This window comes from Mobula hypostoma, chromosome 24, assembly GCF_963921235.1.
Source record: "Mobula hypostoma chromosome 24, sMobHyp1.1, whole genome shotgun sequence".
NCBI classification, from domain to species: Eukaryota; Metazoa; Chordata; class Chondrichthyes; order Myliobatiformes; family Myliobatidae; genus Mobula; species Mobula hypostoma.
The window spans coordinates 51,551,688-51,838,834 of record NC_086120.1 but is presented as its reverse complement, the minus strand read 5'-3'; the positions used below and the strand labels follow the sequence as shown (position 1 = coordinate 51,838,834).

Genomic DNA, 287,147 nt, shown 5'->3' with positions numbered 1-287,147 from the left:
ACATGTTCTTGGAGGCAGAGGATGAACTCCTAAACAAGCACTTTGCATTAGTATTTACTGAGAATGATATGGAGGGTAAGGAGATCCGTGTGGAGTGTGCTGATATGCTAAGAGCTTTTGATGGAAAGAAGTTGTTAGTATTGGGTCTCTTAATGAACATTAAGGTGGATAAATCCACCAGGCCTGATGGATATACCCTGGTTTTGCAAGAGGCAAGAGATGAGATTGCTGGGGCCTTGACTAAGATTCTTGCGTCTTCTCTAGCCACAGGTGAGGTCCCAGAGGACTGGTGAGAAGCTAGTGTTGTTCTATTGTTCGAGAAGTGAAATGCTGGAAACAATAAACTGAGTGTCATTTTGGGAAAATACTGCAAAAGATTCTTAGAGATAGGATTTACGAATATTTGGAAAATCATGCCTCAATTTAATTAGGGACAGTCTTCATGGCTTTGTGCGGGACAGGTCGTATCTCACTAACTTGAGTTTTTTGAGGAGGTGATGAGGATGATTGATGAAGATAGAGGTGTTGATGTTGTTTACATGGATGATTTCAGTAAGGCTTTTCATAAAGTCCACAAACCTCATTCCAGATTAAAATGCTGTGAGGAAGAGGCTGAGGCAGGTACAAGAGTATCACTAAACACTTTGATAGGGACATGGGGAGGAGGAGTTTAGAGGGATATGGACTAACTGGGTGTGGCAGGGACTTGTTGGGACGAAGGATCTGTAGCCACGCTGATCAGAATCTTTCTCCCCAGGGTGAAAATGTCAAGCAGCAGAGGGCAGAGGGAGACATTCAGACGAGATGTGTGGGACAGGGGTAGTGGTAGAGACTGTTTGAACAGACGCATGGATATGCAGCGTGTGCTCCAGTCAACGCGGCAGCATGTACAGCACAGAGACGGTGGGCCGAAGGGCCAGTCGCACCTGCTGATGAGAGAGCGGCGGCCTCAGCAGCCCCGGCGTCTCCCGGCCCCTGTAGCTGACGGAAGGCGCGTCACCGCGCCGGGGAGACGGCCAGGCGTCACCGGGGCCGCGGGACACTTCCGGGGCGGCGCTCGGCCTCGGCCATGGCCATGGAGGAGTCGGAGCTACAGCTGCGGGTTCGGCGGGGTAAGGCGGGCGAGACTGGGGGCTGTCCCGGCAGCGGGCCCGGGGCTGGGTGCAGGGATGGGAGGGTGGGTGGGAGTGGGTCTGACACGGACAAAGGGGAGGGAAGAGGGAGAGGAGAGGGAGTGAGGGAGGATGGAGGGGAGAGGAGAGGGAAGTATTCTGAATCAGAGTCAGGTTTAATATCATTTCCATATGTTGTGAAATTTGTTATGCGGCAGCAGTGCAATACATGATAATTAAATGATACATTACAGGAAGAAGCCTAATGGATTCCCATTAGTTGGGACACATCAGGACCAATATATTTTGGCTCTATTAAGTGGCTGCCACATTTAACCGAAGTTTCATTAAATAGTTAAAAAGGTATGAAAAAGACAAACTGAGTAACAAGCAACACACATCAAAGTTGCTGGTGAACGCAGCAGGCCAGGCAGCATCTATAGGAAGAGGTGCAGTCGACATTTTAGGCCGAGACCCTTCGTCAGGACTAACTGAAGGGTTCTCTCTTCCTTCAGTTAGTCCTGACGAAGGGTCTCGGCCTGAAACATCGACTGTACCTCTTCCTAGAGATGCTGCCTGGCCTGCTGCGTTCACCAGCAACTTTTATGTGTGTTGCTTGAATTTCCAGCATCTGCAGAATTCCTGTTGTTTGCGTTTAAAAACTGAGTAACAAATTATGTATTTACATGAAATACAAAACAAATTAGAACACTGGCAATGCACTAGAATACTATGAAACCGTATACTAGTTCCTAATAGTAAGAGATGGAGGAATTCATCCAGTGTAAACAATAAACAAAATCAATGCAGCCTTCTTGTGTAAATAATGGACTGCCTTCGTACAATGCTATTGACAATTGCATCCTCCAAATCTTCATTTTCATTTGACATTCAAGATGATTGTTGATATCTTGAATTTCTTTGTAGGTCCTAACCGCTGAAGTAATGAAATGGTTTCATTTTCACTCCCGGCCGTTTCTAGCATCTCTGAGCCTGAATGCTTCAAACTGCAGTGAGCAGAGCAGATCCGAATTGTTTTATTGCTTATTTCTCATCAACCATCAGTGACAAAAATCACTGCTTTTTGAACACAAACACATGCAGTTGACACTAATTAAAAACTGTTTTCTCTAAGCACAGTGTAATGTCTTAGGGCCACATGACTGACACTAATTAGAAACTGTTTGGCAACAGTCACCTTCTGCAATTAAGCGACTTAAGTGTTTCAGGTAAACAAAGGGAATCCCAGCGATTTTCTTGATTTTTGTTTTTTAAGAGTTGTTCCAAATAAGTGGCTACCTCAATTAACTGATGGCCCAATTAAACTGAATCCACTGTACATAAAATGTTAAATTAAGTAAGTCGTGCAAAAAGAAACAAAAAGTGGTGAGGTAGTGTCCAAGGGTTCATTGTCCATTCTGAAATTTGATGGTGGAGGGGAAGAAGCTGTTCCTAAAATGAAGAGTGTGTGTCTTCAGGCTCCTGTACCTCCTCCTTGATGGTAGTAATGAGAAGAGGGCATGTCCCGGTGATGGGGGTCTATGATGATGGACACTGCCTTTCGAAGATGTGCTCGATGCTGGGGAGGCCAGTGCCCATGATGGAGCTGGCTGAGTTTACAGCTTCCTGCAGCCTTTTTTGATATTAGACGGTGATGCAACCAGTTAGAATGCTCTCCATGGTATATCTGTAGAAATTCAGCAAGCTGGCGACAGAAGATCCAGAGTTGTGGGAGAGTGAGCAGGTGTGTATGCAGGGCATGGGTGGTCAATCCCTTGGATCTCAAAACAGTGACTGATCTCCGGGAGCAGATACGATCAGTGACGTTGCTGAGACTCTGACCAAAACTGTTGCATCTTCATTAGCCAGCCTCTCCTCTGCTGCTACGAGACAGAGTACTGTTTTGTATCTTTCACTCCCTGCTTCTTCTCCAGTTACAGATAAATTCACTGAGAGCATGTACTTTCTGGCTAACGAGCCATCAGTTGCCCTCTACCGTCTCCAGGAGCACGTCCGCCGGTCTCTTCCTGAACTGGTACAGCACAAGGTGAGAAAACTGAGGGTGGCCGGGAAATATTGGCTTTCGGGGTCACCTTGTCGTTCCTCAATCCTGTCATGAATGACCAGGCCTGCTTAACACTCCCTGGCCATTAACTTCTCTTCCTCTGTTCTTCACTTCATCGAATTTGGATTGTAGAACATACAACATCACAGAACAGTTCAGACCCTTTGGCCTGTGATGTGCTAAAAAACTTGCTCTAGGATCAATCTACACACACATCAATAAACGTCAATCTCCACATAGCCTTCCATTTCCCTATCCATGAACTTACCTGAGAGTTTCACCCCGCGCCCCCCCCCCCACCGCCACCCCGGGCAGGGCATTCCATACACCCACCTTCTCTGTGTAAAAAAAACCTACCTCTGACAGGCCCCTTATACTTTCCTCCAATCATCTTAAAGTTTTATCCCCTCGCATTAGTCATTTCTGACCTGGGAAAAAGTGTCTGGCTGTCCATTTGTCATCTTGTGCACCTCTGTCAAATTGCCTGGCCTCCTCCTCTGCTCCAAAGGGAAAAGCCCTAGCTTGCTTATCTCCATAAGACATGCTCTCTAATCCAGGCAGCATCCTAGTAAATCTCCTCTGACCCTCTATAAAACTTCCACATCCTTCCCATATTAAGGTGACCAGGACTGAACACAGTACTCCCCCATGTGTGGTCTGACTAGGGTTTATCGAGTTCAAACATTATCTTGCGGCTCTCGAACACAATCCCCTGACTAATGAAGGCCAACACACCATTTGTCGTCTTAAACATCCTAACAATCTGAGCAGCAATTTTGAGCGATGTATGGACTCTACTTCCTACTCATTGTTCTCACGACGTGCGTTATTCAGCTTCCACACAGGCTCTCAGACAATTCCATATGCACTGCAACACTTAACCCCACATGTTCGGCAAGTCACACTGACAAATGCCCATGTGGAGCCTCCGTCCATCACTGAGCCGCCTCGACTGAAAGGGTTTCATTCGCCTAATGTGAAACCCCGTCTGGTTCGTCAGGAGAGTCTGACATTGGATTCTTGTTTCCTCTGCAGACAGACATGCAGGGCGTAGAAGAACAGTGTCAGGGAGCGATATACACCGTTGAGTATGCCTGCAGGTGAGGCTCTGTGGGGAGAGGAGCATTAAAGCACAGTGTGAATGTGAGGGAGAGGGACATTAAAACAGTGTGTATGTGAGGGAAGGGACGTTAAAACACAGTGTGTATGTGAGGGAGAGGGACATTAAAACTGTGTATGTGAGGGAGAGGGACATTAAAACACAGTGTGTATGTGAGGGAGAGGGACGTTAAAACACAGTGTGTATGTGAGGGAGAGGGACATTAAAACAGTGTGTATGTGAGGGAGAGGGACATTAAAACACAGTGTGTATGTGAGGGAGAGGGACATTAAAACACAGTGTGTATGTGAGGGAGAGGGACATTAAAACAGTGTGTATGTGAGGGAGAGGGACGTTAAAACACAGTGTGTATGTGAGGGAGAGGGACATTAAAACAGTGTGTATGTGAGGGAGAGGGATGTTAAAACACTATGTGAGGGAGAGGGACGTTAAAACACAGTGCTGTATGTGAGGGAGAGGGACGTTAAAACAAAGTGCTGTATGTGAGGGAGAGGGACGTTAAAACACAGTGTGTATGTGAGGGAGAGGGACATTAAAACAGTGTGTATGTGAGGGAGAGGGACGTTAAAACACTGTATGTGAGGGAGAGGGACGTTAAAACAGTGCTGTATGTGAGGGAGAGGGACGTTAAAACACAGTGTGTATGTGAGGGAGAGGGACATTAAAACAGTGTGTATGTGACGGAGAGGGATGTTAAAACAGTGTGTATGTGAGGGAGAGGGACGTTAAAACACAGTGCTGTATGTGAGGGAGAGGGACGTTAAAACAAAGTGCTGTATGTGAGGGAGAGGGACGTTAAAACACAGTGTGCATGTGAGGGAGAGGGACGTTAAAACACAGTGTGTATGTGAGGGAGAGGGACATTAAAACAGTGTGTATGTGAGGGAGAGGGACATTAAAACACAGTGTGTATGTGAGGGAGAGGGACATGAAAACAGTGTGTATGTGAGGGAGAGGGACGTTAAAACACAGTGTGTATGTGAGGGAGAGGGACATCAAAACAGTGTGTATGTGAGGGAGAGGGAAGTTATAACACTGTGTATGTGAGGGAGAGGGACGTTAAAACACTGTGTATGTGAGGGAGAGGGACGTTAAAACACAGTGCTGTATGTGAGGGAGAGGGACGTTAAAACAAAGTGCTGTATGTGAGGGAGAGGGACGTTAAAACACAGTGTGTATGTGAGGGAGAGGGACGTTAAAACACAGTGCTGTATGTGAGGGAGAGGGACGTTAAAACAAAGTGCTGTATGTGAGGGAGAGGGACGTTAAAACACAGTGTATGTGAGGGAGAGGGACGTTAAAACACAGTGCTGTATGTGAGGGAGAGGGACGTTAAAACACAGTGTGTATATGAGGGAGAGGGACGTTAAAACAGTGTGTATGTGAGGGAGAGGGACGTTAAAACACAGTGCTGTATGTGAGGGAGAGGGACGTTAAAACAAAGTGCTGTATGTGAGGGAGAGGGACGTTAAAACACAGTGTGCATGTGAGGGAGAGGGACATTAAAGCACAGTGTGCGTGTGAGGGAGAGGAACGCTAAAACACAGTGTGTATGTGAGGGAGAGGGACATTAAAACAGTGTGTCTGTGAGGGAGAGGGACATTAAAACACAGTGTGTATGTGAGGGAGAGGGACATTAAAACACAGTGTGTATGTGAGGGAGAGGGACATTAAAACAGTGTGTATGTGAGGGAGAGGGACGTTAAAACACAGTGTGTATGTGAGGGAGAGGGACATTAAAACAGTGTGTATGTGAGGGAGAGGGATGTTAAAACACTGTATGTGAGGGAGAGGGATGTTAAAACACAGTGTGTATGTGAGGGAGAGGGACATTAAAACAGTGTGTATGTGACGGAGAGGGATGTTAAAACAGTGTGTATGTGAGGGAGAGGGACGTTAAAACACAGTGCTGTATGTGAGGGAGAGGGACGTTAAAACAAAGTGCTGTATGTGAGGGAGAGGGACGTTAAAACACAGTGTGCATGTGAGGGAGAGGGACGTTAAAACACAGTGTGTATGTGAGGGAGAGGGACATTAAAACAGTGTGTATGTGAGGGAGAGGGACATTAAAACAGTGTGTATGTGAGGGAGAGGGACGTTAAAACACAGTGTGTATGTGAGGGAGAGGGACATTAAAACAGTGTGTATGTGAGGGAGAGGGATGTTAAAACACTGTATGTGAGGGAGAGGGACGTTAAAACACAGTGCTGTATGTGAGGGAGAGGGACGTTAAAATAAAGTGCTGTATGTGAGGGAGAGGGACGTTAAAACACAGTGTGTATGTGAGGGAGAGGGACGTTAAAACACAGTGTGTATGTGAGGGAGAGGGACATTAAAACAGTGTGTATGTGAGGGAGAGGGACATTAAAACACAGTGTGTATGTGAGGGAGAGGGACATTAAAACAGTGTGTATGTGAGGGAGAGGGACGTTAAAACACAGTGTGTATGTGAGGGAGAGGGACATCAAAACAGTGTGTATGTGAGGGAGAGGGATGTTATAACACTGTGTATGTGAGGGAGAGGGACGTTAAAACACTGTGTATGTGAGGGAGAGGGACGTTAAAACACAGTGCTGTATGTGAGGGAGAGGGACGTTAAAACAAAGTGCTGTATGTGAGGGAGAGGGACGTTAAAACACAGTGCTGTATGTGAGGGAGAGGGACGTTAAAACAAAGTGCTGTATGTGAGGGAGAGGGACGTTAAAACACAGTGTATGTGAGGGAGAGGGACGTTAAAACACAGTGCTGTATGTGAGGGAGAGGGACGTTAAAACACAGTGTGTATGTGAGGGAGAGGGACATCAAAACAGTGTGTATGTGAGGGAGAGGGATGTTATAACACTGTGTATGTGAGGGAGAGGGACGTTAAAACACAGTGCTGTATGTGAGGGAGAGGGACGTTAAAACAGTGTGTATGTGAGGGAGAGGGACGTTAAAACACAGTGCTGTATGTGAGGGAGAGGGACGTTAAAACAAAGTGCTGTATGTGAGGGAGAGGGACGTTAAAACACAGTGTGCATGTGAGGGAGAGGGACATTAAAGCACAGTGTGCGTGTGAGGGAGAGGAACGCTAAAACACAGTGTGTATGTGAGGGAGAGGGACATTAAAACAGTGTGTATGTGAGGGAGAGGGACATTAAAACACAGTGTGTATGTGAGGGAGAGGGACATTAAAACAGTGTGTATGTGAGGGAGAGGGACGTTAAAACACAGTGTGTATGTGAGGGAGAGGGACATTAAAACAGTGTGTATGTGAGGGAGAGGGACGTTAAAACACAGTGCTGTATGTGAGGGAGAGGGACGTTAAAACACAGTGCTGTATGTGAGGGAGAGGGACGTTAAAACACAGTGCTGTATGTGAGGGAGAGGGACGTTAAAACACAGTGTGTATGTGAGGGAGAGGGACATTAAAACAGTGTGTATGTGAGGGAGAGGGACGTTAAAACACTGTATGTGAGGGAGAGGGACGTTAAAACAGTGCTGTATGTGAGGGAGAGGGACGTTAAAACACAGTGTGTATGTGAGGGAGAGGGACATTAAAACAGTGTGTATGTGACGGAGAGGGATGTTAAAACAGTGTGTATGTGAGGGAGAGGGACGTTAAAACACAGTGCTGTATGTGAGGGAGAGGGACGTTAAAACAAAGTGCTGTATGTGAGGGAGAGGGACGTTAAAACACAGTGTGCATGTGAGGGAGAGGGACGTTAAAACACAGTGTGTATGTGAGGGAGAGGGACATTAAAACAGTGTGTATGTGAGGGAGAGGGACATTAAAACACAGTGTGTATGTGAGGGAGAGGGACATTAAAACAGTGTGTATGTGAGGGAGAGGGACGTTAAAACACAGTGTGTATGTGAGGGAGAGGGACATCAAAACAGTGTGTATGTGAGGGAGAGGGATGTTATAACACTGTGTATGTGAGGGAGAGGGACGTTAAAGCACTGTATGTGAGGGAGAGGGACGTTAAAACACAGTGCTGTATGTGAGGGAGAGGGACGTTAAAACAAAGTGCTGTATGTGAGGGAGAGGGACGTTAAAACACAGTGTGTATGTGAGGGAGAGGGACGTTAAAACACAGTGCTGTATGTGAGGGAGAGGGACGTTAAAACAAAGTGCTGTATGTGAGGGAGAGGGACGTTAAAACACAGTGCTGTATGTGAGGGAGAGGGACGTTAAAACAAAGTGCTGTATGTGAGGGAGAGGGACGTTAAAACACAGTGTGCATGTGAGGGAGAGGGACATTAAAGCACAGTGTGCGTGTGAGGGAGAGGAACGCTAAAACACAGTGTGTACGTGAGGGAGAGGGTCATTAAAACAGTGTGTATGTGAGGGAGAGGGACATTAAAACACAGTGTGTATGTGAGGGAGAGGGACATTAAAACACAGTGTGTATGTGAGGGAGAGGGACATTAAAACAGTGTGTATGTGAGGGAGAGGGACGTTAAAACACAGTGTGTATGTGAGGGAGAGGGACATTAAAACAGTGTGTATGTGAGGGAGAGGGATGTTAAAACACTGTATGTGAGGGAGAGGGACGTTAAAACACAGTGCTGTATGTGAGGGAGAGGGACGTTAAAACAAAGTGCTGTATGTGAGGGAGAGGGACGTTAAAACACAGTGTGTATGTGAGGGAGAGGGACATTAAAACAGTGTGTATGTGAGGGAGAGGGACGTTAAAACACTGTGAGGGAGAGGGACATTAAAACAGTGTGTATGTGACGGAGAGGGATGTTAAAACAGTGTGTATGTGAGGGAGAGGGACGTTAAAACACAGTGCTGTATGTGAGGGAGAGGGACGTTAAAACAAAGTGCTGTATGTGAGGGAGAGGGACGTTAAAACACAGTGTGTATGTGAGGGAGAGGGACGTTAAAACAGTGTGTATGTGAGGGAGAGGGACATTAAAACACAGTGTGTATGTGAGGGAGAGGGACATTAAAACAGTGTGTATGTGAGGGAGAGGGACGTTAAAACACAGTGTGTATGTGAGGGAGAGGGACATCAAAACAGTGTGTATGTGAGGGAGAGGGATGTTATAACACTGTGTATGTGAGGGAGAGGGACGTTAAAACACTGTGTATGTGAGGGAGAGGGACGTTAAAACACAGTGCTGTATGTGAGGGAGAGGGACGTTAAAACAAAGTGCTGTATGTGAGGGAGAGGGACGTTAAAACACAGTGTGTATGTGAGGGAGAGGGACGTTAAAACACAGTGCTGTATGTGAGGGAGAGGGACGTTAAAACAAAGTGCTGTATGTGAGGGAGAGGGACGTTAAAACACAGTGTGTATGTGAGGGAGAGGGACGTTAAAACACAGTGTGTATGTGAGGGAGAGGGACATTAAAACAGTGTGTATGTGAGGGAGAGGGACGTTAAAACACAGTGTGTATGTGAGGGAGAGGGACATTAAAACAGTGTGTATGTGAGGGAGAGGGACATTAAAACACAGTGTGTATGTGAGGGAGAGGGACATTAAAACAGTGTGTATGTGAGGGAGAGGGACATTAAAACACAGTGTGTATGTGAGGGAGAGGGACGTTAAAACACAGTGTGTATGTGAGGGAGAGGGACATTAAAACAGTGTGTATGTGAGGGAGAGGGACATTAAAACACAGTGTGTATGTGAGGGAGAGGGACATTAAAACAGTGTGTATGTGAGGGAGAGGGACGTTAAAACACAGTGTGTATGTGAGGGAGAGGGACATTAAAACAGTGTGTATGTGAGGGAGAGGGATGTTAAAACAGTGTGTATGTGAGGGAGAGGGACGTTAAAACACTGTGTATGTGAGGGAGAGGGACGTTAAAACAGTGCTGTATGTGAGGGAGAGGGACGTTAAAACACAGTGTGTATGTGAGGGAGAGGGACGTTAAAACACTGTGTATGTGAGGGAGAGGGACGTTAAAACACAGTGCTGTATGTGAGGGAGAGGGACGTTAAAACACAGTGCTGTATGTGAGGGAGAGGGACGTTAAAACAAAGTGCTGTATGTGAGGGAGAGGGACGTTAAAACACAGTGTGTATGTGAGGGAGAGGGACGTTAAAACACAGTGCTGTATGTGAGGGAGAGGGACGTTAAAACAAAGTGCTGTATGTGAGGGAGAGGGACGTTAAAACACAGTGTATGTGAGGGAGAGGGACGTTAAAACACAGTGCTGTATGTGAGGGAGAGGGACGTTAAAACACAGTGTGTATATGAGGGAGAGGGACGTTAAAACAGTGTGTATGTGAGGGAGAGGGACGTTAAAACACAGTGCCGTATGTGAGGGAGAGGGACGTTAAAACAAAGTGCTGTATGTGAGGGAGAGGGACGTTAAAACACAGTGCTGTATGTGAGGGAGAGGGACGTTAAAACACAGTGTGTATATGAGGGAGAGGGACGTTAAAACAGTGTGTATGTGAGGGAGAGGGACGTTAAAACACAGTGCTGTATGTGAGGGAGAGGGACGTTAAAACAAAGTGCTGTATGTGAGGGAGAGGGACGTTAAAACACAGTGTGCATGTGAGGGAGAGGGACATTAAAGCACAGTGTGCGTGTGAGGGAGAGGAACGCTAAAACACAGTGTGTATGTGAGGGAGAGGGACATTAAAGGAAAGTGCTGCATGTGAGGGAGAGGAGCGTTAAAACACAGTGTGTATGTGAGGGAGAGGGACGTTAAAACACAGTGCTGTATGTGAGGGAGAGGGACGTTAAAACACAGTGTGTATGTGAGGGAGAGGGACGTGAAAACAGTGTGTATGTGAGGAAGAGGGACGTTAAAACACAGTGTGTATGTGAGGGAGTGGGACATTAAAGCACAGTGTGTATGTGAGGGAGAGGGATGCTAAAACACAGTGCTGTACGTGAGGGAGAGGGACATTAAAACACAGTGTGTATGTGAGGGAGAGGGATGCTAAAACACAGTTTGTATGTGAGGGAGAGGGACGTTAAAACACAGTGTGTATGTGAGGGAGAAGGACGTTAAAGCACAGTGTGTATGTGAGGGAGAGGGACATTAAAAGACAGTGTGTATGTGAGGGAGAGGGACATTAAAGGAAAGTGCTGTATGTGAGGGAGAGGAACGTTAAAACACAGTGTGTATGTGAGGGAGAGGCACGTTAAAGGAAAGTGCTGTATGTGAGGGAGAGGGACGTTAAAACACAGTGCTGTATGTGAGGGAGAGGGTCGTTAAAACACAGTGTGTATGTGAGGGAGAGGGACGTTAAAACACAGTGCTGTATGTGAGGGAGAGGGTCGTTAAAACACAGTGTGTATGTGAGGGAGAGGGACGTTAAAACACAGTGTGTATGAGAGGGAGAGGGACGTTAAAACAGTGTGTATGTGAGGGAGAGGGTCGTTAAAACATAGTGTGTATGTGAGGGAGAGGCACGTTAAAGGAAAGTGCTGTATGTGAGGGAGAGGGACGTTAAAACACAGTGCTGTATGTGAGGGAGAGGGTCGTTAAAACACAGTGTGTATGTGAGGGAGAGGGTCGTTAAAACACAGTGTGTATGTGAGGGAGAGGGACGTTAAAACACAGTGCTGTATGTGAGGGAGAGGGTCGTTAAAACACAGTGTGTATGTGAGAGAGAGGGACGTTAAAACACAGTGTGTATGAGAGGGAGAGGGACGTTAAAACAGTGTGTATGTGAGGGAGAGGGTCGTTAAAACATAGTGTGTATGTGAGGGAGAGGGACATTAAAGCACAGTGTGTCTGTGAGGGAGAGGGATGTTAAAACACAGTGTGTATGTGAGGGAGAGGGTCGTTAAAGCACAGTGCTGTATGTGAGGGAGAGGGACGTTAAAGGAAAGTGCTGTATGTGAGGGAGAGGGACGTTAAAACACAGTGTGTATGTGAGGGAGAGGGTCGTTAAAGCACAGTGCTGTATGTGAGGGAGAGGGACGTTAAAACACAGTGTGTATGTGAGGGAGAGGCACGTTAAAGGAAAGTGCTGTATGTGAGGGAGAGGGACGTTAAAACACAGTGTGTATGTGAGGGAGAGGGACGTTAAAACACAGTGTGTATGTGAGGGAGAGGGACATTAAAGCACAGTGTGTATGTGAGGGAGAGGGACGTTAAAACACAGTGTGTATGTGAGGGAGAGGGATGTTAAAACAGTGTGTATGTGAGGGAGAGGGACATTAAAGCACAGTGTGTATGTGAGGGAGAGGGACGTTAAAGCACAGTGTGTATGTGAGGGAGAGGGACGTTAAAACAGTGTGTATGTGAGGGAGAGGGACGTTAAAACACAGTGCTGTATGTGAGGGAGAGGGACATTAAAACACAGTGTGTATGTGAGGGAGAGGGACGTTAAAACACAGTGCTGTATGTGAGGGAGAGGGACATTAAAACACAGTGCTGTATGTGAGGGAGAGGGACGTTAAAACAGTGTGTGTAAGGGAGAGGGACGTTAAAACACAGTGTGTATGTAAGGGAGAGGGACGTTAAAACACAGTGTGTATGTAAGGGAGAGGGATGTTAAAACATAGTGCTGTATGTGAGGGAGAGGGATGTTAAAACATAGTGCTGTATGTGAGGGAGAGGGACATTAAAGCAAAGTGCTGTATGAGGGAGAGGGACGTTAAAACACTGTGTATGTGAGGGAGAGGGAAGTTAAAGCACAGTGCTGTATGTGAGGGAGAGGGACGTTAAAGCAAAGTGCTGTATGAGGGAGAGGGAAGTTAAAGCACAGTGTGTATGTAAGGGAGAGGGAAGTTAAAGCACAGTGTGTATGTAAGGGAGAGGGAAGTTAAAGCACAGTGCTGTATGTGAGGGAGAGGAACGTTAAAGGAAAGTGCTGTATGCCAGACACCCCTCTGCAGCATGATCTGTGTGCACCACAGGAGCGGAATGCAGTAGGTTTTTACACAGAGAGTGGTGGGTACGTGGAACACCTTGCCAGGGTTGGTGGTAGTGTCAGGCACATTAGGGGCATTTAAGAAACTTTTAGGTAGGCACGTGGATGATAGAAACATGCAGGGCGATGGAGGAGAGAAGGAATAGTTTAAAAGGTTGGCACAGCATTGTGGGCTGAAGGGCCTGTACTGTGCTGTTCAATCAATGTTGCATAAACAAGAGATTGTGCAAATATCGAGGAGCTTGCACAGATGCTGGAGGAACTCATCAGGTCAGGCAGCATCTATAGGGGGGAATAAACAGTCCCTTCCTCCTTTGGTCCACTCTCCTGTCCTATCGGATTCCTTCCTCTTCCACCGATTTTCCTTTCCTACCCATCTGGTTTCACCTATCACCTTCCAGCTATTCTCCTTCCCCTCAGCCACCTTTTTATTCTGTTAACTTCCCTCTACCTTTCCAGTCCTGGTGAAGTGTCTCAGCCCGAAACATCGATCCTTTATTCATTTCCATAGGTGCTGCCTGGCCTGCTGAGTTCCTCCAGCATTTTGTATGTGATGCTTTGGATTTCCAGTATTTGCAAAATTTCTCGTGTTTATAAACAGTTGATGTTTTGGGTTGAGACTCTTTATCAGGACTCCTAGATGCTTCCTGACCTGGTGAGTTCCTCCAGCCTTTTGCATGTACTGCAGATGTTCACCTTGCAGTCGTGCTTTGGACAGCTGTCCTGATGTTCAGTGTGCTGTTCCTCTCCTCCTCCTGCAGCGCAGTGAAGAGTATGTCAAACAGTGCGGCCTATTTCACCAACATCGAGGGGCTGCTGCGACAAGCCATCAGCATCAAGGACCAGATGAGCTCTTTACAGAGCCGCAGGTACTGAGGGTTGTGGGCTCTGCTTGGTGTGCCCACCTTTCCCACTTCTGTGGTTTGATTTGAATCATTGTGCTTGGGTGATTGTCGGGGAAGTCATTGAAAACAGCACGTCACGCCTATCTCATTGAGGTGAGGTTAGACTTCAGACCCGCCTTTGCTGTAACTCACCTGTGAAAATAATGCTTAATCTCAAAGTCAATTCACAGTGCCACTTATTGGCCTCTCCCTAAGGGTGCGGACAGGAGACTGAACAGGGTATGTTAGTGTCATGGACAGCTCTTTAGTGTGCTGGAGGGCTTCAAAGGGGCTGAAGGATCGTTTGTGGGATCCGTGATCCTTGATGGGATGGGTAGTTTGGGATGCAGTACACCTCTCCCACACTTTGACTTTGGACTCCATGTGCTCTGGCACAGAGAGAATGCTCCTCTGTGTTTAAAGTCAGGATGTTGGGGATTCCTCTCAATCTATGAGGATTTGCTTTGCTGTTGCAAATGGAAAAGGAAATGTATCAATTTACATCAGTCACGCCTTGCTTTTGATATCAACCCAGTAAGAACAGAAAGTGAATGTTCTTGCCAGGAAGGGTGCACATTTCAACAGAGAACAGCCCACAATGTTGAGCCAAACTTATATAAATCTACTCCTTAAAGAATCTAACCCTTAGCTTTACCTTTTCCTTTCATCCGTGTGCCTAAGGCTCTCATGAATGTCCAGGATGTAGCAGCCTATAACACCCTTGCTGCTGTGTATTCCATTCAACCACCACTCCGTGTATATAAAAAAAACTATCGACCTCTGACCTCTCCCCTCAACTCTCCTTCACTCACCTTAGTAGTTTAAAGTTCAAAGTAAATTTATTATCAAAGTACATGTATGTCACCATGTACAACTCTGAGCTTCATTTTCTTGCAGGCATTCACAAAGGAATAACAAAAAAAAGCAAAATAATAAGAAATAAATAAATACTGAGAACATGAGACGAAGAGCACTTAGAAGTGAGTCCATAGGTTGTGGAAACAGTTCAGATATGGGACAAGTGAAGTTATCCCCCCTGGTTCAAGAGCCTGACGATTGAAGGGTAGTAACTGTCCCTGAACCTGGTGGTGTGGAACTCCATATAGGTGTGCTTAATAGACTATATGCACTACCTTTTGTAGAATTTTCCATTCAAGGGCATGGTGTTTCCACACCAGGCTGTGATGCATCTGCTCAATACACTCTCCACCACACGTCCATAGAAGTTTGTCAAAGTTTCAGATTAAATGTCCTCTGATATTGGCCATTGGTTCTCTGGGAAATGGGCTCTGTCTATGCCTCTTATACTCTTTTCAAGTCTCACCAGTTGTCCCATTTGATCTTTAAGGAGACAGATGTAGGGTTCAAAGATGATGAAAGGTGAAGTGCTGATTCAATGAATCCCCCGGGGGAGAATTTAATTTGATATTTGGATTTTAGTATTTGTAGCTGTGTTCTAGTTCTGTGAGTACTGAGTGTTCATTATGACATGATTTGGCATCCTTTCTACCTGTGTGTGTGTGAGTGAGAAAGAAAGAGAGAGACATCCCCATTTCACCATCTCAGTGTGTGTCTCTCTCTCTCTCTCTCTCTCTCTCTCACACACACACTCACACACCAGGTTCGATTATACTATCTCCCTGTGCACCACACACACCAGCTTCTTGAAGAGGCATTCACATTCAAGTTCAAGTTTACTGTCTTTCTGATTGTTCATATATACAACTGGACAAAACAACATTCCTCCAGACCATGGTGCACACACAAAATATATGTCACACACACCGCATTAAACAAAATATCACCTTAAATAAGTTAATAAAATACAATTCAAAAATGAATGCATTGTGCAGCAGAAGTGAACAGTTTGCTCTGCTAGTGATGGTATTCATTAGTCTCACAGCCTGAGGGAAGAAGTTGTTACCCATCTGGTAGTCCTAGTTCTGATGCATTTGTACCTCTTTCCTGATGGTAGTGGGGCAAAGTGATTGTGGGTCAAGTGGCGCAGAAACAGGCCGTTCATCCCATCGCATCCATGTTGACCATTAAGTTCTCAACTAGACGTAGCCCATTCACCAGCACTTGGTCTACAGTTTCCTATGTCTCAGTGAATCAAGGATTAAACCAGAGTACTGCTTCTCTGAGAGTGCTTACTTACTTAAGCTTTGCAGAAATTATAGAGGCATCTCCCTCCTCTCTACAACAAGAAAGGTACTCACCTGAATTTTATACGACCGGCTTTCACCTCTGGCGGAAAATCTCCTGCCTGAGTCTCAATATGGCTTCCGTCCAGCCAGATGAACATCTGACACGATTTTTACAGCACGTCAATTGCAGGAACAAAATCTCCCTCTTTATATGGCCTTCATAGACATTACAAAAGCATTTGACTCTGTAAATCAGCCTTTGGCAGGTACTGTCCAAAATCAGGTGCCCAGAGAAATACCTCAAGATCCTGTAGCTCTTAAACAATGAAATGAGTGCAACAGTCATCAGCAACAGCAGCTCTGAAACAGCACCTCTTCAGGTTGAGACAGGGGTGCATCGTTGCCCCAACTCTTTGCCATTTTCATTGCAACCATTCTTCACCTTACAGGCCAAGACCTCCCACAAGGAGTCCAGATTTTCTATGGGACAGATGGGGGGCAGGGTGGTGGTTGGTGGGAGCTGCTCTTTAACCTTAACAGGTTCAAGGCAAAGAGCAAGGTGCCAACTACTTGCATCCTGGAGCTCCAATATGCAGACAGCAATGCCATCGCATCTCACTCTGAGGAGGATCTTCAGTGCATCAAGAATGCTTTTGCACAGCATACTAGCTCCTGGGACTTGATCTAAACATCAAGAAAACTCAAATCCTGCACCAACCTGCTCCAGATCAAGCTCCTAAACCTCCAACTATCCAAGTTGACAACATTCTTCTGGAGAACACTGATCATTTCCCATATCCTGGTAGCTTTCTTGCTTCAAGAGCCAACATTGACCTTGAAATAAGTTGCAGAATAGGCTCTGTGAGTGGAGCTTTTTCCAGGCTGAGAGAGCTTTTGAAGATTGGAATATCAAGACCCAATACTAAGCTTCTGGTCTATAAAGCTATGGCCCTCCCCTCTTGCTATATGGAGCAGAGTCATGGACAACAAACAGCAGGCACAGAAAATTCCTAGAAACTGACCATCAAAGATACCCGCGAAAGATTCTGAGTGTTAGCTGGAAGAACAGGCGCACTAGCTCCAGCATCCTGGAGGAAGATGACATTAACTCCATGGCCACAATGGTGACTCAACACCAATTGCGATGGGTCGGCCACATCATCCATAAGCCTGACTTCCACCTCCATAAACAACTTCTGTTTGGCCAACTCAGGGATGCAAAGTGCACTCCTGGAGGGCAGAAAAAGTGGTTCAGGGACAATATCAAGACCCACCTGAGGAAGTACCACATCAACCTGAATGGATGGGAGAAATTAGCACCGGATAGGGAAAGCTGGCGAAGGACTGTCTCTGAGGGGACTGCACAGCTCAAAGAATACCTCCACTGTGCTGCTGAGTCTAAGCAGCTTCAACACAAGGAGAGACTGGGAAAGATCCAAACAGCTGTATGCACCACCTCAGTGACCCACGCCTGCCAACACTGCAATAGGACTTGTAGATCATAGATTGGCCTCTTCGGTCATCACGAGACCAGATCAACCACCAGGAGAAGAATCATACTCGACTATGAGTGATCACTGATGATGATGTTGACTTTCGTAAGCCCAACACCCCTAATGGGGCATAGGCCGCCAACAGCAGCTGGCTGGAGTCCTCTGAGCTGGGCCACTGTTTCACGTTGTCTACAGGTGTAGCCCATCTTCTCGGTGTATCCTTCCTTTCCCAGGGATGAGGTCTATGGAGCTTCTGTTGGTGTTTCTGTAGCTCTGAGTTTATACAGGATGGGCTTGCTAGTCCCATGTCCAACCCTCCTCCTCTCACAGCTGGGCTTGGGACTGATCATGGTGGAGTTTTCTGAGAGTACATGCCTCCATTATTGCCTCATGTAGTGCATTTGAGGTTGTGACCACCATGTCAATAATTCTCCCTCACATCTCTAAATCCTTTACCATTAACCCTAAACCTGTGCCCACGTTTAGCTGTTCAACACATCACATGTCATGTCTTGGATACTTGTACCCTGGATTTTGAGTGGTACATTCTGAAGGATATCAGTTTCTCACTGCTACATGGTCTTATTGAGATTGGCTTTATCACGTGTACATTGAAACAAGCAGTGAAACCAGCAGAGATTGTGCTGGGAATAGCCTGCAAGTGACACTTCTGGCGCCAGCATAGTATGCTCACAACAGACTAACCCTAACCTATCTCTGGAATGTGGGAGGAAACGGGAGCTCCCAGAGGAAACCCACACTGTCGGAGGAGAACTTACAATCTCGTTACAGACAGCGGCAGGAATCGAACTCTGATCTTACTGCCCGTGGTGTAAAGTGTTCTGCTAACCACTACACCACCGTGCCACCTGTACCTTATTGCAAGTTCATTGCCTTTGTCCCAGTGTCTGAAAGACCTAGGTGTGGAGACAACGTTTCCTTTAGTGGAAAAGTCTAGGACAAAAGGGCACAGCCTTAGAATAGAGGGATGTCCATTTAGAATGGAGACGGGGAGGAATTTCTTCAGCCAACGAGTGGTGAATCTGAGGAATTGCCACAGACAGCTGTGGAGGTTGATAGGTTCTTGGTAAGTCAGGATGTCAAAGGTTACAGGGAATTGGTTTGAGAGGATAATAAATCAGCCCTGATGGAATGATGGAGCAGACTTGATGGGCCAAATGTCCTAATTCTGCTGTGATGTCTTACGGTCTTTCTTATGGACTAGTTTGAGCAGTTTTGCAGGGACAAATTCCTTCTCCACTGTCAGATGCCACTATTGTAATGAGCTCTCAGTACTCAATGATTTGTGTTGCATTTTTCCACTTTCTGTTTTTCTTCACCCATCGCTGCATGCAGCTTTAGTGATGTGCGTGTCTGTTACAGTTCCATTGTTACACAGGCAGTTCCTGAAACTCCCTTCTCTTCTTCCTGAGTGCAGAGCCAAGCGTGCACCCCTCCCTTTCCAGGTTAGTATTGCTGATGTCGGCAGCACGAGGGCAGCCGTGATCTTTGTTGAAACTTGATGAATACTTCCTCCTCCCTCACCACCTATCCTCAACAACCTCTTACAAAGTTTAAATTATTGTGGGTTTAGTTCACTGGAATGCTGCACAGGTATATTTTATGATGTATAAAGTTCAAAGTAAATTATTATCAAAATACATATATGTCACCGTGTACAACTCTGAGATTCATTTTCTTGTAGGCATTGACAGTAAATACAAAGAAACACAATAGAATCAATGAAAGGCCCCACCCAGCAACAAGATGGACTACCACTATGCAAAGACAACAAACCGTGGAAATCCAAAAAGAAAGAAAAATAATAATAAATAAGCAATAAATATCAAGAACACGAGATGAAGAGCCATTGAAAGTGAGTCCATAGGTTGTGGGAACAGTTGAGTGTTGGGGTGAGTGAAGTTATCCCCTCTGGTTCAGAAGCCTGATGACTGAGGGGTAATAACTGATCATGAACCTAGTGGTGAGGATCCTCAGGCGCCTATACCTCTTTCCTGGTGACAGAAGTGAGAAGAGAGCATGATCTGGGTGGTTGGGTCTTTGATGATGGATGCTGATTTCCCGTGACAGCACTCTGTATAGATGTGCTCAATGTTGGGGAGAGCTTTCTTGCGACAGCGCTTTCTAGAGGCGTGCTCAATGTTGGGGAAGGCTTTGCCCATTTTTGAATCTTGATGAACGCTTCCTCTCCCCCTCACTGCCTAACCTGAACAACCTTTAACATAGTTTAAACTACTGCGGGGCTAGTTCATCGGAATGGTCTACAGCTATATTGTATAGCAAAGTATGAACTTTGAGAATATGACTTCTGTGGACTTAGAGGAGCCTCTAAATGATTGGCTATTTGATTATAAACACTTTTAAAATCAGAATCAGGTTTAATATCACTGGCATAGATCATGAAATTTGAGTATGCAGCAGCAGTACAATGTCTTATTCTGCATGATAGTCGGTGACCAGTGGTGTGCCTCAGGGATCTGTTCTGGGACCCTTAGTCTTTGTGATTTTTATAAGTGACCTGGATGAGGAAGTGGAGGGATGGGTGAGCAGGTTTGCTGATGACACAAAGGTTGGAGGTGTTGTGGATAGTGTGGAGAGCTGTCAGAGGTTACAGCAGGACATTGACAGATTCAAAACTGGGCTAAGAAGTGGCAGATGGAGTGTGCCAGATAAGTGTGAAGTGGTTCATTTTGGTAGGTCATATGTGATGGCAGAATATAGTATTAATGGTAAGACTCTTGGCAGCGTGGAGGATCAGAGGGATCTTGGGGTCCGAGTCCATAGGACGCTCAAAGCAGCTGCACGGGTTGACTCTGTGGTTAAGAATGCATACGGTGTATTGGCCTTCATCAATCGTGGAATTGAATTTAGGAGAGGTAATGTTACAGCTATATAGGACCCTTGTCAGACCCCACTTGGAGTACTGTGCTCATTTCTGGTCGCCTCACTACAGGAAGGATGTGGAAGCCATAGAAAGTGTGCAGAGGGGATTTACAAGGATGTTGTCTGGATTGGGGAGCATGCCTTATGAAAACAGGTTGAGTGAACTCGGCCTTTTCTCCTTGGAGCGACGGAGGATGAGAGGTGACCTGATAGAGGTGTATAAGATGATGAGAGGCATTGATCGTGTGGATAGTCAGAGGCTTTTTCCCAGGGCTGAAATGGTTGCCACAAGAGGACACAGGTTTAAGGTGCTGGGCAGTAGGTACAGATGAGATGTCAGGAGTAAGTTTTTTACTAGAGAGTGGTGAATGAGTGGAATGGGCTGCCGGCAGTGGTGGTGGAGGCGGATACGATAGGGTCTTTTAAGAGACTTTTGGATAGGTACATGGAGCTTAGAAAAGTAGAGGACTATGGGTAAACCTAGTAATTTCTAAGGTAGGGACATGTTCGGCACAACTTTGTGGGCCAAAGGGCCTGTATTGTGTTGTAGGTTTTCTATGTTTCTAAAATAATATAAAACTATAAATTACAATAAGTATATATAAAATAATTAAATTAGTGCATAAAAAGTGCAAAAAAAGTGAGGTAGTCTCAAAGCCATAGAAAAGTACAACAGAGAAACTGGCCCTTTGGCCCATCTATTCAGTGCCAAACCATTTAAACTGCCTACTCCCATCGAGGTGCATCGGGACCATAGTTCTCCATATTCCTACCATCCACATACCTACCCAAACTTCTCTTAAATGTTGAAATTGAGCTTGCATGCACCACTTGTGCTGGCAGTTCGTTCCACACTCTCACAACCCTCTGTGTGGAAAAAGTTTCCCCTTATGTTCCCTCTTAAACTTTTAACCTTTCAACCTTAACCCATGACCTCTGGTTGTAGTCCCACCCAACCTCAGTGGAAAAAGCCTGCTTGCATTCACCCTATCTATACCCCTCATAATTTAGTATACCTCTATCAAATCTCCTCTAAATCTTCTACATTCCAAGGAATAGACTCCTAACCTATTCAATCTTTCCTTATAAGTCATGTCCTCCAGACCTGGCAACCTCCTTGTAAATTTTCTCAGTACACTTTTAACCTTATTTACATCTTTCCTGCAGGTAGGTGACCAAAACTGCACACGATACTCCAAATTAGGCCACACCAATGTCTAATACAACTTCAACATAACATCCCATCTCTTGTACTCAATACTTTGATTCATGAAGGCCAATGTGCCAAAAGCTTTCTTAACAACCCTTTCTATCTGTGATGCCACTTTCAATGAATTATGGACCTGTTGTCCCAGAAGCTTTTGTTCTACCACATTCCTCAGTGCCCTGCCATTCACAGTGTAAGATCTACCTTGGCTGGTCTGATCAAAGTGCAACACATCGCACTTGTCTGCATTAATTTCCATCTGCTATTTTTCAGCCCATTTTTTCAGCTGGTCCAGATCCCATTGCAAGCCATGATAGTCTTCCTCATAGTCCTCTACACTCCCAATCTTGGTGTCATCCGCAAATTTGCTGATCCAGTTAACCACATTACCATCCAGGCCGTTGACATAGATGACAAAGAACAGCGGACCCAGCACTCCTCCAGTCACAGGCCTTCAGTCAGAGGGGCAACATTATTGGGTAATATCCATGGGTTCATTGTTCGTTCAGAAATCTGATGATGGAGGGGGAAAAGCTGTTTTTAAAACATTGAGTGTGTGTCTCCGGGCTCCTGTGCCTCCTCCTTAGCCAAATGAAAGGACCAAATGAAGTTTACCTTGAGATTGACAAATCTGTACAAATACCAAGTGTTGCATTTTTACCCACTATTGCCCCTCTGACAGACTGAAATATAGCATGGTCTCAGGCCCTTCTGGCCCAATGAACCCACACCGTCCAATTACACCCAGTGTGATCAATGAACCCACACCATCCAATTACACCCAGTGTGATCAATGAACCCACACCGTCCAATTACACCCAGTGTGATCAATGAACCCACACCGTCCAATTACACCCAGTGTGATCAATGAACCCACACCGTCCAATTACACCCAGTGTGATCAATGAACCCACACCGTCCAATTACACCCATGTGGTCAATGAACCTACACCGTCCAATTACACCCAATGTGATCAATGAACCCACACCGTCCAATTACACCCAGTGTGATCAATGAACCCACACTGCCCAATTACACCCAGTGTGATCAATGAACCCACACCATCCAATTACACCCATGTGATCAATGAACCCACACTGCCCAATTACACCCAATGTGATCAATGAACCCACACTGTCCAATTACACCCATGTGATCAATGAACCTACACCGTCCAATTACACCCAATGTGATCAATGAACCCACACCGTCCAATTACACCCAGTGTGATTAATGAACCCGTTCCGCCCAATTACACCCAGTGTGATCAATGAACCCACACCGTCCAATTACACCCATGTGGTCAATAAACCTACACTGTCCAATTACACCCAATGTGATCAATGAACCCACACTGTCCAATTACACCCATGTGATCAATGAACCTACACCGTCCAATTACACCCAATGTGATCAATGAACCCACACTGTCCAATTACACCCAATGTGATCAATGAACCCACACCGTCCAATTACACCCATGTGATCAATGAACCCACACTGTCCAATTACACCCAATGTGATCAATGAACCCACACCGTCCAATTACACCCATGCGATCAATGAACCCACACCGTCCAATTACACCCAGTGTGATCAATGAACCCGTTCCGCCCAATTACACCCAGTGTGATCAATGAACCCACACTGCCCAATTACACCCAGTGTGCTCAATGAACCCACACCGTCCAATTACAGCCAATGTGATCAATGAACCCACACCGTCCAATTACACCCCGTGTGATTAATGAACATGTTCCGCCCAATTACACCCAGTGTGATCGATGAACCCACACCGTCCAATTACACCCAATGTGATCAATGAACCCACACCGTCCAATTACACCCAGTGTGATCAATGAACCCACACCGTCCAATTACACCCAGTGTGATCAATGAACCCACACCGTCCAATTACACCCATTGTGATCAATGAACCCACACCGTCCAATTACACCCAGTGTGATCAATGAACCCACACCGTCCAATTACACCCATGTGATCAATGAACCCACACCGTCCAATTACACCCAATGTGATCAATGAACCCACACCATCCAATTACACCCATGCGATCAATGAACCCACACCGTCCAATTACACCCAGTGTGATCAATGAACCCGTTCTGCCCAATTACACCCAGTGTGATCAATGAACCCACACTGCCCAATTACACCCAGTGTGATCAATGAACCCACACCGTCCAATTACATCCAATGTGATCAATGAACCCACACTGTCCAATTACACCCAATGTGATCAATGAACCCACACTGTCCAATTACACCCAGTGTGATTAATGAACCCACACCGTCCAATTACACCCAGTGTGATCAATGAACCCACACCGTCCAATTACACCCATGTGATCAATGAACCCACACCGTCCAATTACACCGTGTGATCAATGAACCCACACTGTCCAATTACACCCAGTGTGATCAATGAACCCACACTGCCGAATTACACCCAGTGTGATCAATGAACCCACACCGTCCAATTACAGCCAATGTGATCAATGAACCCACACCGTCCAATTACACCCCGTGTGATTAATGAACATGTTCCGCCCAATTACACCCAGTGTGATCGATGAACCCACACCGTCCAATTACACCCAATGTGATCAATGAACCCACACCGTCCAATTACACCCAGTGTGATCAATGAACCCACACCGTCCAATTACACCCAGTGTGATCAATGAACCCACACCGTCCAATTACACCCAATGTGATCAATGAACCCACACCGTCCAATTACACCCAGTGTGATCAATGAACCCACACCGTCCAATTACACCCATGTGATCAATGAACCCACACCGTCCAATTACACCCAATGTGATCAATGAACCCACACCATCCAATTACACCCATGCGATCAATGAACCCACACCGTCCAATTACACCCAGTGTGATCAATGAACCCGTTCTGCCCAATTACACCCAGTGTGATCAATGAACCCACACTGCCCAATTACACCCAGTGTGATCAATGAACCCACACCGTCCAATTACATCCAATGTGATCAATGAACCCACACTGTCCAATTACACCCAATGTGATCAATGAACCCACACTGTCCAATTACACCCAGTGTGATTAATGAACCCACACCGTCCAATTACACCCAGTGTGATCAATGAACCCACACCGTCCAATTACACCCATGTGATCAATGAACCCACACCGTCCAATTACACCGTGTGATCAATGAACCCACACTGTCCAATTACACCCAGTGTGATCAATGAACCCACACTGCCGAATTACACCCAGTGTGATCAATGAACCCACACCGTCCAATTACACCCAGTGTGATCAATGAACCCACACCATCCAATTACACCCATGTGATCAATGAACCCACACCGTCCAATTACACCCAGTGTGATCAATGAACCCACACCGCCCAATTACACCCATGTGATCAATGTATCTGCTTACCATTACACCTTTGCGATGTGAGAGGAAAGTGGAGCACATGGAAGAAACCCCACGCAGAAACGGGGAGAATTTTACAGACAGCATGGGATTTAAACCCAGATCACTGGCGCTGTTCTAGCGTAACACTAACCATTTCCCTACCATGCTGCTGCCCCGTTCTGTTGTCCCTCACTTGTTGTGTGGGTGAATCAACTTGGTCACAAGGCAGAGTGAGTTTAATTCAAGAATTGGACGCACCAATGGACCAGGATCGGAAGTGATAAAATGGGGTGGGGGGACTGGGGGCAAGAAGGGGGCTAGCACCAAGGAATTGGCTGGAGATGAGAGACACTGATAGGTGTGCACTGGACAGTGTCATCTGAACTCTTCCTCTGTGGTTTGGTAGCTCAAGACCCTGGGACATTTGGGGAATCACAAACACTGATCTCGAAGCGCCCCCTGAATTGTCTGCAAAAATTGACGGCGGCAGAGTTGTATCGCCAGTAGCATAACACTTTACAGTGCCAGTGATCAATCGATTCTGATTTTTGCTGCTGTCTGTAGGAGTTTATACGTTCTCCCCATGACCGCATGGGTTTTCTTTGGGTGATCGGTACGGTAGTATTGCGAACACCATGATGCTTTACAGTGCCCATGATCAATTGATTCTGATTTTTGCCACTGTCTGTAGGTGTTCTCTCCATGACCACATGGGTTTCCTCCCTCATTCCAAAGACGTACGAGTTAGTGTGAGTCAGTTGTGGTCATGCTGTGTTGACACTGGAAGTGTGCTGACACTTGTGGGCTGCCCCAGCACAAGCCTTGCTGATTTGTTTTGGTGCAGAACGATCCATTTCACTGTGTGTGTCGATGTACATGTGACAAATTAAGTTGATTTTTTATATCTTCTGGTGGTAAATGAAGAAAAGGACACAAGTTTTGTAATTCATTGTCGGGATCTGTGCAAGGCCAATGTTTATTACACATCAACACAAGATACTGGACTCAACAGGTCAGGCAGCATCCATCGAAATGAATAAACTATCGATGTTTCAGGCCAAAACCTGTCTTCGGACTGGAAAGGAAGGGGGAAGGAGGAGGATCGCAGCCTGAAACATCAACTGTTTATTCATTTCGATGGATGCTGCCTGACCTGCTGTGCTCTGGATTTCCAGTACCTGCAGAATCTCCTGTGTTTATGATTTATTGCACATCCCTGGATGTTGTCAAGAATACAGTGCTGTTGTGGAGAGTTCCGAGACTTGGACCCGGGCGTGATGAAGAACTGGTGGTACTATCTCCAGGTTAGGGTGCTACCTGCTGCTGCTGCTGGTGGTGTTCCTCTGCATCTGGTGAGCTTGTCCTGGTTGCGATGTCGGTGTCGGTGGTGCCGCAGGTGCAATGTGGGATGGTCTTGCCATTCTGGGGATTGGGCAGGGGAGTGGGTAAAGTAATTCCCAAATCATCATCCCTAGAAAATTCATCATTGACATAGTAGCGAATGATTGCACTCCATTTTAGGACAAGCTTGTAAATAATTTTTAATGAGATTTGTGTTAAAGGCACACAAATACTACAGCTAATAAAAGAACAGTTTTAATCTCTGAACTCATTCTTAATGGTAAAAAACACTGTTAGATGTTGTAACTTTAATTTTCCTGTCGTTGGCCTGGTCTTCCTTCTCCTGTACCTGATCATGCCTGATCCTAATCCAGCCCAATTCCCTGATCCACTCTGCTCTACTCGGAGAGGTTGTGCGTTATGGTTGGCAGGTTGTGGGCTTGTGGGCAAAGTCATTGCCCGTGGTGGAGGTGGAGGGCTGAAGAGTCAGTAATTAATATGGAGAGGGGTCACACAGTCTGATACTCCAATCGGCTGAGGTTTCCTGCAGCCTGACCTGTGGCAGCAAAGCAGGGCTCAGACCAGCGTTGAGTCCCTCCTGCACACCGTTCCCTTACGGGACAGCACTCGCCTCATTTCGTGGGTGACTCCATCCCAGGATTCAGCAGACGGCAGACCGCGTGCAGCTGGCTGTGCCTGCGAGCGCCCGTACCCATCCCTGCCGGCAGACGTGGCTACATAGAAGGCCTTCTTCTCCCGGTAACGCTCGTAGGCTGTCTCCCTGTGGAAGGCAGGCACGTGTGATGACCCCTCTTCCTCTACGTGGTCCAGACGCTCAGGCTCCGGGTACCTGCCGCCTGATGGGCAGCTGTTCTCAAACAAAGTGGCAGCTGCCTCTGGATACCCGTTCCTGCCCCCTCGACAGGCCTTCACCAGTACCTGGACGATGATAATGCCAACTCCCAGTACTCCTGCGCCCAGGATACTGGCGCTCACAATTGCACTCTGCTTCTCAAACTCCAGCAGCATGTGGATGCAGAGGGCTGACAGGAGGAAGCAACAAATATCCACGTTAGTGCACAGAGTCACAGGAAGGAGAGTTCAACATGAGGATGTTGGGGCTGCAGGATAGTGTAGCAGTTCGTGCAACACTTTACACCGCCAGCGACCTGGGTTCAATTCCTCTCACAGCCTGTGGGGAATATGTATGTTCTCCCTGTGACTGTGTGGGTTTCCTCCCACATTACAAAGAGGTAATTGGTCACGTGGGTGTAATTGAGTGGCACGGGCTTGTTGGGCTGGAAGGGCCTGTTATCTCTAAATAAATAAGCAAATCTCACCGAATTTATTCATCAACTCTGCTTCCTCCTACACTCCCAGGACAGGGACACAGTAAAACTCCCCTGTACTGTGCAAATCTGCCCCCTCCTACACTCCCAGGACAAGGACACAGTAAAACTCCCCTGTACTGTGCAAATCTGCCCCCTCCTACACTCCCAGGACAGGGACACAGTAAAACTCCCCTGTACTGTGCAAATCTGCCCCCTCCTACACTCCCAGGACAGGGACACAGTAAAACTCCCCTGTACTGTGCAAATCTGCCCCCTCCTACACTCCCAGGACAGGGACACAGTAAAACTCCCCTGTACTGTGCAAATCTGCCCCCTCCTACACTCCCAGGACAGGGACACTGTAAAACTCCCCTGTACTGTGCAAATCTGCCCCCTCCTACACTCCCAGGACAGGGACACAGTAAAACTCCCCTGTACTGTGCAAATCTGCCCCCTCCTACACTCCCAGGACAGGGACACAGTAAAACTCCCCTGTACTGTGCAAATCTGCCCCCTCCTACACTCCCAGGACAGGGACACTGTAAAACTCCCCTGTACTGTGCAAATCTGCCCCCTCCTACACATCCAGGACAGGGACACAGTAAAACTCCCCTGTACTGTGCAAATCTGCCCCCTCCTACACATCCAGGACAGGGACACAGTAAAACTCCCCTGTACTGTGCAAATCTGCCCCCTCCTACACTCCCAGGACAGGGACACAGTAAAACTCCCCTGTACTGTGCAACATACACAAAATGCTGGAGGAACTCATCAAGTCAGGCAGCATCTGTGCAGAGGAATAAATAGTCAGTGTTTTGGTGCGAGGCCCTTTATTGACTGTTTATTTCCCTCAGTTAATGATGCCCGACCTGCTGAGTTCCTCCAGCATTTTGTGTATGTTGCTCTGGAGTGCCAGCATCTGCAGGATCTCTTGTTTCCCCTGGACTGTCCTGTTCCAGACTCCCGGGGCGGACAAGGTATAGCTCCTCTGTACTGTCCTTGCCAGGGTCGACTTAAGTCAGCTCAAAGTAACTTCATTATTAAAGTACGTTTATGTCACAAATAGAACAGTGAGATACATTTTTGCTTGCAGGCATTTACAGGTGAATAAAGAAATACAACAGAATTTATGAAAAATATGTGTAAACACAGGCAAACAACCCGTGTACAAAAGAAGACAAATTGTGCAAATAATAAAGAAAATTAATAATACTTTGAAGATAAGTTGTAGACTACTGCAATTTGGATTAACATCTGTTCACAGATCTGATGGATCCAGTCCCTCTGAGCCCTACACTTTCCCTGTTGGGAAGGGCCTGAGGGGAGAATGACGATGCACTTGTTTCCCCCCACCCCACGTCAACTTTACCTTCCCATTGACAGTAAATGTTGGTGACTCTGACTGTGTCTCCCCATTGTTGGTGAATGTTGGTGACTCTGATTGTGCCTCCCTGTTACGGTGTGTGTTGGTGACTCTGACTGTGCCTCCCATTGATGGTGAATGTTAGTGACTCCGATTGTGCCTCTTCATTGACAGTGTGCATTGGGGACTTTTGACTATGTGTCACCATTGACAATATGTGTTGGTGATTACGACTGTGTCTCCCAGTCAGACCATTGATTTTGGGGACTCTGATTGTGCAACTACAGTGACGGTGAGTGTTGGTGACTCCAACTGTCCCTCCCTGTTACCGTGTGCATTGGTGACTCCGACTGTGCCTTCCTGTTGGTGGTTTGTTTTGGTGAATCTGACAATGCCTTCCCGTTGATGGTATGTGTTGGTGACTCCAAATGTGCCTCCCTGTTGCCTCTGCTACCAACCACTGCCCCACCTCTCTTCATTTTCCAGCAGGAATATGAGTGATTTCACACAGCAGCCCATTCTGCTTTGGGTTAATGGTGCTTTAATTGGGTTTTGTAATGAATATAATGCCATTTTCTTTCCATAGAGCTGGGCATATTTGCTGATTGCATCTGCCCTCTCCCGACTTCGAAAGGCTTAAAGAAAATTTAGTATCAAAGTACATATATGTCACCATGTATGAGATTAATTTTCTTGTGGGCATTCACAGTAAATACAAAGAAACAAAAAAAGCTAAGGTAATAATAAATACATAAACAATAAATATTGAGAACATGAGATGAAGAATCCTTGGTAGTGAGTGCCCATGGTGTGGGAACAGTTCAGCGTTAGGGTGAGTGAACTTGAGCTCAGAGGCCTGATGGTCGAGGGGTTATAACTGTTCCTGAACGTGGTGGTGTGGGTCCTGAGGATCCTCTACCTCCTTCCTGGTAGCAGCAGCGAGAAGAGATTATGGACTGGATGGTGGGAATCCTTGATGATGGATGCAGCTTTCCTGCGACAGCGCTCTTTGCAGATGTGCTCAATGGTGGGGAGGGCTCTACATGTCTTGGACTGGGCTGTATCCACTACTTTTTGTAGGATTTTCCATTCAAGGTCATTGGCGTTTCCATACCCAGCCATGATGCCACCAGTCAATATACTCTCAATGTTCTCTCCACCACACGTCTATAAAAGTTTGTCATTTTGATTGCTTTGAGGCCAAATATGTTTCTCCTGGTACAGATGAGGAGTGGAACCTGGATCCATATCTCCCTGAGTCAGTGATCCAAACGGCAGGATGTTCACCCACTGAGAGTAGGTAGGAGTCTCCGTGTAACACCAGCATGGCTGACACCTGCTTTGCTTTCTCCACAGTGTTGGATGGTGTATTCAGTGAATAACGGCCGTCAAGCTCATCCCAGCCCACCGGAACCAACAGGATCAGACACTCCCAGCTTTTGAGGTTGGACAATTAGTGGCACTGCTGCATGTGTATGTGTGTATATATACACACATGTCTGTGTAGGTGCACACGCGTGTGTGTATGCACATGGGTACTAGGATATAAGAGACATGCTTCTTGTAGGTAGTTAAAGGAACTGGTTTCATCAGCACGGAAGACCATCCCCACTGCACATGTTCCTCCTCCTGTCAGCAGCGTGGTTCTCTCTCGCAAACAGTGCCTGGGGGAGCGTTTGATTGCCAACTGACTGTCGGTGCTAATGGGGACGGTACAGAGGACAGCATTCCCCTGTTCCTCCTGCCTGTCAAGACCCTCTCCACCATATCTGAAGGCACTGTGCAAAGCCCTGGCCTCGGTGATGTTATGGCCACTCTGCCCAGAAATCCTTACTGCTATCTCAATGTGGTTTGGGCTGTTCTGTGACAAAGGGCCAAGTCCCTGTGATCATGTGGTTTTGGTGGGCTAGCACTAATGATGTATATATACTCTGTTTTAAATAAATGGATGATAAAGGCAGACTGCACTTGGAGTATTGTGTAGTTTTGATTACCTTGTTATGGGAAAGGTGTTGTAAAGCTGCAGAGGGGGCAGAAGTAATTTACAAGGGCCTGATTAATAGGGCGAGATTGGCCATGCTATGGTGGGAGAATCTAAGACCAGAGGACACAGCCTCAGAATAGATGGGTGTCCTTTTAGAAAGGAGATGAGGAGGAATTTCTTTAGCCAGAGAGTGGTGAATCTGTGGAATTCTTTGCCACAGGCAGCTGTGGAGGCTGTCTTTATGTATATCTAGGCAGATGTTGATAGATTCTTGATTGGTCAGGGCATGAGGGGATATGGGGAGAAGGTAGGAGATTGGGGCTAAGGAAATTTGGATCAGCCATGATGAAATGGTAGAGCAGACCCGATGGGCCAAATGGCCTAATTCTGTGCCTATATCTTATGGTCTTATTTTGGATCTTTATTCCTTGGAGTATAAGAAATTGAGGGGTAACCTCCAAAATTTATAAAAAGAGGGGAATGGCTAGGGTGGACCATCATAGTCTTTCCCCGGGTGGAAGAGTCCCAAACTAGAGGGCACAGATAGGAAAGGTAATTGTACACAGAGGGTAGTGAATACCTGCTATGAGCTGCCAGAGGAAGTGGTCAAGGTGAGTACAATCTTTTAAGAGGCATGGCAACAGGTACATGGAGTGAGCAGCTTTGAGGATGCTGTGAGCAGCATGGACCAGTTGGGCCGAAGGGCCTGTTTTTCATCTGTATAACTCCATGACACTCTGACTCGATGAGCTGTCCTGATGCAGGAATTGTGCTACCTTTTATAGGTAACTAGTGTCACACAGATTACAGTAGCGCGCAGGTAATGTTGGTAAACAGGCCTAGGGGTACAGAAATAAGCTCAAACCGGAGGGAACATTTCCATCCCTAGGCCTGTTTATCCCTTGAGCCCACTGACCCGCTCATTTCCAGGGTGCTCAGAGGCCTTTCTCATGTTCACGTTCCCGGTGATACCCACAGCCCAGGAGAGGTTAAAGCAATCCTTAGGCACAAACGGTGAGTAATGAGAGGTGATGTCTTTGAGCAGACGAAGAGTACAACTGAGTGTTAACTGGAGTTTCCACACGTCTGGGCCCACAGTGCCTGCTGACCGTGACTGGTATAACACTGTTGACATGGCGGGGTGCCACGCGTCTGGGCTGAGACCCTTCAGGCTTCTTCCCCCTTCTCATCCAGTCCTGATGAAAGTTCTTGCCCTGAAATGTCTGCTGTTTATTCCCCTCCATAGATGTTGTCTGATCTGTCGAGTTCCTCTGCCATTTTGAATCATATAAATGAATTTGATTTGACATTGAAGGATGAATGATATCTCAGCCCAGGGTAAGGATCCTGGACTTTGTGTGACATCCTCACAGCAGGTTTACGTTGGCCAGAAGACAACACTGGCAGTGAGGTGTTCCCCTGGTACTGTGCTGAGAAAGTTAGCGGAGACTGGCTGCGCACAACTGTGGACTAACATTACAGAGGGGCAGGATGTTTCAGGCTTCACACTGCACCACATACCTGCTAAATATGCAGTGACGCCCAGACAGAACGCAGAGAGAGCCAGCTGTCGAGAACATCGGCTGTTCAGGAGAAGCCAACCAGCCCTGGAATGGGAGAGAAAATATGAATAGTCACAATTGGATGCCACAGATGCCAGCAATCTGCAATAAAAGTGAGTTGTTGGAAAGTGGGTGGGCGAGGCGGTGCCAGTGGAGAGTGGTAGGTCCAAATATTCAGAGTGATGAATCCGCAAAGGGTAAAGATCTAGGGTAGGAATCCAGGAAACAGCTCGGTTATCCACAATGTTTTCTCGTGGAGAGGAGATGCTGAGGTGGTGTGGGAGAGAGCAAAGGCCTCTGTGGGCATGCTGGAATCTCTACTGGGTTGCACACTAGCCCCTCCCATCGGTGTTGCTTGATGGAAGAACAAGCTGGACCAGGACAACATCCCTGCACCATCAGTCTACAGGGCATGTACTCAGGGAGTTGGCCACATCATTTGTGTTTCTGCTGTCGTAATCCTGTGTGCTATATTTGTGTGCTGTGTGCTGTTGGTACTGTGTTTTGGAGGAACGCTGTTTGATTTGGCTGTATTCATGTACGATTAAATGAAAATTAAACTTCAACTAGGATGGGCTGACAAAGTTCCTGACCGTAACATCGCTCTGAGGCTTTGTTCCATGTTACTTCTGTAACCCCTTTCAGCCTCTAACCCTCAATTCCTTCGCTATCTCTGTACTCCACGAAAAATCCTCTCCCTGAATCTCTCCAACCTCTCTCCTCCATCAAGTTCTCACATGAACCTCTTGCCCTTTCCTTGAAAAAGGTACAGTAAATGAGAATCAAAGAACCGTAGATTCCGGAACTCCTTGGTAAAGGGATGCTGGGACGCCAAACAAAATCCAAATCAGGATTATTATCCCTCAGGTGTGATGTGAAATTATAAACAAACATGATTCTGCAGATGCTGGGAATCTTAAATTCATTTCTAGTGTACGAGGTCCATTCCGAATAACTGTGGTGGGAGAGGTCCCTTCATCACGTCGTAAAAGCAAAGACAATAGATTCTGCAGGACGGGAGTTTCCCTTCCTCCACATTTGATGCTGCCCTCACCGGCATCTCCTCCATCTCCCGGACATCCACATTCAACCCATCTTCTCGCCACCTTAACAGAGAAAGAGTTTCTCTTGTCCTCGCCGACCATCCCACGAGCCTCCGCATCCAACACATCCAACCCCCTTTCCACTCTCCGCTTTCCGCAAGGATCGCTCCCTCCGTGATTTCCTTGCCCATTCACCCGTCCCCACTAAACCCCCCCCCCCCGGCATATATCCCTGCAAGCTACAGAAATGTTACAACTGCCCATTCCCGGAGGGGGGAATGGTGGGAGAAGTGGGGCACAAGGTGGGGTTGGGGATGTACCAGCGACTAACCCTTTTGCTTTTGTTGCTTCTGGAACCGTTGGTTCCCATATTCAGCCCACCATATTCCCATATTGCATTCCCGGGACGGGGAACCCCCTGCCCAACCCCAGGTTGCTTGAGGTGGTGGTGACGGGTGACTTTCCTGAACTCCTGCAACCTCGAGGAAGCAGAAAATCAGGTTTAACATCATTGGCACAGGTCGTGAAATGTGTAGTTTTGCGGCAGCAGTACGTTGCAACTAGAAATGACAACAAGATATATAAAATTAAGTAAATAGTGCTAAAAGAGAGAAAATAGTGAAAATTGGTGAGGTAAATGTTATTGAAGATATTGAGAAGGGTGCTGTTTCTGGACTTTTGAATAAAGTACTTGTGAAGTTTGGATTGGTTTCACGACTTTTGACCCTGCTTTCAGGACACTGGCTTGCTGAAGTATGTCCCAGTTTGTTAAATTTTGTTCTGACATTTCATGGGTTCATTGTCCATTCGGAATGTTGATGGCAGAGAAGAAAAGGCTGCTTCTGAAACATTGAGTGTGTGCCATCAGGCTTCTGTACCTCCTCGATTGCAGCAACGGGAAGAGGGTTTTGAGCCAAGCCTAAAAAAGGGAGGATGTTTCCACAGTTCAGTCAACGGTCTCTGACTTGAAACGTCTCTTCCCACAGACGCTGCCCGCCCTGCCGAGTGTTTCTTGGGGGGGGGGTCTACTTTATTTGGATTTCCAACACGTGCAGTTTATTTTTCATTCTTTGCGAAGGGGATGTGCCAAGATTCCTGGCGGTACATCTCCAAGTGTGGGCAGCATGGACTGATATATGCCGGCGGTGGCGTTTCCGGGTGATAGAGGCCGGCGGTGGCGTTCCCGGGTGATAGAGGCCGGCGGTGGCGTTCCCGGGTGATAGAGGCCGGCGGTGGCGTGCCCGGGTGATAGAGGCCGGCGGTGGCGTGCCCGGGTGATAGAGGCCGGCGGTGGCGTGCCCGGGTGATACAGGCCGGCGGTGGCGTGCCCGGGTGATAGAGGCCGGCGGTGGCGTGCCCGGGTGATACAGGCCGGCGGTGGCGTGCCCGGGTGATACAGGCCGGCGGTGGCGTGCCCGGGTGATACAGGCCGGCGGTGGCGTTCCCGGGTGTAACAGGCCGGCGGTGGCGTTCCCGGGTGATACAGGCCGGCGGTGGCGTGCCCGGGTGATAGAGGCCGGCGGTGGCATGCCCGGGTGATACAGGCCGGCGGTGGCGTGCCCGGGTGATAGAGGCCGGCGGTGGCGTGCCCGGGTGATACAGGCCGGCGGTGGCGTGCCCGGGTGATACAGGCCGGCGGTGGCGTTCCCGGGTGTAACAGGCCGGCGGTGGCGTTCCCGGGTGATACAGGCCGGCGGTGGCGTGCCCGGGTGATAGAGGCCGGCGGTGGCGTGCCCGGGTGATACAGGCCGGCGGTGGCGTGCCCGGGTGATACAGGCCGGCGGTGGCGTTCCCGGGTGTAACAGGCCGGCGGTGGCGTTCCCGGGTGATACAGGCCGGCGGTGGCGTGCCCGGGTGATAGAGGCCGGCGGTGGCATGCCCGGGTGATACAGGCCGGCGGTGGCGTGCCCGGGTGCCATTCGAGCCGTAGTGCCGGTGTTGCGCGTGGGGTGGGGGTGGCATGAATCGTTGTCTATCGTTTTATTTCCTCTGTTATGTTGTACATGACGGTTCCTGTTGGCCAGTTCCTCGGTGAAGCGTGTCAGTTGCGCACAGAAGCGCTCAAAGAGACACCCTTGCCAACTATCTCCAGTATTTGGCACCGTGACCTGTCGCAGCTTCTTTGTACCGTTCTTTCCGAATGCCAACTGGAATGTGCCTGCCCTTCCCTCACCCGGGAACTGGCAATTCAAATGGAATTCCGTTCCGAGCAGAGTCTCTGGGAAAGTGGCCCGGAAGCAAACCCGCACAGACTGCTACTGTCTCAAAGTGAATTCAGACTAGTTTAGGTTGGGGTTGACACGTTCACCGTGAGTCAAGCCAATCTGGCCCCTTACAAAGGGACCGAGGCGGGGAGGGTGCTTTCTGTACAAACACTAACACAAAGCCGGCAGTTCATTAAAGTCCCTACTCACGTTTGCGGAGAGTCAAAACCAGGGAACAGTCACAAAACAGCAAATCATAAACACTAGAGATTCTGCAGACGCTGGAAATCCAGAACAACACACACAATATATTGGAGGAACTCAGCCGGTCGGGCAGTATCTATGACGAGGAATAAATATTCCTTTTGGGCCGAGACTATTCAACATGAGATTCTTCACGAGGCCTGATGAATGGTCTCAGCCGAAAGGTCGACTGTTTATTCATTTCCATAGATGCTGCCAGACCGACTGAGTTCCTCCGGCATTTTGTGTGCGTGTGTGTGTGTGTTACTGCGGAATTATCATTCAATTAGTAAACGCGTGGCCCGACCACCGTCTGTCTCCCCGCCGTATGTGGGATCATGCTCTGCATACTTGACGCTGCCCCACCCCACAATCCTGCATCGCTTTGATGATTAGTCAGTCTGGTTTCACATCCGGATTAGCCATTACTGTTCTCCTTTCTTCACCCGACCTCTCCTCTTTTCTGATGGGGTGTTCAGAGATGAACTTACGAAATCAGTGGAACCTCTGATTTCCCTGTAGACACGGGATGGCATAGCGGTTTGGCGTGCTACCGATCGGGGTTCAATCCCCGTCGCTGTTCGTAAGGAGTCTTGCACGTTCTCCCTGTGACAGCATGGTCCTACGATCCATGGTCTGGGTGGTCCGGTTTCCATAAGATACAGGAGCAGAATTAGACCATTTGGCCCAGTGAGTCTGTTCGCCCTTTGATCATGGCTGATCCAATCGTCCTCTCAGGCTCAATCTCCCGCCTTCTCTTCACATCCCTTCATGCCACGAATCGATCAACCTCGGCCTTAAATATACCCAATGACTTGGCCTCCACAGCCGTCCGTGGCAACGAATTCCACAGATTCACCACTCTCTGGCTAAAGAAATTCCTCCTCATCTCCGTTCTAAATGGACGTCCTTCTATTCTGAGGCCTGTGTCCTCTGGTCCTAGACTCCCCCACCATAGGAAACGTCCTCTCCACATCCACTCTATCAAGGCCTTTCAACATTCGATAGGTTTTAATGAGATCCCCACTCGCTCTTCTGAATTCCAGTGAGTACAGGCCCAGAGCCATCAAACGCTCCTCATATGAAAAGGCTTTCAAACCCGGAATCATATTCGCGAACCTCCTTTGAACCCTCTCCAATGTCAGCACATCCTTTCTTAGATAAGGTGACCAAAACTGAAAACAAAACTCCAAGTGAGGCTTCACCAGTGCTTTATCGAGCCTCAACATTACATCCTTGCTTTTATATTCAGGTCCTTTCGAAATGAATGCTTACATTGCAGTTCCCTTCCTGACCTTGCAAATTAACCTTCAGAAAATCCTGCACGAGGACTCCCAGGTCCCTCTGCGCCTCAGATTTTTGAATTTCCTCTCCATTTTGAACATAGTCTGCCCTTGTATTTCTTCTCCAAAACGCTTGACTATTCACTTCCCGACACCGTGTTCCATCTGCCACTTCTTTGGCCAATCTTCTAATCTGTCTAAATCCTTCTGTAGCCTCTCCGCTTCCTCAAGCCTACCCGCCACTCCACTTATATTCGTATCATCCACAAACTTGGCCACCGGGCCATCAATTCCGTCATTCAAATCATTCACATATTTTCGTGAAAGGAAGTGGTCCCAATCATAGACCCCTGTGGAACACCACTAGTCACCGGCAGTCAACCAGGGAATGTTCCCTTTAATCCCACTCTTTGTCTCCTGCCAATCAGCCAACGCTCTATCGATGCTAGTATCCTTCCTGTAATACCAGGGGCTCGCAGCTTGTGAAGCAGCCTCATGTGTAAGGCCTTCTGAAAATCCAAGTACACAACATCCACCGATTCTCCTTTGTCTACGCTGCTTGCTATTTCTTCAAAGAATTCCAACAGATTTGTCAGGCAAGATTTTCTCTTGTGGAAACAACGCTGACTACAGTCTGCTCTATCATGTGACTCCAAGTACCCCGAAATCACATCCTTAACAACCGATTCCAACATCTTCCCAACCACTGAGGTCAGACTAACTAGCCTATAATTTAAATTATTCTACCTCTCTCCCTTCTTGAAGAGTGGAGACATTTGTCTCTATCGCGCCCGCACAATCTTGTCTATTCCTCTGACTGAGGAATCTCCTACCAACACCGCAGTCCTCTACACCCCTCTGCTCTTCTGATCCACAGCATCAGGCTCAGTGCCAGAGACCCGGTCCCGGTGGCTCCGGTTCCGGTTCCGGCTCCGGCTCCCCCTGAAGGCCATCCCCTCAACAATATCCAAAGTGGTATACTTATTATTCTGAGGGATGGAGGGGTGTCAGACGGACGGGGAGAGGGGAGGGGTGGGGTGAAAGTGTGGGATGTCAGAGCGCGGGGTGAGGTGCGAGAGGCGGGGGCAGCAGGGTGATACCTACTGGATGAGTGAGCGAGCAGAGCGCTGGAGTGGCCGAATGGAAGGAGAGCAGCTCCCGCCCACCGGGAGATGGGACAGGCAGTGCCGAAGGAGGTGCCACCGTCAGAACCCTCATAAATCCAGTACCGGCTAACACACATTGGCGGTATCCCAGGGAATGAACAGGAGGTGGGAGCAACCAGAAACCCAGCACAGGTACAACGGGCCGAAAGTCCTCCAGCACTGCCCCTGTCCCCACAGAGACTCCACATCAACGTACTGGGGCTGCACCTGCCACGCAATCCGATCACACCTGCGCATGGTTTCACCTGATACCGAACGACGTGACTTTCTCCAGCACCTTAATCATCTAAACTCGGAGCCCCTTTGACAGGCGCAGACCTGAATGTGGGAGAGGGAACTCCGGGTGTGGGTGACGGAGCCCCCGATGTGGGCGAAGGAACTCCGGGTGTGGGTGAGGGAGCCCCCGATATGGGCGAGGGAACTCTGGGTGTGGGTGAGGGACCCCCGATGTGGGAGTGGGAACTCCGGGTGTGGGTGACGGAGCCCCCGATGTGGGCGAAGGAACTCCGGGTGTGGGTGAGGGAGCCCCCGATGTGGGCGAAGGAACTCCGGGTGTGGGTGAGGGAGCCCCCGATGTGGGCGAAGGAACTCCAGCAGCTGAACAAGACGATGGTCCCGGTAATGGAGACCTCCGTCCACACGGAACCGCAGCGGGATCGGTAGTACACACCTCAAATGGACAATCACTTATTATAGATTATCTTTCATGCTGACAACGCAGTTCAAAGTACTTTACGGTGGGATAAAGGGCAAACATGAAAATAAAAGACAAAAACGATGTCTGTTCAAAGCAAGGTTAAACTAATAGACATTGAACTGGTGTTTAAAAGTGTTAACCGAGTCCGTATTCCTTATGGTTTTATGTATTGAGTTCCACAGTTGAGGAGCGTAGTTCAAAAAACTGACCTGCCAGTTGTCTTTTGAGGGAGATTGTTTAAGTTAAGAGACCAGGGAAGAAAGCCTGGCAGTTGGAGCGGGATTATAAAACGAAAATCATTCTGTGATGTACTCCGGTCTCAGACAATTGAGAGCTTTAAAAACAAGCGAGGGGACTTTAAAATCAACTCAAAAAGATGCAGGAAGGCAATGCAGAGTAGCCAGGACGGGAGTGATATGTTCCCTCATTCGGGGTTTGATAAAAGCCGAGCGCGGAGTTCCGAACGCGTTGAAGTTTGCCAATAGATTGCTTTGGACAGCCACTGAAAAGTGCGTTTCAGTAATCCTGTCTATTCGAATTATATCAGCATCATTACGTGACAGAAACGAATCGGGTACGCTCCCTAAGCTCAGAACTTGTATCCCACCCACTCCAGCGGCGCCCCCTCGGCCCCGATCCCCCACACTGCCGCCTCCCGCGGCGCACCCTCGGTGTTCCCGGCTTCAGTGGGCACTTCTGTTGTGCTCAAGGGCCGGGGCCGGGGTCAGGGTTGGGGCCGGGGCCGGGGTGGTGGGGGTTACCTGTCCGGGTGTCCGTCGGCCGCCAGGTGCCCGTGCAGCAGAGCGAGGAGCAGGCAGCACAAGTGCAGCGACACGGACAGAGAGGCGAGTCCCCGGGCGACAGGGCGCAGCAGACGCGTGGTAGCTGCGGGCAGGGGCGACAGCTGGGGTCCCGGTGGCTGCAGCAGGAGAGAGGCGGGCGGCACAGTCATGAGCGCGGCCAGAGCTGCGAGCGACAAGAGGACGGCCAGGCAGCGATCCGGCGACAGATGCAAGGTGCCCGGGGTCTCCGGCGTCCTCCCGACGCTCCGCTGCATCTCTGCGCCGCGCAAGCTCCGGCTCCGGACCGGCCTTTCCTCCCTCCTTCACTTCCGGACGATCATTGCAATACCTGGGGAAGTCTACACCCACATTGGCTGTACATTGTGTGTAACAGCCACACCGACTGTAACAGCCACAGTGACTGTCCACTATGTGTAACACTCATCGTCTGTATATTATGTGTAATACTCGCAGCGATTGTTACACCCACACCAACTGTAACACCCACAGTGACTGTCTACTGTCTTTAACAGCGCACCAACTATGACAGCTACATTGACTATACAACGTGTGAAACACCCGCACCGACTGCAACACCCACACCGACTACACAGTGCGTTACATCCGCACCGACTGTAGCACCTACAGTGACTGTCCACTGTGTTTAACAGCGCACCAACTGTGACACCTACATTGGGTGTACATTGTGTGTAACACCCACATCAACTGTACAATTTATGTAATACCCACACCGACTACACTGTCCGTAACAGCCACACCGACTGTAGCACCCACAGTGACTGTCCACTGTGTGTAACATCCGCACTGACTGCACTGTGTGTAATACCCGCACCGATTGCTACACCCACATCGACTGTACACTGTGTGTAACACCCAGACTGCCTGTAACATCCACACCAGATGTCATTTTGGCACCGAATGTAACATGGGCACTAAACTTAACATTAACTTTAACACTGAAATGAATTTCACCAGAACCTCGGGGGAAGCGCAGAGTGGACGTGCTTTATCGACCGAGAGGGGAAAGAGGGAACGAAGGGTTTTTCAGAAGTTCATCTGCGCAGGTAAAGGAGCTGATCGCGGCACCGTCACTTGCAGATCTGTCACGTCTCTGCTTCTTCATCCGTCCCGGGACAGCGAAAAAATGTGACTTTGTTACAGAGCCCGGCACGGGGACTGGGCATCTCAAAGGAAGAGAGAGGCTGAGGGAGGGGATACTGAGCCAGAGATCCAGGCAGCTGGCAGCCTTGTCACCTGAGGGAGATAGAAATGGAATGGGAGAACCCGGCGCTTGTTTGGGAGCAGCTCCGGGTGTGTTTGGTGATGGGGAGAACTGAAATAGGAACTGCATTCGTTAGCAGTTTCGGAAGTCTGGAAGGCAAGGAGAGATGACTGGAGTAATGCTGAGGTGACTGACGAGTGAGTGGCAGTAAGGAGAGAAATCTTTCAGAGGATCAGGAGAAGGTTGACGGGACGAACGGCCTCATTTGCTTGGCGTACAGGAAACGCCCAGAAAATTCTGTCCATTTAGTGTTATCCGCATCGCGTTTCTGGTTAACCTCTGTGCAGAGCGGCATTTACATTTGAGTTAACACACGCAAAATGCGGGAGCAGGGGCTCGCAAGCTTTTTAGTGCCATGGGCCAATGCCATTAAGCAAGCGGTCCGTGGTCGGTGGTCTCCGGGCTGGAACGCTGCAGGTCAGGCAGCGTTGTGAAGAGAATAAACAATCCATGTGTCGGCCGAGTTCAGTCATCTTGGGAGTAGGTACAGAGGAGAAGTCAGTGGTAAGTTTTTTTACGCAGAGACTGGTGGGTGCGTGGAATGGGCTGCCGGCGACGGTGGTGGAGGCGGATTTGTTAGGGTCTTTTAAAAGACTCTTGCATGGGTACATGGAGCTTAGAAAAATAGAGCGCTATGGGTAACCCTAGGTATTTTCTAAAGTAAGGACATGTTCGGCACAGCTTTGTGGGCCGAAGGGCCTGTATTGTGCTGTAGGGTTTCTATGACTGTATATAACCAACTCAAGGTTTCTCCGGACCCTCTGTAGACACTGCCTGATCTGCTGCGTTCCTCCAGCATTTTGTATGTGTTGTTTCTAATTTCCACCATCTGCAGAATCTGGTGCGTTTCTACTTGATGATCCACTTTAACCAACGAGGAGCGGTGGCTCTTCCCGCGAACCGTTAACCGCCAGGCTCACCTCCCACCTGGTCTGTACGGCACTGATGCTGGTTCGGCCTGTGGTTATCTAGTTAAACAGTAATTACAATTATTGCTCGTAATCAGGTTAACATAGCGGTTAGCGTAAGGTTTTACTGCGCCAGTGAGTGACTGACTTCAATTCCTGCCGCTATCCGTAAAGAATTTGTATGTTTTCCCCGTAACTGTGTGAATTTCCTCCGGGTGCCCCGGATTCCTCCCACAGTGCATGAATGTATGGGTTAATAGGTTAATTGGTCATAAGGGTGTTATTAGGTGGTCTGGGCTCGTTGGCCTGGTACCGTGCCGTATTTCTAAATAAAATAAAACATATTTTAAAACTGCCACTTTACCCTTTAAACATTATTCTCTCCGTCTCGCGGCTTTAGCTCAGGTGAGGGCACAGAATTAGTGACCCGAATCCGGGTTCTCAGCGTCTCCATGACAATGTGGTAAAGTATCTCTGAGCTGTGGGAACGAGAGTGTCGAGTAGCCATACCCTGCGCTAGTTATATGTCCGGTGCTTTGGGAGTGGAGTGGTCCCGAACCACACCCGGGTAGAAGAAATAAAGGCGTAGACTAGTTTCTAAAAGGGGAGCGAATTCAGAAATCCGAGATGCAATCGGACTTGGGAGTCCTCGTTCCGGATCCCCTAAAGGTTAGTGTGCAGGTTGAGTCGATGGTGAGGAAGGCAAATGCAATGTTAGCATTGGTTACGAGGGGACGAGGATACAAAAGCAAAGATATAATGATGCAGAGACCATAGGGCCTTGGTCAGATCACTTGGAGTATTACCAGCAGTTTTGGGCCCCTTTGGCCCATCTAGTCCATGCCAAAACCATTCAAACTGCCTAGTCCCATCAAACTGCACTGGGACCATAGCCCTCCGTATCAGTACCATCTACTTACCTGTCCGAACTTCTCTTAAACATTGAAATCGAGTTCACATGCTCTACTTGTGCTGGCAGTTCACTCCACACTCACACGACCCTCATGTGCCTCTTAAACTTTTCACTTTCACCCTTCAACCATGACCTCTGTCCCACCCATCCTCAGTGGAAAAAGCCTGTGAGTATTTATCCTATCTATATCCCTCATCATTGTGTATACCTCTATCAAATCTCAATCTTGTACGTCCCGAGGAATAAAGGGAGCAGTAAGTCACTACAGGGTTCCTGTGGCCTTTTCCCTCAGTAACAGGTATGCCCCTTTGGATACTGCTGAGGGGAGAGGTGACCTATCTGGACAAGGCTGCAGCAGCCAGACCAATAACACTGCGGTTGGCTCTGAGCCTCAGAAGGGTGGGGTGAAGTCAGGTGGAGCAACAGTCATAGGGGACTCGTAGTTAGGAGGACAGACAGGAGATTCTATGGCAGCAAAAGTGACACCAGGATAGTGTGTTGCCTCCAGGTGCTAGGGTCCGGGATGTCTGAGTGGTTGCAGAATATTCTTGAAGGGGAGGGTGAGCAGCCAGAGGTTGTGGTACATGTTGGTGCCAATGACATGGGCAGGTAGAGGTGCTGCGCTGTAAGTTTAGTGAGTTAGGAAGGGGGCTGAAGGGCAGGACCTCCAAGGTGGTCATCTCCAGATTACTCCCAGTGCCACGAGCTAGTGATGGTCAGAACAGGAAGATGGTGCAGACAAATGAGTGGCTGAGGAGATGGTGCAGGAGGCAGGGATTCAAGTTCTTGGATCATTGGGACCTTTTCTGGGGAAGGGGTGACCTGTACAAGTGGGACAGGTTGCATTTGAACTGAAAGTGGACCAATATCCTGGGAGGGAGGTTTGCTGATGCTGTTGGTGAGGGTTTAAATTAGGTTTACAGGGGGGTGAGAACCGAAGTGAAGAGGCAGAGGATGGGGCGATTGACGCACAAGTAGAGACGGCTTGCAGGGAGTTTGTGAGGAAGGACAGGCAGAGATGATGGAGCAAAGATGCACTCAGCCTGATGGTTTGAGATGTTTGAGATTTTTAATGCAAGGAGTGTCATAAACAAGGCGGATGAACTTAGAGCATGAATCAATACGTGGAACTGTGACGCTGTGGCCATTACAGAGACTTGGATGTCTCAGGGGCAGGAATGGCTGCTGAGAGTGCCAGGCTTCAGCTGTTTCAAAAAGGACAGGGAGGGAGGCGAAAAAGGTGGATAATGGCACTGCTAATCAGGGTAGTATCACGGCCGCTTAAAGGGAGTAAGTCATGGAGGGATTGTATACTGAGTCAGTGTGGGTGGATGTCAGAAACAGGAAAGGGGGCAATAACTACTGGGGGTGTTTTATAGACCCCCCCCCCCAAGAGTAACAGAGACATCAAGGAGCAGAGAGGGAGGTAGATTCTGGAACGGTGCAATAATAATAGGGTTGTTATGATGGGTGATTTTAACTTTCCGAATATTGACTGGCATCTCCTTAGAGCAAGCGGTTTAGATGGGGTGGAGTTGATGTGTTCAGGAAGGTTTCCTGACGCAATATGTAGATAAGGCAACTAGAGGAGAGGCTGTGCTTGATGTGGTATTGGGAAACGAACCTGATCAGGAGTCAATGAAAGGGGCTTCCCTTCCTCCACCATCAACGCTGATCTCAACCACATCTCTTCCATTTCACGCACATCTGCTCTTACCCCATCCTCCCGCCACCCTACCAGGGATAGGGTTCCTCTTGTCCTCACTTACCACTCCACCATCCTACGCATCCAGCACATAATTCTCCGAAACTTCCGCCACCTCCAACGGGATACGCCCACCAAGCGTATCCGTCCCTCCCCCCCACTTTCTGCTTTCCACAGGGATCGCTCCCTACTCGACTGCCTCGTCCATTCGTCCCTCCCCACTGATCTCCCGTCTGACTTATTCTTGCAAGCAGAACAAGTGCTACACCTGCCCCTACACCTCTGCCCTCACTACCATTCAGGGTGTCAAACAGTCCTTCCAGTTGAAGCGACACTTCACCTGTTAGAGTATAATACTGTGTCCGGTGCTCCTGGTGTGGCCTCCTACATATGAGTGAGACCTGACGCAGATTTGGAGACTGCTTCGCCATGCACCTACACTCCGTCTGCCAGAAAAAGCAGGATCTCCCAGTGGCCACCCATTTTCAATCCACTTCCCATTCCCATTCTGACATGTCCATTCATGGCTTCCTCCACTGTCGTGATGAGGCCACGCTTAAGCTGGAGGAACAACACCTTATATTCCTTTTGGGTAGCCTCCCACCTGATGGCATGAACATTGATTTTTCAAACTTCTGGTAATCCCCCCCCCCCTTCACCATTTCCCATCCCCTTCTCCCTCTCTCACCTTATCTCCTTACCTGCCCATCACCTCCCTCTGGTGCTCCCCGCCCCCCTTTTTCTTTCTTCCATGGCCTTCTGCCTCTTTCACCAATCAACTTCCCAACTCTTAACTTCATCCCTCCCCCTCCAGATTTCACCCATCACCTTGTGTTTCTCTCTCCCCTCCCTCACCTTTTAAATCTACCCCTCAGCCTTTTTCTCCAGTCCTGCCAAAGGGCTTCAGCCTGAAACATCGATTGTACTCTTTTCCTAAATGCTGCCTGGCTTGCAGAGTTCCTCCAGCATTTCGTGTGCGTTGCCGGCCAGGCGTCAGGTCTCTCGGTGGGAGAGCAATTTGGAGATAGTGATCACAGCTCTATCTCCCTCACCATAGTGCTGGAGAGGGGTAGGAGCAGACAATTTGGGAAAACATTTAATTGGGGTGGGGGGAAATATGATGCTATTAGGCAGGAACTTGGGAACATAAATTGGGAGCAGACATTCTCAGGGAAGTGCACCGCAGAAACATGGCAAATGTTCAGGGAACCTTTGCATGGCGTTCTGCATGGGTATGTTCCATTGGCAGGCAAAGGATGGTATAGTAAAAGAATGATGGTGTACAAGGGATGTAGAAAAGCTAGTTAAGAAAAGATAAGATTATGAAAGGTTCAAGAAACTAAGTACTGTTTGAGCTCTAGAAAATAACAATAGAAACCATAGAAACCATAGAAACTACAGCACAGAAACAGGCCTTTTGGCCCTTCTTGGCTGTGCTGAACCATTTTCTACCCAGTCCCACTGACCTGCACACGGACCATATCCCTCCATACATCTCCCATCCATGTATCTGTCCAATTTATGCTTAAGTGTTAAAAAAGAACCCACATTTACCACCTCATCTGGCAGCTCATTCCATACTCCCACCACTCTCTGTGTGAAGAAGCCTCCCCTAATGTTCCCTTTAAACTTTTCCCCCCTCACCCTTAACCCATGTCCTCTGGTTTTTTTCACCCCTTGCTTCAGTGGAAAAAGCCTGCTTACATTCACTCTATCTATACCCATCATAATTTTATATACCTCTATCAAATCTCCCCTCATTCTTCTACGCTCCAGGGAATAAAGTCCTAACCTATTCAACCTTTCTCTATAACTGAGTTTCTCAAGTCCCGGCAACATCCTTGTAAACCTTCTCTGCACTCTTTCAACCTTATTTATATCCTTTCTGTAATTTGGTGACCAAAACTGAACACAATACTCCAGATTCGGCCTCACCAATGCCTTATACAACCTCATCATAACATTCCAGCTCTTATACTCAATACTTTGATTAATAAAGGCCAATGTACCAAAAGCTCTCTTTACGACCCTATCTACTTGTGACGCCACTTTTAGGGAATTTTGTATCTGTATTCCCAGATCCCTCTGTTCTACTGCACTCCTCAGTGCCTTACCATTAACCCTGTATGTTCTACCTTGGTTTGTCCTTCCAACGTGCAATACCTCATACTTGTCTGTATTAAACTCCATCTGCCATTTTTCAGCCCATTTTTCCAGCTGGTCCAAGTCCCTCTGCAGGCTCTGAAAACCTTCCTCACTGTCTACTACACCTCCAATCTTTGTATCATCAGCAAATTTGCTGATCCAATTTACCACATTATCATCCAGATCATTGATATAGATGACAAATAACAATGGACCCAGCACTGATCCCTGTGGCACACCACTAGTCACAGGCCTCCACTCAGAGAAGCAATTCTCTACCACTACTCTCTGGCTTCTTCCATTGAGCCAATGTCTAATCCAATTTACCACCTCTCCATGTATACCTAGCGACTGAATTTTCCTAACTAACCTCCCATGCGGGAGCTTGTCAAAGGCCTTACTGAAATCCATGTAGACAATATCCACTGCCTTCCCTTCGTCCACTTTCCTGGTAACCTCCTCGAAAAACTCCAATAGATTGGTCAAACATGACCTACCACGCACAAAGCCATGTTGACTCTCCCTAATAAGTCCCTGTCTATCCAAATGCTTGTAGATTCTGTCTCTTAGTACTCCCTCCAATAACTTACCCACTACCGACGTTAAGCTCACCGGCCTATAATTTCCCGGATTACTTTTCGATCCTTTTTTAAACAACGGAACAACATGAGCCACTCTCCAATCCTCCGGCACCTCACCCGTAGACAGCGACATTTTAAATATTTCTGCCAGGGCCCCTGCAATTTCAACACTAGTCTCCTTCAAGGTCCGAGGGAGCACCCTGTCAGGTCCCGGGGATTTATCCACTTTAATTTTCCTCAAGACAGCAAGCACCTCCTCCTTTTCAATCTGTACAGTTTCCATGATCTCACTACTTGATTCCCTCAATTCCATAGACTTCATGCCAGTTTCCTTAGTAAATACAGATGCAAAAAACCTATTTAAGTTCTCCCCCATTTCCTTTGGATCCGCACATAGCCAACTACTCTGATCTTCAAGAGGACCAATTTTATCCCTTACAATCCTTTTCCTCTTAATATACCTGTAAAAACTCTTTGGATTATCCTTCACTTTGACTGCCAAGGCAACCTCATGTCTTCTTTTAGCCCTCCTGATTACTTTCTTAAGTATTTTCTTACACTTTTTATACTCCTCAAGTACCTGATTTACTCCCTGTTTCCTATATATTTCATACAACTCCCTCTTCTTCTTTATCAGAGTTGCAATATCCCTTGAGAACCAAGGTTCCTTATTCCTATTCAATTTGTCTTTAATCCTGACAGGAACATACAATCTCTGCACTCTCAAAATTTCCCCTTTGAAGGCTTCCCACCTACCAATCACATCTTTGCCAGAGAACAACCTGTACCAATCCACGCTTTTTAGATCCTTTCTCATTTCTTCAAATTTGGCCTTCTTCCAGTTCAGAACCTCAACCCTAGGACCAGATCTATCCTTGTCCATGATCAAATTGAAACTAATGGTGTTATGATCACTGGAACCAAAGTGCTCCCCTACACAGACTTCCATCACTTGTCCTAAATCGTTTCCTAACAGGAGATCCAATATTGCATCCCCTCTAGTTGGTCCCTCTATATATTGATTTAGAAAACTTTCCTGAACACATTTTACAAACTCTAAACCATCTAGACCCCTAACAGTATGGGAGTCCCAATCAATGTATGGAAAATTAAAATCCCCTACCACTACAACTTTATGTTTCCTGCAGTTGCCTGCTATCTCTCTGCAGATTTGCTCTTCCAAATCTCGTTGACTATTGGGTGGTCTGTAATACAATCCCACTAATGTGGCCATACCTTTCCTGTTTCTCAGTTCCACCCATAAGGACTCAGTAGACAAGCCCTCTAATCTGTCCTGCCTGAGCACTGCTGTAATATTTTCCCTAACAAGCAATGCTACTCCCCCACCTTTCATTCCTCTGCCTCGATCACATCTGAAACATCGGAACCCTGGAATATTAAGCTGCCAGTCCTGCCCCTCCTGTAGCCAAGTTTCACTAATTGCTACAACATCATAATTCCACGTGTCAATCCACGCCCTCAACTCATCCGCCTTCCCCGCAATACTCCTAGCATTGAAATATATACACCTCAGAAGATTTTTACCACCACTCACAACCTTTCTATTAGCGGATTTGCTTGAACTTTTAACATTTATTTTCACCCCAGCCACACTGTCAGCTCTGGCACTCTGGTTCCCATCCCCCTGCAATTCTAGTTTAAAGCTTCCCCAATAGCACTAACAAACCTCCCTGAAAGGATATTGGTCCCCCTGTAGTTCAAGTGTAACCCGTCTCTCTTGTACAGGTCCCACCTGCCCCAGAAGAGGTCCCAATGATCCTGAAATCTGAAACCCTGCCCTCTATACCAGTTCCTCAGCCACTCGTTCCTCCTCCAGAGCATCCTATTCCTACCCTCACTGGCACCTAGCACAGGTAGCAATCCTGAGATTACCACCCTCGAGGTCCTGCTTTTCAACTGCCTACCAAGCTCTCTATACTCCCTCTCCAGGACCTCCTCACTCTTCCTTGCTATGTCATTGGTACCGAGGTGCACCACGACATCTGGCTGGTCACCCTCCCACTTCAGAATGTCATGCAAGCGATCAGAGATATCCTTGACCCTGGCACCCGGGAGGCAACAAACCATCCTGGATTCTCTGTCACGACCACAGAACCTCCTATCTGCACCTCTAACTATCGAATCCCCTATCACTACCGCTCTCCTCTTTTTCCACCCTCCCTTCTGCACTGCAGAGCCAGACCCAGTTCCAGAGATCCGGCTACTGCAGCTTGTCCCAGGTAAGTCATCCCCCCCCCCAACAGTATCCAATGTGGTATACTTGTTGTTGAGGGGAATGGCCACAGGGGAACCCTGCTCTGCCTGCCCTTTCCTCTTCCTTCGCCTGACAGTGACCCAATTTCCTGTCCTCTGCTCCTTTGGCGTAACTACCTCCCTGTAGCTACTATCTATAATCTCCTCATTCTCCCAAATGATCCACAGGTCATCCAGCTCCTGCTCCAGTTCCCTAATGCGGTTTGTCAGGAGCTGCAGCTGGATGCACTTCTTGCAGGTGTCGTTGTCAGGGACACCGGAGGGCTCCCTGACTTCCCACATCCTGCAAGAGGAGCATTCCAACATCCTGCCTGGCATTCTCACTGCACTAAACAATCTGAACAAAAAACTTGCCGGAACCTACCCTGGCCTCTGCCTGTTCTCGCCGAAGCCTGTTTGAGCCAAAGTTGTCCCGCTCTGACTCAGTCCACTCCAACAATGGCCGCCAAAATGTTGCTAGGAAGGAGCCGAAGAATGGAATTCAGAGAGCCAGAAGGGGCCATGAGAAGGCCTTGGTGAGCAGGATTAAGAAAAACCCCAAGCCATTCTACAAGTATGTGAAGAGCAAGAGGATGAGCCAGGTGAGAGTAGGACCAAACTGGTGCGATAGTGGAAATGTGTGCATAGAGTCGGAGGAGGTAGCGGAGGTACTTAACGAATACTTTGCTTCAGTATTTGTCAGTGAAAAGGACCGTGGCAATTGTGGGGATGACTTACAGTGGACCGAAATCCTTCAGTGTATAGATATTAAGAAAGAGGATGTGCTGGAGCTTTTGAAAGGTATTAAATTAGATAAGTCTCTGGAACTGGAAGAGATTAGATTAGATTAGATTAGATTCAACTTTATTGTCATTGTGCTGAGTACAGATACAAAACCGATGAAATGCAGTTATATCCCAGGCTACTGTGGGAAGTGAGGGAGGAGATTGCTGATCCTCTGATGATGATCTTTGCATCATCAATAGGGACGGGAGAGGTTCCGGAGGATTGGAGGGTTGCAAACATTGTTCCCTTGTTTAAGAAAGGGAGTAGAGATAGCCCAGGAAATTATGGACCAGTGAGTCTTCAGTGATGGGCAAGTTGTTGGAGAAGATCCTGAGAGGCAGGATTGATGAACGTTTGGAGAGCATAATCTGATTAGGGATTGTCAGCATGGCATTGTCAAGGGCAGGTCATGCCTTACGAACCTGACTGAATTCTCTGAGGATTTATCAAAACACATTGATTAGATTAGATTATGATGACACGCAGTCCTCTTTTATTGTCATTTAGTAATGCATGCATTAAGAAATGATACAATGCTTCTCCAGAATGATATCACAGAAACACATGACAAACCGACTGAAAAACTGACAAAAACCACATAATTGTAACATATAGTTACAACAGTGCAAAGCAATACCATAATTTGATAAAGGACAGACCATGGCACAGTAAAAAGTCTCAAAGTCTCTTGAAAGTCCCATCATCTCACGCAGACGGTGAACCTCCAGCGCCGCAAACTTGCTGATGCAGCATCCTGGAAGCACCTGACCACAGTCCGACTCCGAGTCCGTCCGAAAACTCCGAGCCTTCGATCAGCAATCTGACACCGAGCACCATCTCTGCCGAGCGCTTTGACCCTGGCCCTGGCAACAGGCAATAGGCAAAGCCGGAGATTTTGGATTGCACAGTAGCAGCGGCAGCGAAGCGGGCATTTCAAAAGTTTCTCCAGGTGTTCCTCTGTGCTTCTCGCGGCTGTCTCCATCAAATCAGGATTGTGCACGGCCCCTAGTTAACACATTACGATATCATTCGGAACGGCCACGCACGCTGCGTCGCGCCACCATCTTCTCCTCCCTCCCTCCTTGATGAAGGTAGAGCAGTGGATGTAGTGTATATGGATTTACTAATTCATCCTGAACGCTGAGTGGCTGAACCTTCTTGACCAGCCTCCCATGTGGGACCTTGTCAAATGCTTTACTGAAGTCCCTGTAGACAACATCCACTGCCTTGCCTTCTTCCACCTTCCTGCTAACTTCCTCAAAAACTCTATAAGATTGTTTAGACATGACCTAGCACACACAAAACCACGCTGACTATCCTTAATCAGTCCATGTCTATCCCAATACTTATATACCCAGTCCTTTAGGATACCTTCCAGTAACATTCCCCTAACTGATGTCAGACTCACCGGCCTATAATTTCCTGGTTTCTGTTGAAAGCCTTTTTTTAAAACTGTGGAACAACAGTGGCTATCCTCCAATCCTTTGGCACCTCTCCAGTTGCTAAGGATGATTTAAATATCTCTGCTAGGGCCCCAGCAATTTCTGCACTTGCCTCCCGTAGGGTCTGATGGAACAGCTTGCCAGGCCCTGGGGATTTATCCATCCCGATTTGCCTCAGGATATCAAACACCTCCTCTGTAATCTGTACAGGGTCCATGAAGTTGATGCTGCTTTGCCTCACTTCTGTAGACTCTGTGTTCATCTCCCGAGTAAATACAGATAAAAAAAATGCATTTAAGTTTTGGTTCCACACATAGATTACCTTTCTGGTCTTCCAGAGGACCAATTTTGTCCCTTGCAATAATTTTGTTCTTAGCATACACTACCTGTAGAATCCCTTAAGATTCTCCTTCACCTTGTCAGCTTGAGCATCTTCATACCTTCTTTAGGCTCTCCTGATTTATTTCTTAAGCGCATTCTTGCATTTCTTGCACTCCAGAAGCACTACGTTTGTTCCTGCCTGCCTGTACCTGCTATGCAGTTCCGTTTTTCACTCAACCAGGGCCTCAGTATCCCTCAAAAACCAAGGTTCCCTACACTTGTTATCTGTACCTTTTAATCTGACAGACACATACAAGCTTTGTAATCTCGAAACTTTGATTTTGAAGGCCTGCCACTTACTAAGTACACCTTTGCCAGAAAACAGCCTGTTCCAATCTACACTTGCCAGATCCTTTCTGATAATTTCTCCAATTTTGAACCACAACCCACAGAACAGATTTATCACTTTGCATATTTACTTTGAAACTAATGGCACTGTGGTCACTGGATGCAAAGTATTTCCCTACACAAACTTCTGCCATTTGCCTTGTCTCATTCCCTAATAACAGATCCAGTATCGCACACTCTCTCATTGGGACTTATATGTGCTGATGAAGGAAACTTTCTTTCCTTTTTTGCCCCAAATATTTTATTAAATTTCATATACATGAATACAGAATTCATAAGGATACTTATTATAAATCAAAATAAGGTAGCACAAAATGCACTATATATAAATCACACTGATACAATCAAGGTATCCCATATTCATGATCAATCAAATAAGATAAATTGAATTATGAAATACAATAATATGGTTAATTATATTATAAAAAAATCTATACCCACTACCAAGACAAAGCTGGTTGGTAAAAAAACAAGAAAAAAAAGAGTACTTTACCATATAGTGTTTTATAATAATAGCCCAGATCTATATTTCATTAATAATAACAATTCACAGATTTTCAAAATAGTTCAGAAAGGGTCCCCATAGCGTTTCAAAATCTTAAATAGAATCAGAAGTCGAACAACGAAACCTCTCTAAATTTAAACATGACATAACATCGCATAACCATTGAGCATGTGTAGGGGGGGCAACCTTCTTCCATTTAAGCAAGATTTCCCTCCTAGCCTTAAGAGAAATAAAAGCCAGTACCCGCAAATGAGGCTCCAAAATTATAGCTCTTTCCTCAACAATACCAAATAAGGCAGTCATTGGGTTTATAATTAACTTTAAAAAGTACAGAAAAAGTTTGGAATACATCTTTACAATATTTTTCAAGGCTCGAACATGACCAAAACATATGAATTAATGAAGCCTCTCCATTATTACATCTGTCACAATAAGGAGATATATCTGCAAAAAAACTAGAGATCTTGTCTTTAGACATATGAGCCCTGTGTATTACTTTAAACTGTAGGAGGGAATGACCAGCACATAATGATGAAGAATTAACCATTTTGAAAATAGCCCTTCAGATCTCATCAGATAATGAAGTCTGTAAATCCTTTTCCCAATCTTTTTAAATTTTGTCTGAAGGAGCCATTCTCAGTCCCAACAACAGACCATAAATATAAGATATTGAGCCATTATCAAAAGGTTTCAAATTAAAACTTACATCTATTATGTTCATATCCAGGTTGGTAGGAAATATATGTAGTTTAGATCTTAAAAAATCTCTAATCTGTAGATATTGAAAAAAGTGGGTATTTGATAAGTTATATCTCACTGAGAGCTGCTCAAAAGAAGAAAGGTTCCCTCCATCAAACAGATCCTGAAATCATTTAGTGCCTAATCTATCCCATTCTCTAAAAAACAGACCGGTCGTAGATGGTTTAAAAAAATATTAGAAAAAATAGGACTAGAAAGGGAAAATCTTGATAAACCGAAATGTTATCTAAACTGCAGCCAGATCCTCAAAGTGTGTTTAACCACCAAACTGTCAGTTAATTTATTTAAAGATAAAGGAAGAGAGGATCCAAGAAGAGACGTAATAGAAAATTTCATAACAGAGTTGGCTTCCAAAAAGACCCATATTGGACAATCCTCACGATTAATATAATATAAACAGAATGCAAGATTTCGTATGTTAATTGCCCAATAATATAACCTAAAATTGGGTACAACAAGGCCTCCATTCTTTTTAATTTTTTGAAGGTGGGCTTTATTTAATCGGGGTTTTCTGTTCTTCCATATATATAGGAAGAAAGAATCGAATCTAAAGAATCAAAAAAAGACGGGAATAAAAACAGGTACGGCTTGAAAAAAGTATAGAAATTTAGGTAAAATATTCATTTTAATAGAATTAATTCGTCCAATCAATGATAAAGAGAGAGGCGACCAATTAGAAAGTGTCTTTTTCACGTAATTCATGAAGGTTAGAAAATTTTCTTTGAATAGATCTTCATAATTCTTAGTGATTGTTACACCCAAATATGTAAATTGTTTTCTTAAAATTTTAAAAGGAAGGTTAATATCGGTTGGTATCAAATTATTTAAATTCACTCTTATGTAAATTCAATTTATATCTTGAAAACTGACTAAAATTAGTCAGTAAAAGAAACATAGAGGGTAAAGAAGTTGTAACATTAGATATAAAAAGCAATAGGTCATCAGCATAAAGTGAGACTTTATGAATAGTACCTTTCCTTAAGATACCGGTGGAAATTTTCCTGAACATTTTTGACAGACTCTATCCCATCTAGTCCTTTTACAGTTTGGGATTCTCATTCAATTTGGGGAAAGTTAAAATCACCTACTATAACAAGCTTATGTTTCTTGTAACAGCCAGGGATCTCTTTACAAATGTGTTCCTTTAAATCCCTCGGACTGTTGAATGGTCTGTAATATAGCCCCATTAACGTGGCCATACCTTCCTTATTTCTCAATTCCACCCATAATGCCTCACTAGATGAGTTCTCCAGTCTGTCCTGATGGAAAACTGCTGTGACAATTTCCCTGACGAGTAACACCACCCCTCCTCCTTTGATCCCTCCCACTCTGTCACGTCTAAAACAACAGAACCCTGGAATGTTACAGCGGTATAAGACCTTGGTCAGACCCCACTTGGAGTACTGTGTTCATTTCTGGTCACCTCACTACAGGAAAGATGTGGATACTATAGAGAGAGTGCAGAGCAGATTTACAAGGCTGTTGCCTAGACTGGGGAGCATGCCTTCTGAGAATAGGTTGAGTGAACTCAGCCTTTTCTCCTTGGAGCGACGGAGGATGAGAGGTGACCTGATAGAGGTGTATAAAATGATGAGAGGTATTGATTGTTTGGATAGTCAGAGGCTTTTTCCCAGGGTTGAAATGGCTAACATGAGGGGGCATAGTTTTAAGGTGCTTGGAAGTAGATACAGAGGAGATGTCAGGGGTAAGTTTTTTATGCAGAGAGTGGTGAGTGTGTGGAATGCACTGCTGATGATGGTGGAGGAGGCGGATACAACAGGGTCTTTTAAGAGACTCTTAGATAGGTACATGGAGCTTAGAAAAATAGAGGACTATGTGGTAGGGTAATTTTAGGCAATTTCTAGAGTAGGTTACATCTTCGGGACAACATTATGGGCCAAAGGGCCTGTAATGTGCTGTAGATTTCTATGTTCTATGTTAATATTGAGCTATCAGTCCTGCCCCTTCTGCAATCAAGTCTCACGGATGGTTACAACGTCATAATTCCAGGTGCTGATCCATGCCCTGAGCTCATCCGCCTTCCCTATGATACCTCCTGCATTGAAATATACGCAGCTCAGAACACTAGTCACACAATGTTCAACCTTTTGATTGCTGACTTTGTCTGAGGTCTTACCAACATCTGTCTGCACAACCTCTCCACTAACTGTTCTGACACTCTGGCTCCTATATCCCTGCAACTCTAGTTCAGACAGCACTTCCCACTAGAATATTAGTCCCCTTCCAGTTCAGGTGCAAACCATCCCTTCCGTACAGGTCCTAACTTCTCTGGAAGAGAGCCCAATGATCCAAAAATCTTATGCCCTCCCTCCTATACCAACTCCTTAGCTAGGTATTAAGCTATTTAATCTTCATAGTTCTGGCCTCACTAGCGCGTGGCACAGGTATCAATCCTGAGGTCACAACCCTGGAGGTTCCGCTCTTCAGCTTAGCACCTACCTCCTGAACACGCTTTGCAGAACATCATCACTCATCCTACCCATGTCATTGGAACCTCTATGGACCACGACCTCTGGTTGTTCACCCTCCCACTTAAGAATGATGAAGACTCGATCTAGGATGTCCCTGGCCCTGGCACCCGGGAGGCAATCTCTTTCTGGCAGTGTCATTCTGGCCCACCGAACCTCCTGCCCGTTCCCCCTAACTAACGAATTCTCTGTCACCACAGCGTGCCTCTTCTTCCCCCATTCCCCCTTGGTGTTGGGACAGCCTCTCTATATGTCCTATTTATCACCCCTTCAGCCTCCTGAATGATCCAATGTTCATCCAATTCCAGCTCCAAATCCTTAACGTGAATTGTTGGAAGCTGAAGCTCGATGCCCTTCTGGCAGTTGTTGTCGCCAGGGACACTGGAGGTCTCCCTGCCTTCCCACATCCCGCAAGAGGAGCATTCCACTATCCTGCCTGTCATCTCCACTGTCCTAGCTCAGCAGACATAAAGAAGGGATGTGAAAAAAAAATTAACCTAGATCCTTTTCATTTCTTGTTATCTCTGATTGAAGCCTCGAGGAGCTAAAGCCTCCAGATCACCACTCTGACTCTGCCCACTCAGATGACAGCCACTGTGCTTGCTCCTGCCTTCCTTTACTTTGCTCTTGCTAATTGATCAGAAACACGGATTGCTCGCTGGTCAAAACTCTATTACCGATGTGCTGGCATTGCAGAGGTTCGAGAGGAGATTCACGAGAATGATTCCAGGTATGAAAGGAATGAGAAGCGTTTGATGGCTTTGGACCTGTACTCGCTGTAGTTTGGAAGAATGGGGGTGTGGGGTGTGGAAGGAAGGACACAATGAATCCTATAGAATATTGAAAGGCCTAGATAGAGTGGATGTGGAGAGGATGTTTCCTATAGTGGAGGAGTCTCGGACCAGAAAACACAGATAGAGTGGACGTGGAGAGGATGTTTCCCGTAGTGGGGGAGTCTAGGACCAGAGGACACTGATAGAGTGGATGTGGAGAGGACGTTTCCTATAGTGGGGAGTCTAGAACCAGAGGACACAGATAGAGTGGATGTGGAGAGTATATTTCCTGTAGTGGGGGAGTCTAAGACCAGAGGACACAGATAGAGTGGATGTGGAGAGGATGTTTTCCATGGTGGGGGGAAGTCTAGGACCAGAGGGCACAGATAGAGTGGGTGTGGAGAGGACGTTTCCTACAGTGGGGGAGTCTAGGACCAGAGGACACAGATAGAGTGGATGTGGAGAGGATGTTTCCCATGGTGGGGGAGTCTAGAACCAGAGGGCACAGATAGAGTGGATGTGGAGGGGATGTTTCCTATAGTGGGAGAGTCTAGGACCAGAGGGCACAGATAGAGTGGATGTGGAGAGGATGTTTCCTACAGTGGGGGAGTCTAGGACCTGAGGGCACAGATAGAGTGGATGTGGAGAGGACGTTTCCTACAGTGGGGGAGTCTAGGACAATAGGACACAGATAGAGTGGATGTGGAGAGGATGTTTCCTACAGTGGGGGGGTCTAGGACCTGAGGGCACAGATAGAGTAGATGTGGAGAGGACGTTTCCTACAGTGGGGGAGTCTAGGACCAGAGGGGACAGATAGAGTAGATGTGGAGAGGATGTTTCCCATGGTGGGGGAGTCTAGAACCAGAGGGCACAGATAGAGTGGATGTGGAGGGGATGTTTCCTATAGTGGGAGAGTCTAGGACCAGAGGGCACAGATAGAGTGGATGTGGAGAGGATGTTTCCTACAGTGGGGGAGTCTAGGACCTGAGGGCACAGATAGAGTGGATGTGGAGAGGACGTTTCCTACAGTGGGGGAGTCTAGGACAATAGGACACAGATAGAGTGGATGTGGAGAGGATGTTTCCTACAGTGGGGGGGTCTAGGACCTGAGGGCACAGATAGAGTAGATGTGGAGAGGACGCTTCCTACAGTGGGGGAGTCTAGGACCAGAGGGGACAGATAGAGTAGATATGGAGAGGATGTTTCCCATGGTGGGGGAGTCTAGGACCAGAGGACACAGATAGAGTGGATGTGGAGAGGATGTTTCCCATGGTGGGGGAGTCTAGGACCATAGGACACAGATAGAGTGGATGTGGAGAGGATGTTTCCTATAGTGAGGGAGTCTAGGACTAAAGGGCACAGTCTCAGAATAGTTCAGCTCCGGGTGAAGTGGGTTACCAGGCTGAATTTAAGTGGCAGTGCTGAAGAACTTGTGTCATGAGAGCACGTCACAGTTTGTGGGAGCTTTCTGTGTAGCAACCTTGTACACTGCAATAGTACCTACAGTATAAATGTACTTGCATGTGTGTAGTGAACTCTGGGACGTCCCAGGGTTGTGGAAGGTGCTATCAATATTGTGTCGGTCTGTGCTCGGCTCTCTGGTTCCCTCTGCTGGTCCTGCCCTGTATACTCAGTCAACATTTGGATTCTCTGGCTGTCACCCACTCTACTTGTCTCCCCCTAACACGCCCCCTGTGAATATTTATCCCCCAAACAACCACAAGTAGAATATTTTAAATAGTGCCCATATCGGTGCATCAAAATATCTGTTCAATATTCCTTACTCCTCAATGTGTGCAGACAGCAGTAGACGAGTTGGGCCGAAGGCCTGTTTCCCTACTCGATGACTGAATGCTTCTTAACAATGTGGCCTACGACAGAGTGCAGAGTAGCCATCCTCACTCAGTCACACCAGCCTCTACCCAGCGGCATCCCATCTTTACCACGCACATCATGGGCACGTGGACAATAGAAAAATGAAGGGCAGGTGGCAGGGAAGTGAAGTGGGTTAAAGGATTGGCTCAACATAGTGGGCCAAAAGGCCTGTACTGTGCTGTACTTCAATATGATCTATATCCTGTCTGACTCCAACATGTACAGTCCAAGGCCTAGCTGCGAAGAGAGCGTTTAACTACCCATCCCATAAAAAGCCAGAGCTACAACAATGCTCCGAAAACCTCACCCCTGGGAAAGGAAGGATGCAGCAGGAACATGGGCTACACCTGGACTCTGGCGAGATGCTTTCCATGGCCTATGCCCCAATAGGGGTGATCAGGCTAAAGAAATCCAGTCTGTGGACGTGAACTTGGCACCTAATTGGTATGTTGCCTCCCAGTGCCAGGATCAGGTCTGGCATCTGTGGATCTCAGATCGCGTCCACAGCATTTTGGAGTGCGAGGGGGAGCAACCGGATGTCTTGGTACATATTGGTACCAATGACATTGGAAGGAAAAGCAAAGAGGTCCTGAAGAGAGAACTTAGAGAGCTAGACAGAAAGCTGAGAAGCAGGACCTCCAGGGTAATAATTTCTGGATTGCTACTTGTGTCACACACAGTGAGGGTGGAAACAGGATGATTTGGCAGAGAAATGCGACACTGAGAAGCTGGTGCAGGGGTTATGGCTTCAGGTTCTTGGATCATTGGGATCTCTTCTGGGGGAGTTATGACCTGTACAAAAGGGACAGGTTGCACCTGGACCTGAGGGGGAGCAATATTCTGGTGGGCAGCTTTGTTAGAGCTGTTGGGGAGGGTTTAATCTAATTTGGCAGGGGGTGGGAACCAGAGTGAAGGGACTCGGGATAGGACAGATAATAAAAAAAGCAAAGATGGCGAGCAGTCAGACTGTTAGGAAGGGCAGGCAGATGGCAGGACAAAACTGCAGCCAGCAGGGTGAGTATCAGTGCATTAGGGATGCAAAATCAAAAAGGGTAACAAATACAGTACTCAAAATGTTATATCTCAATACACACAGTGTAAGAAATAAGGTGGATGATCTTGTTACACTTTTACAGATTGTTGGATATGATGTTGTGACCATCACTGAATCGTGGCTGAAGGATGGTTGGAGTTGGGAGCTGAATGTCCAAGGTTACTCGTTATATCGGAGGGACAGGAAGGTAGGCGGGGGGGGGGTGAGGTGGCATGGCTCTGCTAGAAAAGAATGGCATCAAATTATTAGAAAAATTTGACATAGGATTAGAAGATGTTGAATCTTTGTGGGTTTACTTAAGAAACTGCAAGGGTAAAAGGACCCTGATGGCAGTTATATACAGGCCTCCCAACGGTAGCTGGAATGTGGGCCACAGATTACAACAGGAAATAGAAAAGGCGAGTCAAAAAGGCAATGTTATGACAGTCATGGGAAATTTTAACATGCTGGTAGATTGTGAAAATCAGGTTGGTAATGAATCTCAAGAGAGTGAATTTGTTGAATACCTATGAAATGGCTATTTAGAGCAGTTTGTTGTTGAGCCTACTAAGGGATCAGCTGTACTGAGTTGGTGTTATGTAAGGAACCAGAGATGATTAGGAAGCTTAAGGTAAAGGAACCTTTAGGAGCCAGTGATCACAATATGATTGAGTTCAACTTGAAATTTGATAGGGAGAAAGTAAAGTCTGATGTAGCAGTGTTTCAGGAAAGTTACTAACGTGGTTAGAGCATTGGCTGATTGGTAGGAGGCAGTGAGTGGGAATAAAAGGATCCTTTTCTGGTTGGCTGCCGGTGACTAGTGGTTCTCTGCAGGCGCCCTTGTTGGGACCATTTCTTTTTATGCTGTATATAAGTGATAGAGATGATGGAATAGATGGCTTTGTTGCCAATTTTGCAGATGATATGAAGAGTGGTGGAGGGGCAGGTGGTGTTGAGGAAACAGGTAGGATGCAGAAGGACTTAGACAGATTAGAAGAATGGGCAAGAAAGTGGCAAATGAAATACAATGTTGGAAAATGCATGGTCATGCACTTTGGTAGTAGAAATAAATGTGCAGACTATTTTCTAAACAGGGAGAGAATCCAAAAATCTGAGGTCCAAAAGGACTTGGGAGTCCTTGTGCTGTAACACCCTTAAGGTTAACTTGCAGGTTGAGTTGGTGGTGAGGAAGGCAAATGCAATGTTAGCATTCATTTCAAGAGGTCTAGAGTACAAGAGCAAGGATGTGATGCTGAGGCTTTATAAGGCACTGGTGAGGCCTCACCCTGAGTATTGTGAACAGTTTTGGGTTTCTTATCTACGAAAAGATGTGCTGACATTGGAGAGGGTTCAGAGGAGGTTCACAACGATGATTTTGGAAATGAAAGGGTTATCATATGAGGAACATTTGATGGCTCTGGGTCTGTACTCGCTGGAATTTAGAAGGATGAGGGGGGATCTCATTGAAACCTTTCGAATTTTGAAAGGCCTAGACAGAGTAGATATGAAACAAATGTCTTCCTGGCGGAGGACTCAAGGACAAACGGGCACAGCCTCGGGATAGAGAGGCATTAATTTAAAATAGAGATGCAGAGACATTTCCTTAGCCAGAGGGTGGAGAATTTGTGGAAGTTGTTAGCAAAAGCAGCTGTGGAGGCTAGGTCGTTGGGTGTATTTAAGGCAGAGATTGATAGGTTCTTGATTGGCCACAGTATCAAAGGTTACAGGGAGAAGGCTGGGGAGTGGGACTGAGAGGGGGAGAAAGAAAGGATTGGTTATGATTGAGTGGCAGAGCAGACCTGATGGGCCAAATGGCCTAATTCTGCTCTTACGTCTTATGATCTTAATCGAGCTTCTCAACCACTTGTCACCAATAGTGGAGGGTGATCTCTACAGTGTGATCAGACAGCACTGACTTACAACCTGTTCACTGAGGCTATGAATCAGTGATCAAAGAGCTGAACTCCGGAGGAACTCCCCTGCTTGTGGGAGAGAGTAGTCCTGGTAAACGTAAAGCTAATGACAGACCTTGCACCGAGGAAATGGGTGTGGGTGTTTGTGGTTAATGAACACGGCCCAGGACTTTAGCACAGGAGTTAAAACACAGAGCTTGGAACAGTACAGGCCCTTCGGCCCACAATATTGTGCCGGTATAAGATCAATCCACTCCTCCCCTCCTGCATAGCCTCCATTTTTCTTTTGTCAACGTGTTTGTCTAAGAGCCTCATAGTGACTCTAGTAGTTTTCCACCGCGCCTGGCAGCGCGTTCTATACACCCCCCATCCTCTGTGTAAAGAAACTCACCTCCGTCATCCCTCCTATAATTTACCTCCAATCACGTTAAAGTTATGCCCCCCTAAAAAGGCGCTAATTATCTATGCTGCCGATCACCTTGTTCACCTCCCATCCTCCTTCACTGCAAAGAGAAAAGCCCTAGATTGCTCAGCCAGTCCTCATATGACATGCTGTCTAATCCCGACAGCATCCTGGTAAATCTCCTCTCGAAAGCCTCCTCATCCAGAAACGCAGGGCATCAGGCCCAGATATACCATGGCTGCAAACACGGAGTAGGGGAGGGTTGTACTTAGGGCCTGAGTCACCTCGTCACCTCTTCCACTGGCAATATGGCTGAAGTCACGGTGTGACAGAACGCAGCACTGCCCTGACGGGTGCAACTCCCAACATTGCTCAAGGAGCTCGAAGGAGAGCAGAGGAAGTTACTGGGGGGTGCCGGGACTGGAGGGCCTGAGATATACGGAAGGTTGAATAGGTTCGGTTTTTATTCCCTGGAGCGTAGGAGAATGAGGGGGGATTTGATAGAGGTGTACAGGGGTACAGATAGGATAAATGCAAGCAGGCTTTTTCCGCTGTGATTGGGTGAGACTAGAACTAGAGGTCATGGGTTAAGAGTGAAAGGTGAAATGTTTAAGGGGAACGTGAGGGGAATTTCTTCACTCAGAGTGTGGAACGATCTACCAGCACAAGTGGTGGATGTGATTCCAGATCCAACATTTACGAGAAGTTTGGATAGGTACATAGATGGGAGGGATATGGACGGCTATGGTCCGGGTACACTTGATGGAAGTAGGCAGATTAATAGTTGGTCATAGACATCAGCCAGATGGGGCTTGTCAGTGTGGTTGACAGCTCTTCTAGAAGGAAAACTCTGATCTCAAACCTTTGCTGCCTCGTGGCTATACCCACTCAGTGGAGTAAACCCCAAGGAAATATCTGGGGCTGGAGTCCCTAAGGTAATCCGACGCCAACTCCTTCAACTTCAGGTCCTACCACGCCACTTGTGTTTGGGTCTCTGCCATTCCTTTGGGTTCATCAGCTGTACGGAGAGGCAGAGCCTGCCGCATGGTCAACACGTTGCTCTTCATAACGTGCTGCCCTGGCTTGCAAATCGACTCCGGTGTAAACGCAATATCAATGGTCAACCCTGACCAAAGAAGGCCTTCTGATCCAATCTGGAACAGACAGCGCACAGAATACAAATTATACACAAACATTGTAAAAAATAGTGAAGGAAACTGTGTAGGCACCAACCTTGTGCGAGAACCAGACACGATTAGAGACAGGTGCATGGTAGTGTCAGAAGTGGCCTGGTGTTCCTTGCTGAGTGGGGTTAGCGATTCACAAGGATCTGATGGTTGTAGGGAATTAGCTGTTCCTGAACCTGCTGGTGTGGGACTTCAGGCTTCTGTACCTCCTGCTCGGTGGTTGCTGCAAGAAGGGACTGGTCCGGATGGTGGGATCTTTGTGACAGAAGCAGCACCTCTGGGTGCTGTCAGTGCTGGGGTGGTCCGGATGGTGGGATCCTTGTGACAGAAGCAGCACCTCTGGGTGCTGTCAGTGCTGGGGTGGTCTGCACCCGTGATGGAGCAGGGTCTGTCCACTATTCTGCAGCCTTGCGTGTTGCTGTATGCTGGATTTGCCACACGAGGACACAATGCAAGCATTCCTAAAGTAGTTTAGGAATAAGAACATATATTTGAGTTTTGAAATTGATGGGAAGGAGAGACAGGAGAGAGAGGAGAGAGGGGAAATGGGGAGAGAGAGAAGAGAGAGGCGGGAGGCAGGGAGGGAGAGGCAGAGAGAGAGAGAATGGGGTGGGTGAGAGGGAGAGGAGAGAGAGAGGGACAGAGAGAGACAGACAGAGAGGAGAGAGAGAGAGAGAGAGAGAGAAAGGTAGTTAGCTGGTAACTTTCTGCACACCCTATCCCTCTGTGAAAGTGTTTCCTTTGCTCAGGTAGGTTTAGTGTTGTGCAGATCGGTTCAAAACCCTGATGGTTGATGACAACCACTTGCAACCCGGATCCAATGTTCAGACTCTCTGCCAACTTCCAAACTCTGCAATCAGCCCACACCGATTGTCTCCACCTGCCCGACTGGTTACCTTGCTAACCTCTGGACGTTCCGTGTTTGTAGGGTTAAATCTGGGTTTCCTTCTCCAGGCCCTGGGGGGCTCAGCTCAGCTTTCGACTGAATTATGAATGGGGCGAAATACCGGGAAGTAACAGCAGGGGGCAGCTGGTCACCAACAATCAATGAGCGAGGTTCCTGCGAGGGCAATCGGGGACAGCATTTTCCTTAAAGGGACAGGCACCATCTCCAGAGTTGGTCAGACCTGGTGTCTAGAGTTCCGTGGAGCAGACCTCCTCTGAGACATTGCCCCAAATGTCAGGGCAATCCTGGATATAAACTGACGATGTATCCTGTTACAATTTGCCCCTCTGGGGACTCTGGGGGTGCTGTCTGGGGAGTGTTAGGCTGGCCAAGGGTTGGGCATCAGACACTCCTTGGTCGGGGCTAAATCCAGGGACTCCCTCCCCATTGAGCAGTTATTGACCTCAGGAAGGGGTGGGGGGTGCACATGTCTGTCCACATCAATGGTGTTGTGATTGAGAGGGGTGAGAGCTTCGTGTCCCTTGGAGTGAGCATCATCATTAACCTGTCGTAGTCCAAACGCATAGACATCGTGGCTCACCAGCTCTGCCACTTCCTCAGGGAGCTAAAGGAATTTGACCCTCACCATTTTTATTGATGCACCATAAAACTTATCTTATCTGGGTGCTTCACCGCTTGGTCTGGTAACTGCCCTGTACAAGATCGCTGGAAAGTGCAGGGTTGTGGACAAGGCTGTGCTCATGGTGGAAACCAGCCTCCCCTCTATGGGCTCTGTCTACACATCTCAGCGTCTCAGTAAAACAGCCAGAGTAATCAAGCCCCGGACACTCTCCTCGTTCCCATTAGGGAGAAAACACGTACCGCCAGGCTCAAAGACAGCTTCTATCCCACTGTTATCAGACAACTGAATGGTCCCCAAGTATGATAAGATGGATTCTTGACCTCACAATCTACCTCATTATGACCTTGTCTGACTGAGCTACACTTTCTCTGTGGCTGTAGCACTTTATTCTGCTTTCTGTTATTGTTTTCCCTTGTACTGCCTCAGTGCACTGTGTAATGAATTGATCTGTATGGAGAAGTTTTTCACTGTCTCACAGTAAACGACATAATAATAAACTATTTTACCAACGTACCATCAGCACTGAGGGAGCACCTTCTCCAGCAGGGCAGTGAAGAATGTCAATGCTCGGAGACACCTTCAGCCCATGGACAGAGGTAGTGGGATCAGGGATCTGAGCACAAACTCAACATCCCAACCTGAAACCCTATCCCGCACCCCCCAAGACCGACAGTTCGGCGGACCCAGGAGCTTGTGGACAGCTGCAGAGCCAGTCAGAGTGTGATGGTCTGGTTTTCCTCCTGCCCCCTTCCATCCAAAACGTTGACTCTTCACAGATGCTAACTGACCTACCAAGTGTATCCACCATTGACTATTATCAATGAACAGGATCTTCGCTCCTGCCCTGGTCTGTCTCCATCCCACAGCTGGTAAATTATCACCTTGCTACTTGTGGGATCTTCCTATCCACAGTTTGACTGTTTGAAAAATGAAGTAGTGGCAGATACATGAGAGTTTTAAAAGACATTTAGATAGGCACATAGATGTGAGGAAATGGAAGGATATGGACATTGTGATGTCCATAGTGATTAGCTTAGTTGGCCATTTGATCATTAATTATTTCAGCACAGAGTGTTCCATTGGACCCTGCAGTAGGCGAGTGTGGAAATTGCTGGAGCCCTAGCAGAAATATTTAAAACATACTGAGTGACATTGGAGGATAGCCAATGTTGTTATGTTGTTTAAGAAAGACTCTAAAAATAAACTAGGAAATTATCAGCCGATGTGCCTGACATCAGTAGTGGGAAAGTTATTGGAAGATATTCTAAAGAACCAGATATATGAGTATTTGGAAAGGCAGGGACTGATTAGCGATTGTCAGCATGGCCTTGTGTGTGGTAGGTCATATCTAGCCTATCTTACAGAGCTTCTCGAGGAAGTTACCAGGCAAGTTGAATTGAATGATCTTTATTGTCATTATACATAGGTACAATGAAACTCTGTTTGGCTTCCTCTCAGGCAATTAAATAAAGTGGTAGATAAAAACAAGACAGCAATAGAGAAACAATATTAAATAGATAAGTAGCAGAAAATAAGTTGCAGCAGCACCAGAATATCACAGTAATGCACAGAGTGCCGTTAGTGCAAGTATTAGAGTCCTTGTGTCTGCATGTGTGTGCTCACAGTTTCAGTCATTGTTCTGTGGGAGTGGTGTGATGGAGGCCACAGCTCTGGGATAGAAGCTGTTCCTCAGTCTATTTGTTCTGGCTTTTAGTGTCCTGATCCTTTTGCTGGACGGCAGCGGGTCGAACAGGGAGTGGCCGGGGTGTGTGGTGTCTCTGGTTATGCTGATTGCTTTCCTCCTGAGTCTGCTGGAATAGATGGTGTCCAGTCCTGGGAGCTCCATCCTGACAATCCGCTGGGCCGCCTTCACCACGCGATGCAGGTCTTGTCACTCAGCGGCTGTGCAGCTGGCATACCACACTGTGGCGCTGTCGGTCAGGATGGTTTCAATTGTGCTTCTGTAGAAGTTAACTAACAACTTTTGTGGGAGTTTGGCCTGTTTCAGCTTTCTGAGGAAGAAGAGTCTTTGTTGTGCCTTTTTCACAAGCAGTGAGGTGTTGGTGGTCTATGTCAGCTGTTTTGACAACATAACTCAAAGGAACTTTAGGTTTTCCACACTTTCCACTACCTCTCCATGTATATGGAGGGGGGTGTGTACTCTGTCCTTTGATCTCCTGAAGTCAACGATCATTTCTTGATGAAGGCAAGGCAGTGGATATTGTCCACATGGGCTTTGGCAAGGCATTTGACAAGGTCCCGCATGAGCAGCTGGTCAAGAAGGTTCAGTTACTTGGCATTCAAACTGATATAGTAAATTAGATTAGACATTAGCTATGTGGGAAAAGCCAGAGAGTGGTAGTAGATGGTTGGCTCTCTGCCTGGAGGCCTGTGACTAGTGGTGTGCCACAGGGATTGGTGCTGGGTCCATTGTTTGTCTTCTATATCAATGATCTGGAAAATTATGTTGTTAACTTGGTCAGCAAATTTGCGGATGAAACCAAGTTTGGGGATGTAGCGGACAGCGAGGAAGGCTGTCATGGCTTGTAGCAGGATCTGGACCAGCTGGAAAAATGGGCTGAAAAATGGCATATGAAGTTTAATGCAGACAAGTGTGAGGTGTTGCACTTCAGTAGGACCAACCAGGGTAGACGCTGAGGAGTCACAGTCATAGGGAAGTACAGCACAGAAGCAGGTCCGTTGGCCCGTCTAATCCATGGTGAAACCACTTAAACTACCTGCTCCCATCAACCTGCACTGGGACCAGAACCCTCCATACCCCTACCATCCACGTACCTAATCACTGAAATCGAGCTCACATGCACCATGTGCTGGCAACTCATTCCACACTCTCACAGTCTCTCCCAGAAGGTTAATTTACAGGTGAGTCTGTGGTAAAGAAGGCAAATGTAATGTTGGCATTGATTTCAAGGGGAATAGAATATAAAAGACAGGAGATAATGCTGATGTTTTATAGGACACTAGTCAGACTGCACTTGGAGTATTGTCAAGAGTTTTGGGCCCCATATCTCTGAAAGGATGTGTTGTCATTGGAGAGAGTCCAGCGGAGGCTCGCAGGGATGAAGAGGTTGACCTGTGAGGAGCGTTTGGCAGCTCTGGGCCTGTACTCATTGGAATTTAGAAGAATGTGGGGATGGGGGGAGGGGAGGATCTAATTTAAACCTACAGAACGTTGAAAGGACTGGATAGGGTGGATGTGGAGAGGGTATTTCCTCTGGTGGGGGTATCCAGAACTAGAGGGCACAGCATCAAAATTGAGGGGCAACCTTTTAGAACAGAGTTAAGGAGGAATTTTTTTAGCCAAAGATTAGTGAATCTGTGGAATGCTCTGCCACAGACTGCGGTGGAGGCCAAGTTCGTGGGTTTACTTAAGGTGGAAGTTGATCGTTTTTTGGTCAGTCAGGGAATCAAAGGATATGGCGAGAAGGCAGGTGTATGGAGTTGAGTGGGAGCTGGGATTAGCCACGATGGAATGACTCGAGGGACTGAATGGCCTAGTTCTGTTGCAATGTCTTATGGACCCTCTGAGTGAAGAAATTTCCCCTCACGTTCCCCTTAAACTTCTCACCTTTCACCCTTAACCCATGACCTCTGGTTGTTGTCCCACCCAATCTCAGTGGAAAAAGCCTGCTTGCACTCATCCTCAAACAACAGGAATTCTGCAGATGCTGGAAATGCAAGCAACACACATAAAAGTTGCTGGTGAACGCAGCAGGCCAGGCAGCATCTGTAGGAAGAGGAGCAGTCGACGTTTCAGGCCGAATCTTCCTAGAGATGCTGCCTGGCCTGCTGCGTTCACCGGCAACTTTTATGTGTGTTGCTTGCACTTATCCTATCCACTGTATACCTCTCAGAATTTTTTATACCATTTACTAGACTATATAACTGACATATAGATACTTAATGTAACTCAGTATTTTCTCTCTATATTTATTTATCATGCATTTCATTGTGCTGTTGCCGTCACGGTAACAAGTGTCATGGCATATGCTGGTGAAATTAATCTGGTCCTGTCCACCTTGGGATGACATGTGGCTGTGATAGACACTCGGGAAATGCAACTCCACCCACGCTGGTGTTGAGTTGGAGGAGATGGTTCTAATGCAGTAACGGTATCCCAGGACAGCTTGGACTGTCCACCCTACCCCACCGCCTTACATCGGCCTCCTCCTCCTCAGCAGATTATCCACCTGAAGTGACAGAGGTGTCACGGCCATTCCCCGTGCATGGGGATTGCTCCCCGTGGTGACGGGCGTTCCCCGTGCATGGGGATTGCTCCCCGTGGTGACGGGCGTTCCCGCTGCATGGAGATTGCTCCCCGTGGTGACGGGCGTTCCCGCTGCATGGAGATTGCTCCCCGTGGTGACGGGCGTTCCCTCCCCGTGCATGGGGATTGCTCCCCGTGGTGACGGGCGTTCCCGTGCATGGGGACTGCTCCCCGTGGTGACGGATGTTCCCGCTGCATGGAGATTGTTCCCCGTGGTGATGGGTGTTCCCTCCCCGTGCATGGGGATTGCTCCCCGTGGTGACGGGCGTTCCCGCTGCATGGGGATTGCTCCCCGTGGTGACGGGCGTTCCCCGTGCATGGGGATTGCTCCCCGTGGTGACGGGCGTTCCCTCCCCGTGCATGGGGATTGCTCCCTGTGGTGACGGGCGTTCCCTGTGCATGGAGATTGATCCCCGTGGTGACGGGCGTTCCCGCTGCATGGGGATTGCTCCCCGTGGTGATGGGCGTTCCCTCCCCGTGCATGGGGATTGCTCCCCGTGGTGACGGGCGTTCCCCGTGCATGGCTGCCGGTTCACTCAGCCCTCATTCATCAGCAGCTGTGAAGAGGTTGGACCCTGAGGGTTTCCTGTTGAGGTCTGAGGCAGCCAGCCTTGAGAGACAGTGTGGCTACAGTTAGAGAGAGAAATGGCGAGTGCATGCGGCCAATAGAGGAGAGAGGTCGCGGAGGGAGTGGGGAGAGAGGGGGAGAGAGGGGAGAGGAGGGGAAGAGAGGATGGAGGGATGGGGAGAGAGGGGGAAGAGGGAGAGAGGGGAGAGAGGAGATAGAGTAATGGGAGGGGAAGAGAAGGGGAGAGGGTAGGGTAGAGAGTGAGAGAGATGGGAAGAGGGGGCAGCAAGAGAATGAGATTGGGGGTAGAGCGAAGACAGATTGGAGTATTGTGTGCTCTTTTGGTCAGCCTGTTATAGGAAAGACTTTGTCAAGCTGGAGAAGGTGCAGAAGAGATTTACGAGGATGTTGTCTGGACTAGAGGGTCTGAGTTATACAGAGAGGTTGGCCATGTCAGGTCTTTACTCCTTGGAGCACAGGGAAATGAGAGGTTTAGAAGTTTATAAAATCACAAGGTGAACAGTCATAGCCTTTCCCCAGAGTGGGGGAGTTCCAAACTAGAGGGCACAGATGAGGGAGAGATTTCAAAGAGGCTCTAGAGGTAATTGCACACAGAGGGTTGTGAGCTGGCAGAGGAAGTGGTCGAGGTGGGTACAACAGCAACACTTTCGAGGCATTTGGACAGGTACATGGAGGGGAAGAGCTTGGAGGGTTATAGATTGAGTGTAGGAAACTAGGATTAACAGGGAGAATGCTGTGGTAAGCATAATCCTGTTAGTATATTGTGCGCCAACCCCAGTCTCACCACCTTTCACCTCACAGCCTCAACATTCTGCATGAATCCCGATATTCTGTGTATCGAGCCATGATGTCCGAGCCTAGATCCCAGCATTTGGAATTCCGGCTTTCCATCGGCAGCACTTTATGGATCCCCATGTATGACTCACCAGAGAGTGGGAGGGTCTGACCTTCTGCCAGTGCCACAGGTTGACTGTCAGGGAGTGTCAGAGCAGCAGAGATGATTCAGTGGTAAACAATAGCTTTAATAATTGACTACAAAATAACAATCAATGAGGGGTCACAAACAAGAAGGCCAGAAACTAAACACATCAGACAAGAAGGTAAACTTTAGGCAGGGAGATTGAAAGCAAAAAGCAACTAGCTTAATGAGTGAATAGGACTGTGGATGAGAACTGGGTTAAATAGGCTGCCGGTTATGCGTTTGAAATGAGTAGCAGGTGAATCCTGTTAGCTGGGTGGACTAGGAGGAGCCTGCACGTGCAGACCTGACACTGACCAGTGGGTCCAGTGATGGTGTGGAAGGCCCAGGTCATACACTGACTCAGGGATCAGAAACTTGCCAGATCCCCCAGAGCTGTCTCTGGACTGAAAAGGTTATGTTCTATGGCTGCATGATAGTGTAACTGATTTGTGTAATGCATTACAGCACCAGCGATTAGGGTTCAATTGCTGATATAACCTGTAAGCAGTTGCACGTTCTCCCCCGACCACGTGGATTTCCTCCGGGTGCTCTGGTTTCCTCCCACAGTCCAAAGATGCACAGGTTAGGGTTACTGAGTTATCAGGTTAGGGTTAGTGAGTTATCAGTGAGTTATCAGGTTAGGGTTAGTGAGATAGTAATGAGTTATCAGGTTAGGGTTAGTGAGCTATCAGCATGCTACATTAGTGCCGGAAGCAAGGCAACACTTGCAGGCTGCCCCTAGCACATCCTGGGACAGTGTTGATTGATGCATTTCACTGTATATTTTGATGTACATATGACAAATAAAGCTCTTCTTTAAAAGTTATGGTGTGAGGATAGTGGGCCAGTCAGGCATTCTGAGGAGGGATTGACCCAGTCAATGGAGGGATTGATTGATAGGGAGGTTCAGGACAAAGGAGCTGTCTGGTGGGGAAAGGGAGACGTTGGCAACGTGGGAGACTGGACTTTCACCTTATAAAATTTGCAAACACCAGCACTCAGCTGAAGAATTCAGAAGTGGGGCAGATCAAATTTGCTGGAGTTTAGAAGGATGAAGGAGGATCTAATTGAAACTGATCGAATATTGAAAGGCCTAGGTATGACGTTCCCAACCTGGGGCCTACTGACCCCTCAGTTAGTAGTAGGAGTCAATGGCCCCTGGCCTAGATAGAGTGGACATAGACATAGAGATAGAGTGGACATAGAGATAAAGATAGAGTGGACATAGACATAGAGATAGAGTGGACATAGAGATAGAGATAGAGTGGACATAGAGAAAGAGATCGAGTGGACATAGAGATGATGTTTCATTAGTGGGCTGTCTAGGACTAGTGGGCACAGCCTCAGAATAATGGGACATCCATTTAGAACAGAAGTGAGGAAGAATTTCTTTAGCCAGAGGATGATGAATCTGTGGAATTCATTGCCACAGATAACTTTAGAGGGCAAGTCATTGGGTATGTTTAAAGCAGAGGTTAATAGGTTTTTGATTAGTCAGGGTGTCAAAGGTTATGGGGAAAATGTAGGAGGCCGAGGTTGAGAGGAATAATAAATGGAGTAGCAGACTCGATGGGCCAGATGGTCTAATTCTGCTCCTGTGTTTTATGGAATTTATTGGGCAGGGAGTGTAGGGTCACAACCCCAGGACCAGCTCAGCCATCAGCAGTGGGTGGAGGGAGGAAACAGTGAATGACTCCCTCCCCCCGGTAACAGATCTGGGAAGAGCTGAGCTGCAGTTCTGCACTGCTCGGAACCTCTCTCTCCTGTCCAGTAGTCAGAAACCACAGGGTTTATTTTAGTCGGAGTGGGTTTGCACTGTGAGTTCTGTTCTCCCAGCCCTCCGTCTCTCAGGCAGGCAACACAACGAGAAAGCAGAAGTGGCTGAGAGTCTATCTCGCTGAACCAGAGCCCTGGGTATATAACTGCGGTCTCGATCCCATCCCCCCCTGACATTCCACCCCACCTTACCCCAACTGTGAGGCCACTTAACCCTTCCCTCTGACGATCCCTGTTGTTACCCTCGGGGGGACTGGGATGTGGGGGTGAGGCCCTGTTACACAGCTGCTGTCCAGGCCTGAACTCAGACAAGTTATGTGGTTTGAAGAGGCATTCGTTGTGGTGAACTGTGAGCTGCTGCAACTGCCGATGGCCTGCGGTCTGCTAAATTCTTGTAAATCCCTTCTTCCTTTCCTTGTGCAGAGAGAGAGTCAGCCCGAGCCTCATGGTTCCAACAGCTCCCAGCGCGGATCGTTCAGCAGGAATAGTGGAGCGGTTTACGGGAGGACCTCCACGTTGTATGGGGCACGATTCAAGAACGGCAGTGGCTGGCTGAAATGCCCTGAGGTCTACCACAGGAGGAACATCAAACAACAATTGACCATCAATATTTCAGGGAGACATCGACTAGATCAAAGAGTTGGGTTTGAGGGAGGAGAGAGAGGGAATTTCTAAACTTAGGAACACAGCAGCTGAGGGCAAGGTCACCCTTTGCTGAATGGTGAATAGGTCATCAGTGGCAGGAGCAGAGCGCAGCCATGAGCTTTCTCGCAAGTCGGCGACGCTTGTGTAAAAGGAAAGCTTCACGGATATTCGGGTTCATTCCAACAGCCCAGTCAGTGGCAGGAGCAGGCCACAGTGATGAGGTTTCTCACAGGTTGGCGACACTTGTTTAGAAGTAGAGAAGGGACAAGCAGGGTGGCCATTGTTGGGAGTAGGCCAGTGGTGAGAGCAGGAGTGTCAGGCTTTGGCTCAAAGGAGCTTCGGCTCGAAACAGGCGTTGGCTCTGTGTAAGTTTCTGTTAATGTTCCTTTTTTCACTCTTCCTGTACCTCGTGTAGTAAATGGCCATTGTGTGTTATCCATGCCAGATGCTGGAGTTCTGGGTGAAGTGAATCCAGCCGCAGCTCCTTGAAGACTGTGTTAGGGATCTGGAGCAGCAGCTGGATGACCTTCGGCTTGTACAGGAGAGTGAGGAGATAATCGATCAGAGTTACAGGGAAGTGGTCACCCCGAAGTTGTAGGAGGCGAGTAGCTGGGTGACTTTCAGGAGAAATGGAAATGTGAACAGGCAGTTAGTGCAGAGCACCCCTGTGGCCATTCCCCTCAATAATAAGTATACTGTTTTCAATACCGTTGTGGGGGATGACCTCCTGGGGGAATGCCACAGAAACCAGGTTACTGGTCACTGAGGGTGGATAAATCTCCTAGACCTGATAGAATGCACCCTTGGGTTCTGAAGGAAGTAGCTGGAGAGATTGCAGAGGCATTAACAATGATCTTTCAAGAATTGATAGATTCTGGCATTGTACCGGATGACTGGAAAATTGCAAATGTTACTCCGCTATTTAAGAAGGGTGGGAGGCAGCAGAAGGGAAACTATAGACCTGTTAGCCTGACATCAGTAGTTGGGAAATTGTTGGAATCGACTGTTAGGGATGAGATTACGGAGTACCTGGAGGCACATGACAAGATAGGCCAAAGCCAGCATGGTTTCCTGAAAGGAAAATCCTGCCTGACAAACCTACTGCAATTCTTTGAGGAAACTACAAACAGGGTTGACACAGGAGGTGCAGTGGATATGGTGCACTTGAATTTTCAGAAGGCCTTTGACAAGGTGCCACACATGAGGCTGCTTAGCAAGATAAGATCCTATGGAATTACAGGGAAGTTACCAGCATGGGTGGAGCATTGGCTGGTCGGCAGAAAACAGAGAGTGGGAATAAAGGGATCCTATTCTGGCTGGTTACTGGTTACTGGTGGAGTTCCACAGGGGTTGGTGTTGGGACCACTGCTTTTTACAATGTATGTCAATGATTTGGACTATGGTATTAATGGATTTGTGGCTAAATTTGCTGATGATACAAACTTAGGTGGAGGAGTGGGTAGTGTTGAGGAAACAGAGAGCCTGCAGAGAGACTTAGATAGTTTAGGGAAATGGGCAAAGAAGTGGCAAATGAAATACAATGTTGGAAAGTGTATGGTCATGCACTGGTGGAAGAAATAAATGGGCAGACTATTATTTAATGGGGAGAGAATTCAAAATGCAGAGATCCCTGTGCAGGATACCCTAAAGGTTAACCTCCAGGTTGAGTTGGTAGTGAAGAAGGTGAATGCAATGGCATTAATTTCTAGAGGTATAGAATATAAGAGCAGGGATGTGATGTTGAGGCTCTATAAGGCACTCGTAAGACCACACATGGAGTATTGTGTGCAGTTTTGGGCTCCTTATTTTAGAAAGGATATACTGACATTGGAGAGGGTTCAGAGAAGATTCACAAGAATGATTCCAGGAATGAAAGAGTTAATGTATGAGAAACGTCTGGCAGCTCTTGGGCTGTATTCCCTGGAGTTCAGGAGAATGAGGGGGGATCTCATAGAAACATTCCAGTTGTTAAAAGGCCTGAACAGGTTAGATATGGCAAAGTTACTTCCCATGGTAGGGGAGTCTAGGACAAGAGGGCATGACTTCACGATTGAAGGACACCTATTTAGAACAGAGATGCAGAGAAATTACTTTAGTCAGAGTGTGATAAATCTGTGGAATTGTTGCCACGAGTGGCTGCGGAGGCCAAGTCATTTAATGCAGAGATAGATAGGTTCTTGATTAACCAGGGCATCAAAGGGTATGGGGGAGAAGGCAGGGGAATTGGGATGACTGGAAGAGTTGGATCAGCCCATGATTGAATGGCAGAGCAGACTCGATGGGCCAAATGGCCTACTTCTGCTCCTACATATTAAGGTCTTATGGTCTTACTGGCACTAAGCATGGGTCCATGGTGCAGACGGGAAAGAGGGAGAAGAGGGCGCGATAGTGATAGGGGACTCAATAGTCAGGGGAACAGACAGGAAATTCTGTAGATGTGAAAGGGACATCTGAATGGTATGTAGCCTCCCAGGTGCCAGGGTCAGGGATGTCTCGGGTCGCGTCCACAGCATTTTTGAGGGGGTGGGAGCAGCCAGATATCTTGGTACGTATTGGTACCAATGACATAGGAAGGGATAGCAAAGAGGTCCTGAAGAGAGAATTTAGGGAGCTAGGCAGAAAGCTGAGAAGCAGGACCCCCTGGGTAGTAATTTCTGGATTGCTGCCTGTACCATGTGCCAGTGAGGGTAGAAACAGGATGATTTGGCAGATAAATGTGAGGCTGAGAAGTTGGTGCAGGGGGCAGGGCTTCAGGTTCTTGGACATTGGGATCTCTTCTGAGGGAGGTGTGACCTGTTCAAGTGATTGGTTGAGGGGGGGCCAATATTCTTGTGGGCAGGTTTTGTTAGAGCTGTTGGGGAGGGTTTAAGCTAACTTGGTGGTGGGGTGGGAACCAGAGTGAAGGGACTCAGGAAAGGACGGATGGCAAAAAAAAACAAAGATATCGTGCAGTCAGACTGTCAGGAAGGGCAGCAGATGATAAGACAACATTGCAGCCAGCAGGGTGAGTATCAGTGCATTAGAGATGCAGAATCAATAAGGGTAGCAAATACAGTACTCAAAGTGTTATATCTCAATGTATGGAGTATAAAGAATAAGGTGGATTATCTTGTTGCACTAATACAGATTGTTGGATATGATGTTGTGGCCATCACTGAATCGTGGCTGAAGGATGGTTGGAGTTGGGAGCTGAATGTCCAAGGTTACACGTTATATTGGAGGAATAGGCAGGTAGGCAGAGGGGGTGCTGTGGCTCTACTAGTAAAGAAAGGCGTCAAATCAGTAGAAAGATGTGACATAGGATCGGAAGATGTTGAATCCTTGTGGGTTGAGTAAGGGTAAAAAGGACATTGATGGCAGTTACATACAGGTCTTCCAACAGTGGCTAGGATGTGGACCACAGGTTACAACAGGAAATAGAAAAGGGGAGTCAAAAGGGAAATGTTATGGTAGTCATGGAAGACTTTAACATGCAGGTCCGTTGGGAAAATCAGGTTGGTAATGGATCTCAAGAGAGTGAGTTTGTTGAATGCCTATGAGATGGCTTTTTAGAGCAGTTTGTTGTTGAGCCTGTTAGGGGATCAGCTATACTGGATTGGGTGTTATGTAATGAACTGGAAGCGTTTACGGAGCTTAAGGTAAAAGAACCCTTAGGAACCAGTGATCACAATATGATTGTGTTCAACTTGAAATTTGATAGGGAGAAAGTAAAATCTGATGTAGCAGTTTTTCAATTGAGTCAGGGAAATTACAGTGGTAGGAGAGAGGAGATGGCCAAAGTAAATTGGAAGGAACTGCTGGCAGGGATGTCAGCAGAGCAGCAATGGCGTGCATTTCTGGGAGAAATGAGGAAGATGGAAGACATATGTATTCCAAAAATGAAGAAATATTCAAATGGTAAAATAGTATAATTATGGCTGACAAGGGAAGTCAAAACCATTGTAAAAGCAAAAGAAAGGGCATACAACAAAGCAAAAATTAGTGGGTAGATAGAGGATTGGGAAGTTTTTAAAAACCTACAGAGGGCAATTTAAAAAATCATTAGAAGGGAAAAGATGAAATACAAAACCAAGCTAGCAAATAATATCAAAGTGGATAGTAAAAGATTTTTCAAGTATGTTAAAAATAAAAGAGAAATGAGAGTGGATATAGGACCACTGGAAAATGAGGCAGGAGAAATAATAATGAGGGAAAAGGAGATGGCTGATTGAACTAAATGAGTATTTTGTGTCAGTCTTTGCACTGTGTAAGACACTAGCAGTATGCCTGATGTTGTAGTGTGTGAAGGAAGAGAAGTGGGTGCAGTTACTGTTACGAGAGAGAAGGTGATCAAAAAGCTGAAAGACCTAAAGGTATACAAGTCACCCGGACCAGAGGAACTGCACCCTAGGGTTCTGAACCTCTCTGACGGTGGTGTCTGAAAAGAGGATGCTGTCTAAGTTGCATGCCATCTTGGTCAGTGTCTCCCATCCACTACATAATGTACTGGGTGGGCACAGGAGTACATTCAGCCAGAGACTCATTCCTCCGAGATGCAGCACAGAGCGTCATAGGAAGTCATTCCTGCCTGTGGCCATCAAACTTTACAACTCCTCCCTTGGAGGGTCAGACACCCTGAGCCAACAGGCTGGTCCTGGACTTATTTCATAATTTATTGGCATAAATTACATATTACTATTTAACTATTTATAGTTCTATTACTATTTATTATTTATGGTGCAACTGTAACGAAAACCAATTTCCCCCCGGATCAATAAAGTATGACTATGACTATGACTATGACTATGAAAGAGATAGTGTTAGAGATTGTGGTGCAATTAGAAATGATCTTTCAAAAATCATTGGACTCTGGCATGGTGCCAGAGGACTGGAAATTTGCAAATGTTACTCCACTCTTTAAGAAAGGAGGAAGGCAGCAGAAAGGAAATTATAGACCAGTTAGCCTGACCTCAGTGGTTGGGAAGATGTTGGAGTCAATTGTTAAGGATGAGGTGATGGAGTACTTGGTGACACAGGACAAGATAATATAAAGTTAGTATGGTTTCCTTCAGGGAAAAGCCTGCCTGATGAACCTGTTGGAATTCTTTGAGGAGATTACAAGTAGGATAGATAAAGGGGATGCAGTGGATGTTATATATTTGGACTTTCAGAAGGCATCTGACAAGGTGCCACAACTGAGACTGCTTAGCAAATTAAGAGCCCATGGTATTACAGGAAAGTTACTAATATGGTTAGAGCATTGGCTGATTGATAGGAGGCTGCCAGTGACTAGTGGTGTTCTGCAGGGGTTGGTGTTGGGACCACTTCTCTTTATGCTGTATATCAATGATTTAGGTGATGGAATAGAAGGCTTTGTTGCCAAGTTTGCAGATGATACTTAGATTGGTGGAGGGGCAGGTAGTGTTGAGGAAACAGGTAGGCTGCAGAAGGACTTTAGACAGATTAGGGCAATGGGCAAGAAAGTGGCAAATGATAATACAATGTTGGAAAATGCATGGTCATGCACTTTGGTAGTAGAAATAAATGTGCAGACTATTTTCTAAACGGAGAAAATACAGGAATCTGAGACGCAGAGGGATTTGGGAGTCCTTGTGCAGAACACCCTGAAGGTTAACTTGCAGGTGAAGTTGGTGGTGAGGAAGGCAAATGCCATGTTAGCATTCATTTCAAGAGGTCTAGAATACAAGAGCAAGGATGTGATGCTGAGGCTTTATAAGGCACTGGTGAGGCCTCACCTTGAGTATTGTGAACAGTTTTGGGCCTCTCATCTTAGAAAAGATGTGCTGGTATTGGAGAGGGTTTAGAGGAGGTTCACAAGGATGATTCCAGGAACGAAAGGGTTATCATATGAGGAATGTTTGATGGCTCTGGGTCTGTACTCGCTGGAATTCAGAGAGGTGAGGGGGGATCTCTTTGAAACATTTCGAATGTTGAAAGGCCCAGACAGAGTAGTTGTGGAAAGAATGTTTCCCATGGTGGGAGAGCCTAGGACAATTGGGCACAGCCTCAGGATAGAGGAGCACCCTTTCAAAACAGAGATGTGGAGAAATTTCTTTAGCCAAAAGGTGGTGAATTTGTGTAATTTGCTGCCACATGCAACTGTGGAGGTCAGGTCGTTGGGTGTATTTAAGGCAGAAATTGATAGGTTCTTGATCGGATATGGCATCAAAGGTTACAGGGAGAAGGCCGGGAACTGGGGTTGAGAGAAGGAGATAGAAAAAAGGGATCAGCCATGATTGAATGGTGGAGCAGACTCGATGGGCCAGACGGTCTAGTTCTGCTTCTATATCTTCCGGTCTTATGGTCTTATTAACCCTTTCTTTCGCAGAATCATTCTTGTGAATCAACTCTGTACCCTCTCCAATGCCAGCACATCTTTTCTTTTTAAAACCTTTTTATTGTTATATTATACAAAAGATATAACACGAGTACGTTGAAGTAACAACACTTACAATGTCTCAAAAAAGACAATCTTAAAGATTGAAAAAAAATTTGTGATAGCAAAAAAAACCTACTAAGCAGAAAAAGTGAGAGAGAAAAAAACCCATTAGGTGTACAACCCCGGAGCCATGCGTCATACAAAAAGCTTCTAAAAATAAACATCAAACTGCCAGCAAGAAAAGAAAATATACCAAAAAGTTTACAATTAGATCGTGGAAAAAATCTATCAATTAGCTCAAATGATAATAACGAACAAATGAGCCCCATCTTTTCTCGAAATCAAATAAAGGTTCAAAGGTTCGACTTCTAATTTTCTCCAAACTAAGACATAGCATCACTTGAGAGAACCATTGTGACATCTTTTCTTAAATAAAGGGCCCAAACCTGCTCGCAATACTCCAAGTGTGGTCTGACCAATACCTTACGAAACGCCAGCATCACATCCTTCCTCTTATGTTCTCATCCTCTTGACAGGAATGCTGACATTACTTTGGCTTCCTCGCCACTGACTCAACCTACAAATGAACCTTTAGGGAATCCTGCACGAAGACACTCAAGTCCCTTTGCACCTTCAATTTCTTAATTTGCTTTCCTTTTATAAACTAGTTTACATCTTTATTCCTTCTACCAAGTGCATGACTATAAGACCATAGGATATAGGAGCAGAATTAGGCCATGTGGCCATCCAGTCTGCTCTGCCAATTCTTCATGTCCGATCCAATTTTCCTCTCAGCCCCAATCTCCTGCCTTCTCCCCATATCCCTTCGTGCACTGACCAATCCAGAATGTATCAAACCTCTGGCTTAAATATACATAAAGGCTTTTACTCCGCAGCTGCCTGTGGTAAAGAATTCCACAGATTCACCACTCTCTGGCTAAAGTAATTCCCCCTCATCTCCATTCTAAAAGGATGTCCCTCTATTCTGAGGCTGTATCCTCTGGTTTTGTAAATTCCTGATCACGGTGTGTATCTTGTGAGTGAATAAACCTTTGTAGTTTTGTAAGGAACAAAGCCGGGACACAACTAGTGACTCCTGGTTTGTGCAGTAACTAGGGAAACTTCAATCTTTAAATTAGATAACAATGCATGCTGGGTTAAGTAGTCAGATCCAAGTCATTAGAGCAGCCTCTTTGATTGGTGCTGATGGGATAACACATCAGGACCACTAGAAGCAAAGAGAGTTACTTCCCCCGGGGTATCAGGCTGATCAGCACCCCCACCGGTAACCCACCCATCACCCCTCATTGCCACCTCATTCACATCAGCCCCTCAGCACCCCAATTCCCTCGTACAATCAGACTATCTGTATATGAATATCTTGTGTTTATACAGTCACACTCAAACAGTTACCCGTACATTCTGTTTTCTAGAGTTGCTTTTATCTTTATTTTGTTCTTTATGCTTACTGTGTTTTTTTGTGCTGAATTGGACCCAGAGTAACAGCATTTCACTCTCCTTTACCGTCGTGTACTGAAGGATGAAAATAAACAGTCTTGAATTTTGGATGTTTGGAAGATATCCCCAGCATCATCATTATGAGCTGTGTTGTCTGACGTGGGTGTTCGTGGTCTTTCCATGACCATGATTGTTCTTGGCAAATTTTTCACCAGAAGTGGTTTGCCATTGCCTTCTTCTGGCCAGTGTCTTTACAAGACAGGTGACCCCAGCCATTATCAATACTCTTCAGAGATTGTCTGCCTGGTATCCATGGTTGCATAACCAGGACTTGTGATGTGCACCAGCTGCTCGTACGATCATCCACCAGCCGCTCCCCTGGCTTCATGGGACCCTGATCAGGGGGCTACACAGGTGCCACACCTCGCCCAAGGGTGACTTGCAGGGAAGAAGTGGGAGGAGCTGGCTTTTGAACATCTGGATCTGATGAACTTAAGCATCTCCAGGTTGGAATGGGATGGGATGGGAAGTACCTGAAAGTGCCGAGGAAGGGGCTGGTGGTTATGGAAATGCTTGTCATAATCTTCTCCCTGTACAAGAAACTAATATTGACCTCCCAAGCCCCTCCCCTGCACAAAAAAACTAACAAAATGTAACAAGATCATTGACCCTCCAAATCTCCTCCCACGCACAAAAAAGCAACGAGAAAGGACAGGAGGAAACACAGAATATAAAAACCATAAGACTGAAAAACTCAATAGTCCATTGTCCAAATCCATAAACACAGAACCTTGGTAACATCGTACAACATCACTGAAGGAGGGAGACTGCTGAGACGCAGAAGTCTACCCCCGGGCCACAGCAAGCCAGCACCCGGCGACAGGCCTCTCACAGACCGCATCAGTGTTCAATGTTGGCGCTGAAAACTTGGTCGCCTTCCACATTCACGTCAACGTTCAATCTTCATCGGCAAAATGGAATCAAACATTCTGAGAGAGAATGACTAACAAATGTGACACACACAGATAGAGATAATAAAAGACACATTCTGTTACAGAGAGAGTGAGACACATACAAACACACACACTCACACACCCACATACATACTCACACACTCACAGATACACACACTCAGACACACACACTCACACAGATACACGCACACATGATCACACAAGTACACAGACACACACACTGAAACACATAAACACACTAACATTCGTACACTAACATACACACTCATACTCATGCACACAGACACACACACAATTACACTCTCACACACACAAACACAGAAACACACACACACTCTCTCACACACACTCACATTCACACAGACACACATACTCTCACTCAAAACACATACACACACAAACACTCACATTCTCTCACACACATTCATACAGACACACACACAATCACACTCACACAATAGCATTCACACACATGGACGCTTATACACACACAGAACAAACATACAAACAGTAACACATACTCACACACACACACACACACACAAACACACACACACTCACACACACACACACGCACACTCACACACACACACACAGACACACTCACGCACACACACACACACACACACACACACCCACACTCAGACAGAATGACATTCACACACACACTCACACACAAACTAAAACACACTCATACAGTGGCATACAAAAGTTTCGGCACCCTGGTCAAGCTTTCTGTTACTGTGAATAGCTAAGCAAGTAAAAGATGAACTGATTTCCAAAAGGCATAAAGTTAAAGATGACACATTTCTTTAATATTTTAAGCAAGATTACTTTTTTATTTCCATCTTTTACAGTTTCAAAATAACAAAAATGGATAAGGGCCCGAAGCAAAAGTTTGGGCACCCTGCATGGTCAGTACTTAGTAACACCCCCTTTGGCAAGCATCACAGCTTGTAAACACTTTTTGTGGCCAACTTGTTTGGGGGGTTTTCGCCCATTCTTCCTTGCAAAAGGCTTCTAGTTCTGAGATTCTTGGGCCGTCTTGCATGCACTGCTCTTTTGAGGTCTATCCACAGATTCTCGATGATGTTTAGGTCGGGGGACTGTGAGGGCCATGGCAAAACCTTCAGCTTGCGCCTCTTGAGGTAGTCCATTGTGGATTTTGAGCTGTGTTTAGGTTCATTATCCTGTTGTAGAAGCCATCCTCTTTTCATCTTCGGCTTTTATACAGACTGTGTGATGTTTGCTTCCAGAATTTGCTGGTATTTAATTTAATTGAATTCATTCTTCCCTCTACCAGTAAATGTTTCTCATGCCACTGGCTGCAACACAAGCCCAAAGCATGATCGATCCACCCCCGTGTTTAACAGTTGGAGAGGTGTTCTTTTCATGAAATTCTGCACCCTTTTTTCTCCAAACATACCTTTGCTCATTGCGACCAAGAAGTTCTATTCAAAAGGTTCAAAGGAACATCTAAACAAGCCTGATGCATTTTGAAAACAAGTCCTGTGGACTGATGAATTTAAAATAGAATTAAAGAAATGTGTCATCTTTAACTTTATGCCTTTTGGAAATCAGTTCATCTTTTATTCGCTTAGCTATTCACAGTAACAGAAATTTTGACCAGGGGTGCCCAAACTTTTGCATGCCACTGTACACACACTCACACTTATGCACATACAGCCACACACACTAATACTCACACACAGAGACACAGTTCACACTCACACCCACTCACAGGCACACACACTCACACACACAATCACACTCCCACACACACACATAGACACACATACCCACACTCAGACAGAAGTACACTCACACTCACACCCACACAATCATACTTACACACAGATACACACACATACACACACACACACACACACTCTCATATACACACACCCTCACACGCACACACACTCTCTCACACACACACTCACATACACACACTCACACACACACACTCTCTCACACACACACACAGTCACATGCACACTCACACTCACACACACTCATTCATACACACACACACACACTCACACACACACTCTCTCTCACACACACTCACACACACTCACACACACACACATACACACACACACACACACACACACTCTCATATACACACACCCTCACACGCACACACACAGTCACACACATACTCATACACACACTCACACACACACACTCTCTCACACACACACAGTCACATGCACACTCACACTCACACACACTCATTCATACACACACACAGAGACACTCACACACACACACACTCATTCATACACACACACAGAGACACTCACACACACACACACTCATTCATACACACACACAGAGACACTCACACACACACACAGAAGACGGGTACTTCTACCAATCAGCTAGTTAACGCGACGCAGGCTATTTGGTGTCTATTAATTAGTTAATGCTTAATTGAGCTTGTTGTGCCCATTTGGATCCATACAACATAGAAACAGGCCCTTCGGCCCATCTCACCAATGCTAACTGTGTTGCTCAGTGAGCTTGTCTGCATTTGGCCCACAGGCCTCTGAACCTTTTACGCTTTGTTGAACAGCATCTGATGACACCCAGTCATAAGTCTGGGCTGCTGCATTACTTGTGTCGTAACAATGTCTATAATTAGTGAAACATGCAAGGGCTAGGCTGTCAGGCTGTGTACTCTTTCCGTTCATGCCTCTCATTCAGAGAGTGCATCTCTAATGCCAGGCCCCCTGATGGGCGAGGGTGACCAGTCCTGCACGTGATGCACGCACCAGGGCAGTAGGGGATGGAGAGCAAGCTGCTGCCCATGCAGCAGAACAATCCTTATGCAAATAATTGTCAGATTATCATAATGATCTGAAACCTTTACTCATTTCAAGAAAGGGATCTACCAGACTCGTTAGAATTCTTTGTGACTTCAGCCATTCACTAACGTACTGGTGCAGACCTGGAGTCACGGTGGCCCGGTGGTATACTATTTCCTCCTGTGCACAGAGGGCTCACTGGCTGCTCGGGTCTCCAGGAGTTGGTGTTGATAGACAGAGGGGGGTTTGCATGGACAAAGGTGGGTCGATCTTATTTCATCCAAAGGTGATGGAGGATTTGTTGCTCTCCCTGGGGGGGGTGGGGGTGGGGAACAGGTTGCCTTCATTAAAGTTCAGTCCCTGAGGAGGCCTGAGAAAAGGAAATGGAGTTTGTTTGAACATCTCTGCAAGGTGTCCAGTAGCCGACGCATGTGATTTCTATTAATAGGAGCCTGCTGTAGGGGCTGAAGATAGATCAGCGCACTGAGTGCAAGGTCTCGCTTCGTGCTTTTGCAGGAACATCTGAGCTTGAGCTCCTTGGGTGGGGTCACCTGTGCAAAACGATTAGCCTTTTCCTCAAAAGAGTGGTGTGAGGTTGACCGCACCGAGACCAGGATGCTATTTCTGTTGGTTTTGCAGCGTGGCGGCCCTGACAGTTCAGAAAGAGGAAGGAGCAGGAGCTGGGGAGGGCGACAGCAATCAGACCGCATCTCAGATTTGGCGGAGTCGGTGATGCTGTTGGGCTAGGGTGTTACTGCCTCTGGAACAAGCTCACGCAAGAAGGATTTGTGTCAGTACAATGGCCTTCCAACCCACAGAGGTACAGAGTACAGCAGGTCACAGCAGCAGAGAGGTAGCAGCCAGGGACAAATTCACCATGGGGACGCTGACGGGCCACTTACCTCTTCTTACTGCCGTCTTCACCCTGTAGGAAGACCTGACACTCTACAGGGCAGCTCTTTCTCACCCCACACCGGCAGCCTGAGGTTGGAGCTCAGGCTTGGGCCCACAACCTTGTTCATGGGAGGTGGCTGCCGTGGATAGGCCTCACCTCTGCCCCTGAGCACAAAGCTGATCATAAGACCCAGCTTGGTTCCCTGGACATGTTGGACACATGCAAAATGTGGACCTTGGCACCTTCACCCAAAGTGCTTCCTTCACTTTGTAACTGATCTCGGAGAAAGCTCACCCTCAACCAGTGCAGCACCAACTACACAATGCTCGGGAGTGACCCACCCAGGCCGTTCCGATACCAGCTCCCAGCTCACAACTCTGTCATGTGCATGGGTAGAGGGACGCTGCCAACTGAATGTTACCCTCTGAGTTACTCTTTCCTGACTTTCCTCTAGCCTCATTCAGTCCAAACCCTGAAACAACCCTTAACGTACCAACTTCCCATCAACACCGAACAGTATAGGCCCCTCAGCCTGCCATGTTGTGCCAGCCTTTTAACCTACTCCATGATCAACCTAACCCTCCCCTCAAGGACAACACTGCGTGCATATGTGTGTGTGTCTTGCCCACATTGCCCGTATCTCACGTCGGATTTAAATAAGAAATATGTAAGTCTAGAAGCTGACATCTGATTGAAGTGAGCATCCCAGGAGTACTTGGTCTAGACACAGATGTAAGCCTTTGCAGATTCTTTAACTCTTCTTCTTTCTCACAATAAGCAGCCAGTGTTAACCCGATTAACCAGTTCAAATTCAAGTTCAGGTTAGTTGTCATCTGACGGTACATACATACAACAAAATGAAACAACATTCCTCTGGACCACAGTGCACCCACAAAACATATATCACACACAGCACATAAACCCAAGCAAAATATAATGAAGAAAATATTACTAAAATAAGTTAATAAAATATCATTCAAAGTGCATGTGGTGCACTGTACAGGTGAACAGTTTGACCAATGCAGGCACAAAAGGTCTGGTTGTAAATATTGTTTGGTCTTTCCCACCTGCAAGAGAGATCTGAGATCTGTTTTAACTGGAGCCAGCTATATCGTGGGAAGGAAGAGTTTTAAATTTAATTGAGAAACATCTTCTTGTCAGTGAAAAGAAACTGGCAAAGAAATTGTCAAACTCCGTGTCACCACAGTTTTTGGAATTTTTTTCTCTTGAATTAGGTTCACTTAAAGCCCCCATATGATGTAATTTGCATTTCTAATTGAAGTTCTGGCAGCAAGATATTGAAAGCTACAGCTGACTGCTTCTTATCTCTTCCTTCCTTCTCTGCTGTTATCTCCTTGACAATTTACTATGCTCCTATCATGGTTTCCCCTATCCCCTCCTGAAACTGCTGGTTGTCAGGTGCTGACAGCCACCTGCCAATGAGCTTTACCACAAAGCCCCCTCCTCGCTCCTGATGGGGCCAGTTCCTGGTGCAACGTGAGAGGGCATCACTACACAGACCTTGACGCTGAATGACTGGGCCAACGCCACACCCAGCCGTATGGCCATTGATGTGTTCTGGCAGAAAAAGCAGATTTGGATTTTATTTCATTTTGCACTCTCAGACTGAGGGAATTTACGTGAATAGAACTGTATACAAATTCAGTGTCAAGCTGGTGAGCTTATTGAAGTGACTTTGCAATTACAAACATTTTAGCAACAACTTCTTCCCCTCTGGCATCAGATTTCTGAATGGACAATGAACCCACCCATGATCAGTACCTCACTATTTTTGCATTGCTGATTTAATTTAAATATATAAATAATTAAATTAAATATTTAAGTTATAAAAATACTATAAATTACAATAAGAACTGTACTGTTTTCTCAAAACACCAGATTTCACGTCATATGTCAGTAACAGTAAATCTGATTCTGATTCATCTCCTGACTCAGCAAAGTGATTTTCACCAGTTACACGATGTGCCAGGAGTGATTTTCACCAGTTACACGATGTGCCAGGTGTGATTTTCACCAGTTACACGATGTGCCAGGAGTGAAGTGGAGTGACGTCCACTTGTCTGCATGAGGACAGCTCCCATAACACTCAACAAGTCAACTCCATCTATGATGGAGCGGTGTCTCAGAAAGGCAGTGTCCATTATTAAGGATCTCCAGCACCCAGGGCATGGCCTTTTCTCACTGTTACCATCAGGTAGGAGGTACAGAAGCCTGAAGACACACACTCAGCGATTCAGGAACAGCTTCTTCCCCTCTGCCATCCGATTCCTAAATGGACATCGAACCCTTGAACACTACCTCACTTTTATAAAATATATTATTTCTAATTTTTGCACGATTTTAATCTATTCAATATATGCCTACCGAAAGTTATTTATTTATTTATTTATTTATTTATTTTGTGTTTTTTTTTCTTCTGTATTATGTAATGCATTGAACTGCTGCTGCTAAGTTAACAAATTTCACGACACATGCCGGTGATAATAAACTTGTTTCTGGTTCTGATTCAGATAGATCAGCCAGTTGACTAGGATCTTATCCACAACCCTAACGCTTCTTCATATGTACAAAGAGCATAGACACCACCAAGGTTGGGATTGGAATTGGTTTATTATTGACACATGTACCAAAAACAGTGAAAAATGTCTTCTTTATGAGAGACCATAACACATAGGAGCAGAATTGGGCCATTTGGCCCAATAGGTCTGCTCTGCCATTCCATCATGGCTGATTTATTATCCCTGTCATCCCCATTCTCCTGTCTTCTTCCTGTAACTTTTAGTGTCCATATTAATCAAGAATCTATCAACCTCTACTTTAAATATACTCAATGACTTGGCCTGCATAGCTGTCTGTGACAATGAATCCCATAGATTCACTATCCTCTGGCTAAAGAAATCCCTCCTCATCTCTGTTCCAAAGAGAAGTCAATCATTACAAAATGTATTGAGGTAGAACAGGGTTGAAGTCCGTGACAGGCTGTCCTTTGAAGTGAGACTTGCCCAAATTTACTAGACTTTAGAAGATGGAGAGTTAAACTCCTTGCGAGTGGGGGTTCCGAAAAGGACAGTGATGTGGCTCCAGTTTCCTCAGATTGGAGCACGTCACTGTCTCATGACAAAGAATCGACTGTCGAGGACTATGATGAAGTCCTCTTCTCCCAGAGGCTGCTGAATATTTTAAATTCTGAGATAGAGTAATCAGCTATTGGAGGTTAGGTGATGTCCAACGTGCATATTGATTAATTGAAGGCTTTGTAAACTTGCTAACCTAATGGAATCTCAGGAAGCAAGTTGGAGCGTGACAGGTATAAGAAAGCTCTGATGGCTGAAGTGACAAATGGAAAAAGTGAGGCCTTTGTTCCAGAATCTTTGTGAGGAGAGTGGAGGTGAATCAGCATATAGAGGGGAGATTGAACTTTGATAGAATCCAGTCTAACTCTCTTTTCAGTAAGAGAAAGGTTACACCATCATCTTACGCCCACATTTTCAAAGTGAGACTATGGTGAAGATGGAGAAAAGAGGCAGAATTAATTCCAAAATGGTTTGTAGTTGGAGTGGGGAGAGTGGGTTTCTCTGAGGTGGGCCACAGGAAGGTGAGCTTGGGAACCTGGTCTCCCCCTTAAACCCCAACCGACCAAACTTTGATCAAGAATTCATATTTATTCAAGCTTCAGGATTGACTTCTGAAGAAGGGTCTCAACCCAAAATGTCAACTATTTATTCATTTCCATAGATTCTGCCTGACCTGCTGAGCTCCTCCAGCATTTTGTGTTTGTTGGTGAAGACTGTTCAATGTCATTTCCTGAACACAAGTGTAAAGGAGAACAAAATAATTGTTACTCTGGCCCCGATGCAGCACAAAAACACACAAAAGATAAAGAACACAACAATAATAAAAAACCAGAATAAATATAAATACATGAGATGGCTTATGTACAAAAATTGATTGTATGTCCATAAAGTGACAGTAGGCACAGGAGTGTCTGTCCATAAGGTGTCCGACAGGAAATGATAAAGTAGTGATGGTGGGGGTGTGGAGGGGTGGGTTTGTGGGTGGAGGTATTGATCAGCCTTACTGCTTGGGGAAAGTAACTGTTTTTGAGTCCGGTGATCCTGGTGTGGATCCTATGTAGCCTCCTCCCTGATGGGAATTGGACAACAGTCCAAGAGCGGAGTGGGTGGGACCCTTCGTGATGTTACTGCCCTTCTCCGGCACCTTTTTGTATATATATTCTTGATGGAAAGTTGGCTGGTGCCAGTGATGTGTTGGGCAGTTTTGACTACCTGTTGTCGAGCCTTCCTCCCCACCACAGTGCAGTTTCCGTACCGAGCCGTGATGCAGCTCGTTAGGATGCTCTCTACTGCTGATCTGTAGAATGATGTGAGTATGGGCATGCAAAGCCTTCTCACTTCAGAAAGTAGAGGCATTGGTAAGCTTTCTGGAGAGTGTAGAATGTGTTTTGGCTCCATGAGGGCTTATGTGTTATGTGCCTTGCTGGTGTGTATAGCAGATCCCATAGTACTTGTTTGTAGAACAGTGATGACTGATACATATCCCTGTCAATATCTCAGAAACGATAATCAGTCCATTATTCTATTGGGATTTTTTGTGGATCTTGCTGTATATGAATGGATTGCACTTCAACATGCCCTTCTGTAGCTATTACAAATTACTCTGATTTGTTATTGTTCAACGTCAAAGTAAAATTTATCATCAAAGTATCTACATGTTACCATATACTATCTAGAAATTAATTTTCTTTCAGGCATTTACAGAAACATAAAGAAGTGAAATGGAACTCATGGAAAACTCCATGAAAATAATGACTGAGGTTTTGCCTTGTTCTACCCCAATGCTCTGTGTAATGAATTGATCTGTGTGAACAGTATGCAAAGCGAGCTTTTCACTGTATCTCAGTACATGTGACAGTAATAAACCAATTCCAATTCCAGTCCTAAACTCTCCAATGGCTGCAGGTTTTCTGCATTGTAAACAGTATTGTTTTATTTCTTCCTGGGTAAATATGAGATCAGAATGTAATCAGGTTTAATTTCTTTGGCACATGTCATGAAGTTTGATGTTTTGCAGCAGCTGTACATCGCAACAAAAAACTATACATTACAATAAGAAATATATATTAAAAACTTAAATTAAATAAGTATTGCAAAAAGAGAGGAAAGAAAAAAGTGAAGTAGTGTTCATGGGTTCAATGTCCATTCAGAAATCGGATGGCAGAGGTGAAGAAGCTGTTGCTGAATTGTTGAGTGTGTGCCTTCAGGCTCCTGTCCCTCCTCTCTGATGGTAGCAATGATAAGAGGGCGCGTCAAGGGTGATGGGGGTCCTTAATGATGGACAACGTCTTTTTCAGGCATCGTGTTTTGAAGGCGTCCATGATGTTGGGGAGGCTAGTGCTCATGGTGGAGCTGGTGAGTTTACAAATTTTTGCAGTGGCTGCAGGTTTCCTGAGTTGTTAAGCAGTACGAGTCGCCCTTACATTGTTGCTTCATGAGTAAATATAAGACCTAAAGTACGGTGAGAGACAAGGTGAAAGCCAATTGACCTTCTCTCTTCTATGAAACAAGCCCCTTCGCTGTATCAGATTGAGTTTACCAAAATCGCGCTTCTCACAGCATCAACTGAGCTGTGGGCGAGTTTGATGATTACAGCAGTAATTGGTCTCCCTGGACCGAACACATCATCAAGGCCTGTGCTCATTCAGTGCAGCTGTCACCACAATTCGCTGCACCCTGTAGATTTAATCTTCCTGCCGTTGCTCCAGTTTGCTGGCTTATTGCGCAGTAACGCTGGAGGCCTCGTTATCTAGTAATGCCCATCGGCTCGTTACCTGGTAATGCCCATCGGCCTGATAATGTCATTACCTGTTCCCTGCGATCATTCCTCTTGGCTGGCTGTCTTTTATCACCAGTGGGCCTAGAGGGAAAGAAAGGCCCATAGATTCCCAGTTCAGGGGTGAGGACATGATGACCAAACCATCATTGTTTTGTGATGTTGGTTCAAGGATAAATGTTGGCTTAGGTCATGGTGAAGGAACCTTTCACTGTTCGGTCATGAGTTCACCTTGAGTTCACAGGGGAGAAGCCTTTCACCTTAGGTCATGGTGGAGAAACCTTTCACCCTGAGGTCATGGGGGGGGAGAAACCTTTCACCCTGAGGTCACGGGAGGGAGAAACCTTTCATACCTGAGGTCACGATGGAGAAACCTTTCACCCTGAGGTCATGGTGGAGAAACCTTTCAGCTTTAGATCATGGGGGAGAAACCTCTTATATTGAGGTCATGGAGGAGAAACTTTTCACCCTTAGCAATGGGGGAAAACCTTTCACCCTGAGGTTGTGGAGGAAAAACCTTTCATTCTTTAATAGGGCGGCTTAGACGGTGTATGGTGTGTTGGTTTCATTTCTCAGGGAATTGAGTTCAAAAGCCACAAAGTCATGTTGCAGCTCATGAAACTCTGGTTAGACCACACTTGGAATATTGTATTCCGTTCTGCTTGCCTCATTATAGAAGGATCTGGAAGCTTTAGGGAGGGTCCAGAGGAGGTTTATCGGAATGCTGCCTGGATTAGAGAACAAATCTTATGAGGACAGGTTTAGTGAGATTGGGCTTTTCTCTTTGGAGTGAAGGAGGATGAGAGGTCACTTGATAAAGGTGTATAAGATGATGAAGCATAGATAGAATGCACAGAGACTTTTCCCAGGGTGCCAATGGCTAATATAAGAAGGCACAAATTTAAAAATGATTGGAGGAAAGTATAGGGGGGATGTCAGAGTTCAGTCTTTACACAGAGAGTTGTGAGTGACTGGACTGCACTGCCAGCGGTGTTGACAGAGGCAGATACACGGGGAACATTTAAGAAACTCGTGGATAGGAACAAGGATGATAGAAAAAATGCAGGGCTATGTGAGAGGGAAGGGTTAGATTGATCTTAGAGTAGGTAAAAAGATTGGTACAACATCGTGGGCCGAAGGGCCTGTACTGTACTATGTTTTTGTCTGGAAAATAATGGTATGGCATCTTTTAAATTAGCCTGGGAGAGGTGACTATAGTTTAATGATTTATCTGAAAAGTGACATCCAGGAGAATACAGCATGATACAGAAGCTCTGAGTTTTATGCAGAAGATTCCAGACCTGGGTGCGAGCCCCCAATATCCTGATTCTGAGGTGAGAGTTCACCCACTGGATTACCCAGCATCATCTCCCGCACACTCAATGTCCAAGTTCACGCACTCCCCAGCAGAGACCAAGCTAGCAATGGCTTCTACACTGAGTGCTCACTTTATTAGGAACACCCCTATACCTGCTCATTTATGCAAATATCTAAGCAGCCAATCATGTGGCAGCAACTCAATGCATAAAAGCATGCAGATGTGGTCAAGAGGTTCAGTTGTTGTTCAGACCAAACATCAGAATGGCGAAGAAATGTGATCTAAGTGACTTCGACTGTGGAATGATTATTGGTGCCAGACAGGGTGATTTGAGTATCTCAGAAATTGTTGATCTCCTGGGATTTTCAGGCACAACAGTTTCTAGAGTTTACAGACAATGGCACAAAAACAAAAACAAAAGCACCCGGTGAGTGGCAGTTCCTTAGGGTGAACAACGCCTTGTTAATGAGAGAGGTCAGAGGAGAATGGCCTGGTTCAAGGTGACAGTAATTCAAATAACCACGTGTTACTTCTCACAGTTTGCCCAATTTGTTTTCCTGTGTTGTGTGTTGGGGAGGGGGAGGGCTTTCATGGCCTTGTTGCTTTTGCACGATGTAATTTGGGATAACTTGTAAGTGTTTTTTGTGCTGGCGTGGGGGGTGGTGCTTTTCATGGTGCGACTCCCATGGTTTTCTTTGTTTCACATCTGTCTGGAAAAGACAAATCTCAGAATTGTTTACCACATACATACTTCAATAATAAATGAAGCTTTGAACCTTTGTTGCAATAGTGGTGTGCAGAAGAGCATCTTCTCTGAATGTACAACACATCAAACCTTGAAGAACATGAGCTACAGCAACAGAAGATCACGAAAATACACTCAGTGGCCACTTTATTAGGTATAGGAGGTAACTATAAAGTGGCCATTGAGTGTATCTTGTTACAATTGGACCTTAGCTCTGGGACCCTGGAAGCATTTCTGGCGGTCAAAGCTAATGTGGAGAAACAGGAACAGTACAGAGCACTACTCAGGCTCCAGCACTGGATCAGTGGAAGTGCTGGATGTGGGTTTGATTTTCAACAGAAATTTGAATAAATACATGAATGAGAGAGATGTGGAGAACTGAGGTCCTGGTGCAGGTCGATGGGACTATGCAGGATGATAGCTGGGCAAAACGGCTTGTTTCTGGGCTGTACTGTTCCAACCCTTGGGCCAGTGGTGCCATGATTCTGATCCCCCACACCTGGGGAGCCTAAATCCAGATCAGTAAGTAAGCACAGAATTAAAAGCTGGTCTTTAATGGTGGACCACAAAGGTGTAAGAAGATTCGTCTTCAAGTTATAGAAGATCGGCTTTCATTTGTCACATGTATGTTGAAACACGGTGAAATATATTGTTTATGTCAATGACCATCACAGTTTTAAAATGTACGAGGTAGGGCCTCCGCAAATCTATGCTTCCAGTACAAACATAGCATGCTCATAACTCACTAACCCAAACCCATATATATGTCTTTAGACTGTAGGAAGAAACTGGAGCACTTGGAGGAAACCCACACGGTCGTGGGGGGAGTTTACAGACCCTTTACTGACAGTGGTGGGAATTGAACCCCAGTCACTAACTGCTATGCTACAGGGCTGCCCGGTTTTAAAGAACCATTGCATCCCAGTGTCCTAGCAATGAAGATTTGGTCTGACAGAGCAATAAAATCTCCCCTTGAGCTGGACAAGCTGTATGTTTTTAGTAAACTGCTACATGTGATTGAAGAAGGGGTTCAGCACCAGCTTCACCGAGAAATGAATAAATGCTGATCTCACCAGTGAAGCTCTTCAATTCCTAATGAACAAATTAGACCCTGATGATTTCAGTTTGAAAGGAATGAAGCTGGTGCCAGTGAGAGTTGTGAAGAAGATTTAGAAAGTCTTCAGGGGGATATAGATAGGTACATGACAGGGTGAGGATATAGCAGGCAGAAATTTTTTTGAAAATGACATGGGGGATATGGACAGGCTCAGTAATAGGACAAAGACACAATGCACAGAATGTTTTATGGAAAATGACTTGGGGGAGATGTGGACAGGCTAAGTGGTAGGACAAGGACACAACATGCAAAATAAACTTTGGTAGGACATTAAAATAAAGTGGAGTTTTACTTCCACAGTGTAAGACTAAAAAGTGTTGGTGTTCAGAGGGGCCAGTGTGTCCTTGTACATTAAATTTGTACGTGAAATTCACATATAGGTAAAGCAAGTGATAGGAAGTCTTACAACACATTGGTCATTATTGCAAGAGGAACTGAGAATAAAATGAGAGATGTCTTGTCCCAATTTATGTCTGGCCATGGAGTTGGTCTGATCTTCCTACTCAATGATGGATATTGTGCACTACAGGGAGGGCAGTGGGTGTTCCCAGGCTGGAGATTGCCCTATATGGAGACATCACACGCTGCAGGCTGGATTCTGAGTCTAACAGAATGAAACGCAGAAAATTCTCATGGGGAATGTGGGAGGATAATTCCCTGGCTGCAGTGTCTGGAACCAGGGCTTGACCATCTGAGAAGAAATGTCTTCAGCCAGAGGGCGGTGAATTCTTGGAATCCTGCCCACCTCTCAGTCCCAGAGTCTGTATCGCCATTCCATCGGGAATGTTTCTTTTCCTCAGCCCCACTCTCCTGCCTTCTCCCCATCGCCCTTTACCCCCTTCACCCATCCAGAACCGATCAATCTCTGACTTAAATATACCCAATGAACTGTCCTCTATAGTCATCTGTGGTTGCAAATTCCACATTCACCCCCACTGGCTGACGAAATTCTTTCTCAGACTTCCGGGCAGGTGAGTGAGAGCAACAGGGTGTTGCCTCAAAGTGGGAGCTGAAGAAGTTGTGTGACTAGGACTGTATTCCCTGGAACGTAGGAGATTGAGGAGTGAGCTGACAGAGGTACACAAGATGTGAAGGGCATAGACAGAGTGAAGTCACAGAGACTTTGTCCCAGAGAGAGAGGGCTAAAAACAACAGGGCAGAGAACATCAAGGGCAGCTTCTTCACACAATGGGTGGTGTGTATTTGGAAAGAGCTCAGAATCAGATTCTGGTTTATAGTCACTGATATAAAAGTGTATATATAGTTAGGGTGCCTAAGACTTCAGCACATTATTGCTGTAATATTTTGTATTGCACTTTACTGATGACACAAAAAGAACTAATTTCAAAAATTCAAAGTAAAATTTATTTTCGGAGTGCACACGTCACCACATATAATCCTAAGATTCTTTTTCCTTGCAGACAATGAACAATAAACTGTTCAAATGCAAACATTAATAATTAGCAATAAATAACAAGCACGAAATAACAAGATCAAGAGTCCTTAAAGTGAGACCTTTGGTTGTAGGAATACCAAAAGTAGAATGTGTGTAGTTATTCCATTTTGTTCAAGAGCCTGATGGCTGAGCGATGATAAACCTAATTGTGATAAGGGTCTCTACTGTGCACTGAGAGCGGGAAGGGGGCAGGGAGAGGAGAGTCATGGTGGGGACAAGAGAAAGGAGAGGGGAAGGAGCAGGAAGCACCAGGGAGACATTCTGTAATGATCAATAAACCAATTGCTTGGAATCAAATGACCCTGCCTGGTGTGTCAGGGCTGGGTGTGTCTGCACCTGCGCCAACCCCAACCCCCACCCTGGCACTTCTCTGCCACCTGACCCACACCCTTGCCACAGCACTCCACCCTCGCCATTCCCAACACCTTTTGCTCCCAACAGATTTACAAACTTGCTCTCCCATCCATGTTAACAAATACAGTACTGTGCAAAGGTCTTAGGCACCCCTGCTATATAATCTGTATGTGCACAGTATAATATATCATGAAATTTACTGTTTTTTCTGCAGAAGTACAGGGCAATACATGAAATATCTTATAAATTATGATAACAAATACATACACACACACACACACACACACACACACACACACAGGCATACACACATACATACACACACACATAGACACATACACACACACACACACATGCACATAGACACACACATACATACACACACACATAGACACATATACACACACACACACACACACATACACATAGACACACACACACACACACACACATACACACACACACACACACACACACACACACACACATACAGACAGACAGAGGTAGTGTCCATGGGTTCATTGTCCATTCAGAAATCTGATGACAGAGGGGAAGAAGCTGTTTCTGAAACATTGAGTGTGTGTCTTCAGACTCCTGTACCTCCTCCCTGATGGTAGCAGAGCGAAGAGGGCTGCCAGAAATAGTCTTTGAGGCATTAGCAATATTTAAGAGCCATCTAGATTTTTCCATGGATGGGAGAAGTTTAGTTCAGCGGGTGCTGCACCAAACACAGCTAGATTAGCTCATTGGGCAATAGAGTTGGGCCGAGGCCTGTGTGACTGTGACTATCACAAAACAAGAAGTCTGGTTTGAGAGGGGTTGGGGTGCAGGATCAAGGGGTGTAATAAGGAGACCTAGAGGGGAATGACTGTTACCCTCCTTCTCCTGGGGGAATGCTGCAGTCATGTTCCGAGCAGCAGTGGGTTCACTCGCTGGGAGCCTCACAAGTAAAACTATTCATTTCCAAGAACCAGCACTGGGAACCATAAATAGACCCCACAAGGGCTCCACAAAGCAGCTGATCACTAAAGCAGAACATGCGAAGAAGAACTTGGGTCCCAGGAGAATGATAGTGAGTGACACAGTGATTCATAAACATGTGAGACACGAGATTAAAAGAATAAATCTTCAGGGTATGATGTTCAGAAGGTCACCCTGCCCACAATCAAGGAACTGATGGCAATTGTAATTCAAAAACATGTCCTCTCCTGCCTAGAGCAACCCACACAAAATGCTGGAGAAACTGAGAAGGTCAGGCAGCATCTATGGAGAGGAATAATGAAATGCCAATTGTTTATTCATTTCTATAGATGCTCCCAATCTGTTGAGTACCTCCAGCATTTTGTGTGTGTTGCTACGGATTTCCAGCATTTGCAGAATTCCTTGTGTTTATGATTCCTCTCCTGCCTAATCTTATTCCAAGTTTTTGGTTGATAGGCTTATGTCCCATCAAGTCAGAGGCCTAACTCAACTTCCTTCTGACCTTTCGCCTCGAGGACCGACATGCATGTGGCCTGGAACTTGTTATCAGGATCTTCGGACATAGAGTCAACTTATCAAATCTTTTCCCACTCTCTACTGCTATAGAGGAAGCAACTGCAGCCTCATTGATCTCTCTTCACTAAAATTTGACACCCTTGTAACATATGAACACAAGAAATATGAATAGGAGCTTTCCATTTGGCCCTGGAGATTATGGCTTGATCCTGTGCCTCGTCTCTGCCTGGTTACCCATAGAAGCCTTTTCTGATGTCTTCCACCTTCCAGTCCTGATGAAGGGTCTTGGCCTGAAACATCAACTATTTACTCCTCTCCATAGATGCTGCCTGACCTGCTGAGTTCCTCCAGCATTTTGTGTGTGTTGCTCTGGATTTCCAGCATCTGCAGAATCTCATATGTTCCCATAGACCTGACTCCCTCCATGCTCAAGAATCTACAGTCTTGGCACAAAATCAATTCAATGACAGAACATCCAAGACTCACAGAGAGAGGGAGAGAGGGAGAGATACACTATGTAAAATGATGCCTCCCTCATTTTCTACCGGCTGACCTTCTGACTGTGACCTCTGGTGTTAGACCTTACAGCCTGAGAGACTGATTGCCCATGCTCGTTCGATCAAATCCTCTCAATATTCATTCCTGTAACAAGAGAAAATCTGCAGATGCTGGAAATCCAAGCAACACGCACAAAATGCTGGAGGAACTCGGCAGGCCAGGCAGCATCTATGGAAAAGAGTATAGTCGACGTTTGGGGCCGAGACCTCAGCTGTACTTTTTTCCATAGATGTTGCCTGGCCTGCTGAGTTCCTCCAGCATTCTGTGTGTTCATTCCCATAAACCTGGTGATTACAGAGTAATCTTACACAATCCAAAGGCACTCAGCACCCTTCTCTGGTGTTAGCACAGACTTGGTGCAGTGTGGGGTCCACCATGCTCAACATAGCCGAGGTGATGTCTGTCTATTTATTTGCTTGTTTGTCCTGTTTGTTTGTTTGTTTAGTTATTTATTTAGAGATACCGGCCCTTCTGCCGATCAAGCCACGCTGCTGAGGAACCCACCCATTAGCCTAATCAGAGCACAATTTACAACGACCGATTAACCTACAGACCAGTAGGTCTTTGGACTGTGGGAGGAAACCTGAGCACCCGGAGGAAACCCAGGCACACATGGGAAGGAACATACACACCTGCTTATAGAGGACGCTGGAACTGAACAGGGAACAGCAGTGTGCTGAACTGTAAAAGCATTGCACTAACTGCTACACTACTGTGGCGCATCTCTGCATAGACCAGAGTTTCAGTCTGATTCTCTTCATCAGGATCGGAAAGGAAGGGGGCAGGAGCCAGAATGAGGTGGGGGGAGGCATTTTGTTCAGTACTCAAGATTTTCCTTAGTGAATGGTTGTATGGTCAAGTTTGTTGTGACTCAGAGAAGTTTGCATCTATCCCCTGCCAGCTTGTCCTCCTTCCCCTTCCCCTTCCCCAACCTCCTCATTATGGACTCTGCCCTCTTCCCTCCAGTCCTGTTGAAAGATCTCGGCCCGAAATGTTGTCTGACCTGCTGAATTCCTCCTGCATTTTGTGTGTGTTGTTCAGGATTTTCAGCAAAATTCTACAGAATTCTACAGAATCTCTTGTTTTAACGTGCTGAACATGTTCTATGACCCGAAGTTTTTTATGGTTCATTTTCTTGGAGTGGTCACTGCAGGAAAGATGACAGCTCATGCTCTCTTCTCGCTGCTGCCATCAGGAAGGAAATACAGGAGCCTATGACCCACACCACCAGCTTTAGGAACAGTTATTACCCCTCAACCATCAGGCTCTTGAACCAAAGAGGATAATTTCACTCGCCCCAACACTGAACTGTTCCCAAAAACTATGGGCTCACTTTCATGGACACTTTGTCTCATGTTCTTAATATTTCTTGCTTATTTATTTATTTATTGCAATTATTTTGGTTTTGGTTCCTTCTTTGAATTTGCACAGTTTATTGTATTTTGTACGCTGGTTGTTTGTCCGTCTTGGTGGGTGAGGTCGTCCATTGGTTCCATTGTGTTTCTTTGTGAAAGCCTGATGAAAATGAATTGTCTATGAGTTGTATATGAGTTGTGTATGAGTTGTATATGAATTGTATATGAATTGTATATGAGTTGTATATGAATTGTATATGAATTGTATATGAGTTGTATATGGTGACGTGTACTTACTTGGATAGCAAGTTTACTTTCAACTTTGAAACTGTACACAGCAAGCTGCAACAAATTGGAACGTGCAGCCCCAGATAATCTGCATCTTGGAGCGTAAAAGAGTTCTGCACAGGAGCATGCTTTTCACTGCTCCATGTCCTAACAGCTCTTCTTCCAACACTTCTTACAACATTCACCTAAGACCAGGCACGGACTAACGGAGTGGGCTAGTTTTAACTGACGACAATGGGAATCTGACAAACTTGGCCAGGGTGTGGTTTCTGCCGTGCTGTTATCTGGCCGCACACTAACCCGGTGGGAGGACCAGGTTAGGTGTGTACATGTGGGGTCAGCACAGAAGCAAAGTTTTTCACTGCTAATGAAATCTGAGGATGAAGAGCAGAGCGAGAGAGAAGGGAAATACTACTAACTAAATAAACGGACAATGGGGAAGATCAGGGGCTGCTGAATGCACGGGGTAACCGTAGCAGATCTTTAAATACAGCTGCACACTTCCGCAGATACCAGCACTATCTCAGAGAGGTGGGGAGGTGGAGGGGGTGTGGAGGACAGCGGTGAGGCAGACTGAGTTCACACTTCCTCTTTAAGGAACACAACAAAAGCTTTCTGAGTGAGATTTCATCGTCTCTTCACTCCTTGGTGTATGCTCCCACCACGCCTGCCTGCAGTGCGGTCACAGGACACATGAATACATAGTCACAGGACACGCGAATACATAGAGTTACACAGGCCCTTTGGCCAAGCTCATCCACGCTGAATGTTCCCTTCCTGAGCTAGTCCCATTTCCCTATACTTGGCCTATATTTCTCTGAGCCTTTCCTATACACGTACCTGTCTAAATGCAATTGTACCTGCCTCTAGTGACTTGCTCCCTATACCGACCAGACTCTGTGTGGAAAACGTACTCCTCGAGGTCCCTTTCAATCTTTCCCCATCACTTTAAAACTTTACCATCTAGTTATAGACTCTCCTTCCCTGGGAAAAAAACTGTTCCTGCACCCCAATCCTTGAGGTTGTCATAACGGGGGGTGACAGGGCTAGTGCGGACAAGCTCCCACTGCCTAATAAACGCTCTCAATAGCATGCAGCCAGCCAAGTCCAGCTCCTGGCCTCTATGTGTAGTTTAGCTACGAAGGCGGGCGGAACTGTTTCTGCTGACAGAAGGGGCAAAAGCGGGTTACTGGGGTTCATCAGCCGTGGTTAGTGGCTCATTTAGGAGAACGAAAGCTCTGATCTCAAACCTTTGCTGCCTTGGGGAAAGTTTTGGGAGTAAACTCCGAGGAAAGAATTCAGCGCTGGAATCCCTGAGGTAGTCCTATGTTGAGTTGAATGCTGATGGGCGACTCTGTGACACTGCCGGTAACAAACTATACTGGTCTCCGCTGTTCCTTTGGATTTATCGGCTGCGTGCGAAGGGGAGCCTGCTGCATGGGCAACAGCTTGCTTTCCTTCGGGTACTGTCCTGGCTTGTCTACCACGTAGACAGCTGGGATGCAACATCCATGGTCGACCCTGACCAATGGAGGGCTTCTACCTACACCCCTCCCAATGTTTAAACCTCGGCATCCAGCCCAATCACTACGGTAGGGTAAGCAGAACTTCACACCATGCCAGTGCAGTGTCGCCTACACCCGGAACATAACACCCCAACTCTGTTATTCAAAGTCCCACCCCAGTAAAGGCAAGCATGCCACATGCCTTCATCACAACCCTAACAACAGGAATTCTGCAGATGCTGGAAATTCAAGCAACACATACCAAAGTTGCTGGTGAACGCAGCAGGCCAGGCAGCATCTCTAGGAGGAGGTACAGTCGACGTTTCAGGCCGAGACCCTTGGTCCACTCCACTAGTTGGCATATCTCACTCCTGTACGCTCTCTCGTCACCACCTGAGATTCTACCAACAATGGTTGTATCGTCAGCAAATTTGTAGATGGTATTTGAGCTTTGCCTAGCCACACAGTTATGGGTATATACAGAGTAGAGCAGTGGGCTAAGCACACACCCCTGATGTGCACCAGTGTTGCTCGTCAGCGAGGAGGAGATGTTATCACCAATCCGCACAGATTGTGGTCTTCCAGTTAGGAAGTCGAGGATGCAATTGCAAAGGGAGGTACAGAGGCCCAGGTTCTGCAACTTCTCAATCAGGATTGTGGGAATGATGGTATTAAATGCTGAGCTGTAGTTGATGAACAGCATCCTGACGTAGGTGTTTGTGTTGTCCAGGTGGTCTAAAGCCGTGTGGAGAGCCATTGAGATTGCGTCTGCCGTTGACCTATTGCAACGGGTCCAGGTCCTTGCTGAGGCAGGAGTTCATTCTAGTCATGACCAACCTCTCAAAGCATTTCTTCACTGTTGATGTGAGTGCTACCAGGCGATAGTCATTAAGGCAGCTCACATTATTCTTGTAGGCACTGGTATAATTGTTGCCTTTTTGAAGCAAGTGGGAACTTCTACCCGTAGCAATGAGAGGTCGAAAATGTCTTTAAGTACTCCCGCTAGTTGGTTGGCTCAGGTTTTCAGAGCCTTACCAGGTACTCCATTGGGACCTTCCGCCTTGCGAGGGTTCACTCTCTTCAAAGACAGCCGAACATCGGTCTCTGAGACAGACAGTCGAACTGAGACAGAGGACAGTAAAAACTGCCAAGAGGATCACTGGGGTCTTCACCCCTCCCCCTCCATTTGTGACATTTACTGGGAGAGTTGCAGACGAATGACCCAAAGCATTGTTGAGGATCCCTACCACCCATCCCACAATCCTTGACCCATTACTGTCAGGAAGGAGGTACAGGAGCATCAGGACTAGGACTGTCAGACTGGGTAACAGCTTCTTCCATCAGGCTGTGAGACTAATGAATACCCTGTCACCACCGACAGTGAGCTGTTACGGTTTACCTGTGCTGTGCACTACATGCATTTTGAATTGTATTTTATGAAATTATTTATGGTAATTATAGTTTATAAGCTGTGTGTGATATATGTTTTGTGGGTTCACCACGGTCCAGAGGAATGTTGCTTCATTTGGTTGTATATACGTACAGTCAGATGACAATAAAATTGAGCATGAACTTGAATGGACTGGGTACAATCTGTCCCTGAAATAACTGAGCAAAATGTGTCACTTTGTACTTTGTCCCATTTGTCATTCTTTTGTTCACTTTCCCAGTTGATCCAGATCCTGTTATAACCTCAGGCAAATGTAATAGAACATAGAACTTGGAACGTAGCACATAGAACATAGATCATAGCACATAAAACATAACACACCAAACTTAGAACATAGCACATAGAACGTAGAACCTCACTACAGGAAGGATGTGGAAACCATAGAAAGGGTGCAGAGGGGATTTACAAGGATGTTGCCTGGATTGGGGAGCATGCCTTATGAGAAAAGGTTGAGTGAACTAGGCCTTTTCTCCTTGGAGTGACAGAGGATGAGAGGTGACCTGATAGAGGTGTATAAGATGATGAGAGGCATTGATTGTGTGGATAGTCAGAGGCTTTTTCCCAGGGCTAAAATGGTTGCCACAAGAGGACACAGGTTTAAGGTGCTGGGGAGTAGGTACAGAGGAGATGTCAGGGGTAAGTTTTTTTACACAGAGAGTGGTGAGTGCGTGGAATGGGCTGCCGGCAACGGTGGTGGAGGCGGATACAATAGGGTCTTTTAAGAGACTCCTGGACAGGTATATGGAGCTTAGAAAAATAGAGGGCTATAGGTAACCCTAGGTAATTTCTGAGGTAAGGACATGTTCAGCACACCTCTGTGGGCCTAAAGACCTGTATTGTGCTGTAGGTTTTCTATGTTTCTATGTTAACATAGAACAAAGAACATATAACACAGAACATAGAACACAGAAGGACACACATAGGACACAGAACATACCACATAGAGCTTAGGACATAGAACATAGCACATAGAACATTGCACACAGCACTTCGAACATAGCACATAGAACATAGAACATAGAGCATAGAGCATAGAATGTAGAACATAAGACGGTACAGAACAGGCCCTTCTTCATTGAAGAAGGCACCTTCATCATTGTCTATCACACCACCAACTTTGCTGTCATCTGCAACCTTACTCAGCACACAGTCTTTAATTTCATCCAAACCGCTAACATCAATGACAAGCAACACGAGATCCAGCACCGATCCCAGTGGTACACCAGTAGTCTCAGTCCTCCACTCGGAAAAACAACCTCAACTACATTTGTCTAACTCTTTTCATCCAACCACTATCTGTCCACCTGTCCTGGTCAATCCTCTTAGTCACATCTTCGCACAACTCAAGAGACACCATTTGCCAGGCTGCCTGCTTCTAATCAGTCCTGGGTGGTTGGGCTTTGGGACAGATGATTCCTAGGCTTGGGCTGAGGGTTGACAGATATGTGATCAAACCTCAGCACCCAGGACATCCTTAGGGAGCTGTGTCTCAGAAAGGCAGCGTCCGTTATTAAGGACGTCCAGCACCCAGGGCATGCCCTTTTCTCACCGTTACCATCAGGTAGGAGATACAGAAGCCTGAAGGCACACACTCAGTGATTCAGGAACAGCTTCTTCCCCTCTGCCATCAGATTCCTAAATGGACTTTGAATCCTTGGACACTACCTCACTTTTTCTAACATACAGTTTTTCTGGGGTTTTTTGCATGTTTTTCTTAATCTATTCAATATATGTATAATGTAATTGATTTACTTGTTTACTTATTATTTTTAAATTTTTTTTCCTCTTCTGTATTATGTATTGCATTGAACTGCTGCTGCTAAGTTAACAAATTTCACATCAGGGGCCGGTGATTCTGATTGTGACACAACAGTGTTAGATTTCACTATTGGAGTATTGATGTCTCATTGTCATGATTTAAGATTGTTCAAGATTTAAAACTGTTTAACGTCATTCCCTGAACACGAATGCAAAGGAGGTAAAGAGCACAGTACTAAAAATAATAATAAAATGCAATAAGTATAAATACATAAGATAGTTTATATACATAGATTGACGCTAGGCACAGGAGTGTCTGTACATCAGGCGACTGACAGGAAATGATTAAGTAGTGATGGTTGGGGGTGTAGAGGGGTAGATTAGGAGTTGATCCCTTTTACTGCTTGGGGACCGTAACTGTTTTTGAGTCTGATGGTCCTGGTGTGGATGCTACGTAGCCTCCTCCCTGATGGGAATCGGACAAGCAGTCTATGAGCAGTGTGGGTGGGATCCTTCATGATGTTATTGGCCCTTTTCCAGCACCTTTCAGTATATACGTGCTTGATGACGGGAAGGCTGGTGCCGGTGTTGCACTGGGCAGTTTGACTACCCATTGTAGAGGCTTCCTGTCCACTGCTGTTCAGTTTCTACACCATGGTGAAGACTCTATTTGAGACCACCTTGGAGTGTTTGTTGTTATGGAGGAATGGAAAATTGCTAATACCACTCCATTCTTTAAGAAAGGAGGGTGGCAGAAGAAAGGAAATTATAGGCCAGTTAGTTTGATGTCAGTGGTTGGGAAGATGTTGGAGCCCATTATTAACTATGAGGTTACAGGGCTACTTGGAGACACATGATAAACTAGTCAACAGTCAACGTGGTTTTCTTAAAGGGAAATCTTGCCTGACAAATCCGTTGGAAGAATGGGAATAAAGGAAGCCTTTTCTGGTTGGCTGCCGGTGACTTGTGGTGTTCCAAAGGGATTGGTACGGGAACTGCTTCTTTTCATGTCATATGTCAATGATTTGGATGATGGAATTCAGGGCTTTGTGGCCATCAATACAGATAGGTGGAGGGGTAGGCAGTGTTGAGGCAACATAGAGTCTAGAGAAGAACTGGGACAGATTGGGGCAAAGGGCAAAGTAGTGGCAGATGGCATATTGTGTAGTGAAGTGTATGGTCATGCACTTTGATAGAAGGAATAAAAGCATACGTAGTCTGTTTTCTAAACGGGGTGAAAATTCAAAAATCAGGAACACAAGGGAATTTGGAAATCCTTGTGTAGGATTCCCTAAAGGCTAACCTGCAGGTTGAGTCACTGGTAAGGAAGGCAAATGCAATGTTAGTATTCATTTTGAGAGGACTAGAATATAAGTGCAAAGATGTAATGTTGAGGCTTTTTAAGGAACTGGCCGGACCACACTTGGTGTATTGTAAGCTGTTTTTGGCAGATTATCTCAGAAAAGATGTGCTGCCATTGGAGAGGGTCCAGAGGAGGTTCAGGAGAAGAATTCTGGGAAAGAAAGGGTTAATGTATGAGGTGTGTTTGATGGCTCTGGGCCTGTACACAGGAGTCTGGAAGAATGGCGAGGGAGGGGAATCTCACTGAAACCTATAGAACGTTGAAAGGCCTCGATAGAGCAGACGTGGAGAGAATGTTTCCTATGGTGAGGGGTTGAGGACCAGAAGGCACGTCCTCAGCATGGTGTGACGTCCATTTACATCAGAGATGAGGAGGAATTTCTTCAGCCAAAGGGTGGTAAATCTGTGGAAATCATTGCCACAAATGGCTGTGGGGGCCAAGTCATTGCTTATATTTAAAAAGTGGATTTTGTTAGGCTCTGGATTAGTCAGAGCATGAAAGATTACAGGGAGAAGGCAGGAGAATGGGATTGAGAGCGATAATAAATCAGTAACGTGAACAATTCTGATTTGATGGAGAATGGACATGAAAGCACAGAGGAACATCGAGAGAAATTTCTGAAACGCTCGTTCGCTGCTGTCGTTACTGCGTGATTGGGAATCTTTTGCAGGGTAGGCCTCAAAATCCCCGGCTTTGCCTGTTGTTGGCGACTGAGGTTGACGTCGAATAGTTCGGACAGAGATGGTGCTCAGTACTCAGTGACGGAGAGCTGATCTGAGCTTGAAGTTTTCGGATGACCCAGAGTTGGATTGTGGTCGGGTATGGGCAGGGAGAGCTCTTCCTTCTCCTGTCTGCGTGAGATGTGGGATACTTGAGAGACTTTGAACTTTTACTGTGCTCATGGACTTCTTCAACAAGTTGTGGTATTGTTGCACTACTGTAACTACATGTTAAAATTATGTGGTTTTGTCAGTTTTTTCAGTCTTGGTCTGTCCTGTGTTTTGTGATATCACACCGGAGGAAATATTGCATCATTTCTTAATGCATGCATTACTAAATGACAATAAAAAGAGGACTGCATGTCTTCATAACCTAATGACAGGGATAGATCAGACTCAATGGGCCAAATACCCTAATTCTGCTGCGAGGTATCATAGTCCTATGGTCTTACAGATTCCCTTTGCTGAAAAACGATATTGACAGAGAGGATGGGAGGGTGAATTCATCACACTGTCTTCATGCTTCACCACACCGTCTTCATCCTTCATCACTCCGTCTTCATCCTTCATCACACCGTCTTCATCCTTCATCACTCTGTCTTCATCCATCATCACACCATCTTCATCCTTCACCACACCGTCTTCATCCTTCATCACACCGTCTTCATCCTTCACCACACCGTCTTAATCCTACATCACTCCGTCTTCATCCTTCACCACACCGTCTTCATCCCTTCATCACACCGTCGTCATCCTTCATCACACCGTCTTCATCCTCCATCACTCAGTCTTCATCCATCATCACACTGTCTTCATTCTTCACCACACCGTCTTCATCCTTCACCACACCGTCTTCATCCTTCATCACTCTGTCTTCATCCATCATCACACCATCTTCATCCTTCACCACACCGTCTTCATCCTTCATCACACCGTCTTCATCCTTCACCACACCGTCTTAATCCTTCACCACACCGTCTTAATCCTACATCACTCCGTCTTCATCCTTCACCACACCGTCTTCATCCCTTCATCACACCGTCGTCATCCTTCATCACACCGTCTTCATCCTCCATCACTCAGTCTTCATCCATCATCACACTGTCTTCATTCTTCACCACACCGTCTTCATCCTTCACCACACCGTCTTCATCCTTCATCACACCATCTTCATCCTCCATCACTCAGTCTTCATCCATCATCACACTGTCTTCATCCTTCATCACTCTGTCTTCATCCTCCATCACTCAGTCTTCATCCATCATCACACCGTCTTCATCCTTCATCACACCGTCTTCATGCTTCATCACACCGTCTTCATCCTTCATCACACTGTCTTCATCCTTCATCACTCCGTCTTCATCCTTCATCACTCTGTCTTCATCCTTCATCACTCCGTCTTCATCCTTCATCACACCGTCGTCATTCTTCATCACTCCGTCTTCATCCTTTCATCACACCGTCTCCATCCCTTCATCACACCGTCTCCATCCCTTTATCACACCGTCGTCATTCTTCATCACTCCGTCTTCATCCTTCATCACTCCGTCTTCATCCTTCATCACACCGTCTCCATCCCTTCATCACACCATCGTCATCCTTCATCACACCATCTTCATCCTTCACCACACCGTCGTCATCCTTCATCACACCGTCTTCATCCTTCATCACACCGTCTTCATCTTTTCATCACACTGTCTCCATCCCTTCATCTCACCGTCTTCATCCTTCATCACACCGTCTCCATCCTTCACCACACCATCCCCATCCTTCATCACACCATCTTCGTCCCTTCATCACAACATCTCCATCCTTCACCACACCATCTCCGTCGTTCATCACACCGTCTCCATCCCTTCATCACACCGTCTTCATCCTTCATCACACCGTCTTCATTCTTCACCCTACCGTCTCCATCCTTTATCACACTGTCTCCATCCTTCATCATACCATCTTCATCCCTTCATCACACCGTCTTCATCCTTCATCACACCGTCGTCATCCTTCATCACACCGTCTTCATCCTCCATCACTCAGTCTTCATCCATCATCACACTGTCTTCATCCTTCATCACTCTGTCTTCATCCTTCATCACACCATCGTCATCCTTCATCACACCATCTTCATCCTTCACCACACCGTCTTCATCCTTCATCACACCGTCTTCATCCTTCACCACACCGTCTTCATCCTTCATCACACCGTCTTCATCCTCCATCACTCAGTCTTCATCCATCATCACACTGTCTTCATCCTTTATCACTCTGTCTTCATTCTCCATCACACCGTCTCCATCCCTTCATCACACCGTCTTCATTCTTCGCCGCACCGTCTTCATCCTTCATCACACCATCTTCATCATTCACCACACCGTCTTCATCCCTTCATCACACCATCTCCATCCCATCATCACACCGTCTCCAGCCCTTTATCACACCGTCTTCATTCTTCACCCTACCGTCTCCATCCTTTATCACACTGTCTCCATCCTTCATCACACCGTCTTCATCCTTCATCACACCGTCTTCATCCTTCATCACTCCGTCTTCATCCTTCATCACACCGTCTTCATCCCTTCATCACACCGTCTTCATCCTTCATCACACCGTCTTCATCGTTTATCACACCAGCTTCATCCCTTCATCACACCGTCTCTATCCATCACACCATCTTCATCCTTCATCACTCCGTCTTCATCCATCATCACACCATCTTCATCCTTCATCACTCTGTCTTCATCCTTTATCACTCTGTCTTCATTCTTCATCACACCGTCTCCATCCCTTCATCACACCGTCTTCATTCTTCACCGCACCGTCTTCATCCTTCATCACACCATCTTCATCCTTCATCACACCGTCTTCATCCTTCACCACACCGTCTTCATCCTCCATCACTCAGTCTTCATCCATCATCACACCGTCTTCATCATTCATCACACCATCTTCATCCTTCATCACACCGTCTTCATCCTTCATCACACCGTCTTCATCTTTTCATCACACTGTCTCCATCCCTTCATCTCACCGTCTTCATCCTTCATCACACCGTCTCCATCCTTCACCACACTCTCCCCATCCTTCATCACACCATCTTCGTCCCTTCATCACAACATCTCCATCCTTCACCACACCATCTCCGTCGTTCATCACACCGTCTCCATCCCTTCATCACACCGTCTTCATCCTTCATCACACCGTCTTCATTCTTCACCCTACCGTCTCCATCCTTTATCACACTGTCTCCATCCTTCATCATACCATCTTCATCCCTTCATCACACCGTCTTCATCCTTCATCACACCGTCGTCATCCTTCATCACACCGTCTTCATCCTCCATCACTCAGTCTTCATCCATCATCACACTGTCTTCATCCTTCATCACTCTGTCTTCATCCTTCATCACTCCGTCTTCATCCTTCATCACACCATCTTCATCCTTCATCACACCGTCTTCATCTTTTCATCACACTGTCTCCATCCCTTCATCTCACCGTCTTCATCCTTCATCACACCGTCTCCATCCTTCACCACACCATCCCCATCCTTCATCACACCATCTTCGTCGCTTCATCACAACATCTCCATCCTTCACCACACCATCTCCGTCGTTCATCACACCGTCTCCATCCCTTCATCACACCGTCTTCATCCTTCATCACACCGTCTTCATTCTTCACCCTACCGTCTCCATCCTTTATCACACTGTCTCCATCCTTCATCATACCATCTTCATCCCTTCATCACACCGTCTTCATCCTTCATCACACCGTCGTCATCCTTCATCACACCGTCTTCATCCTCCATCACTCAGTCTTCATCCATCATCACACTGTCTTCATCCTTCATCACTCTGTCTTCATCCTTCATCACACCATCGTCATCCTTCATCACACCATCTTCATCCTTCACCACACCGTCTTCATCCTTCATCACACCGTCTTCATCCTTCACCACACCGTCTTCATCCTTCATCACACCGTCTTCATCCTCCATCACTCAGTCTTCATCCATCATCACACTGTCTTCATCCTTCATCACTCTGTCTTCATCCTTCATCACTCCGTCTTCATCCTTCATCACACCGTCTTCATCCTTCATCACACCATCGTCATCCTTCATCACACCATCTTCATCCTTCACCACACCGTCTTCATCCCTTCATCACACCGTCTCCATCCCATCATCACACCGTCTCCAGCCCTTTATCACATCGTCTTCATCCTTCATCACACCGTCTTCATCCATCATCACACCATCTTCATCCTTCATCACTCTGTCTTCATCCTTTATCACTCTGTCTTCATTCTTCATCACACCGTCTCCATCCCTTCATCACACCGTCTTCATTCTTCACCGCACCGTCTTCATCCTTCATCACACCATCTTCATCCTTCATCACACCGTCTTCATCCTTCACCACACCGTCTTCATCCTCCATCACTCAGTCTTCATCCATCATCACACCGTCTTCATCATTCATCACACCATCTTCATCCTTCATCACACCGTCTTCATCCTTCATCACACCGTCTTCATCTTTTCATCACACTGTCTCCATCCCTTCATCTCACCGTCTTCATCCTTCATCACACCGTCTCCATCCTTCACCACACTCTCCTCATCCTTCATCACACCATCTTCGTCCCTTCATCACAACATCTCCATCCTTCACCACACCATCTCCGTCGTTCATCACACCGTCTCCATCCCTTCATCACACCGTCTTCATCCTTCATCACACCGTCTTCATTCTTCACCCTACCGTCTCCATCCTTTATCACACCGTCTTCATCCTCCATCACTCAGTCTTCATCCATCATCACACTGTCTTCATCCTTCATCACTCTGTCTTCATCCTTCATCACTCCGTCTTCATCCTTCATCACACCATCTTCATCCTTCATCACACCGTCTTCATCTTTTCATCACACTGTCTCCATCCCTTCATCTCACCGTCTTCATCCTTCATCACACCGTCTCCATCCTTCACCACACCATCCCCATCCTTCATCACACCATCTTCGTCCCTTCATGACAACATCTCCATCCTTCACCACACCATCTCCGTCGTTCATCACACCGTCTCCATCCCTTCATCACACCGTCTTCATCCTTCATCACACCGTCTTCATTCTTCACCCTACCGTCTCCATCCTTTATCACACTGTCTCCATCCTTCATCATACCATCTTCATCCCTTCATCACACCGTCTTCATCCTTCATCACACCGTCGTCATCCTTCATCACACCGTCTTCATCCTCCATCACTCAGTCTTCATCCATCATCACACTGTCTTCATCCTTCATCACTCTGTCTTCATCCTTCATCACACCATCGTCATCCTTCATCACACCATCTTCATCCTTCACCACACCGTCTTCATCCTTCATCACACCGTCTTCATCCTTCACCACACCGTCTTCATCCTTCATCACACCGTCTTCATCCTCCATCACTCAGTCTTCATCCATCATCACACTGTCTTCATCCTTCATCACTCTGTCTTCATCCTTCATCACTCCGTCTTCATCCTTCATCACACCGTCTTCATCCTTCATCACACCATCGTCATCCTTCATCACACCATCTTCATCCTTCACCACACCGTCTTCATCCCTTCATCACACCGTCTCCATCCCATCATCACACCGTCTCCAGCCCTTTATCACATCGTCTTCATCCTCCATCACTCAGTCTTCATCCAACATCACACTGTCTTCATCCTTCATCACTCTGTCTTCATCCATCATCACACCGTCTTCATCCTTCATCACACTGTCTTCATCCTTCATCACTCTGTCTTCATCCTTCATCACACTGTCTTCATCCTTTGTCACTCCGTCTTCATCCATCATCACACCATCTTCATCCTTCATCACTCTGTCTTCATCCTTCATCACTCTGTCTTCATCCTTCATCACACCGTCTCCATCCTTCATCACACCATCTTCATCCTTCATCACACCGTCTTCATCCTTCACCACACCGTCTTCATCCTCCATCACTCAGTCTTCATCCATCATCACACTGTCTTCATCCTTCATCACTGTCTTCATCCATCATCACAGCGTCTTCATCCTTCACCACACCGTCTTCATCCTTCATCACACCGTCTTCATCCTCCATCACTTAGTCTTCATCCATCATCACACTGTCTTCATCCTTCATCACACCGTCTCCATCTCTTCATCACATCATCTTCATCCTTCATCACACAGTCTTCATTCTTCACCCTACTGTCTCCATCCTTTATCACACCATCTCCATCCTTCATCACAGCATCTTCATCCCTTCATCACACCGTCTCCATCCTTCATCACACCGTCTCCATCCTTCATCACACCAGCTTCATTCCTTCATCACACCATCTTCATCCTTCATCACACCATCTTCATCCTTCATCACACCGTCTTCATCCTTCATCACACCGTCTTCATCTTTTCATCACACTGTCTCCATCCCTTCATCTCACCGTCTTCATCCTTCATCACACCGTCTCCATCCTTCACCACACTCTCCCCATCCTTCATCACACCATCTTCGTCCCTTCATCACAACATCTCCATCCTTCACCACACCATCTCCGTCGTTCATCACACCGTCTCCATCCCTTCATCACACCGTCTTCATCCTTCATCACACCGTCTTCATTCTTCACCCTACCGTCTCCATCCTTTATCACACTGTCTCCATCCTTCATCATACCATCTTCATCCCTTCATCACACCGTCTTCATCCTTCATCACACCGTCGTCATCCTTCATCACACCGTCTTCATCCTCCATCACTCAGTCTTCATCCATCATCACACTGTCTTCATCCTTCATCACTCTGTCTTCATCCTTCAACACTCCGTCTTCATCCTTCATCACACCATCTTCATCCTTCATCACACCGTCTTCATCTTTTCATCACACTGTCTCCATCCCTTCATCTCACCGTCTTCATCCTTCATCACACCGTCTCCATCCTTCACCACACCATCCCCATCCTTCATCACACCATCTTCGTCCCTTCATCACAACATCTCCATCCTTCACCACACCATCTCCGTCGTTCATCACACCGTCTCCATCCCTTCATCACACCGTCTTCATCCTTCATCACACCGTCTTCATTCTTCACCCTACCGTCTCCATCCTTTATCACACTGTCTCCATCCTTCATCATACCATCTTCATCCCTTCATCACACCGTCTTCATCCTTCATCACACCGTCGTCATCCTTCATCACACCGTCTTCATCCTCCATCACTCAGTCTTCATCCATCATCACACTGTCTTCATCCTTCATCACTCTGTCTTCATCCTTCATCACACCATCGTCATCCTTCATCACACCATCTTCATCCTTCACCACACCGTCTTCATCCTTCATCACACCGTCTTCATCCTTCACCACACCGTCTTCATCCTTCATCACACCGTCTTCATCCTCCATCACTCAGTCTTCATCCATCATCACACTGTCTTCATCCTTCATCACTCTGTCTTCATCCTTCATCACTCCGTCTTCATCCTTCATCACACCGTCTTCATCCCTTCATCACACCGTCTCCATCCCATCATCACACCGTCTCCAGCCCTTTATCACATCGTCTTCATCGTCCATCACTCAGTCTTCATCCAACATCACACTGTCTTCATTCTTCATCACTCTGTCTTCATCCATCATCACACCGTCTTCATCCTTCATCACAGTCTTCATCCTTCATCACTCTGTCTTCATCCTTCATCACACTGTCTTCATCCTTTGTCACTCCGTCTTCATCCATCATCACACCATCTTCATCCTTCATCACTCTGTCTTCATCCTTCATCACTCTGTCTTCATCCTTCATCACACCGTCTCCATCCTTCATCACACCATCTTCATCCTTCATCACACCGTCTTCATCCTTCACCACACCGTCTTCATCCTCCATCACTCAGTCTTCATCCATCATCACACTGTCTTCATCCTTCATCACTGTCTTCATCCATCATCACAGCGTCTTCATCCTTCACCACACCGTCTTCATCCTTCATCACACCGTCTTCATCCTCCATCACTTAGTCTTCATCCATCATCACACTGTCTTCATCCTTCATCACACCGTCTCCATCTCTTCATCACATCATCTTCATCCTTCATCACACCGTCTTCATTCTTCACCCTACTGTCTCCATCCTTTATCACACCATCTCCATCCTTCATCACAGCATCTTCATCCCTTCATCACACCGTCTCCATCCTTCATCACACCGTCTCCATCCTTCATCACACCAGCTTCATTCCTTCATCACACCATCTTCATCCTTCATCACACTGTCTTCATTCCTTCATCACACCGTCTTCATCCTTCACCACACCGTCTCCATCCTTCACCACACCATCCCCATCCTTCATCACACCATCTTCATCCCTTCATCACAACATCTCCATCCTTCATCACACCATCTCCGTCGTTCATCACACCGTCTCCATCCCTTCATCACACCGTCTCCATCCTTTATCACACTGTCTCCATCCTTCATCACACCGTCTTCATCCTTCATCACACCGTCTTCATCCTTCATCACTCCGTCTTCATCCTTCATCACACCGTCTTCATCCCTTCATCACACCGTCTTCATCCTTCATCACACCGTCTTCATCCTTTATCACACCAGCTTCATCCCTTCATCACACCGTCTCTATCCATCACACCATCTTCATCCTTCATCACTCCGTCTTCATCCATCATCACACCATCTTCATCCTTCATCACTCTGTCTTCATCCTTTATCACTCTGTCTTCATTCTTCATCACACCGTCTCCATCCCTTCATCACACCGTCTTCATTCTTCACCGCACCGTCTTCATCCTTCATCACACCATCTTCATCCTTCATCACACCGTCTTCATCCTTCACCACACCGTCTTCATCCTTTATCACACCAGCTTCATCCCTTCATCACACCGTCTCTATCCATCACACCGTCTTCATCCTTCATCACTCCGTCTTCATCCTTCACCACACCGTCTTCATGCTTCATCACACCGTCTTCATCCTTCATCACTCCGTCTTCATCCTTCACCACACCGTCTTCATGCTTCATCACACCGTCTTCATCCTTCATCACACCATCTTCATCCATCATCACACCATCTTCATCCTTCATCACTCTGTCTCCATCCTTTATCACACTGTCTCCATCCTTCATCATACCATCTTCATCCCTTCATCACACCGTCTTCATCCTTCATCACACCGTCTCCATCCTTCATCACACCAGCTTCATCCTTCATCACACCAGCTTCATCCCTTCATCACACTGTCTTCATCCTTCATCACACCGTCTCCATCCTTCATTACTCCGTCTTCATCCTTCATCACACCATCTTCATCCCTTCATCAGACCGTCTTCATCCTTTATCCACACCGTCTCCATCCCTTCATTACACCAGCTTCATCCCTTCATCACACCGTCTCTATCCTTCATCACACCGTCTTCATCCTTCATCACACCGTCTTCATCCTTCACCACATCGTTTTCATCTCTTGAACCAGGTCTGCAGTTTGTCATTTGCCATTTGTCACTTCCGTGGTGGGTTTGCTGACTGATCTAGTAGATGGACTGAATCCTTTGGAGTTTGGACATAAGAGATGATCTTATGGAATATCTTTCAATTTCTGTAGCGTTCGACAGGTTGGATGCATGCTGGCTGTTTACCCTGATTGTGGAGCTTCGGACAAGGAGCCATGCTCTCTCTAAAGTAAAGCATTATCTTGTCAGTCCTGCACATGCAGGGACCTCCCAGTCTCCACTCAGCTAATAGAATTCACTAACGGTAGCCCATTTAACCCCAGTTCTCATCCATAGTCCTCGTTCACTCATCGAACCAGCCGGCCTCAACCAGTTGCTCCTTGCATTCACTCTCCCTGCCTGTAGTTTACCTTGTTGCCTGTTGTGTTTAGTTTCTGTTCCTTCTTGTTTTGTGGCTCCTTGTGGATTGTTATTTTGTAGTCTATATTTAAGGTTATTGCTCACTGTTGAATCGTCTCCTCTGGTCTGCTTTTGGGTCAAGACTCCTCCACGTTTCCCTACACATCTGCATTGGACTGAGTTTAGGAAGATGGTAAGTCTTTGGAATTCTTTGTCCTGCAGGCCTGCAGTTGCGAAGTTTGACAGACTTCTGCCATTTGGGGAATCATGGGATAAGGGGATGTGCATCTGAGAATGGGAAGTTGGAACATCAGGTGTGAGTCTGCTGCTCTCCTCCTGCTGCCATTCTGAATGTTTCTCAGTCTGTGCCAGCACTCTGAAATGGAACACAATCACCTCTACAAGTCCCTTTGCAAAGAATCCTGCATTTTGTTTTTTGCTTCATGTATTTCACCAATTCCTGTCTGAGATTCTGCTCCCTCCCCCTTTGAGAGGACTGCATTCCTGGCGACATTAACTCACTGTGTTGAAACGTTTCTCATCTCCCCTCTGTTCTCCTTCTGTCAACGTATGTCAAGGTTTGAGGAGACTTGATATGTCACCAAGGACTCTCAAAATTTCTACAGATATACATTCTAACTGGTTGCTTCAGGATTAGGTGCAGAGGGGCCACTGCACAGGATCAGAAAATGCTCAGAAAGTCAGCCTTCCAATATGGACTCCAGCCTCCCCAGCATCGAGGACATCTTCAAATGGTGATGCTTCAAAAAGGTGGTGTCCATCATTAAGAAACCCCAAAACCCAGGACACGCTCTCTTCTCATTACTACCATCAACGAGGAGATACAGGAGCCTGAAAACACACGCTCAATGTTTTAGGAACAGCTTCTTCCCCTCCACCATCAGATTTCTGAATGAACAATGAATCCATGAAGAGTACCTCACTAGTTTTCCCTCTCTTTTTAAGTACTACTTATTTAATTGTTTTGAATATATATATTTTTATTGTAATTTAATATTTTAAAATTATGTATTGCAACGTACTGCTGCCATGAAACAACCCTAACATATGACACATGCCATAGAGTTATCGAGTCATAGAGAAGTACAGCACAGAAACAGGCCTTTTGGCCCATCTAGTCCATGCCAAAACTATTTAAGCTGCCTATTCCCAATCACCTGCACCTGGACCTTAGCCCTCCATACCCCTACCATCCACATACCTATCTAAACTTCTCTTAAACATTGAAATCAAGCTTGCATGGACCACATGCTGGCAGCTCTTTTCATACGCTCATGACTTCTGAGTGAAGAAGTTTCCCCTCATATTCCCCTTAAACATCTCACCTTACACACTTAACCCATGACCTCTGGTTGTAGTCCCACCAAACATCAGTGGAAAAAGCCTGCTTGCACTTACCCTATCTATACCCCTCATAATTTTGCATATCGATATCAAATCTCCTCTCAATCTTCTATGTTCTACAGAATACAGTCCTAATCTATTCAATCTTTCCGTATCCAGGTCCTCTGTAACCAGCAATTTCATTGCAAGTTTTCTCTGCACTTTTAAAAACTTGTTTACAGCTTTCCTGTAGGTAGGTGACCAAAACTGCACACGACACTCCAAATTAGGCCTCACCAACGTCTTATACAACTTCAACATAACATCCCATCTTCTGTACTCAATACACTGATTTATGAAGGCCAATATACCAAAAGCTTTCTTTATGACCCTATCTACCTGTAAATCAATGAATTATGTACCTGTATTCCCAGATCCCTTTGTTTTACCACATTCCACAGTGCCCTACTATCCACTGTGTAAGACCTACCCTAGTTGGTCCTAACAAAGTGCAAAACCTAAGTGCCAATGATATTAAACCTGATTCTGGTCTGTTTCTGCAGTACCGTGGTTACCAGTAGCCCTGCCGCTGGTACTGCGTGCATGAGTATCAGCCTCAGTCACCAATGACTGCTGTGGTTCAAAGTTCAGAGTTCAAGGTGCATTTATTATCGAAGTAATCTTCCACCTGCTCAACTTACAAGCTTCCAAATTTTCCAAAGTTTCCCCTGCATAGCCGACTCCTGCCCCAACTCTCTCGCTCCAGACCCAACTCCCTCACTCCAGACCCTCCTGCCCTACCCCTTTCACTCCACACTCTCCTGTTCCAGCTCCCTCACTCCAGACCCTCCACCAGTACAATTGCTTTTTGCTCCCCCAGTCTTTCTCCCAGATATCTTCAATCTCTGCCAGGTTAATTTTCCTCTCTGCTAAGTCAAGTACCATCTTGCTGCTCACACAGTCTAACCTTTTAGCATTTTAACCAGTTTGGTTAAAACTCTCCTCAGTCCCACTTATTCAAAAGAAAACAGACCTAATTTAGACAGCCTCTCAGCACAACTATAACTGTCCAACCGTGTTGTGTCCTCTCTGCTGCCGGACTAAACTTCTCTCTGTTGCCACCACATCCTTCCTGCAGTGTACTGGCCAGTGCTGGACATTGTGCTCTAGCTGTGGCATAAATGTTGCTTCGTACAGTTCCAGTCTGTCCTCACTGCTGTTATAGTCTGTCCCTTGACAATAAACGCTAGAATCCCATCTGCCTTCTCAACCACACTCCTTTCGTGCAACTTCCATCAAAGATTGCCATCTTCTCTCAAAAACCTCTCTGTTTCCCTTATTAAAGTGGTTTATCTCCCTTCCTTTGCCATCCCCATGTGCATCGTCTTCTTTCACCCTCCCCTCACCTCCCCCTCCCCCTCCCCATAACCTCACCCTTCCCCCTCTCATCACCTCACCCTTCCCCCTCTCATTACCTCACCCTTCCCCCTCCCATCACCTCACCCTTCCCCCTCATCACCTCATCCTTCCTCCTCCCCATGACCTTCCCCTCTCATCACCTCACCCTTCCCCTCCCATCACCTCACCCTTCTCCCTCCCCATCATTTCATCCCTTCTCCCTCACCATCACCTCACCCTCCCCCTCTCATCACCTCCCCCTTCCCCTGACTCTATTCCATTTACCAGCCTGTGCCTACGCAAATGGTCCATTGATGGTTTCCTCAGCACTGTTCCCTGCTCTAGCGCCATACCCCTTCACTTGTATGACATTGTATGTGGGAGATTTAGCCAGACCAATGAAAGCATCAGGTCGCAGCCCTGCTACACACACTTGACCCTGAGAGCCTGCTGCTGCTTTTCAGTGAGCTGCTAGTTCAATGCACTGAACTGTGTTTGTACATATCGTTCATAGCCAATCTACACACGGAAATCCTGTCCTCGTCTGTCACCATTTCCTGTGTTCTGTTGGATTTCTGTTCTTCCCACCTCCTCTGTCTGGCTTGCATTCCTCGGCCCGGGCTATCACGAGGTCACACTCTCTGTATTATTGGCTCTCAGCATTGTGTGAACATTGCAATTTGCCAGATTCTCAAGTCCTGTCCTGGCAGCTCTGCCTCTGTCACTCAGGTCATTGTGCACTCTTCTGCTGCTGACCAAATTCCACCAGGTGCCATTCTGCCACCCTGAAACAACCCTCAGATTTTAAAATGCTCATCACTGACTTCAGATTTCTCACCCTTTCCTATCCTTACACCCTTCTCTCTGGAGTTACAAAGAGTACAATAAGGTGAACTCAATTGGCTTTGTGTGTTGGATTTGCCAGCTGTGTTGTTGGAATTCCATGTACAAAACATGCTGGTAGGAGGCTGAAGACCAGGGAGGCATGGTACAGGAGTGAGATGCTTTACAGAGCCACTGATCATCATCAGAGCGCAATTCCCCTCCGCTGTCCGTAAGGATACGTTCTTCCCACGGGATGCCTCAGGATACTGTTGTTTCCTCCCACCTGCCAAATACTTTCAGGTTAAGCTGAGTGAGCTCTGAGCATATTAGGAAGCATACAGGCTGCCCTCTGCATATCCTTGGACTGTGTTGGTTTTCGACACAAATGATGCATCTCACTGTATGTACAGAACATGAGAAAAATAAAGCTAATCTATTCTACTCTAATCAAAGGGCTCTTGGCCTTTCTCATCTGGGACTGGATTCAATGTTAAGCGTAGTGAGACGTGCACAGTCTGATGCACCAGCAACTTATCTCAAGGCAATGCCCCACCAGCACGTGTCCTGGTGCAAAACTTCCTGAGGGAGGAACAACTGATGATTTGTCATTCCCTTCGGGACAACTGGCCATGATCAGGAGATCCAGGCTGCTGTCTCAGGCTGAACCAGACCACTCTCACCCATCACAATCTGTCTCTCTTGGGGTTGACCACATTGATGGCTCGTCCACTATCTAGGTGAAAAGTGTCTGTGTGTGGGTGTCAACAATCAAAGGCTTGTACCCATTTAATCATGCTTAGTATTCCATCATTCCTGGAGTTTGCTCAGAATGAAGTTCCTTTATTGTAAATGACAAGCAAAACCCTGCACAGATGAAAAGGCCAGAACTTTCTCTAGTGGTTGAGTGAACTTGGCCTTTTTTCCTTGGAGTGACAGAGGATGAGAGGTGACCTGACAGAGATGTATAAGATGATGGGAGGCATCGATTGTGTGGATCATCAGAAGGTTTTTCCCAGGGCTGAAATAGCTAACACGAGACGGCACAGTTTTACGGTGCTTGGAGGTAGGTACAGAGGAGATGTCGGAGGTAAGTTTTTTACGCCGAGAGTGGTGAGTGCGTGGAATGGGCTGCCGGCGACAGTGGTGGAGGCGGATATGATAGGGTCTTTTAAGAGACTCCTAGACAGGTACATGGAGCTCAGAAAAATAGAGGGCTATGGGTAACCCTAGGTAATTTCTAAGATAAGGACATTGAAAATGTTTTGTGGGCCAAAGGGCCTGTATTGTGCTGTAGGTTTTCTATGTTTCTATGTTTCTGTCTCCCTCAAGGGTACAACCAGGAAGGAAAGCTCAGGTACTGAACCAGGAACTATAGTTTTCCATTCTCCACTGTCCAATTCTGTCACCTATCATAGTGTGTTTGCTAATTAATGCAATTCCAGCCCAGTTAATGGTTGGACAATGGTCCCAAAGCTTCACCAGTCCTGCAGCGGAGATAAAATATGTTCACCAAAAAGACCAAGTGGTTTGCATGAAGAAGGCGTTCCCTTTTGCATAACTCTCCCCACCTTACAGGAAGGCAGTTTCCATCATTGAGAACCTTTACCACGAGGAACATGCCCTCTTCTCATTACTACCATCAGGAGGGAGGTACAGGAGTCTGAAGGTGCACACTCAACATTTTACAAGCAGTTTATTTCCCTCCGCCATCAGGTTTCTGAACAGTCCATGAACACGACCTCACTAATCCTCTTTTGCACTATTTCTAAGTTCAAAGTTCAAAATAAATTTATTATCAAAGTAATATATATCACCATATGCAGCCTTGAGATTTATTTCCCCGGGGCTATATGCAGTAAGTCCATCATAGGATAGTAACCACAACACAATCAATGAAAGACCAATTCAACTGGGCACTCAACCAGTGTGAAAGACAGCAAAGTGTGCAAGTGCAAAAAGAAATAATAATACTAATAAACAAGTGCTTGGAAGTAGGTACAGAGGGGATGTCAAAGGTCAGTTTTTCACACTGCCAGCGACTGTGGTAGAGGTGGATACAATAGGGCCTTTTAAGAGACTCTTTGATAGGTATATCGAGCTTAGAAAATAGAGCACTATGCAGTAGGGAAATTCTGGGCAGCTTCTAGAGTAGGTTACATGGGCCTGTAATGTACTGTAGATTTCTATGTTTCTATGTTTCTAAATAAGCAAACAATATTGAGAACATGAAATGAAGAGTCCTTGAAAATGACTCCATTGGCTGTGGGAATATTTCAGTGATAGACAATAGACAATAGGTGCAGGAGTAGGCCATTCGGCCCTTCGAGCCAGCATCGCCATTCACTGTGATCATGGCTGATCATCCACAATCAGTATCCAGTTCCTGCCTTATCCCCATAACCTTTGATTCCGCTATCTTTAAGAGCTCTATCCATCTCTTTTTTGAAAGCATCCAGAGTGATGGGCAAGTGAAGCTGGGTGAAGTTATCCCCTCTGGTTCAGGAGTCTGACGGTTGAGGGATAACTGTTGCTGAACCTGCTGGTTTGAGACCTGAGGCTCCTCTACCTTCTTCCTGATAGCAGCAGTGAGAAGAGAGCTTGGCCCGATGCTGCTTTCCTGCGACAATGTTCTGTGTAGATGTGCTCAGTAGTGGGAAGGGCTTAACCCGTGATGGACTGGGCTAGATCCACTACTTTTTACAGGATTTTCCATTCAAGGGCATTGGTGTTTCCATACCAGTCTGTAATGCAGCCAGTCAATATACTCTCCACCACACATCTAGAAGTTTGGCCAAGCTTTTAATGTCATGCCGAATCTTCGTAATCTCCTAAGGAACCAGAGGTGCTGCCCTGCTTTCTTTGTAATTGCACTTATGTGCTGGGCCCAGAAAGGTCCTCCAAAAATAACACCACTGAGGAATTTAGAGTGGCTGACCCTCTCCACCTGATCCTCCAAAAAGGACTGCTTATAGACCTTTGGTTTCCTTCTCCTGAAGTCAATAATCATCTCCTTGGTCTTGCTGACACTGAGTGACAGGTTGTTGTTATGGCATCACTCAGCCAGATTTTCAATCTCCCTCCTGTATACTGATTCATCACCACCTTTGATTTGGCCTACGCCAGTGGTGTTATCGGCAAAATTAAATATGGCATTGGAGTAGTGCTTAGCCACCAAGTCATAAGTGTAAAGCGAGTGGAACAGGGGGCTCAGCACACAGCCTTGTGCTGCAGCTGTGCTGATGGAGATCGTGGAGGAGATGTTGTTGCCAGTCCGAACTGACTGGGGTCTGTAGGTGAGGAAATCCAGGATCCAATTGCTCAAGGAGTTATTGAGGCCAAGGGCTTGGAGCTTATTCACCAGTTTTGGGGGGATGATGGTATTGAATGCTGAGCTGTAGTCGATAAAGAGCATTCTGACGTATACATCTTTGCTGTCCAGATGCATTAGATGAATTATATTGTAACTTTAGTGTTTTTATTTCTGTCTTGCAATGTACTGCTGCCTCAGAACAACAAATTTCATGACATGGACCAGTGATAGTGAACCCGATTGTGATCGTGAGTCTGAATATCTGGAGCCCTTACCCGGATACTGCACCAGCTGGTACTTTCTCTCCAGGCTTTGTTTATGTACTTTTACCTCTGGACCAAAGGGTTATGGATCTTTATCAGATTGACTCTGTCTACACTTCCCACTGCTTCAGGAAAGCAGCCAATGCGATCGAGGAAGCCTCTTAACCCAGTAATTTTCTCTTCTCACATCTCCCATCAGGCAGAAGATGCAAAAACTTCAGAACACACACCATCTGGGTTACGGACAGCTTCGATCCCACTGCAGTAAGACTCATAATGAAGATAAAGATTTCAGTCTGCCTTGTCATGACCCTTGCATTTTGTCTATCTACACACCACTTCACATCACTTTCTCTGTACCTTTGATATTATATTCTGCATTCAAATTAAAATTTCCTCCTTCCCCCTTCTTCAATTCCCCACTCTGGTCTCCTACCTCTTCTCCTCATCTGCCTATCATCTCACCCTCTTTGCCGTCCTCCTCCCCTTTCTCACATGATCCACTCTCCTCTCCTCTCCTATCAGATTCTTTTTTCTTCAGCCCTTTGCCTTTTCCACCCATCACCTCCCACTTTCATACCTCTTCCGCCCCCCACCCCCACAACTTACTTTTTGTTCAGACCTCAATGTATAATGATTCTCCTTTTTCAAATTTATCATCACAGACATACTATATTTCATGAAATTTGTTGTTTTGTAGCAGCAGTACAGTGCAAGACATTAAAATTACTAGAAGTCCCAGAATGAATAATCTGTCTGGATGGCACACAGACAAAAGATTTTCACTATCTCTGGGTACATACTTTATATTTTATTGTCGCCAAACAATTGATACTAGAAAGTACAATCATCACAGCGATATTTGATTCTGCGCTTCCCGCTCCCTGGATTACAAATATTAAATATTAAAAATAGTTAAAATTGTAAAAATTAGTAAATATTAAAAATTTAAATTATAAATCATAAATAGAAAATAGAAAAATGGAAAGTGAGGTTGTGCAAAAAAACCGAGAGGCGGGTCCAGATATTTGGAGGGTACGGCCCAGATCCAGGTCAGGATCCGTTCAGCAGTCTTATCACAGTTGGAAAGAAGCTGTTCCCAAATCTGGCCATACGAGTCTTCAAGCTCCTGAGCCTTCTCCCAGAGGGAAGAGGGATGAAAAGTGTGTTGGCTAGGTGGGTCGTGTCCTTGATTATCCTGGCAGCACTGCTTCGACAGTGTGCGGTGTAAAGTGAGTCCAAGGACGGAAGATTGGTTTGTGTGATGTGCTGCACCGTGTTCACGATCTTCTGTGGCTTCTTTCGGTCTTGGACAGGACAACTTCCATACCAGGTTGTGATGCACCCTAGAGGAATGCTTTCTACGGTGCATCTACAAAAATTAGTGAGGGTTTTAGGGGACAGGCCAAATTTCTTTAGTTTTCTCAGGAAGTAAAGGCGCTGGTGGGCCTTTTTGGCAGTGAACTCTGCTTGGTTGGACCAAGTCAGGTCATTTGTGATATTGACCCCGAGGAACTTAAAGCTTTTGACCTGTTCCACTTGTGCACCACCGATGTAAATTGGGTCATGCGGTCCGCTACTCCTTCTGAAGTCAACAACCAATTCCTTCGTCTTGCTGACGTTGAGGGGTAGGTTATTGTCTTCGCACCATGCCACCAGGTTCTTAATTTCCTCTCTGTACTCAAACTCATCATTACCCGAGATATAGCCTACAATAATAAAAAACAAAGTACCAATTTTTAACCATATAACCATATAACAATTACAGCACAGAAACAGCCATCTCAGCCCTTCTAGTCCGTGCAGAACGCTTTCTCTCACCTAGTCCCACCGACTTGCACTCAGCCCATAACCCTCCATTCCTTTCCTGTCCATATATCTATCCAATTTAACTTTAAATGACAACATCGAACCTGCCTCAACTACTTCTGCTGGAAGCTCGTTCCACACAGCTACCACTCTCTGAGTAAAGAAGTTTCCCCTCGTGTTACCCCTAAACTTTTGCCCTCTAACTCTCAACTCATGTCCTCTTATTTGAATCTCCCCCACTCTCAGTGGAAAAAGCCTATCCACGTCAACTCTATCTATCCCCCTCATAATTTTAAATACCTCCATCAAGTCCCCCCTCAACCTTCTACGCTCCAAAGAATAAAGACCCAACTTGTTCAACCTTTCTCTGTAATTTAGGTGCTGAAACCCAGGTAACATCCTAGTAAATCTTCTCTGTACTCTCTCTATTTTGTTGACATCTTTCCTATAATTCGGTGACCAGAACTGTACACGATACTCCAAATTTGGCCTTACCAATGCCTTATACAATTTCAACATTACATCCCAACTCCTATACTCAATGCTCTAATTTATAAAGGCCAGCATACCAAAAGCTTTCTTCACCACCCTATCCACATGAGATTCCACCTTCAGGGAACTATGCACCATTATTCCTAGATCCCTCTGTTCTACTACATTCCTCAATGTCCAACCATTTACCATGTATGTCCTATTTTGATTAGTCCTACCAAAATGTAGCACCTCACACTTATCAGCATTAAACTCCATCTGCCATCTTTCAGCCCACTCTTCTAATTGGCCTAAATCTCTCTGCAAGCTTTAAAAACCTACTTCATTATCCACACTGCCACCTATCTTAGTATCATCTGCATGCTTACTAATCCAATTTACCACCCATCATCCAGATCATTAATGTATATGACAAACAACATTGGATCCAGTACAGATCACTGAGGCACACCATTAGTCACCGGCCTCCAACCTGACAAACAGTTATCCACCACTACTCTCTGGCGTCTCCCATCCAGCCACTGTTGAATCCGTTTTACTACTTCAATATTAATACCTAACAATTGAACCTTCCTAACTAACCTTCTGTGTAGAACCTTGTCAAAGGCCTTACTGGAGTCCATATAGACAACATCCACCGCTTTACCCTGGTCAACTTTCCTAGTAACCTCTTCAAAAAACTCAATAAGATGTGTCAAACATGACCTTCGACGCACAAATCCATATTGACTGTTCCTAATCAGACCCTGTCTATCCAGATAATTATATATACCATCTCTAAGAATACTTTCCATTAATTTACCCACCACTGACATCAAACTTACAGGCCGATAATTGCTAGGTTTACTCTTAGAACCCTTTTTAAACAATGGAACAGCATGAGCAATATGCCAATCCTCCGGCACCATCCCCGTTTCTAATGACATTTGAAATATTTCTGTCAGAGCCTCTGCTATTTCCACACTAACTTCCCTCAAGGTCCTAGGGAATATCCTGTCAGGACCTGGGGATTTATCCACTTTTATATTCCTTAAAAGTGCCAATACTTCCTCTTCTTTAATCATCATAGTTTCCATAACTTCCCTACCTGTTTCCCTTACCTTACACAATTCAATATCCTTCTCCTTAGTGAATACCAAGGAAAAGAAATTGTTCAGAATCTCCCCTATCTCTTTTGGCTCCACACATAGCTGTCCACTCTGATTCTCTAAGGGACCAATTTTATCCCTCACTATCCTTTTGCTATTAATATAACTGTACATACTCTTTTGATTTATTTTCACCCTCCTTGCCTCATATCTTCTTTTAGCTTTTCTAATTTCTTTCTTAAGATTCTTTTTACATTCTTTATATTCCTCGAGCACCTCATTTACTCCATGTTGCCTATATTTATTGTAGATATCTCTCTTTTTCCGAACCAAGTTTCCAATATCCCTTGAAAACCATGGCTCTCTCAAACTTTTAACTCTTCCTTTCAACCTAACAGGAACATAAAGATTCTGTACCCTCAAAATTTCACCTTTAAATGACCTCCATTTTCTATTACATCCTTCCCATAAAACAAATTGTCCCAATCCACTCCTTCTAAATCCTTTCACATCTTCTTAAAGTTAGCCTTTCTCCAATCAAAAATCTCAACCCTGGGTCCAGACATATCCTTCTCCATAATTATATTGAAACTAATAGCATTGTGATCACTGGACCCGAAGTGCTCCCCAACACAATCCTCCGTCACCTGACCTATCTCATTCCCTAACAGGAGATCCAACACTGCCCCTTCCCCAGTTGGTACCTCTATGTATTGCTGCAAAAAACTATCCTGCACACATTTTACAAACTCCAAACCATCCAGTTCTTTTACAGTATGGGCTACCCAGTCTATGTGTGGAAAATTAATATCTCCCACAATCACAAGCTTGTGCTTACTACAAATATCTGCACTAATTACCACTAATTCTTTTCTGACGAGGCTCATCTCTGAGGTTTGGATGACGCGGGAGGAGGCCTTTCCTGTTCCTCTGCTATTCAATAAATGTTGAGCTCAGCATCATTTTCCTGCATTAGCCCACATCCCTTACTTCTCCAAATCGCCAATAACCAGTTGTACTCTGTCTTCAGTGAACTCAGTGACTGAGTCCCACAGCCATTGCATAGAGAATTTAAAGTTTGAGGAGACTTAGTATGTCACCAAAGGCTCTCACAAGTTTCTACAGATGTACAGTGGACAGCATTATAACTGGTTGCATTAGTGTCATGGGTCAAAGAGTCATTCAATGAAGGTTGAGGTGACAGGATTGCCTGCAGATGATTCCTAGGTACTGCATATTGTGGGTACAGGAAAGGGCTGATGCTGCAGCTGGATCAATACACAAACCTCTGTGGGATCTCCCCTCCATAGGTGCTACCCGACTTACTGAGTTCCTGTTCTTTGGTGTTCTATGACCCTATGATTCTACTAAGAAGTCACAGTAATGAAAGGTACCAAACTCTATGGGGCTGTTCAGAGTGAATTTGAAGCTGATTGTTTCAGTGGTTGAAAGGTCAGAAAGCAGGAGTCACAGGTCTCAGGTAAGGAATCAACTGTTCAGGACCAAGGTGAGAAACATTTCTCCATTCAGAGAGCAGCAAGCATTTCAGAATCAGAATCAGGTTTAATATCACTGGCATATTCTGTGAAATCTGTTGTTTTGTAGCAGCAGTATATTGCAATACATAATTTAAAAACTATAAATTACAGTAAGTATATATAAGTATGTTTTCCAGTGGCCCAATTAAATCAAGAGTGAGAAAGGAGGTGACTCACAGGTCAGTGAGTGAGGCTTAAAAAGGAATGACTGCAGTTTTTTGGCATTTTCTGGTGGCACGATCAAATCGTGTTTCATTAGCAAGCAGAGCAATCAGTGTTGGAGTGGACCAGTGTTAGATTGGAGAGGCTTTGCTCATCATGCTTCAGTGAGAACTGGCTTGGGTGATGTTGGTATGTTTCTTCTTCTTCACTCTTTGTCTGCTGGTGCACAGTTAGAGCAGTGGGGATGCCTCCAGGGGTTGGGTTGTGTCCCTTATATGAGATGTGGGAATTCTGGGAGACCTCCAGCCTCCCAGATAAGCACACCTGCACTAGGTGCAGCTCCTCAGAGAACCTGTTAAGGAACTGCAGCTGCAACTTGATGACCTTCAGCTCTTGCGGGAGACTGAGGAGGTGATAGGTAGGAGCTACAGGAAGGTAGTCACCCCTAGATTGCAGGAGGCAGGTAACTGGGTAACATCAGGAGAGGGAAAGGAAATGGGCAGTCAGTGCAGAGTACCCCTGTGGCATTTCCCCTCAATAATAAGTACACTGTTTTTGATATTTTTGAGGGGGGGATGACCCACAGGGGTTAGCCACAGTAACCAGGGCTCTGGCACTGACTCTAGCACTGTGGCTCAGAAGGGGGGGCGGGGGGTGGGAGAAGAGGACTGCATAGTTAGGGAAGTAGACACAAGATTCTGTGGACACGAGAGAGATACCTGGATGCTATGTTGCCTTCCAGGTGCCAGGGTCAGGGACATCTCAGATCGGATCCATGGCACTCTTAAAAGGGAGGGATAATCAGCCAGAGGTCTTGGTGCATATTGACACTAATGACGTAGGTAGGAAAGGTGAGGGGGTCCTGAAGAGAGATTTTAGGGAGCTAGGTAGAAAGCTGAAAAGCAGGGCCTCAGGGGTAGTAATCTCTGGATTGCTGCCTGTAGCATGTGGCAGCGAGGGTAAGAAAAAGATGATATGACAGATGAAAGTGAACTGAGGGGCAGGGGTTCAGATATTTGGATCATTGGGATTTCTTCCGGGGAGGGTATGGCCTGTACAAAAGGGGACCAATATCCTTGCCAACAGGCTTGCCAAAACTGTTGGTGAGGGCTTAAACTAATATGGCAGGGAGATGGGAACCAGAGTGATAGGGCTGAGGATAGGGCTGTTGGTTTACAAGCAGAGCCAGTGTGTAGTGAGACTGTCACAAAGGACAGGCTGATGATGGGACAAAATTACAGTCAGTGGGACGAGTTGCAGTGTAACAGGGAGACAAAACCAAACAGGTTGATGAATACATGTCTAAAGGAGTTAGATTTGAATGCACACAGTATAAGGAATATGGCAGATATCTTGTCGCGCTGCTAGAGATTGGCAGGTCTGATGTTGTGGGCATCACTGAGTCGTGGCTGAAAGAAGATTATAGTTGGAAGCTTCACATCCAAGGGTACACTTTGTATCAAAAGGACAGGCAGGTAGGCAGAGGGCGTGGCACAGTTCTGTTGGTAAAAAATGAAATCCAATCCTAAGAAAGAGGTGACATAGGATTGGAAGATGCAGAATCTTTGTGGCTAGAGTTAAGAAACTGCAAGAGTAAAAAGACCCCTCATGGGAGTTATATACAGGCCAGGATGTGGGCTACCTATTACCATGGGAGACAGAGAAGGCATATCAAAAGTGCAATGTTACGATAGTCTTGGGGGAATTTCAATATACAGGTAAATTGGGAAAATCAGGTTGGTGCAGGATGCCAAGAGAGAGAATTTGTAGAATGCTTACAAGGTGGCTTTTTAGAGTAGCTTGTGGTTGAGCCCACTAGAGGATCAGCAATTCTGGATTGGGTGTTGTCTAATGAGCTGAATTTGATTATAGAGCTTAAGGTAAAGGAACCCTTAGGAGGTAGTGATAATAGTAACACACATAAAATGCTGGAGGAACTCAGCAGGCCAGACAGTATCTATGGAAAAGAATACAGTCAACATTTTGGCTCAAGACCCTTCAGCAGGACTGGAGAAATAACTGGTATTATAAAAGTATGATAGAATTCACCCTGCAATTTGAGAGGGAGAAGCTAATGTCGGATGTATCAGTATTACAGTATAGTAAAGGGAATTGCGGTGGCATGAGAAAGAACCGGCCAAAGTTGATTGGAAAGAGACACTAGCAGGGCTGACAGCAGAGCAGCAACAGCTGGAGTTTCTGAGAATAATTCAGAAGACGCAGGACAGATACATCCCAAAGAAAAAATATTGCAAAAGCAGGATGATACAACTGTGGTTGACAAAAGAAGTCAAAGTCAACACAAAAGCAAAAGAGAGGGCATATAATAGAGCAAAAATTAGTGGGAAGTTAGAAAATTTGGGAATCTTTTAAAAACAAACAGAAAGCAACTAAAAAAAAGTGTAAGTAGCAAAAAGATGAAATATGAAGGTAAGTTAGCCAATAATATCAAAGAGGATGCCAAAGGTTTTTATTTACAGATATATAAAGAATAAAAGAGAGGCAAGGATAGATATTGGACCACTGGAAAATGACTTTGGAAAGTAGTAATCGGACACAAGGAAGTGGTGGATGAACTGAATAAGTATTTTGCATCGGTCTTCACTGTGGAAGACGCTCGCTGTATGCCAGGAGTTTCGAGAGTGTCAGGGAAGAAGTGTGTGAAGTTACCATTACTTGGGAAAAGGTTCTTGGGACACTGAAAGTTCTGAAGGTAGATAAGTCACCTGGACCAGATGGTGTACCCTCCAGGGTTCTGAAAGAAGTAGCTGAAAAGATTGTGGAGGCATTAATAATGATCCTTGAATAATCAACAGATTCCAGCATGGTTCTGGAGGACTGAAACAGTGCAAATGTCACTCCATTCATCAATAAGGGACAGAGGCAGCAGAAAGGCCAGTTAGTCTGGACTCTGGTTGGGAAGATGTTGGAGTCAATTGTTAAGGATGAAGTTTCAGGGTACCTGGAGGTATATGATAAAACAAGTTAGTTAGCATGGTTTCCTCAAGGGAAAATCTTGCCTGGAAAATCTGTTGGAATTCTTTGAAAAAGATTCAAGCAGGATGGACAAAGGAGAATCAGAGGATGTTGTTTATTTGGATTTTCAGAAGGCCTTTGACAAGGTGCCACACATGAGGCTGCTTACCAAGATAAGATCCCATGGTATTACAGGAAAGATACAAGCATGGCTAGTGCATTGGCTAATTGGCAGGATGCAAACATTGGGAATAAAAGGAGCCTTTTCTGGTTGGCTGCCCTTGATTAGTGGTGTTCTACAGGGGTCTGTGCTGGGACCATTTCTTTTTCCATTATATGTCAATGATTTGGACTATAGAATTGATGCCTTTTTAGCCAGGTTTGCTGATGATATGAAGCTAGGTGGAGGGGCAGGTAGTGTTGAGGAAGGAGGGAGGCTAGAGAAGGACTTAGACAGATCGGGAGAATGGGAAAAGGACTGATGTAAGGTCTTGCACTTTGGTGGAAGGAATAAAAGCATTGACTATTTTCTAAATGGGGAGAAAATTCAAAAATCAGAGGTGCAAAGGGATTCGGGAGTCTTTGTGCAGGATTCCCTAAAGGTTAGCTTGCAGTTTGAGTTGTTGATAAGCATGACAAATGTAATATTAGCATTCATTTCAAGAGGACTGGAATATAAAGCAAGGATGTGATGCTGAGTCTTTATAAGGTACTGGCGAGGCCTCACTTGGAGTACTGTGAGCAGTTTTGGGCCCCTTATTTAACAAAGGATATGTTGACATTGGAGACATTTCAAAGGAGGTTCATAAAAATGATTCTGGGGATGAAAGGGTTATCAAATGAGGAGTGTTTGATAGCTCTGGCCCTGTACTCATTAGAGTTTAGAAGAATGACAGGGGATCTCATTGAAAGCTATCAGACCTGTAAAGACCTAGATAAAACCGGAACTCCGACTTGGACTCAGACACGGAACGACAAAACAATGACAGTCCATTTGAGTAGCGGCAAACGGCCTGCTGACTGAGCTGGATACGAGACGACAAAACAACGACAGTCCATTCGAGTCTCGGCTCGGAGTAGTGGCAACGGCCAGCAAATCTCAGCTGGCCATGGAAACGGCAGAATTCGTACCTTTGGCTCGGAGTGGCGGCAAACAGCCGGCAAATCAGCTGGACACGAAAACGACAGAATCTGCAAAGCACCCCTTGATGGGCAGAATGGTTTAATTCTGCTCCGATGTCTCATGGTCATATATATAAAAAATAAATTTAATGAAGTTGAGTGAAGTTCAGAATCAGGTTTATTATCACCGGCATGTGATGTGAAATTTGTTAACTTAGCAGCAGCAGTTCAATGCAATACATAATCTAGCAGAGAGAGAAAAATAATAATAATAATAAAATAAACATCATGATAAATAAACAAGTAAATCAATTACGTATATTGAGCAGATTTTAAAAATATGCAAAAACAGAAATACTGTATATTAAAAAAAGTGAGGTAGTGTCCAAAGCTTCAAGGTCCATTTAGGAAGCAGAGGGGAAGAAGCTGTTCCTGAATCACTGAGTGTGTGCCTTCAGGCTTCTGTACCTCCTACCTGATGGTAACAGTGAGAAAAGGGCATGCCCTGGGTGCTGGAGGTCCTTAATAACGGACACTGCCTTTCAGACTCCTTTGGTTCAAGGACTTAATGGTTGAGGGGTAATAACTGTTCCTGAACCTGGTGGTTTGAGTCCTGAGGCTCCTGTACCTTCTTTCTGATGGCAGCAGCTAGAAGAGAGAATTTCCTCAATGGTGGGTGTCCTTGATGATGGATTCTGCTTTCCTGTGACAATGCTGCTTCTCATGCAGATATGCTCAATAGTGCGGAGGGCTTTACCCAACGTGGACTGAGGTGTATTCACTAATTTTTGTAGGCGTTTCCATTCAAGGGCATTGGTGTTTTCATACCAGGCTGTGTGCAGACAGTCAATATACTCTCCACCACACATCCATAGTTAAAATGTGGTTGGGAAATAATGGCAGAATAAATGCCTCCAATTATAAAATAATCACAACTCTCGATGTTTACAATTTAATTCAATTTGTAAATTCAAAAGTACATCGATGGGGTTTGGAGATGAGGGTGCTTGGGCGAGTTGTTCTAGATGCTCCAGCAGCCTCTCAGAACTTGAGAAGAAATGTTGCTTGGAGACAGTGGCTGAGGCGGCTGTAGCTCATTTGACAAGCAATGGGACATGGTCCTTATCGGTGACAGTGGGGACGAAGGGTCTTCCATCTGAAAGTTGTCTCAGCTTCTCTCTCCACTCTGATGCTGCCTGATTCATTGGGTGTTGCCAGGGTTTTTGATTTTTGTTCTGCAGTTTCAAATTCCTGGGTGTCAACATCTCTGGTCATCTATCCTGGACCCACCATATTGATGAGATTACAAAGAAGGCATGAGAACAGCTTTATTTCATTAGGAAATTGTCGGTCACCAAAGACACTTGCAAAACTATATAGGTGTACCACGGAGAGCATTCTAACTGGCTGCACTGTCGTCCGGCATGGAGGGGCCTCTGCACAGGATTGGAGAAAGGGGCAGAAAGTTGTGAACTCAGTCAGCCCCACTAAGGGATCCTGCAACTTTATAAAGCTTTGGTTAGAGTTCTGGTCTCCTCACTATAGGAAGGATGCTGAGGCTTTGAAGGGGGTGCAGAAGAGGTTTACCAGGATGCTGCTGGTTTAGAGGGTGCGTGCTATCACAAGAGTCTAGATAAACGTGGGTTGTTTTCTCTGGAGTGCAGGAAGCTAAGGGGATATCTGATAAAGGTTTACAAGATTATGAGAGGCACAGACAGAGTGGACAGAGAATATTTGTTTCCCAGGGCTGAAACACCAGAGGGCATTGAAGGCGAGAGGGGGTAGATTCAAAGGGATATGAGAATAATGAGTATATGAGAAGTTTTTTTTATACTGAGTCGCGAATGTCTGGAATTCGCTGCTTGGTATGGGGGTAGAGGCAGATATATTAGAGGCTTTTAAGAGAAGTTTGGATGGGTACAGTACAGGGATGTAATGAAGATGGAGGGATATGGACATGGTGTGGGTAGGAGGGATTAGTGTTTAGGTGTTTATGATTTGCTTTTTAGCTGGTTCCTGTTCCTGTGCTGTACTGTACTATGTTCTATGGCCACTAGTTCGTGCAGCATCGAGGACATCTTCAAAAGACGATACAGTACCCTATCACCCAGTACATGCCCGCTTCTCCTCGCTCAGATCGAGCAGGAGATACAGGAGCCTGAAAACACACTCAACTTTTTGGGAACAGCTTGTTCGCCTCCACCATCGCATTTCTGAGTGGACAATGAACTCTACCTTACTATTTTTCCCCTTTCCCTCTCTTTTTGCACTAATAATTTAATTTTTATACGTACTTACTGTAATGTATATTTCTAGATTATGTATTGCAAGGCACTGCTGCCGCAAAACAACATACTTCACGACATATGCCAATGATATTCAACCTGGTTCTGAATGCACCCGTACAGGCGCACGCCTAGTTCCGCCCTACTGGCGTACAGGGTGTTTGCATTCTGAATACATTGATAATTTTAAATAAACCGGCAATGTAAAAATTATATATCGATGTAAGCGAATGAGGTCACAAATGATTGACAGGTGGCATTGACTGACGGGCGCATCAGCCAATGGGGGAGCCAGTTGTCCAGGCGACGAATCAGAGAACAGGAGAATTTGATACCGGAAGCTGTGTGATCAATGGGGGACCAGGGCGGGCTTGGTATGGTAATGAGGTGGCGTGGGTGGACCAATAGGCGGAGGCTGCCGAGCTGCAACTTTCTTGTAACAAACATCAGCTGGAGCCTCACGTGGGGCGGTGGGTCTCTGAGAGTTGGAGCCGGTGTTCGCTGTTTCCTCCATCTGTTCCCCTGTGGCTGAGCGTCGGAGTCGGTTCTCATTCCTTCCCCATCCGTTCCCGTGTGGCTGAAAGTCGGAGCCGGTGTTCGCCGTTTCCTCTATCCGTCCCCTTGTGACTGAGAGTCGGAGCCGGTGTTTACCGCTTCCTCCATCCATCCCTGTGGGGCTGAGAATCGGAGCCGGTACTCGCTACTCCCTCCATCCACCTCTGTGTGAAGGGTAGCCGCCGAGAGACAGTTCCAGCTCCGCTCCGGGTCAGACTCCGAGGGTCATGAAGGCGGGCAGCGGACAGGACGCACACTGACACCGGCTGTCAACCGCGGGGCTCTCCGCACCACGCAGTGAGATCTGACGCGGGACTCACTCCTCCGTCTCTGTCGCTGACTTGCTCTGCACAGCTGCACAGCCAACACGCTGCAAACCCCGAAAAGGAACGAGGCGGTGCGTCTGAAAAGTAGCAGACTTCTTGTTTTTGTCTGTCTCGAACAAACGTGTCCGATTTTTACTCGTCTCCTGCTCTGGCTTTTCCGTTCTGTTGGTTGTCTGGAGGTTTTATTCAGCAAACACTGGAAGAGTGGATTCGGGAGCGATCGATTTCACATGGTCAGGTTGGTGGCGTTCTTATCAGCGGGGGTTAAACATCCCATAGTGTGTGTGTGTGTGGGGGGGGCGTTAAACGTTTGATTTTATTTAATATAAGTAGACACTGAGATATGACCATGGTACGCAGGGCTGATGTTAGAGACAAGAATTCTCAGCAACACATTCCAAAATTTTAAGCCTGCCGTTTCACATTGACTGGTGTCCAGTCGCGGTGTTACAGTAGCCAGCAAAATTACTGCCGTGTTATAGAAACAGTCAGCGGTGCCTTTCTGATTAAGCGGCCAATACGCTCCTCAAGTCGCTGATCCACTCGACCTTGTTCTGAGTGGCCGCTCTCTGCGTTAACAGCCGCCGGAGAACTCCGGCCATCAGGAAATACAAATTCGCTTTAGCGGTATGAGACTTTCATAAACACGGCTGTTGTTAAAATAACCCCAGATGAGTTTCGAACCAGCACTGGTATGAGTACTGAGGGAGTTGGTGTGCAGAATGTTTATGCTAGGAGGCCATTTTGCCCACTGTGCCTATACTGAAACCATGTAAAGTGCTCCCGGTGCTTCGCCCTGCCCCGGCATCTTGCACCGCGGGCACCGCTCCGGACTGTGGGTGTTCGCGCTAGGAGCTCCCACTCGGTCCCATTTCACAGTTTTTATACACTTTCATGCAAATTATTTCAGTTTGCTTTGCGCACATTATAACAGTGAAAATGACTAAATCGCTTTTCCTGACTGTGATCCTGAGAGTCGGTGTGGAATGGTGGTGGGGACTTGACGGCCTAACTCTGCTCCTGTGTCTTCTGGTCAGGATGACACCCCGTAACAGGCAGGTTCAGGCCGTAGATTCGGATCGGGTTTAATATCACCGGCAGATGTCGTGAAATACGTTGTTTTGCGGCAGCAGTACACAGCAATGCACAATTTAAAACAAATGATAATATAATATTTAAAAAGTGCTGTAAAAAGAGGAGAAAATAGTGAGGTCATTGTCCATTCAGAAATCTGAGGGCGGGGAGACACCAACTCTCCTCAAACTCCTTTGTAATTGCATCCATGTGTTGGACCCGGGATAGATTCTCAGATAGTGACACTCGGGAACTTGGAATTGCACGCTCTTTTCACTCTGATCCCTTGGTAAGGACTGGTGTGTGTTTCGTCGACTTGCCCTTCCTGAAGTCCACAATCAGTGCCTCGGTTTTACTGACATCGAGCGCAAGGATGATCCGTCCCGCGCCTGTGCGCCGCCTCGGCACCCCCGGAGATGCTGCCCACAGTAGATCAGCCCCCAGCGGCACGGGGAGGAGGTTCGGGACCCCGGCAGTCGGTGAGGTCGCGTCCGGGGATTTAGAAAGGAAGATGAAGATAGTAGAAGCGGTTCTGATCGCGGTGTAATGGGAGAAGGGACGATACAAGTTAACGCTCAGGCTACAGCGTGCTGGATGGTCCCGTAACCCCGTCATTGACGACACTGTTCGGTGCTTCCTGGAGCTCTGTTTGACCTAAGTGCAACACAGAAACAGGCTCTTCGAACCATCTAGCCCATGCTAAACCGTTTAAACTGTCCACTTCGATCGACCTGCACTGGGACCATAGCCCCCTCACCCCTCCCATCCATGCACTTGTCCAAATTTCTCTTAAACGTTGAAATTGAGCTCGCACGCACCACTTGCGCTGGCAGCTCATTCCAGACCCTCACGACCCTCTGAGTGAAGACGTTTACCTTCCTGTTCCCCTTAAACTTTTCACCTTTTGCCCAAAACGCAAGACCTGTAGTTGTAGTCTCTCCCAAGCTCGGTGAAAAGCCAATTTCCCTACCTATAACCCGGATAATTGTGTAAACCGCTATCAAATCTCAGCTCAGTCTTTTACGTTCTCAGGAATAAAGCCCTAAACTATTCAACCTTTCCTTGTATCTCAGGTCCCGACAACATCTTGTAAATTGCTTAAACCCTGAGGGTTTGGGATCGGCTGAGGCTCGGTCTGAGATGTTCCCGGGTGGTGTTGGATTCAGTCAATTTATTACCAAAGTACATAATGTCACTGTATACATGAGATTCATTTTCTTCCGGACATTTACAGTAACTACAAAGAAACAATAGAATCTATGAAAGACCGCACGCAACAAGATGGACAAACACTAATGTGCAAACAGAAAAAGAGGATAATAATAATAATAAATAAATACCGAGAACATGAGGTGAAGAACCCTTGAAAGTGAGTCCATTGGTTGTGGGAACAGTTCAGTGATGGGGTGAGTGAGGTTCAACATAGAACAATACAGCACAGTACAGGCCCTTCAACCCACAATGTTGTGCCGACCCTTTAAACCCTGCCTCCCATATAACCCCCCTACCTTAAATTCCTCCATATACCTGTCTAGTAGTCTCTTAAACTTCACTAGTGTATCTACCTCCACTGACTCAGGCAGTGCATTCCACGCACCAACCACTCTCTGAGTAAAAAACCTTCCCGTAATATCACCCTTGAACTTCCCACTCCTTACCTTAAAGCCATGTCCTCGTATTGAGCAGTGGTGCCCTGGTGAAGAGGCGCTGGCTATCCACTCTATCTATTCCTCTTAATATCTTGAATACCTCTATCATGTTGCCTCTCATCCTCCTTCTCTCCAAAGAGTAAAGCCCTAGCTCCCGTTATCTCTGATCATAATGCATACTCTCTAAACCAGGCAGCATCCTGGTAAATCTCCTCTGTACCCTTTCCAATGCTTCCACATTCTTCCTATAGTGAGGCGACCAGAACTGGACACAATACTCCAAGTGTGGCCTAACCAGAGTTTTATAGAGCTGCATCATTACATCGTGACTCTTAAACTCTATCCCTCGACTTATGAAAGCTAACACCCCATAAGCTTTCTTAACTACCCTATCCACCTGTGAGGCAACTTTCAGGGATCTGTGGACATATACCCCCAGATCCCTCTGCTCCTCCACACTACCAAGTATCCTGCCATTTACTTTGTACTCTGCCTTGGAGTTTGTCCTTCCAAAGTGTACCACCTCACACTTCTCCAGGTTGAACTCCATCTGCCACTTCCCAGCCCACTGCTGCATCCTATCAATGTCTCTCTGCAATCTTCGACAATCCTCTATACTAGTCAAGATCCTGATGGTTGAGGGGTAATAACTGTTCCTGAACCTGCTGGTGAGGCTCCCGTAAAGGCTCCGTGATGGCCTGGATGGTTCAGTTCGGGGGCAGAGCAAGATTTTCGGCCCACTCTCCCCGTACCTGCCGTCATGAGTGTACAGACACTAACCCCATCTCCTACGCCTTCCGTGCGTGTTCCACTAAACACTCCGGGAGGTTGTTCCTGATTCTAACCAGAAGAAAATTCTTCCTTAAATCCCCGTGAAGCTCCCACAACTTGCCCATTGTCCGATGAGGCCCGATTTACGGAAACGCGAACAAGGCAGAAAGGGCGGACACACACTGGCTGGTCAGGCCTTAAGGGACGAGAATCCCTCGTTTGTCGAGGTGCCACCCTTTCCCTCCGGGAGACTCGTGGCCTCTTCCCGATTGCATCTTAACCAGTTAACGGGAAAACTGTCTGAATTGACTCTCCTCCAACCGACGCAAATCGCATTTCAAACAATTCTCCGGATCCACGCCGTCCCACTTAGACTTCCAGACGGGAGGACGGCCAGGACACGGTTTGGCCGGGGGGGGGGTGGGAATGAAGGCTTGTATTTACCAGGAGCTTCGGGACTCGGCTACTCCCGGGAGGGCGGTTTAGATAAGAACCAATTCAGGAGAAGGGAGTGGGGGAAGAGATTATAATGAAGACGTGGAGTGGGTGTCAGCAGGTGAGAAGAAGGCAGGGAGATACAGTTGCTGGCCATGTGCCGGGTGTTTTTCGAGTTAGCCACTGATCTAGGCCACAGGGCGGGACCGATCCCGATGCTCTGGGTTTACGTTACGACGAACCATTTCTCATCAAACCTGGGCCGTCCCGGTCCCAAAGTGCAAGGAGGTTGTGCCATCCTCGGGGAGGGGCAGAGGGGATTTCTCAGCCTGCCTCGGGGTGAGGACCAGCTCCGCCGAGCAACTGAACATAGAACATTATGCCGCAGCACAGGCCCTTCGGCCCGCAATGTTGTTCAACTTACTCCAAGATTCCCCCCCCATACATAAACTCCAGTTTTCTTTCATCCACGTGCCTATTTAAGAGTTTCTTAAAATGCCCCTAAAGTATCTGCCTCTCCCACCAGCCCTGCAGTGTGTTCCACGCACCCAGCTTTGTATAAAAAAAACACCTACCTCTGACATTACCCCATAGCCCATTCAGTTTAAAAGAATATCATCTTGTATTAGCCATTCTGTTCCGGTAAAAATGCGCTGGATTACCCCTCTATCCGATTGTATGCCTCTCATCCTCTTTCGTTCCAAAGGTAAAGCCCTAGCTCGCTCAACCTATCCTCATAAGACACACTCTAGTCCAGAGAGAATCCTGCTAAACCTTCTCTGCACCCTGTAACCCTTTAATGCTTCCGAAGATGAGCCGATCAGATCTGAACACGATACTCCAAGTGCAGTCTGACTAGGGTTAACGGAGCTGTCATCTTGCGGCTCTTGAACTCAATCTTGCGACTAACGAAGGTCAATACATCATATGCCTTCTAAACACCTATCAACCTTGAGGGATCTATGAATGTGATCCCCCAGATCCCTCTGTTCGTCCACACTAGGAATCCTGCCACGAACATTGTTCTCTGCCGGCAAGGCCGACCTTCCGAACTCAATTACTTCACACTCTTCTGGATTGACCTCCTTCTGTCACTTCTCAGCCCAGTTCGGCATCTTCTCAAACTTCTGTACAAAATATCGCCGCTGACATGCCTTCTTCATAACTCGCCCATGCTGACCAGGATGACCCGCTGAACCAGTCCGTTTCGTCGTGGCGCGCTGATTAGCGCGACACTATTACTGATGGGGCGTCGGCGTTCAACTCCTGAAAGTTAGTACGTTCCGTCGGTTCCCTCCCGTAGACCAAAGACCGGTTCGTAGGCTAATTGATCATTGGAAATTGACATGTGATTAGGCTAGGGTTAATGGGGTGCTGGGCTGGGCGGCGCGGCTCAGTGGCCCGGAAGGCCTTGTTCTGCGCTGAATCTCTAAAATGTACATTAAAAAAATCAGAGCAGCGAGCTGTGGAAAAGCGCAAGGGTGCGGAACTAGGTGTATGTTCACGTGTAAAAGGTGATTTGGATAAACCCCGAAAAGCTCCGGGAACGATCCCGGCCTCCTGTTCCCGCTGGAAGCAGCAATGTAACCAAAACGTGTCAATTAGAATTGGGAGGAACAGGGCAGAGTATGAAGAGGGAGCGGAATGTGGGCAAGGCAGTGCCCACGGGTTTCTAGTACAGAAAGTCATTGAAGCTGCCGTGTCAATCAGGGAAATAACGGCAACGAAGGCAGCGGCGGCCGGGCTGTGGGCAGTTGCTGGGCAAGGTTCTGCCTGCGCTCTTGGCCGCACTATTTTGAATTCCTTTTGGAGCCCTCTGTCCATATTTATACCAAACCAATTTCAATCAAGCCCATTTATATGATCACCATAACGTTACTGGTAACAGGAGCTGCTTTCGGGCCGAAACGTCGACTGGACTCTTCCTGGATGTTGCCTGTCTTGCTGAGTTCCTCCAGCATTTTGTGTGTGTTGCTCAGAATACCAGCTTCTGCAGATTTTCTCTTGATTTAGAAGGGACAAAGGCAGGTTACTACCGCCCTAAAACCAGTCGCTTCGGGCAGATGGGGCTCGTCAGCCGTGGTTGGCAGCTCATCTAGGAGAGGGAAAACTCTGATCTCACACCTCTGACGTTTTGCTGCTCTACCCACTCACGGGGAAGGCTTCAGGAGTAAACCCCGAGGAAAAATCCGGAGCTGGAGTCCCTAAGGCAGTCCAACTTTGAGTTCCACGCTGAATGGCAACTCCTGCGACGCTACTGGAACCAAACTGTATCGGAACCAAACTCTACAGTTGCTTTGGGTTCATCAGATGCGAGCAGAGGGGGAGCCTGCTCTCCATATAATGTGTCTCGGCTTGCATGTCATGTAGACAGCTCGGACACGACATCTATAGTCGACCCCGACCAACACAGGGCTTCGACAATGTGCGCGAGCTCTCCGCCGCTTGCGACACTACGCCGTGACTGCGCTTCTAAAGCGCTCCGAGGCTTTGGACAATTTGGGATGCTCTGAGCTCACCAGCGACGCTCTGGTAAGGGAAGTCATGGTAGTGAAACGCGTCAGCATCCACAAAAGGCAGATGTAAAGAGTCAGGACACTGTTAATGGCAAGATGTTAATGGCAGCGATGTTGTCTGGACTTGACCTGAGTTACAAGAAATAACCGGACAATAGAGAATAGGTGCAGGAGAAGGCCATTCGGCCCTTTGAGCCAGCACCGCCATTCACTGTGATCATGGCTGATCATCCACAGTCAGTATCCAGTTCCTGCCTTATCCCCATAACCTTTGATTCCGCTGTATTTAAGAGCTCTATCCATCTCTTTTTTGAAAGCATCCAGAGACTTGGCCTCCACAGCCTTCTGGGGCAGAGCATTCCATATATCCACCACTCTCTGGGTGAAAAAGTTTTTCCTCAACGTTCTAAATGGCCAACCCCCTTATTCTTAAACTGTGGCCTCTGGTTCTGGACTCGCCCATCAACCAGAGAAAAGATTAGTATTTTATTCCCTGGTGTGTAGGAAAATGGGGGAAGACTTGATGGACGTATGCAAAATTCTGAGGGGTACAAATAGGGTAAATGCAAGCAGGGTTTTTCCACTGAGGTTGGGTGAGATTAGAACTAGAGGTCATGAGTTAAGGGTGAAAAGAGAAATGTTTAAGGGGAACTTGAGGAGCAACTTCACTCAGGGTGGGGAGAGTGTGGAGCAAGCTGCCAGTGCAAGTGGTGTATGCGGTCTGATTTCACCTTTTGAGACGTTTAAGAGAAACTTGGATGGGAAGGGTATGGAGGCTGTGGTCCCGGTGCAGGTCAATGGGACTAGACATTAAAAGGTTCAGTATAGACTAGATGAGCTGAAGAATCTGTTTCTGTTCTGTGTCTCTGACTCACAGTTGTGCAGAAATCTGGAGGTCCATGTTCACGGGCTGTCTGAAACTGGCCCTACCTGTAGATACGGTGCTGAAGAAGGCACGTGACACACTTGCCTTCATTAGTTCCTGAACCAAGGCAACGAATCAGGATGTTATTTTGCAGCTCCATAAAACTAGCTCAGCTACATTTTGTGTATTGCCTCTAGTTCTGGTCTCCCTATTATAGGAAGGATGTTGAGATTTACCAGGATGCTGTCTGGATTAGAGGGCATGAGCTATAATGAGAGGATGGGCAAATTTGGGCTGTTTTCTCTGGAACGGCAGAACTCTGATGGAGTTTTACAAGTCTGTGAGAGGCACAGGTGGAGTGGACAGAGAGTATCTGTTTCCCAGGATTGAAATGTCTATTACCAGAGGGCATACATCAAAGGTGAGAGGAGGTAAGTTCAAAGGAGAGTTGGGGTTATGGTTTTCACACAGTATTTGCCTGGAATGCACTGCAAGGGGTGGCAGTGGAGGTTTCTCAAGAGGCCCTCGGGTCAGCACATGAATGAGGAAAATGGAAGGGTATGGCCGTGTGTAGGCAGAAGAGATTAGCTTATTTGGGCATCTGATTACTAATTTAATTAGAGCATGGAACAGGCCAAGCTCAGACGGGCCTGTCCTCGCGCCGGACCGTTCCGCACTCTGAGACGGGCCAGGACGGATTTGGATGCAGAATCTCTTTCCTTTACCCTGTCATCCAAGGTGTTGATCTTGGAGAGGGAGTGCAGGTACACAGCTGTCCCACCTGTGTTTGTACAGTCTGCTCCTGATGAGGCCCCCTGTCCTGTCTTGTCGGTGTGGCTGTAAACATCGACGGAAATGGGGAGGGGAGGCTGCAGCAGTCCCACCACAGGTTGAAGCAAAATTCAGTGGTGAGAGAGAGTGCACCTACACAGCAGTGGCAGTGGCTGTGGCCAAAGGGGGAAATCTGTGTAGATGATCCCCACTCCCCCCAGGATAGATGCCCCTCTGTCGGATTGGACTCCTCTCCTCCCTGCATAGAAGGACCCATCCAGGCACAAATCCCAGGAGGGGTCTGAGTGGGTGAACTGTCCCCTGGGGCCAGCAGTGTCATTCCAACAGCTGATCTGGATGTTACCACAGCGATGTTTGTGGGACCTTGCTGTGCTCAGTCGCTCCTATGTTAATAACTAATTATTAGCCCCTGAAGGTTAACTTGACGTTTGAGTCAGTGGTGAGGAAGGCAGATACAATCTTGGCATTCGTTTCAAGAGGACTGGAAAATCAAAGCAAGGATGAAATATTGGGGTTCAGTAACACATCGGTCAGACTGTCCTTGAAGTATTGTGAGCAGTTTTCGGCTTGTCTGGGAAAGAATGTGCTGGCATTGGAGAAGGTTCAGAGGAGGCCTGTGAGAATGATTCTGGGAATGAAAGGGTTAACACAGGAGCATTTGATGGCTTTGCGTTTGTTCTCACTAGTGTTTTTGGGGGAATCTCATTGAAACCCATCAAATATTGAAAGGCCTAGATAGAGTGGATGTGGAGAAGATGTTTCCTGCAAAGGTGGGGGTGGGGGTGTTCTAGAACCAGAGGCCACGGGGGTCCAAGTGATCAGGTATATTTAAACCAGAGGTTTTCTGGTTCTTGATTAGTCAGGGTGTCAAAGGGTAGAGGGAGAAGCCAGGAGAATGGAATTGAGAGGGATAATAAATCAGCCATGATAGAATGGCAGAGCAGACTCAATGGCCCTGATTCAGCTCCTTTATCTTTGGTTTTATGGTCTAATTGTCAGTGATACCTCACTGGCTTGAAGGTTGGGCTTTCAGCATCCAGGGCTAGTGGTGGTGGTTGGGCTGAGAGTTTCATGAGCAGATGATGTCAGTTTGTAAAATCAAAAATTAATTTTATTTGCTATGTACACTTTGATATATCAATAATTTGCTGTTGTATGTTGGTCAGAGCTCGACATGCAATGTAAAATAACTTTCAACAATATAAAGAATAAATAATTATTTAAAAATAAAGTTAGAGGTTAAAGTACAGATACGGAATAAAATGTGCAGAAATGTATAAATAGTATTTATTTACAATATAAGCAGCATTATAAAAAGTGGTTTGAAGTACTTACAGTGCAGTGATGGAGGTAATTGATAGAGACAGGGTGGGGCGAACTAGAATGGTTGATCAGATTAATTGCCTGGGTGAAGACACTTTTAAAATGGTGTGAAATTTTTGTGTGATAGCCCTATAGCACTTTATTGAAAAGAGTTTTTGGAAAAGACAGTTTGCTGGTTGCATTATGTCCACAGATATTTTGGTGCGGGTGATAAAGATTGGAAGTCCCAGGCTTTAGGAGAGAAGGGAGAGGGTTGAGGAGAGGTTGATGAAGGTTGATCCTTGCCCATCACCTTTACTGTAACAGCCCCTCTCTGCACCTGTCCCTTGTGGATATGGGTACACAAGGCAACAGTGGAGGAGTGGCTGTTGTCACAGGGAACTCCAGGGCTTTTCAAAGATGTTAAGCTGAGAGCAAATGAAACAGTGAGGTGCATAACCTGGAATGTGCTTCCTGTAAATGGGGTGGGAGGTGAAGGCAGATGTTGCGATCTCCCAGAGGGAAGCTGGTCAATTTCTGGGTGGAAAATCTAGTCTATGGAGAAGCACCGGGCGATGGGAAAGACCAATCAAAAATATAGCATTTGTATGCAGAGTCTGGTAGCAAAGCAAGTCCAAAATGGAGCACTGACAAGTTCACAGAATGAAAATCTGTTCTTGGGGTTGAAAAAGAAAGTTCTGGAAATACGCAGCAGGCCAGGCAATGTTGTGGCTGATTGTGTGATGTATGAAAGTTGAGGTTGTATAAGGTATTGGTTAGATCACAGGGAGTAACATGAGAAATTTTGGGCCTCTTATCTAAAAAGGATGTGCTGGCCTTGGAGAGGAGATTCATGAGAATGATTTTGGTAATGAAATGGTTAATGTACAAGGAGTGTTTGATGGCTTTGGGCCTGAACTTGCTGGAGTTCAGAAGAATGAGGGAGGTTCTCACTGAAACCTATTTAATATTGAAAGGCCTGGATAGAGTGGACGTGGAGAGGATGTTTCCAATAGTAAGGGAGTCCAGGACCGGGAGCATCCTTTCAGAACAGAGCTGTGGAGGAATTTCTTCAGCTTGAGGGTGGCAAATCTGTGGAATTCATTGCCATAGATGGGAGGCCTAGTTACTGGGTGTACTTAAAGCGAAGGTTGATAGGTTCTTGATGATTCAGGGTGTCAAAGGTTACGGGGAGAAAGCAGGAGAATGGGGTTGAAAGGGATAATAAGTTGGCCATAATGTATCAGTATTACAGTGGAGTAAAGAGAATTACAGAGGCATGAGAGAGGAACTGGCCAAAACTGATTGGAATGGAACACTGGCAGGGATATCGGCAGAGCAGCAATGGCTGGAATTTCTGGAAGCAGTTGAGAAGGCACTGTGTATATATACATCCCAAAGAGGAAGTATTCTAAAGGCAAGATGTCACAACCGTGGCTAACAAGAGAAGTCAAAACCAACATAAAAGCCAAAGAGAGGGTATATAACAGAGCAAAATTAAGTGGGAAGTTAGAGGATTGGGAAGCTCTTAAAATCTAACAAGACAACTTAAAAAGTCATTCAGAAGGAAAAGATGGAATACAAAAGTTTCTTGAGTTACATAGAGAGTAAAAGAGAGGTGAGAGTGGATATCAGACTGCTGGAAAATGATGCTGGAAAGGTAGTAATAAGGGACAACAAATAGCAGATGAACTAAATAAACATTTTGCATCAGTCTTCACTGTGGAAGACGAGCAGAATGGTGGAAGTTCCAGGTGTTAGGGGTCATGAAGTGTGTGAAATTACCATTACTAGAGAGAAGGTTCTTGGGAAACTGAAAGGTCTGAAGGTAGATAAGTCACCTCATGGCATGGTTCTGGAGGAATGGAAAATTGCAAATGTCACTCCACACTTCAAGAAGGGAGAGAGGCAGAAGAAAGGATAGGCCAGTTAGTCTGACCTCAGTGTTTGGAAAGATGTTGGAGTTGATTGTTAAGGATGTGGTTTTAGGGTACTTGGAAGCACATGATAAAACAGGGCATAGTCAGCATGGTTACCTCATGGGAAAATCTTACCTGACAAATCTGTTAGAATTCTTTGAAGAAATAACAAACAGGATAGACAAAGGAAAATCAGTGTATGTTGTGTACTTGGATTTTCAGATGACCTTTGACAAAGTGCCACACATGAGGCTGTTTAACAAGCCCTTGGTATTACAGGAAAGATTCCAGCATGGATAGAACGGTGGCTGATTGGCAAGAGGCGAAGAGTAGGAATTGGTCACAAAGGGGGCTGTTTCTAGTTGCTCACTGGTGACTAGTGGTGTTCCACAGGGGTTAGTATACTTTCCACATTATACGTCAATGACTTGGATGATGGAATTGATGGCTTTGTTGCAAAGTTTGCAGATGATATGAAGATAGGTGGAGGGGCAGGTGGTTTTGAGGAAGTAGAGAGGCTACAGAAGGACTTGGATTAGGAGAATGGGCAAAGAAATGGCAGATGGAATACAGAGTTGGGAAGTGTATGGTTATGCACTTTGGTGGAAGAAATGAAAGGGTAGATTATTTTCAAAAAGGAGGGAAAATTCAAAAACGGAGTTGCAAAGGGACTTGGGAGTCCTTGTGCAGGATTTCCTAAAGGCTAATTTTCAGGTGGAGTTGGTGATGAGGATGGCAAATACTAAGTCAGCATTTATTTCGAGTGGACTAGAATATAAAGGCAAGGGTGTGGTGTTGAGACTTTATAAAGCACTGGCGAAGCCTCACTTGGAGTATTGACAACAGGTTTGGGCCTCTTATAGGACCATAAGACATAGGGGCAGAATTGGGCCATTCAACCCATTGAGTCAGCTCTATCATACCATCATGGCTGATTCCAGATCCCACTCAGCCCCATACACCTGCCTTCTCACCATAATATTTGATGCCCTGACAAATCAGGAAGCTATCAATTTTCGCTTTAAATATACTCATGATCTTGGCCTCCACAGTGTTCTGTGGCAGAGCATTCCACCAATTCAGTACTGTCTGGCTAAAAAAAATTCCTCCTTGCCTCTGTTTTAAAGAGTCACCCCTCAATTTTGAGGCTGTGCCCTATAGTTCTGGACACCCCCACCATAGGAAATGTCCTCTCCAAATCCACCCTATCTAGTCCTTTCAACATTCTGCAGGTTTCAATAAGGTTCCCCCACATTCTTCTAAGTTCCAGTGAGTACAGGCCCAAAGCTGCCAAATGTTCCTCATATGTTAACCTCTTGCATTCCTGGAATCATCCTCATGAACCTCCTCTGGACTCTCTCCGATGACAACACATCCTTTCGAAGATTATGGGGCCCAAAATTGTTGACAATACTCCAAGTGCAGCCTGACTAGTGTCTTATAAAGGCTCAGCATTTTCTCCTTGCTTTTATATTCTATTCCCCTGAAATAAGTGCCAACATTGCATTTGGCTTCTTTACCACAGACCCACCTTGTAAATAAACTTCTGGGAGTTACACAAAGACTCCTAAGTCCCTTTGCACCTCTGATGTTTGAAATTTCTCCTCATTTAGATAATAGTCTGCACTATTGTTGCTTTTACCAAAATGTATTATTGTACATTTCCCAACAATGTATTCCATCCTCCACTTTTTTTGTCCATTCTTCCAATTTGGCTAAGTCATTTTGCAATCACATTGCTTCCTCAGTACTACCTACTCCTCCACCTACCTTTGTATCATCTGTAAACTTTCCCTCAAAGCCATCAATTCTATAATCTAAATTCTAAATGAGATTTTATCTTGTTAAACAACCTCATGTGTAGCATCTTATCAAATGCCTTTTGAAAATCCAAGTAAATGACATCCATTATGTCTCCTTTGTCCACGCTGCTTGTTACTTCCTCGAAGAACTCTTAACAGATTTGTCAGGTAAGATTTCCTTTGACAGAAATAGTGCTGACTTTGACTTATTTTATCATCAGTCTCCAAGTACCCCGAAATCTCATCCTTAATAATGTACTTCAACACATTCCCAACCACTGAAGTTAGGCTAACTGGTCTATAATTTCCTTTCTTTAGTCTTCCTCCCTTCTTAAAGAGTGGGGTGACATTTGCAATTTTCCAGTCCTCTGGAACCATGCAAGAATCAAGTGATTCTTGAAAGATCATAACCAATACATCTGTTATCTCTTCAGGAATCTCCTTCTGAACTCTTGGATGTAGTCCATCTGGTCCAGGTGACTTAACCACCTTAAAACCTTTGAGTTTGCCTGACACCTTTTCCTTTGTAATGTCAAAGGCACTCATCCTGCTCTTTCCTTTGCTTTTATGCAGTCCTTAACTTCCCTTGTCAGCCATGGTTGCCTACGCCTGCCATTTTGAGAACTTCTTCTGTGGGACATATCTATCCTGTGCCTTGTGAACCATTCTCAGAAACCTCAGCTACCTCTGCTCTGCCATCACCCCACCAGTATCCTCCTGCAATCCACCTGGGAAAGCTCCTCTCCCATGCCTCTGTAATTCCCTTTATTCTATTTTGATACTGACACATCTGACTTGTGCTTCTCCCTCTCAAATTGCAGTATAAATTCAATCATTTTATGATCACTGCCTCCTGAGGGTTCCGTTACCTTAAGCTCCCTAGTAAAATCTGGATTATCATATAGCATCCAATCTAAAGAAGCCTTTTCCTGAATAGGCTCAAGCACAAGCTGCTCTAAAAAGCCATCTCATAGGCATTCAACAAAATCACTCTCTGCAATCTGACATCGGCCTGATTATCCCAACCCCCTTGCATATCGAAGTCTCCCATTACACTTGTGATATTCTCCTTATTACATGCCTTTTCCAGCTCCCTTTGCAATCTCGACCCCACATCTCGGCTACTATTTGGAGGCCTATATATGATTCCCGTAGTGGTTTTATTTAAACCTTTTCGGTGTCTTAACTCCACCAACAAAGATTCAACATTCTCTGACCCTGTGTCACCTCTTTCTAAAGATGTAATTCCATTTCTTCCCACCAGAGCCACACCACCACCTGTACCATTCTACCTGTCCTTTCAATACAAGGTATATCCTTTGATGTTAAGCTCCCAAATATGGCTGCCTTTCAGCCATGACTCGGTAATGCCCTCAATGTCATACCAACCAATCTGTAATTGTGCCACGATTTCGTCCACCTTATTCTGAATACTACGCAATTTAAGTACAGCACCTTCAGTCCTTAATTTTTCACCCTTCTGAATTTTGCCTCTGTGGTACAATTAACTCTGTTCGGTCTTCATTTTTACCCAATCATTGGCTTGTCCTTCCTTACATTCATGTTACATCCATCATCTACTTGTAAACCTGCTGGCTCATCCCCAGCTCTATCATCCTGGTTCCCATCCCCCTGCCATATTAGTTTAAATCACTCCCAACAATTTTAGCAAACCTGCCCACAAGGATATTGGTCCCCCTCAGATTCAAGTACAACCTGTCCCTTTTGTACAGACTACACCTGCCCCAGGAGAGGACCCAATTATCCAGAAATCTGAATCCCTGCCCCCTGCTCCAATTCTTCAGCCACGCATTTATCTGCCACTTCATTCTATTCCTATCCTCACTGTTGCATGGCATGGGCAGCAATCCCGAGATTACTATCCTTGGGGTCATTAGAAAGGATGTGCTGAAACTGGAGATGTTTCAAAGGAGGTTCATGAAAATGATTCCAGGTTTGAATGGTTTGTCATATGAAGAGCGCTTGATGACACTGGGCCTCCACTCACTGGAATTCAGAGGAATGAGGGGTGACCTCTTTGAAGCCTATCAACAGCTAAAAGGCCTTGATAGAGTGGATATGGAGAGGATGTTTCCTATGGTCGGAGAGTCTTAAGACCAGGGGTCACAGCCTCAGAATAGAGGAGTGTCCTTTTAGAACGGAGATGAGAGGAATTTCTTTATCCAGAGCATGGTGAATCTGTGGAATTCATTGCCTCAGGTGGCTGTTGAGGCTAAGTCATTGGGTATATTAAGGAAGAAATTGATAGCCTTGATTAGTCAGGGCATGAAGAGATACAGGGAGAAGGCAGGAGACTAGGCTGAGAGGAAGATTGGATCAGCTGTGATGAAATGGTGGAACATATTTGATAGGCCAAATGGCTTATTTCTGCTCCTCTATCTTCTGGTTCAATCTAACCTATGATACCCAACAGCATCAGAGCTTTGCACCTGCACTGTGTGGTTTTGAGACTGCCTCGTGTTGGCGTAACCATGGGAGACCAGATTGTGACTAAATAACCCCAGTTACAAAGGAAGCCTTGGGCAGCCAAGCTGTGATGCCGAGTTGCTCTGAGAGATCAGCTCCTGTCAAGGTGACGTTGCCACTGTTCATACTCTGATCTTTACTGGATCTGGCTCAGGGCTAGAGAATGGTCTTAACCTCTCCCTCTTCTCCCTCCGTGTTTGGAAGCTTATTGTACCCATTCTGAATGTAACACTGGTGTTTCATGCCCCTGGGTCTTGTTGAATTTGCCACAATTGGTGATTAAGAAGAGAATTATCTTATTTAGGAATGTCTTTTTTTTTCTGCTATGCTTTTAGCCTCTCTCCTGGACATTGTTTTCAGTGTGGTTGCCAAGTTTAGGTGGACTGTAACAAATTCCAGTCTCTGATGGAAGAGACAATGTAGACAGATGAAGAACTTGTTAAATCTAATGCAGCTACATTGAAGCTTGGAGTCACATAACCCAGCGACCCATTGAGTGTGTACTGGCCATCAGCTGTGTATTCTCCCCTCTCCCCATCGACTTCCCTCAATTCTACCCCTCACACACTGGTGGGGTGGGGGCAATATACCTATCACCTCCACAATGGGGGCAATATAGACTGGCTAATAACCCCTCACCAACACACAGGGGGCAAAGCACACAAGCTAATTCACCCACTGACTACACATCTTATATATGCAGGAGAAAGCTGGAACCCCCTGAGGGAACTGGAGGGCTCTGTGAGGGGGAAGGGTTAGACTGATTTGATATTAGGTTAAAAGATTGGCACTACATGGTGGATCAATGGGCCTGGACTGTGCTGTCATGTTCTACGTAAATCTGACCAATCATAGGGCTACATACAGTGGCACACAGTGATCCTTTCGAGTACTTAGCAAATCTGAACATTTCATAGCCTCTGATACTGGTGTCAGTTTGCCTGCTGGAGTTTGAATGGTGTTGGCAGTTCAGTTTCCAGACACTTTATCTAACTTAATGCTGGGGTGTATCCGAACCCATTGAGGTTGCTGTTATCAGAGCCACCTTGGCTGGCCAGTGGCTGATACATAATGAGCTCTAGGGAGAACTATACCGGAAGTACTTGGGTTTCCCCAGGAACTCTCAAATTGCTGGTGGTCGGACAGGGGTCTTGCCCTGTTCAGATCCCCCTGCTGGCACAGCAGCTTGGTTCAGGCAGGTCCTTGGATCTGCAAGGGCCCCTGGTCCCTGGCACTGGGATGACAAAAGGCCAGATGTAGGTGCGATGTTTCTGCAGCCTGCTCCAAGACGAAGGTCTACTGATAACGATTCGGAGAGCAGGGGGAGTGTAGAACTCGTGATAGTAGGGACTCGTGCCAAGAACACAAGGAATACCAGATCACGGATGGGTCAGGAGGGAGGGGCCAGAGTAGGCAGAAGCTCAAGCACTCTGTGTACTCTTTGCGCAGTGAAAGACATGCTGGACTGTGTTCATCTGTGGCTGCACTTGATCAGACATCTGGGGGTGTGTTCTTACTGACAGCTCCCATTCACCAAATATCTACAGGATGACACTCAGGGACCTGGGCTATATTATATATTTTCTGTGACTGTATGTTTGTGTGCTATAGTAATTGTACGTGCTATATATGCCTTGTGCTATATATGACTGTTGGTGCTACGTTTTGCAGCTTCGTCCTGGAGGCACACTGTTTCATTTGGCCGTATCCATGAGTATTCATGTGTGGCTGAAAGGCAATTAAACTTGAACTTGAATTTGAAATTACTTGAGTGCACTGGCCCCCATTATGTGTTCAAAGCTGTAGGTATTTTACATCTCACTTGAACCAGCATGAAAGCAATTAAAATATTTCATTATTAAACCCACAGTGGGGTTTTCCAAAGTTCAAAGTGAATTTATTATCAAAGTGCACACGTGTCACCATATACAACCCCGAGATTCATTTTCTTGCAGGCATCCACTGTAAACACAAAGAAACAATAGACTCAATGAAAGACCATACCTGGCAAGACAGACAAACACCAATGTGCTAAAGACAACAAACTGTGCAAATACAAAAAGAAAAAATAATAAATAAGCAATAAATATTGAGGACATGAGATGAAGAGTCCTTGAGAGAGTCCATAGGTTGTGGAAAACAGATTATTGTTGGGGTGAGTGCAGTTAGCTCCTCAGGTTCAAGAGCCTGATGGTTGAGGGGTAGTAACTGTTGATATAGCTCTGTGAAGCAGTGGAGCCCAACGTGAATGGGCCATTCAGATATGCTGAAAGGCTTGTTGCTGCCCTCTTCCCCCTGGGGTAATGTGGCCCTGTCCTTTCCTGTCTAGTGGAGAGCAGATAGGGAAGGGTTTCTTTTTCCCTCTGAGGAGGGGCACAGATGTAGAATGTACTTTCTAAATAAAACTCGCGCTGACTGACAGCGGAGGCAGTAAATTCCAGGTTGTACCAGCATGCAGGCTGACATCAGAATGTGAAAATTAGAAGGTTTATATTTTTAAATGCAATTAAGTGTGCTGTGTGTGTGTGCGTATAAATATATGTGCTTCTAAATCTCACTGTAGAATCTCTGTAATAGCACACAGATAGACAGATGATTAGAATCTGAATAAATTCTGGCGAGTCCCAGAATAGTTGTTGCTATTTTTAGGCAGTGGGATTGTGGCAGGTTTGGGGGGTAGGGGTGAGAACATTTATCACTAGTTTCTTGTGCTCCCTTTTGGTTTCTTTCTCCCTCCACGCCCCCCCCCCCACCCCGCCCTGCCTTCCTCATCCCCATCGCTGAACACCCAAACCTGAGACGACTTTTACTGCCTGTTACACCGCTGGTCTTTGGGACAGCAACGAAGGTTCTCCATTTCTGGCAGTGTTTGGGGCTTCCTTCTTGTCGGTGGTTTCCTCTCGGTTTTCACCACTGTCATCCGTGCAGACTCCAGGTGGCGACTCCGGAATACCGTCACACTCGGATATAGAAGGATTCGCCATCACTGTTGCTGTAACAGCCATGAAGAATCCTTGCTTGACCAGTCAGGGTTGTTAATCCTGAGCTGAGCCCCTGAACCTGGAGGACCAGTGGGCAACTCTTAGTCCAGCCTCTGCCCTTTGACCTGTTTGGCTTGAGTGACCCAACCAAGAGTCAAAGCATAAAGCCCTGACTTCAGCCAGCAAAGCTCAACCTATTTATTTATTTCGAGATACAGCAAGGAACAGCCCTTCTGGCACAAACCACTCAGCCCAACAATCCACTAGCCTAATCACAGGACAATTGACAGTGACCAGTTAACCTACTGTCTGTCTTTAGACTGTGGAAGGAAACCCATGCACACACACAGGAAGGAACGTACAAACTTTCTTGAAGAGGGTGCCAGAATTGAACTCCAAACTCCAACTGCCCAAACTGCAATAGCATCACACTAATCACTACGCTACCATCGTGCCCCTTTGGCACAGACAGTAAACACTGACGGCTCGTGAAGGGGCTGATGAGGAGCTTTGGGCCTGGACTCACTGGAATTTAGAAGAATGCTGGGGGGATCTCATTGAAACCTACCGAGTGTTGAAAGGACTAGATAGGGTGGATGAGGAGAGGGTGTTTCCTATGGTGAGGGTATCCAGAACTAGAGGACACAACCTCAAAATTGAGGGATGATCCTTCAGAAGAGAGGTAATGAGAAACGTTTTTTTTTAGCCAGAGAGTAGTAAGTCTGGAATGCTGTGCCACAGACAGCAGTGGAGGCCAAGTCCGCGGCTGTATTTAAGGCAGATGTTGATCGTTTCCTGATCGGTCAGGGCATCAAAAGATATAGCAAGAAGCTGGGTGTATGGGGTTGAGTGGGATCTGAGATCAGCCATGATGGAATGGTGAAGCAAACTCGATGAGCTGAATGGCCTAATTCTGCTATGTCTTATGGTCTTGTGGTCACCTTCTCAGGAGATTTGTCTGCTGATCCAGAGATACCAGGCCAGAACCCACCATGGATGTGGATATTTAAATCTGACTCGAAATCTGGAATTAAAAAAACACTGCTGGTAGTGTGACTGTGAAATTGCTGGACTGTCATAAAACGTGTCTGTACCCTCTTCAGAGTAACACACAGAATGTTGAGGAACTCAGCAGGTTGGGCAGCATCGATGAGAAGAGTAAATAGTTGATTATTTCAGACTGAGACCCTTCGTCAGTGCTCATCAGGGTCTCGGGTTACTTTAGGCAGATCTTCGGGGGTCTCTGGTCCATTAACATGGACTCCACATTGAGGTCCATAAGACAAAGGAGCAGAAGTAGGCCATTCGGCCCATCGAGTCTGCTCCACCATTTTATCATGAGCTGATCCATTTTATCCTATTTAGTCCCACTCCCCCGCCTTCTCACCATAACCTTTGATGCCCTGGCTACTCAGATACCTATCAATCTCTGCCTTAAATACACCCAGTGACTTGGCCTCCACTGCTGCCCGTGGCAACAAATTCCATAGATTCACCACCCTCTGACTAAAAAATTTTTTTCGCATTTCTGTTCTGAAAGGGCGCCCTTCAATCCTGAAGTCATGCCCTCTTGTACTAGACTCCCCCATCATGGGAAACAACTTTGCCACATCCACTCTGTCCATGCCTTTTAACATTTGAAATGTTTCTATGAGGTCTCCCCTCATTCTTCTAAACTCCAAGGAATACAGTCCAAGAGCGGACAAACGTTCCTCATATGTTAACCCTCTCATTCCCGGAATCATTCTAGTGAATCTTCTCTGTACCCTCTCCAACGTCAGCACATCCTTTCTTAAATAAGGAGACCAAAACTGCCCACAGTACTCCAAGTGAAGTCTCACCAGCGCCTCATAGAACCTCAACATCACATCCCTGCTCCTATACTCTATTCCTCTAGAAATGAATGCCAACATTGCATTCGCCTTCTTCACTACCGACTCAACCTGGAGGTTAACTTTAAGGGAATCCTGTACGAGGACTCCCAAGTTCCGTGGCATCTCAGAACTTTGAATTCTTTCCCCATTTAAATAATAGTCTGCCCGTTTATTTTTTCTGCCAAAGTGCATAACCATACACTTTCCAACATTGTACTTCATTTGCCACTTCTCTGCCCATTCCAATCTATCCAAGTCTCTCTGCAGACTCTCCGTTTCCTCAGCACTACCGGCCCCTCCACCTATCTTCGTATCGTCAGCAAACTTAGCCACAAAGCCATCTATTCCATAATCTAAATCGTTGATATACAATGTAAAAAGAAGCGGCCCCAACACTGATCCCTGCGGAACACCACTGGTAACCGGCAGCCAACCAGAATAGGATCCCTTTATTCCCACTCTCTGTTTCCTGCCAATCAGCCAACGCTCTATCCACGTATGTAACTTTCCCGTAATTCCATGGGCTCTTATCTTGTTAAGCAGCCTCATGTGTGGCACCTTGTCAAAGGCCTTCTGAAAATCCAAATATACAACATCCACTGCATCTCCCTTGTCTAGCCTACTGGTAATTTCCTCAAAAAATTGTAATAGGTTTGTCAGGCAGGATTTTCCTTTAAGGAATCCATGCTGAGTTCTGCCTATCTTGTCATATGCCTCCAGGTACTCTGTAACCTCATCCTTGGCAATCGACTCCAACAACTTCCCAACCACCGACGTCAAGCTAACAGGTCTATAATTTCCTCTTTGCTTCCTTGCCCCCTTCTTAAATAGCGGAGTGACATTTGCAATCTTCCAGTCTTCCGGAGCCATGCCAGAATCTATCGACTTTTGAAAGATCATCGCTAATGCCTCTGCAATCTCCACAGCTACTTCCTTCAGAACACGAGGGTGCATTCCATCTGGTCCAGGAGATTTATCGACCTTTAGCCTATTCAGCTTCCTGAGTACTTTCTCTGTCGTAATTGTGACTGCGCACACTTCTCTTCCCTGCCACCCTTGGGTGTCCAGTATCCTGCTGTCTTCCTCAGTGAAGACTGATGCAAAATACTTGTTCAGTTCCTCTGCCATCTCCTCATCTCCCATTACAATTTCTCCAGTATCATTTTCTATCGGTCCTATATCTACTCTCACCTGTCTTTTACTCTTTATATACTTGAAAAAGCTTTTAGTGTCCTCTTTGATATTATTTGCTAGTTTCCTTTCATAGTTAATCTTTTCTCTCTTAATGACCTTCTTGGTTTCCTTTTGTAAGGTTTTAAAGACTTCCCAATCCTCTGTCTTCCCACTAATTTTTGCTTCCTTGTATGCTCTCTCCTTAGCTTTAACTTTGGCTTTGACTTCTCTTGTCAACCACGGTTGCATCCTTTTTCCACTTGAAAATTTCTTCTTCTTTGGAATATACCTGTCTTGCACATTCCTCATTTCTCGCATAAACTCCAGCCACTGCTGCTCTGCCGTCTTTCCCGCCAGTGTCTCTTTCCAGTCAACTTTGGCCAGTTCCTCTCTCATGCCACTGTAATTTCCTTTACTCCACTGAAATACCGACACATCAGATTTCGGCTTCTCTTTTTCTAATTTCACAGGTCAGATGAATACTATTTCAGCTGGTAATTTTTCGATTGCCATTTGTGGGATCATGTGCTGAGACTGGTTGCTGCAGTTCATTATATAGCCCAGTCCATCACAGATAAACCCCTCCACACCATTGAGCACATCTACATAGATAATGGATGTTGCTTTCCTGAAACAAAGAGCCCACCATCAAGCCATGCACCTTCTCACTTTTACTATCTGTATAGGAGACTTGGGTTCCACACCAGCCGATACAGGAACAGTTATTACTTTACAACTATCAGGCTCCTGGACAAGTGCGGCTAACTGCACTCACCTCAACACAGAACTGATTCCTCGACCTATTGACTCACTTCGAAAGACCACAGCTCATGTTCTCAGTAATATTTATTTTTTTATTTGTGCATTTTATCTTTTGCACAAGGGTTTGTTTCAGTCTTTATGTATAGTTTTTCATGAATTCTATTATACTTCTTCATTTTCTGTAAATCATCTTCTTAAGCCCATCACCCCTGCTGGGGCATTGGCCACTGACAGCAGCTTACTGGAGTCCTCTGTCCTGGGCCTGTCTTTCATGTTGCCTCCAGGTGTAGCCCATCTTCTGTATCCTGTATCCTTCCTTTCCCAGAGACGAGGTTTCTGGTCTTCTGTTCATCTGGGTTTTTACAGGATGGATTTGCTAGCCCCATGTCTAACTCTCCTCCTTTTGCAGCCGGGCTTGGGACTTTCAATGGTGGAGTTTTCCTGTAAGTGCCTGAAAGAAAATGAATGGTGGGGTAGTAGATGGTGATGTGTACTTTGATAATGAGTTAACTTTGGACTGTGACTGTAGCAGAAAGATCCTGTCTGCCGGTGCCACACTGCAAGGGACACCAGGACACAGCCATCATCCTCGCTTTTTGCTTCCATGTTAGAGTTACAGTAAGGTCATGGTTACATTATAAGTTCAAATCTCAGCAGCAGAGTATTGATACTATGGAATATTGATTAGTATAGGTGACTGTCATTTAAAACAGCCCGCCTCCTTGCTCTCTGTTTAAGAGATGAGATGAGTGAGACCTTATCCAGTCTGGCCCAGAATGACTTGCATCTTATCAAATTCCGGCTGGTAAGCAGATCCATTAGAATATTTTCCAAGAGTTATCAGTGCTGGGTGTTAACAAGAGTCGTGCCCTGTGTTACTTTTATCCAAGACTGAATTGCTGATGAACACACACAGTGTTGGTGGAACTCAGCAGGTCAGGCAGCATCTGCTGAGTTCCTCCGGCACATTGCATGCATTGCTCTAGATTTCCAGCACGTGCAGTACCTCTTGTGCCTATGATTTTGTGTGTGTGTATGATACCTGTATCCCACACTGAATAAGCAGTCAATTAGAGTGGAGTTGTTAACGAGTGATTGTCCCTGAAGCTTGGATTAGTGACTTGGAGAGATTTCCAAATCCCACTGAGGGATATGACGAATTGAAATTCACTTTGTGGTTTAAGTAGGAGTATATAGAGTTAAAGCCTTGGGAGAAGTTTGTTCTGGTCATCAGTGTTTATGTGCTGGCACCTCCGCTCAAGTGGTTGTACCTCTCGGATCATGTGGAACTGTGTGATATACTTTTACCTTCTAGTTATAGCTTTTATACTTCCTGCTTTGACTTGCTGCAATGTTCTCTGCTGGTACTGTGTCTGCTGGGAACAGCTATATGGATGGGGATACCTTCCTTCACATAGGATATCAGAAAGAGACCCAGCCCGCTCTCACTGGCCATGGGAGCTCCTATTGGGAGTTCACAAACAGTAGATGATCTATTTGAAGCTTTCTGTGTGCAGAACAGCCGCCTCTCCTGTTTATAACGGTGACAATATCTCACACCTGTGACATCCATCAGGACCCCTGAAAGTACAATATTGGTGCAAATCCTAAATTCATCGTTGCTAATGCTGCCAATGTGAAGACGTTCAGGGCCTGCTCTGTCTGCTGAACTCCTGTGATAGAGTGGAGATCTCAGGGCCCAAGGGCTCAGCATTGTGAATCCTTCCCTGGGGAATACTTATCCACTGTGATCAGCCTAACCTGCCTTAGTCACCAGATACTTTATCCAAATCAAGTTTATGTGTGTGTGTGTTCGTTCTGAGTACAGGAGCGGGGATTTCTTGTTACAGTTGTACAAAACGCAGGTTAAACCACAAATGGAGGTGTGGACACCATGTAATACAAAGGTTGTAATTAGTTATGGAAAAAGTCACCAGAATGTTACCAGGATTAGAGTGGTTGAGGAGAGACTGGATGGGCTGGAACTGTTTTCCTTGGTGAAGGAGGCTGAGAGATGACCTCTTAGTAGTTCCTGCTTAAGAGCTCGTTACACATTTCACCCCTCACTCTAAACCTAGACCTCTAGTTGTAGTCTCACCCAATCTCAGGAAATAACCTGCTTTCATTTACCATATTTGCCCCCTTCATAATTTTGTATACCTCTATCAAATCTCCCTCAATCTCCTACACTCTAGAGAATAACAACCTTCCCTATAACTCAGGTACTCGGGTCCTGGCAACATCCTTGTAAGTTTCTTCTATACTTCTTCAGGCTTATTGGTATCTTTTCTGTAGGCATGTGGGACGGCCCATTTTCAATCCATGCTAACACTTCCTTCAGTACCTTGGGCTCTTCATTAATTCACCAGCCTTCTTATGTGGCACCTTTTTAAAAGTCTTTCGGAAACCCAAGTACACCACATCTACAACTCCACTTCTAACTTCTCTTGGTGACATTCTCAAAGAATTTGAGGACATTTATCAAACATTTACCTTTTATGAAACTACAAGTAAAGACCTGCCCTCCATTGAGCACACCTACGTGGAGTGTTGTCACAGGAAATGGCATCCATCAGCAAGGGCCCCCACCACCCAGGCCATGCTCTCTTTTCACTACTGCCATCAGGAAGGAGGTACAGGAGCCTCAGGACCCTCGCCATCAGGCTTGGGAACTGTTATTACTCCTCAACCATAAGGTTCTTGAACCAGGGGGGATAACTTCTCTCACCTCAACACCGAACTGTTCCCACAACCTATGCACTTACTTTCATGTCCTCAATATTTATTGCTTATTATTTATTATTATTTTTCTTTTTCTATTTGATTTATTGTCTTTTGCACATTGGTTGTTTGTCCAGTGTGGTTTTTTTTTAAAGATTCTATTGTGTTTCTTTGTATTTACTGTGAAAGCCGAAAAGAAACAACCTCGGGGTTGTATATGGTGACATGTACTTCGATAATAAATTTACTTTGAACTTTTGAACTTTGAACTCCCACTACATTTAATTACATTCAGATTTCCAAAATGATAAGTTATTTCCTCTCCAATTATTGACTCCAACACTTTGCCAACAATAGACGTTAAACTAGCTGGCCTATAGCTCCACGCCTCCTGTCTTGCTGTTTGAGTGAGGGAATGCTTTCCCAGTCTGTTCAGAATGTCACTTGTGTCTCACTCCACGTGTTAGACTCCTGAATACCAGTGAACTGCTCAATTCCAGGCCCATTGGGTGTGATATCTCATAGTTCAAAATAAATTTAATATCAAAATATATACATCACCATATACAACCCTGAGATTCATTTTCTTGTGAGCATCCGCAGTAAATGCCAGAAACACAAGGAATCAATGAAATACTGAACCCAACAGGACGGACAGACAACCAATATACAAAAGACAACACACTGTGCAAATACAAAAGAAAGAAAATAAAGTAATAATAATAAAAAAACAATAAATATTGAACATGAGATTAAGCATTCTTGTGAGTGAGCAACTGTTCCTGAACCAGGTAGCGTGGGTCCTGAGGCTCCTGTACATCTTCTGCCAGTGACGCCCAATCAAACCACTGAACAGATCAAACAAATTGTCCCCTGTCTACACTGACTGACCACAGCCCAGGGGTACCACGTCATAGTTCTCGTACTCCTCCCCACAATGGAGCAGTGTGCCTGTTCTGGTGTTCTGCTGTTGGATCTGTGGACAATGTGGTCCATCGTTGAGGCTGGTTGAATTTATTCAGATTCTCAGTCTGGTGACGTTGGCCTGGGAGAGGATGTCACCAATGGAAGAGATGGTGTTCGTGGCACTATTCCATTTCTTTGAGATCCCTGCTGATGGTTGTCCATGAATATTGAAGATTGTTTAATATCATTTTCTGTACACAAGTGTAAAGGAGAACAAAATAATTGTTACTCCAGATATGATGCAACACAAATAAAACACAAAAGATAAAGTACACACTAATAAAAAAAATAAAAAATGCAATAAATATAAATACATAAGATAGCTTAATACTTTGAATGTCCATAATCCATGAAGTGATGCTTGTCTGTACATAATGTGACTGGCAGGTAATAAAGTCATGGGGGAGGTGAACTGTAGGATGTGTACTGGAGGGTGGCGATTACTGCTGCTCAGGAGCCTCGAAGTTTGATGCCAGATTTCAGATCTTGGTGCACTCTTCTCCCGCTGTGTTGATGGACAGGAGGTGGTGCTGCCTTCTCTGATGGATGGTACCTGAGATAAGAGAAGTGGTCCACATTTTCCAAGGTCATGTTGTGGATCTGGACTGCTGGTGGGGTGGAAGGTGGGTATGGCAAGGGCAGGTTAGTAGATGACCTTTGTCTTCTACATCATTAGTATGCTTCAGTGAAGAGCCTTGTCTCCAAGTGAGGATATTGTAAGGGTAACCTGTATACTGTAGCTCTGGATGAGTGCTTGGGGTGACCTTGGATATCTTAATTCAGTCTTGGAGATCTTGTCTCATCCTCTCTTCAGTGTTGAGTGATCACAGTTCCAGTGTTCCACGTTGTATTTCTGAAGGATAATTTTCTCTGCTGTCATGGCATGTTCAGGCAGCAATGAAGTTAACTCCAGTCCAGTGAGGGATTAGAAGTAAGGCACAGTACTGTGGCAAGGAAGACTGAGCAACATATTACTGTGACAAATCCACTCTGTACTGGGTTTAGGAAAGCAGTACATCAGGCCGGGAATGCCAGGCCCTCCGTTAGTTGAGGATGACCGTTGATGTCGGATCCCAGCTGTCATGCACAAGCCAGGGCTGTGGGATATAGAGACACGCTGTTGCCCATGCAACAGGCAGCTCTTCTCCATACAGATGATGAATCCAAAGGCAGAGACTGATACAGTTTGGCACAAGTGGAGTCACCAGATTTGCCAGTCAGCGTCGAACTCAACATAGGACAGCCTTAGGGACTCCAGCTCTGGATTTTTCCTCAGGGTTTACTCCCAAAGCCTTCCCCGTGAGTGGGTATTGCTGCAAGGCAAGTGACCTGTCTTTGCCCCTTCTCCTGTCAGTAGAAGTGGTTTTGCTGGGCCTGGTTTAAAAAGAAACAACGTGCAAAGGCCAAGAGCTGGACTTGGTTCCAGAGGCTATTTGAGACCCACACCATTGGGAGCATTTAAAAAGTATTTTTTTGAGCGTGTCGCACCAGACAGTCAGCCATTCTTGTCTGGCATGTGGTGTCAGGATTGGTCTCCTTTCGGATTAACCGAGTCACGATACGAACGTTCCTGACTCGACCCTTTTATTTTTCACGAGGCTGAGTGGCTAGCTCGACGCTGAACCTGGCACGGATGGAAAGCGTGCTCAGGGGGTGGCCCGACTTGGAGTTGAACTCGAGAACCTTCGCTCTGGAGTCCGGCACTAATGCCATTGCGCCACCAGCCGGCCATTTAATAAGTAACGGGAGCTTGTCCCCACTAACTCCCCCACCCTCCCAACTACAATAAACGTAAGGAACACCAGGTCTTCTATAATCACCCTTGATTGACCGGGTCAAGGCCTTTGAGGTTAGAAGGGCCATGTATAGGGACCAGTACCACACTCTCTGCTCACCAAGTGGACCATGCTGTAGGCAGACCCATATCAATTGTAGACTGGAGATGGGACTGGGGTAGCACGCTAGCACAATAGTTAACGCAATGGTATTACTGTGCCAGAGACCTGGGTTCAATTCCTACTGCTGTCTGTAAGGAGTTTGTAAACTTTCCCTGTGACCATATGAGTTTCCTCCAGGTGCTCTGGTTTCCTCCCACATTCCAAAGATGTACCGGTTAGTAGGTTAACTGGTCACACTGTAAGCTTGTTGGGCCGGAGAGCCTGTTACCAAGCTGTATCTGTTTATAAAAAAAATACAACATTTCTACTTCGCTGGGCTGCAGGTCCCTCTACAGACACTGACCACCGTGAGCTCCACTGACCCTCGGGGTTGAGGGAGGACAGCCCTGCCAGAGATTCGGTCCATCTGTATGTCATCCCACGTGGCCACAGCATGAGTTAACACTCAGGACACTGGGAGGGCTGCAGTGTTGCCTCTCGAAAGACTCATTGGAAGATTCGAATGGATCGTTTGTGATCATTTGTGGAAGAATGGACAGTTGTTCTTGTGGGATCTTTCTGTATGCTGTGTTTTGTATCTCACCCCAGTGACTGTCCATCAGTAAGGAAGCAGACGGCTGTGGAAGCCGCACCATTGGGTACAGTTAAAGCAGATGTTGATAAGTTAGTTCTTGATTAGTCAGGGTGTCAAAGGTTATAGGGAAAAGGTAGGAGAATGGGGTTGAGGAGAATGTGAAGAGGAGAGGGTTAATGGCCAAGATTCCACCTCCTGATCACTACTGTCCTGGACCAGGAAGTTATTCTCTGCACTTGGCGTGGGCATTCAGTCTAAGTACCGGAGACAACCTCAACAAGGCGGTGGGAGATGGGGAGGGGGATCTCATTAAAACCTACTGAATATTGAAATATAGTGCATGTTTCCTATAGTGGGGGAGTCTCAGGCCAGAGAACAGAGCCTCACAATAGAGGGACATCCATTTACAACAGGGAGGAGGAGAAAATTCTTCAGTCACAGTCTGATGAATCTGTGGAACTCATTGCCACAGACGGCTGTGGAGGACAAGTCATTGGGTATATTAAAGTGGGACGTTGATAAGTTCTTGACTAGTCAGAGTGTCAAAGGTTACGAGAGAAGGCAGGAGAATGGGGTTGAGAGGGATAATAAATCAGCCATGATGGAATGGCAGAGCAGACTCAATGGGCTGAATAACCTAATTCTGCTCCTATATCTTCTGGCCTTGTGGACGTTTGGAGGCATTTCTGTGCCTGTGCGCAGTGAACAGAGTTGAGGAATGTTCAGTGGGAGTGGTGGGTGAGGCTGGCATCGGACTCTCCCTGCTTTTGTACTAATCAATGTGCATCAGGTTTAATATTCCTGGCATTTGTTGTGAAATTTGTTGTTTTGCTGCAGCAGTACATTGAAAAACATGAAAAAAGTTACAAAAATAGTGAGGTAGTGTTCATGGTTTATTGTCCGTTCAGAAATCTGATGGTGGAGGGGAAGAAGCTGTTCCTGAAACAGTGAGTGTGTGTTTTTAGGCTCCTGTACCACCACCTCGTTTGTCACAATGAGAAAAAGGCAAGCTCTGGGTGATGGGGTCCTTAGTGATTGGATGCCACCTTTCTGAGCCATCACCTTTTGAAGATGTCCTTGACTCTGGAGAGGCTGGTGCCCGTGATGGAGCTGACTGAGTTTACAACTTTCTGCAGTTTATTCCGATCCTGTGCAGTGGCCCTTCCATACCAGACGAAGACACAACCAGTTAGAATACTGTCCGTGGTAAGTCTGTAGAAATTTGTGAGAGTCTTTGGTGACATAACAAGTCTCCTCAGGTGGTTGACCTTTGACCCTGAGAGAGCAGCCCTTGGCCCCTGACTCTCAGGGGTCACTCTGCCTTCCTGTTGTGTGCTATCAATAGCCCCAGGACCCATCCTGTTTCCTGTTGGCCTGCTCGTTTGTTTCCATTCCGCTTTACTGCCCATCCTGTCCTGCTGCTGGACAGCCAGCTCTTCCCCTCTTCCCGACTCGTCTCTGGCCCATGACTGCCCAGCTGCCAAGCTCCTCCTCCAGTCACTTCCTCGAGCCCAATTCCACTCCTTCTCCACTGACAGACCAGTCTTGGGTCCTTGCATTTTGCAATTCACTTCCAACTCCTGTGTTCTCTCACTCCCCCCGCCCCCCGTGATCTGATCATATTTAATTAAACAGCTGCTAAAGGAGCTGTGTCTGTGTGAAACACCCTCTCCCCTCTCTCTGTCTGTTCAGTGGAATCTCCTGCTATTTAAGTGAACCTGCTGGAGGAGCAGGCATCAAGCATCGTGCTGCAGTGTGACTGAGCCTGTCTTCCCCATCTGTGTTTCGTTCCAATCTAAATATAGGTCCCTGCCAGTAAGCTGTGGGGAGGGGTCACGAGAGGAGGCCGTGAGTACCTCGTCTTCAAATGCCTGAAATCTGAGCTGTTGTGTGACGTGCCTCATTCTTGGATCACAGCCAGTGTGGAGAGGAAATGGCTGCCCGTGCTCCCATGCTTCAGTCCGTAAGGGGCGTTAACCCTTAACACGTAACTTGGGTCTACCTGGGGTGGAGGGGGACTGCAATAAGCCGGTTGGCTCCAGGAAACGATGCTGGTGAAAGTTCACTAATTATCACATCCCCCCCCCCCACACCCCACCCACGCATCCTGGCTGCCTTTATTGGACCCAGCTGCCACATCACTGCAACTGCACAAGTAACCTTGTTGATCGCTGGTTCAAATCCCAGGGCAGGCCTACAGACTTGAACCTCAGCATTCGAAAGTCCGGAACCAAATACCGTTTTGTTTCAGTATCAGTGGCAGATGATGTGTGGGACACCCACCCACCCCTGTCCTCATCAGGCCTGGGTCTGTGTATGACACCAGCTCGATCGGCTCATTCCTGCCCCCACTCCCCCCGCACTGCAGGCAATCAGCACAGAGCGTCAGTGGCAGTGAGAGGGAGTTCAGGAGATGCCCAAGTGTCATGTGTGAGGGGAATTATCGTCACATTCAGTAGGAGGCTGAGGCCACTCATCAAGTTCGGTTTATTGTCATTCAACCATACACACGTATACTGCCAAAAACACACAATATTCCTCTGGACCAGGGTGTACAACAGAGTACACGCACGTGCCACAAGTTAAGAACTATAAGGGTACTGGCACTTCATCCATGATGGGCCCTGGGTGGTGGCAGGGAGTTCAGTGGTCTTGTGGCCTGAAGGGAGCAGCTGCTTCCCATCCTAACTTGGTGTTATGCTAGCCTGGTGCCTGTCCACTGTCCTCGGTATCGGGCTACTGGGACAGAGAACCCCTCATTGCACACCGATTGGCAAGTATCACCAACCCCAACTCTGAGCTCCCTAAAGGCCTGTGCTGACAATCCCACTGTTCAGGCCTCTCTTTGTCAAAAGCCCTTTCCTTCCCCCTCTCTGCCTCCAGTTTAGGTTTGTTGCATGGCCCATAATTCTATATCTGATAGATAGACTGTCAGAGCCACTGGTGATTTGATGTTGAATTTTTCCCTGGACCCTTTGGTCTGCAGAAACTGGAGCACCCAGAAAACCACGCCTTAATGGCAGACATCCCACCCTGCAAAAACTCATTTCAGGGAGGTAGCACCACCACCCCCCCACAACCCCATATCCCTTCCCCCGGGGCACCCAGAAAACCATGCCTTAATAGGAAGGAACAAAAAATAATTACAAAGGACACCTGGATTGAACGCCAAGCTCTGACATGTGGAGAGGCCTTCTGTCCTCTCCTTTCTCCAGCCCTGAATCTCTTTCACCAATCAACTTCCCAGCTCTTATTCACCCACTCCTGGTTTCACCTATCACCCTGTGTTTCTTCCTCCCCTCCCCTCCCCACTCTGACTTCTCATCTTTCTTTCCCCGGTCCTGATGAAGGGTCTTGGCCTGAGATGTTGGCTATACTACCTGGGCTGCTGAGCTCCTCCAGCATTTTGTGTGTTTCCCAGCACATCTTTTGGTTGTTAATGTAAACAACACATTTCACTGTACGATTGATGTGCAAGTGATTAATAAATCTAATTTTAACTGACTAGAACCTTGGATAAATGAATTGAGGCTGTGGGTGGGGAGGAACATAGGAGTCTGGCCAGCCTTGTACAGTGACCACAAGAAGACAGCAGGCGGCTGCAGAAAGTGGTTAATCAGGCGAGCGATGTGTTGGTCTTTGTTAATTAGGGCATGGAGTTTAAAAATAGGAGAATTTGTTCTTGTACATGGTGTTGGTCTGACCACACTTGGAGGCCTGTGCACAGTTTTGGTCCACTCACTGAGAAAGGATGTAGTAATGTTAGGGTAGTCCATTACGCTAATTCCTGGGATAAGCAGATTGTCCTGCCAAGAGATAGTCTGGTGGTATTTCACCCCACCATTGAACACATCTACAAGGAGCACTCCCACAAGAAAACATTTGAAGACTCTCAGCATCCTGGCCATGGTCTTCCCTCCTTACTCTCATCGGGCAGGTGGTACACAAGCCTTGGGTACAAAACCACCAATTTTCAGGCACAGTTATTACTCTTCATCCATCAAGGATCCCCATCATTCAGACAATGCTCTCTTCTCACTGCTGCTGTCACAAAGGAGGGACAGGAGCTTCAGATCCCACACCACCAGGTCCAGGAGCAATTATTCTTCAACCGTCAGGCTCGTGAGCCAGTATGGATAACTTCACTCACCTCAACTCTGGTCTAATTCCACAGATTCAATTTCAATGACATTTTACAACTCATGTTCTCAGTACTTTTTCATTTGCACAAGTTGTCTTTCGCATATTGGTTGTTTATCACTCTTTATGTATAGCTTTTCATACATTTCCACTGTATTTCTTTATTTTCCTATAAATGCCTGCAAAAAAAAACTCTGCATCACCGTCTGTATGGAGGGGCCACTGCACAGGATCAGAAAAAGCTGCAGAAAGTTGAAAACTCGGCCAGCTCCATCATGGACACTGGCCTTCCGAGTATCCAGGACAGCTTCAAAAGGCAATGCCTCAAAAAGGTGGCATCCATCATTAAGGACCCTCGTCACCCAGGACAGGCCCTCTTCTCATTACTACCATCAGGGAGGAGGTACAGGAGTCTGAAGACACACACTCAATGACTCAGGAACAGATTCCCCTCCGCCATCACATTTCTGAATGGGTACTGAGCCCATGTACATAACCTCCATCTTGCTTTGCTCTCTCTTTGCACGACATATTAATTTACTATATATATATTTAATTATGATTTATAGTTTTTAATATATATGGCAGTGTATTGCTGTCACAAAACAGCAAATTTCAAGACACATGCTAGTGATAGTAAACCTGGTTCTTAAGGTAGGTTGTAGTGACGTATTATGTACCTGACTTTGAGTTTTGAAAAATGAGGAGTCTTCTTATTGAATCATTCAAGATCCTGAGTGGGATTGACGGAGTATGTAGTCTCACAAGTGGGCCAGTCTTGACGAAGGGGATCATGGTTTCGAGGTAAAGGGTCAGTCGTTTAAATCGGGGTGCAGGAGGTCCCCAGATTATGTAAGGATTCCATTCCTGAGAATTAGAAGCAAGTTTATTAACACTGGCGTGTCGTGAAGCCTCTTGTCATGCTGGAGCAGTTCAGTGCAATACATAAAACTATACTGTCAGTTACAATGAGAAATATAAAAGAGAGCGAAGTATAGAGATAGTGTTCATGAACCATTCAGAAATCTAATGGTGGAGAGGAAATGTGGAGTGTGTGTCTTCAGGTTTCTGTACCATCACGTTGGTGGTAGCAGCAATCTGTAAACTAAAACTCTTCTCGGCCTTCCAGCTATTGATTTTAACCAATGTTGCAATGACAAACTCTGCCGTCTTCATCAGGGATGATGCCTGGGCATGTCTAGTTGGTAGTGTATATATACTCCATTGTCCGTCCCTCCTGACGGATTAGCCCTCAGTTAATCAGGTTTCCACTCTCCCACTTTGTTTACAATGGAATTCCGGCTCTCACTTAGAGTGAGACCTTCGTCTTTCTTAAAGTTCTTTTTCTCTAGTTTTATTTCAATGGCTTCCTTCACCATGAGTCCCAAATGCCTTTGGCATGGCACAGTAGTTTTGTGCCATCAAAGTCAATCCTTTGGCCCTTAAGGATGCCATGTTCTGCTACTGCTGATTTCTCTGAGTAACCCGAATGGCTACACCTCACCTGAATCATTAGGATTGTGGATCCTGGAGGACGGGTCTTCCACGCACTCACCAAACCACCATTGGCTTTGATTGGCCGGTCACTCAGAATCAGGTTTGACATCACTAGTTTATCTTGGAAAATTTGTCCTTTGGCTGCTGAACTATATTGTAGAGTTCATGGGTTCATTGTCCATTCAGAAATCTCACGGTGAAGGGGAAGAAGCTGTTCCTGAAGCATTGACTGTGTGGCTTCTGCCTCCTGTACCTCCACCTTTAATGGTAGCAATGAAAAGAGGGCATGTCCAGGGCGAGGGGAGTCCTTAATGATGGATGCTGCCTTTTTGAGGCAATGCCTTTTGAAGGTGTTCTTGATGCTGTGGAGATGGTGCCCATGATCAGCCGGCTGAGTTTGATGCAGGGGAGATGGTGCCCGTGATCAGCCGGCTGAATTTGATGCTGAGGAGATGGTGCCTGTGATCAGCCGGCTGAATTTGATGCTGCAGAGATGGTGCCCATGATCAGCCGGCTGAGTTTGATGCAGGGGAGATGGTGCCCATGATCAGCCGGCTGAGTTTGATGCTGTGGAGACTAGTGCCCAGGAAGAAATTGCTGCATTTGATGCTGGGGAGACTTGTGCCCAGGATAGAACTGGCTGAGTTTGCTGAGGTAACTAGTGCCCTTGATGGAGTTGGCTGAGTTCTCACTGGAGTTGGAGATTCTGAGTTGTACAGGGGGTCTGACTACCAGCAGTATCAGCTAATCAATCAGCCTGTGGGGAGTGTAAAGAATGAAGGGTTAACTGTTAGCAAATCTCACACTTTGTCTGCTTTCCATCTCAGAGAAGAGAAGGGGCTGTGTGCTTTTTTTCTAGTTCCTCTGCATTGGTGAAGTGGAAACTTGTAAATGTGCCAAGAATGAATTCTGCCTTTGTGTGCGGTAGCACAGAAATTACAGCACACACTCATCATGGAGAGACGGCGATCTCTAGCACGTCCTCTCCTCTCCCACCAACAGTACTGAACCATGACCACCAAGCAGAATAATGCGTCAGCTTTGTCAACATCGTACAATCTAGTCATCAACTAGCATCTTCCAATCTCTGACCCATGGGAGGGGACCAGAATTTACCTTCTGAAGCTAAACCTTTCTCCTGTGTCCCCACTGTCCCAATGCAACTGGCACATCTCAATGTCACAGCAGAGTTCGGGTAGGACATTTGACTGTGGGAGTGGATGGAGCAACTGGAACGGAACATGGATGGTCCTCACCCAGTGTCATTGCTCATCCTGACTACCGACTGCAAACAGCACCATTAGTCACTTGGACCACAGTCTAATTCTGATCCTAGCTGATGCTCTCTGTAGCTGTTGCACAAACTGGCACAATTGTGCTCTAGTTTTCTCCCACATTCCAAAGATATACTGTACGTGTAAGTTGTAGGCATGCTATGTTGGTGCCGGAAGAATGGTGATATTTGTAGGGCATCCCCAGCAATCATAAGACCATAAGACACAGGAACAGAAGTAGTTCATTCAGCCCATCGAGTCTGCTCTGCTATTCCAAATGGTTGATCCCGGATCCCACTCAACCCCATATACTTGCCTTCTTGCCATATCCTGACGGGTCAAGAAGTAATCAACTTCCGCTTTAAGTATACCCACGGACTTGGCTTTCACTACAGTCTGTGGCAGGGCATTCCACAGATTCACTACTCTAGCTAAAAAAAATTCTTCCCTCCCTCTGTTCTAAAAGGTCCCCCCTCAATTTTGAGGCTGTGCCCTCTAGTTCTGGATAACCTCCACCAAAGGAAACATCCTCTTCACATCCAACCTGTCTAGTCCCTTCAGCATTTGGTAGGTTTCAATGAGATCCCCACAGATTCTTCTAAATTTCAGTGAATACAATCCCAAAGCTGCCAAATGCTCCTCGTATGCTAACCCCTTCATTCCTGGCATTATCCTTGTGAACCTTCTCTGGACTCTCTCCAATGACAACACATCCTTTCTGAGATATGGGGCCCAAAACTGTTCACAATACTCTTAGTGTGGCCTGACTAGTGTCTTATAAAGGCTCAGCATTATCTCCTTGCTCTTATATTCTATTTCCCTTGAAAGAGATGCCAACATTGCATCTGCCTTCTTTACCATAGACTCAACCTGCAAATCAACTTTCTGGGAGTCTTGCACGAGGACTCAAGTTCCTCTGCACCTCTGATGTTTGAAATTTCTCCCCATTTAAATAATAGTCTGCAGTATTGTTCCTTTTTCCAAAGTGCATCATCATACATTTCCCAACACTGTATTCCATGTGCCTCTTTTTTGCCCATTCTTCCAATTTGTCTAATTCCTGCTGCAATCGCATTGTTTCCTCAGCACTACCTACCCCTCCACCTATTTTGTAACATCTGCAAACTTTGCCATAAAGCCATCAATTCCAATATCCAAATCATTGCCAAACAAAGTGAAAAGTAGTGGTCCCAATACTGACCCCTGAGAAACACCACTAGTCCCTGGCAGCTAACCAGAAAAGGCCCTTTTTACATAGAAACATAGAAAACCTACAGCGCAATACAGGCCCTTTGGCCCACAAAGTTGTGCTGAACATATCCCTACCTTAGAAATTACTATGGTTACCCATAGCCCTCTATTCCTCTGAGCTCCATGTACCTATCCAAAAGTCTCTTAAAAGACCCTATTGTATCCACCACCACCACCGTTGCTGGCAGCCCATTCCTTGCACTCACCACTCTCTGAGTAAAAAAAACTTACCCCTGACATCTCCTCTGTACCTACTCCTCAGCACCTTAAACCTGTGCCCTCTTGTGGCAACCATTTCAGCCGTGGGAAAAAGCCTCTGACTATCCACATGATCAATGCCTCTCATCATCTTATACACCTCTATCAGGTCACCTCTCATCCTCTGTCACTCCAAGGAGAAAAAGTCCACTCACTGTCTCCTGCCTGTCAGCCATTCCTCTATCCATGCCAGGACATTTCCTGTAACACCAGAGGATTTTATCTTGTTAAGCAGCCTCGTGTGCCACCTTATCAGATGCCTTCTGAAAATCCAAGTAAGTGACATCCACTGCCTTTCTTTTGTCCACTCTTGTTACTTCCTCGAAGAACACAAACAGATTTGTTAGGCAAGATTTCCCTTTGGAGAAACCATGCTGACTTTGACTTATTTTATCCAAGTACCCCAAAACCTTATTCTTAACACTTTGCCAACCACTGAGGTTAGGCTAACCAGCCTATAGTTTCCTTACTTTTGCCTTCCTACTTTTCTAAATAGTGGAGTGACATTTGTAATCTTCCAGACCTCCAGAAACGTGCCAGAATAAAGTGATTCTTGAAAGATCATGACCAATGCATAAGTTATCTCTTCAGCAATCTCTCTCAGAACTCTGAGATGTAACCCATCTGGTCCAGGTGACTTATCCACCTTAATACCTTTTGAGTTTGCCTAGCACTTTTTCCTTTGGCACTCACTCCTGCTCCCTGACACTCACGGACCTCTGGCACGCTGCTGGTGTCTTCCACAGTGAAGACAGATGCAAAGTGCCCATTAAGTTCATCTGCCATTTCTTTGTCCCCCATTACTACCTCACCAGCATCATTTTCCAGTGGTCCAATATTAACTCACACCTCCTTTTTACTCTTTATATAAATAAAATGACTTTTAGTATCCTGCTTTATATTATTGACTAGTCTGTACTCATATTTCATCTTTTCCCTTCTCATAGCTTTTTTAGTTGCCTTTTGTTAGATTGTAAAAGCTTCCCAATTATCCAACTTCCCACTCACTTTTATTACCTTATAAGCCCTTTCCTTGGCTTTTATGCAGTCCTTAACTTCCTTTGTCAACCGAAGTTGTCTAGCCCAGCCAGTTGAGAACAACTACTTCTGCAGGAGATACTTATCTTGCACCTTGTGAACTATTCCCAGGAATTTCAACCAGCTCTGTTCTGGTATCATCCAAGTCAGTATGCTCCTCCAATCCACCTGGGCAAGATCGTCTATCATGCCTCTGTTGTTCACTTTATTCCTTTGCGATATTAATACACGTGGTTTGCGCTTCTCCCTCTCAACTTGCAGTATGAATTCAATCATATTATGGTCACTGCCTCCTAAGGGTTCCTTTATGTTAAGCTCCCTAATAAGATCTGGTTTATTACACAACACCCAATCTAAGATAGTCTTTCCCGCAAGTAGACTCAAGAACAAGCTGCTCTAAAAAGCCATCTCATAGGCACTCAACAAATTCCCTCTCTCGCAATCCATCACCAACTTGATTTTCCCAATCACTTTGCACATTGAAGTCCCCCATTGCAATTGTGTCATTACCTTTATTACATGTCTTTTCCATTCCCCTTTGCAGTTTGAACCCTATAGCCTGGCTACCCATTTGGAGGCCATAGTGATTTCTTTACCCTTGCAGTTGCTTAATTCCACCCACAAAGATTCAACATTCTCTGATCCTATGCCACCTCCTTCTAAAAATGTAATTCCATCTCTTACCAACAGAGCCACACCACCGCCTGTCCTTTTGATACAAAGTATATCCTTTGATGTTAATCTCCCAGCTATGACATCATGACTCGGTGACATCATACCAACCAGTCTGTAATTGCGCCATGAGTTGCATCGCGTTTGCGCCACAATCCTCAGACTGTGGTCATCAACACAAACGTTTCACTGTATGTTTCAATGTACCTGTGACAAGTAAAGCTGAGCTTTATCTTTCATCAGCTGCGTGTTACTGGGACAACGTTCTTTTTCATTAAAATAAGGGGGTGGCTGTGGTGGAAGGGAATTAAATCACAATCGAGGGCCATGTCTGCTGAGCAAGCCAACACATGCTAAGGGAAATTCATGATCATTCCAAGGAGGGTAAACTCGCTAAAGAAGAACGAAACTGAGGGAAAGGGTGGACTGATAGTTTTCTCAAAAGATCTAGCCTGCTGTGATGGGCTAATGGCAGCCTCCTGTGCTGTTTCACTCTTTAGGTGGCTAAACCTAGAATGTTTCTGCTGCAGTTCTACACCAAGTTTCCCTGGAGCTGTGGGTGCATGCCAGACACAGCTTCTTGGGTAGTGGTGAAAGCAGAGTCCCTCCTGCCCCTTGGGAAACACCACCTTGCCCACTATTGCACGGCAGTGCAGAGAGAATGCTGTGTCCTTGGACAAGATTTCTCAACCAGAACACAGTAATGGTGAATGAGTGATCTGAGTTGGTGGGAACACCTTGTTTCCATTGGTTGCCACATCAGACTTTGCAAAGCTCTCCACTGGCCATTCATCACTGGGCTACCGTAAGGGTCTGAGTGAGATGGAAATCTCCCTCTGCAATCCCAAGGAATGGTGAAAAAGCTGGCGAGGAGCTGGGGTGGTCCACACTGCACCTTTCTAATTGAATGTTGATGGAAGATTCACAGAGATCCTCCTCTGCCATTAGGCACATTCCATGGACGGGAAGTGGTGCATGAGCCACGGATTGGGAAAGCCCAGATACCAAGAAAATGGCAGCCAGATGTTTTCTGAGAGACCTAACCAACTTAGGACCAATTTCCAAAGGAGATGTGCCTAAACCTCAGTGGAGGCATTCCTCACTTCAGAGCGAGATTGGGGTCTGTGCCTGATAAACAGATGAGAGATTGTTCTGCCATGGCACCTCGTGACTGCCTGAACCTTCGACTGAGGATAGGAGATGGTGACCCAGCTGGTTTGGTCTGATACAGTGATGGTGCTACGGTCAAGAGTTGGATGTGGTCTCCTCACTATGGGGTCCTCAACCCACCAGCTGCAGGCTCCCTTTCCACTGAACAGGAAGTGATTAGGATGTCTATAAGACATAGGAACAGAATTAAAGCTGATCCATTTTCCTCTCAACCCCCTCCTCCTACCGTCTCCTCATAATCTTTCACACGCTGATTAATCAAGAACCTATCAACCTTCACCTAATGAAATGGCCTGGCCTCCACAGCCAGCCATGGCGAAGAATCAGGATTAATATCACCAGGATAAATCATGAAATTTGTTCACTTTATAGGTTATTTCATTCCTGTGCAGTCACTTTCCCATACCAGACAGTGATGCAACCAGTTAGAATGCTCTCCATGGTACTTCTGTAGAAGTTTGTAAGAGTCTTTGGTAACATACCAAACCTCCTCAAACTCCGAATGAAATATAGCCACTGTAGATGTATCAATGTGTTGGGCCTGGGATAGATCCTTGGAGATATTGAAACTTAGGAGCTTGAAATTGCTCATTCTTTCCACTTCTGATCCCTTTGAGGACTGGTGTGTCTTCCCTCGTCTTGCCTTTCTGAAGTCAACAGTCAGTTCTTTGGTCTTAATGATATTGAGCGCAAGGTTGTTGCTGCTACACCACTCAACTAGATGATATATTTCACTCCTGTACGCCCTCTCAACACCATCTGAAATTCTACCACCAATAAGAGAAAATCTGCAGATGCTGGAAATCCAAGCAACACACACAAAATGCTGGAGTAACTCAGCAGGCCAGGCAGCATCTATGGAAAAGAGTACAGTTGACTTTTTGGGCCAAAACCCTTCAGCAGGACTGGAGGGAAAAAAAAGCTGATGAGTAGATTTGAAAGGTGGGGAGGAGGAGAGAGAGAAACGTTGAGCGATAGATGAAAAGATGAAACTTGGAGGGGGAGGGATGAAGCGAAGAGCCGGGAAGTTGATTGGTGAAAGAGACAGAAGGCCATGGAAGAAAGAAGAAAGGGGGGGGGGAGCACTAGAGGGAGGTGATGGGCAGGCAAGGAGATAACATGAGGAAGGGAAAAGGGGATGGGAAATGGTGAAGGGGGGGTGGAGGCATTACTGGAAGTTTGAGAAGCCTATGTTCATGCCATCAGGTTGGAGGCTACCCAAACGGAATATAAGGTGCTGTTCCTCCAACCTAAGTGTAGTCTTATCCCGACAGTGGAGGAGACCATGGATGGACATATCAGAATGGGAAGTGGAATTAAAGTGGGTGGCCAGTGGGAGATCCTGCTTATTCTGGTTGTTGGAGCGTAGATGCTCAGTGAAGCAGTCTTCCAATCTACATCTGGTCTCACCAATATACAGAAGGCCACACCAGGAGTACCGTACATAAATATGACCCCAACAGACTCACAGGTGAAATGTCACCTCACCTGGAAGGACTGTTTGGGGCCCTGAATGGTAGTGAGGGAGGAGATGTAGGGACAGGTGAATCACTTGTTCCGCTTGCAAGAATAAGTATAAGTGCCAGGAGGGAGATCAGTGGGGAGGACGAATGGACAAGGGAGTCACCTAGGGAGTGATCCCTGCGGAAAGCAGAATATGGGGGGAGGTGTGGGGGGGAGGAGATGCGTCTGGTGGGATCCAGTTGGAGGTGGCAGAAGTTTTGGAGAATTATGTGCCCAGTGCAGATGCTGGTTGGGTGGTAGGTGATGACAAGAGGAATCCTATCCCTGGTAGAGTGGCGGGAGAATGGGGTAAGAGCAGATGTGTGTGAAATGGAAGAGATGTGGTGAAGGGCAGTGTTGATGGTGGAGGAAGGGAAGTCTCTTTTTTTTTTTGAAAAAGGAGGACATCTCCTTCGTCCTGGAATGAAAAACCTCATCCTGAGAGCAGATGTGGCAGAGACAGGGGAATTGAGAGAAGGGGATAGCATTTTTTTTTTACAAGTAGCAGGGTGGGACAAAGTATAGTCCAGGTAGCTGTGAGAGTCCATTGGTTTATAGTAGACATCAGTGGATAAGCTGCCTCTGGAGATAGAGACAGTGAGATGGAGAAAGGGAAGGGAGGTGTGGGAAATGGATCAGGTGAATTTGAGGGCAGGGTGAAAGTTGGAGGCAAAGTGGATGATATCGATGAGTTCAGCACTGGTGCAGGAAGCAGCACTAATGCAGTCGTCGATGCAGCGTAGAAGTGTAGGATGGTCACCAGTGAGGGCTTACTCCCTTTCTTTCTTTCATGGCCTTCTGTCTCTTTCACTGATCAACTTCCTAGCTCTTTGCTTCATCCCTCCCCCTCCCAATTTCACCTATTGCCTGGCATTCCTCTCTCCCCTCCCCCGACTTTTCAAATTTACTCCTTGTCTTTTTTTTCTGCAGTCCTGCCGAAGAGATTCGGTCTGAAATGTCACCTATACTTCTTTCCATAGATGCTGCCTGGCCAGCTGAGTTCTACCAGCATTCTGTGTGTGTTGTTCTGCCACCAATAGTTGTCATCAGTAAATTTATAGATGGCGTTTGAGCTTTGCCTAGCCACTCAGTCAAGGGTGTAGAGAGAGTAGAGCAGTGGGCTAAGCACACACCCCTGAGGTTTGCCAGTGTTGATCGTCAGCAAAGTGGAGGTGTTATTTCTGATCCATACAGATTGTATTCTTCTGGTTAGGAAGTCAAGGATCCATTGCAGAGGGGGGTACGGAGATCCAAGTTTTGGGGCTATTTAACCAGAGCTGTAGGAGTGATTGTGTTAAATACTGAGCTGTAGTTCATAAACAGCACCCTGACAGGCCACGTGAAGGCAATGAGATCGAATCCACCGCAAACCTATTGTGGTGATAAGCAAACTGCAGTGGATTTGGGTCCTTGCTGAGACAGGAGTTATTTCTAGCCATAACCAACCTCTCAAAGCACTTCATCACCGTAGATGTGAGTGCTTCTGTGATGATAGTTGTTAAGACAGCTCACACTGCCCTTCTTGGGCACTGGTATGATTGTTGCCCTTTTGATGCAGGTGGGAACTTCTGACTGTAGCAATGAGAGATTGAAAATGTCTCTGAACACTCTTCCCAGTTGGTTACCACAGGTTTTCAGGTTTTCAGAGCCCTCCCAGGTGCTCCTGTTGCCTTGCCAGAGTTCACTCTCTTGAAAGACAGCCTGATGTCAGCTTCCAAGACAAGGATCACAGGGTCACCTGGTGCTGCAGGGTTATTCATAGCTGTGGTTTAATTCTCCCTCTCAAAGCAAGCATAAGAGGTGTTGAGCTCACCTGGGAGTGAAAGATCACTGCCATTCGTGATGTTAGGTCTCACTTTCTAGGGAGTAATGAACTGCAAACCCTGCCCGAGTTGTGCATCTGGTTCAGCCTCCAACCTCCTTTGGAATTGTTCCTTTTCTCTCGAGGTAGATCTCTGCAAGTAATGCCACGTTTTCTGGTACAGACCTGGGTCGCCAGACTTGAATGCCACAGATCTAGCCATCAGTAGATTACAAATTTCCTGGTTCATCCACGACTTTTGATTTGGGTGTGTACAGTATGTTCTCCTAAGTGCACTCTTGTCCACACAGGTTTTAACGAAGCCAGTGACAACTGTGGCATGCTCATTCAGACTCAAAGATAAATCCCTGAATACAGTCCAGTCCATTTCCACAGGTTTGCCAACCTCCGCTAAGAAATTCCTCCTCATCTATTCCAATTGGATGTCCCTCTATTCTGAGGCTGTGCCCTCTGGTCCTAGACTCCTCCTCTATAGGAAACATCCTCTTCCTATGCACTGTGTCTTGGGCAATGAATATTAAATAGGTTTAAATAAGGTCCCACCTCATTCTTGTAAACTCCAATGAGTACAGGCCAAAGCCATCAAATGCTCCTCACACTATTTCCCGAGTCGTTCTCGTAAACCTCCTCTGGACTCTCTGATGGCAGCACATCTTTTCTTACATAACAGGCCCAAAATCCACAGTCCGTCCTCACAGTCATCAGCCCGTCCGTCCTCACAGTCTCAATTCACACTGCATCGACTTGGAAACCAGCTACCCCACCCTCAGCCCTGTCACTGCAGTACCCGTCCCCAGCTCACTTAGTTTAAACCTTCCCCAACAGCTCTAGCAAACCTGCTCACAAGGATATTGTTTCAGGTGTAACCCGTCCTTTTTGTACAGGTCATACATTCCCCAGAAGAGATCCCAATGATCTAGAAATGGGAAACCCTGCCCCCTGCACCAGTCCCCCAGCCACTCATTCATCCTTTTCCTGCCCTAGTTAGCATGTGGAAAGGGGAGTAATCCTGAGACTACTACATTGGAGGTCCTGCTCTTCAGCTTTCTCCCCAACTCCATATTCTCACTGTGCAGGACCCCTTTCCCCCTTTCTACCCATGTCATTGATGCCAATGTGCACCATGACCTCTGGCTGCTCACCCTTCCTCTTCAGAATCTTCTGCAGCCACTCTGAGACATCCTGGACTCCAGCAGCACACCACCATGGCTTCTCTTCTGCAGCCACATAATCTCCTGTCTGTCCCCCTAACTATCCATCACTTTCACTCTGCCTGACTTTACCCTTCCTTGCCGAGCCTCCGAGCTGACCACAGTGCCACTGGCCTGGATGCTGTTCCTGTGCCCCCGGGGGTCATTTTCTCCCTACTGCCATCAGTATCCAAAGGGCTGTACTTGTTGCCAAGGGAAATGGCTACAGGGGAACCCTGCACTGCTTTCTCCCTTTGCTTGTCCCGATAGTCACCCACCTACTCTCTGAAGCCTGCACTCTGGGTGTGACCAACTCAGCAGAAGACTCGTCTATAAATCTTTCAGCTCCAGTTCCACTTCCTTGATCTTGTCGGTCAGGAGCTGAAGTTGGGTGCACTTTCTGCAGATATAGTCATCAGGGGGCTGTTGGGTACTGTGCCATTCTACATATCACAGGAGGAGTATTCAACTGCCTGAACTACCACTCTACCGACACTTGCCATGCCTCTCACTTCTGAAACTTAAGTTCTAGCCTCTTGTTCTTACTTGCCTTTGATCCAAAACCTAACCACTCCAACAATGACTGCTCTGTGTAAAATCTCTTCTTTTTATTAGTCCTTGCTAATTAACTCTAGTTACTATTAACTCGAGCAATCTCACACTCTGCAGTCGTCCCAACAGGCCTGCCTGCCTTTTAAAACTGGCACGTAAAGTCAACTCCTTAAATGTACTACCATAAAGAAGTTAATAAATTATCATTCAAAGTGCAGGTGGTGCTCAGCACGGGTAATTGGTAAACGGCATATTGAACAGTGAACAGCTCACTGTTCTAGTGGCAAGACTTTGGTGGTGGCTGGATATTCAGACTGGTGGCTGTCGTGTTCCGGGGCCAAAACCCTGCGATGCTGTCATGCTCCCGGGGATACTCTTTCAATGTTCTGGCACTTTTTCCAGTGTTTTGACAAATGCAGAGTTCTTAAAATCTGTTTTCAATGAAAGTAGCCGCAGATTAGCAGCACTGATAGATGATCAAACCATTGACTCAGCCAGATCTCTGAAAAATTCCTATGCGTTTAACACTCAAAGCATCCAATCCCTCAGCAGCTGCAGGTACGCAGGCACTTTTTGCCGATCACCTTTAGATCAATGAGTACGAGGAAGGTCGGAGGCCCAATATCTGTGTCCAGGCCAGGGATTGGATGTTGGAGACTGTCTGTGTGTGCTCGATTTGCAGTTTGCTCTGGTCTCAGCTCCCATCAATAGGTTTCAATAGGTGCATTTAATGTTGGAGAAATGTGTGCAATATACGTCCTGAAATTCTTTTTCTTTGCAGACATCCACGAAAACAGAGGAGTGCCCCAACAAATGTATGACAGTTAAAAACGTTAGAACCACAATGACCCCCCCAACTCCCCCTCCCACGCACAATGACCCCAACTCCCCCTCACATAGACAAACAGCTGCAATGACACCTACCCCCCCCCCCACACCCACAGGCAAAAAAGCACTCTCCACAAGCACTCAAGCGTGCAGCTACCTCCAGCCGCCAGTGGAGGAGCTGGTGAATCTTTGCTTGTTTTATTTGATTTATTTTGAGATTGTGTGTGGAACCGGCTGTTCCACAACGAGCCACACCATCATCGACCCACCTATTTAATCCTAGCCTCATCACAGGGCAATTTATAATGATTATTATTGTGTCTTTGGGTGCTGTAGTTTCCTCCCACAGTCCAGAGTAAATGTATGTGTGTCATGGGGAACATACAAACTCCTTACAGCGAGCACTGGAATTGAACTCCAAACTCTGAAGCCGCGAGCTGCAAAAGTGCTGCGCTAACTGCCCCGTTGAGAAACGTGTCCAGCTCTTATTGTTGTGGACCTGGGGGAGACAATTGTGCTGTATGGTTATACAAGGGGAAGGCAACACTGTTTAGAGCCTTTTACAGGCAGAGGATGTCCCCGAGCTTTTCACATCCAGTCAAGATCCCCCTGAATTATTTGCAGTGTGGGAAACATGGTGTCCAATTTGCACACAACACTCTTGTGACCCAAATTTGTTTTATTAATCTTGTGTAAAGGTTAAGCATTGACAGGTGAGGTGAGAACTTCCCAGCTCTTTGGAATGGTACGTCAGTAATGTTTCCTTCACCCCTGGGCTGTTTTAACTCCACACCCACAGAAACGCCAAACTCACTCAGTCCTGCACTCGACTGCCTGTCCCCAAGGGGCTGAAATTACCCGCAGTGAAGTTTGAAAGCCCCTGTCTCGGGGGTGAAGCACTATTTGCTGTCCAAGGGAGTAGGTTAATTCTTTGTGATACACACACAATGCTGGAGGAATGCAGTGGGTCAGGCAGCATCTATGGAGAGGAAATATAGAGTCTGCATTTCGGGCTGGGCTCTTCAGGACAATCTGATGAAGGGTCAGCTGTTTATTCATTTCCATAGACGCTGCTCGGCCGGCTGAGTTCCTCCAGCATTTTGTGTGTGTTGCTCTGGATTTCTAGTGTCTGCAGATTCTCTTGCATCTGAAATAATTTCTTTGTTAAATTTTATTCTTGGACTGTAGGTAGGGCTGCCCAGTCCTGTGTCCAGACCGGCATTTCCCCCACTTCCATCTAAATCTTTCCTGTCTACATACTTCACCAAATGTCTTTTTAATATCACAAGCTTCTCTATTCCTCTCCTCCTTTCATCACAGCACAGGAGGACAAGAGCCGATCTCTATTCATAGAAATGGACCCAACCCCTAGATCAGATCTGCACCGCCCCCCTCCCCTCCCCGCCCACCAGTAATTCCGGTAACTCAAACCCACTGAGACTTTCGTTCTATGACTGGGTAACGTTCCTCGAGGCAGCTGTTTGAACACCAGCCAAATGAACCAGGGTTGGCAGACAGCTAAAGATGTTGGCCCTGCCCTCTGGAGCAGACTGTTTTCAATCTCCCCGTTCACAATTCATCCCACAAAACTAGATTCCTTCCCAAATCACATTGCTTCGCCCTCCCCAAAACACCACTCAGAGGGCTCTCTCCATCGCTGGATCAACATCGGAGAGAATCTCCCACACTCGGAATTCTCCCAACATCCTGAAATTTTAAACACCAGATTCTGCAGGTGCTGGAGAACCAGAAATTTGTTCTTTTGTGGCTGTAGTACAAAGCAATACCTATATATAGTAAGTCTCAAAATGAAATGTATAAAATAATATAATGCAAAAATAAAAGTCCGGAGTAAATTTATTAACAAAGTACATAGTTTCTGTCACCATATACTACCCTGAGATTCATTTTCTTGTGGGCATACTCAACAAATCTATAGAATAGTAACTATTAAAGAATCAATGAACAATTGCTCAACTAGGGCACATCAACCAGAGTGCAGGAGACAACAAACTCTACAAATACAAAAAGAAGAGACTTTTGGATAGGTACATGGAGCTTAGAAAAATAGAGGGCTATGGGTAAGCCTAGTAATTTCTAAGGTAAGGACATGTTCAGCACAACTTTGTGGGCTGAAGGGCCTGTATTGTGCTGTAGGTTTTCTATGTTTCTAAGAAACAATAATAATAAATAAACAAACAATAAATTTCTAAGAAACAATAATAATAAATAAACAAACAATAAATATCGAGGACACGAGATGAAGAGTTGTTGGAAGTGAGTTTATGGGTGAGTGAAGTTAGGGTTATGGTATTGGTGCCAGGCTCTGTGACCAGATCAGATACTTTCCCTGAGAGGATTCACGTGGTTGAAATGAAAGTTGTGGTTCCTGAGGAAGCAGTAGTGGATCCTGCGCACGGTCATACCTGGCCATCGTGGTGCTGGGATCTGGACATGCAATGCCTTGCTCTGACGTGGTGTTGCCGAGTCCCACGACTCCTCAGTGGTACCAACACTTTTTGTTGAGTTCGCCATTCACTCACCCAGATATTGTCTTCTCTATTTCTTTCAGATTTGTTTTATCTTCTCTATTTTCTCTCCTCTGCGTATTCCCCAGGGTAATCTCTCTTGGCTCCATCCATAGCAGACAGAATTTAACTTCAGATGCCCATTTCCTTCATGTTTATCTTATGGAGGTCCCTTCGTCTGCCCATGTGGCTCCTGCTCCCTTCTCACACCTACTTTATTTCTTCGAGTTTATTGTCATCTGACTGTACATGTATAGAATGAAATGAAACAATCTTCCTCCGGACCACAGTGCACCCACAAAACGTATATCACACTCGGCACTTAAAATATTACCGTGTGTTGCTGGTTCAGCAAACAGCATCCTGGTGATTGCAGATGGTGGGTTGCAATCCACAAGCGAGGTTGTTCATTGCTGATGCAGCGCCGGGTTTAAAAAGAGCTTGGCTGCTTTCGGGACTTTTCAGTGGGCTGCAATCATAGTGATCTATCAGGCCCAGCAGGGGCCAGTGAAAAGAAGCCAGCTGTAAGTGGAGTGGCTTTGTGTGAGTGCACAGTATTGGAGTGTTCAGGCTTTGGCTCATCAGGCTTGGGTGAGGACAAAGAATTGGGTATATTTAAAACAGAGTTTGGTGGGTTCTGGATTAATCAAGGTGTCAAAGGTTACAGAGAGAAGGCAGGAGAATGCAGTTGAGAAGGATAATAAATCAGTCATAATGGAATGTGCAGCAGATTTGATGGGCCGAATAGCCTAATTCTGCTCCTATGTTTTATAAATATTTAAAAATTCAAAATATATGTATTGCGCAGCACAGGTAAACAGTAAGCAGTAGACATGGTGATGAGACCTTCCCTTAGTCTCACAGCCTGAGGGAAGAAGGAGCTGCCCTCTCTGGCAGTCCTGGTCCTGATGCTCCTGTACCTCCTTCCTGACAGTATTGCATCAAACAGGTTGTGGAATGGAAAGACCTCAATGCTTCAGGTCCTTCGTCTCTCATTGTTCTCTGCCCAGTGCTGATACTTCCCCTAGCCAGGCTTGCTGCTTTGATGGAAACCTGTTTATTCAATGCTGCCTACTTTCTCTGGGGATGTCACCGATTCCACACTGCCTCCAGAAGCTGTTGACCACTTTTCCTATTTCTTTTGCCTAAAAAGGTTGTACCTTGTAAACCAGGTATTAATTCTTTAAATGTTAAATGTTAACCATTGAATTTTTTAAAAAAGTTTCTAATGTCACAAAGCCAAGTTGCATCCCTCACCTTTGAGATTTGCTTGTTCAGATTCAAAATTCTAGTTTCAGATTGGATTAAACCATTTGTATATAAAGTGCTATCATTAGATTATGAGAACACTCAGTCCTCTTTTATTGTCATTTAGAAATGCATACATGCATTAAGAAATGAAACAATGTTTCTCTGGAGTGATGTCACAGAAAACAGGACAAACCAAAGACTAACACTGACAGAACCACATAATTATAACATATAGTTACAGCAGTGCAAAACAATACCATAATTTGATGAAGAACAAACCACGGGCACGGTAAAAAAAAGTCTCAAAGTCCCCGAGTCGATCGACTCCAGAGTCCCCGATAGCAGGCGGCCAAAGGGAGAAACTCCCTGCCATAAACCTCCAGGCACCGTCAACTTGCCGATACCTTGGAAGCAGCCGACCACAGCCAACACCGAGTCCATCCGTCCGAAAACTTCGAGCTTCCAACCAGCCCCTCCCATATAGCCTCCCGAGTGCCATCCTCTGCCGAGCGCCGTCGATCTCGCCCCAGCAGCTGAAACAAGCAAAGCCAAGGGTTTCGGGGCCTTCTGCTCCAGAGATTCCGGTTACCACACAGCGGCAGTGGCAGCGAAGCGGGCATTTCAGAAGTTTTCCAGATGTTCCTCCGTACTCTCAGATCTGTATCCATCAAATCAGAATTGTGCACGGTCCCCTACTTGACAGATAACAGACATCATCACCGGAGAGGTCACGCGCGCTGCCCTCGTGCCGCTATCTTCTCCTCCTCCTTTTTCATCATATAAGACCATAAGATGTAAGAGCAGTTTGGCACTTCAAATCTGTTTTGCCATTCAATCATGGCTGATTTCCCTCTCACCCCTTTTTTCCACAGATTCACTATCCTGATTATGATCAATATTTGCCCAAGTAGCCACTTTAAGTGTTTGAGCTGGTGCCCTCCAGCTCTTGGGCCTTGACATGCATTACAGCCAAACCCGAACAGTGGAGATGAACAACTCCAGCCCAGCTGGGAATAGTTAGTTTAAGTTCAAGTTTCATTGTCATTCAACCATACACAAATACCTATGAATACAGCCAAATTAAATAGCGTTACTCTAGGGCCAAGCTGCAAAACAGTCACATACAGCACAAGGCACATATAGAATACATAAGGTAGTCACACAAAAAATAGTCTGAGCCCTGAGTCCATGAATGTTACAGCTATCTGCAATTGAACACAATACAGCTTGTCTTTGGCCAAGCAAACCGTGGGGACATCACCGATTCCGGCATGCACACGATGCCATGCTGCCTCCAGCACTCCAGTGGAGTGTCCTACTCCAGTGCCTCTCCCTGGGCAGCTACAAGTAGGCGACACCACGGCCTGAGGCCTAGACCTCTCTCTGACTGAAGCCACGCAGCCCACCCTCCCACCCCGAGCCATTCCCCGATGCACCAGTAAATCGTGCTTTCAGCATTTCACATTAGCAATGTCCAACGTGGTCTTGCGATCACAAGAAAAGTGACGAAGGTGATCACTTGATTGCACACTTCCTTCGCACACTTAATATGAGAGGGCTTCCGCCGGTCAGAGTTGACAATGGATATTGCGTCCTAGCTGTCTAGATACGCAAGCCCGGGGGCACGAAATGGAGAGCAAGCTGTTGACCATGTAGCAAGCTCCCCCCTCCGTGCATCGGATGAACCCAAAGGAATAGCTGCTACAGTTTGGTACCCACAACGTCGCAGGAGGTGTCAGTCAGCACTGAACTCTACGTGGGACTGCAGCTTCAGACTGTGGACTCCAGCTCCAGATTCTTCCCTCTCCTGAAGCCTTCTCTGGTTTGAGATCAAAGTTTTCCTCCTCCTAGGTAAGCTGCCAACCACAGTTGATGAGCCCCAGATGCCCAAAGTGACTGGTTTTAAGGCAGCAGTAACCCGCTATTGCCCTTCCTCCTGTTGGTAGAAACGGTTCCACCGGGCTTAGTAGCTGAACCACATGCGAAGGCCTGGAGCTGGACTTGGTTGTCAGCAGCCCTGAGGTGGATGCCACTGGGAGCATCTCATAGGTAGTGGGAGCCTGTCCCATTACCACCCCTGCCTATAACAACCTTAAGGAACATTAATAATTCACCAGAAATAACTGTAGCTCTAGAGAGAGGGAGCAGGTTGGAATTTGGCAAAGGAAAGCCGAGAAATTGATGGAGAAAGGCAAGACAATTGTGTACATTGGTGAGAAACAGAGGGGAGCGGTGAACATGTGGAGGCTCGTGGGGTGATGGGGATATCAAGCATCTGCAGAATCTCTTGTGTTTGTGTGGGTATGTGATTCAAAAGACTGGTGGGGCCAATGCGGTCCTACAGAAAGAGGAGGGCAATTTACAGTGGAACAAAGAAATAGAAAAACAACCGAGCAGCAATTCTGCGTCTGTCCTCACCTCTACAAATACCAGAGAGCTGAGCTCTGCTGCAGTGCTGTACGAGTCACTGTAACCCGAAAAGCAAATGCAGAATTAAAAGGTCCATTGATCCTTATCATTGAAAAATCTGAGTCTGGGAGTAAAGATGTTCAAGTTTTGTTTCATCTCACTACACATATACAACCAAATCAATCGATGTTCTTCCGGGCCACGATGCACTCTCGAAACATATATCATGCACATCACATCAACCAAAATATTATCATAAACAAGTAAATAAAACATAATTCAAAGCGCATGTAGTGTACAGCACAGGTAAACAATAAACGTTTGCTGTCCTAGTGACAAAACCTTGGTGTTGGCAGAGTATTCACTAGTTTAGCTGTAGTTATTACTGTGTGAGATCAAGACTGGAATATTGCGCATAGTTTTGGTCATCTTATCTTAAAAAAAATAAGTTGCCACAGAGGGAGTGTGGTGAAGGTTCATGAGAATATTCCTATGATGGTTGATATGAAGAGTGGATGCTGACTGTATTCTCCCAGGTTTAAAAGGAGGTGGCGAGATCTCATTTGAGACTTGCAAAATTCTCCCAGTGCTTGAGAAGCTGGGCATTAAGGGGATGCTTCCCTTCGCTGAAGCCTTTAGAACTAGGGATTACAAAGTTGGAAAGAGGGGACAGATCAATTAGAACTGGGAGGAGGTGAACTTCTGGAATTCCCTAACCCTGAGGAAGCTTTGCTACTGAGTTCACTCAGAACAGAGTTTCTGCACGTTAAGGAAGCTGAGGAACATAGGATAGGGCAGGAAGATGACCAGGAGTAGATCAGCCACAACCTTGGTGAAAGGCAGAGAGCTTGAAGGTCCAGAAGACCTCTTCTGGTTCCTCTGTCCCATTCTGATCAGGGGTCATGAGGTAGTGAACAGGAGGAGTGACCTGCTCACCTCCAGAACTTTGCCTGTGAACCAGATTTGGTGTTTGGTATGACACCAAACACTGTAGAAAGCTTCTACAGGATACTGTGGATAGCAACATCCCCTCTAATGGTTTCTACAACCGTTGTTCTGAGCAGGAAGTACTTTCAAGGCCTGAAAACTGTGTGGTACTTAAAATGTTTTTGTTTGTAATACGCATACTGTGAATATTTAGAACGAGTAGCTGCGTGGCAACAAAGGCTATTTGTGCAGCAGCATTTCAGTTACTGCGCAGTCATGCAGCTTGGAGGGACAATGGTGCAGAGCATTCTAACTGGTTGCATTACCATCTGACATGGAGGGGCCAATGCAGAGGATTGGAAAAAGCTGCAGAAGGCTGTAAACTCAGCCAGCTCCATCATGGACACTGGCCTCCCCAGCCTCAAGGAGATAGCCAAAAAATGGTGCTTCAAGAAAAGGACTCTCCTGCCCTCTTTTTCATTACTACCATCAAGGAGGAGGTACAAGAGCCTGAAAACACACATACTGTACAATGTTTTAGAGCAACTTTTCCCCCAATGCCATCAGAGTTCTGAGTGGACAACGAAACTATCTACACTACCTCAGTGTTTTGTTCTTTTTTTGCACTTTAATATGTTCTTGTTGTAACGTGGCAAGTTTCCATGGCTTGCAATGTACTGCTGCTGGAAAACAACAAATTTCCCGAGGTCTGTCGGTGATTCTGATTCTGATTCTGAGATAGACGACACTCTCACTTGTGTGTCAGCTGTGATCACAGACGCTGCCCTGGCTGGGAAAGGAATGTTGAAGAATTTGGCCAGTGTTAGTTCCTTCTGTTCCCAGGGTCTGTGGGAAGCTCAGTCCATCCGACTGTGCCTGAACCTGCTCACTGCGGACGTTGCCCATAAAACCCGAGCAGAATGTCATTCCCTTGGAGATGGAGGGGAGGGGAGGGGAGGGGAGGGGAGGGTAGCTCTGGCCATGCTTCCCTTACGAGCACATCCGATGGCATCTTGCTGATGTCTATATGAGGAATAGCTGCCTTTGCATTGGAGGTGGAGAGAATGCCTTCGTCAAGAGTGGAACTGCCCGGACACTGACAGACAGGGTGAGAGGGGTCGTGGGAGTAGAACTGTGTGCTTCCTTTCAAAAGTCCAGATCACAGACAGAGGCTAAGTATAACTACAGTCAACCAGGGAAGGCAGGAGAGCGTTCAGAGATGTTACAAGTACAGTATTGGGAAGCTTTTTGAACTTATTTATTCAAGATGCACAAATCCTGATGCATGAACATCAATTTCTCCAATTTCTAGTATCTTTCTCCTCCCCCTTCTCTCTTCTATTCCCCACTCTGGCCTCTTACCTCTTCCTCACCTGCCTATCACCTCCCTGATGCCCCTCCTCCTTCCCTCTCTCCCATGATCCACTCTCCTCTTCGATCAGATTCCTCCCTTTAACTTTTCCACCTATCAGCTTCCAGCTTGTCTTCCTTCCCCTCACCTACTCTGTTATTCTGGCTTCTTTCCCCATCCTTTTCAGTCCTTATGAAGGGTCTTGGTCTGAAACGTCTGCTGTTTATTCATTTCCATAAATGCTACCTGACCTGCTGAGTTCCCCCGGCATTTTTGTGTGTTGCTCGGGGTTTCCAGCATTCGCAGGATCTCTTGTATCTGTGCTCCACTCCTGGCTGTCCCTGACAGATGATGGAGCTGCCCACTGCCCTGTGTATTGAGGAGGCTCCCTCTGTGCTGCTGGGCAGAGTACCTGCAGACTCACACAGTGGACAGGTGATATATCTCCAGGTCAGGTTGATGTACAGCTGGAGGAGAACCTGCATGCCTGTAGCCCAATGGGGGTCTGGGAGGTCCTGTCGGAGTAGCCTGAGTGAGGAACTGCGGGGGTTTTGTAGACTCTAACAAATTTCTACAGATGTATTGAGGAGAGTATTCTAACTGGTTGCATCGCTGCCTGATATGGAGGGGCTGCTGTACAGGATTGAAAAAAGCTGCAGAAAGTTGTAAACTCAGCCAGCTCCATCATGGGCACTGACCTCCACAGCACAGAGAACACCTTTAAAAGGTGATGCCTTGAAAGCACGGCATCCATCACCCAGGACATGCCAGCTTCCCATTGCTACCGTCAAGAAGGAGGCACTCGAGCCTGAGGACACACACTCACTGTTCAGGGACAGCTTCTTCCCCTCTGACAGCAGATTTCTGAATGGACCATGAACCCATGAACACTACCTCACCACTTTTTTTGGGCTACTTATTTAATTTAACTTTCATATATATATTTCTTGTAGTTTTTATTATGTATTGTAATATGCAGTTGCCGCAGACCAACATATTCATGACATATGCCAGCGTGGTTCTGTGTGCTGTGATTCAGTGCTGTTGGAGATACATTTTTTAGGTACATAGAGTATATCCCATCAGTTATTTCCTTGTGGTCCACCTGGCATCGGCTTGGCAGAAGAACCGGCCTGGAGCTGACCTGCAGGAACCCACCACCCTCCGACGGACTAAACTGCTGCGCGCTGCAGGGAGGTTTGGTAGGGCCTGAGAGGTATTGCAGCTTCACGGGGGTTCAGTGCGATGGTTCAGTGTTGAGAGCATAAAATTAGAATCTTGTCTTTCAGTTGTGCAAGAGCAACATACACAAAATGCTTGAGAAACTCAGCGGGCCAGACAGCATTTATGAAGACGAATAAAGTGCTGACATTTGGGCTGAGACTACCCCCCACCCCCCGCCCCCAGTCCTGATGAAGGGTCTCAGCCCAAAATGTTGGCTCTTCCCATCCACAGATTCCTCCAGCATTTTGGTGACTGGATTTGCAGCACCTGCAGGACCTCCTGTGTTTTAAATTTTTACAGGATGCTGGAGAGGCTGGTCGTGGAGTGTTGAGTACAGCTCTGGTCCCATGCTATCGGAAAGATGTGATCATGCTCGAGGTGGCAGATGGAAGGTTCTTAGGAACATTGCTGGTACTGGGGGCATTGTGTTTTGTTCTGACCACCTCATTGTAGGAAGAATGTGGAAGTTTTAGAAAGGGTGCAGAGGAGATTTACCAAGCTGTTGCCTGGACTAGAGAACATGTTTTATCAAGATAGGTTGAGTGAGCTAAGGAGAGCGAGGATGAGCAGTGACTCGATAGAGGTGTATAAAATTATAGAGTGGACAGAGAGAGACTTTTTCTCAGGATGGCAATGGTGAATATGTGCGGGCATAATTTTAAGGTGTTTAGAGGTAAGTGCGGTTGGGGGGATGTCAGAGGTAAGTTTTTTTTTACAGAGTGTGTGGTAGGTGTGGAATGAGCTGCCAGGGGAAGTGATAGGGGCCGATATATTGGGGATATTTTAGAAACTCTCAGATAGGCACATGGATGATAGAAAAATGGAGGGTTATGTGGAAGGGAATGGTTAGATTGATCTCAGTAGGTTAAAGGTTTGACACATCATGGGCTGAAGGCCTGTATTGTGCTGTAGTGTTCTAGACTTGTATTCTACAGAGAGCCTGGATAGGAATTCCGATGAAGGCTATTGGCCCAAAACATCGACTGTACTTTTTTTCCATTGATGCTGCCTGGCCTGCTGAGTTCCTCCAGCATTTTGTGTGTGTTGCTTGGATTTTCTCATCTCTAGATACGTTGGGACCGTTTTCCCTGAAGTGAAGTGGGCAGAGGTCACATGATCAAGATGGAGTTTATTCCCCATAGTTGTGATGTCTAAAACTAGACGGTAAAGGTTGAGATAAGAGGGGGGAGGTTTAAAAGGGATCTGAGGGTTAGATTTTTCTCACTCATCAGGTAGTTGGTGTCTGGAATGAACTGCCAGAGGAGGCAGAAACAGTAACAACATTGAAGAGACACCTGGACAGGTAGCTGAATGATCGGAGCACAGAGGGAAGAGACGGGTGGGACGACACAGTAGTGTGGTGGCCAGCACAGTGCTGTACATTACCAGCAAGACAGGTTCAATTCCTGCCGCTAACTGTAAAGAGTTTGTACGTTCTCCCCATGAGCGTGTGGATTTCCTCCAGGTGCTCCAGTTTCCTCCCACAATCCAAAGATGTACTGGCTGGTAGGTGAATTGGTCATTGTAAATTGTCCCGTGGTTAGGTGAGGGTTAAATCGGGGGATTACTGGGCGGCGCGGCTCAAAGTACCAGCAGGGCCTGTTCTGAGCTGCAGCTCAATCAATAAATAAATTTGCATAGATAAACCAAAGAGCCTGTTTCTACCGTCTGTGACTCCGTGACTCTGAGTGGCTGGGTCTGTGCTGGCATGGAGGAAACTGTGAGTGGACATGATTGAGGAGTGTAAATTTATGTTGGTGCAGGTGGGGCTTGTCACCCACAGTTGACATCTCATCTGTTGAGGGGTGGGGGGGGGCCGGAGTGGAGAGCTCATGAATGTGGACAGACGTGGAGACAAGGGCCCGGAGGAATGTTGGGTTAGTTTGACGTGAAATCAGGAAGGGAAGGTGGTGAAGGGTGAGAAAAGCTTGCCTCAGGGCTGGAGGGTGCCAGAGTCATTGCAAATTGGGATCGTCGGATCTTGGGAATCCTCTCAGATGTGGGCAAGATGGTGTCAGAGGCTGGGAGACAGACATGTACAGTTGTAGAAAGTACAGCACAGAAACAGCCCTTCAGTCCATCTGTCCATGCTGAACCATTTAAATTGCCTGTATGTGAGAGAGATGAATGGTTCCTGCTCCTGATCTCTCCCTGACTCAGGCTGGTAACACACAGTTGGCAGCAGATGTTCGTTCCTCACTCGACTGGAGTTTTGCCCTTTCATAGTAAGGTATGTTCAGTTGCAGAAGCCCTAAATTTAGCTAGGGGAAGATTCCAGGGGCCTCTTGACCTCTGCCCCTGCCACCACCCACCAGGGAATAGGCGGGATTTTGTCTAGAGCTCCAGGCTGCTGTCCCTCTGACTGGACAATCCCACAGGAAATCCCAGGCAAGATACTTGGGTTGCCCTGCAGTTTTTTGTCAACTGAGAGATGGGTGGCAGCCAGGAGCTGTAACGTTGCTGACTGCAGTGCGATCTGTTCCTGGGGCTGCTGTAACCTCTCCCATATCCACCCCCCCCCACCAGTCAAAATTGCTCCCTCCACCCTGACCTGAAAGACTAACAAAGATATCAGAAGAAATTCTAGAGTTGAAGAGAGAGAGAGAGAGGGGGACAGGAACAGGCCCCTTGGCCCAATCACCAAGGTGTCGGTCTGAGGTGGTCCCACATTTGGCCCTCATCCCTCTAAACCTTTCCTCTCCAAGTACCTGTCCTAGTGTCTTTCAAGCATTGTCATTCTACCTGTCGCAAGCACTTCCCCAGGCAGCTCGTCCATGTACCCACCCCCCTCTGCGGAGAAAAATTTGCTGCTCAGGTTCCTTTATGAATCTTGCCCTCTGACCTTTAACTTGTGCCCACTGGATTTAACCTCTCCAGTTCTTGGTCACTATCCACCTTATCTGCACCCTCATGATTTTATAAACCTCCACGAGGCCACTCTTCAGCCTCCTGACTCCAGGGAAGACACACCGAGTGAGAGCAGCACACACACACAATGCTGGGGAGCTCAGCAGCTCGGGCAGCATCCATGGAAAGGAATAAACCGTTGAGAATTTGGGCCAAGACCCTTCACTCTGAAGCACTGAATGTTCATTTCCATCTATAGATGCTTCCTGACCTGCTGAGTTCCTCCAGTACTTTAGGTGTGTTCTTCAAGTTCAAGTTTACTCGCCATTCAACCGCTCCCATGAATACAGCCAAATGAAGCCATGTTCCTCCTGGGCCAAGGTGTAAAACACTGTACCAGCTGTCACACACAGCACACATCACGTAATTCCGACAGCAGAAAAGCATACAGCTACCAAAAAAAATCTGGTTGCTGCAGGTTTTCAGCATCAGAAGCATCCCATGTATCTCCAGGTTGAGTGAAAAGGCTGGTGTTGTTTTGTCTGGAGTGTCCTGCCTGGTGACAGGGAAGATTGATTCAACCATCCCTTACCAATTGTAACCAGAGAACTGCTCAAAGGGACCAAATTTGTCCAGGAAGCACAGAACAGGGAAAAATTGGAGTATGTTCAATGAGCTAGCATCGGCATGATGGGTTGAAAGCCATCAGAAATAATATCACTGGTATATGTCATGAAATTTGTTGTTTATGTATGTATGTTACATTAAATAGGTAGTGCAAAATGAGAAAAAGTAGTGAGGTAAGGTTCTTGGGTTCAATGTTCATTCAGAAATCTGATGGCCCAGGGGAAGAAGCTGTTTCTGAATCACTGACTGTGTGTCTTCAGGTTCCTGTACCTCCTCCCTGATAGTAGCAATGAGAAGATGGCATATTCTGGGTGATGGATGCCATCTTTTTGAGGCATCACCTTTTGAAGATGTCCTCGATGCTGGGGAGGCAAGTGCTCATGCTGGAGCTGGCTAATCTGTTTGGTGACATACCAAATCTCCACAAACTCCTGCCCTGTATCAGATTGTCCTTTCCCAATCACAGTACAATGTTTCTCTGGAGTTGCTGCCAAGTTGAGGAAATTAGCTGTTTGTTTCTGGAGACTCTAGGCCAAACCCAGAAGTTTGGAGACAAATCACAAGAGATTCTGTAGATATTTGGAATCTGCAGTCCTGGTCTGAAACATGACTGGCCTTGTGAGTTCCTCGAGCATTTTGTGTGTGTGTTAGTTTGGGAGATGACTCCTGTCAGGTGCGACAGGTGCCCAGAGAACAGTCACTAACTTTGAGTTGACCCAGTCTTTTAATCTGCCTGTTTCGTGTCTGTTTTGCCTTCCTCCAAATCCCAGGAGGGTTCTGAAGTGTCTGCCCATTGACCAGGGCTGGGCCACAACACCCTTCCAAGCCGCCAAGCCCCTGGGAATGATCAAAGGCTGGAGCTCCAGACACAGCGCAACATAACTCCTGGTTTCAGCAATATCAAGCTCATTTGACTGCAATAACAGAGCAAAGAAATTTATATTTAGCAGCATGAATGACCTTCATGTCAGAACATGAAGGCTTGAGGTTTGTCTGAAATTTGTCTCCCCCACGTCTGCACTGCTGCACGTTCATGAACTGCTCCTGCATCAACATCTCTCACAACCCACACTCTTTGACCATTTACTAGTGATGCTTCATTTCATTGTGACTTTTCTGTTCACAGAATCTGTTATGCTTAAATAAAGATTGTTCGGCCCGGCTTCATGCTGTTGTCTCAGCTTCCCATCAGCCTCTGCCCGACCCTCTCTGCCCCCTCAGAGTTCACAATCTATTTATTCCTCCTCCTCTTCCTCCAGCATCTCCCTGACGTTTCTCCTTGGCAATGAGTTCCACATCCCCCTCCCACCCCATTCCATGTAGAAGGGTGTTTCAGACTGGATTTATTGGTAAGCGAATACAGAACTCAGAACATTATAGACCCTATGGCCCATCCACACTAATCCCATCTTCCTGCCTATGGGCTGATGCCTGTCCAACTGTCTCTTGAATATCTCTACCGTGTCTGTTTCCAACATCTCTACTGGCCACGTGGGCCAAGCACCCACTACTCTCTGATTTTAAAAAACTTGCCTCGTCAATCTTCTTTAGACTTTCCTTCTCTCACCTTTAGTACAAACCCTCTAGCATCTGACATTTCCACTCTGACTATCCACCTATGGGTCTCATACTTTTATAAAATTCTCTCAGATTTCCCCTCAGCCTCCGACACTCCAGAGAAAACAATTCAACTCTGTCCAAATTCTCCTTGTACTGATACTCTCCAATGCAGGCAGCATGATGGTGAAACTCTCTTCACTCCAGTTGGCAGCCCCCTTTTCTGCTTTGCTTCATTCTGACCATGTGGCCAAACACTTCGATCATTTGGAAAATGTTTGTTAGGTCCTTCCCCAGCTGAATGAATGTGCCACACTGAACAATACAAGAACCGCTTTTTTCTCCAGTCATTGCATTTCTGAATGGTCCATGAATGCTGTCTCATTACTCTCTTTTTGGCACAATTTTTATATTTTTGTAGATTTTTGTCTTTGCAATGTACCACTGTCCACACATCAGTGATAAAAGCCTGATAGTGATGTTGTGAGACTGCACTCATTGAGATGTGTGGAGCGGTGATGGGAAACTCTGTGGTGATGGTGCTAACCTCGAGCCAATAATCACTCTGTCTTTGTTAAACAGTACAGGCCCTTCGGCCCACTAAGTTGAGTTGACCCTTTTACCCACTCCACGATCAACCTAACCCTTCTACATAACCCTCTGTTACTCTAACATCCATGTCCCTACCTAAGATTCTTAAGGGAGATGTCCCTAAGGTATCTGCCTCTGACAGGGTGTTCCACACACCCACCACTTTCTGTGTTTGAAAACAATACCCACCCCTGACTTCCCCCTATACTTTCCTCCAATCACTTTAAAATTATGTCCCGACGTATTAGTCATTGCCACCCTAGGGAAAGGTCTCTGGCTGTCCACTCTGTCTATGCCTCTTGTTATCTTACACAGCTCTATCAAGACACCCCTCATCCTCCTCCTCTCCAAAGAAAAGAGCCCTAGCCCACTCAGCCTACTCTCATAAGACATGCTCTCTAACCCAGACAGCATCCTGGTGAATCTCTGCTACACCGTCTTTAAAGCTCGCACGTCCTTCCTACAGTGAGGACACTGGAACTGAACACAACACTCCGTGTGGTGTAACTGGAGCTTTGTAGAGATGCAGCATCACCTCACAATTCCCACCCCTGTGATAGGAAATGTCACTCACTGACAAACCCTCGTCTTCTGATGCAGAGGGCTTCCACCCACAGAGCGGACTTGCCTGACAGTACAATCTCAGAGCACTATAAATCATTAGACTCTGGAGCAGAATTCGGCCTTTCGGCCCATCTGCTCCGCCATTCCATCATGGCTGACTTACTTTCCCTCTCAACCCAATTTTCCTGCCTTCTCCCAAGAACATATCAACTTTCGCTCTGTGACTGTGGCAGTGTAGGAAACTCTGCAGACTGTACACCCGCACTGCACTCCTATACTCAACAACCTGCTCCTGAGGGAGTGAATACACACCAAGATGCAGAGCAAACGAGTGATGCCCTGCCATGCTGTCTATCTGAGGGTGCGTCTGTTCTGAACAGCAGCACCTCTGGAAGTGTGGCCCTCCCCTGCTACTGCATGGGGCATGTTGGCCAAGGTGGCACTCCCCTGGTACTGCATAGGGTGTGTTGGCCAAGGTGGCACTCCCCCGGTACTGCATAGGGTATGTTGGCCAAGGTGGCACTCCCATGGTACTGGATAGGGTGTGTTGGCTAAGGTGGCATTCCCCTGGGACTGTATAGGGGGTGTTGGCCAAGGTGGCATTCCCCTGGTACTGCATAGGGCATGTTGGCCAAGGTGGCATTCCCCTGGGATTGTATAGGGCGTGTTGGCCAAGGTGGCACTCCCATGGTACTGGATAGGGTGTGTTGGCCAAGGTGGCATTCCTCTGGGACTGTATAGGGGGTGTTGGCCAAGGTGGCATTCCCCTGGTACTGCATAGGGCGTGTTGGCCAAGGTGCAGATTGCATTCTGAGGAGTGGGACCAGAACTCACAGTTTTTAAACTCATGAATGCTAATCACTGCTGAACCTCTGCAGAGCAGTTAAAAGCCTTCTCTAAAAAGCCACATGTTTCATCATCAGTGAGGGATATGCAGATCACAGGCCCTTGAGTTTCCACCGTTCCAGTTTGACTCCTGACACCCTGAGGACAACCAATCCTGTTCTGCCACAAGCCAACTCACCAGACATTGGGAACGGTTTAGGAAGGTGAATTAGATTGAGAGTTGAACAGGCTCGTACCCACTGGCACAAGCGTGACTATAACATAGAGCAGACCATTCAGCCCATTGAGTCTGCTCTGCCATTCCATCATGGCTGATTTATTATCCCTCTCAACTTCATTCTCCTGCCTTCTCTCCGTAACCTGTGACATCATGACTGATCATGAATCAACCAACTTCCGCTTTAAATATGCCCAATGACTTGGCCTCCACAGCATCTGTGGCAATGAGTTCCACAGGTTCACTACCCTCTGGCTAAAGAAATTACTCCTCATCTCCACTGTACAGGGACATCCCTCTATTCTGAGGCTGTGCCCTCTGGTCCTACATTTCCCCACTATAGGAAACAGCCTCTCCACGTCCACCCTATCTAGGCCTTTCAACATTCACAGGTTTCAATGAGATCCCCTCTCATTCTTCTAAACTTCAACTAGTACAGGCCCAGGAAGTTTGGAACAGGGAGATCTTGATGTGTCCTCAGCAGGGCTGAAAATGGAGAGAATACTCTTCCCTCACTGTGGAAATTGAAACTCAGAACATCGTCCAGAATGTGAACTTGCCATGTAAGAGAAGAACAATTTTTTCCTCCAAGGGCCGTGGGTCTCAGGAACTCTCGTTCTCAGAAGCAATGTTTGAATATATGTAGGATGGAGTGAATTCGAGACGCCATGAGAAAGGGATTGAAAGTTGTGGGAGGTCATTGAGAAATTGGTGCTGCAGTTGATTCAGCCATGACCACATTGAATCATTGGGACAATCTGGAGGGGCAGAATGACCTACTCCTGTTCCCAGTTTGTACGTTACTGCCTCTCCTTTTGGGGATCAATATTAAATTCCAGGAGAAATACTTGAGAATGCTAACAATAAAACTGTTGTAAAAAGATTTATGGTCTGGGACCCAAGTACATCATAGAATCACTTTTGGTTTATAATCTTGCTCGAGCTCTCAGGTCTTCTCCTGCCGGTCTCTTAATTTAAAAATTCTCCCTCAGAAGACAATTGGCGGGTCAGTTTTTTTGAACTACGCTCCTAAACTGTGGAATTCGATATCTAAAACTATGGGGATACAGACCCAGCTGACACTTCCCAACACCCATTCTTTTAACTTTGCTTTTAACTGACATCTTTTTCTCTTATTTTAATGTTTATTTTTAGTTTTATTTTCATGTTTGCACTTTATCCCATTGTAAAGCACTTTGAACTGCATCGAGTGTATGGAAAGTGCTCTATGAATAAGTTATTATTATTAAGATATGAGTTGTGTTGTGAACTGCATTTTATCAGCTTGGTGACTTGCAAAGCTCTCACAAAGCTGCTCAGACTATTGGCTGAAGGCATAAGTGACCTGGGCTCGACGCCCAGACTCTCTCAGCGAGGTTCTCCAGCCCGGTCACTGGTATTCAGCTGATAGTCTAGCTTTCTATAGAAGCAGCCTCAGTCTCGGACCCCTGGGAGCTACCCATCAGGACTCTGGTGGCTGCATTGTTTTACCAAGGTCCTGCAGCATTTTCTGTTCTATTTCTGATACCTCCAGCATTTTATTTATTTGCTGTCAGTTATTTATAAAACTTGGCAGGAGTTCACTTCCGTGAGCCTCACACAGCCCTGGCCCTGGAGTGTTTGTTGCTGCTGGGAGCAGTGGGTGGACCTGAGACGTTCTGGCCAGCCTTTCACATGTCATTCCTCTGCTCAGCCTTCACTACAGGATCCCTCTGATGGAAGAGTAGTCACTCCCGACAGCAGCGCCACCCACAAGCCACGCGGAGGTCCCGTCTGTCCCTCTGTTGGAAGGAACTGACCCCACGGCCGCTCTCTGAGGGAAGAGCAGGTGAGTGCCTTCTGCCGTTCCGGGTACACATAAACCCTAGACCATGGTTAAATGCATGATGTGATCACTTACAATACACTTGTTTGTGGGAATCTGTGGTGGACATTTTAATGATTAAATTTATTTCTTACATGCATATCAAGACATTGAAACATGCAATGAAATACGACATTTGCACCAACGACCAATACAATCAGAGTATGTGCCGTGGGCAGGCCACAATTATCATCAACATAGTATGCCCATGACTTACTAATCCTAGGCTGTGTATCTTTGGACTGTGGGAAGAAACTGGAGTACCTGGAAAAAACCCACACGGTCACAGAGAGAACATACAACCTCCTTACAGTCAGCGGCAGGAGCTGAACCCGGTCTCTGGTGCTATGAAGTGTTGCGCCAACTACTATGTTACTGTGCTGCCTCCAAATCACCCCCATCAGAGCAGCAATAATGCTTCCAAAAAATCTACTTCCTAGCTGGCGACGCGTTTGGAAATTGCTGAGATGTGAAAGACAGCACAGAAATACGGGGCTTTGTTTAAAATACAGAAGAGGGTGAATGCAAAGAGAGGTGACACAGATGTTTTTTGGAGAGCTGGGTGCTACAGTGCTACCATGTAAGGACGGTGGAGTTACAATGTGATATATTTAAACAAGCAGATTCCAATGGAAACATGGAGTCAGGAAATTAAAGGGGAAATCAGAGGTGAGAAAAAGAAGTGGAAGCAAGGACAGGGGGTGTTACTGAACGGTTAATGAGATGAGAAGGTGGATGCAACAGGGAGAATGAACATCACACACTCCCCAAATCGAGTCAGCCCGGGGTGAGAACAGAGAGAAGCTCCTTCTGCACTGTCCTTTCAAACACCCTCAGGGCAAGGAGAGCACAACTCGACTGCAAATACGGCTTTTGAAAGTAAATAAAGTAAAAATAAGCTGTAGGTATACTGAAATCTAAAATAAAAACAGAAAATGCTGGAAATGCACAGCAGGTTAGACAGCAATGATGAAAAATGAGACATTTCAAGGGTTGAAACCCATTGTCAGATCCTGGAGAGATGAAAAGGCCATTCCAAGTTGGAGAGAAGGGATGGATAGGGTGAAACATAGAAAACCTACAGCACAAAACAGGCCCTTTGGCACACAAAGCTGTGCCGAACTTGTACGTACTTAAAAATTACCTCAGGTTGCCCATAGCTCTCTAGTTTTCTAAGCTCCATGTACCTGTCCAGGAGTCTCTTAAAAGACCCTACCGTATCTGGCTCCACCACCGTTGCCGGCAGCCCATTCCACGCACTCACCACTCTCTGTGTAAAAAAACTTACAGCTGACATCTCTGTACCTACTTTCAAGCACCTTAAAACTGTGCCCTCTCATGTTAGCCGTCTCAGCCCTGGAAAAAAGCCTCTGATTCTCTACACAATCAATGCCTCTCATCATCTTATACACCTCTATCAGGTCACCTCTCATCCTCCGCCAATCCAAGGGGAAAAGGCCAAGTTCACTCAACCTATTCTCATAAGTCATGCTCCCCAATCCTGGCAACATCCTTGTAAATCTCCTCTGCGCCCTTTCTATAGTTTCCACATCCTTCCTGTGACCAGACTGAGCACAGTACTCCAACTGGGGTCTGACCAGGGTCCTATAAAGTTGTAACATTACCTCTCGGCTCTTGAACTCAATCCCACGGCTGATGAAAGCCAATGCACCGTATGCCTTCTTAACCACAGAGTCAGTCTGCACAGCAGCTTTGAGTATCCTGTGGACTCGGACCCCAAGATCCTTCTGATCATCCATACTGCCAAGAGTCTTACCATTAATACTATATTCTGTCACCATATTTGACCTACCAAAATGAACCACTTCACACTTGTCTGGGTTGAACTCCATCTGCCACTTCTCAGCCCAATTTTGCATCCTATTGATGTTCCGCTGTAACCTCTGAGAGCCCTCCACACTATCCACGACACCCCCAACCTTTGTGTCATCAGCAAATTTACTAACTCATCCCTCCACTTCCTCATCCAGATCATTTATAAAAATCACAAAACGAAGGGGTCCCAGAACAGATCCCTGAGGCACACAACTGGTCACCGACCTTCATGCAGAATATAACCACTCTTTGCCTTCTGTGAGCAAGCCAATTCTGGATGGACAAAACAAGAACCCTTTGAATCCCATGCGTCCTTACTTTCTCAATAAGCCTTGCATGGAGTACGTTATCAAATGCCTTGCTGAAATCCATATACACTACATCTACTGCTCTACCTCCATCAATGTGTTTAGTCACATTCTCAAATAATTCAGTCAGGCTCGTAAGGTGCGACCTGCATTTGACAAAACTCTGCTGACTATTCCTAATTTTATTATTCCTGTCCAAATGTTCATAAATCCTGCCTCTCAGGCTCTTTTCCATAAACTTACCAACCACTGAAGTAAGACTCACTGGTCTATAATTTCCTGGGCTATCTCTTCTCCCTTTCTTGAATAAGGGAATGACATCTGCAACCCTCCAATCCTCCGGTACCTCTCCCGTCCCCATTGATGATGCAAAGATCATTGCCAGAGGCTCAGCAATCTCCTCCCTAGTCTCCCACAGTAGCTTTGGGTACATCCCGTCCGGTCCCGGTGACTTAATCAACTTGATGCTTTCCAAAAGCTCCTGCACATCCTCTTTCTTAATATCTATATGCTCAAGCTTTTCAATCCACTGTAAATCATCTGTATGATCACCAAGATCCTTTTCCGTAGTGAATACTGAAGCAAAGTATTCATTAAGTATCTCTGCTGTCTCCTCCGGTTCCATACACACTTTCCCACTGTCACACTTGATTGGTCCTATTTTCTCATGTATTATCCTCTTGCTCTTCACGTACTTGTAGAATGCCTTGGGGTTTTCCCATAATCCTGCTCACCAAGGACTTCTCATGGCCCCTTCTGGCTCTCCTAATTTCATTTTTAAGATCCTTCCTGTTCGCCTTATGATCTTCTAGGTCTCTATCATTACCAAATTTTTTGAACCTTTCATATGCTTTTCCTTTCTTCTTGACTAGATTTTCAACAGCCTTTGTACACCACGGTTCCTTTACCCTCCCATCCATTCCCTGTCTCATTGGAACGTACCTATGCAGAACCCCACACAAATATCCTTGAATATTTGCCACATCTCTGCCATACATTTTCCTGAAAACATCTGTTCCCAGTTTATGCTCCCAAGTGCCTGCCTGTTAGCTTCATATTTCCCCTTACTCCAATTAAACACTTTCTAACTTGTCTGTTCCTATCCCTCTCCAATGCTATGGTAAAGGAGATAGAATTGTGATCACTATCTCCAAAATGCTCTCCCACTGAGAGGTCTGACAGTTGATCAAGTACAGCCTCTCCTCTGGTAGGGTTATATTGTGTCAGGAAACCTTCCTGAGCACACCTAACAAATTCCACCCCATCTAAACCCCTTGCTCTATGGAGATGCAAATCAATATTTGGGAAATTAAAATCTTGCACCATGACAACCCTGTCCCTGTTACTTTTGGGTGGTCTATAAAAAACACGCAGTGGAGTTATTGACCACTTCCTGTTTCTAACTTCCACCCACAGAGACTCAGTAGACAATCCCTCCATGACCTCCTCCTTTTCTGCAGCCGTGACACTATCTCTGATCAACAATGCCACGCCCCCACCTCTTTTGCCTCCCTGCCTGTCCCTTCTGAAACATCTAAAGCCTGGCACTCAAAGTAACCATTCCTGCCCCTGAGCCATCCAGGTCTCTGTAGTGGCCACAACATCATAGCTCCAAGTACTGATCCATGCTCTAAGCTCATCCACTTTGTTCATGATGCTTCTTGCATTAAAATAGACACATCTCAAACCATCGGTCTGAGCATATCCCTTCTCTATCACCTGCCTATCCTGTCTCTCACACTGTCTTCAAGCTTCTTCTATTTGTAAGCCAACTGCCCTTTCCTCCGTCTCTTCAGTTCAGTTCCCACCCCCTAGCAATTCTAGTTTAAATTCTCCCCAATAGCCTTAGCAAACCTCCCTGCCAGGATATTGGTCCCCTTCAGATTCAAGTGCAACCCGGTCCTTTTTGTACAGGTCACGCCTGTCCCAAAAGAGGTCCCAGTGATCCAGAAATCTGAATCCCTGCGCCCTGCTCCAATCCCTCAGCCACGCATTTATCCTCCACCTCATTCTATTCCTATATTCACTGTCGCAGGGCACAGGCAGTAATTCCGAGATGACTACCTTTGTGGTCCTGCTTTCAGCTTCCTTCCTAACTCCCTGTAGTCTGTTTTCAGGACCTCCTCCCTTTTCCTACCTATGTTATTGGTACCAATATGTACCATGAACTCTGGCTGTTCACCTTCCCACTTCAGGATATCGTGGACGCGATTAGAAACATCCCAGATGCTGGCACCCGGGAGGGAAACTACCATCTGTGTTTCTTTCCTGCATCCACAGAATTGCCTGATTGACCCCCTAACTGTCGAGTCCCCTATCACTGCTGCCATCTTCCTTTCCCTACCCTTCTGAGCCCCAGGGCCAGACTCTGTGCTAGAGGCACAGCCAAAGATGTTGTCCCCCAGGTAGGCCATCCCTTGAAAAGTACTCAAACAGAGTTCTTATTGTTAAGGGGGACAGCAACAGGGGTACTCTCTAGTATCTGACTCTTGCCCTTCCCTCTCCTGACAGTTATCCATTTATCTGTCTCCTGAGGTCCCGGTGTGATGACTTGCCTATAGCAACTCTCTATCACCACCTCACTCTTCCTAACCAGATGAAGGTCATCGAGCTGTGTCTCCAGTTCCCTAACCCATCCATCAGGAGCTACAGCTCGATGCACCTGGCACAGATGTGGCCATCCGGGAGGCTGGGAGTCTCCCTGACATCCCACATCCGACACCCAGTACAGAACACTGGCCTCACGCACATACTTCCTGTCTCTATTCTGCACAGGCAACCTACCTCGCCTCGATCTGTTATCGCCGAAGCCCCGTAGAGCCAGAGCCTTCCTACTCTGACTCCCTCTACTCTGACACCCGCGCTATAAAGCTGAATCCTTTTGAACTCTTAATGCCGGACTAACTCACTGACGTTCACACACTTGCGCAGTTGTCCCTTGGGTGAGGCCAGCACTGCTGTGTATGTGAGAGACGGGCAGAGGAGGGGTGGAGAGGGTGAGGCCAGCACTCCTGTGTACGTGAGAGACGGGCACGAGAGAGGAGGAGAGGGTGAGGCCAGTATTCCTGTGTATATGAGATGTAATGTTGATCCAGTCAAATGGATCAATCGGAGCAGTAAGACAGTGGGGCAGCGGGCAGTCAGGTGGCAGGGTGGTGGGACTTGTCTCCCATGTCAGGCTGTTCGGAGAGAGAAGCAGTGAGCCAATGTCACAGATGTTACAGCAGACATGGCCAATCCTGAAATGACAGAATTGGATTAAAAGACTGCAGTGTGATTTGAGCGAAGACGGGATGCTGTTTCTCCAGTTCCTCTGATGGTGCAATTGTGCTGGGGAGGGTTCAGACAATCTGTTCAATCTGAAGGCTGGTGGGTTGTAAAGTGCGACAGGGGAAATGGGTTCATACTCTGTCCGGGAAGAGAGTGGGTGAGAGCAGAGATACAGGAGAACAACGAAATGTGATCGAAGGCTCAGTTTACTCTGCCGGAGGAGCAGCCATGGCTCTGGATATATTTGGCAGGTAATATTGTGGAGACTCTAGGAGGAAACACCATGGACAAGTGGAACTGGGAAAGAGGTTCCTGTTGGGGGTGGGGTGGGGAGATCCAGACTCAAGCTAACAGTGGGTGTCTGTGGGAACTCAATTGCCTGAAGACCAACACGCCATACGTCTTCTTAACCACCCAGTCTATCCCAGAGAGTAACTTTGAGAGATCTATGGATGTGGACCCCAAGACCCCTCTGTACTGTTCCCCCACCCTGCTCAAAATCCTGCCATGATCCCTGTTCAGTATTTTGCTTACAAGTTTGAACTTCCAAAGACTCTCACCTCACACTTCCGGAGTAGATGAAAACAAAGTATTTTCCATGTGTCCCCTCGAAGGAAACAAGTTTAAAATGGACCCATTTGAGTTCACTCTGCACTGCCCCATCAAACTCCCAACAGAGGGTCAGTCCTTTCTCCTGAGTCACGTTGGTTGGACTCGCTCCTTCGATGCAGACAGTCAAGTGAAGTGGAATCTGTAGTTTATTCAGAGTTAGCACAGATTTATTGTACTCCCCTCGTACCCAAAGTGTGGCTGGTCATTTCCAAACTGTGAAAAATTGACGATGGGGTGTCATCACTCTGAGGAAACATTCAGAATGTGTGCTTCCCCTTTTGACAATTTGTTACCGTGTGAACCAAGCCAATTCTCCACAGAAGGCCTGAGTCTGACCGTTCTAACTGGGTGTGAGCTATCTCCACTCCCATTGCATAATCAGTGGCTTGAGAAATCTGTTTCACTAAAATAAAGGTTTGTGAAAAAGTCGATTTGATGCAGATTATAGTTCCATCTACACCGTCCTGCTGGTACTCTGGACAGCGGCAGGAGGGCTCCACAACAGGTAGGCAATGCTGCCCAATGATCTCTGGCACCATCAACGGTATATATACAGAAAGGTGCCAGGGAAGGGCCAGTAACATTGTGAAGGATCTCACCCACCCTGCATGTGTTTGTCCTACTCCCATCGGGGAGGAGGTTATGTAGCATCCACACCAGGACTGCCAGACTCAAAAGCAGTTACTCTCCCCAAGCAGTGAGGCTGATCAACACCTCCACCCACTAACCCAGCCCTCCACACCCCCACCATCACAACTTTATTAGGGAGGAGAAGATGGCGGCATGACACAGCGCGCGCGGCCTCTCCGGTGAATGATATCGGTATTTGTAAGTAGGGGCCGTGCACAATCCTGATTTGATGGAGACAGACGTGAGAAGCACAGAGGAACATCTGGAGAAACTTCTGAAATGCCCGGTTCGCTGCCGCTGCTACTGTGCGATCAAGAATCTCTGGAGGGAAAGGCCCCAAATCCTCGGCTTTGCCTGTTACTGGCGGCCAGGGCTGGGGTCGAAGCATTCGGCAGAGATGGTGCTCAGTGCTCGGTGTCGGAGGGCTGGTCAGAGACTCAAAGTTTTTGGACGGACTCAGAGTTGGACTGTGTTCGGGTGCTTCCAGGATGCTGCATCGGCAAGTTTGCGGCGCTGGAAGCTCATGGCAGGGAGAGTTTTCTTCCTTCTACCATCTGCGCGAGATGTTGGGACTTTTGAGAGACTTTGAGACTTTTTTTTTAACCATGCCCATGGTCTTTATCAAATTACAGTATTGCTTGCACTGTTGTAACTATATGTTATAATTATGTGGGTTTTGTCAGTTTTTCAGTCTTGGTCTGTCTTCTGTTTCTGTGATATCACACTGGAGGAACATTGTATCATTTAATGCAAAGGCATTACTAAATGACAATAAAAGAGGACTGCGTGTCCTCATAATCTAATCTAATCTAATTTCCTGTCAGAGTCACCTATGTACAGACACTCCTGTGCCTAGTGTCACTTTATGGACATACAATCAACCTATGTATATAAATTATTTTGTGTATTTATATTTATTGTGTTGATATTATTAATGTATTCCTTTTCTTATTGTGTTTTTTTTGTGCTGCATCAGATCCGGAGTAACAATTATTTTGTTCTTCACACTTGTATGCTGGAAATGACATTAAGCAATCTTGAATCTTGAATGGGTTAGAGTAAACACCATCCTGCAGGTTGTCTGGACAGGGACCGTGTGAGTTTGACAGAGTAAACCACCTTCTACACAATCCTGCAGATGTCCTGGGCAGGGATAACGTGTTAGACAGAGTTAACTGCCTTCATCACCATCCTGTCTTGCGTCCTGGACAGGAACAGCACAAGTTAGAGAGTGAACTCCCTCGAGATTCCCCGGATTAATGTTGGGAATCACCAAAGAAGACCCAACTCTTTGTTGCATCCTGATAATATCTTGGGAACATATTTTACAGGGCAGCAATACTGCAAGAGCTGGCTTCTCATCTCAATGGTGTTGCTGGCTCTGTGACGAAGTGTACAGTGCAGTTAAGTCCTCTTCACTGTCCACCCATGTGCTGACTGACCTGCACTGGAACATTGATGGCTTGAGTTGTTGACTCGTGGGTGAGAGTGGCAGTTCCTCTTTGTTGCCCAAACAAGTTCAAGTTTATTGTCATCTGATTGTACATACGTATATACAACCAAACAAAACAATGTTCCTCCAGTTCACAGTGCACCCACAAAACATGTATCACACACAGCACATAAAACAAAGTATTGAAGTACAAAGTTCAAAGTAAATTTATTATCGAAGTACAACTCTAAGATGGGTTTCTTGTGGGCATACTCAATAAATCCAATTATTATAATAGAATTGATGAAAGACCACACCCAAAAGGGCGAACAAACCACAAATACAAAAGAAAAAAAATGAAAGAATAATAAAAATAAGCAATAAATAGTGAGAACATGAGAAGAAGAGTCCTTGAAAGTGGATCCATGGGTTGTGGGAACAGTTCAGTGATGGGCTGAGTGAAGCTATCCTGTCTGGTTCAGGAGCCTGATGGTTGAGGGGTAATAACTGTTCCTGAGCCTGGTGGTGAGAGTCCTGAGGCTCCTGATGGCAGCGTGTCCTGGGTAGTGGGGGTCACTGAGGACGGATGCTGCATTCCTGCAACAACGCTCCATGTAGATGTGCCCAGTGGTGGGGAGGGCTTTACCTGTGATGGACTGGGCCATATCCACTACTTTCTGCAGGATTTTGTAGGATAATAAAGTACAATTTAAAATGCATATCGTGTGCAGCACAGGTAAACAGTAAACAGCTCACTGTGCTAGTGACGAGACCTCTGTGGTGACAGGGTACTCATTAGCCTCACAGCCTGAGGGAAGAAACTGTATCCCAGTCTAGGTTAATAGCCATTGTTTGCCCTAGGACGCTGATGGACTTATTCAGGCACAGAGTGGCAACAATCTGCGTGCATAGAGAGCGCCTGGTGTTTGTACAAACCTGTTCTCATGCTTGGGTGTCAAACAAATTGACCAGTTTTGGGGTGTGTACTCTCGTGTCAGCTTACACAAGTACCGTGGAGAGCACCGTCACTTTCATTATCACGAACATATGCCCTGAAATTTCTTCTGCCAAATACATAAAAATCACTGTGTTACATAATTATATATAAAAACAATTCAATAGTGCAAAAAATGAGCAGAATAGTGAGGTAGTGTTAATGGGTTCCTGGATCTTTTGGAATTCTCTTCGGAACAAGGGGCAATCAGGTCTCACAGTACAATAGGGAGCTTCGCACTGTTAGAAGGACCAAGACCCTGTCTGCCACCCTGTAAAAGTTCTCTCAGCAGCATTTGAACAGCGGGGGAGCTGCAGTGCCTTGGAGTAGCACTGTTTGAACAGCGGGGTGATCTGCTATTAGGGAATGAGAGAGAGCAAGTGACAGGAGTTTGTGTTGGGCAACACTGTACCTAAATGATCGCAATGCTATTAGTTTCAAAGTAAATGTGCAAGAGAATAGGTCCGGTTGGCGAGCTGACATTCAAAATTGGAGACAGGCCAATTTTAATGATATCAGAAAGGACCTGGCAGGTGTGAAGTGGGACAGGCTGTTTTCTGGCAAATGGGAGGCCTTCAAAAGTGAAATTTTGACAGTATAAGGCTTGTATGTCCCCGTCAGAAAAAAGGCAAAGATGTAGGATGCTGCCTGACCTGCTGAGTTCCTCCAGCATTTTGTGTCTGTTGCTCAGATTTCCGGCATCTGCAGATTTTCTCTTGTTTGTGATTGGATTGTCCAGTCCTGCCGAAGGGTTTTGGTCCAAAACATCGACTGTACTCATTTCCCAGATGCTGCCTGGCCTGCTGAGTTCCTCCAGCATTTTGTGTATGTTGCTTGCATTTCCAGCATCTGCAGATTTTCTCTTGATTGTGAAGGAGAATCCTAATGGATTCCACAGGTATGTTAAGAGAAAAGGATTGTAAGGAACAAAACTGGGTCTCTGGAAACCAGAATGGCAATCTACATGTGGAGCCAAAAGAGATGGGGGAGATCCTAAATGAATTCTTTGCAGCTGTACTTATTCAGGAGACAGAATAAAGGGTCTTTCCCAATGGCCAGAGTATATAGAAGTGAGGCAAAGCAGTATCATCTTCATGAACCCGATACAGAGTACAGAGGGAGAGGTGTTTGCTGTCCTGAAGCAAATCAGGGTGGATAAATCTCCAGGACCTGACAAGGTGCTTTTTTGGACCCTGCGGAAGGCAAGTGCAGAAATTGCCGGGGCCCTAGCATACAGGTGGGGTGCTGCAGAATTGGCGGATAACCAGTGTTGTTCCGCTGTTCAAGAAAGGCTCTAAAAGTAAACCAGGAAATTGTATGCTGGTGAACCTGACATCAGTGGTGGGTAAGTTATTGGAAAGTATTCTAAAGGACTGAATATGTATTTGGATAGACATTGACTGATTAAGGATAGTTGGCATGGCTTTGTTCATGGTGGGTCATGTTTACACAATATTAAAGAGTTTTTTGAGAAATTTACCAGGAAATTTGCTGAAGGCAAGGCTGTAGGTGGACCTCAGTAAGGCATTTGGCAAGGTACCGCATGGGGAGGTTGGTAAAGATGGTTCAGTCGCTTGGCATTCAAAATGAGGTAGCAAGTTGGACTCAATTGCCAACAAGAGAAAATCTGCAGATGCTGGAAATCCAAGCAACACACACAAGATGCTGGAGGAACTCAGCAGGCCAGACAGTATCTATGGAAAAGAGTAAGCAACACACATAAAAGTTGCTGGTGAACGCAGCAGGCCAGGCAGCATCTCTAGGAAGAGGTGCAGTCGACGTTTCAGGCCGAGACCCTTCGTCAGGACTAACTGAAGGAAGAGCGAGTAAGGGATTTGAAAGTTGGAGGGGGAGGGGAGATGCAAAATGATAGGAGAAGACAGGAGGGGGAGGGATGGAGCCAAGAGCTGGACAGGTGATAGGCAAAAGGGATACGAGAGGATCATGGGACAGGAGGTCCGGGAAGAAAGACAAGGGGGGGGGAGGACCCAGAGGATGGGCAAGGGGTATATTCAGAGGGACAGAGGGAGAAAAAGGAGAGTGAGAGGAAGAATGTGTGCATAAAAATAAGTAACAGATGGGGTATGAGGGGGAGGTGGGGCATTAGTGGAAGTTAGAGAAGTCAATGTTCATGCCATCAGGTTGGAGGCTACCCAGATGGAATATAAGGTGTTGTTCCTCCAACCTGAGTGTGGCTTCATCTTGACAGTAGAGGAGGCCGTGGATAGACATGTCAGAATGGGAATGGGATGTGGAATTAAAATGTGTGGCCACTGGGAGATCCTGCTTTCTCTGGCGGACAGAGCGTAGGTGTTCAGCAAAGCGGTCTCCCAGTCTGAGTCGGGTCTTGCCAATATATAAAAGGCCACATCGGGAGTACCGGACGCAGTATATCACCCCAGCCAACTCACAGGTGAAGTGTCGCCTCACCTGGAAGGACTGTTTGGGGCCCTGAATGGTGGTAAGGGAGGCAGTGTAAGGGCATGTGTAGCACTTGTTCCGCTTACACGGATAAGTGCCAGGAGGGAAATCAGTGGGGAGGGATGGGGGGGACGAATGGACAAGGGAGTCGCGTAGGGAGCGATCCCTGCGGAATGCAGAGAGAGCGGGGTAGAGAAAGGTGTGCTTAGTGGTGGGATCCCGTTGGAGGTGGCGGAAGTTACGGAGAATAATATGTTGGACCCGGAGGCTGGTGGGGTGGTAGGTGAGGACCAGGGGAACCCTATTCCTAGTGGGGTGGCAGGAGGATGGAGTGAGAGCAGATGTACGTGAAATGGGGGAGATGCGTTTAAGAGCAGAGTTGATAGTGGAGGAAGGGAAGCCCCTTTCTTTAAAAAAGGAAGACATCTCCCTCATCCTAGAATGAAAAGAGTAAGCAGTTGCCTTTTCAGGCTGAGAGCTTTAATCAGGTTGGGAGGTCCTGGTTGTAGAGATATAGGCCAAAGAGAGTAAATGGGATCAACTGGGGTAGGCAGCTCAGTCAGCATGGATGAAATGGATGGATGGGCATTTTTCTGTGCTAATTGTTGCCTGAAATGTATTTTTTTTATATATTTTAGAAAATGCCTTCAAGGAAATAAATGTTAAAGTAGTTTATGGTGGCAAATAACTATGCATACTTTGATCATAACTTTCCTTTGACTTTTGAATTACACCTCATTCCAACATTACATTTCACTCTTCAGGACCTCTTCTGTTACTTCCCCTGACCCCAGCTTGCAAATCTGGACACTGCAGCCAACAGCCTACAGACCTGATTTCAGCATCACCTTCAGTCCATTCCTCCCGAGGATGGTCATGACAATGATTCTGCAAATGAAGGGGTTAATGTATGCGGAGTGTTTGATGGCTCTCGGCCTGTACTCACTGGAGTTTGGAGAATGAGGGGAATCTCATTGAAACCTATCAAATTTTGAAAGGACTGGATAGAGTGGATAGAGTGGATATGGAGAGGATGTTTCCTATAGAGTGGATATGGAGAGGATGTTTCCTATAGAGTGGATATGGCGAGGATGTTTCCTATAGAGTGGATATAGCGAGGATGTTTCCTATAGAGTGGATATGGAGAGGATGTTTCCTATAGTGAGGGAGGAAACAGCCTCAGTATAGAGAGACGTCCCTTTAGAACAGTGATGAGCAGGAACTTCTTTAGCCAAACGGTAATGAATCTGTGGAATTCATTGCCATGGACAGCTGTGGAGACCGAGTCATTGGGTATATTCGAAGGGGAGGTTGGTAGGTTCTTGGTTAATCAGGGTGTTAAAGGTTACGGGAAGAAGGCAGGAGAATATGTTTGAGAGGGATAATAAATGAGCCATGATTGAATGGTGCAGCAGACTCGATGGGCCGAATGATCTAATTTTGCTCCTTTGTCCTACGGTCATGTGGTCTAGTGAATTCCATTGACCATTGAAACAGGAAAACTGTATCTCCTGACACAAGCCAACCAATCTCTCTAGTTGTGAGTGCAGGCTGGCTGATTGTATGTGGTATGTTTCTGTCTAATGAAACGTTGTCAGCTGAACCGTGCTCTCTTTGCAGAGTTAGTTGGTAGTTAAACAAACTGCTTCCAAGAGTCCTTTGTCTGCCACGAACGCTCTGGGAATTTCTTTGGGAATTTCTCTCCTGGGTAACGTGTTGTGAGATGGAGTACTTCTCTTTTTGGACTGGGTTGTAGAATTGCTTTTTTTGCAGTTTTGTCTTCGTATGATTGCTTGTACTTTTATATAATCACCTAGATACAAGTAAATGTTCAGTGAAATTTCCAGTAACTACACTACAGTTTCTTCTTTATTTTTGCAGAAGCTGCTCAGTTTTGCAGTAGGTGTGATGACACTTGAACGTGGCTACTCTTTAGGTTTAATTGTAATCACTGTAATGTTGTTACCACTGGCCTGGCTCTGTGTATGAGATGACCACGAGTTCTTTTTCCTTTGGTTGTTTGCTTGTTCTCTTGGCTCCTCTTTCTTGTTCATTTTCCACACTTCTAACACTTAATAGAAAAAATTGTAAGCAGCAAGCTTGAAGTCTCGTTCTTGACTTGCAGTCATAGAACACTACAGCACAGAAACAGACTCTTTGGCCTATCTCGTCCACGCCAAAACCATTTGAACTGCCTAGTCCCATTGACCTGCTCTGGGACCACAGCCCTCCACACCCTCCATCCATGTACCTATCCAAACTTCTTATACTGGCAGCTCGTTCCACACGCTCATGACCTCCTGAATGAAGTTTTCCCCCTCATGGTCCCCTTAAACATTTCACCTTTATTCTTAACCCATGACTTCTGCTTGTAGTCTCATCCAGCTTCACTGGTAGGAGCCTGCTTGCCTTTACCCTATCTATACCCGTCATAATTTTGTATACCTCTATCAAATCTCCCCTCAATGCTCTAAATGCTTCAGAGAAGGAAGTCTTAACTTATTCAACCTTTTCCTATAACTCAGGTCCTCAAGTCCTGGCAACATCCTTGTAGATTCTGTTTGTACTCTTTCAATCTTATTGATATTTGCAGTAGGTGACCAAAACTGCACACAATACTCCAAATTAGGCCTCACCAACATCTTATACAATCTCCAGAGAACCTTTGGATCACAAAAGCATCAGGATCCAATGGTCCTCTTGTCATGTTGATTTGAGGTTTCTATTGTGAATCGGGATTCGCAAATGATTGGTCAAGTTTAGTAGATGTAATTAGATGTTGATACAAGTTAAGTATTGAGTAAATAGTATGGTTTATTATTTACTAATTTGGATTAATTTCCATCCTCCCTCTCCAATGAACCTCAGGTAATGACAACAAACGAAACCTCTACCTGAATTTGAAACGTCAGAGAGACGGACGGTAGGATAATCAAAGAGTGGAAAATGGGAAGAAAGAAGATTCAGATCTCCCGGATTGTTGACCAGAGGAATCGACAGGTACTCACATTCCCAGGCTCAAGGTGCAACCCACAAATGACTTGCTGGCTCTATTTTTATCAGGCCATAAGACAAGAACAGAATTAGTCCATTCAGCCCATCCTCACATTCCATCATGGCTGATTTATTTTCCCTATCAACCCCTTTCTGCTGCCTTCTCCTCTTAACCTTTGATATCCTGACTAATCATGAACTTGTCAACCTCCATTTTAAATATACTCAATAACTTGGCCTCCACAGCCATCTGTGGCAATGAGTTCATCAGATTCAACATTCTTTAGCTAAAGAAATACCTCTTTATCACTGTTCAAAATGAACATCCCTCTATTCTGAGGCTGTGCCCTCTGGTCCTAATCTCTCCCACTATAGGAAACATACAGCGTATATTTCAATAGGTTTTAATGAGATACCCCTCATCTCCCGCTGCCTTGCTGAGGTTATCTCCAGGGTTTAGCCTGAATGCCCGCACCGAGTGTCAGGCAGCTTGGTAGTGCTGAGAACCTGCAGGTCTAGGAGAGCAGTGATCAGGGGGTTGAACCTTAGCCATGAAAACTCTTTATTCAGTTGAGCTGTCTTCACGAACTTTGTAAACCAGACATTGCTCTCAGAGTCTGTGGGAGCTGAATTCGCTTACTAATCCTTCTCCAGGCAATTTGTTTAACAAATCTCTCAATATCCTCCTTGAACCACTTCCTCTGCCACCATACTGTTCCGATTGAGGTTCTGCTGATGTGGTTCCTGGAACTGCCTCATGGGTGTGGGTCTATGGACAGGACCGGGCCAACCCAGAGCCCAGTTCCCTTCTGCTTGGGATCACTTAGCAATGATTAGCGAAACGCTAATCACGATCTCAGGATTAAGGAAAGGTTGAAATGTTTGTTTGTTGTGGGAATTTGCGCTTTTGGGTGGCACTGAACTTCTGTCTGGTGACGTTGCCCATATTCCATGCTAGGCCTACCAGTGGAGTTCCCAGGTGACAGCTAAGATTGGAGTCTTCCCCTATCCACAAGGTTTACGTAGTGGGGGGGGGGGGTGGTGATCACTCTGTGTCAGTGGAGTCTTGGTGTACATTTATACAAGTGGCATCATATTACAGAGCCGTGGGGAGCTTCTGCTCAAATGTCCTGCCCAACCCAACCTTCCAGTTCCTCATACAAAGTCACAAAGAGTGGGGGTTCCCGAGCAGGTGCCTGTGGAACTGTTGGTATTGGTAGTGGAAGAGATTCTGGTGCAGGAGTACCCAACGATGTTTTAAGGTCTTTTACATCCACCCAAGAAACCAGTTGAGTTATCAGTTTAATATACCAATAGTGTAGTTAATGTGGTGACAAGCAAACAGCAGGGCACAACTTGCACTCCACGAGGTCCCACAAACACCAGAATAACATTCAACAGATGTCAGTCAACAATGGTCAATGGCCCACAGGCTTTTTGACATCAGGTAGACAGGATCACAGACGGGAAATAGAGGTCAGTCATTTCTTAGCCCTGTGTGCTCCAGGCCTGGCTGGCATCGGTGCTATGAAGTAATGCTGACAACCCAGCACCACTCTGCTGAAGTGGTATCACTGCAAACGTGGAGGAGCCGGTGAATTGCCCACTCTGACTCTCTAAAGAATCTGACCAAAAATAGTTGATAACCATTAATGAACACGTCAGGAGAAACTTCCTCTACCTGAGAGAGTTGGAACTCACTGGGAAGGAGGGAGTCCCATAAAACAGAAGCATCTGTGCAGGGGGAGACTGGTGAAGAGTGTGCAGAGAGGCCATGGGGAGACTGGTGAAGAGTGTGCAGAGAGGGCCAGGGGGAGACTGGTGAAGGGTGTGCAGAGAGGGCAGGGGGAGACTGGTGAAGAGTGTGCAGAGAGGGCCATAGGGAGACTGGTGAAGAGTGTGCAGAGAGGCCAAGGGGAGACTGGTGAAGAGTGTGCAGAGAGGCCAAGGGGAGACTGGTGAAGAGTGTGCAGAGAGGCCAGGGGGAGACTGGTGAAGAGTGTGCAGAGAGGCCAAGGGGAACTGGTGAAGAGTGTGCAGAGAGGCCAGGGGAGACTGGTGAAGAGTGTGCAGAGAAGCCAAGGGGAACTGGTGAAGAGTGTGCAGAGAGGGCCGGGGGAGACTGGTGAAGAGCGTGCAGAGAGGGCCGGGGGAGACTGGTGAAGAGTGCGCAGAGAGGGCTGGGGGAGACTGGTGAAAAGTGTGTAGAGAGGGCCATGGGGAGACTGGTGAAGAGTGTGTAGAGAGGCCATGGGGAGACCGGTGAGGAGGTGCAGAGGCGCCAGGTGGAGATTGGTGAAGAGTGTGCAGAGAGGCCAGGTGGAGATTGGTGAAGAGTGTGCAGAGAGGGCCGGGGGAGACTGGTGAAGAGTGTGTAGACAGGGCCATGGGGAGACTGGTGAAGAGTGCACAGAGAGGGCTAGGGGGAGACTGGTGAAGAGTGCGCAGAGAGGGCCATGGGGAGACCGGTGAGGAGGTGCAGAGAGGATAGGGGGAGACTGGTGAAGAATGTGCAGAGAGTCCATGGGGAGACTGGTGAAGAGTGTGCAAAGAGGCCAGGGGGAGACTGGTGAAGAGTGTACAGAGAGGGCCAGGGGGAGACTGGTGAAGAGTGTGCAGAGAGGCCAAGGGGAGACTGGTGAAGAGTGTGCAGAGAGGCCAGGGGGAGACTGGTGAAGAGTGTGCAGAGAGGCCAAGGGGAACTGGTGAAGAGTGTGCAGAGAGGCCAGGGGAGACTGGTGAAGAGTGTGCAGAGAAGCCAAGGGGAACTGGTGAAGAGTGTGCAGAGAGGGCCGGGGGAGACTGGTGAAGAGCGTGCAGAGAGGGCCGGGGGAGACTGGTGAAGAGTGCGCAGAGAGGGCTGGGGGAGACTGGTGAAAAGTGTGTAGAGAGGGCCATGGGGAGACTGGTGAAGAGTGTGTAGAGAGGCCATGGGGAGACCGGTGAGGAGGTGCAGAGAGGCCAGGTGGAGATTGGTGAAGAGTGTGCAGAGAGGCCAGGTGGAGATTGGTGAAGAGTGTGCAGAGAGGTCAGGGGGAGACTGGTGAAGAGTGTGCAGAGAGGGCCGGGGGAGACTGGTGAAGAGTGTGTAGACAGGGCCATGGGGAGACTGGTGAAGAGTGCACAGAGAGGGCTAGGGGGAGACTGGTGAAGAGTGCGCAGAGAGGGCCATGGGGAGACCGGTGAGGAGGTGCAGAGAGGATAGGGGGAGACTGGTGAAGAATGTGCAGAGAGTCCATGGGGAGACTGGTGAAGAGTGTGCAAAGAGGCCAGGGGGAGACTGGTGAAGAGTGTACAGAGAGGGCCAGGGGGAGACTGGTGAAGAGTGTGCAGAGAGGGCCGGGGGAGACTGGTGAAGAGTGTGCAGAGAGGGCCGGGGGAGACTGGTGAAGAGTGTGCAGAGAGGGCCAGGGGAGACTGGTGAAGAGTGTGCAGAGAGGGCCGGGGGAGACTGGTGAAGAGTGTGCAGAGAAGCAAGGGGGAGACTGGTGAAGAGTGTGTAGAGAGGGTCGGGGGAGACTGGTGAAGAGTGTGCAGAGAGGGCCGGGAGAGACTGGTGAAGAGCGTGCAGAGAGGGCCAGGGGAGACTGGTGAAGAGTATGCAGAGAGGGCCGGGGGAGACTGGTGAAGAGTGCGCGGAGAGGGCCGGGGGAGACTGGTGAAGAGTGTGCAGAGTGGGCCGGGGGAGACTGGTGAAGAGTGTGCAGAGAGGCAAGGGGGAGTCTGGTGAAGAGTGTGCGGAGAGGCAAGGGGGAGACTGGTGTGCAGAGAGGGCCGGGGGGAGGGGTCAGCACCTGCACAAAAATAACCACTGCTAGGAAGGTCAAGTGGGCTCGGCCTTTTCTCATTGGGGCCAAGGAGGATGGGAGATGACCTGATAGTGCATATAAGGTGGTGAGAGGCATAGGTTAAGTGTACCGTCAGAGACGTTTTCCCAGGGCAGAAATGGCTAATATGGGAGGACGTGATTTTGAGGTGATTGGAGGTAAGGACAGGGGAAGTGTCAGAGGTAGGTTGTTACACAGAGGGAGGTGGGTGTGTGGAATGCATTGCTGTGGGTGGTGGAGACAGATACATTAGAGACGCATGGTTGATAGAAAAATGGAGGGTTATGCGGGGGAGAAGGGTTCAAGTTCAAAGCTCAAAGTAAGTTTACTATCAAACTAGTTATAGGTCACCATATACAACTCTGAGGTTCATTTCTTGAGCACATCCTCAATAAATCCATAGAATAATAACCATAATAGGATCAGTGAAAGATCCCAGAAACCTGGGCATTCAACCAGCGTGCAGAAAGTCAACAGACTGTGCAAATAGGGAAAAGAAAGAAATAATAATAATAAATAAATAAACAATAAATAACGAGAACCTGCAATGAAGAGTCCTTGAAAGTGAATCCATAGGTTGTGGGAATAGTTCTGTGAAGTTCTCCCCTTTGGTTCAAGAGCATGATAGTTGAGGGGTAGTAGCTGTTCCTGAACCTGGTGGTGTGGGTCCTGGGGCACCTTTAGAAAGATCTTAGAGTAGGTTTTATACAGGTTGGCCAAAGAACCCATACTGTGTACTGTTCTCTGTTCTCTGTTCTGTAACAGGTGATGTGCTTGGTATTGCAATGCTCCTGGCTGTGTAAAGCTGGAGCCCTGCCTTCTACGTGTCCCTCATCGGAAGCTCCTTCCTTGTCCTTAGATTCCTGTAGGATGTCCCAAGACTGTGAAGGGGCTGTGGCAATGAAGGTCCCCCTGTCAGTTCTGGCCCAGCTAAAACCTTCCATGAGATTATCCACTGTTTTCATATTAATTTAGAAAGAAACAACCATCTGATTTGCATGAAATTTGCCTAATTTCTGGTTGTGAGTCAGCAGTCACAGGACCAGTGCAGCGGTGCCCATTCAGTGACGAGGCTGCGGTGGGAGTCAGAACCGGGTGCCTCCCCGTCAACCAGCGGTCATTTACCATGTGTGAAGTTCCCCCATTCTCGGTGCTATCTTTGACTTGTGATATTCTCATCCAAGTATCGGTTTCTGCCCCTTTTCAAATTGCTGTTCAGCAAGTCTCTTATTTATAAATGAGCTCTGTGACTGTGGATTTTCTGGGGAGCTGAAGGAATGTTCTTTCTTTCTTTCCCTGGCCTCTGTACACTGCTACCGAAGGCTTACACTTAGTGTCCACCCTGCAGACCATCTCTTTTTCCATCCTCCTTCTCTCTTCCATTCCCCATTCTGGCTCTCCTCCCACCCCTTATTTTCTCTTCACCTGCTCATCACCTCCCTCTGGCACCCCCCTCCTCTCCTTTCTCCCATGGTCACTCTCCTCTCCTCTCAGATTGCTCCTTCTTCAGCCCTTTAGCTCCTTCACCTGTCACCTCCCAGTTCCTTCCTTCACCCCCCCAACTACAGTTTCACCTATCACCTTCTAAAATTGTCCTCCTTCCCCTCCTCCACCCTCTTCCCCTGGCCTCTTCCCCCTTCCTTTCCTGTTCTAATGAAGGATCTTGGCCCGAAGAATCAATTATTTATTCCTCCGCCTCCCCCAATAAATGCTGCCTCACTTGCTCTGTTTCTCCAGCGCCTTGTGTGTGTTGCTCAAGATTTCCAGCATCTGCTGAATCTCGTGTTAAAAGATTAGCTTTATTTGTGACATGTACATCGAAACATTCAGTCAGTGACCAATTTGGTCCGCTATTGCTGGTCCGCAAGTGCCACCGTGCTTCCAGCACCAACAGAGTGTGCCCACAACTTACGAACTCGCACGTCTTTAGAATGTGGGAGGAAAGCAGAGCACCTGGGAGAAACCCGTGTGTCCACGGGGAAAACGTACCAACTCCTTACAGACAGTGGTGGATTTGACCCTGATCACAGTCGCTGTAAAGCCTCGTGTTAACCGCTGCACTCCTGCACTTGTGTTTAGGCCTGTCTGAGGAGACGCCATAGGGTCTGTCCGTAGCAATGCCTTGGCGCACTGGTGGTTTGTGGGATCACTTTTGGCGTCAGTTAGGGCAGATCATAAAGTCCATAATACATTTATTATTGTATGTACCCATATGCAATGCTGAAACTCATCGTCTTGCAGGCAGCCACAAGACAAAGAAACACACCAGAATCCGTGAAGAACCCCACAGAACAAAGACAGTCAAACATCCAATGTGTGAAAAGGAGCAAATAGTGCAAACGATTAAAAAATAGTAAACAAATAACATAAACCAGAGTGCCCGAAAGTGAGTCCCTAAGCACGGAGCCCATTCATTGCCGAGGCGCGTGTTGCCAGTCCCGGAACCAAAGACAGAATGTCTGTTTGCACAATGTGTCTGCTTTTGCACATTGGTTGTTTGTCAGTCTTTATTGATGTATAGCTTTTCTTAAATTCTGTTGTATTTCTCTATTTTCCTGTGAATGCCTGCAAGAAAATGAACCTCGAGGTAGTAAATGGTAACATGCACCTACATCAATAATAGACTTACTTTGGTAACTGGCGTTGTTTTAAATGCAAAGGTCTCTGCTATCTCAGTAACTGGTGCTGGGCAGTAGTGGCTGGCTGCTGGCTCGAGGGCACACGTTAATGCAGATTCTGCATGGGAGTGGGAGTGTGAGGCTCGGGGGAGCCGTGCAGCCTGCGTTGTCACACTCCTGCTGTACGTGCAGAGTGTCATTCACACCGCCAGGATCTTGTGGGCTGACAACAGCCCTTTGTGTACAGACAGTGGGTGGTAAAGACAGCCCAACCTCCCCCACAGACTGCGCTGGTAGAAGCAGATCAGAGGGAGTTCATAGCCCATAGTCCCCATGCCAGCTCCTTGAAGGAGCTCGTAACTTGTGCACCACCCCTGCACTCACTCTACAAGTTATCTCAGAGTCGGTGCGGATTGGGAAAACATCTCCTCCTCACTGGCAATCAACACTATCGCACCTCAGGGGTGTGTGCTTAACCCACTGCTCTTCTCTCTCTGCATTCATGACTGTGTGGCTAGGCACAGCCCAGATGCCATCTATAAATTTGTCGATGACACAACTGTTGTTGGCAGAATCTCAGTAAGTGACAAAGAGGTGTACAGGAGTGAGATAGATCACTTGATTGAGTGGTGTCAAAACAACAAACTTGCACAGCATCAGTAAGACCAAGGAATTGCTTGTTGACTTCAGGAAGGGGAAGCCAAGGGAACACACACCATTCCTTGTCGACAGATAAGCAGTGGAAAGAGTGAACAGTTTCAAGTTCCTGGGTATCAACATCTCTGAAGATCTGTCCTGGCACAACGTATTGATGCAAGTAAGAAGGCACACCTGTGACTATATTTCATTAGGAGTTTGACATTTAGTATGTCACCAGCCACCAAAGACTTGCACCAATTTCAACTGTTGTACCATAGAGAGCACTCAAACTGGGTGTGTCACTGTCTGGTATGGAGGGGCCACTGTACAGGACTGGAAAAAGCTGCAGGAAATTGTAAAGTCAGCCGGCTCCATCATGGGCACTAGATTCTGCAGCATCGAGGATATATTCAAAAGGCGATGTCTTAACCTGGCTTCATCCATCATTAAGGACCCCCATCACCCAGGACGTGCTGTCTTCTCATTGCTACCATCAGGGAGGAGGTACAGGAGCCTGAAGGCTATAGGAAGGACGTGGAAGCATTGGAAAAGGTACAGAGGAAATTTACCAGGATGCTGCCTGGTTTAGAGAGTATGCATTATGAACAAAGATTAAGGGAGCTAGGGCTTTACTCTTTGGAGAGAAGGAGGATGAGAGGAGACATGATAGAGGTGTACAAGATAATAAGAGGAATAGATAGAGTGGATAGCCAGCATCATTTCCCCAGGGCACCGCTGCTCAATACACGAGGACGTGGCTTTAAGGTAAGGGGTGGGAAGTTCAAGGGGGATATTAAAGGTTTTTTACTCAGAGAGTGGTTGGTGCGTGGAATGCACTGCCTGAGTCAGTGGTGGAGGCAGATACACTAGTGAAGTTTAAGAGACTACTAGACATGTATATGGAGGAATTTAAGGTGGGGGCTTTTATGGGAGGCAGGGTTTGAGGGTCGGCACAACATTGTGGGCAGAAGGGCCTGTAGTGTGCTGTACTGTTCTATGTTCTATGTTAAGACACACACTCAATGTTTTAGGAACAGATTCTTCCCCTCTGCCATCAGATTTGTGAAGAGTCCATGAACATTACCTCGCTATGCAACCCAGCCTGTGGATATATATATATATGAAACACCCTGGTTTCTTTGGCTGCGTAAATCAAAGATGACCTCCAGCCCCACCAAACTCCATAAGTGCTTGATCCCACCCCAAACCCTGGTTTGTGCGGATGCTGTGTCATTTGCTACCCTGTTACAAAATAATGCCACAAAACAACACACAGTACACTGCACATGATTAAAGGAATTATATTTATGAATCTTCACTAAAGGGTTAGTAAAGAAAAACAAAAAGAAAAGGGCCCATTCTAATTAAACAGTCAAATGTGCACAAGCTGGAGCTCATCTTGAACTTCTCTGTCACTCGCACGTAGGGCCCTGGGTCAGCGTGAATGCCCACACCACCTTCCAAACTTCGCTCGCAATCCATCTCGAACAAACGGGTCTCCCACCGAATCGTATGCCACGACCGGTTCTCCCTAGCATCTTCCCTCTTCATCTCCCCCCCTAACAAAAGCTCCAAGCCTAACCTTAGGGTCCCTCACCAGAGACCAGAGACACCTCTCCTTAATCCCTTAATCCGACCATTCTAATTGGATGGCACACATTTCTCCTCTTTCTTGTCTTCAACTGTAACCCAAACAAGCATGAAAACAGTAATAATATGAACCAGGCATTTATATATATATATATATATATATATATAGACACACACACACACACACACACACACACACACACACATATACATATATATATATATATATAAAGTCTATTGAATATTGAAAGGCCTAGATCCTGGATGGAGTGGTATGAAGACAATGTTTCCAATAGTCAGGGAGTCTAGAAACAGAGGGCACAGCCTCAGAATAGAGGCACATCCATTTAGAACAGAGATGAGAATGAATTCCTTTAGCCGCAAGGTGCTGAATCTGTGGAATGCATTGCCATAGACAGCTGGGGAGGCCAAGCCTTTGGGATTATTTAAAGCAGAGGTTAATAGATTCTTGATTTTTCAGGGTATGAAAGGTTACAGGGAGAAGGCAGGAAAATGGGGTTGAGCTGGATAATAAATCAGCCATGAGAGAGTGGCAGAACAGACTCAATGGACCAAATGGCTTAATTCTGCTCCTATGTCTTATGATCTTAAATATATCTAATGACTTGGCCTCCATAGCCATCTGTGGCGATGAATTCTACAGATTCACTATCATCTGGCTAAAGACATCGCCAAGAGTTGAGTGGCTGGCTCCATGTCCTGTTGAATTTGATGAGACCACAGTCTGTCCAGATGCCATGTTGCACACAGAGGCTCTCTGCGATGTCTTGGCTCCATGTAACGTCTTCGCCACCGCAGACCCCTCATCCCACCTGTGCAGATGGATGGTCACATTGAAATCCTGCCCTGCTCCACATTCCCAGACTTGTACTTCCCGGATGGGTGTGGAGAGTGGACTTCCAGTCCTGAGGAGTGGTTTATATGTTTTACCACATTGTAGGTGCTACATAAATTCAAAGGTTAGATTTTTACAGTGCTTCGATGGGCTGGGAGAATGTGAATCTATGCTTAAGCTGAACAAGAATGAGTTAGTTATTTTTGTTCATTCAAAGACAATGTTGAGTTTATTGTCATCTGCACAGGTACGTTTGTGTACAGATGCAATGAAAAACTTAACTTGCAGCCGCATCGCAGGCACGCAACATCAGCAAAACAACATTCACGAGAAAGACGTAACCAGAAATTAAACAATTTTTACAAGAAAGAAGACAATTAGAACAAATCAGAGTGGTCACAGTATTGCTATACTGAGGTGGTGATTAGAATTTTACAGGTTGGTTCAAGCACTGAATATTTGCTGGTGTGGGACTTCAGGCTTCTTTCTGTACCCCCTACCTGAAGGGAGCTGCAAGAAGTTAACATGGCTCGGATGGTGGAGATCTTTGAAGATGGAGGTTGCCTTGTTGAAGCAGTCCCTCCTGTATATACTACCAATGGTGGGGAGGGATGTATCTTTGTATTGGGCTGAGTCCACTACTCTCTACAACGTCTTGTATTCCTATGTATTCAGATTGCCATACCAGACCATGATGTAACCAGTCTAGATATCTCCTTCCAACAGAACATCTAGAGAAGTTTGTTAGAAGGCTCGTTGACAAACCAAACCTCCTTAATCTCCTAAGAAAGTAAAGATGCTGCTGTGCCTTCTTTGTGATTGTATCTATGTGCTGGTCACAGGACAGGTCCTTTGATATGTTAACATCAGTCCTGTTCACAGTGGGCTTCTCTTAGCCCATTGTCAGTGGAATTGGAATTGGTTTATACCAACACCTGTACCAAGAAGCCTGGCTTACATCTGTCCTTGAGCATGATGCTACGTGACTTCAGAGTTTTATATCTTCTGCCTGATGGGAGAGGAGAGAAAGAACATCCGGGTTGGGTGGGTCTTTGATTATGCTGCTTGCTTTGTATTGAGGCAGAATCCAGGGAGAGGAGGCTGGTTCTGTGATGTGCTGAGGCGTGTCCACAACTCTCTACAGTCGCATGCAGAGCAGTTGCCACACTAAACTGTGATGAATCTGGAACGGATGCTTTCAGTGGTGCATTGATAAAAGTTGTTGAAGGTTGACGGGGGATATGCTGAAACCAGACTCCCACCCCTGCTGATCTCTGACCTTTTCCCTCCATAGGTGACCTTCACCAAGCGGAAGTTTGGTCTGATGAAGAAGGCGTACGAGTTGAGCGTGCTGTGTGACTGCGAGATTGCCCTTATCATCTTTAACAGCACCAACCGGCTCTTCCAGTATGCCAGCACGGACATGGACCGCGTCCTGCTCAAGTACACAGAGTACAGTGAGCCTCATGAGAGCCGCACCAACTCCGATATCCTTGAGGTGAGGAGACCAAGGGTGGGTGGTGTGCTTCAATCTCCCTCCCTTGAGTGCTAGGGATTGAATCTGGGAGTCCAGGGCCACAGTAGGGCTTGGTCACTCAGTCTGGAGGTGAGGAACCACTCCATTCAAGTGGTGATGTTTGGAACCTCCCAAGGGTTCAAGAAAGCCCGGTCATTGAGTATTTCAAAGCTGAGACACAGAGACTCTGGGAGATGTGGGGGTTCAGTGGGAAGCTAGAAGCAAAGCCTCCTCCATTGGTTGGGGTCAAGCATGGATGTTGCACACTGGCTGTTTATGTGATGCTCAAGCTTGAGCAGTACAACATGGAGAGCAAGCTGTTGCCCATGCAGCCAACTCCTCATCTCCATGCAGCTGATGGAACAGCAGAGACTGATACAGTTTGGCACCAGTGGCAATGCAGGGGTTGTCAATCAGCATTGAACTCAACATAGGACTGCCTTGAGGATGCTAGCTTTGGATTTTTCCTCGGGGTTTAGTCCTGAAGACCTCCCCACGTGTTTTCCTTTTCCTCGATGCGCTGCGAACCATGTCTGACGAAGGCCCGTCTGCCTGAAGTGAGTTTTAGGTGCCAGTAATCTGCCTTTGCTCCTTCTCCTGTCAGTAGAAACGGCTCTGCTGGGCTTAGTAGCTCAGCCATTTGTGAAGGCCAGGAGCTGGACTTGGTTGTCAGAGGCTATTTGAGACGCACGCCATTGGCAGTGTTTAACAGGTAGTGGGAGCTGATCCCCACCAGCCCCATCTCCACCCCCCCCCACTATGACAACCTAAAAAACTGAAGCTGGAAGTGAGGGATCAGGATTGGATGGTTAACGTTAGGACCAGACTCTTCCGTCCACTGAGCCCAGAAAAGCTTTTCTCCTCCCGTCCACCCATTCACCATCACTGCCAGTCATCCCACCTCCTCCTGATGGCCTGAAGCAGGTGTCTGGATGGCTGGAAGAGACAGCTCCACATACTGAGTGACTGAGAGTAGAGGGACATTGAGATTCCAAATGGTCCTGTCTGTGTTACCGTTTCCTGAGGCAGTAATAACCCCTACTGAGTGAGAGGGACGGAAAGGCGAGGAGACTGATGGAGAGGGGTGGGAGGGGTTTTGTGTGAAGCAAAAAAGTGATGGACCAAGGGGCTCCTTTGTGTGCCTTAAGTTGTTGTAAGATTCTATAATTGTAAGTGGTGGGGAGGAAGTGAATGGAAGGGGATTTCTTCTGTACTTTTTTGAAGAGTTTGGTGGATGTGGGTGTCAGTGATAAGATTCCTACTTGCTCTGGGCTGTTGGTTGGTAGAAGTCTGATGCAACCTACTACCGAGCCCACACCCTGCACACCAGCTGCAGGACTGCAGTCACATTGACCAGAGCGGAAAGAACATCAGATGTTGTTCATTGTGAAGCAGACACAGAAGACTTCTTTGGTCCCTAAAGCTGCCTTCTACCAAGACCCACCCACCCCCATTGGACACCTTCAGTGATGAGGTCATGGATACAACCTCAGTGCAGACGGGCCATGCTGACACGGGTTGTTTCCCACAGTCCATCCCAAGGCTGCGAGAACCTTCCTGCAGCATGGAATTGTCTTACCGCTCTGACCAACAGGAGATTTATAGAGCTGAAGGTTACTGTGTCCTGAGCTTCGCTAACTACTCCTGGTGTGGGGCTTTCAGTGCCAGTGGTTACACACTCCCTTTTGCTCTTCCATGACATGCCAGGAGCGAGAGTTTACTGCCTGTTACGCCGCTAGTGTTTGGGACAGTAATGATGGTCTTCCATCTCTGACAGTGTTCAGAGCTTCCTTCATTGTGTCTGTACTTCCTCTCGGTTTTCACTATAGTCAGTCATGCAAGTCCCGGGTGGAGACTCAGGAATATTGTCACACTCAGATTAAGAAGGATTCTTCATTAATAGCATAGTTTGACCAATCAAGATTGTTAGCCCTGAGCTGAACCCCCAAACCTGGAGGGCCAGTGAACCACTCTGTCTGTCCTTTACCCTTTAACCTGTTTGATATGGGTGACCCTGCCAAGAGCTAAAGCATAAAGCCCTGACTCCAGCCAGCAGAGCTCTCTGTGTGACTGAGGCACGCAAACCTCCAAACCTACAACAAGGTTGTGGTTCTTTTGAAGGTTACTCCAAGGAAACGTGACACTAAAACTTTGAAATTCTGATTGTCCTCAGACACTACGGAAGAAGGGTTTGAATGGCTGTGAGAGCCCAGACCCAGACACCGATGACCCGATGGAGCCTAACCTGGATGGCAGTGACAAATACAGGAAGTATGAAATGGTGAATCACATGACAAACAGACAGAGAGTTTGTGTAAGTAGATCAGAATGGTTTATCTTTTTTTAAAGCAATTTACCTTCTCTTCCTCCTTCCCACATCTGCCCAAACCAAGCCACCCATTATTCAACTAGAACTGTCTGCACGTGGACACTGCTCCCAGCACAACGTACAGGATTCTGCTCCTGGCAGGTAACGCCTTGTCGGTCATAGGCACTAACTGCATCCAAGGAGCAGAGCAACGGGCCCACGTTCTGTTCTTCCCGTCTTTCCTTCCTTTAGAGATACAGCACGGTGACAGGCCCTTCTGGCCCGAAGAGCCCGTGTGACCAATCACACCCGTGCTGACCAATCACACCCGCGTCGCCCAATCACACCCGCGTCACCAATCACACCCGTGCTGCCCAATCACACCCGCGTGCCCAATCACACCCGTGCTGACCAATCACACCCGCTTCGCCCAATCACACCCGCGTCGCCCAATCACACCCGCGTCACCAATCACACCCGCGTGCCCAATCACACCCACGTGCCCAATTACACCCGTGCTGACCAATCACACCCGCATGACCAATCACACCCGCTTCGCCCAATCACACCCGCGTGAGCAATCACACCGCGTGAGCAATCACACCCGTGCTGACCAATCACACCCGTGTTGACCAATCACACCCGTGTGCCCAATCACACCCGTGTCGCCCAATCACACCCGCGTGACCAATCACACCTGTGTCACCCAATCACACCCGTGCTGACCAATCACACCCGCGTGAGCAATCACACCCGTGTGACCAATTAACCTAAATACCCGTACATCTTTGGAATGTGGGAGGAAACCCATGCCGTCATGGGGAGAACATACAAACTCCTTACGTACAGTGGTGGGATTGAACCTGGATCGCTGGTGCTGTAAGAACATTATGCTAATGGCTACGTTTCCATTTCAACCATTTCTGAAGCTTCCTTCTGTAGCTATACCATCCCCCAGTCCCGGGCTTTTGGTCATCCCCAAGTTTAATTGCCCCACTGTTGGCCCCTCCTCGTCCCAAACTCGGGAGTTCCTTCTTAAAGCTTTCTACCTGTCCCTGCACTCCAACTCCTGTTAAACCTTCCTCTCATCATTGGTCACCTGCTCTGATCGCCTTTGTTGTTTGTTTAAACTGCTGTGCAGGGTCTGGATGAATGAGAAACTCTTGAAATGGATGTAACTGCATTTTGTAAATTCTACATCATGGGATTTCAGATAGTGCTGCAAATTGTCGTAGGAACCTGGAAATGTGCAAAAGCAGAGAGGTGATGTGAATCAGGATTGGGATCTGGTTGATGATCCCTGACACACACCCAGTGGCCACTTTATTTGGTGCATCCTGCAATAAAGTAATAGAGAGGTCACTTAGTGCATGCTGCGGTCTTCTGCTGCTGTAGCCTGGCCACCTCAAGACTTGACATGTCCGTTCAGAGATGCTCTTCTGCACACCACTGTTGTAACGATGGTTATTTCAGTTACTTTCGCCTTCCTGTCAGCTTGAACCAGTCTGGCCATTCTCCTCTGACCTCTCTCATTAACCAGGTGTTTTCGCCAACGGAACGGCCGCTGACTGGGTGCTTTTTTTTTGTTTCTCACACAACTCACTGTAAACTCTAGAGACTGTTGTATGCAAAAATCCCAAGAGATCAGCAGTTTATGAGATATTCAAACCATCCCATCTGGTACCAACAACCACTCCATGGTCAAAGCCTTTTAGATCACGTTTCTTCCTGGTTCTGAACCTCTTGACCATTTTTGCGTGCTTTTTATGCATTGAGTTGCTAATTGACTGATTAGATATTTACATTAATGAGCAGGTGTACCTAATAAAGTGGCCACTGAGTGTAAAACCGTGAAATTTATTGTTTGGTGACAGCAGTACAGTGCAATACATTAAAACTAATTACGATAAGTTACAATATGAAATACAGAAAAATAAATAGTGCAAGAAGAGAGGAAAATAATGAGGTAGTGAAACCTGATGTTGAAGGGGAAGAAGCTGTTCCTGAAACGTTGTGTGTGTCTTCAGGCTCCTGGTGGTAGTAATGAGAAGAGGGCATGTCACAGATGATGAAGGTTCTTTATGATGAATGCCACCTTCTTGGGCCATTGAAGATATCCTCAATGGAGGCTCCATACTTGTGACCTCTACCTGGGAGGACAACGGCAGCAAGAAACAGCCACCACCTGAATGTTTACTTCCAAGACTTGGGAATGTACTCCTGGGCCCACATTGTCACAAGGAATAAATCCTGGCATTCACACCCACACTGTGGGACACCATCACTGGATGGACCCCAGGGCATCTCCGGCAGTTATGGAGGAGACGCGGGCTGTCACCTCAGAGATGAAGATGGTCAGTGAAGTGTATGATGGACTGCCCCAGGAGTGGAGGAGTTAGGTTCTGCAGGCAGACTGGAGAAGCAGGGGCTGTTCTCCATGGAAGTGGGGAGGTTGTCTGGCGGATGACATAGAGGAAGGGAAGTGGTGGTGAGGGGGAGAGAGCAACAGATGGTTCCCTTTGGAGGGGTTACCAGACAGCACCAGGAAGGTCACCAAAATAATGAGTGTGGTGAGGAAAATGAGTCTCCCACAGCTCCTGGGTGGGGTCAGGAACACAGTGGGGGAGAATGTGGGTTGGGACCACACTGGGTGGGGTCAGGAACACACTGGGGAGAGGGTGGGGTCAGGGACCCTGGGGGAGAGGGTGGGGTCAGGAACACACCGGGGAGAGGGTGGGGTCAGGAACACACTGGGGAGAGGGTGGGGTCAGGGACCCTGGGGGAGAAGGGGTCAGGAACACACTGGGGAAGAAGGTGGGGTGAGGAACACACTGGGGAGAAGGGGTCAGGAACATACTAGGGGCGAGATCGGGGTCAGGAACACACTGGGGAAGAAGGTGGGGTGAGGAATACACTGGGGAGAAGGGGTCAGGAACATACTAGGGGCGAGATCGGGGTCAGGAACACACTGGGGAAGAAGGTGGGGTGAGGAATACACTGGGGAGAAGGGGTCAGGGACACACTGGGCTGGGTCAGGAACATTGTGGGAGAAGGGGTCAGAGACACACTGGGGAAGGGGTGGGGTCAGGGACACACAGAGAGAGGGTAAGGTTAGGAACACACTGGGGAGAGGGTGGGGTGAGGAATACACTGGGGGAAGAGTATGGGTTCAGGGACACACTGGGTTGGGTCAGGAACACTGTGGGAGAGGTGAGTACAGGGACACGCCGAGTGGGGTCAGGAAATACTGGGGTGCGCTGTAGCAGAGGTAACTTTGATGACACCTGTTAGTACACGGCTGGGAGGGAGGGGGTTAATGGAATGAAAACAGTTTGTGAGACTGCTGGGAGAGGGTGGGGAAGAGACTCGCTGGCTACAGGCACAGTGGGCATGTGGAGAGTCCGTGGGTCGCGCTGCGGACTGGTGCTCGAGGTAGATACAACAGGGACACGTAAGAAACTGGCATCTTCTTCTTACACCCATCACCCTACTGGGGCATAGGGCATTGACAGCAGCTCGCTCGAGTCCTCTGTCCTGGGCCAGTCTTTCTAGTCCAAGTGTAGCCCATCTCTGCGAAGATGCTTCCTCTTCCAAAGCTGAGGTCTTCCTTGTTTCTGTCGTTCTGTGTTTTTACAGGATGGCCCCATGCCCAGCCCTTCTCCTTTCATAACCAAGCTTGGGACTATCCTCGGCGGAGTTAGACAGGCGCATGAATGAAAGGAAAATGGAAGGCTATGGGGGAGGGAAGGGTTAGATTGATCTTAGGGTAGTTTAAAATGTCGGGGCGACGTTCTGGGCCGAAGGACCCGTACAATGTGCGCTGTCGGTTTCAATCCGCACCGTTACTCACTAGCGGCATCAACCGGTCAGACCGATGAAGTGCAGCAGAGCGGTGCCGGAATTCGCCGCGGACCCCGGGCTGAGATGGCGAGCGGTTTGTTATCAAAGTTTAAAGTAAATTTACTATCCAAGTGCGTATATGTCACCATATACAACACTGAGATTAATTTTCTTATAGGTATTCACAGTAAATATAAAGAAGCAAAAAAGCAAGATAATAATAATAGATAAGCAATAAATATCGAGAACATTAGATGAACATCCTTGAAAGTGAACGCATAGGTTGTGGGAAACGTTTCAGTGTTGGGGTGAGTGAAGTTATCCCCTCTGGTTCAAGAGCTTGACGGTCGGAGGGTAATAACTGTTCCTGAACCTGGTGGTGAGGGTCCTGAGGCTCCTGTACCTCCTTCCCGATGGCAGCAGTGAGAAGGCAGCGTGGCCTGGGTGCTGGCGGTGTCCGATTTATGGCTGCTGATTTCCCGCGACAGCTCTTTGTGTAGATATGTAGTGATGGGGAAGCCTTTCCCGGAGATGGACTGGGCTGAATTCACTGCTTCTTGTAGGATTTGCCATTCAAGGGGATCGGTGCCTCCATGCCAGGCTGTGATGCAGCCAGACAATATACTCTCCACCACACATCTACAGTCGTTTGCTAGGTGGTTAACATGAAAAATTATCAAAAAAAACTAACAAATTCAAGACGATAAATACAGATAAATCTTTCCTGTAGGTAGGTGACCAAAACTGCACACAATACTCCAAGTTAGACCTCACCAATGCCTTATCCAAGTTCAACGGCAAAGGGTTTCACTATCCCAATGCCTCCGCTGTGGGGTCTGACTTTACAAGCGAGGGGCGTTTCCCACGTTACGGTACAACATTATCCTCTGCGATGTCACCGCAGTCCCGACTCGCGTTAGTGACCTCGGCCCCATCCACACCGGGTGAGGTGGAGGGCTCCAAGGGGTGACGGGAGAGCAGTGTGAGGGTGGGGAAGGAAGGACAGTGGGGGTGAGAGTGAGGGTGACTGGAGAGCCGCGAGGGAGGGTGTTGTGATGGGAGGGAGGGTGAGGGATATATGTGGGGGGAGTGATTGAGGAGGGGGTTTAGGGGTGTATGTGGGGGGAGTGATTGAGGAGGGGGTGTGAGGGGTATATGTGGGGGAGTGATTGAGGAGGAGGTGTGGGGGGAGTGATTGAGGAGGGGTATATGTGGGGGGAGTGACTGAGGAGGGGTTTCCACACTGCTTTGACCTGAGGAGAGATTTGTACCGAGCACATCCCTGGTTCTGTTGTTGCTTGGTGAATGACTCCTTCCAGAATAGTCCTGCCGGCTGAGAAGAGGCTGGATGGTACTCTGGACCCTAATCCTCTGTGGTTGGTCACTGTGGAGGTGCTGGTTAGAGGGACTTTGGCTCCTCTCTGCAGGGAGGGAGAATACAGCCAACTCCCTTGGGTGCTGGGTGTTTATACAGCCAACTCCCTTGGGTGCTGGGTGTTTATACACTGCTTGCTGCCCCTCTCTTCCCGTCTCTTCCCTCTGCCTGATGTTTGGATCAATAATCTTCACTCTGCCATCAAATTCTCTGGCAAGTTCATCAGTGCCGAGCAGAACAGGAGACCAGACCGTATAAGGACACAGAACAGTCTCCTGTAGCCTGCCCTCTAACCCAAAAATACGCAAAGGCTCCAACTTGGGATTGCCGTGTGATTTTGCTGTTGGATGCAGTACTCTTGGCAGAGTGGATCTCATGGATGGAATGGCCTCAGACTTGCTTCGGAAAGCAAAGGAATGACAGATACTGGCAAACTGGGCTAACACAAGAGATGGTGGAAACACCCTGCAGAGCAGGCAGCTTCCGTGAAGAGAAAGCAGTTGTGCCAGCATTTCAAGTTTTATATTGGCCTTGCCTCACTGTCACTCTGCCATGGATGGTCCCAAGCCCGGCTGTGAAAGGAGAGGGGCCAGCCGTGGGGCTAGCAACTCCATCCTGTATAAACCCCGAGCTACAGAAACACCAACAGAAGCTCCAGAGATCTCATACTTGGGAGAGGAAGGATCTTCACTTAGAAGACATATGAAGTGGTGTGGTGAAGGCCACTGCACTGTTCATCCTTCTGTCATCCAGGGAGAGAACACACTTGGTGTAAGATGAGTACCAACATCACCAGCAAGTGCTATGGTGGGATTTCCAGGGAATGCGGAAGAGAGGCCAAGCACAGAACGCCTGACGATGCCACCTTAAAAGCTGACACCAGGAATATGGGACAACTTGAAAGACTGGCCTGTTGCCAGGACAGGATTCTGGTGAGCTGCTGTCAGTGGCCTCTACTCCATGGGAGGAGGGGGTTGAATTTAATTAACTAACTAACTCGCCTCACTGCACCATATGTGACCAAGGCCAGTGAAGTAGTTACTCTGTCATGGAAGGGTTTGAAGATCCCTCTGACATCTTGCCCCTGAGATCTTTGCTTCCAACTCCCCACTCCCCAAGTCATTCTCACCCACTCCAGTCCCAGAACTGCCGGCCCTCAGCACTGTACCAATTCTGGACTCCTTGTAGAGTCTCATTTTCCATCCCTCCTCCAACTGTCTACCCGGGCACCAAGCTCTGGGTCTCCCTCACTAGCCTCCTCTTTCCCCACTCCACTCCACTCCTCTTCAGGGTTGTTACCTGAACTCAGCCAAAGCTTTGGCTGTGTGCTCTAATACTGTACATGGAATCAGATGTTGATTTGACCATAGACTATAAGACATAGGAGGAGAATTAGGCCATCAGCTCTACTATTCCATCAAGGCTGATGTATTATCCCTCTCCTGCCTTCTCCCTGTAACCTATCAACCTCCACTTTAAATATATCCAATTACTTGGCCTCCACAGCTACCTGTGGCAATGAATTCCACCCTCTGGCTAAAGAAAGTCCTCCTTATCTCTGCTCTAAAGGCTGTGCCCTCTGGTCTGAGACTCCCCAACTATAGAAAACATCCTCTCCAACTCCAATCTATCTAGGCCTTTCAAATTTTGGTAGGTTTCAACAAGATTCCCCCCCCCCCGCCCCCATTCTTCTAAACTCCAGCAAGTACAGGCCCAAAGTCATGAAATGCTCCTCATGCCTTAACCCTTTCATTCCTGGGATTGTTCTCATGAACCTTGCCTGGACCCTCTCCAATAGCATCACATTCTTTCATAGATAAGGGGTTCAACACCACTCGTGATACTCCAAGTAACCTTGATAAACAGGCTGGAATGGTTCCCCTTTCGCTGTTGTCCTCGAGTGTGTGCCCCAGAGTGATGAGTGACTAACCCTTCCACCTTGGCAAGTGTTGAAGGGAGGCAGTTGATCTCATTCTCTTCAATAGCAATCTCTAGAGGTCTGGAAATGGATCAGAGGATCTACTAACCACCGACAAGCCCTTGCACAAGAACAATAAAGCTGGGAGTGAGAGTTCCTTATTTGCGACATGTGCCTGCTCCACCATCTGGGACGATTAGGTTTCCCACTTAACCCAGCCTTGGTATTGGTTTGTTTTTGTCACCTGTCCCAGACACTGTGACAAGTGTTTGTTTGTGTGCCACTCGGACGGATCATGTCATGCGTAAGTACATCAAGGTGGTAGAAAGAAACTAGGGTGCAGAGTCTATTGTTACAGTCGCAGAGGAAATGTGGTGCAGGCAGGCAAAGCAAGTGTAATGGCCACAAAGGGGCAGATCGGAAGGATCAAGAGTTCATCTCTTAGTCTACGAGAGGTCTGTTCAAGAGTCAGGTAAGAGTGGGGTAAGATGCCTTTGAGCCTGGTGGCATGTGATTTCAGGCTTTTGTATCTTCTGCCTGATGGGAGGAAGGAGAAGAGAGAATACCCAGGGTGGGGGGTGGTCTTTGATTATGTTGGCTGCTTTCCAAAGGCAGGGGGAGTGTAGATGAGGTCCATGGAGAGTACGCTGCCCTGTGTAATGGGCTGGACCATGTTCACAACTCTCTGCAGTTGTCAGTGTAGTTGTTTGACCATGCTGTGATGCATCCGGATAGGGTGCTTTCTGAGAAAATTGGTGAGTGTTACTGGGGATATACCAAATTTCCTCTGCCTCCTGAGGGTGTGCCATTGACCAACTCTCAATGTTTCAGAGAGATCTTCTTTTCTACCAGTTATTTTCTAATGATTATTCCATTTGCGGTTTTGGCCAGCCTCCTACTTACATTCTTTGTGAGTTCCAGTGACCCAAATTCTGCACGGTCCATTGCCCTGCACTCACTGGCCTCCTCCTGTTCCCCAGCCTAACACCACCCTGGTTCTCTTTGTGTTCTAGTCCCTTTCTCAGCCCAAAAAATACCCACCATCTCTGCTTCTGTCTGACTGGTGTCCATCTGCCTGAGTCCTTGAGTTCCGTCCCACAACTTCATTTCATTTCAGTGTGCTTCCTAGAACCGTCCCTGCTCAGTCACACTGACACCTCCTTTTGTGGTTTGCTTACAGTCCCACAACGTTATGCCGTGTGGAGAAACTGCAAAACTAAACTAGTTTTGTTTAGTTCAGTTTAGTTTTTTTTCTAATTTGGGTTTTTTTTCTTGACATTTTTTCATTTTTCTTTTTATCATGTTTAATTACATTAAGAGTTTGGGAGGCTTGGTATACTTGTGTTATCTGTAGTTTATATTTGCATATGTTAATTATCAATAATGTAATCCCAATCTCTTTGTACTAATATTGTTATGTTTATGAATTTGAAAATTAATAAAAAGATTGAAAAAGGAAAAAGAGAAATTGCAGATCTAGAAATCTGGAGTAGCACATGCATTTGCACATACATTTGCACATACACTTACACAGACACACACACACATATTCACTCGTACACACACACTCACACTCACACCCATACAGTCACTCACATTCACACACACCCACACACTCACTCACATTTGCACGCACGCACACACTCACACTCACTCACATTCACACACACACACTCACACTCACACACACACTCTAATTCATTATAAAAAGAGGTTTAAAGTCTTTACAGTGCAGTATCGTGTCGGGGGTAATAGATACAGGGCGTGGGGGCTAACTAGAATGGTTGATCTGATTAACTGTCTGAGGGAAGAGACTTCTACAGTGACATGAAGAATTTTTGTTTTAATAGCATATAGCCCTTTCCAGAAGGGAGATTTGGAAAAGGCAGCTTGTTGGGTGGGTAGTGATTGCAATGATTCTTCCTGCCCTGCTCTTCGTCCTGGACACATAAAAGTCCTGTAGTGATGGCAGACCACAGGTAATGACCTTGTCAGCTGAGCTGACCAGTTTGCTGGAGTTTCGTACATTGTGAGAGGAGGCTTCACCAAGCCAGACAGTAATGGCTGATGTATGGATGCCCTCTGCCACGGAGATGTACCATGGAGAGCATTCTAACTGGTTACCTCACTGTCTGGTGTGGAGGGGCCACTGCACGGGACCAGAAAAAGCTGCAGAAAGTTGCAAACTCCGTCATGGTCACTAGCCTCCCCAGTATCCAGGACAGCTACCCAGCATGCACACTATCTCACTAATTATCCCTATTTTTGCTCTCTTTTTGCACTACCTATTTAATCTATGTATATGTATATTCCTTATTGTAGTTTATAATTTTTAAATTATGTATTGCACTCGACGGAGGATGAGAGGTGACCTGATAGAGGTGTACAAGATGATGAGAGGCATTGATCGTGTGGATAGTCAGAGGCTTTTTCCCAGGGCTGAAATGGCTAGCATAAGAGTGCACAGTTTTAAGGTGCTTGAAAGGAGGTACAGAGGAAATGTCAGGGGTAAGTTTTTAATGCAGAGAGTGGTGAGTGCGTGGAATGGGCTGCCTGCGACGGTGGTGGAGGCACATATGATAGGGTCTTTTAAGAAACTCCTGGATAGGTATATGGAGCTTAGAAAAATAGAGGGCTATGGGTAACCCTAGTAATTTCTAAGGTAGGGACATGCTTGGCACAGCTTTATGGGCTGAAGGACCTGTATTGTGCTGTAGGTTTTCTGTGTTTCTATATACTGCTGCCGCAAAACAAGAAATTTCACGATGTATGCCAGTGATAGTAAACCTGATTCTGATTCAGGTTCGGATTAGATTGTTTCCAAGTTTCTTGAAAGGTCTTGGCCCAAAACGGTGACTGTTCATTTCTCTGCATTAAGTAGTTTGTTTTAATATGCTAACGTTCTCTATAAATGCAAAAACTTGTTTTATTTGAACTACTAGGTATAGATATAGTGATTAGCAGCTCACTTTGTGCTCTGCCACCTTGAGCTCGTTCATTTGGCTGTTACTGATTGGTATTCATGTACGGTTAAATGACAATTAAACTCGGACTTTGACTTGCCTCCCCTCTACTCCTGTGTCTCTGTTTCTCAGCCAGGTGGACTACCTAACCATGAAGCCTCCCTACACTCTGCAGCACAGAGTGCCACTGGTCTGGCCTACAGTAACCCAGCCGGGTCGATCCTGAACCGGGGACCGCTGCCTGTCGTATCCCGAAACCCTCACACGTCAGGGCTGACGTCACAAGTGTCCACAATCTCCCATTCAGGTATGCCGCTGAAACTGCATACCCCTCGTCCAACCACTGGTTGACCTGCTGTACTTCACTAGCTAGAATCTGATATTAAATCTCAAAGATCATGTCTGTTTAATCATAAAGATGAGTTTTATTTCTCACATGTACATTGAAACATACAGTGAGATGCATCGTTTGCATCAGCAGCTAACGCAGTCCGAGGACAAGCTGGGTGCAACCCAACAAGTGTCCCACACATCCAGTGCCTACAGAGCATGCCCACAACTCACTAACCCTAACCTGTACATCTCTGGAACGTGGGCGGAAACTGGAGCACCCGGAGAAAACACATGCAGTCACAGGAAGAACATCTTACAGACAGCAGCAGGGACTGAACCACAGTCACTGATGCTGAGCACTGCGATATTGTCTGTATTAGGTGAACGGGGGTCACAGGAATGGCTTCTGTGCCCCCTGTGGAACTGGTGATGGTGGCGTAGCGGTTAGCATGATGCTATTACAGCTCAGGGCATTGGAGATCAGAATTCAATTCTGGTAGCGTTTGTAAGGAGTTTGTACGTTCTCCCCATGACCACGTGGGTTTCCTCCGGGTGCTCCAGTTTCCTCCCACAGTCTAAATACAAACCAGTTAGTGGGTTAATAGGTGATTGTAAGTTGTCCTGTGATTAGACTAGGGTTAATAGGTGGTTGTAAGTTGTCCTGTGATTAGACTAGGGTTAATTGGTGATTGTAAGTTGTCCTGTGATTAGACTAGGGTTAATAGGTGGGATGCTGGGCAGGGCAGCTCGTTGTGCTGGAGGGTGTTCCTCACTGTATCTCTAAATAAACAAGCTAATTAATTAATTAATTAATTAAAACCCCACTCAGTCTCAGAATACTGAAAGAGGACATTCCAACCACCAAACCTGTACCGGCTCTTTGAATGCCCACCCAGTCTCACTCCCCGTTCTTTCCCTGCAGCCCTGCAAATGTCTCTTTATCAAGAATTTCTGCAGTTCCCATTTGATAGTTTCCAAATCTGTGTCCACTGCTGCCTCAGGCAGTAACTCAGTGCATCCTTGTTAAATCTCAGCTTTATGTTTGCATGGTCTCCCGCTCCGGGTACCAAGCAGACACTTCAGGTCGGTGCTGAGGGGGTAGTGCACTGGCAGGTGCCACCAATTTAACAATAACATGTAAACTAAACCTATCAAAGAACGACGTATTAAACTAACCATGCCTGCACTGTGGGGGGATGGGAAAGATCCTGTGTTGCTGGACCTGGTGTGGCACAGTCGTGTAGTGGTCAGCATAACCCTTTACAGCACCGGCGGCACAGGTTCAATTCCCACCGCTGGCTGTAAGCTCCCTCCGTGATGGTGTGTGTTTCCTCCGGGTGCTCCAGCTCCCTCCCACATTCCAGAGGGTGGGTTAGGGTTAGTAGGCTGTGAGCATGCAATATTGACCCTAGAAGTGTCTCGACACTTGCAGGCTGCCCCAACACATCTTCGGACTCTGGTGGTTGTCAATGCAAGATGCTGCATTTCACTGTATGTTTCGATGTACTTGTGAAAAGTAAAGCTCATCTTTACCACTGCACAGCAGAGAAGGGTTAGTCCCAGAATTGATCCTCCGAGCAGTGATTATCATCACAGTTTTGCTAGTTGGAGCATTCCTTTCATTACTGTAGTGGTAAATCGTGAAGCCTTTTAGGATGATCAGAAAGAAATGTGTCGGGCACTAAATAAATGAGGCTTCTCTCTGTTTCAGCTGGCCCACTTTGCCTTGCCAATCTCCAAAGCAGCTCAGTTATTACACTTTCTGGTTCCAACCAACAGTTTCCTTTTATAAGAATGAGGTCGTGGTCTTTCTGTCAGTTTGACCGGCTGCTCTCCTTCACAAGTCGTCGACTGACTGGTGTTGGCGAGTCTCTGTCCCTCTGTTACTGGTCCTGCAGTCAGCAGTCAGCAGGACCAGTGCGGGTGACAAACGTCAGCCACTTAGGGGCTTCTCGCCCACTTGGGTGGGGTGGACTCTTGCATCTATTGGAATGATTTTCTCTAATGTACGGGGAAAGGATTAATGGGTTCTGCTGGTCTGTTGAGAAAGTGTCAGCGTCGAGTTACTGTCAGCGCCGGGGTCCATGTGTCTGTGATGATGTGTTCCCAGCACCAGAGATCTTGTGTTTCTGTTCCTGATTCTTGTGTGTATTTTGATCCCCTCTGGGCCCTGACCACATCTCTGCTATCATTCCTCCAACTCAAGTCTGAATGAAATTTGCATGAAGCCTTTGCAATTGCAACAGGGTGTTTTGAGGCAGTGAACAGTAATTCAAGATTGTTTAATGTCATTTCCAGTATGCAAGTGTAAAGGAAAAAGAAATAATTGTTACTCCAGATCCGACATAGCACATGAAAAACACACAACATAAAGCACACAATTATAATAAAAAAATACAATCGTTATAAATACGTAAGCTAGCTTAGACAGTATTCATAGATTGCTTATATGTTCATAAAGTGACACTAGGCACAGGAGTGTCTGTACGTAAGATGACTGACAGGAAATGATAAAGTTGTGGTGGTTGGGGGTGTGGAGGGATGGATTAGTGGGTGGAGGTGTTGATCAATCTTACTATTTGGGAAAACTACCTGTTTGAATCTGGTGGTCCTTGTGTGGATGCTCCGTAGCCCCCTCCCTGATGGGAGTGGGACAGACAGTCCGTGAGCAGGCTGGGTGGGACCCTTCATGACCTTTCAGGGTGCAGGACTGTACTCCCTCCAGCCCTAGCTGCCCTCTGCTGTGATCAACCTACCCAACCCTTTGGAATTCATGATGCCCTTTCTAAAGAAATGGCTTTCCTCCCACACCCACGTTATCCTATCCCGTTGCTCACCTCCATTCACTCTCCTTCTCCCCCATGTTTCCATAGTCTGATTGATTAGGCAGCAGAGACTGGCAGAAATACAACATCCAACACACATCAAAGTTGCTGGTGAACGCGGCAGGCCAGGCAGCATCTGTAGGAAGAGGACGAAGGGTCTCGGCCTGAAACGTCGACTGCACCTCTTCCTACAGCTGCTGCCTGGCCTGCTGCGTTCACCAGCAACTTTGATGTGTGTTGCTTGAATTTCCAGCATCTGCAGAATTCCTGTTGTTTGCGTTAGAAATACAACATTGTCTGATTGGTAAGATGTTCTAAGCGGTGTGCCTCAGGAATCAATTCCAAGCCTCACTTTATACAATTCGGATAAAGGACTTGGATGAAGATGTGGCGGATGGTGGGTATATTTGCTGACGATACAAGAATACGTCAGAAAGTGAGCTGTGGAGAGGAGAGGAGGAAGTAATAAAAGGTTCGACGAGTGGGCAAAGATCTGGCAATGGGTGTATAAGATGGAGAGATGTGAAATTGTCCAGTTTAGCTCATGTAAGTGGTGCCAGGATCTGTGTGTCATAGTTAAAAACAGGTAACTACCTGATACCTGAGTTACAGGGAAAGGGTGAACAGGTCAGGTCTTTACCCCCTGGCACGTAGGAGAATGTTAGTTGTTGAAGTGCATCGGTGAGGCCAGATTTGGAGTAATGTGTGCATCTCTGGTCACCCACCAGCTGTAAATAAGATTGAAAGAGTGCAGAGAAACTTTACAAGGATGTTACCAAGACCTGAGGATCTGAATTGTGGGGAAAGGTTGAACAGGTGAGGACTTTATTCCCTGGAGTATAGGAGAATGAGGGGAGATTTGAGAGAGGTATAGAAAATTATGAGGGCTATACAGTGGCATGCAAAAGTTTGAGCACCCCTGGTCAAAATTTCTGTTACTGTGAATAGCTAAGCCAGTAAAGGATGACCTGATTTCCAAAAGATGACACATTTCTTTAAATACTTTAAGCAAGATTACTTCTTTATTTCCATCTTTTACAGTTTCAAAATAACAAAAAAGGAAAAGGGCCCAAAGCAAAAGTTTGGGCACCCTGCATGGTCAGTACTTAGTAACACCCCCTTTGGCAAGTATCACAGCTTTTAAATGCTTTCTGTAGCCAGCTAAGAGTCTTTCAATTCTTGTTTGGGGGATTTTCACCCATTCTTTGCAAAAGGCTTCTAGTTCTGTGAGATTTGCGGACCATCTTGCATGCACTGCTCTTTTGAGGTCTATCCACGGATTTTCGATGATGTTTAGGTCGGGGGACCGTGAGGGCCATGGCAAAACCTTCAGCTTGCACCTCTTGAGGTAGTCCATTGTGGATTTTGAGTTGTGTTTAGGATCATTATCCTGTTGTAGAAGCCATCCTCTTTTCACCTTCAGCTTTTATACAGACGGTGTGATGTTTGCTTCCAGAATTTGCTGGTATTTAATTGAATTCATTCTTCCCTCCACCAGTGAAATGTTCCCTGTGCCACTGGCTGCAACACAAGCCCAAAGCATGATCGATCCACCCCCGTGCTTAACAGTTCTTTTCATGAAAATCTGCACGCATTTTTCTCCAAACATACCTTTGCACATTGCAGCCAAAAAGTTCTATTTTAACTTCATCAGTACACAGGACTTGTTTCCGAAATGCATCAGGCTTGTTTAGATGTTCCTTTGCAAACTTCTGACACTGAATTTTGTGGTGACGCAGGAAAGGTTTTCTTCTGATGACTCTTCCATGAAGGTCATATTTGTGCTGGTGTTGCTGCACAGTAGAACAGTGCACCACCACTCCAGAGTCCGCTAATTCTTCCTGAAGGTCTTTTGCAGTCAAACGGGGGTTTTGATTTGCCTTTCTGGCAATCCTACAAGCAGTTCTCTCGGAAAGTTTTCTTGGTCTTCCAGACCTCAACTTGACCTCCACCGTTCCTGTTAACTGCCGTTTCTTATTTACATTATGAACTGAGGAAACAGCTACCTGAAAATGCTTTGCTATCTTCTTATATCCTTCTCCTGCTTTGTGGACATCAGTTATTTTAATTTTCAGAGCGCTAGGCAGCTGCTTAGAGGAGCCCATGGCTACTGATTGTTGGGACAAGGTTTGAGGAGTCAGGGTATTTATAAAGCTTTGAAATTTGCATCACCTGGCCTTTCCTAATGATGATTGTGAACAAGCCATAGCCCTAACAAGCTAATTAAGTTCTGAGACCTTGGTAAAAGTTATCTGAGAGCTCAAATCTCTTGGGGTGCCCAAACTTTTGCATGGTGCTCCTTTCCATTTTTACTCTAAAATTGTACAAAACAAAAATAATACACTAATCTTGCTTAAAATGTTGAAAAGAATGTTTCATCTTTTTAACTTTATGACTTTTGGAGATCAGTTCATCTTCTACTCACTTAACTATTCACGGTAACAGAAATTTTGACCGGTGTGCCCGAACTTTTGCATGCCACTGTAGATAGGATAAATGCAAGCGGGCTGTTTTCCACTGAGCTAAGGGAGACTGGAACTGGTGAAAGGTGAAATGTTTAATGGAAACCTGAGGGGAGAACCCCTTCAGTCAGAGGGATTGTGAGTGTAGAATGAACTGCCAATGGAAACAGTGGATGTGCGTTCGAATGCAACGTTTGAGAGATATTTGGATAAGCACTTGGTTGGAGGGCTATGGTCCAGGTGCAGTTCAATAGGACTAGGGAGAATAATAGTTCGGCATGGATTAGATGGGCCGAAGGTCCTGTTTCTGTACTGTAGTGTTCTTTGAGTACGACTCTAACTGACAGAACATTACCATGTATGGTTGGGGGAACTGAATACAAAAGTGGGAAGGATACGTTTCATTGTAGAGAGCACTGGTGACACCATGTCTGTGTACAACATCCGTCTCCTTATTTGAGGAAGGATGTTAATGTGTTGGAGGCAGTTCAGAGAAGCATTACTGAACTGATACGTGGAATGGGCAAATTGTCCGATGAGCAAATGCGAAACAGCACCGATTGGTGTTTAGAACATACAACAGCATACTGCATTCAGCCCACTATATCTGTGCTAACCACAATATTGATTGGTGCTTAGAACACATAACAGGAATGGGCCCGGGATGACCATGATGCCATCTTAACCAATTGCATTTGCCTGCACCTGGTCCAAATTCCTTCATTCCCTGCCCATCTAAGTGCCTCTTAAATCTTGCTATGTGTCTGTTTCCATCACTAATAAGATGTTATCAAACTAGAAAGAGTGCAGAAAAGATTTACCAGGACATTGCCTGGACTAAGAGCCCTGAGTTACAAGGAGAGGTTGTGCAGACTAGGACCTTATTCCCCAAAATGAGTGAGATTAGGGGTGACTTGCTGGAGGTAACAAGATCATGAGTGGCATTGGCTGGGTGAAATCTCAGAGTCTTTTTCCCAGTGGGGTGGGGGGGGTGCTAACAACAAAAGGGGCAGAAGTTTCAGATCAGAGGTGAGATGTTTAAAAGGAAACATCTGGGGCAGCTTCTTCACACAAAGGGTGTTGCTTATTTGGAAGGAGCTGCCACAAACATTGGCTGAGCTGGGTAAATTAGCAATGTTTAGAACAGAGGCTCCCAGCCTGGGGTTCACAGAGCTCTTGGTTAATGGTAGGGATCCAAGGCATTATAAAAGGTTGGGAACTCCTGATGTACAACCATCTCATACATGTACTGTATAAGGGAGGTTTACAGGGTTCCAAATGTGGTACTAGCTCTCTGGGCAACGAAGTTGACAGGGCAAATTTGGGCCAAAGACCCTTACATTGTGTTGTAAGACTCTATGGCTATATGACTGCCCCTTAGGTGCACATACCTGTCACCTATGACTCTCTATATAAAACAAAACTTTAAACTTTCTCCCTCTCTGTTTAAAGCTGCACCCGAAATCTGCTTGTAGAAATAAAGAGAGCTTGATTGAAATATAAACGACTCTGAGGGGGCACATCAGGAAGGATGTGGACAGATTGCTTCATGTGGAATCAGGTAGAACGAGGGGCCAATGTTTACAAATAAAGGGTCTCCCACATCAGGCAGAGAATGTGTAATTTTTTCTCACAAGGAATCCTGAGTCTGGCATGTTGAAATATTTACACACACATTCAGGGACACGTGCACACACGCTCACAGGCAAGACCAGTAGATACTTCACTGGCAAGTGGGTGGAAGATCACATGGATGTGGAGTGGGAGTTGTGTTCAAAGCAGCCATGATATTACTAACTGCTGGTACTGCCGAGTGGCCTCGGCCTGATCATATTTGTAAAAGTGTCTATTGATATGTCCTGCTGTTCTCTGGAGCTGGAAACTCTCTGGGCTCCACATTCCCCTGATCCCAACAACAATGGTTTAGAAATAATTTTCAGCATTAGTAGTTACTGCATTGTTAGCAGGTCCCTGTAAACTGTGCACACCCTCCAGGCACGTGAGCACGCACACTGACTGCGAGCCCCCTACCGCAAACCACACTTACCAACTACACACACATAGACACAATACGCTTCGTTAATGTATGCAGAGAATTCATGGCCCAGACCACTGTCCTTCAGAAAATGTTGGAAAACGTTGTCTCATTTTTACTATGTTCTGTACCAGCAGTTATGGTTGAAGTGACAATAAAAAGTGACTTGACTTGACTTCAGTGACAAGTCATCAATATCCACCCATAGTTAGTTTCCTGAGCTGGGCAGTCCAGCAGCCTCTCTTCACCCCTTGCTCTTCCACCCTCAGGGTTTGGAGGGATCAAAATAAATCCCAGAAGAATTGTTGGCTGGCAATGAGTAACTCCAGCCGGCTGCAACTAGTCCTTGGCCATTGGGCAGTGCTCCAGCAGTTAATTGCCCTGATCAATAATCACTGCAGTTACCTGCTGACCACAGCTTGCGGTTGGCTAGTTCCTACCTGGCACAATGCCACGTTCCTGTCCTGGGCCAGATTTAGTGATGGTTTTCAGAGGGTCAGTTTCAACATTCCCTCTCATTTTTTTTATGTAGTCCTTACAGACTAACCATTGCTCTGAGCAAGAACTTCTTACACAGCCAGAAAACTGCATGGCACTTTAAATCTTTTTTTTGTATATGCACATTAAAGAAATACAAACCACAACTCACAACACAAATAAATAATGACAGGCAGTCAAAACAACTGACAGGTACAATGGCAAAAATAAAATGTTTTGACTGATGGCATCGATGTCCAGTGGCCAACGGTTTATTGACAATGAGCTACCAGCTTCCATTCTGTGCTTATTGTTACAATTTGTAACGGTGTTGTAGCTTGAAATACTGACAATATAAATGTTTCAAAGTAAAGGTTGTAGTATGTTTATTGTTTAGAAAATTTATGGATTATATGCGTTAACATAATTACAGGGTAATTCACAATATATTAACATAGATGTCAAAATTATATTAGCATAATTTCAAAATTATATTAACATATGTAAGAAAAAATTCTAGCCGTGCAGCAACAAAGACTATGTGCGTGGTAGCATTTCAGTTACTGTAGTGTTGTGCATCTCTGCAGCTTAGAAGGAACAGTGGTCAGTTTCTCAGTATATTTGTGGGTACGGCAGTGTGAATCCCACTCCTAGATTTTGGCAGCGGGCTGGACTGCACTGTTGGCTTAACTGGCTGTCAAATGTGTTAAATCATGTGAATGTTTTTGACAGAATTAGATTCAGAATCAGGTCAGAATCAGAATCAGGTTTATTATCACCGGCATGTGACATGAAATTTGTTAACTTAGCAGCAGCAGTTCAATGCAATACATAATCTAACAGAGAGAAAAAAATAATAAATAAAATAAAAATAATAATAATAAATAAACCAGTAAATCAATTACAGTATATGTATATTGAATAGATTTTTAAAAAGTGCAAAAAACAGAAATACTGTATATTTTTAAAAAAGTGAGGTAGTGTCGAAGGATTCAATCTCCATTTAGGAATCTGATGGCAGAGGGGAAGAAGCTGTTCCTGAATCACTGAGTGTGTGCCTTCAGGCTTCTGTATCTCCTACCTGATGGTAACAGTGAGAAAAGGGCTTGCCCTGGGTGCTGGAGGTCCTTAATAACGGACGCTGCCTTTCTGAGACACCACTCCCTGAAGATGTCCTGGGTACTTTGTAGGCTAGTACCCAAGATGGAGCTGACTAGATTTACAATCCTCTGCAGCTTCTTTCGGTCCTGTGCAGTAGCCACTCCATACCAGACAGTGATGCAGCCCGTCAGAATGCTGTCCACGGTACAACTGTAGAAGTGTTTGAGTGTATCTGTTGACATGCCAAATCTCTTCAAGCTCCTAATAAAGTATAGCCGCTGTCTTGCCCTCTTTATAACTACATTGATATGTTGGGACCAGGTTAGATCCTCAGAGATCTTGACATCCAAGAACTTGAAACTGTTTTAATTTTATTTGCATATGTCGAGAAATTTGTTGTTTTGTGGCAGCTGTACATTGCAATACATAATATAAAAATGATAAACATTCAAAATTATAAGAGTAACGTAAAGTATATCAAGCAATTGTTTTAAAAACCCTAAAATGAGTGAAAAGAAATACTTAAATAGTTTAAAATGAACTGAAAATCCCCAGTGCATGGGTTTCTTGTTCCCCGCCTGCCATTTCCATCCATGTAAGACGGGAGATCGGTTGCTGTACTGGGCTAACTTCAGCCCAGTGTTCCAGGATTCCCTGATCTCAGTGATGGAGAGTTGCTCCAGCTTGGATTTGGTCTATTGTTGACACATGGACCAGGATACAGTGGAAAGCTTGTGTACATACTGTTTACACAGATCAGGTTATTACATGGGTGCATTGAGCTTGAACAAGGTAAAGTAGTAACAATGCAGAATAGAGTTGTACAAGCTGCTGAGAAAGCGCAGTACAGGTAAATGATAAAGTGCACGCTCAGAACACGGTAGGTTGTGAGGCCAAGTGTCCACCTTATTGTACAAGAGGTTCATTGAAGGGTCTGCTAACAGCAGGATAGAAGCTGTGCTTGACACAAGAGATTCTGCAGGTGCCGGAAATCTTGAGCAACGCACAAAATGCTGGCGTGCATCAGGTCAAGTAGCATCCATAGAAATTAATACACTGTCGAAATTTGTCCTTAAGACTGGTGGTACATGCTTTCAAGCTTTAGTATCTTCTACCTGATGGGAGAGGGGAGAATGCTCGTGGCACATGGGTCTTTGATTATGCTGTTTGCTTTACCAAGGCAGCGAGAAGTGTAGACAGAATGCATAGAGTGGAGGCTGGTTCCTGTTACGTGCTCTGCTGTGTCCACAGCTCTGCAGTTTCTGGCAACTATGTGCAGAGCAGTTGCATGCCAGGTTGTTATGTATCCAGATTGAATGCATAGACATGGTGCATCAATAAATATTAGTTAGGGTAGACCAGGTGCATGCTGAACTACTTTAGCCTCGTGAGGAAGTGAGGGTGTTACTGAGCTCTCTGGGGTGTGACGTGGGGGTTAGACCAGGACAGGCTACCGATGATGTTCACAGCTGGGACCTTGAAGCTCTCAACTTCAACGCTGTTAGTGTAAACAGGAGCATGAGCACTACCCCCCCCCGCCCTTTCTGCAGTCAGTGACTAGCCCCTCAGTTCAAAGGTTGAATTTGGTGTCAGAGAAATGTATACAATATACATCCTGAAATGCCTTTTTTTCACAAACATCCATGAAGACAGAGGAGTGCCCCAAAGAATGAACGACAGATAAACGTAAGAACCCCAAAGTCCCCCCCAGCTCCCCTCCCTCCCACGCGTAAGCAGCAGCAAACAACAATCCCCCCTCCCCCCACCGGCAAAAAAAAAGCAAGCATCACACCACCACCGAGCACTCAAGCGTTAGCAAAGACACAGACTTGCAGTGACCCCAAAGACTACGCGTTTCACCCGGTATTTGACATACCACAGGTTCTCTCTCTCTCTAATAAGAGAAGGAGGTGTCTCCATTTTCCCAGCGAGCGGGGAGACCTAACAAACATTGAGTCAAAGTCAAAAAAATCATTGAGTCAAAGGTTGTTGTCATGACAACATGTCCTCGATCTCCTCCCTGTACCCCAGCTCATCGCGATTGAGATAATGCCCACTATGGTGGTATCATCTGCAAACATGTAGGTGGAGTTCAAGCAGAATCTAGTCACACAGTCATGAATGGACAGGAGTAGACCCGGGCTCCGTGAACACACCAGTGGTTTAGAATAATTGTGACAGAGGTGTTGCTGCCTCTCTCTACTGATTATGGTCTGATGGTCAGGAAGACAGGGATCCAGTTGCAGAGGGAGGTGTTGAGGCCCGTCTCCAGGACTTTGGAGATGAGTTTTTCTGTCCCTTGCTCAACTCCATGGGAATTCTAACACAGGCCAGCATCAAGGGAATTCCAGCAAAGTGTTGTGATTCCAGTACACGTGTAGCCCACGTACTGTCCTTAGTTGTGTTTCAGAAATGCAAGATTCTGTTGGATTCTGATGTTTCTAATCCAAGGTTCTTTCAGAAGACAGGAAAGGGACAAATCGTGTTGCTTCATGATTGTTTGATTAAGCATTGATGGAACAAAGGAAAACTGAAACGGTCAGTCATAGAGGTCTAAGCATAGGGAAATAGAAACAAAATCCAAGATGATACTGCCTCAGGCTGCAGCTCGCTTCAGCAGACAATCCATTGTTAAATTGCAAAGAAAATATCAATTAAAGTTTGCTGTGCTAATGTTGTCCGGTGAATGTGTGACTGGCTGTTGTGGTGTCTGTGCAGGTGTGAGTGTTGGCTGCTTGCGGCATTTGCCTGTCCGTCTGAGAAGGTAGAGTGAGCCATGGGTTAAAGTCATCCCACAGCACAATTCTCAGCACTGCATTAAACTATCTCCGATGTGGGATTTGAACTCATGGCGTGCGGCCCAGAGGCTAGTGATCCGCCCACCAAGCAGAGGCTGATTCTCTGAAGTGTGGGGAAGGTCACAGCACGAGGTGGGATGGAGAAAGAAGACTCACTATGATGAGAGGGAGGAAGGGTGTGAATGGGTTAAAATCTGCCGCTGACTCATCCTGGCCAGTGTACAATGCTTTTTACCATTTCCTGTCGTAGTCACTGTGGGAATAAATGAACCCATTAGCTCTGAGAGTGCGACACACTTTCCAGTGTTTGATTTAACCCCTTGATTCTGGCAGCCCTGAGGGGGCAGCTGAAAGGCAAGGTGCTGATGCTTGACTGAGAATGGTGAAGGTGTGGGAGGAGAGCGGCAGCTGGTGTGGTTCGCTCTCTGCTGTGACTATGGGGCAAATTCTGACAGATGAGGCTCATACGCTTCCTGCTGCCTTATGACTCACTCTGGGCCCATGAGAGTAGGGCAGGAGCAAATGAGTTGTCACTGGGGTTGCGCTGAGCTACCTCAGTGTAAGAACAACCCTCCATCGTCAACCATTTTCACCTCTTCAGCTGTCTCTCACCCTGTAGTCTGGTATTTCTCTCCTTCTCTCCCCCCCCCATCCTCTTTCCAACTACTCCCCCCTCTCTCCAACCCCTACCCCCTCTCTCCAACCCCTAACCCCTCTCTCCAACCCCTACCCTCCCTCTCCACACCCCATCCCCCTCCACCCCTTCCCCCTCTCTCCACCCTTTAACCTCTCTCCCCACCGCCCTTCCCCTGTCCCCACTGCCCTTCCCCTCTCTCCACCCCTGTACCTCTCTCTCCACCCCCCTCTACCCCTCTTTTCAGCCCTCCCCATCCTTGTATTCAACCCCCCTCCCTCTCCCACTCCTCCCCACTTCTCCCCTACCCCTAGCCCCTCTTTCCCCTCCTCCCTCTCTCCCCATCTCTCCCCCTCCTCCCCTCATCTTTCTCTCCCCCTCCTCCCCTCACCTTTCTCTCCCCCTCCCCTTTCTCTCCCCCTCCCCTTATCCCCCTTCTCTCCCCTCCCCCTTCTCTCCCCTTCTCTCCCCTCCCCCTTCTCTCCCCTTCTCTCCTCCTCTCCTCCCCTCCCCTCCACTCCCTTCTCCACTCCTCCCCGCTCCACCCCCTCTCACCCCCCTCAATTCCCACAGCTGACTGTAAGCACAACAGTGTCACCGTGCCAGTGACCCACTGCCAACCATCACCAACTGTAAGAAATTTCTGTGTTCCTGATTTGATCGTGGGTGTTTCCTCTGGAGGCTCCGATTTCCTCCCAGAATCCAAACACATACAGATTAGTAGGTTAGTTAACATGGATGAAATTGGGCAAGTCACATGGCTGGGTGGATCATATGGGGTTAACTGGGTGGATCATATGGCGTTAACTGGGTGGGTCACATGGGACTAACTGGGTGGGTCACTTGGGACTAACTGGGTGGGTCACATGGGACTAACTGGGTGGGTCACATGGGTTTAACTGGGTGGGTCACTTGGGACTAACTGTGTGGGTCACATGGGACTAACTGGGTGGGTCACATGGGTTTAACTGGGTGGGTCACTTGGGACTAACTGGGTGGGTCACATGGGTATAAGTGGATGGGTCAGATGGGTGTAATTGGGTGGTGTGAGCTTGTAGGGCCTGTTATCGTACTGTATCTCGAAATAAAATAAATAAAATGTATAGGAAGTGTGTGGGGGTTGCTGAAGTTGAGAACATGGACACAGGTTAGTAGCTAAAGTTGGTGGGTGGATCTTTGACATAAGTATGTCAGTGAGCAATTTTTGACAACACTCTCAGGTCAAGCAGCATCTATGGAGGAGAACAAAGAATCGACGTTACAGGATGAGACTCTGTCAGGATTTCTAACACAAAAGTTGGCAGGAGATGAAGAAGGGATGGATAAAGAACCAGAGGGAATGGGAGAGAGAATTCTAGAGGTGGGGACTGTGCACAGGAAGGGATGGCCTACTGTAATGGAGCCATGGTAACGGGCTTTCAGGGAGGAACGGGACCCCCGTCAGGGAGTTGTGTGGGTGGTGGGGCACTGGGATAAGAGGTCTAACACTCTGAGGTCAGTATTGGAAAGGTGGAACCTCTAAATACTGGTGTTTTGAAGAAGGAAAAGAGATCTTGTTATAAGTGAGAAGTGGACTGGGAGGACACTAAGAGGAAGTTTCTCCCACTGGAGATCTCCAGCACTGTACACAGTTGTGACTTTTCTAACATCATGGGGGTGTGACTGTCTCGCATTGTGGTCAGGCTGTGGAGCAGAACCCAGCGCAGGAGACATCTTCCCTCTTTGACTCCTCCCTTCCTCTGTATGAATCTTCCCTTCTCCCTATCCTGAATGTGACTTCGGAACTGGGTGGGTGGTGTGGAACTGTAGGGGCTGCGTTGTTGGGGGTGCTCAGATGTCAGGACAATGTGGCAGTACAAAGGCCTTGGGCCCACTGACAACCAGGGCAGGCATTCACAGTGGGAAACGTGTTGGAGAGAGAGAGAGAGAGAGAATTATAGAGATTGAGAATTGGGCGAGGGGGAGAGGGAAAAAAGAGAATTGGAGATAGGGAGAGAGACAGCGCCGAGGCTGGTGTGTGAAGGTGCCTGCGATGTTTCTGCTTGGTGGAAGTGTTTACAGTAACAGTGGCCACTACATCAGAATGAAACTTAACATCAAGTTCACGCTTGTGCCTGGGTGCAAGAGCCCGATTTCCTGCTTATGGGTTTCTCAGCTCTCGGCATCTCCCCAGGTTCAGGCAGTGAAGAGCTGGGGTAGGGTGACACGGCCATCTGCTGCCTGACCTGGAGATCTCACCAGCACACTGCACACACACTCACACACTGGGCTCTCCCCTGCACGTAACAACACCTGGCATCTGCCCCACACAGGAACCTCACCACATACTCTGTCTGAACCACTCAGATAGCAGAAGGTTGTATCAGACTCAAAACAGAGAACGTAGGACAGTACAGTGCAGTACAGGCCCTTCAGCCCAAGATGTTGTGCCAATTTTTAACCTACTCGAAGATGAATCTAACCCTTCCCTCCTACCCTGCATAACCCTCCATTTTTCTTTCATCCATGTGACTTTCTAAGAGTCTCTTAAATGTCCCTAATGTATCTGCCCCTACCACCACCCCCAGCACAGTGTTCCACACACCCACCAGTCTCTGTGTAAAAACCTATCTCCGACACCCTCCCTGTACTTTCCTCCAATTTGAATCAGAATCGGGTTTATTATCACTGGCATGTGTTAAATTTGTTAACTTAGCAGCAGCAGTTCAATGCAATACATGATAATATAAAAAGAAAAAAATAAGTAAATCAACTACAGTAAGTATATATGTATATTGAATAGGTTAAAATAGTTCAAAAACAGAAATAATATATATTTAAATAAAAGTGAGGTAGTGTTCATGGGTTCAATGTCCATTTGGGAATCATATTGCAGAGGGGAAGAAGCTGTTCCTGAATCGCTGAGTGTGTGCCTTCAGGCCTCTGTACCTCCTACCTGATGGTAACAGTGAGAAGAGGGCAGGCCCTGGGTGCTGGAGGTCCTTAATAATGGACACTACCTTCCTGAGGCACCAGTCCTTGAAGATGTCTTGGGTACTATGGAGGCCACCCTGACTAATTTTACAACTTTCAGTAGCTTCTTTCTACCCTGTGTAGTAGACACTCCCCCCACCCCCGTACCAGACAGTGAGGTAGCATGTCAGAGTGCTCTCCACGGCACATTTATAGACATTTTCGAGTGTTTTAGTTGTCAGACTAAATCTCTTCAAAGCTGCTGTTTTGCCTTCTTTATAGCTGCATTGATATATTTGGGACCAGGTTAGATCCTTGGAGAGCTTGACATCCAGGAACTTGAAATTGCTCTCTCTCCACTTCTGATCCCTCGATGAGGATTGGTTTGTGTTCCTTCATCTTACCCTTCCTGAAGTTCACATTCAGCTCTTTCGTCTTGCTGATGTTGAGTGCCAGGTTGTTGCTGCGACACCACTCCACCAGCTGGTATACTTTGCTCTTGTACGCCCTCTCGTCTCCACCTGAGATTCTACCAACAATGGTTGTATTGTCAGCAAATTTATAGATGGTATTTGAGCAATGCCTAGCCACACAGTCATGAGTATAGAGAGAGAAGAGCAGAATAGATCCTTCCTTTAAGTTCCGCCCCTCGTAATTTAAGTAGCACCTTCATTTTGCACATTGGTTAGCAGTATTTATGTGAAGTTTTTCATAAATTCTTTTGTATTTCTTTATTTTCCTGTGAACACATGCAAGAAAATGAATGTCAACGTAGTATATGGTCATAAATACACTCATTGATAATAAATATACTTTGAGCTTTCAAACTTTAAAGCTACTGACCTGAAATAAGTTCTGAATCCTTCACAGCCCTGGTCCTGTGGTCAGTCTCATGCCTGGCCGCTCGGAGGATCTACTAGCGAGCTTCCTCCTGGGTCTGGGCAGGATGGCTATTCATGGGTCCAGACTGTGAGCAGATAAGGGCCCTGACTGAGCTGACTGCCTTCCCCTCTCCCGGAGATGTGTTTATGCCCAGGTGTCTTTGGAGAGGGAGCACACCTTCACCATGGGTACAGTGGGGAATTTCTGGGAATGGTGGCCCTGCCCTCCAGGGAATTGAGTATTTTATAGACAGCAGTAACCATGAAGCATTGGCTGATCGGTAGAAAACAGGGAGTGGGAATAAAGGGATCCTATTCTAGCGGGCCACCGGTTATCAGTGGAGTTCCACGGGGGTCGGTGTTGGGACCGCTGCTTCTTACGATGTATGTCAATGATTTGGACTGCTGTATTAATGGATTTGTGGCTAAATTTGCTGATGATACAAAGATAGGTGGAGGAGCAGGTAGTGTTGAGGAAACAGAGAGCCTGCAGAGAGACTTGAATAGTTTAGGGGAATGGGCAAAGAAGTGGCAAATGAAATACAATGTTGGAAAGTGTATGGTCATGCACTTTGGTGGAAGAAATAAACAGGCAGACCATTGATTAGATGGGGAGAGAATTCAAAATGTAGAGATGCAAATGGACTTGGGAGACCTTGTGCAGGATACCCTAAAGGTTAACCTCCAGGTTGTGTCGGTAGTGAAGAAGGTGAATGCAATGTTGGCATTCATTTCTAGAGGTATAGAATATAAGAGCAGGGATGTGATATTGAGGCTCTGTAAGGCACTTGTGAGACCGCACTTGGAGTATTGTGTGCAGTTTTGGGCTCCTTATTTTAGAAAGGATATACTGTCATTGGAGAAGGTTCAGAGAAGATTCACGAGAATGATTCTAGGAATGAAAGGGTTACCGTATGAAGAACATTTGGCAGTTCTTATGCTGTATTCCCTGGAGTTCAGGAGAATGAGGGGGGATCTCATAGAAACATTCCAAATGTTAAAAGGCCTGAACAGATTAGATATGGCAAAGTTATTTTCCATGGTAGGGGAGTCTAGGACAAGAGGGCATGACCAGGATTGAAGGATGCCCATTTAGAACAGAGATACGGAGAAATTACTTTAGTCAGGGGGTGGCAAATCTGTGGAATTTGTTGCCACAAGCGGCTGTGGAGGCCAAATCATTGGGTTCATTTAAGGCAGAGATAGATAGGTTCTTGATTAGCCAGGGCATCAAAGGATATGGGGAGAAGGCAGGGAAGTGGGGATGACTGGAAGAATTGGATCAGCCCATGATTGAATGGCAGAGCAGACTCGATGGGCCAAATGGCCTACCTCTGCTCCTATACCTTAAGGTCTTATGAAATTGTTTACTGACTTGTAAATCCCCGATCTTTGTATTTCATGTATTTTGTGTGTGAATGAACTTTTGTTAAAAAAAAAACTGGTTAGGTTCAGTGGCTGTGGTCAGAATAATGTGGATAGGTCCTGCAGAAGATGCAGGGAAACACTGAACCACATGTCTGGCATGTGCCTGACAGTGATACAGCCACAGAATCAAAGACATAGACATGTGGTTCTCCAGGGGTGAAGCAGCTGTGTTAATCCCAGACTATGCGGACAGCAGTCTACACCAAGACCTCAGCATTCCCGAGGTACCGGGAGCCACTGAGCACTCTCAGTCCTTCAGGCACAGCTGAGGATAATTTCTCCCTTCTCTATCTTTAAGGGACTCACCTTTCCTCTCTCCTGCATTTAACTTTCTACATATCCATGGAAACTCTTTATTTTCATTCCCAGCCTCCTCTGTCTTGCTTTTTCCAGTATTTGCATTTACAAAAAAATACATTCTGAGTACTCAAACCTATGCTTAGTAGTCACTCCTGTACCTCCTGTACATAATAAAGTGGACATTGAGTTTTTGTTCATGGTCTTCTGCTGCTGTAGCCCATCCACTTCAAGGTTCAACACGATGCTCTTCTGCACACCATTGTTGGTTATTTGAGTTCCTGTCGCCTTCCTGGCAGGTCGAGCCAGTCTGGCCATTTTCCTCTGACCTCTCATTAACACGGCACTTTTGCCCTCAGAACTGCCACTCACTGGATTTTTTTTTGTTTTTCACACCATTCTCTCTAAACTCTAGAGACTGTTGTGCATGAAAATCCCAGGGGAATCAGCAGTTTCTGAGATCCTCAAACTTCCCCATCTGGCACCAATAATCATTCCATGATCAAAGTCACTCAGATCACATTTCTTCCCTCTTTTGATGTTTGGTTTGAACAGCAACTGAACCTCTTGATCATGTCTGCATGCTTTTATGCATTGAATTGCTGCCACATGATTGGCTGATTAGATATTTGCATTAATGAGTAGGTGGACAGTTATAATTAATAAAGTGGTCACTGAGTATATCTTGCATTACTCTTCCAAAATAGCATTTGCATGCATGTTTACTTGCAATGCATGCGCAGTTACATTGGCTGCATTTTACAGATATAAGGAGGACCCATCACATACATGGAGAGGGTAGCAGAGGGTTTCTCTGCTGTTTGGAGCCTCACCCTCATACCCCACATCAAGTTACATCACATCACCCATCCTACCCTTCTGACTCTCTGTGCTGTGAGCTTGCTGTTGCAAATCGACTGCTGTGTTTCCTACTTGTCACAGTATGCAGAGCCGTGGCTGTGAATATTTTCTTTTGGGAAAACTAAATAAACTCCTGAAACTTGTTCTTGACTCTGTAAATGAATGTGAGAGGGGTGTTTTGGGGGGAGAGAAATCTCAAGACCGTGACCCTTTTGTCACTAACATTGATAGGAGGTGGACGTTACAATCTGTGTATAACTACATTTATTTATCTTATTTTAACAACACAGCGTGGAAGAGGCCTTCTCGGCCCTTTGAGTCACGCTGCCCAGCAACCCCCAACAACCCCAGCTTAACCCTAACCTAATCACCAGGCAATTTACAATCACAGCTCAATTAATCTACCCGGTACGTCTTTGGACTGTGGGAGAAAACCGCAGCACCCGGAGAAAACGCATGCATTCCACGGCAAGGACTCCTTATAGAACTGTGCTGGGATTGAACTGCAGACTCTGTCGCCCCAAGCTGTAATAACATCACAGTAATGGGTACATGACTGTGATGCCCTAAAAAATACAAACCAGCCAAACCCAAATCAGCAAATGATAACGTAGGGCTGATGAGTTTTCATGATGAACTGGGCCAGTAAAGTCCAACGTTTTCTAAAGGCTTACTTGTGTGTCATGAGCATTTTCCATTCCTAGATGGAAGTGCATAGTAATATTATGACTGGTGAGGGTGTTGTGTGGGCCCAAGTGTCTACAGGAAGTGGCTTTGTGCAAACTGTAACACGTCATGTAGTGCACTGCTCCTTGCTGGGGTTAGCGGTGGAAGCAGCATTACCCGCTAATGCTTTATCAAGTGCCAAATCCCCACAATTCTGACTGATGCTCTCAGGACCACTGATGGTGTGTTTTTTGTCTACAGGATGTGGGGTGTCACGAATGAGGCTAGATGTCCAACTCTCATTGGGTTGTCAGTGAGACAGGGGAAAATGCCCAGGGTGGCTGGGTCTTTGATTATGCTGGCTGCTTTACTGAGGCAGAGGGAAGTATAGACAGGGTCCATAGAGGGCAGGCTGGCTTCTCTGATGTGCTGAGCTGTGTCCACACACTCTGCACGAGAGATTCTGCAGAGGCTGGAAATCCAGAGAAACATGCACAAAATTCTGGAGGAACTCAGCACGTCAGGCGGCAGCTATGGAGAGGAATAAACAGTCGATGTTTCGTGCTGAGGCCCCTCACCGGGACTGATGAAGGTCCTGGTGAAGTGTCTCACCCCGAAACATTGACTGTTTACTCCTGTCCATGGATGCTGCCTGACCAGCTGAGTTCCTCCAGAATTCTGTGTGTGTAGTCCATACCTCTGCAATCTCTCACAGTGCTGTGTAGAGCAGTAGCAATGCTAAGCCGTGATGCATCCAGAGAGGAGGATGTTCACAGAGTATTCGCTGAGGATCAGAGAGCATCCACCAAGTTTTTTTAGCCTCCTGAGGAAGTTTTCATTCAACTCCAAATATAATTGCTGGAATTTAAATTCCCCAGTTACACAGGTGGGACTCTAAATTCAAGATTCAAGATTGTTTAATGTCATTGTTCAATATACAAGTGTGACGGAGAACAAAATGATTGTTACTCTGGATCCGATGCAGCAGAAAAAATCAATGAGCATTAACAATAAAAAGACAAAATAACACAATAAATATAAATATAAAAGCAATCCTGTACGTAATAAAGTGGCCACTGAGTGTATGTTCATGGTCTTCTGCTGCTGTAGCCCATCCACTTCAAGGTTCAATGTGTTGTTCTTCTGCACACCGCTGCTGTAACGTGTGGTTATTTGAGTTACTGTTGCCTTCCTGTTAGTCTGACCATTCTCCTCTGACCTCTCTCATTAACAAGGTGTTTTCACCCACAGAACTGCCACCCAGTGGATGTGTCTTTGTTGCTTTTCACACTATTCTCTGTAAGCTGTGGAGAGACTGTTGAGCACAACAATCCCAGGAGACCAGCAGTTTCTGAGATACTCAAATCACCCCATCTGGCACCATGGTCAAAGTCCCTTAGAACACATTCCTTCCTTGTTCTTGGTATTTGGAGATACAGCACAGTACCAGCCCTTCCAAGCCAACGCCCGTGCCACCAGTTACATCAATGTGACCAATTAAACTACCAACCCATTCGTCTTTGGACTGTGGGAGGAAACCAGAGCACCCAGAGGAAACCCTTGCAGTCATGGGAGGAACATAGTCCATGGTAGGAATTGAACCCAGGTCACTGGTGTTGTAAAGCGTTACGCTGAACACTACACTACCAAGCCACCCCTATTTTATGTCTGCTTTACTAAAGTGCACTCTGAAACACTGGGCAGGTACCACTGCACCCATGGAGACAGAAACACTTGATGTTTCCCGCCAGTTGATTTAGACAAGTTGAGTGTGTGGGCAAATACGGGGCAAATATAACGTGGATATCAGTGAATGAACATGTTCGACATTCACCTCCACCCACATTATACACCAGCTATCGCCGGACAGTGAGTGTGGCTGAATTCAAAGTGACCACGCAAATGCCTGATCTGGGTTTAGGGTTAAAACAAACCGGAGCAGGGTTAAAGGAGTTTCATACCATACCTGACTCCTAGTCCCTCTCAGTGTGCTGGAATTATTTGGCAGGTTATGACAGAGAAACAGAGATGACACCTCAGGTCAGTGTAATTGGGTGATGGAGATATGAATGTAATGCCACAGATTGGAGGGAGGAATTTGGAGTTGGGCTTCGGGCAGATGAAGACTCTGGAGGTTTCCACCTTCATTTCTGTCTATGATGTACAAGTTTCTAAAGTCTCAGCTCCTCTCCAATTCACAGATGATCTTCTCTCCTCCTCCCCTACCCCCCAATAATCTCAAGTCTTCCTCCCCAAAGTCCTCTCCTCCTGCCTCGGTGATCTCCCCTCTTTGTCTCCAATGTCATCTCCTCCTGCCCTGATGACCTCTCCTGTAAGATTACCTGCTTCCTGTGGCTATCCCCTGTTGGACACCTCCAGTTGGGGAAACTTTGACCATTTCCCTGAAGTTTTAACAGGTATCAGCTGTGAATGCGTGGGCAATATTTATTTCCTGTTTAGTCACCGTCAGAAATTTGTTGTACCAGGTGCTGGTTACCTGAACACCCACATCCCATCGGGGATGCTGAGCTCTTCCAGTGACCTCAACAGGAACATGACGACAAGGTCGCCGACGCCAGTGAGCCTTGGCCCTGACAGTCGCAGAGGGGATCTCCACACTGTCTCCACTGGCTCCAGGAACATGGCTACTCCACTGGTGAGAATTTAATTCCAGTTCAATACTTTCTCGAGGGCTCTCAACAACAGGTAGAACATCAGCAGTATATAGAACGCCAGCAACTGGTAGAACATTCACCCTGGATATGATTAGTTTCATTCACATCATAAGACCATAAGACATAGGAGCAGAAATAAGCCATTTGGCCCATCAAGTCTGCTCTGCATTTCACCATGGCTGATTTATTCTCCTCCTCAACCCCATTTATCCTGCCTTCTCCCCATAACCTTTGACACCCTATTTATTCAAGAACTATCAGTCTCCACTTTAAATATACCCAATGACGTGGCCTGCATGGCCGTCTGTGGCAATGAATTTCACAGATTTTCCACCCCCCGGCTAAAGACATTTTTCCTCATCTTTGTTCTAAATGGATGTTCCTCTATTTTGAGGCTGTGACCTCTGGTCCTAGCCTCCCTCACTATAGGAAAAATCCTCTCCATGTCCACTGCCAAGGAAGCTGCTCACGCTCTCAACCCCAGATCCATTGATGTCAATAGGGTTAGCCCATCTCCATTCCTCTGTGATCCACAACACATCACCAAGGACCTCTCACGTGGTCTGCACACCCCAGCTGTGTGGTGAAAAAGGCACAACAGCGCCTCTTTCACCTCAGACGGTTGAAGTTTGGTATGGGCCCCCAAATCCTAAGAACTTTCTACAGGGGCACAATTAAGAGCATCCTGACTGGCTGCATCACTGCCTGGTACAGGAACTGTACCTCCCTTAATCGCAGGACTCTGCAGAGAGTGGTGCGGACAACTCAGCGCATCTGTGGTTGTGAACTTCCCATGATTCAGGACATTTAAAGGTCAGGTGTGTAAAAATGGCCTGTACGATCACTGGGGACTCGAGTCACCCCAACCACAATCTACTCCAGCTGCTACCATCCAGGAAATGGTGCCGCAACATTAAAGCCAGGACCATCAGGCTCCGGGACAGCTTCTTCCACCAGGCCATCAGACTGATAAACTCATGCTGATTTGAGTGTACTCTATATTACATTAACTGTTCTATTTATTATAAATGACTATAAATTACTATGATTGCACATGGCACATTTAGACAGAGATGTATCGTAAAGATTTTTACTCCTCGTGTGTGAAGGACATAAGAAATAAAGTCAATTCAATTCCAAGTGCGGTCTGGCTAATGCCTTATAAAACCTCAGCATTATCTCCTTGCGTTTGTATTCTAATATTCTTGAAATGAATGTTAACGTTGTGTTTGCATTCCCTACCTCTGACTTAACCTGCAGATTAACCTTTAGGGAATCCTGCACGAGGACTCCCAAGTCCCTCTTCACCTCTGATTTTTGAATTTTCTCCCCCTTTAGAAAATAGTTCACACCTTTATTCCTTCTACCAAAGTGCATGACCATGCACTTCCCTACACTATATTCCATCTGCCACGTCTTTTCCCATTTTCCCAATCTGACTGAGTCCTTCTGTAGACACCCTGCTTCCTCAACGCTACTTCCCCTCCCCATACCTTTGTATCATCTGCAAACTTGGCCACAAAGCCATCAACTCCGTCATCCAAATCATTGATATACAAGCTGAAAATAAGCAGTCCAAACACTGACCCCTGCAGCACACCACTAGTTATCGGTAGCCAACCAGAATAGACCCCCTTTATTCCCACACTTTGCCCCCTGCCAATTCGGCAATCTTCTCTCCTGTAGCTTTCCTGTAATACCATGGACTCTTATCTTGCTAAGCAGCCTCATGTTCGACACTTTGTCAAAGGCCTTCTGAAAATCCAAGTACACAACGTCCACTGATTCTCCTTTGTGTGTCCTGCCTGTAACTTCCTCAAAGAATTACAATAGATTTGTCAGGCAAGATTTCCCCTGAAGGAAACCTTGCTGACTTTGGCCTATTTTGTTATGTGCCTCCAAGTACCCTGAAACCACATCTTTAATATTAGACTTCAACATCTTCCCAACAACTGAAGTCAGGCAAACTACCCTATAATTTCCTTCCTTATTGAAGAGTGGAGTGACATTTGCAAATCCCCAGTCTTCCAGAAACATTCTAGAATCTAGTGATTCTTGAAAGACCATTACTAATGGCTCCACAATCTCTTTAGCTAACTTTCAGAACCCTGAGGTGTACATCATCTGGTCCAGGTGACTTATCTACCTTCAGAATTTTCATGTTCTCCTTAGTAACAGCAACAACACTGACTTCTGCCCATGTCGCTCTTGCATTTCTGGCATTCTGTTAGTGTCTTCCACATTGAAGACTGACACAAAATGCTTATTAGGTTTGCTCACCATTTCTTTGTCCCTAATTATTACCTCTCCTGCAGTCCAATATCTACTCTCATCTCTCTTTTACTCCTTATATATCTGAAAAAAAAATTGTATCCTCTTTTATATTATTGGCTGGCTTACCTTCCTATTTCATCTTTTCTCTCTTTAAGGCTTTTTAGTTGCCTTCTGTTGGTTTTTAAAAGTTTCCCAATCCTCTACCTTCCCACTAATTTTTACTCTATTATATGCCCTCTCTTTTGCTTTTATGCTGTCTTTGATGGTTGCTTTATCCTTCCTTTAGAATTCTTCTTCATGTTTGGGATATAGCTATCCTGCGACTTCTGAATTGACCCCAGAAACTCTAGCCATTCTGCTGTCATCCCTGCTAGTGTTCCCTTCCAAGCAACTTTGGCCAGCTCGTCTGTCATGCCTCTGTAATTCCCTTTATCCTACCGTAATACTTATACTCACACACAGTCCTTCCACCTTCTTTTTCTTTTCTTCTCTCTCTCTCACTCACACCAACACACACACACACACACACACCCACCCAGGTTAGGCTGCCTCGAGCCTCCAGTGGACTCACGGACTTGGAGGCCAGGTTTCAGCCATTGGGCCTTGACTTCCTGGACTCACCAACTTGGCTCTTTGATCTTTGGTATCAACTATCTCTCCTCCATCACTGGTATGCCTCCAGCTGCCCAGACACTCATCTTCCTAAAGTCTCCATCTCTTAGTGATCTATTCATGTATGAATAGTTATAATGGGTGACTTCAATCTACATGTAGACTGGGTGAACCAAATTGGTAAAGGTGCTGAGGAAGAGGATTTCTTGGAATGTATGCGGGATGGTTTTTTGAACCAACATGTCGAGGAACCGACTAGAGAGCAGGCTATTCTGGACTGGGTTTTGAGCAATGAGGAAGGGTTAATTAGCGATCTTGTCGTGAGAGGCCCCTTGGGTAAGAGTGACCATAATATGGTGGAATTCTTCATTAACATGGAGAGTGACGTAGTTAATTCAGAAACAAAGGTTCTGAACTTAAAGAGGGGTAACTTTGAAGGTATGAGACATGAATTAGCTAAGATAGACTGGCAAATGACACTTCAAGGATTGACGGTGGATATGCAATGGCAGGCATTTAAAGGTTGCATGGATGAACTACAACAATTGTTCATCCCAGTTTGGCAAAAGAATAAATCAAGGAAGGTAGTGCACCCGTGGCTGACAAGAGAAATTAGGGATAGTATCAATTCCAAAGAAGTAGCATACAAATTAGCCAGAGAAAGTGGCTCACCTGAGGACTGGGAGAAATTCAGAGTTCAGCAGAGGAGGACAAAGGGCTTAATTAGGAAGGGGAAAAAAGATTATGAGAGAAAACTGGCAGAGAACATAAAAACGGACTGTAAAAGCTTTTATAGATATGTAAAAAGGAAAAGACTGATAAAGACAAATGTAGGTCCCCTGCAAACAGAAACAGGTGAATTGATTATGGGGAGCAAGGACATGGCAGACCAATTGAATAATTACTTTGGTTCTGTCTTCACTAAGGAGGACATAAATAATCTTCCAGAAATAGTAAGGGACAGAGGGTCCAGTGAGATGGAGGAACTGAGCGAAATACATGTTAGTAGGGAAGTGGTGTTAGGTAAATTGAAGGGATTGAAGGCAGATAAATCCCCAGGGCCAGATGGTCTGCATCCCAGAGTGCTTAAGGAAGTGGCCCAAGAAATAGTGGATGCATTAGTGATAATTTTTCAAAACTCGTTAGATTCTGGACTAGTTCCTGAGGATTGGAGGGTGGCTAATGTAACCCCACTTTTTAAAAAAGGAGGGAGAGAGAAACCGGGGAATTATAGGCCGGTTAGCCTAACGTCGGTGGTGGGGAAACTGCTGGAGTCAGTTATCAAGGATGTGATAACAGCACATTTGGAAAGCGGTGAAATGATCGGACAAAGTCAGCATGGATTTGTGAAAGGAAAATCATGTCTGACGAATCTCATAGAATTTTTTGAGGATGTAACTAGTAGAGTGGATAGGGGAGAACCAGTGGATGTGGTATATTTGGATTTTCAAAAGGCTTTTGACAAGGTCCCACACAGGAGATTAGTGTGCAAACTTAAAGCACATGGTATTGGGGGTAAGGTATTGGTGTGGGTGGAGAATTGGTTAGCAGACAGGAAGCAAAGAGTGGGAATAAACGGGACCTTTTCAGAATGGCAGGCGGTGACTAGTGGGGTACCGCAAGGCTCAGTGCTGGGACCCCAGTTGTTTACAATATATATTAATGACTTGGATGAGGGAATTAAATGCAGCATCTCCAAGTTTGCGGATGACACGAAGCTGGGTGGCAGTGTTAGCAGTGAGGAGGATGCTAAGAGGATGCAGGGTGACTTGGATAGGTTGGGTGAGTGGGCAAACTCATGGCAGATGCAATTTAATGTGGATAAATGTGAAGTTATCCACTTTGGTGGCAAAAATAGGAAAACAGATTATTATCTGAATGGTGGCCGATTAGGAAAAGGGGAGGTGCAACGAGACCTGGGTGTCATTATACACCAGTCATTGAAAGTGGGCATGCAGGTACAGCAGGCGGTGAAAAAGGCGAACGGTATGCTGGCATTTATAGCGAGAGGATTCGAGTACAGGAGCAGGGAGGTACTACTGCAGTTGTACAAGGCCTTGGTGAGACCACACCTGGAGTATTGTGTGCAGTTTTGGTCCCCTAATCTGAGGAAAGACATCCTTGCCATAGAGGGAGTACAAAGAAGGTTCACCAGATTGATTCCTGGGATGGCAGGTCTTTCATATGAAGAAAGACTGGATGAACTGGGCTTGTACTCGTTGGAATTTAGAAGATTGAGGGGGGATCTGATTGAAACGTATAAGATCCTAAAGGGATTGGACAGGCTAGATGCGGGAAGATTGTTCCCGATGTTGGGGAGGTCTAGAACGAGGGGTCACAGTTTGAGGATAGAGGGGAAGCCTTTTAGGACCGAGGTTAGGAAAAACTTCTTCACACAGAGAGTGGTGAATCTGTGGAATTCTCTGCCACAGCAAACTGTTGAGGCCAGTTCATTAGCTATGTTTAAAAGGAAGTTAGATATGGCCCTTGTGGCTACAGGGGTCACGGGGTATGGAGGGAAGGCTGGGTTCTGAGTTGGATGATCAGCCATGATCATAATAAATGGCGGTGCAGGCTCGAAGGGCCGAATGGCCTACTCCTGCACCTATTTTCTATGTTTCTATGTTTCTATGAAATTAAAACTAACCATGACTCATCCAAACTGACCTAAACTGATCCAAACTGACCATAACTTACCACAACTTATCCAAACTGACCCAACTAACCACAACTGACCCAAAGTAACCAGGACTGACCCAAGCTGACCCAAACTGACCACGACCAACCCAAGCTGACCACAACCGACCCAAACTGACCACGACTGACCCAAACTGACCACGACTGACCGAACTAACCATGACTGATCCAAACTGACCACGACTGACCGAACTGACCATGACTGACCGAACTGACCACGACTGATCCAAACTGACCACAACTGACCGAACTGATCCAAACTGACCCAAGCTGACCACGACTGACCAAACTGACCACGACTGATCCAAACTGACACAAGCTGACCACGACTGACTGAACTGACCACAACTGACTGAACTGACCACGACTGACCGAACTGACCACGACTGATCCAAACTGACCATAACTTATCCAAACTAATCGAAACTGACCCCAGCTGATCCAAACTGACCCCTGCTGATCCAAGCTGACCATGTCTGGCCCAAACTGACTCTGGCTGATCACAACTACCCATGCTGACCATAAACGATTAGGGAATGAGACAGGGCAGGTGACAGAAGTTTGTGTAGGGGACACTTTGCATCCGGTGACCACAATGCCGTTAGTTTCAATGTAAATATGCAAAAAGATAGGATTGGTCTGCGGTTGAGATTCTAAATTGAAGAAAGGCCAATTTTGACAGTATCTGAAATTATCCAACAAGAATGGATTGGGACCGGCAGCTTTCTGGCAAAGGTGCACTTGGAGGCCAAGTCTTCATGTATACTTAAGGCAGAGGTCAATAGACTCTGGATTGGTCAGGGCATGAAGGGATACAAGGAGAAGGCAGGAGACTGGGGCTGAGAGGAAAATTGGATCAGCCATGATGAAATGGTGGAGCAGACTCAATGTCCTAATTCTGCTCCTATATCTTATGGTCTTATGGAAAGTGGAAGTCCTTCAAAACCAGAATTTTGAGAGTACAAAGCTTATATGTACCCATCAGAATAAAAGGTAAAGATAACAAGTGTAGGGAACCTTGGTTTTCAAGAGATATTGAGGCCCTGATTAGGGTATAACATGTATAGGCAAGTAGGAACAAATGCAGTTTTTACGGAGTACAAGAAATGCAAGAGAACACTTAAGAAAGAAATCAGGAGGGCTAAAAGAAGGCATGAGGTTGTTCTATCAGACAAGGTGAAGGAGAATCCTAAAGGATTACACAGGCATGTTTAAAGCAAAAGGATTGCAAGGGACAAAATTGGTCCTTTGGAAGACCAGAGTGGTAATCCATGTTTGGGGATTTTAAATGCATTCTCTGTAACTGTACAGAAGTGAGGCAAAGTGGCATCAACTTCATGGACCCTGTACAGATTACAGAGGAGGAGGTGTTTGCAACCCTGAGGTAAATCAGGGTGGATAAATCCCCAGAGCCTAACAAGGTGTTCCATCAGACCCTACTGGAGGCAAGTACAAAAATTGCTGGACCCCTAGTAGAGATATTAAAAACGTCTTTAGTGACAGGAGAGGTTCCAGAGGATTGGAGAATTGGAGCCAATGTTGTTCTGCTGTTTAAAAAAGACTCAAACAGAAACCATGAAATTATAGGCTGAAGAGCCTGACATCAATTGTAGAAAGTTATTGGAAGGTATTCTAAGGGGTCGAATATATTTGGATAGACATGGACTGATTAAGGATTGTCAGTGTGGCTTTGTGCATGTAAGGTCATATCTAACCAATCTTACAGAGTTTTTTGAGGAAGTTACAAGGAAAGTAGATGAAGGCAAGGCAGTGGATGTTGTCTCAATGGAGGTTAGGAAGGCATTTGACGAGCAGCCACATGGGAGGCTGGTCAAGAAGGTTCAGCCGCTTGAGGTGGTAAATTGGATTAGACATTGGCTTCGTGGGAGAAGACAGAGTGGTAGTAGAGGGTTGCCTGTCTGAATGGAGGTCCGTGACTCGTGTGCCACCAGGATCAGTGCTGAGCCCTTTGTTATTTGTCATCTTTATCAATGATCTGTATGATAATGTGGTTAACTAGATCAGCAAATTTGCGGAGGACGCCAAGATTGAGGGTGTAGGAAGGCTATCATAGCTTGCACTTCGGTAGGACCAACCAGGGGAGGTCTAGCATGGTGAACGGTAGGGCACTGGAGAGTGTGGGAGAACAATGGGATCTGGGAATACAAGGTACACAATTTGTTGAAAGTAGTGTCACAGTTAGATAGGATCATAAAGAAAGCTTCTGGCACTTTGCCCTTCATAAATCAATGTATTGAATACAGATGTCGGGATGTTATGTTGAAGTTGTATAAGACGTTGGTGAGGCCTAATTTGGAGTATTGTGTGCAGGAAAGATGTAAATAAGGTTGGAAGATTGCAGAGAAAATTTACGAGGATGTTGCTGGGTCTGGAGGGCCCGAGTTATAAGGAAAGATTGAATAGGTTTGGACTGTATTCCTTAGAACATAGAAGATTGAGGTAGGATTTGATAGAGGTATACAGAATTATGAGGGTGTAGATAAGGTAAATACAAGCAGGCTTTTTCCACTGAGGTTGGGTGGGACTACAACCAGAGGTCATGGGTTAAGGGTGAAGGGGAGAAGTTTAAGGGGAACATAAACTTCTTCACTCAGAGGGTCGTGAAAGTGTGGAACGAGCTGCCAGCACAAGTGGTGCATGCGAGCTCAATTTCAACACTTAAGAGAAGTTTGGGCAGGTACATGGATGGTAGGGGTATGGAGGGCTATGGTTCTGGTGTAGGTCATGGAAGGTAGGGATATGGAGGGCTATTGTCTCGGTGCGGGCTGATGGGTCCTGGCAGTTTAAATGTTTCAGTATGCACTAGATGGGCCAAAGGGCCTGTTCCTGTGCTGTACTTTTCTCTGACCCCATGACTCAATGACTGATCCAGACTGACCCAAGCCCAACACCAACAGCAGTGGAACCCTCAGTAACCACTTTCTTAGAACAGTATGTTCGTGGTCTTCTGCTGCCGTAGCCCATCCACTTCAAGGTTCGAGATGTGTGTTCAGAGATGCTCTTCTGCACGCCACTGTTGTAAAGCGTGGTTATCTGAGTTACTGTCACCTTCCTGGCAGGCTGAGCCAGTCTTGTCATTCTCCTCAGACCTCTCATTGACACGGCATTTTTGCCTACAGAACGGCCACTCACTGGATGTTTTTTTTTGTTTTTCACACCATTCTCTCTAAACTCTAGAGACTGTTGTGCATGAAGATCTCAGGAGATCAGCAGCTTCTGAGATCCTCAAACCACCCTGTCTGGCACCAATAATCATTCCACAGTCAAAGTCACTTAGATCACATCTCTTCCCCATTCTGATGTTTGGTCTGAACAACAACTGAACCTCTTGAACATGTCTGCATGCTTTTATTCATTGAGTTGTTGCCACATGATTGACTGATTAGATAATGGTATTAGCATACAGTGTACGTAATAAAGTGGCCACTGAGTGTATGTAGAGAGCTGGGGGTCACCGTCCAGTCTCCCAGGGACAGTCTCTCCACAATGTCACACTGAACCAAAAATCAGTACAAGCCTCAAACTGAAGCTGTTTGACACAGCAGACGAATGTGTGATTTATGACAGGTTTAACCCAAACTATGGCAGCAATGAACTGAGAAAGTAGAGGAAATACGGAGTTGGTCGGGCAGCATCTATGGGAAGGGAGAAACAGATCAGATTGATAACCATTCGTCAGAACTGGGCATGGCAAAGATGAGTGACTTTCCCAGTGTCAAGTGTGTGAGTGACCTGGATAGGTCTATTGTATCGTGGAAACATTGGAAACAATTTAAAGATTAGATTTTTTTGTCACATGTACATTGAAACATTGGAGGAAACTAGCACCTGGAGGAAACCTACATGGTCATGGGGAGAATACACAAACTCTTTATCGGCAACAGTGGGAATCAAACCTGATCTTACAGCTTGCACCATAAAGTGTTTCTTCACTCACCACGATGGACAGAAATTATCACACAAATGTAAACAGAAAACAAAATAAATATTCTATAATTTGTGGATCTAACATACCATTTTCTCTTTCTCTTTCTGTCTCCCTCTCTCATCAGAGAACAAATACATCAACTGGTCATCCCAGCTCGTTGATGGTTACCATGGCAAACCCTGGTGTGACTGGCCATGGGCTTGGAGGTTACTCCACCGGTGTGACTGGTAAGAATGTTGGCTGTTTAGTGTGGCTTGGGTATTCAAATTAATTATAATTCTGTTCTCCATAGTGATAGGTTTGTAAACATGAGTTTGGAGGTTACTGGTTTCTATAGAGTGAAGCTCCCTCTATACTATCCCTCAGTCATCACCAGGGTACATGTTAGATACAGAATGAAGCAACCCATCACAAAGTCCTGGAGTCAGGCACAGCGTGACGCTCCCCCTACACTGTCCCGTGACAAAGACAAAAGGACACATACTTCCTTACTCCTCCAAAAGCATGATCCCACAATTTTGAAATTGTGTCCGTTTGTGCAGAGAAACATTTTGGGCTGAAGCAAAGGGGAGTGTTTGTGAAGGGCCCGCTTGATGAATCTCACAGACTAGGAAGTGGTTAATTACAGCACCGGAGAGCATGGAGTCACCCGCTGAGTCCCAGGTCCCAGCACTGTCAGACGCAGTGTAGTGCTGCCACCTGGTGGCCATGTGAGCTCAGTCCCAAACACAGCAGATACAAACCTGAGATTCATTTTCTTGCAGGTATTCACAGTAAATACAAAGAAACACAATAGAATCATTGAAAGACTGCAAACAACAAGGCAGACAACCAACTAATCTGCAAAAGATAACAAACTGCAGATACAAAAAGGAAAAAAACAAATAATAATAATAATAATAATAATAAATAAGCAATAAATGTTCAGAACGAGATGGAGTCCTTGAAAGTGAGTGCATGGGTTGTGGGAACACACGTCAACGTTGCTGGTGAACGCAGCAGGCCAGGCAGCATCTCGGCCTGAAACATCGACTGTACCTCTTCCTAGAGATGCTGCCTGGCCTGCTGCGTTCACCAGCAACTCTGATGTGTGTTGCTTGAATTTCCAGCATCTGCAGAATTCCTGTTGTTGCATGGGTTGTGGGAACATTTCAGGGATGGGGTAAGTGATGTTGAGTGATGTTATCACCTTTGATTTAAGCCTAAAGGCTGAGGGATAATAATTGTTGTTGAACCTGGTGGTGTGAATTCTGAGGCTCCTGGACCTCCTTCTTGATGGCAGCAACAAGAAGAGAGCATGGCCTTAGGTGGTGGGGGCCCTTGATGATGGATGCTGCTTTCCTGCGACAGCGCTCCATATAGACGTGCTGAATGGTGGAGAGGGTTTTACACGTGATGGGCCATTTCCACTTCTCTTTGTAGGATTTTCCATTCCGGGGTGTATCAGCTGGCCCCTCCGTGCTGTGATAGCGGACCAGGACTGCAAACTGGTGCTCTCCCAAGTCCTGTCTTCCAGAGCTGTTGACTGAACCTGGTGGAGAACGCTGGGTCGTGCAGAATCTGTGGGGAGAAAATGATACTGGCTGGATCAGGAGGAGCTCCTCTTGTCTGCAGCCTGATACAGGCAGAGCTCTCCAGTTCCAGCAGAGAGAGTGAATCGTCTAATTTAATATCCGGAAGACCATAAGACATGGGAGCATAATTAGGCCATTTGGCCGACTGAGTTTGCTCTGATATTTCATCTTGGCTGATTTATTACCACCTGGTTCAAGAACATTTACTACCCTCAACCCTCACGCTTGTGAACAAAAGGGGACAACTTTAGTCATTTAAGGGCTCTTTACCTTGCTATTTCATGCTTGTTCTTTATTACTATTTATTTATGTCTGCACTTACACAGTTCGTTGTCCATTGATCCTGTTTACAGTTACTGTTCTATAGATTTGCTAAGTATGCCCGCAGAAAAAGAATCTCATGGTTGTAGGTGTTGACGTGTGTGTATCCTGATAATCGGAGCCCCATTCTCCTGCCTTTCCCCTGTAACCTTTAACACCTTGACTAACCAAGAACCTATCAGCCTCTGCTTTAAATATACCCAATGACTTGGCCTCCACAGCCATCTGTGGCAATGAATTCCACAGATTCATCATCCTCTGGCTAAAGAAATTCCTCCTCATCTCTCTTCTAAAGGGATTGTTTGTGTTCCGAGGCTGTGCTCTTTGGTCCGAGACTCCCCCACTATAGGAAGCATCCTCTCCATGTCCACTCCATGTAGGGCTTGTAGGTTTCAATTAGATACCCCCTCCTCCTCCTAAACTCCCATGAGTACAGGCCCAGGGCCATCCCATGTTAACCCTTTCATTCCCAGGATCATATCATGCCCAAACAGTTAATGGGTTATGTTCTCCAGAGAATTTTGGACTAACTAAATCTTCTTCCTTCACAAAATGCTTACCCTGCAATGAAAGGGTCCTGGTGAAGGATCTCAGTCTGGAACACTGACAGTTTGTACTTCTCCATAGATGCTGCCTGACCTACTGATTTCCTCCAGCATTTTGTTTGTGTTGCTCTGAATTTCCAGCATGTGCAGAATCTCTTGTGTTTCGAGTGTTTATCCAGTTCCTGTCTCCTCTTCTTAAGACCTCATCACCCCTACTGGGCATAGGCCACTAAAAACAGCTCACTGGAGTCCTCTGTCCTTGGCAAATTGTTGGCAATTTCAAATTGTCTCCAAATGTAGCCCATCTTCTTGGCATATCCTTCCTCTCCAGGGGAGAGGTCTTTGGAGCTTCTGCTAGTGTTTCTGTAGCTCTGAGTTCTTACGGGTTAGAGCTGCTCACCCCATAACCCACCCTCCTTTCACATCCAGGCTTGGGACTGTCCACGGTGGAGTTGTGTGCCTATGTGGGACATAGCAGAATTAGCCCATTTAGCACCGGGACGAGGTCTTTGGAGCTTCTGTTGGACTTTCTGTAGCTCTGGAATTTTATGGGATGGGGTTGCTGGCCCAATGCATAACCCTCCTTCTCTCATGGACAGGCTTGGGACTGTCCATGGCAGTATTACCAGTTCCTGCCTGGCTTCCAGTTCAACTCTCCCAGATCACAGTTCACTTGACTGTTGACTTCACAGTTATTCCATCACTGGAAATCCTTTCCTGTCTCCTAGGGTACTCTCTTCCTGACAACGCTCCAGTGTCTGTGTACAACCCGGCGGGGACGGCCCATCAGGACCAAGGCTCCATCTGGCACTTACGGCAACATCCTCATCAGCACCAGGCCAACCTTCAGCCCTCCGCGCACCCCTCTCTTGGGTAAGTCAAACCCTCGCCAGGCACCTTTGCAGTGACTGCTCGCTCCAAGATTCAGTTTCCAGTACATAAGTGTAAAGGAGAACAAAATAATTGTTACTCTGGATCTGATGAGCACAAAAACACAATAAGATAAAGAACACAATAAATATAAATACATAAATAGCTTACATACATAGATTGATTGGATGACCATAGAGTGGTGCTAGGCACAGGAGTGACTGACAGGGAATGATAACGTAGTGGTGGTTGTGGGTGTGGAGGGGTGGGTTACTGGGTGGAGGTGCTGATCAGCCTTCCTGCTTGGGGTAAGCAACTGTTTTCGAGTCCGGTGTTCCAGTATACCTGCTATTTGTTGGGATTGTGGGTACGACTTGGTGGTTTCAGTTGAGGAACCTGCTAATTCCAGCCTACCAACCACCACAAACAGGACTACCACCTGAACCACAACAACCTCTGCCGACAACAGCAGGATAAGTCTTTTGGCAAAACTCAGTAAGTGAGGGACGGTAATTTCACACGTGATGAACAGGAAGTCTAGTCTCTGGGAGAATCAGCCAATGGCCTCCATCCTGACCAGTACTTTACTCACCCTAAGTCCCATCTGTTCAAAGGCCCCATCTCTCCATAAACAATGATGCCGAGAGGCCCTGGATATCATCCAATCAGCACCGACTCACAACTGCAGGGGCTTCCCCAGTTGGATTAACAGTTGTCTGATCCAAGAGTCTGTGTTTACGGCTTATGGGAAGGGAAAACGAGGACCAGAGAGGGCGTGCTGGAGGGAGCACTATCCGGGAGAGAGGCCGTTACCAGAAGGAAGGAGGGACACTCTTCAACTGAGGTGGCACTTTCTGGAGGGGGGGAGGGAGGCGGTGCTTGTACAATGGAGGGAGGGAATACTGTCCAAAGGAGGGAGCAAGGGATTGAGAAAGAAAGAGGAGGAGGAAGGGAGAGAGGGAGCACTCTCCCAGGGATGGACATAAATTGGTCCCAGGCCCCACCCCTACCCTTCCCTTGCTCCCTTCCTCCCACCCTACCCCCTTCCTCCCTCACTCATCCACTTCCTCACTCGCCCCTCACTCCCTCCTCCTCCTCCATTCCCCTCGGGTTCTAACCTTTGCCTCTTTCCACCCCACCCGCAGGGTCAGCAGCCCCTCCCAGCTGCCCCACTCGCCCTTCCCGATGGTCAGCGTCAAGTCGGAGCGGGCGTCCCCCCACAGCGACAGCTCCGGCGGTGGCAGCGGCTTGTTCCAGCACCTCGGATCCTGCAACGACCCCAAGGATTACGGCAAGGCCTTCGCATGCCCGATCGTGCTGAGCCGGCCACAGTCGGTGGGCGAAGACGGTCTCAGCGCCAAGCGGCTGCGCCTCGCCGACCGGTGGCAGAGATGACGGATTGAGTGGCGGCTACCGGTCCCGTTCCCGGGCAAGAGCCGTCCGCCACCTCGAACCCTCCGGGAACCAGGCTGGCGACTCTCCGGCACCTCCTCCCGCAGCCTCAGCGAACTGGAGGACAAACCTTCGGCGCTCCTTCTTTTCCAGGGTCACTGGGGGCAGTTCCCCTCCCACCCCCTGCCCCGTGTCTCGGTTCTCCGGTCATCTAGTGTTTAGGATTCGCCGCTTTCACCGCCATTCTCCAGGTTCAATTCCCCATCAGGGAAACAAGTTTCGGAAACGGCCTGGTTCTGCTCGCGTGTCTTCTGGTCGCCACTGGCCAGGCGAGGTCCTGAGCTCCGTTCCTGGTTCAGGGCCGATGGTCCAGGAAGGCGATCGGTGGGTGAGTGAAGTTCACGGCCACTGGGCACCCCTCTCTCTCCACTCACCCACCCGCCGCTGGTCTGTACCGCCGGAGGTGTTAATGCCCTGACCCTCCTGTTGCACCGGCCTGGGGAATGGACGAACCTAAAGACACTGCCCACCGGACCAGCTACCTCAATGCTGCTGGGGTGGACAGCCAGGTCTGGGGATGCATTCCTGCCGCCACTGGTTGGGACAGGGGCATCAACCAGCGGGGATGGGGGAGGGATCGCAAAGGGGACCCAACACCAGACTCACTGCGCCAATTTATGGCGAAAGGGCAGGCGGGGGAGCACCCGTCTGATACAAGGTGGGCGCTGGAGCGCTGGAGGGGCTGCGCACACACCCCCGAGAGCGCTTCCCAGAGGCGGATCCCCAGGCCAACGGCCCACGGCCGGAACGGCGGTCCCGGCATAGATCTCCCACCCCAGCAGCGGCGAGATGCGAGACGGGGCAAAATCCCGCCAGACGGAAGGCGAGGGTTCGCGGGACACCTCAAGACCAAGGTACTCCGCTACAGAGATCTCCCCAGGGGCGTCGGACTATTCAACTCTCGGTGAAGGAAGTGTCTGGGGTCAGTCCCGAGTTTCTTGACCTCTCGTGGTCGCTACAAGTTCCTCCCGGGAATCGCGGTCTTTGACGATTGTGTTTTGTTTAACGTTGGCCTGATTCAAAAAGTGGTCATTTTTGGTTAAATTCCCTTATGTTTATTTTTAAAAGTGAAAGTTTCTTCGCAGTGCGAACGGACTTTAGAGTCACTTTCTCTCTTCCTTTTGTATCATGTGGGACCCGGTTAATGCCGGGGTGCGTCGGGCAAACTGTGCAAGGTCACCATCAGCTCCTGGCTCCGGGGGCGTGGTTCAACCAACTACCTGATGCTCGCTAGCCCAGGTGAATGAGAACCTCCTCGTCCTCCCCTACCTACCTCCCCCTCCACCCTGTCCTCATCTCCTCGTCCTCCCCTACCTGCCTCCCCCTCCACCCTGTCCTCATCTCCTCGTCCTCCCCTACCTGCCTCTCCCTCCACCCTGTCCTCATCTCCTCGTCCTCCCCTACCTGCCTCCCCCTCCACCCTGTCCTCATCTCCTCATCCTCCCCTACCTGCCTCCCCCTCCACCCTGTCCTTATCTCCTCTCCCCTTCCTTACACCTCCTGGTCACCCACCCTCTCCTCCCGTGTCAATGGATCAGAACCTCACTGGAAATTACGGAAGGAGGAGGAATTACGGGTGGAGGGGAGAGTAATAGGAGGAGGAGAGAGTTACGGGTGGAGGGGAGAGTTATAGGAGGAGGGAGAGTGGTTACGGGAGGAGGGGGAGTTACGAGTGGAGGAGAGAGTTACGGGAGGAGGGGAGTTACGGGTGAAGGGTAGAGTTATAGGAAGAGGGGAAGTTACGGGTGGAGGGGAGAGTTACGTGAGGAAGCAGACTTCCGGGAGGAGATCTTTCCAGAAGAGGACTGAGTATAACAAGGTCTGTACGGAGCGGTATGCACTATGCAGGGGCAGTGTGGAGCCGCTAACTCAGGCAGATGGATCGGTTGGGAGTTGCTGGCGGAGATTTGAGAGAAGTTTTCTAGATTCGGTGCTTTGGGCCGCTCACACCAGCAGTGAGGGACCTTGAGGCGGAGAGAAACTCCTAACCCCTCCTTCCCACCTTCCAGAGGTTCAAACCGACACTACCTGACTATGTACCACCTTGGAGGGTTTCCAGAAGGTTCTCGAGCATGGCAAATGTTGATTTTTCATGCCCAATCGACGCACATCAAACTCCTCGGAATTGAGGGGATTCTTCCGTGAAATCACTGTTTTATTAAGTTAACAAAAAAAACAAATAAAGTTCTTATTGCGATTTCTGGTTCCGTGTTCCGTCTGTCTTAATCCCGCCGCCGCCCCCCGCCAAATACCGGAGCGGTGGAGTCGCGAGGCAGGGAGGCAACTTTCCCACGCGGAGCCCATTCAAGGATGAAATCCTCGGAGGGCCCGGTTTAATACAAACCGTCTCGGGGTTTAATGTTGGGTGCAGACCCGCTGGGTGATTCTCACACCCTCTGACGCATCAGGCAGCAGCAATCTATTGGCATTGGTTTTTTATTGTTACACGTACCAAGATACGGTGAAAAGCTTGTCTTGTGGACGCAGGAAGGAAACACGGATGGGTGTTTGCCTCCCACCTGCCAGGGTCCTGAAGTGGGAAGGTGAACAGCCAGAAGTTGTGGTACATATTGGTACCAACGACATAGGTAGGAAAAGGGAGGAAGTCCTGAAAACAGACCTCAGGGAGTTAGGAAGGAAGTTGAGAAGCAGGACCACAAAGGTAGTAATCTCGGAATTACTGCCTATGCTATGTGACAGTGAGTATAGGAATAGAGTGAGGTGGAGGATAAATGTGCGGCTGAGGGATTGGAGCAGGAGGCAAGGATTCAGATTTCTGGATCTTTGGGACAGGTGTGACCTGTACAAAAAGGACGGGTTGCACTTGAATCCCAGGGGTCTAAAATCCTGGCAGGAGGTTTGCTAAGGCTACTGGGGAGAGTTTAAACTAGAATTGTTGGGGGGTGGGAACCAAACTGAAGAGACAGAGGAAAGGGCAGTTGGCTCACAAATAGAGAAAGCTTGTAGACAGTGTGAGAGGGAGGACAGGCAGGTGATAGAGAAGGGATGCACTCAGACCGATGGTTTGAGGTGTGTCTATTTTAATGCAAGGAGTATCATGAACAAAGCGGATGAGTTCAGAGCGTGGATCAGTACTTGGAGCTATGATGTTGCGGCCATTACAGAGACTTGGATGGCTCAGGGGTATGAATGGCTACTTAGACTACCAGGCTTTAGATATTTCAGAAAGGACAGGGAGGGAGGCAAAAGAGGTGGGGGCATGGCACTGCTGATCGGAGATAGTGTCACGCCTGCAGAAAAGGAGGAAGTCATGGAGGGATTGTCTACTGAGTCTCTGTGGGTGGAAGTTAGAAACTGGAAGGGGTCAATAACTCTACTGGATATTTTTTATAGACCACCCAATAGTAACAGGGACATCGAGGAGCAGATAGGGAGACAGATTCTGGAAAGGTGTAATAATAACAGGGTTGTTGTGGTGTGAGATTTTAATTCCTCAAATATTGATTGGCATCTCCCTAGAGTGAGGGGTTTAGATAGGGTGGAGTTTGTTAGGTATGTTCAGGAAGGTTTCCTGACACAATATGTAGATCAGCCTCCAAGTGGAGAGGCTGTACTTGATCTGGTATTGGGAAATTAACCTGGTCAGGTGTCAGGTCTCTCAGTGGGAGAACATTTTGGAGATAGTGATCATAATTCTATCTCCTTCACATGTTAGGAAAAGGTTTAATTGGAGTAAGGGGAAATATGAAGCTATCAGGCAGGAACTTGGAAGCATAAATTGGGAACAGATGTTCTCAGGGAAATGTACGGCAGAAATGTGGCAAATGTTCAGGGGATATTAGCATGGCGTTCTGCATGGGTACGTTCCAATGAGACAGGGAAAGGATGGTAGGGTACAGGAACTGTGGTTTATAAAGGCTGTTGAAAATCTAGTCAAGAAGAAAAGAAAAGCTTACAAAAGGTTCAAAAAACTAGATAATCATAGAGATCTATAAGATTATAAGGCTAGCAGGGAGGAGCTTAAGAATGAAATTAGGAGAGTCAGAAGGGGCCATTGAGAAGGCATTGGTGGACAGGATTAAGGAAAACCCCAAGGCATTCTGCAAGTATGTGAAGAGCAAGAAGATACGACATGAGAGAATAGGACCAATCAAGTGTGACAGTGGAAAAGTGTGTATGAAACTGGAGGAGATAGCAGAGATACTTAATACTTTGCTTCAGTATTCACTGCAGAAAATTATCTTGGTGATTGTTGGGATGACTTACGGTGGACTGAAAAGCTTGAGCATATAGATATTAGGAAAGAGGATGTGCTGGAGCTTTTGGTAAGCATCAAGTTGGATGAGTTTCTGGGACTGAATCAGATATACCCGAGGCTACTGTGGGAGGCTGAGCCGCTGGCAATGATCTTGGCAATATCAGTGGGGACGGGGGAGGTTCCAGAGGGTTGGAAGGTTGCAAATGTTGTTCCCTTATTCAAGAAAGGGAGTAGAGATAGCCCAGGAAATTATAGACCAGTGAGTCATACTTCAGTGGTTGGTAAGTTGATGGAAAAGATTCTGAGAGGCAGGATCTATGAACATTTGGAGAGGCATAATATGATTAGAAATAGTCAGCATAGCTTTGTCAAAGGCAGGTCGTGCCTTACAAGCCTGAGTGAATTTTTTGAGGATGTGACTAAACATATTGATGAAGGTAGAGCAGTGGATGTGGTGTATATGGATTTCAGTAAGGCATTTGATAAGGTACCGCATGCAGGGCTTATTGAGAAAGTAAGGAGGCATGGGCCAAGGGGACCTTGCTTTGTGGATCCAGAAATGGCTTGCATACAGAAGGCAAAGAGTGATTGTAGACGGGTCATATTCTGCATGGAGGTAGGTGACCAGTGGTGTGCCTCAGGGATCTGTTCTGGGACCCCTTCTCTTCGTGATTTTTATTAATGACCTGGATGAGGAAGTGGAGGGTTGGGTTAGTAAATTTGCTGATGACACAAAGGGGTGTTGTGGATAGTGTGGAGGGTTGTCAAAGGTTACAGCGGGACATCAACAGGATGCAAAACTGGGCTGAAAAGTGGCAGATGGAGTTCAACCCAGATAAGTGTGAGGTTGTTCATTTTGGTAGGTCAAATATGATGGCAGAATATAGTATTAATGGTAAGACTCTTGGCAGTGTGGAGGATCAAAGAGATCTTGGGGTCTGAGTCCATAGGGCACTCAAAGCTGCTGCACAGGTTGACTCTGTGGTTAAGAAGGCATACGGTGCATTGGCCTTCATCGACCATGGGATTGAGTTCAAGAGCTGAGAGGTAGTGTTACAGCTATATAGGGAAATTAGGGAAATCAGCTAATTAGGGAAAGTGAGGAGGTGATTGATAATACCTTTAGAGAGATTGTGGATAGCACCTCTATGACAGTCCCCCTCAGAAATCGATATATCGTTTTAGATACTGTTGGAGAGGTTGACCTGACAGAGGAAGACCACAGCGAACGGGACTCTGGCACTCTGTCCAGCGCCGTGATCGAGAGAGCAAGGAGAAATGCAGTAGTTCTCGGGGATTCCACAGTGAGGGGAACAGACAAGAGATTCTGCGAGCCAGACAAGGATACCCGGATGGTGTGTTGCCTCCCTGGTGCCAGGGTATGGGATGTCTCAGATCGGGTCCAGAGTATTCTGAGGAGAGAGGGCGAGCAGCCAGAAGTCTTGGTACATGTTGGTACCAATGACATAGACAGAAAAAGAGAGGAGGTCCTGAAGGAAGATTACTGGGCGCTAGGAAGAAAATTGAAAAGCCGGACCTCCAGAGTAATAATCTCAGGATTACTGCCTGAGCCATGCACTAATGAAGTTAAGAATAGCAGAATTAAGCAGATGAATGTGTGGCTAAGTAACTGGTACAGGGTGCAGGGCTTCAAATTCTTGGATCATTGGGATCTTTTTCTGGGGGAAGTATAACTTATACAAAGACATTGGGTTAGACCTGAACTCAAAGGGCGCTAATATCCTGGTGGGATTGTTTAATATAGCTGTTAGGGAGGGTTTAAACTAAGTTGGTGGGGGAAGGAAACCAGGGTGTTAGGGTCAAGGAAGAGTAAAATAGAAATAAGTCAAAGATACTGTGCAGCAAAGATGGCAAGAAGGACAGGCAGGTGAATAGACAGGATAATTTGCTGTGCGATAGAAATATAATAAAATCGGTAACAGATACTGATCTAAATGTACTGTACTTAAATGCGTGCAGCATTAGAAATAAAGTGGATGACCTTGCTGTACAGCTACAGGTTAAAAGATATGACATTGTGGCCATCACTGAGTCATGGCTAAATGATGGATGTGATTGGGAGCTGAATATCCAAGGATACACAGTGTATAGGAAAGATAGGAAGGTAGGTAAAGGGGGTGGCGTGGCCCTGATGGTAAGCAACAATATCAAATCAATAGAAAGAAGGGACATAGGATCAGAAGAGGTAGAATCCTTATGGGTCGAGTTAAGAAATGGCAAGGGTAAAAAGACACTAATAGCAGTTATATATAGACCTCCAAACAGCAGCCGGGATGTGGACTACAAGTCACAGCTGGAAATAGAAAAAGCGTGTCAGAAGGAAAATGTCAAGATAATTATGAGGGATTTTAATATGAAAGTGGATTGGGAAAGTCAGGAAGGTACTGGATCTCAGGAGAGGGAGTTTGTAGAATGCCTACGGGATGGCTTTTTGGAGCAGCTTGTCCAGAAGCCCACCAGGGGACCGGCTGTTTTGGATTGTAATGAACCTGAGGTGATTAAGGAGCTGGAGGTAATGGAACCCCTTGGAAGTAGTGATCATAATATGATTGAATTCTGTTTCAAATTTGAAAAGGAGAAGCTGCTATCAGGTGTATCGATATTTCAGTGGAACAAAGGAAATTACAGTGGTATGAGAGAGGAACTGGCCCAAGTAGATTGGAAAAGTAAGCTAGATGGAGGGATGGTAGAGCAGAATTGGATGAAATTCCTACAAGAAATAAGGAAAGTGCAGGAAAAATATATTCCAAGAAAAAAGAAAATCATGAATGGAAAAATGGCACAAATGTGGCTAACGAGAGAGGTTAAGGCTAAAATAAAAGCAAAAGAGACGGCGTACAAGGAAGCAAAAATTAGTGGGAAAACTGAGGACTGGATGACTTTTTAAAAACTAACAGAAGGAACCTAAGAAAGTTATTAGGAAAGAAAAGATCAATTATGAAAGGAAGTTGGCAATTAACCTTATAAAGGATACTTAGAGTTTTTTTTAAATATATGAAGAGTAGAAGAGTGACACGGGTAGATATAGGACCGATTGAAAATGATGCTGGAGAAATTATAATGGGTAACAAAGAGATGGCAAAGGAACTAAATGAGTATTTTGCATCAGTCTTCACAGTGGAAGACATTAGCAACATACCTGATAGCCGGAGGTCTCAGGGAATAGAATTAGGTACAGTCAAGATTACTAGAGAGAAAGTCCTTGGGAAGCTAAATGGACTAAGAATAGATAAGTCTCCTGGACCAGATGAGGTGCACCCACGGGTTCTGAAGGAGGTGGCTTTGGAGATTGTGGAAACATTGGAAATGATCTTTCAGAAATCAATAGACTCTGGCATGGTTCTGGAGGACTGGAAGGTCGCAAATGTAGTCCCGCTGTTTAAGAAAGGAGGGAGGCAGCAAAAAGAAAATTACAGACCTATTAGTCTGACATCGGTAGTTGGAAAGTTATTGGACTCAATCCTCAAGGACGAGGTTATGAAATACCTCGAGGTTCATGACAAGATAGGCCCAAGCCAGCATGGTTTCATGAAGGGAAGATCCTGCCTCACCAACCTACTGGAATTTTTTGAGATAATCTCAAATAAGATTGACAAGGGAGAGGCTGTGGATGTTGTGTATTTGGATTTTCAAAAGGCCTTCGATAAGGTGCCGCATAAGAGGCTGCTTAATAAGATGAGAGCCCATGGAATTACAGGAAAGATATCGGAATGGGTGGAGCATTGGCTGATAGGCAGAAAGCAAAGGGTGGGAATAAAGGGATCCTATTCTGATTGTTTGCTGGTTACTAGTGGTGTTCCGCAGGGGTCGGTGTTGGGGCCGCTTCTTTTTACAATGTATATCGATGATTTAGATTATGGATTAAATGGTTTTGTGGCTAAATTTGTGGATGACACCAAGATGGGTGGAGGAGCAGGAAAGTGTTGAAGAAACGGAAAGGTTGCAGAGAGACTTGGTCAGTATAGGAGAGTGGGCAAAGAAATGGCAGATGAGATACAACGTTGAGAAATGTACAGTTGTACATTTTGGAAGAAATAATTGGGCAGATTATTATTTAGATGGAGAGAAAATTCAAAAATCGGAAGTGCAAAGAGACTTGGGGGTCCTCTTGCTGGACACCCGAAAGGTTAACCACCAGGTTGGATCGGCAGTAAGGAAAGTGAATGCTATGTTGGCATTCATTTCAGGAGGAATAGTGTATAAGAGTAAGGAGGTATTGATAAGGCTCTCTGGGGCACTGGTGAGACCTCATTTGGAATACTGTGTGCAGTTTTGGGCCTCCTATCTTAGAAGGGATGTACTGATGTTGGAGAGAGTTCAGAGAAGATTTACGAGGATGATTCCTGGAATGCAGGGGCTAACATATGAGGAGCGTTTGTCGACTCTTGGACTGTATTCATTAGAGTATAGAAGAATGAAAGGGGATCTCATAGAAACATAGAAACCATAGAAACTACAGCACAGCAACAGGCCTTTTGGCCCTTCTTGTATATGTCGAACCATTTTCTGCCTAGTCCCACATACCTGCACACGGACCATATCCCTCCATACACCTCCCATACATGTATCTGTCCAATTTATTCTTAAATGTTAAAAAAGAACCCGCATTTACCACCTCATCTGGCGGCTCATTCCATACTCCCACCACTCTCTGTGTGAAGAAGCCCCCCCCTAATGTTCCCTTTAAACTTTTCCCCCCTCACCCTTAACCCATGTCCTCTGGTTTTTTTCTCCCCTTGCCTCAGTGGAAAAAGCCTGCTTGCATTCACTCTATCTATACCCATCATAATTTTATATACCTCTATCAAATCTCCCCTCATTCTTCTACGCTCCAGGGAATAAAGTCCTAACCTATTCAACCTTTCTCTGTAACTGAGTTTCTCAAGTCCCGGCAACATCCTTGTAAACCTTCTCTGCACTCTTTCAACCTTATTTATATCCTTCCTGCAATTTGGTGACCAAAACTGAACACAATACTCCAGATTCAGCTTCACCAATGCCTTATACAACCTCATCATAACTTTCCAGCTCTTATACTCAATACTTTGATTAATAAAGGCCAATGTACCAAAAGCTCTCTTTACGACCCTATCTACCTGTGACGACACTTTTAGGGAATTTTGTATCTGTATTCCCAGATTCCTCTGTTCTACTGTTGAAAGGGTTGGACAGAGTAGATGTGAAAAGGCTGTTTCTCTTGGTGGGTGAGTCCAGGACAAGAGGCCACAGTCTCAGAATTCGAGGGTACCCATTTAAAACAGAGATGAGGAGAAATTTTTTTAGCCAGAGGGTCGTGGATCTATGGAATTCATTACCACATACAGCTGTGGAGGCCCAATCATTGAGGGTGTTTAAGAAGGAGATTGATGGGTATCTAATTAGTCAGGGTATCAAGGGATATGGGGAAAAAGCCGGAAATTGGAACTAGATGGGAGAATAGTTTAGCTCATGGTGGAGTGGCAGAGCAGACTCGATGGGCTGATTGGCCTATTTCTGCTCCCTTGCCTTGTGATCTTGTGATATAGGACCCTGGTCAGACCCCACTTGGAGTACTGTGCTCAGTTCTGGTCACCTCACTACAGGAAGGATGTGGAAACTATGGAAAGGGTGCAGAGGAGATTTACAAAGATGTTGCCTGGATTGGGGAGCATGACTTATGAGAATAAGTTGAGTGAACTTGGCCTTTTCTCCTTGGAGTGGCGGAGGATGAGAGGTGACCTGATAGAGGTGTATAAGATGATGAGAGGCATTGATTGTGTGGATAGTCAGAGGCTTTTTCCCAGGGCTAAAATGGCTAACATAAGAGGGCACAATTTTAAGGGCCTGGAAGTAGATACAGAGGAGATGTCAGGGGCAAGTTTTTTACGTAGAGAGTGGTGAGTGCGTGGGATGAGCTGCTGGCAACGGTGGTGGAGGCAGGTACGATAGGGTCTTTTAAGAGGCTCCTGGATAGGTACATGGAGCTTAGAAAAATAGAGGGCTATGGGTTACTCTGGGTAATTTCTAAAGAAAGTACATGTTCAGCACAGCATGTGATGACAGACTCCGGCGGATTGAACGAATGAGACCAATGGAAGGTCCAAGAAGGTGGTCTCTGCAAGTGTCATGGAATGCATAGAGCATGACAAGACACAGAAGACGTCCTGGTCATCCACTGCACCGAGTCCCATCTCCAGCCATCTCGACTCTTGTCTTGCCACTGGATCCAGATGGGAATTGGGAAGAGAGAGTGAGGCTGACACTGCGCAACTCTCCCTCACTTAAATCCAAATCACACGCTAGTCTCGGCACCATCACCATCACTAATGGTATCGAGGTCTTCATCGACGACAATGGACGAACAACAACATTGTGCTGTAGGTTTTTTATGTTTTTATGTTTCTAAACTGTTCATACATATGGTGTGGTATTTATTGCCTTTGTGGGGTATTGAAAACACACTCCCAGGGATATCTACATTCCAGAAATACCTAGATTTCAGGGATAGACACATTCCTGGATACCCAGATTCCAGAGATATCCAGATTCCAGGGATACCCAGATTCTGAGATAGCCAGGCAGGCATTGGGTCAGTTACAGACCAACATACTGAAACACTGTCACTGATCCCAACTCCTGGCTCTTCCCACATGTTCAAAACTTCTTTTCACTCCTGTCTCCTGCTGTGTTACTGAGCCAGTTTTCTGTCCATGTGATCACATCTATTTCCACTTC

General features: G+C 46.5%; 3 protein-coding genes and 1 long non-coding RNA gene across 7 annotated transcripts; 3 read left to right on the top strand and 1 right to left on the bottom strand.

Moving 5' to 3' along the window:
* Positions 1-843: 843 nt before the first annotated feature.
* Positions 844-31,218, top strand: borcs8 (BLOC-1 related complex subunit 8). 4 transcript variants are annotated; one of them, XM_063032204.1, is made up of 6 exons: positions 844-1,112; positions 3,047-3,159; positions 4,213-4,277; positions 13,893-14,000; positions 19,094-19,121; positions 30,589-31,218. In XM_063032204.1, exons 1-6 carry the CDS (start codon positions 1,070-1,072, stop codon positions 30,673-30,675), a joined length of 444 nt encoding a protein of 147 aa, XP_062888274.1. In that variant the 5' UTR covers positions 844-1,069; the 3' UTR covers positions 30,676-31,218. The 4 variants fall into 4 exon arrangements, 3 of the variants coding, with proteins under 3 accessions (XP_062888274.1, XP_062888276.1, XP_062888275.1); XR_010015963.1 differs by lacking the exon at positions 19,094-19,121 and adding an exon at positions 19,361-19,531 and having other exon boundaries at positions 849-1,112; XM_063032205.1 differs by having other exon boundaries at positions 855-1,112; positions 19,039-19,121.
* On the bottom strand, positions 25,537-40,601 carry tmem221 (transmembrane protein 221). The gene is made up of 3 exons (XM_063032203.1): positions 40,176-40,601; positions 32,738-32,823; positions 25,537-27,581 (listed from the first exon to the last, which is right to left on the bottom strand). Exons 1-3 carry the CDS (start codon positions 40,469-40,471, stop codon positions 27,115-27,117), a joined length of 849 nt encoding a protein of 282 aa, XP_062888273.1. The 5' UTR covers positions 40,472-40,601; the 3' UTR covers positions 25,537-27,114.
* A 14,178-nt stretch (positions 40,602-54,779) lies between these two features.
* Positions 54,780-73,482, top strand: LOC134337456 (uncharacterized). Its single transcript, XR_010016006.1, has 3 exons — positions 54,780-54,806; positions 60,499-60,603; positions 73,465-73,482. It is a non-coding gene; the product is annotated as an uncharacterized LOC134337456 (long non-coding RNA).
* Positions 73,483-136,076: 62,594 nt separating this feature from the next.
* On the top strand, positions 136,077-276,136 carry mef2b (myocyte enhancer factor 2b). Its single transcript, XM_063032301.1, has 10 exons — positions 136,077-137,206; positions 201,357-201,491; positions 215,899-216,030; positions 226,849-227,052; positions 229,244-229,384; positions 239,607-239,781; positions 261,711-261,880; positions 271,556-271,658; positions 274,600-274,744; positions 275,887-276,136. The coding sequence occupies exons 3-10, from the start codon at positions 215,977-215,979 to the stop codon at positions 276,134-276,136; spliced, it is 1,242 nt and encodes a 413-aa protein (XP_062888371.1). The 5' UTR covers positions 136,077-137,206; positions 201,357-201,491; positions 215,899-215,976.
* The last annotated feature ends 11,011 nt before the right edge of the window (positions 276,137-287,147 follow it).

Bases quoted from the DNA above. Each gene is read 5' to 3' on its own strand.
- borcs8 (XM_063032204.1), top strand. From the start codon at position 1,070: ATGGCCATGGAGGAGTCGGAGCTACAGCTGCGGGTTCGGCGGG. The intron at 14,001-19,093 runs GTACTGAGGGTT...TCCTGAGTGCAG, and splicing joins AGCTCTTTACAGAGCCGCAG to AGCCAAGCGTGCACCCCTCC. The intron at 19,122-30,588 runs GTTAGTATTGCT...CTTTCTCCACAG, and splicing joins GTGCACCCCTCCCTTTCCAG to TGTTGGATGGTGTATTCAGT.
- tmem221 (XM_063032203.1), bottom strand. From the start codon at position 40,471: ATGCAGCGGAGCGTCGGGAGGACGCCGGAGACCCCGGGCACCTTGCAT. The intron at 32,824-40,175 runs GTAACCCCCACC...CTCCCATTCCAG, and splicing joins GCCGACGGACACCCGGACAG to GGCTGGTTGGCTTCTCCTGA. The intron at 27,582-32,737 runs GTATGTGGTGCA...TCCTCCTGTCAG, and splicing joins CGTCACTGCATATTTAGCAG to CCCTCTGCATCCACATGCTG.
- mef2b (XM_063032301.1), top strand. From the start codon at position 215,977: ATGGGAAGAAAGAAGATTCAGATCTCCCGGATTGTTGACCAGAGGAAT. The intron at 239,782-261,710 runs GTATGCCGCTGA...TTGTTGTACCAG, and splicing joins GTCCACAATCTCCCATTCAG to GTGCTGGTTACCTGAACACC. The intron at 274,745-275,886 runs GTAAGTCAAACC...CCCCACCCGCAG, and splicing joins TCCGCGCACCCCTCTCTTGG to GGTCAGCAGCCCCTCCCAGC.